This window comes from Muntiacus reevesi, chromosome 15 (assembly GCF_963930625.1).
Source record: "Muntiacus reevesi chromosome 15, mMunRee1.1, whole genome shotgun sequence".
Classification (NCBI taxonomy): Eukaryota; Metazoa; Chordata; class Mammalia; order Artiodactyla; family Cervidae; genus Muntiacus; species Muntiacus reevesi.
This window is the reverse complement of record NC_089263.1, coordinates 18,706,065-18,994,422: the sequence shown is the minus strand read 5'-3', so window position 1 is coordinate 18,994,422 and position 288,358 is coordinate 18,706,065. Positions and strand designations below refer to the sequence as shown.

Genomic DNA, 288,358 nt, shown 5'->3' with positions numbered 1-288,358 from the left:
GAGGGTGAAGTCTTAACCACTGGACCACCAGGGAAGTCCCTGGAATTTTTAAGAGATAGGTACAACTGAAGAGAAGGGCATCTCCAGATTTATTAAACAGAAGAAACTTCCAGGGCATGTGATGGGAACAGCAAAGATCCCACCCAGCAAACAAGCTTCTAGATGGAGGAAGCTAGGGATGGGGTAGGAAGGCAAGACTTAGAGCCTGGCACAGCCCTTGGCTGAACAGTGACTGACCCTGGGGCTGCCCTGGTGGTCCAGTGGTTAAGAATCTGCCCCTGCAATGCAAGGAACATGGGTTCGATCCCTGGTCACGGAACTAAGACCCGGCATGCTACGGAACAAGTAAACCTGCATGCCACAATTGGAGAATCTGTATGCTGCCAAAGAAAGATCCCACATGCTGCAACTAAGACCCAACGCAGCCAAATAAACATTTATTAAAAAAGAAACTCTAGGTTCTAACTTATTAAAAAAAAAAAAAGAAGAATCATTGACCTCATGGAACTCACTAAAACAGAAAAGAAAGTTTCACCCACACCTGCAATACAAGGCACTTACAGCCACCTTCAGTTAATGAAAAAATAAAAATAATCGGGAGTCCCCATTCCTGAGCATTCTGTCCCAAGGGCCCCAGAGCCAGATTGGTGCACAGTACTTGGCTAAGACACACACTTGGAAGCTGTAACAGGAGCATGACCACGATGTGCGGCCCTTTATAATCCTGACGCTTGCCTGTCACCACGCAGGCAGCAAGAAGTAGGTCTGTACTTCTGGTGCTATGTGGCGCTATTCCCCGCTCTGAGCATGGGCTATGCTCTGGGGCTCTGAGTAGATCACTTGCCCTCTCTGGGGATTTTGAAGCTTACCCTAAGAGCCCCTGTGGTATAATCAAATGACAAAAAAATTTTTTTCCTTCCATTTATTCTTTCTTTTACTAAGGTGTATTGGACATACAGCACTGCATATGTTTAAGGTGTTTACATCATTAAATGATGATCGCAATAAGTTCAGTGAAGCTGCATCACCTCATACAAAAACAAAAATTAAGAAATAGGGAAAAAAAGTCTTTTTCTTTGTGATGAGAACTTCTAGGATTTACTCTCTGAACAACTTTCATATATCATGTTGTACACCCCTAGTGCTTTTTAATCTTATGACCTTTGTTTGTACCTTTTGCCCTTCTTCAGTAAATTTCCCCTCCTCCTGCCACCTGCCTCTGGTAAGCACACATCTGATCTCTTTTTCCATGAGTTTGCCCATATGTTCTTGAAGTAAAATTGACCTATAACACTATGTCACTTCCTGTTACATAACCAAGTGATTCAATCTGTCCATATTTTTAAAAAATGATCACCTTAAATATAGTTACGATATATCACCACACGATATATTACAGTCATTCACTACGTTCCCCACATTGTACATGTCACAACAGTGACTCATTTATTTTGCAACTGGAAGTTGGTACTCTTAAATCTCATTTATTTCCTTCTTTCCCCCACCCGCCTCCCTTCTAGCAACCACCTGTTTGTTCTCTTTATCTCTTTCTGTTTTGTTATGTTTCCTCATCTGTTTTGTTTTTTAGATTCCACATATAAGTGAAATCATACAGTGTTTGTTTTTGTCTGACCTATTTCACTTAGCATAGTACCCTCTGGGTCCATTCATGTTGTTGTAAATAGCAAGATTTCATTCTTTACGATGGCTGAGTAAGATTCCACTGTGCATATATACTATATTTTCTTAATCCATTCATCTATTGGTGGGCACTTAGATTGCGTCCATATTTTTGTTGTTTAGTCACTGAGTTGTGTCTGACTCTTATGACCCCATGGACTGTAACCTGCAAGGCTCCTCTGTCCTAGGGATTTTCCCGGCAAGAATACTGGAGTGGGTTGCCATTTTCTTCTCCACGGGATCTTCTTGACCCAGAGATTGAACTCGAGTCTCCTGTGTTCGCAGCTGGATTCCTTACCACTGAGCCAACACGGAAATCCAATCGTAAATAATGCTGCAAGGAACATCGGGGTGCATATATCTTTTCTAATTAGTGTTTTTGTTTTCCTCTGATATATACCCAGAAATGGAAATGCTGGATCATGTGGTAGGAGGTCTATTTATAATTTTTTGAAGAAACTCCAACTGTTTTCCGAAGTGGCTACACCAGTTTACATTCCCACCAACAGCGCACGAGGATCCCCCTTTCTCCACATTCTCACCAACAGTTATTTGTTCTTTTTGATAAGAGCCATTTTGACAGGTGTGAGGTGATGTCTCACTGGGATTCTGATTTGCATATATCTGATGATTAGCAGTGTTGAGCCATCTGCAGTGTTGAGCCATCTTTTCATGTATTTGTTGGCCATCTGCATGTCTTCTTTGGAAAAACATCTATTCAGAACCTCTGTCCATTTTTTTAAAAATTCAAGTTCAAATGACATAGATTTTTAGAGTCATAGGCCTTGAATTTGAGTTTAGATTGTTCCAAGTGACTTTGAGTGAACTACCTACATTTCATAAAAGCTCACTTTTTCTTCTATCAAGTAAGGGAGGGGAGATTACATTACAGACTATGGACGGAAGGAAGTTGGCAAAATTATGTTGGTTAAGAAAATGCTTTGTAATTATAAAATACCGATACACTCAAGATACAGTTCCAAAATGCTTAGAGCTTTTTACAGGAAATCTGCCTTATTACATATTTCAAGGTTAGAAAAATGTAAAGAAACAGCTCGAGGACTTTCGTGGTGGCACAGTGGATAAGAATCTGGCTGCCAATGTAGGGGATACAGGTTCAATCCCTGGTCTGGGAAGATTTCATATGCCGTGCAGCAACTAAACCCGTGCACCACAGCTATTGAAGCCCATGCTCCTAGAGCCTGCACTCTGCAACAAAAGAAGCCACCACAAACAGAAGCCCATGCATGAAAGGGCCAGCACAGTCAAAAATAAATAAATAAAATTGTTTAAAGAAAGAAAGAGCTAGGGAGTTCTCAACACATGAAGAACAGGGGAGTTGGTCCCTAGGCAGTCTTGAGCTTGACTTCGTCAGATCTTTCTACCAAGGACACTGAAAATCTAGAAGAATAAAACTTCAGAGGCTCTGACATGAAAAGGGCAGCTCTCTGGGTTGATATATTTTGGGGTCTTAGCTAAACAGAAACAGAAGGAGGTTCACATCCTCAAAAGTTCCTGTCTCCTCGTCCATCCAACACAAACATCCCACTGTTGTTCTGCACTTTCCTCCCAGTCCATCCATTAAGGAAGTTAGCGTTTTCTGCCTTCTTTAAAGCCTGAAGGCAAGTCTCCAATGTTATTCCTAGTCACCCTGCAGCCTTCCTCCTTCAGTTTTTGTTTAAATTTTGCCTGTTTCAGGCAGGCATTTGATCTGAGTCCATCTCCACCTCCACCCAAGGCAGGGGAGCCTCCCAAGGAGCAGAGACTCAGCCACGAGTTTACAGGGGGTCTTCCTCTGCCGGGCTTTCCCTATGCCTATGTGACGCCCATCATTAGTTTCCTGGAAGGTAAGTTAGATTTCACTGGAAATGGGGGAAATGTTTCTCCATTATTGGGAAAGTGATCCCATTTCCTCCCAATTAATTTACTTGTGTAAGTTGGATGCACCCTCAAGGATAAAGCAGTGGTTTGTAAAAGTAGGGCTTCCTGGGTGGCTCAGACAGTAAAGAATCTGCCTGTAACGCAGGAGACCAGGCTTCTATCCCTGGGTCAGGAAGGTCCTCCTGGAGAATGGACTGACAACCCACTCCAGTATTTTTGTCTGAGAAATCCCATGGATAGAGGAGACTGGTAGGCTACAGTCTGTGGGGTCGCAAAGAGTTGGACACGACTGAGAGACTAACAATTTCACTTTTCACTTTGTAAAAGTAGGGGACAGACACCCCACCCCCACCAGCCAAAGTGTGTCAGTATCACTGGGGGGAGCTATTTGCAAAACTACATCCCACTTCTGACATTCCACTCTGCTCCCCACTTTGTAAAAGTAGGGGACAGACACCCCACCCCCACCAGCCAAAGTGTGTCAGTATCACTGGGGGGAGCTATTTGCAAAACTACATCCCACTTCTGACATTCCACTCTGCTCCCCACAGGTACCAAAGGCATTAGCTTCATTCTAAGCCCTATGGGGACTATGAAAGAAGTACAATACACGGCATCCAGGAAATAATGAGCAAACAATGTAAACCTATATATAATGAAGAATGAAATCCTAAAGTTCCAACTATGAATACTGGAGGAACTCGAAGGAGGAGGTGGACTCAGATGGCTAGAGAACCATCTAGGGAAGGGAGGGAACAGAAAAGAGGGAAAGGAGGGGTGGGTGCAGACCTCAAGCTGGGCTCAGGAGTGGAGCCAAGACCTGAAGATGCTGGACAACCAGGAAATTGGCAGGCAGGGCAGGAGGGGTGAGTCCGGGAGCAGTGGGAGTGGGTCACTGTGGAAGAAGCTTTGGGGCTTTACTTCCAGGGGGAATTCCAGACAACAGCTTGGAAGATGGTGCCCTGGTAGAGCCCAGTGGGCTGGCTCACTGGGGTACAAATGTGCCTTGGTAAACATGAGAAGCCCTTGTTTGGCTGGGTGTAACCCGACCCGTAGGATGTTGGACAAGCATTGTCATTCACCTCGTGAACATTGCCTCAAGTTGCCATGACATCACAGTAGTTTTTGGACAATCTGCTGAAGTATACAGGAGTCTTCAGTTGAGGACCATCCCCTCCAGGCCCTCAGAAACGTCCCATTTCCTACCTTCGTGTTTTGCAGATACTTATTCATGACTAGAAAATCAGTAAGCCTCATTGCCACATAAAAGTGATGATTCATGTCCCTTTGAGCTCTGCTGGGGATTCTGGTCCATGCCTTGCTAATTCAATCCTCAGTGTACAATTCTACACAAGTTTCAATTCAGAGTGTGGAGCACGGGGGTGGGGGAGGGGGCAGCACTCTGTAAATATTTATTAATGAATTGAGCCTGGGGAAAAGGGCTAATGCATCATCACCTTTCTGATCCTTGAGCAGACTTTTTCCATGAGATTATTACATTAGGTTGAGAGATATAGGCCAGTATGAGTAACTTCCATACCACAGGGGCTTCCCTGGTGGCTCGGTGATAAAGGATCTGCCTGCAATGCAGGAGACATGGGTTCCATCCCTGGATGAGGAAGATCCTCTGGAGAAGGGAATGGCAACCTACTCCAGTGTTCTTGCCTGGGAAATCCCATGGACAGAGAAGCCTGGTGGGCTACAGTCCATGGAGTCACAAAGAGTCAGACACAACTTCACTGCTGGGCACACATGCACGCGTGCCATGCTACAGTGGGTCAAGAGAAAAAGCTCAGTGTGACGTGGGCTGTCAGTAGCTTTTGGATATTTGAAAGAACATCTTGAAGTTCAAGCAAATAATTATTCATTTAAGTGAAAGTTTTCCATTTTTTGTCACTCAGACAAGCTAATGTCCAACGCCATGCTTCTCTTTACGTTTCCCCCTGTTTATCTAAAGGTTCAGAGAATTATAAATCTACTTCAGAAACTGCTCATAAATTAGGGAAAAAAGAGAATTCAAAGCAAAACAAACAAACAAACAAACAGGCTGTTTTATGTAGCAGAAGAAAGGAAAGATGCCCAATGAGCAGGTAGGCAGAAAACTACCCATTAATTGTTGGCATTCAGATAAATACTGAAATACTAATAGAAGACTCATGGCTCCTGTTTATTACTCCAAAACACCCAATGCAACAAAACTGTCTACGTCTTCTGCCAACTGACATGAGCTTATTTGAGCTAGAAAATTTTAATCTGAATACAATTAATCCTAAGGTTAACCTCGATTGAGAGGTTAATGGAACTTTAAAAAATAGGGATCTTTTAAAAAAAAAAATTGGGATCTTTTTTTTAGGCTGTTCCCTATGGCATGTGGGATCCTAGTTCTCTGACCAGGGATCGAACCAGTGCCCCCTGCATTAGCAGTGCATGATCTTAACTGCTGGACCACCAGGGAAGTCCCTAAGATCATTTTTAAAATCTAAGAAAAATGGAAAAATCCTTCCTTAACCATCTGTGGCATTCGGAACAGATTTGTGTAAATAGGTCAGAATAAGTCTTGTTACAAAGATTTCGGCTTCATAGAGATGCTCCCCGGAGGTGTGCAGGGGTGGTGGGGTAGTGAGGCTGCTCACAGTAGGGTGACAGGCTTTGGGGGCAGACTGATCTGTCCAGAATCACAATCCTACCACTAACTGGTTGTACAACTTTGGGCAAGTTTCTGAACCTCTTTGCACCTCAGTTTCCTTACCCATTAAAATGGGGATGATAGAGTGTCCTGCTGTTACCATAAAAACATTAGATGCAAACACAATGACTTGGCAATGGTGTGTCCACCAGATGTGGCAAAAGAGGGAATCTTTTTATCCAACTGGACTAGAGGGTCCCAGGGCAGAGCCCAAAGTGTGGGTCTCTTCAAGCCTGATTAGTCCAGGTCCTGAACTTGCCTGTGAGCAATCACCAGCAACCCCAATTTAACCATCTCATGCAGGTGATGAGTAGATCACAGACATTCTACACATTCCTGTATCCATTCCTGACCAGTAGCTTGTCTATCAGCTCCCCCAGAGAATTTATAAAGTTTATGATTCACAGATTAGGGGTCAAAGACCCTCATCCTGAAATCCAGTAAGTGTTCTCTGGCTAATTCTAACTAACAAGTCACTGTCTCTTCAAAAGGAAGGAGCAGAACCAGATGAAAACAAAATTCCTATTTGTGTAGCTCTACAGTTAATCAAATGCTTGTGAGCTAAATATTAATACATTACATTGGTTAATCCTCAAACAAGTCACAAAGTGCACCGCTGTTGGCAGTGGAGACCTATACGGAATTTATTGTTTACAGAGTGCGTCCTCAGACATTACCTCACTTGGTACTTACGACAGTTCTGTGAGTTATTACTAATGCCAGGGAGGAGGAGTCTGAGGCTTGGAGACCCACCCTGGGCCAGGCCTGGGAAGGGCTCTAGGAATACAGAGAAACAAGCCACCTGTCTGTCTTGGAGAGCCTTCACAGAGCTGGCTGGATCCTGATCCCTTTGGCTCCACTGACAGCAGCTCTACATGTCCTCTCCCATTCAAAAAGGGCCTTCTCGAAATCTGCATTCCCCTCCCAGGCTCTGTAGTGGCAAAGTCAAGATTTCTCTCGCAATTTCAGGGTAACATCCAGCTTTCTATGTAGAGGCAATAAATACAGTGATGGGTGACATTAATGACAGACCAAGTGAAAGGGACTAAGTTTTCTAAATTGGGGAAAAAGTATGCTTGACTATCATCTCCTTAGCATTTTCCATCATCTTACTATTTAGAAGGGAACATTTTTCAATATCATTGACAAGAGTGAGCGAGCACTTTATTTACATGATCAGAATAGAAATGGGAATTGCAACCAGGATATTTGGAATCTGAGAAGCCAAAGTCTACAGTCCGGGCCACACAGCAAACTATAGCTGGGAGGTGCTGGAAGCTCAGCAAGGATTCATGGAAATCCACCTCTGGGACAAACAAGGGGCCAACAGTGGGGCAGAGGGTGTCCAGTCCCCAGAGAGGAGCCTGGATGGTAGAGGCCCACCAAAGACAGGGCTCAGTAAATGCTTATTGAAAGACGCTAGAGCAGGGACTCCCCTGAAGATCCAGTGGTTAAGACTCCGAGCTTTGAAGACAGGGGTGAGGGTTTGATCCTTGGATGGGGAACCAAGATCCCACACCCTCTGTGGTGTGGCCAAAAAAAAGACTTCAGGGTAATCACGTCATCCTGGGAATACTGTGCTTTCCTGAATTTTTTGAGAGCAGTAACGCCATAGCTAGATACTGGAGAAAAGTTAACAGGATGCCAAACAATACATGAGGAGATTTGCTAAACGCATCACTCCTCGTTAAGTGAACAAAGCAAGGAACAGACTCAAAGGGTATTTCTAAAGTGTTCAACAAAAACACATGGAAAGGAGCCATGCATGACACAAACATGACTGGAAACCTCTGTCATGAGGTTAGATTCCCAGTGGGGTATTTCAAACTCAGTGGCCAAGTGGCCCCCTTTATGGGAAAAAAAAATAGTCCTGCCTTTTATTCGATTCTTACATTAAATTGCTTTTGTTCTTTTTTAAATGCAGGGACCCAGAAGAAAGGAGCTCTAATTTATTGGACACTGAGTGGCATGGAGGATCTTAGTTCCTTGACCAAGGATGGAACTCGCACCCTCTGTCTTGGGAGCCCAGAGTTTTAATCACTGGACCACCAGGGAAGTCTTTACATTGAATTACTTTTATTCAATTATTATTTCCTATACTATTTCTTAAAATATATACACATAAATATATATATATATTTATATATATATACATAAATATATATATACTTAAAATATATAAACATAAAACCAGACATAAATTTACCTTAGCACTTTTCCAATTATGGAGACTAAAATGAATGTACAAATAAATACAAATAAAATTACCCAAAGAGTATAATTCAGATTGACCACACTTGACTACACCACTTTCCTCTGCTGGAACCCCTGTTTCAGCCTTCATTTGCACACTTGTCTTCACCTGATGCTATCTTTTTTCCATATTAAGTCTATCTCTGTGTTTTTCTCATAGCAGGTTAACCTGGCTCTAACTCATCAGAAATTTACACACAAATGAAGGGCACTGAGTGACCTCCCCAGTGGTCCAGTGGTTGATTTTGGTTGTTTGGTTGTTTAGTTGCTAAGTCATGTCTGACTCTTGTGGCCCCATGGACTGCCAGGCTCCTCTGCCCATGGGATTCTCTAGGCAAGAATACTAGGGTGGGTTGCCATTTCTTTCTCCAGATCCAGTGGTTAAGAGTCCAATTAAGACCTGGTACAGCCAAATAAATAAATAAAAATAGAAATTAAAAAAAAATAATAATAATAAGAGGCACTGAGGCGGCCTGGCTGGACCCTAATATAATATGGCCATCCCAGTGATCCAGGCATACCTTTAAAATATTACCAATTATCATTAACATGAACTCTAAAAGTCTGAGTGTTCTTAATTTAAGGAGAACTCAAAGAAACTCAAGGACATACCCTTGGTCTTGGATTGGGCAATATCTGTGACCCAGAAGGAATGTCGTGGTACTGACTGCTGGAAGAGAGCAGAGGGTGCCATGGGGACTCAGATGAGAAGTCACATTGCATCTCAGAAACAATATGAGCCACCACCCGGCATAGAGCATCAAGAATTTAATACGTGTAAACATACGCTTCAAAAGACTGATGTACAAGCACGTCACATCAAAGGGCCTCATTCCAAGCTGTGGAGGTCCCACCCTGGCTTCCCCCACGCCTCATCCTTAAGAACTACAACATGGCACTTTATTACTGTGGTGTTTTTTTTTTTTTTTTTTTTGGCCACAGCTTGCAGGATCTTAGTTCTCCAACCAGGGACTGAACCCAGGCCCTTGGCAGTGGGAGTGCAGAGCCCTAACCAGTGAACCAGAGAAGACATGTAAGACATGAACGTACCCTGACTCCCATGAGTCAGCTCGCATCACTCTGACGGCACCATCGCATACTGACATTGTGTGGTCTGTATCCCCTAAAAGAAACTGGGCACAAAATGGCACCAAAGGATGCCACAGCTAGGTTAGCTTAAGTGAATGGCCTGGTTTCCCAGCAGAAGAAAAGCTGGCACTGTTTAAGGAAACTGAAAAAGGGGAACCTTCCTTGAATAGAATCCTCTACTTCAGACCTTCTCCAATGCCATGATTCAATTTCCATTAGCAAAACTGTTTCAAAAAATTATTTATGTATTTAAACTGTTGGCTGCACTGGGTCTTTGTTACTTTGTGCAGGCTACTCTTACGGGTGCTTGGGTGTCTCACTGTGGTGGCTTCTCTCACTGTGGCTCATGGGCTTAGCTGCGCCGCAACATCTGGGATCTTCAGGGCCCAGAGATTGAACCCGTGTCCCCTGTACTGGCTTTCCTGGTGACTCAGATGGTAAAGAATCTACCTGCAGTACAGGAGACCCAAGTTCTATCCCTGGGTAGGGAAGATCCCCTGGAAGAGGAAATGGCAACCCACTCCAGTATTCTCGCCGGGAGAATCCCATGGACGGAGGAGCCAGGTGGACTACAGTCCGTGGGGTTGCAAAGAGTCGGACACGACTAAGCAACTAACACACACCCCTGCACTGGCAGGTGGATTCTTATCCACTCGGCCACAGGGAAGCCCTCCACTTTTTCAATCAATCTAAATATGTTCTGTTTAGAAGGCTGCTCTATATTCTGGGAGGTGGACCCTTCCCCATTTTTGGTGTTAAAATGTCTTTTCTTAAATGATGGTAATGATGGAAGAGTACAGAGCTTTTTTATTTCCCTATTTGAAAAACAAAATTTGGCAATCCTGTGTTGGACTTCCTGATTTTTTTTAACTGCTGTCACTGATATGACTAAGTAAACAGTACACAAATACATGCCTAGCGTGACCATGCAGAAATGGGTTGGTTTTTCAAAGCTTCTAACTATTCTACCTCCAGAGGCTGACTGATAACATCACCCCCTCTCATATTACATCACACAGCAGCTATGGCACAACTAATTGATAATATGGACGCCTAGCGAGGAGCAAAGATCAGGACGCAACGATTCTCCATTAGACTGGCTGGCTGACATTATGAAGATTCAAAGCAAGGTCAAGGTCACTCTAAATTAGATGCGGAAGGAAATAAAAACAAGATGAAGATTAAGACACATGGAGAATGGGAAAGACTTCTGAGGAGAGAAAAAAATTATATTCCCAAATATTGCTTGGGAAGGATTCTTCACAGAGGTATAGATGTGAGAGCTGGTTTTTCCTGGGGTGAGAGAAAGGAAGGGGCGGGGCTTAACAAAGCCGACCAAACAGGAAGTTGTGTCAAGAAGGGAGGGTTCCCCTTCTGATGCTTAAGGTGGACACGGAGCCGGGGCTGGGGTGTAAGAAACGCGATTAGACGTGGTAGAGATGCCGAAAGGCGGATCAGGAAGGCCCAGAGCTTTCCCTGGAGACCAGAAAGCACAGCAAGCTTTCCCAGGTGATTCCAGCACATTCTGCGCAGAGGGCAGGCCAAGGGCCTAAGGTCCAACGCTCATTTTTCAGCGTCCCCACTCTCCCTTCATAGGAGAAGCTTCAGGAGAGGCCCTCCCCCTCACCTAGCCTCCTCTAAGGCTCAGAGCTATAGGACATAGAGGAGTAAAATATTTACCCGCAAACATCCACAAAAATGCCTTAGGATATCCATGTGAAGCTGTTGCCTAAATAAGACTGGTTCTTAGCAGCCTTGGAAACAGAATTGAATAGATCACCTTTGTGAAAAAGGATTCTGAAGCTCTTCCCATATTGCAAAGAAACACTAAGTGGAAAAAGGCAGGGTTCCAAATAGCAAGTATCATCTGCTACCATTTGTGTAAAAGGGAAAGATAATCATAATGGATTTGCTAATAGATGTTATAAAATATCTTGGCTGTGCCCGGAACACCTCTGGAGGATGAAAAAATCAGTAACAGTGGTGCCTCTAAAGAATAAAACAAGGTGGCGGCATCAGGGATGGACAGAGATGTAGCTCCTACCTCACTTTTGTGCCTTTCGAATGTTTTCTTTCATCATGTAGATTCGTTACCCACTAAGTTTTTTTTTGCATTAAAAACACTGAAAAATTTAAAATTCTAATAATAATTAAAAAAAAAACAGAATAGTCTTTCTGGAGCAAAACCAAACACCCTTGTTAATCTGGACAGTTGTCTTCCCGGCACACACCAGATGCTCAGTTTGTTGAATTTAATGAATCTCTGCTTAAAAGAAAACAAAAGAAAATCAGAAACCAGGCAAACCCAAGGGTATCAGTTCTAATTCTCTAATAAGCTCTTTACCTGGCTGTTACTTAACTACCGCAAAAGACCAGAAAACAGGTCCTTGGGTCATATGCCCTGCACCCAGTTGGGTCCAGTGTGCCAGCCTCATGGGTAACAATAGGTCTGGTGGCCTGTCCACACCAGCCCTTTTATAAATAGAAAACATATAATCAGAAAACATGAAGCCTTGGAACCAAGACCACAAAAACAAACGTGCAGATAGGAAAATGATCCTGAAGGGAGATGTCAGCACCTACAAGGTATCAGTACAGAAATAGCAGCTTGTGGGTTAAAATACATCAAGCACCATCCAAAAAGGTTAGAACATGCAGAGCTGCTATGAAATCCTCATGCCAGATCACATGAAGACGTGGCCAGAATTCCCTGTGCCCTGTTCCTAGGGACAGTATAGCCCAAGATGATACAGGAAGGCTGAAACACCCCTTGCCCGTCATCTATACTCTTAAACTGGTCAAAAAGTACTCAAAACCCACACTGCAAAAAAAAAAAAAAAAAAAAAATCAGACTGTTGTAAGCAGTAGGTTGTAGCAGAAATTCTGCCACACGAATTCCATTGTATTAGAAGACTCTCTCTCCTAGGACTTTTCAAAGAGCCAGGTTACAGGCAAAGAATAAGATAGACTTCACCACGGTCTTCCCTAGGACTAAAGATATTATTTTGAGGTGTGGACAGGAGCTTGGGACAAGGGTGGTGGGGAACCACTATACTCTCCATGGTCCCTGCCAGAGATTCCCAGGAAAAAAGTGGAAATGGAAGAAGGGAATGGCAACCCTCTCCAGTATTCTTGCCTGGAGAATCCATGGGCAGAGGATACTGGCGGGCTATAGCCCATGGGGTCGCAGAGTTGGATATGACCCAGAAACTCAGACACACACACACACACACACACACACACACACACAAGAAACAACAGCAAATGAGAAGCCCTTTCACTCAGATGTTACGAGAAAAGAAAGCAAGAGAGAAAAGGGCCCATATTCATACACAAAGAAACTACAACAATTATTCTAAGATGGCTGAGGTCTAGAATGTCCTAAGCAAAAGAACACAAACAAAAACCCAAACTCAGAATCAACTGTTAGGAAGGTGCGAATCAATGAACAGTGATCATCTTTGGTTCATTCTAGAAAACATGTAAAAACACAGAAGGGAAAAACCAAAAGTGACCAGATTCCTGCAAGAAATAAAGATGACAGGTTATCTTCTGATGAAAAGGGAACTGGCTGGCAGATTGAGAGTAGATATTTATCAGACCCGTGAAGGTGACAAAGGAAGTGAAGGTGAAAGCAGAAGAGAAAGAAAGGGAATTTCCCCAACTAAAACAAGAGGTAAAGAACCATTCCACTGCACGTGCCATCTGGTTTATTTCAAGCTCAAGAAAAGAACAGGAAAAACGCAGTGAAATTGGTGAAAGAGCTAGATTACCAGCAAGAATCAGTCATACACTTGTGCTTCTGCCAGGGAAGGCAGGCGCTGCTGGTGCTTTCCCTGCTCCCATGACTAAGTAACTTACTTAAATGCATTTGACACATGATCCCTGAACTTCCAAAAAGCACTTAATACAGTGGCTCATGAAATCTTAATCTAAAAATGTTCACCCATTTATAATCACGCTGCATCACACTGACAACTGGGACGAAGGGCCGAGCAGAGGGGAGAGATATTTAGAAGAATGCCGTGGAGACTGATATCATCAGGGACCTTATCACTTTGGGGGGTTTTTCTCCCTATTTTAAAGAGAACGAGATTTGGAGTCTGAAAAAGAGTATAATTACAAGGAGAGGACTAACAGAGACAATGAATTACCTGATTCAATAAAAGACAGAAAAATAAGCAATAAATAAGAAATAAAATGTGATGTGACTTGGAAAACCCCACAGACATCTGTGCTACAATGAAATCTGGAATATGTTTAATGAACTAGGGGAGTGGAGGCAGGGGAAAAAATCAGTTCCTGATAGAAAATACTGGCAGGTAAGTACGAAGAAAATAAAGATTAAAAAGGCAACAGAAGACTATATTTAGCAAATCCATAATGCTTATTGTGTGCCAGGCACTGCTCTAACTGCTTCTGATATCAAAACCTCAAAACAACCTCCAATCTAAGTACCATTATTTTCCTTGTTTCAGAGGTGAACAAGCAGAGGCACGGGCTTCCCTGGTGAATCACCTGCCAATGCAGGGGATGCGGGTTCGATCCCCAGGTTGAGAAAACCTCCTGGAGAAGGAAATGGCAACAATCCACTCCAGCACTCTTGCCTGGAAAATTCCGTGGACAGAGGAGCCTGGCATCCTACGGTTCGTGGGGTCACAAAGAGTCGAGTGAACAACAACAGAGGCACAGAGAGGTTAAGTGACTTGCCCAAGGTGATAGCCAGTAAAAAACAAGGCTAGGGTTCAAATCCAGGCACCCTGGCCTCAAAATCTGTGCCCTTAACATCTCTGCACCCCACCCCTAGAATTTCGACTCAGAAGAGTGAGAAAAGCAGCTAGGAGTGAAATACAAGTCATGCACTTGCTAGACCCAGGGTCAACAGATCAACCTTTAGTCATGGTTCTGTGATGACCAGTCAGTCCACTGACCTCCCCAGGCTTTCATTCCTTCACCTGTGCATTGGAAAGGCTGATTAGATGAGCTCTACCTAAGGTGTCTTCAGCTCTACAATTCCACAAAACCATGCTGACAATCAGCAGTGTACAGACCGGTCTGCTTTCTTATTTTTATTTTTATTTATTTATTTATATTTATTTTTTTGACCGGTCTGCTTTCTGACTGGTTATTCAAAGGTGAATTCACCCTAAAACAGGCAGCACACTTGCTATTAAGGTTCCTTCTTTGTCTCCTGACTTTCAGAAGATTATTATGTCCTCTCCATTCAGGCAAGTGAAAGAGGGTAGTGAAAGGGAGGCTGTATAGTTTCTCTTCTGGACTCTATTTTGTGTGGTTGCAATGAAATGGCCCTCGAAAAGCTCTGGGCCAGATCACATTAACTCTACTAAACCTACAGTCCCTCCCACTCCCAGGCATCTCTCAGGAGTCTGATCTTGGAGCCTGCCTTTGGATCTGGTTACTGGAATGCAGGTGAAACTGACACACTGGAGTTGAAGCAACCAGAGAGGAATTGGGAAGATTAAGAGAGTTCAAAGGAAGGAGTTTCGTGATGTCTAAATAAACCTTATATTCTGGCTATGGTCTGTTCTCTTTGCTAACATCCACTCTTGAGAGTGAGACCACCAGTTCATTTGGAATGAATTCAACACCCTCTTTCAAACTAGTGAGCCCCCAGCAGTATTCTTCTGGAAGTAGGCCTTCAAAGTCAGAGTGCATCTGTGCATGAAGAAGGGCCTTTACAGGTCAGTCACACAGTCCTCTGTTGCGAGTCCTGTCTAAGCATCCCTGGCAGGTGGCTGTCACTTGGCCTCTGCCTGCTCACTTCCAAGGTCGAGATGCGGCTGCCCCGCCTAGCAGGGCCTGTACTGCTGGACAGCTCTCACTGGGGGGAAAGACCACGAAGCGCCTAGAACAGTGCCTGGCAAGGAGCGGAGCTCAGTAAGTGCACCTCCAAGTGGGTCAAAAGCTGCCTCCTTACAACTTGAACCCATCAGTCCTGAGTGTGCCCCTGGAGCCCCAAAACGCAGAGACCCTTCGGATATTCGGGGCTGTAATCAAATTCCTCGGCCCTCTCCTTACAGATGCGGATCCCAGATCTCCATCACCAAGCTTGGCAGACCGCCCTCGCCAGACCCCCCAAGTGCGCACTGATGGACCAATGACCGGTAGGGAGGCCGCAGTCGGGGATGTCCCCAGCCTCGGTATCTGAAGCTGCAAGGGACAAAGGGCTTTCAGAAAGGCGTATCCCACCCTATGTGAACCAGGCTGCCTCCCTCCCCGCCGGCTCCGGGGACCCCCGCAGCGCCAGGTGACAGGCCCCCTGAGGATCCGGGGCTCTCAGGCAGCTGCGCGATGGGCCGAGTCAGGACAAGGGATCTCGAGGCTCAGAGGCTTGACCCGACTGATCGCGGGCTCGATCTCGGCTCAGCGGAGCTCGCTCGGCCGTGGCTTTACCTGTGCTTGGTTGACTACAGCGGCCCAGCTCGCCCCCGGTCGCGCTCCCGCAGCTCCGCGGCTGCCGCCGGCGGTCATGGAAATGCAGCCGGAACCCCTGGCCAGTGCAGCTCCCGCCGCTACCGGCCCCGCCCAAGCAACTGCCGCCACGCCCCTGACGACCGCTTCTGCCACGCCCCTAACCGCGGAAACCCGCCTGTTCATTGGGCAGCCCAGCGGCTGCTCTGCTAGCCCCGTGCTCTCATTGCACTCGGAAGGCAGCCCATTGGTCAACGGACCTGGTCCTCAGAGCGGAGGCGGAGCCCTTAGCGAAGAACTCCAAGACAATTGGTTATTTTTGACGTCGTTAGCCCGTGGGCCAAGGAACTATAGGATAAAGCCAGCGCGGAGGGGGCAGGGAAAAGAGAGGCGGGCTAAAACATGGGTCTTGTTTGATGCTGATGGAGGCGGGGTGCAAACTGGGAAGCAATTGTGACCACAAGCCGGGCGGGGTAGAGTCAAGTGTTGTCTGGGTTTGTGAGGAGGGAGGCACGCAGGTAGTTCAGCTTCTGGATCTGAAGGCTTCAGGCCGACCGATGGACTCACCTACAGTTCAGGACACCAGGGCAAAATTTCGGGTCGTGTCCCACGAGAAAGGAGGCAGGTTGGTGAGTCATCAAGCCGTAAGGGGAGGAAAGGATGAGGAGGCAGCCGTCTCTGGCCTCTTCTAGCTAGGGAGGTGTGATGGGGACATGCGGGGCAGTGTGGATCTCAGTTATTGTCCCACTGTTCTTTCTGTCCTTATGACGACCCTTGCCCAGTTAGAGGCAGCCTGGAAGAATGTGGCCTTTGGAATCCTAACTAGAACTCTGTTGGCATGTACAGGTTACATGGTCTTGAGCAAGTCATTTAACCTTTCTGCTTAGGTCCAGATTTTTTGCTTTGGCAACTGAGATGAACAGTAGCTAATGAGAAGATTTAATAACTCTCCACGCCCCCCACCCCCTGGGCTTTCTTGGTGGCTCAATGGTAAAGAATTTGCCTGCCAACACCGGAGGTGCGGATTCGATCTGTGAGTCAGGAAGATCCCCTGGAGAAGGAAATGGAAACCCACTCCAGTATTCTTGCCTGGGAAATCCATGAACAAAGGAACCTGGAGGACTACTGACCTGGGGTTGTAGAAGATTCTGACTTGAGTTAGTGACTGACTAACTCAAGTAACAACAAAACACTAACAGTGCCTGGCACTAAGCAGGCAGGCATTCAGGCAAGACTAGTTCCCCACTCACTGACACATCCGTCTATGGAATTAGGACCAGTTCTAACATTCTATGAGTCTGAAACTGCTTTTGCATTGGCATGTGCTTTTACCAAGAATAGAACACTTGACTGACTTGAAAGGCAACTGCTCTAGGGCAGACAGGGCCACTCTACCAAAGCACCATAGGGCTGGAAGAAAGAGAGCACAGGATGAGATGGGAATGGTGATTTAGCCAGAGATGGGAAGTGGTATTTGTATCAGTGTTAAATTTTTTCCAACACATTTCAGGATTATGATAAGGAAAAATGGAGCTTCCTTTTTCCTATTCACCCATCCAAGCATACAATGGCTCATGTTTCATCGTTTTGAAGGCTAATCAGCACTGGACCCAAAACCGGTGAATAAAATCTGTCAGGAACTCCTGAAGCCCCTTGCCTATTCTGAAGGTGTGGAAGTCCTAAAATGTGAACAGAAATAAACCTTCAAACCTGAAGTTAGCCCCTTTGAGAGAACTCACTTTTTGAGTTCGAGTTTGCCTTTGAGAGAACTCACACCCATGGAATTCTAGGTTGAAGGAAGAGAAAGAATTCTTCACTGATGCTCTATTTTTCATTCTGTTGTCATGTTACCTAAAAAATTTTTTTAACCTCAACATTTATTTATTCCTCTATATTCTTTTCATTTTGGGAAAGAAAAACTCAAAGGATTATAGTGATGGACTCCCCCCCCCCCCCATAGTTCTGACTCTTTATGTTAATTGTTTGTGCCTCCAGCAAACTAGATGTCCATCAACAGATGAATGGATAAAGAAGCTATGGTACATATTTACAATGGATTATTACTCAGTCATAAAAAGGGGCACATTAGAGTCAGTTCTAATGAAGTGGATGAATCTCACTAGAGGCTATAATAGGCTAGAGTCTATTATACAGAGTGAAGTAAGTCCAAAAGAGAAAAACAAATACTATATATTGACACATATATATGGAATCTAGAAAGATGGTACCGGTGAACTTATTTGCAGGTTAGCAATAGAGATGCAGACATAGAGAACAGAGAACAGACTTGTAGTGGGGAGGAGAGGGCGGGATGAATGGAGAGAGAAGCATGGAAACATATACACTATCATATGTAAAATAGATAGCCAGTGGGAATTTGCTGTATGACACACAGATCAAACCAGTGCTCTGTGACAACCTAGAGGGGTGGGAGGGGGTGGGAGGTGGGAGGGAGGTTCAAGAGGGTGGCTGACCTATATTGATGTATGGCAGAAACCAACACAAAATTGTAAAGCAATTATCCTCCAATTAAAAATAAATTTTTAAAAAATTTGTGCTTGCAGGAAAAGAGCTTTAGATCTGTGGCCAGTGGGATATGTGTGTGTGTTCATGTATATGTGCATATGTGTGTGTGTGCGCATGCACACACTTGAACAAAATGGTTCTGTTCCACAGTTTTCCAGTTGTTGTGTGTTTATTTTTGTGTTTTTTTTTTTGTTGTGTGTTTAATTGTACTTCTTGGTGGCCATACATATGTCTGCACGTGTGCTGGGGGAACAGGTTTGCTCCTGCTGGTGTTTGCTGAAGGAGACTGAGATGTCTCGTTAGGCTCTGAAAGGCATGAAGTGGCTCCCGAGATCCGGAAAGACTTTTCCAGCTTGATTCAGAGCCATAGATAGCAGCTGTTGGGAGTAGATTGCAGATAGACTTATCATTGTGCAAATGGATTTTTCCACACAGGTCAGGAACAAAGCTTCAGCCAAGAGTTCCAGAAAGGGATGTCCATCCAGTTCAGAAATTCTAAAGCATAATTGTGTCACCAAAGCTCCAAGGGAGGTACAGAATGAGCCCAGGCAGCTGTAAACAAGGGAAAGGACATGACAATCTTTTCCTTTGCAGCTCTGGCTGGTTTAAGTAATGATCCATTGCCATTTGCAACACATAGGACTGTTTTCTTATTGGTCTCTCTCTGGTTTCTGTTTCCTCTCCTCAGCTTTGGCTCTTGCCATATTCTGTTAACTCAAATGATTTCCCTCTATAAAGCTTTTCTGTGGAAGGCCATTCAGGGGAAGAGAATGGACTCAGTTTTGCCTTTAAATTTAGTAGCCTGCTGGGATTGAGAATTTGGGATGGCTTGGTTTGAGATAACTATTGGTTAGCACGTGGCTATGAGATGCATTTCTGAAAGCATAAGAGTGCCTTGGTATAAAGGGAATGAGGGAGAGGGTGTGCACCCACTCACATTCCGGAATGACTAAAGCTCCATCACTTTACTGAAGGAGCACTGACTCTAAACTCACCTGGGGTCTCAGCAGGATTTGTAACCAAGTCGCTGAGGTCTTCAGAGAGATATCAGGCAGCAGAGGTCAGAGTAGGTAGTGAGCTCTATTTATTCTCTTATAGCAAAGTCAGTGATTCACTCAATCTGTTGTTTTCATTATCCTGTATCCTTAGTGAATGACTGAGAGCAGTGAGATTTGGCATCTATTCCGCTGGGACTTGAATCCTGGCTCCTCCTCTCCCAGGTTTGTGACTTTGGGCAAGTTCTGTGTGTCCATTTTTTTTCCCGTAAAATTCAGATGATGGTATTTGTGCTTCCTTCATGGGGTGCTGTGAGAAGCAAACAAGGTAATAGATGTAAAGTGCATCTAACAGTGCCTGCCACATACTTAGCTCTTAATAAATGTGTGCCTTATTTATTCATTAGCCCAGAGTCTTAACTACTGGACTGCTAGGGAAGTTCCTGCCATAGTTATTATAGGAACTCACTTAAGAACATTTTTCTAAGTGCTAACTCATTTTTCAAGTTCTGTCCCTCAAAAGCAGTGGTCACAGAATTCAGGATCCATGAAGTGATGGGACCGGATGCCATGATCTTCGTTCAACATTCAGAAAACTAAGATCATGGAATCTGGTCCCATCACTTCATGGCAAATAGATGGGGAAACAGTGAAAACAGTGGCTGACTTTATTTTTATGGGCTCCAAAATCACTGCAGATGGTGACTGCAGCCATGAAATTGAAAGATGCTTACTCCTTGGAAGGAAAGTTATGACCAACCTAGACAACATATTAAAAAGCAAAGACATTACTTTGCCAACAAAGGTCCATCTAGTCAAGGCTATGGTTTTTCTAGTAGTCATGTATGGATGTGAGAGTTGGACTATAAAGAAAGCTGAGTGCCAAAGAATTGATGATTTTGAACTGTGGTGTTGGAGAAGACCCTTGAGAGTCTCTTGGACTGCAAGGAGATCCAACCAGTCCATCCTAAAGGAGATCAGTCCTGGGTGTTCACTGGAAGGACTGATGCTGAAGCTGAAACTCCAATACTTTGGCCACATGATGTGAAGGACTGACTCATTTGAAGAAACCCTGATGCTGGGAAAGATTGAGGGCAGGAGGAGAAGGGGATGACAGAGGATGAGATGGCTGGATGGAATCACCGACTCGATGGACATGAGTTTGAATAAAGTCTGGCAGTTGGTGATGGACAGGGAAGCCTGGCGTGCTGTGGTTCATGGTGTCGCAAAGAGTCGGACACCACTGAGAGACTGAACTGAACTGAACTGAAACTTTATTTTTCTTTTAGTCTTTACTGAACTTGCTACAATATTGCTTCTGTTTTATGTTTGTTGGTTTTTTTGGCCATCAAGCATGTGGGATCCCAGCTCACTGGTCAGGAATTGAACCCACACTCCCTGAGTAGGAAGGTCAAATCTTAGCTACTGGACCACAAGGGAAGTCCCGGATAGACTTTATTTTAAAAAATAGTTTTGGGGACTTCTCTCGTGGTCCAGTGGCTAAGACTCTGAGCTCCCAATGCAGGGGACCCAAGTTCAATCCCTGGTCAGGGAACACGATCTCCCATGCTGCAACTAAGACCTGGTGCAGCCAAATAAATAAAATTTTTAAAAAAATTAAAAGTAGTTTTTGATTCACAGCAAAATTGGACAGAAAGTACAGAAAATTCTCATTTACCCGTATTCCTAACACATGCAGGATTTTTTTTTTTTTTTTTTTTGCTAGTTATATCTACTACCTGCCACATGGTAAGAGAAGTTTTTGCTTCAGACTATCCTTCCCAGAGAAGGTTCAGAGGACTGAGTTAAGGGGGGGTTTCATCTTTCTTTCCATTATGGTTTATCACAGAATATCTTTTTAAAGATTTCTTTATTTACTTATTTTGGCTGTGGTGGGTCTTTGTTGCTGCATGAAGTCTTTCTCTAGTTATGGCAAGCAGGAGCTACTCTTTGTTGTGGTGTGCAGGCTTCTCATTGCAGTGGCTTCTCTTGTTTCAGAGCACAGGCTCTAGGCACACAGGCTTCAGTAGTTGCAGCTCATGGGCTCAGTAGTTGTTGCTCGAGGGCTCTAGCATGCTGGCTCAGTAGTTGTGTTGCATGGGCTTAGCTGCTCTACGGCATATGGGGTCTTCCAAGTCTAGGGATTAAACCAGTGTCCCTTGCATTGCAAGACAGATTCTTAACCACTAGACCTCCAGGAAAGCCCTATCACAGGATATCTAATATAGTTCTCCGTGCTACACAATAAGACCTTATTGTTTATTCATTCTATATATAATAGTTTATATCTGCCAATCCCAAACTCCTAATCCAACCTTTTCCTACCTCCTCCCCCTTAGCAACCACAAGTCTGTTCTCTGAGTCTATGAGTCTGTTTCTGTTTTGTAAATAAGTTCATTTGTGGCATATCTTAGATTCCACATATAAGTGATATGTATCTGTCTTTCTCATTCTGACCTACTTCACTTGGTATGATAATCTCCAGGTCCATTCATGTTGCTGGCATTATTTCATCCTTTTTATGGCTGAGTGATATTCCGTATATATGTGCCACATCTTCTTTATCCATTTATCTGTTGATGGATATTTAGGTTGTGTCCATGTCTTGGCTGTTGTGAACTATGTCTTGGCTATTGGGCTGCTATGAACATAGAGGTGCATCTATCTTTTCAAATTATAGTTTCGTTTGGATATGTGCCCTGGTGACTTAGATGGTAAAGTGTCTGCCTGCAATGCGGGAGACCTGGGTTCAATCCCTGGGTGAGGAAGATCCCTTGGAGAAGGATATGACAACCCACTCCAGTACTCTTGCCTGGAAAATTCCATGGATGGAGAAGCCTGGTAGGCTGCAGTCCATGGAATTGCAAAGAGCTGGACACGACTGAGTGACTTCACTTTCTTTCACTTTGTATATATGCCCAGGAGTGTGATTACCAGATCATTGTTGTTGCTGCTGTTGAGTTGCTAAGTTGTGTCCGACTGTTGTGATCCCAGGCTCCTCTGTAGCCCACCAGGCTCCTCTGTCCATGGGGTTCTCCAGGCAAGAATACTGGAGTGGGTTGCCATTTCCTTCTCAAGGGGATCTTCCTGACCCAGGGATGGAACCTGTGTCTTCTGCATTGCCAGGAGGATTCTTTACTGCTGAGCCACCAGGCAAGCCCTTGCTGGATCATATGGTTGTTCTATCTTTAGTTTTTTGAGGAACTTTGATACTGCTTTCCATAGTGGTTGCACCAGTTTACATCCCCACCATGAGTTGATTTTTGAGACTAGACCTCATCAGCATAATCCTTCTGAGGGAAAGGTGAAAGCTTGTGCCTGCAACCTGAGTGTTCACGAGATTCCCCTCAATGCTGGAGATAGCTCAGGACTCTAAGGACTTTATTGTCACACACGGTGCTGCCTGTGTGTAAAGTCTGGGCAATGTGTTCAGAATGCCCCAGGGCCAGGCCTCCTGGCTAGCTTCTGATTGATAACATAGACGAAGTTTGTTTAGAAAACCTAAGTTCCCACACACAATAGTTCCGTGAGGACAAACTATGGTGAAATTCAACTGTTTAGCCTCTTCTGTAATCAGTAAAGCTTCCTGCTGGTTGGTTGAACAAGAACCCTCTCTGTGATTTGGGCTGCTTCCTTAAACTAACTTGTGAAGTTGTCTACGGTCAAATCACTGGGTGGTTTTATGTCCAGGACAGTCTTGGTTTTATGCCTGCTGCCCCAGTAGAATTTTAACAGTGTTGTTATCCCCCAAATCTTGGCTTTCTCTGTCCACTGAAGCCAAATTAAAAAATTACAGAGACAGAGTTTGGAAGAAAAAGAAAGGTGGCCTTAATTCTCAGCCGTTGAGAGGAGTATGCAGCAGGCTAGGGTCTCAAGAACTGTGCCCCCTGCCCCAGGGGAACCGAGGGACTTTCCATAGTCTGGGTCTCCGGTCTTTAGATAAATGATAAGGCTCAAAGTAATGAAGGTTTTGCTTTTTTTTTTTTTTCTTGCTTTGTTTCAAAACTCCTATCTGGCATCAGGTAGCCCAGTAATTGAGTCTGGCAGTCTAGTGTAGCCTGGTAATTAGGTCTGCTTGTCTCTGGATTTTTGTACTGTGGCTTTCTGGCTAAAATGGAAAAAGATAAAAAACTACAAGAAGTGGTCCCAGGTAAAGGTGAGCACCAGATACAGGATGCAATTAGCACAGAGTTAAAGGATGCGGAATGTAGGTCACGCTAAGTTAGATGCAGGATGTAAATTACAGTGTCAGGTTAGTTTTGAGAAAAGCAAACTTAGTTACAAACCACAGATTAGGAATAGTTAAAGTGAAAACTAGGAATGATCAAACCTGCTCACTGTTCTCTTTATCTTCTTTGTTCTCAGGAAAGGGAAAGAAAGAAACTCATTCCTTTTTCTCCTTTTCACTGCAACCGTGTCCCCTGTTCACTCAAATGGTCTCAGTTTGAATGATAAATAGTGTGGTGACACTTGTACTTACATACGTAGGACCCAGGACTGTAAATGTTTATGTAACACACACACACACACACACACACGCACACACACACAGGTGAAAAACTCTTTCAGCGTTATAATCAGATACATAATCAGAGTGTCAGACAGATGATTGGCTAAAGATGACTTCTTAGTCACTGTGCATTCCTTTTCTTGACGTCCTCCTTAATTACAGTAATAAAAATTGAGTTGTTCATGCTGCTAACTCCAAAGGAGTCAGTAAAACTTGTGCATTAAGTAAGTGCTTTACAAGCCTTTCCTGCATAATTTCATGTTCTTGAGCTATTTTTAAGCTGTTTACATCCTGCCAGAGATCCCTATATTGTTTCACCATATATTGGAGTTAATAAGAGAGCAAATATTTTTACTGAGCGAGACATTTAGTATTACAGAGACAGAACCAGAAAGCCAAGTCCTGTGTAGGGCAAAGGGGAAATACTTGGAGAGCTCACTAAAAAGGACTGAGTAGTTAGTGATAAAGTGTAATCGCTATCATGAGCAATTATTGCACAGAGGGAACACTTGCTTCTGATTTTGATTCTTAGAGATATGAACTGGGGCTTGAAGGTCTATGGGCTGAAGTAGGGGTGAGGGTGACATGGCATTGGGGGAGTGGGGAGGACACGGGGACAGAGGCCTCTTAGTGGAAGAATACAATTTGACCTGTCCAGAGTAGAGTTCAAGTGAAAAATCAATAGGAGAGAAGGTGAAAAGATAGAATGGGTCAGTGACAGAGGCTGGTTACTATTTCATCGAAGTTGATGGCTTCATCTTCTCTGCCTGAGGATTTGTTTATCCTAGTTCAGCGCAAATCACACCCCAGGCATCCTAAACTCCAGGCACCTGCATGTCGCCTGGATCATTTTGACCCTGTGTCTCTGTCTTTTTTAAACTTGTTATTTTGTATCGGTGTATTTCCAGTTAACAATGCTGTAATAGTTTCGGGTGAACAGCTAAGGGACTCAGCCATACATATACATATATCCACTCTCCCCTAAACTCCCCTCCCAGCCAGACTGCCACATAACATTGAGCAGAGCTCCCTGTGCTGAACAGTAGGTCCTTGTTGGTAATCCATTTTAAATATAGCAGTGAGTGCATGTGCATCCCGGGGATCGAACCTAGGCGACCTGCATTGGGAGCATGGCGTCTTAGCCACTGGACCACCAGGGCAGTCCCTGAACATTTTTAGATAAGAAGCTTTTTTTAAAAAAGAAAAAGAAGAAGAAAACTAACATTCAGTGTCCTGGCAAAGAAATTGATTCCCATGGCTTCATATCTTTAAATTTGCATTTCCATTGAGAGAGAGAGAGGAGAGAGGAGGCGCGTGGTCACAGAGGTCAAGGGAGGAGGGAGTGGTCTTGCAGCGCCTACTGCCGTAGTTCCAGCTCTGCCCCTGCTGCTCCACTGGACGGGCTCTGACAAGGTCACCATCACCCCCACTCACTGCCACATCTTGCGGTCAGCTTTCAGACACACTTTCTCAACTTCTTGGTGGCCTGGGACTCTGGTGGTCGGCGCCTCTGCTTTCCCTACATTCCCTGTTAGTGTGTATTGTGGACTCTTCTTCTCATGTCCGACTCTTCAGCCACGGTTCTGTCCTCAGCCTTCTGTTTTTCTCTCCCATATACTCTTTCCAAATGTTTCGTCCTCTCCGAGTAGCTTAAGTGGCTGCCAGGCTGCCTTTCAAAATGCACTCTTAATCAACTGATTCCCTTGTTAAAATAAAACCCAGGAATGTCTTCCATTACCCGAGTGATAACATTCAAACTCTTCCCGGAGGCACAGGAGGTTTTTTCAGCATCTCTTTGCACCTCCACCTCCTAACTGCCTTCCATCCCAAGCCTTTCCTCCTCCCATTCCCCTTCATACCTCCATGTCACCCAGTTACATCATCACTGTATCTGGAATGTGCCATGCTATTTCTTGCTCCCACACCTTTGACCCCAGCTGGAACACCTAACTATACCCTTCTCTACCTGAAAAAACTTACTCATCCTTTGGGACACTGCTTGGAGGTCACTTCATTCATAAAGCCTTCTCTCACCTTCCTGTGGAGTTCATGCATTCATTCAATCATACATTCATTCATTCAAAAAATATTTATGCTCAAGACCCTGAACTAAGTTTGAGTGCTGAGGTCAGGAATCCTCACAGTTCACAATTTATATCATAGTTCTTATCTCATCAATTCTACTGACCTATTTACATTAATAGCTACTCCTATAGTCATACCTTGAGGGCAAGAATGATGACTTATTCATCTTTGAACCCCAATGATAGAAGGCACTAAATATGTTTGTTCAATTGAATTAAAGGAGAATGAGTACTGAGAAAAGGCCTTTGGGGTTGACGATTCAAATGCTTTTGATAATCTTTGGGTGTCTGCATGGCAAAATTTAGGGTCAGGGATGGAGAGAATGAGTTCCATTTCCTCAGGGGTTAAGGAGAACCTAGGAATTTGTCCAGTAGTAGCCATGTACTTAAGAAACACATTCATGAGAAAGTGTAAGAAACAGGATGGAAGCAAGATTGAGTGATGAGGGTGTTCAGAGGACTTTAAAAGACATAGAGAAGGGCCCATGGGAAATAGATCAGGGACTGGTTTCATGGAAAACAATTTTTCCATGGACCGGATGTGGGAGGGATGGTTTCAGGATGATTCAAGCACATCACCTTTATTGTTCATTCTATTATTATTACATCAGCTCCATCTCAGATCACCAAGTATTAGATCCTGGAGGTTGGGGATGCCTGGCTCAAAGCATCTCAGTGACTCTCCACTTGGGCTATACATTAGAATCACCTAAACTGTGACCCCAGGTATTACAGCTTCTCTGATTTCATTTGATCTGGGATAAGACACTGGAGTCTGAATTTATTAAGCTCCTCAAGTGATGCTAATGTATAGTCAGAGTGGAGTACCATGTAAGGAATTCGCTGGAGGTGGTTCACTTGCTGGGATGGAATTCGACTCTGATCAGCCTGATTCCAAAGCCAGAATGCTTTCCCCTAGGGCAGTGATTCTGTGTGAGGCCCCCAAAACTCTTCTAGTAAGTGGGGGCTCTCCTTACCTGTTAACCTACTAAATAAGAAACTCTGAGCATATACAAGGCCCCCAAAGCCTTGCTACTCAAAGCAAAGTTGTGGGCTACACATGCATAGCATCAGCATTTTCTGGGAATGTGTTAGAAATGTGGGACCTCAGGTCCTACCCCAGACCCACTGATGCAGTCTCTGTTTTTGGCATGTTCCCGTCTTTTTTGTATGTGCTCTATTTTTATTTATTTATTTTATTATTTACTTATTTATTTAAAGTTATCTTTGGATCTTCATTGCTGCTCACGGGCTTTCTTTAGTTGCTATGCTCAGGCTTCTCAGTGTGATAGCTTCTCTGGTTGTGGACCTTGGGCTCTCGGGCACGTGGGCTCAGTAGTTATGGCACCTGGGCTTAGTTGCCCCACGGCATTGTGGAGTGTGGAATCTTCCCATATCAGGGATAGGACATCAACCCTGTATCCCCTGCATTGGCAGGCAGAGTCTTAACCACTGAACCACCAAAGAAGCCCCTGTGTGTGCTTTAAAATTTGAGATCAGTAGATCCCAAACCTGGTTGACAATCAGAATTAACTAGGGAGTTTTGTTTCTTTGTTTTTTTAAAGTATAAATTCCCTAGGTATCCCAAGTTTCTAATTCATTAGGTCTGAGGTCATACCTAGCTCCTTTTTTTAAAGCTCCCCATAAGTTTGATGATCAGTTAAGTCTGAGGACCACTCTCCTCTACAGTGCTGCCTCCCTGCAGAAAAGAAAATTTTCTAAGTATATTCCTTGTTCCCAGTTACCTCAGAAGATGTTTTCCTCACAATGAGGTTGCAAGATTTAGCAGATGAAATTATAGAATGCCCAGTTCAACTTGAATTTCAGATAAAGAGTAAATACACTTTTAGTATAAGTGTGTCCCAAATATTTCATGTATTATGTATGTATTAAAATTATTTTCAATAGTAAAAAATTTTAATTTAGTGAATTTACTAGGAAAAAATCTTAATTTAATAAATTTGATCAATTTAAATTCAGTCAAAATTGTTTAGAAATTATTGTTAACCTGAAGTTCAGATTGAATTGGGCATTCTCTATTTTGTTTGGCAACCCTACTCACAACAGTAGCAGAGTTTCAAGAATAAATTTGGCATAACTTTAGGGAGAGGAAAGAGACAGAATCTGCCAGGACATCAACAAGAAGTGGATGAATGAATGACTGGATGTCAGAAACCCAAGATCAGTTATCTCAGTTTGCTTAACCTAAGATATGCCTGAGGCTGCAGTGAGAAACAGCTGTCACAAAGCCACAGCTCACAACCACACAGACTTCTTTCTTGTTCATGTTGCGTGTCCAAAGACATCAGCTGCATCTCCTTTTCATTCTGTGATCAAGTCTCATGGGAACCTTCTCATGAGGATATTTGTAGTTTCACGAGAAAGGAAAAAAAGGAAGTGGTTGGCCAGGTAGTTATTCATAAAGCTACAGTGACCAAATATCCCACTTTGCCCAGGATCGGGGGGTTTCCTGGAACACAGAGCTTCAGTGCCAAAACCAGAATGGTTCTGGGCAAATCAAAATAGTTGCTCACCTTGGTAAAGCTTCTATTTGAAAGTGGCACATTTACTGGTGTTCACATTCCACTGGCCAAAAAAGGTCACACGACCAAGTTTGTCATCAATGGGGTAAACATTTATAAAGCCTCCAGTAGCCAGGGACCCATAGAGGAGGGAATGACTATTCTGAATATGAATACAGTCTACCACAGAAAGCAAGTCGAAAAACCTCAAAACCTCCAGGAGGGCATATGCTCTCTCTAAGAAGAACCTCCAAGATGGCAGAGGCAAGAACTATGAAGGACAATGGCCTGATGAATCCCCTCTTCCCTTGATAGCAGGACTAAGACTTAATCAAGAATCATTCCCTCTACCTAGGGTTCCATGTCAGCCCAGCAGAATTTCAAGATTTCCTTAGACCAGTGACTACCATGTAGCCCATTCTTTCCTTTCTAAATGAAATATTTACTGAGATTGTCCAATCTCTGTTCTTCCTTTGTCCATTGGGTGTATAGAAGGCTGATAACTTGTCTTTTAAGGTCTAGATCTCCTGATCAATTGGAGCTACATCTAGACCTGTTGTATTGGGTTGACCAAAAAGTTCATTTGAGTTTTTATGGGAAAACCTAAATGAACATTTTGGCCAACCACAATAGCAACACTCATGAAATCCTTGACTTAAAGTCTGGTGCCTTATTGAGATGGGAATTTAGGTTGTCACCTGTGAGAGGAATGTTTTGGGTTTTTTTTGCAAAAAAACAGGGAAATAAATATTTGTCACCAAAGGGGAATACTGGGGTAGATTGTATTATTATCCAAAATGTCTGTTGCTCCTCGATGGCTACTCCCTTTGGGGTCTCTATCTATTTGAGGATTGTATGTGCAATCCTGTTGACCTTAGGCTTGGGCACGTGACTTTCTTTGGCCAATAAAATGTGAATAGAACAGCCAGATGTCACTTCTGAGCGAGAGTTTGAAGAGCCTGCTCATGGCCCACCATTTTCTTTCTTCCTTCTGCCACTAGACTAGTGATGTTCCAGGTAGGAACTGCTCTTTTAGCCAGGATACCACAGCAGAGTTGCTGCCAACTCTCAATATATATATAGTATGTTTGTAGTATTAAGTCAATGAGATCTAGGTGATGTTTGTTACCACAGAATAACCAGCCCAATCCTGCCTGATACAAGAGTGAATGAACAAGATTATGTAAGTATCATTCCATTTTTATAAAGCTTGAAAACAGGTAAAACTAAACAGTATAATATTTAGGAATAAACCTGGAGTGGCAAAATTATAAAGAAAACAAGAGCATAATTAACACCAAATTCATGAGAGATGACCTTGGGTTGATGTAAGGAAAATAGACATGATTGGAGAGTTCTAGACTCTTTATATGTTTTATTTACTCTTCTGTGTGTGGATTAGGCAATTTAAACAAAAAGAAAGGAAAAGCATGACAGATTATGTTTTCCAAAGATGGACATGGTAATTCCTGTTTAAATAAATTCTTCTAGAACTCACTTCTCTCCCTGTCTTGAACCCAGGCAACTGTGTGACTGCCTCAGTCAATATAATATGGCAGAGATAGGCAATATAACTTCTTTTATTTATTTATTGCCATACCCTGTGGCATGTGGGATCTTAGTTCCTCAGCCAGGGACGGAACCTGTGCCCCATGCAGTGGAAGCGTGGAGTCCTAATCACTGGACAACCAGGGGAGTCCTGAGGCTCTGTAACTTCTAAGGCTGGATTGTGAAAACAGCACGCACTGTGCTTTGCCTTCTTGGACACTTTCTCTTGCATCACAGCTACAAGCTAGTTTGAGGAAGCCCACACCAGTCCACATGGAGAGACCATGTGTAGGTGTTTGGGCTGACAGCCCAGCTGAGGTTCCAGATAATAGCCAGCATCGAACAACCAGATGTGAGTAAAGATGCCTCTAGATGACCCCAGCCCCCAACCATTGAGACATCCACAGCTTTTGAGTCTTCCCAGGTAAGACCCCAGACATCAGGGAGCATAGATAAGCCACCCCTGTTAGATCCTGTCTCATTTTCTGACACAGAGTTCATAAAACATAATAATGCTTGTTTTGGGGGCATTGAGTTTGTTATGTAACAGCAGATAGCTTAGAACAGTTTAAAAAAAATACACATTTTAAAAACTGTTTCAGTGATCTACTATTTAAAAATCTGTCCATAGGCTCTTTTAAGGGAGTTTGCACATGTTAGTTGGTAGGTGGTCCACAGAATGACCTGGAGGGTTCCTGACAGGAAAGGTCCTGCAAGGGAAGAAGTCTAGGCTCATAGTCTTTGCAAAAGAAATTCTCCCTTATTCCTTGGTAAAGGAAGTAGAAGTTTATTCAGTATTTATGGCAAGAGTTCCACTGAACCCTAGTTCTTTCACTCATTCATTCATTCATCAAACAATTGCTGGTCAGTTCCTAATGGCTCAGTTGGTAAAGAATCTGCCTGCAATGCAGGAGACCTAGGTCCAATCCCTGGGTTGGGAAGGCCCCCTGGAGAAGGGAATGGCAACCCACTCTAGTATTCTTGCCTGGAGAATTCCACGGACAGAGGAGCCTGGCAGACTACTGTCTCTGAGGTCGTAAAGAGTCGGACACAACTGAGCAACTAACACTTCTTAGTCAGCTCCAGGCTGTGAACGTGGAGCTCAGCAAGTCAGGGTCCCTGGTCCGGAAAGGAAGGCCAGGGATCCAGATGCCTGTAGCACTCTTTTTCTTTCTTTTATCCGGTAGGCTTATATTTAGGTTCTAGTTTTTGGGCATGGAGGATACATACTCATAATAAAATTATAGAGAAAAGCATGGGAATGATTAATGTAAAATTCAGGATAGGAGTACCTCTAAGAGGACGAGAGACTGATAAGCCCCCCTGGGCAGGGCCTCCAGGGGGCTTCTAAGGCTTTGATAATGCTCTATTTCTTAAGCACCAAGTGAGTTCATTTTATTAATATCTTTTAAGCTTTATATATATATATGTATATATATATCTCATATCCTCTCATGTGTGATATATTCACCAGTAAAAATGTGTAGAGTGTTCATCACTGAGAGGTTTATGAAGTACATATTTGGAAACAAAATCAAGTGTTTGTTGTCAGCAGTCCAGTTAAATAACATAAAATATCCACTTAATGAAGTATAAACAAGCCATTAAAATAATAATATAATCTTACCTTATTGACATGAAATCATATCCATAATATATTAAATGGGCAAGCTAACTTAGGATTTCCTTGGCAGTCTTGGATAACATTCTGAACTTCAGGGCAGGGGGTATGGGTTTGATCCCTGGTCAGGAAATCAAGATCCCACATGCCGCCCAGAAGCTTAAACTATATATGCCAAGTGTCTACTGACAGATGAATGAATCAACAAGATTTGGTATATAATGGAACATTATTCAACCTTAAAAAGAAGGAAACTCCGACATGCACCATAATAGATAAATCTTGAAGATACTCTGCTCAGTGAAGTAAACCAGTCACAGAAGGACAAATACCGTAAGACTCCATTCTCATGAGATATTTAGAGAAGTCAAATTCACAGACAGAAAGGAGAATGGTGGTTCCAGAGGCTGGGGGTTGGTGGTGGAGGGGATTGGGGAGTTAATGTTTAATGTGTCCAGAATTTTAGTTGGGGAAGATGAAAAAGTTCTAGAGATAAATGGTGGTAATAGTTACACAACAATGTGACTATGCTTAATGCCACAGAACTATATGGTTTAAAATGGCTAAAATGGCAAATTTTATGTTTATTTTATCATGATAAGAAATGGCTATGTATTAATATAAAATACAATAACCTCTGTGTGTGTGTTTGTAAGACAGAGAAAGAGAGGGAAAGAGAGGGAAAATCTATAGGAGAAAATCTGACAGGACTTATATCAATATGTCTGTAATGGTTATCTTTTGGTGTTTAGGTTACAAATTATTTTTATTTTCTTGCTTATACTTCATGCTTTTCTATATACTATAGTTTTTTTTACTCTGAGTAAATTTTGTGTGTGTAGTCAGAACACAATAAACCTGATTTAAAAGAAAGGAATTCCATGTTCTATCAAGAAGTGGCAGTTGTTGCCAAAACAATCTTGAGGAAAAAGGACAAAGCAGAAGGCATAACCCTCCCAGATTTTAGACAATACTACAAAGCTACAGTAATCGAAAGAGCATGGTATTGGCACAAAAACAGATGTATGGACCATTGGAACAGAATAGAGAGCCAAGAAATAAAGAAAATATGGTCAATTAATCATCAATAAAGGAGGCAAGAATATACAATAGAGAAAAGACAATCTCTTCAGCAAGTGGTGTTAGGAAAGTTGGACAGCCACATGTAAACCAATGAATTGAGAACGCATCCTCACACCATGTACAAAGATAAACTCAAAATGGCTTAAAGACTTAAATATAAGACATGACACCATAAAACTCTTAGAGATGAGTATAGGTAAAACATTCTCTGACTTAAATCAGACCAATATTTCTTGAACAGTCTCCCAAGGCAATAGAAATATAAGCAAAAATAGACAAAAGGGACCTAATCAAACTTACAAGCCTTTGGACAGCAAAGGAAACCAAAAATGAAAGAAAAAGAACCTACAGGTTGGGAGAAAATATTTGCAAATGAAGCAAATTTGCATTTGCATCATTTGTGTCATTGCATTTGCATCATTTGCATCATTAAGCTCTTGCAAGAAGAGCTTAATTTTCAAAAATATACAAAGAGCTCACACAACTCAATAACAACAAAAGACCCCCCCCAAACAACCCAACTGAAAAATGGGCAGAATATCTAAATAGAAGTTTCTCCAAAGAAGATATCCAGATGACCAACAGGCACATGAAAAGATGCTCCATATTGCTTTTTACTTTAGAAATGAAAATCAAAACTACAATGAGCTACCACTTCACACCAATCAGAATGGCTATAATTTAAACACTGGAAAGGGTGTGGAGAAATGAGAATCCTCCTACACTGTTGGTGGGAGTGTAAATTGGCACAGCCACTATGGAAAACAGTATAGAGGTTCTTAAAAAAATGAAAATTAGTGTTGTTATATGATCCAGCAATCCACTTCTGGGCATATATCTGGGCAAAACTATAATTCAAAAAGATGATGCATTCTTATGTTCATAGCAGCACTAATCACAATAGCCAAGACGTGGAAAGAACATAAATGTCCGTGGACAGATGAGTGGGTAAAGAAGATGTGGTACAGATATACAGTGGAATACTACCCAGCCATAAAAAGAATGAAATAATGCTGTTCGTAGCACATGGATAGACTGAAAGAAATAAGTCAGAAAGAGAAAGGCAAATACCATATGATATCCCTTATAAGTTCACAAATGAACTTATCTACAAAATAGAAACAGACTCACAGATATAGAGAATAGACTGTGGTTGCCGAGGGGGAGTGGGAGTGGGGGCGGGATGTAGTGGGAGTTTGGAATTAGCAGATACAAGCTAGTATATGTAGGATGGATACACAACAAGGTCCTCCTGTATAGCACAGGGAGCTGTATACGGTATCTTGTGATAAACCATAATGGAAAGGAATATGAAAATGAGTATATATGCATATAACTGAATCACTTTGCTGTATGGCAGAAATTAATACATTGTAAATCAACTAGCTTCAATTCAATAAATTTTTTAAAAGAAGCGGCAGTTGTGATTGATTAAAGAGACGACAGAGTCAAACAAGCAAGATAAAAATATTAAAAGGAAATTATTCTCCTCCAATAAAAGTGACTCATTCAGGCAACAGTAGAAATCAATAAGGTGAGATGAGCCAGCTTTAGATTTCTTCTCTGACATATTCATGCCTATTTCACAATAGAGCATCTGAAACTACGCTAACTCTCTTTGCCAGCTTTAGAAGCACCTCCCTTTATCCATTCCTAAATTTCTTTTCTTTAAGATCAAGTCCTGAACTTCCTCCAGACAAACCCCTAGTGAACATCATCCCCAAGTGACTGACCTTAGTATTTTGGAATGAACAAGAACTCTGGGACCCCAAAACCCCCTTCTTCATCACACACTGTGCTTTTTCTCAGATCTTAGCCTAGCCACAGGCTTCTGGTGGTCTTTCCTTTCAGTCATGGGGTCCAGAGGTTTCTCTCTTTCTGAGAGAGAGGCTGTGTCTTCCAGAATTCATGTCTTAAAAGTGTCCTCAAGGGACTTCCCTGGTGGCTCAGTGGTAAAGGATCCGCCTGCCAATGCAGGAGATATGAGTTCAATCCCTGATCTGGGAAGATTCCATGTGCCACAGAACTACTTAGCCCATGCGCCAAAACTACTGAGCTTGCGCCCTAGAGCCTGCGCTCTGCAACAAGATAAGGCGCCACAATGAGAAGCCCATGCACCACAGCTAGAGAAAGCCCACGCAGCAACTAAGACCCAGAACAACAAATAAATAAAATAAAATTATTTTTTAAAAAGCGCCCTCAAATTTTGGTGCTTTCTGTGAGTCTCAGCCTCCCTAGTTCTGCCTGTTCCAGCTCCTCTTGGCTGGGTCTACTCTTCCTTCACCTCAAGCTCAGTCATGTCCCCCTCACCCCATGTAACTTTGGCCTTAGGACCCAGTGGAGCTTAGAAATTGTCTTGCAGAGACAGCCTTTTCATAAATTAATGGGATGGACAGGCTTCCAGAAAAGCCATTTGACCCTTTGAAAGAAGATTCTGAAAATATTTTGTAGCCTTTGAAACTCTGACTTTACAATTCTACTTCTGAGACTCTATCTTAAGGAAATACTCCAAAATGAAAGGACACAAATTAATGCAGAAATAGGAATCATGTAATTTAAGTCAGCAAAATAGCAGACGCAGCCTAGATGTCTAAGAGCAGAAGATTGATCAAATGAAGCAAATTATAGCCATTGTATATTTGTGGACAGTTATGCAGCCATGAATAAATTTGTGGAGTATCATTAATGCTATGGGGAAAATACTCGATCAAAATGATGTATTTGATATGATTTCAAGTGAAATAAAAAAGTCATAGAACCAAAATAGAAAAGAAATATGCCAAAATATTAATAGTTGGCCTCTGGGTAGTAAGATTCTAGGTACATTTTTTCCCCCTGTTTGTCTTTATACTTAGACTGTTCAAGTGTTCCATGGGAGTACAAGTCACTTTTATAATCTGTAGGAAAAAACTGCAAAAGACTTTCCACACACAGGAGAAGAAATAACTAAATTACGCTTGGACTTGGTGTCCTAGTCTGAATGGCTAGGTTCCCAAGTATTGAGCTGGCCAAAAAGTTTGTTCGGGCTTTTCCGTAACGTCGTATAAAAAATCCAAACTAACTTTTGGGCCAACCCATTATACGAGGGTGGCCTACCGAGAACGTAACTTGGGCTTTGTCTTTCTGCTGATGTCTTGTGAGGGGCTCCTGTTTTTGCTGGGTGGGCACAGATAAGCTGATCTATGTGTGCTCTGCCTGATGGAGATGGAATATGGAGGACAGGGCAGAACACATCCTTTGTTCTGGGGAGCTGGTGTTGGCAGACAGGCCTGGGCTGGTTCTCAGGAACTCAGGGAAGCAGGCACAAGGGTTGCTATTCACGGAGAGGCAGCTGTCTGAGCCCGGGTCCCTCTGTGAATGGGAAAGGCCTGAAAGAACTGGGAATCGGGAGCCAAGGCCCTGGGCGCTTGTGAGGGGCCCCCCAGGCTCGTGGAGGAAGGCGTGTTCCTCCGGCAGCCCAGCTGGCGTGGGCAGGGATGGTGAAGTGAGATTTTCCTGCAGCACCAGTGACTAAGAGGAAGACAGCAGCTCTGCAGCAGGAGACCCAAGCGCCCCATTTCTCAGTGAGACTGGTGGCTGATTCCCTCCTGTGATGGCAGTCTGTCGCCCTACCTGACTTCTGGGGAGTCATCCACTGCCTCCCCACCCCAGTGCCCACTGTCTCTGCACTGGGGTCTGTGACTCTTGTCCATCTTGCATCTCACAGGCTGGCCAATCATACTTCTCAACCCATCACTTCATCAAAGCCAAATTCTTCAACTCTTAGGGTTCAAGGTTTTTTCCCCCAACTCTTTTATAAAAATGTGTTTTCCCCTTTAACTCCATCTTTTTTAAAAAAAAATGTGTCAACTCAGTTATTTTATTTTTTAAAGGTTTTTATTTTATTTGTTGTTTATTTGTCCTTACTGGGTTTAGTTGCAGCACACCTTTAGTTGTAGCTTGCAAACTCTTAGCTGTGGCGGGTGGGATCTAGTTCACTGACCAGGGATCAAACCCGGCTCCAGTGCATTGGGAGTACAGAGTCTTAGCCAGTGGACCACCAGGGAAACCTCCACTTTAATAGCTCTATAAACCATTGCCTGCCCAGCATGGTGACAACAGATCCAAGGTTTCCTCTTCAAGTTGTAAATACGATCATGTGATCAATCTTATGAATTTTTGTTAGATTTGTGGGTCAGGGAATTGGAACAGGAAGTCATCTGGAGACAGGGGTACCTCCAGGGGCAAATAATAGCCAGTTTGGGGGGCAGCAGGTGGTCAGGACTGTGCCAGCTTGCTCTAGCAATAGTACACATTTTGCTGAGGCTGGTGGTGGATGCCCGGTCAGGGTACGGAGCAGAACTCCTCTTTCTGAACGTCCTGGCACATGGGCGTTGCCTGTGCTGGCCTGGAGTCTCAAATGAGATTGCAGAGGTGTGGGCGGTTACGAGGCGAAAGGAGCCCCGCTGAACATGGAAGGGGAGCTTGAGGGAGGTGCTGGAGAGGAGAGAAAATTTCCATTTGGCTTTTCCAGCTTCTTGCCACGTCCCTAGAGCACAGCCACTTGGCGGTTCTCCTAGTGCCTGATCCCTAGTCTTCCTTCATGAATTTTTCATTTCAGGCAAAGAGCCCTTATCTCTCACCAGGGCTGCTATGGGAGCCTGCTTTCCCAGCAGCTGGAGACAGAGCAGATGAAGAATTGCATCAAGGCAGAATTATCTGTCTCTGGAGAGAGGAAGGGCACTTCGTGCTCCTGGAGGGACAGCTCCTATCCCGTATTACTGTAGGTTTCCGTCCTTCACAAGAGAGCTGGGCTACTGTTTTACTGAGATAATATTGAGGGCAGAGAGAAGTCCACCAGGCTCCTCTGTCCATGGGATTTCCCAGGCAAGAACACTGGAGTGGGTTGCTATTTCCTTCTCCAGGGGATCTTTCCAACCCAGGGATCAAACCTCTGTCTCTTGCACTGGCAGGCGGATTCTTTACCACTAGACCACCTGGGAAACCCATGGGTTGAACTGAGTTGCCCCCAAAGATATGTTGAAATCCTAACCCCCAGTACCTCAGACCATGACCTTATTTGGAAATAGAGTTGTTGCAGTTGTAATTAGTTAACATGAGACAGACACATGGGGGGAGAAGGCCATGAGAAGATGGAGTAGAGCCCCGAGTGATACAAGACAAGGATTCCTACAAACCCCCAGAAACCAGGGAAAGACCAGGAAGGATTCTCCTGTACAGGTTTTGGATGGAGTATAGCCCTGCTGATAACCTTGATTTTGGACTTCAAGCCTCTAGAACTGAGACAATACATTTCTATTATTTGAAGCCACCCAGTATGTGGTGCTTTGTTACAGCAGCCCTGGGAAACTGATACACACTCTCAGACTAGACTCTGGGTACCAGACCCCAGACTTCCTGCCCAACGGGCACCAAGACCTCCATTCATCCTCTTGCCAAGGAGGTATATATTAGCACCAATGTGTAATATTAGCGCCTGAAAATGGAAGTGGGAAAGAAAATAGGGAGTTGTACGTATAGGGTCACTGGTGCACAGGGCCTGTGAGCCGAAGGGAACCTAGCTAGACCTGGCAAGCTAGAGTTCTAACACAGTGCCCTCTGAGACAATTTTTCTTTTGTTATTCTTCATCTCTTATGGCTGTCTTGGAAAGTCCCAGTGGATTTCGCAGCTTACAGCATAGCAGGGAGAAATGACAATTGTTGAAGAGGAAGCAGTGCCACCCTGAGGCTAGGGTGGGAACTGCAGTAGGAATCATTCCGTGATCCCAAGGGGACCTGCCTCCTAGCGTCAGGCACCAGATCCGCCCCGCCCTCCCCATTCCACAGCTACAGTTCCTTTAGAGGCTTTATTTTTTATTTTCTTACCAAAAATGTCAGTTTCCTCATGGAAGCTCCCCAGAGAATTCTTAGCTGTTTACTAATGGTGAGAAGTCAGTCCTCCAAGCTCCCAAGGAATGCAGGCCCTAACTCCCCAGGGCCCCTTTGTAGCCCCTGCTTCTCCTCACCCCCAGAAACCCCCACCGCGCCGCCAAGTGCTGGTGTCACTTAGAGGTGAACCCTTGAGTAGCCGAGAAGCGTTATCCTGAGCTCACATGCTTTCCTGTGTGCGTGCTCAGTCGCTCAGTCGTGTCCGACTCTGCAACCGCGTGGACTGGAGCCCGCCAGGCTGCTCTGTCCATGCGATTTCCCAGGCAAGAATACTGGAGTGGGTTGCCATTTTCTCCTCTAGGGGATTTTCCTGACCCAGGGATAGAACCTGTATCTCTGTGTCTCCTGCAATGGTAGGCAAATTCTTTACCACTGAGCCACCAGGAAAGCCCCCATAAGCTTTCAGAAGGAGTTAAATAGATCTTTTCCCCTTTTCACTGAACATTATTTTAAATTGTACCAGTTATAGATTAAACTGGATTGACAGTGTGAAAAAGATAAACGCCTGCTTGCTCTCTCTCCTGGCATTGCCCCCACGTCAACCCTGATGAGTAGAGATTATCATCCTCATTTTATAGACAGGGAACTTGAGGCTCAGGGAGATGAATGACTTGCTCAAGGTCACACAGGAAAAAGGAACATTGCTGGATCTCTCATCTCTTTTCTTTCCTCCATTCGATCTTCTGCAAGCATCTCCAAAGGAATTAAACATTCAAATCCTTGCCACAGTCTCTGCTCTAGGGCATGGTGTTCTTTTTACTGTTACTTCTTAAACTGTTTTCTACTATATTATTCAAGTTGCAAAGTCAATATATATCTATTGTAACTAAATAAATATCTCTACCACCATCTCCTAAGGTGAACAATATTAACAGCTTGGTGAGTTTTTTCCTATTATTTTCCCTAAGGAAATACAAATGCAAATTTGTAAAAATGCAGATAGGAGTTCCCCACTTCCATTTACAACATTTTAATAAAAAGCAAAAAAAACCAAAAACAAAAACAAAAAAACCTTGTACAACTGGCTTAATGTATTTTTCACTTAACAATATACCATGGCCAATTTTTTACAAATAATATTGACCCTTCTTGTTCCTAATAGCAGCCCAAAATTTCATAGTACAAAATATGCCATAAATTATTCAATCACTCCCCTGTTGGTGGACATCCAGGTTGTTTCTTGTGATTTTTGCTATTGTCAATTATCTGGCAATAAATGTCTCTGCAAATGTATTCTTAGAAAACAGTGCTTTACTTTTGTGGGATGTATTCCTAAAAGTAGGAATGTAGGATCAAAGTGTTTGCACATTAAAACTGGGAACAAACTGAATTTCCAACAATAGGAAGTTGATTAGCACACATCCCACATGAGGAAACATTCCTTACAAATAACAGCAAATTGCTATTGGTTTTGAAAAGTGTTTGAAGCTATTTAGAGAAGTCATGCTATGTAGTGTTACCCGATTTTATAAAAATATGTGCATAGAATAAAAGACTTTGAGAAAGAATACTGAAATGTTATCAGTGGTCATTTCTGAGTGGTGGGGTCAGAAGCGACATTTATTTTCTTATCTTGCCTTGTCTATATTTTCTAAAATTTCCCCAAGGAAATGTGTAGTAATGTGTTAGGCACCCTTGGGTTGCAAGGAGGCAGATAAGAGACCAGCTTGGTGTATGACCTGGCAAAGGTGAGGTTATTTTAAAGTTCCACCAGAAAGGTGAGGATGCAGGTGTCTAGGAGGCTGGTAGATTATTCAGGATGGCGGTGGCTCTAGCAGCCCCCTGTGAAAAGTGGGGTGAGCTTCTGCTCAGCCTTCAAGGCCAGTGGAGGTGCTGGCCTTGCTCCAAGGGGTGCCCTCTAGTGCATCTTGGTCCAGGTATCTTGCCTTGGCTTCTGTTTTGCCCTGGAGTCTCAGCCTCTGTTGCTGCTTCCAATGCCTGACTCCATGCTCCTCTCTACTTGAAGGATCTGCTTCTGTTCCTTCCATGGCTTCTCCTTATGGACCTCCTCGTCTCAGTTCCTCTACCACTCGGTGTCCCCCTTCTCTGAGAGTCTTGCACTCTCCATAAACCCTTCAAGAGAGATGATCTGGGACTTCCTTGGTGGACTAGTGGTTAGGACGCTGCCTTCCAATGCAGGAGATGCAGGTTCAATCCCTGGCCCCGGAACTAAGATCTCACGTGCTGTGGGTCAGCTAAGCCCAAGCACCATAACGAGAGACGCATCCGCACGGCAACAAGGACCCAGCACGGGGCTTCCCTGGTGGCTCAGTGGTAAAGAATCCATCTGCCAATGCAGGAGACACAGGTTCAGTCCCTGATCTGGGAAGATCCCACATGCCACGGAACAACTAAGCTTGGGAGCCACAGCTATTGAGCCTGTGCTTGGCAACAAGAGAAGCTGCCGCAATGAGAAGCCTGCGTACCGCAACTGAAGAGTAGCCCCTGCTCCTGGCAACTGGAGAAAAACCTGAGCACAGCAACGAAGACCCAGATAAACAAAAATAAATAAGATCTTTAAAAAAAGACCCAGCACAGCCAAGAAAGAAGAAAAAAAAAAAAAAAAAACTATCTGACTGGGTGGCCAGTATAGGGAGAACCCATTGGGCATAGCTCTAGCACCTGTCCAGGTCAGATTGCACTGGTCAGCCTTTGTCAGAGATCCCTGGCCAGGTCAGCTGTCACAACGGTGGGGGGATTAGGCTGCATGTCACTTTTCTATGACAACTAGAATGGCCGTGTTCATTTTCTAAGGCTGCTGTGTCAAAGTACCACTAATTTAAATAACAGAAAGGTATGGTTTCACAGTTCTGGATGCTGGATCAGTCTGAGATCAAAGTGTCAGCAGGACTGGTTTCCTATGAGGGCTGTGAGGGAGAATCTTGTCCATGCTCACATTTTGGTGGTTTGTTGGCAATCTTTAGAGTTCCTGGGCTTATAGCATCACCATGATCATAGCTTCTAGCTTTACATGGTATTCTCCCTGTGTGTGTCTGTGTCCAAATTCCTCCTTTTCATAACGACACCAGTCATATTGGATTAGGGATTAGGAGGTATTTACATCAAACAGAACTGCCTTAGCCACTGTGAAATTCTAAGACCTACCTGGCCAGCTGGTTTGATACTAATTTAGAATTTACTTCATCTCTATGTCCTGTAAACAGACTGTTCCTTTAATATGTAATCATAAATGTATGTCAGTGGATAGCTCTGTTATTAAATACAATTAAAACTAGCCTGATGGTACAGTGCATGATGGTACAGCCCATTCTGGCCAATGCAAGGGACACAGGTTTCCTCCCAAATCCCAGAAGATTCCACATGCCAGGGAGCAACTAAGCCCATGAGCCACAATGACTGAGCCAGTAAGCTTCAACTTCTGAAGCCTGTGCTCCACAACAGGAGAGGCCACAGCAATGAGAAGCTTGCACACGTCAGTGAGAGTAGCCCCTACACCCTGCAACTAGAGAAAAGCCCAAGCAGCAACGAAGACTGAAGACCCAGTGCAGTCAAAATAAAGAAATGAAAATTAAAATTATAAAAACTAGCCTTATGATTTCTAAGGTTTTTAAAAACTTTTCTTTCTTTTTATTCAATCTTGTCTGCACCAGGTCTTAGTCACAGCATGTGGGATCTAGTTCCCAGATCGGGAATCGAACCCAGGCCCCTGCACTGGAAGCATAGAGTCTCAGCTGCAAGACCACCAGGGAAATCCCACCATTTCTCAGGTTTAATCTCCTCCTAAACCATACCAAACCCCTGACAAAAAAGTCCTTGGCCTATGGCAGGCTCCAGGGCCTCAGAAGGGAGTTAGGCTACAGCACTCCCATCTCTCTGAACACTAAACTAGGGACCAACCCTGAGTAATCTAGTTGAATAACACTGGGTGGGGGGGCGGAATCTGTTTCCATCCTCTGGCCCAGGAACCTAGCCTCCATTTATGGTCTTGTTCCCATGGGAAAATGCATTCCAAATTCCAAACAACTGATCTGCACAGGAACTTTCACTCTGGAGGTTAGGGACTGCCAGAATGTGTTTTCTCATAGCTTAGTTTTCTGGTAGCTTCCCACGAGTCCTGTCCCCCAGCCGCTTCCTCAGCTCCCATCTCCCCTGGACATACTCAGCCCTCATGCGGTACCTCTTCTGTGAAGTCTCAGCCAGTTTCCTCTCTCTCCCTCCCTTGAACCCCAGAACCTTTGGACTTGGGCTGCAGTGCCTCCCTTGCTTTGCCTGGGCTCTAGGGAACTGTGTGCAAGGCTCCTGACCTCTAACAGGATCTTAAGATCCTTGAGGGCAAAATAGTATGTTTCTCATCTTTGTGTCCTTCCGGGATGACTTCTCTGGTGGCTCAGTGGTAAAGAATCCGCCTCCCAGTGCAGGAGATGTGGATTCAATCCTTGGGTCAGGAAGATCCCCTGGAGAAGGAAATGGCAACCCACTCCAATATTCTTGCCTGGGAAACCCCATGGACAAAGGATCCTAGTGGGCTACAGTCCCTGGGGTCACTCAGTGGCTAAACAATAACAACAATCCTTCCAGGAAGAGTGTGAGGGAGACAGCATTCACAAAACAGCTACCATATGCCAGACTCTGAAACAATGCTTCTTGCAGGCTTTCTTTTACTTATTCTGCTGCCCCCAGCCCAAGACTGGACACATTCTAAACACTCAGTGTATAATTCTTAAATGGATTGAATCCCTTTCTATGACAACCTTCCTGCAGGTTTCTTTCCCTGTCTCTTCCCGGCCCCTGGAGCCTGCTGTCCCAAGCTCCCAGACTCATCGGTGTTATTCAAGCTGCCCCTGCCTCCCTCAGGCCTCAGGGAATTGGCCAGGTGACAGGATTGGCTCCGAGGGAACTGTCATCTGGCATCTGAGGGAAAGCCAGCCCCCTCTTGTCCCCACCCCAACCCCCCAGCAGATGGGACCCGCTGAATGTGCTGGCTCCCCTGCTCCAGGGAGAACAGGAACACATTGGCTCCCTGGGACTCATGCCGTGAGAACAGGTGTGCTGAGGAGAAATCTCTGTCTGAAAACCCAGGTGCACACAAGGTTTAACTTTGTTTTTCGTGAATCAAGCACTCTGCTAAACCGCTGCTGCTGTTCAGTGTCTGAGTCGTATCTGACCCCATGGACTGCAGCTCTCCAGGCCTCCCTGTCCTTTACCATCTCCCTGAGTTTGCTGAAACTCACGTCCATTGAGTTGATGATGCCATCCAACCATCTCATCCTCTGTCCCCTTCTCCTCTTGCCTTCAATCTTCCCAAGCATCAGGGTTTTTTCCAATGAGTTGGCTCTTTGCGTCATGTGGCCAAATCTGCTAAACTGCGGGGAGCTTAACTCCAGCTCTTCTTAGAGATGAGTTCCGTGCTCCCCCATCCCACCCCAGGGTTGATTTCAGGCCCCACATCTTAGGCTGTGCTGAACTGGCTCTCACTGGACATATGCCCATGTGGTTACTGCTGAGACGTCCACAACCCTGCCCCCTGGTCTTTCAGATTGCAAATTCCATCTCAGCTAGCCCTCTACCAAGACACACTCTCCAGCCAACCCACCAGGGGTCACATATGAGGTTTCCGGGGTCTGTCAGAGAGTCAGGTCTGGTCTGCGCTGCTCCTAGGACCCCTGACCTCCCCATCCTCCCAGGCCCATCTGCCTTCCTCTTCCTCCCAGACTTATTTTTCTCCTCCAGGAAATCTCCTCCATCTCGGGGCCTTAAATCAGACCCATGAAAACACTCCAGGAAGGGAGTTTGTATTTAGTGGGTGACTTTTGTTTTCTGCTGCAGCCCAGAGATAAGGAGAACACACTCTTTGGAGGAATGGAAAAACTAACAATACAAGGAGGAAGAAAAAATTCCTACATGAATACATCAAAACACTTACCCCAATCTTATTGATTGCCTCTAACCCCAGCTCTGCTGTCGAGAGTGAACATACCTTGATTGAGGGCACCGGGAAGAGCTCGGGCAGGATGGAGTGCCACCTTCAGAGGGAGTCCAAGTCCTACTGCTGTTTGTCCACAGCCGTGCTGCTTGCTTTCCTTGCCACCCTGACGGCACGGAGAAGAACCCAGGGCTTCATCCCAGTGGTCAGCACACTGGGATCAGATTGTGGAAGCCCTGAATAAGAGTGAAGAAATCCTTCAACCTAAGCAAAATAGGAAAGAAGGGATTAATTTCTAGGAGGGGAGTCAGCAGGAAGTCTTTGTGAAGGAGGTGGTGTTCAGTGTGACTTAGATGTGACTGGAAACAGGGAAGACAGGAGTGGCTTGGCTGGGGAGCTGGTGAGGGTGGAGGGAAGGGGACAGTGCATTGCACCTTGCATATTTGCTCCAAAAGCAACAGCTTTTCAATTTTTGAGCTAAAACACTGACCCTTGAAAAGACGTTTGAGGGGGTAGAGTCAGAGCAAAACCACAGGGTTATGGAAAAGGTGTTGGAAATCTTGGGTCGTGTTGCCGAGCAGTTTGAGCAGACCCAAGAGCCAGACCACCAGGACTCCAATCCTGGCTGTGCTACTCACCAGCTACACCTCCTTCAGTAAATTACAACCCCCTCCAGCCCATGGATTCCTCAGCTGCAATGTGTAGGTGATAAAAGTCCTCATCAAGTGGCTGTGCAGATGAACTAGATGTGTAAGAAGTTAATACGTGTGAATTTACCTGTGTATGTATTAATGAATTCATATGGGTAAGAAAGCACTTATACTAATACTCAACATATAGCAATGGCTTGTTAGACACTAGCTGTTCCTGTTTGTAATGATGGAGATGATGAAGATGGCATGATTGTGCTCCCCTACCAACTAAACTCCGAAGGGGATCTTAGGCCTCAATCTCCTTCCAGCCCCACCCTCTCACTGTTAGTCTCCAGCTGAGCCTCTGATTCCAGGTAGGGGAAGACACCTGTGCCTTTTGAGATTCAAGGTTTCTAATTCTGTGACCATCTGACTGCAGTCCCATCTAGGTTTCTCTGCTACTCAAGGGAGGGGCCTGGGAGAGGTGGGCCCGCTGATGGAGAAGAGTGTCCCCCCAGCTCAGCAGAGCAGGTTGAGGGAAGAGTCATTCCCCCAGCTCCACGTCTCGCTTGGTTCAGCTCTCTCCTTAGCATCTCCTAAGACATCTACGTGTAAGCCTTGATAGAGACACAGGCTTACCCAGGCCTTGCAGCCAGTGAGTGGCCGATGTTGAATTCAAACTCAGTCTGTCTGGCTTTTAACCAATGCACTAAAGCCACTGCAAAAATCAAATATCAAAGAAGTTTCTAGGAGTCTTGATGCCTTCAGTGACTCTACGCAGACAAATGCTGATGGGCCAAGATAGAAGGATCACAAGTATGTGTATTAGTCACTCAGTCGTGTCCAACCCTTTGAGACCCCATGGACTGTAGCCCTTCAGGTTCCTCTGGCCATGGGATTTCCCAAACAAGAATACTGGGGTGGGTAGCCATTCCCTTCTCCAGGGGATATTCCTGACCCAGGGATGGAACCTGGGTCTCCTGCTTTGCAGGTGGATTCTTTACCATCTGAGCCAGCAGGGAAGTCCCATCATAAAGTATGTAATAAACAAACTATAAGAAAGCAGAATTTAAGCCAAAATTCAGAAGAAAAGTAATCTTTTCTATTCCCTTGCAAAACACCCCAAAACTTTGTTGGCTTAAAACCACAAAACTCACATTTGCTCAAGATTCTGCAACGTGGGCAGGTGTTGGCAGGGACAGCTTATCTCTGGTCTGCATGCCATGATCTGAGACCACTTGACTGAGGCTGGAGGAGGCTGGATTCACTTGGTTGGAAGTTGATGTTGGCTGTTGGATGGGCCCCAGATGGGGCTGTCAACCCAGGGGACCACCTCTTCATGGCCTCCCCACACAGCTAAGTGGGACTTCCCACAGCATGCCAGCTGGGTTCTGAGTGGGAGAACCTCCAAAAGGACAGGTCAGGTGTTCAGGCACTTTTTCAGCCTCTGCTAGCATCTTTTTGCTAATGCCCCATCAGTCAAAATTTGTTACATGTCCAACCCTGAGTCAGGGTAGGAGGTGCTATGATGGTGGTTTAGTTGTAAGTCGTGTCTGACTCTTTGCGACCCCAGGGACTGTAGCCCACCAGATCATCTGTCCACTGGATTTCCCAGGCAAGAGTACTAGAGTGTGTTGCCATTTCCTTCTCCACAAGATCTTCTTGACCCAGAGACTGAACTTGAGTCTCCTGCATTGGCAGGCAAATTCTTTACCAACTGAGCCACAGGGAAGCTCCAGGGGGTGCTATACACAGGCAAATACTAGAAAGTATGACTTATTGGGAGCCGCCAAAGTGGCAGTCAGCCTCCACCTTTTCTCCCCAAATCTTCCCACTTTGTGCCCGTGACATCTCTTCCAGGCTGAAACGTTGCCCTAGCTGGTAGCCTCTCTCAGCTCAGCCTTTGCTCTCCCCTCATTTAATCACCCATTTTCAGCCAACACACCACTTGCATCATAGCTGCTATTTCCAGACAGCTTCCTTCAGCCCTGCTTTTCCCTCAGGCTACTGCCCTGTCTCCTTCCTTCACTTTCTAAATCCTTCAAAGAGCTGTCAACACCGGAAATAGAAAGGGTCACCTAAAGTCCATTTGTCAAATTTACTGAATCTTTTAATTTGCCCATTTAAAAGAATAATGTCTTTTTTATTTTCAATGACTATACCAATATGCATTTCTTCTGAATGTATAAATATTGGGTTGGCCAAAAAGTTCATTTAGGCTTTTCCATAAGATCTTACAGAAAAATCTGAATGAACTTTTTGGCCAACCCCGATAAATCTGTTCAAAATATACGCTCTGGACTATAAGTTAAAAAAAAGAATATATTCATAAGAAACCTAAACTACTTTGTGACACTTAGCTTTCAACAAAGTGATGTTCCATAAAAAATATTCTTCTTTAAGAAGAGGAAGATGGATTTGGGGAGACAGTCACCAATCTCTGCCACCTTCCTTAATCGTCTGAATTGGCCTTTTCCAGTAACTTCCTCACCAGGCCCTCTGCTCCTTCTCTTCCTAATCACTTCTTCATGCTGCAGCCAGAGGGATCTTTCTAAAATTTAGACCTGAACACCTTACTCTCCCACTTAAAAATCTCTTCACCACATCTCACTGTTCACAGGATAACTCCAAACACTTAGAATAACCGTTTACGGGGACTTCCCTGGTGGTCCAGTGGCTAAGACTCCACACTCCCAATGCAGGGGGCCTGGGTTCAATCCCTGGTCAGGGAACTAGATCCCACATGACACAACTAAAGATCCTGCATGCTACAACAAAGACTGAAGATCCCACGTGCTGCAACTAAGACCCGGCACAGCCAAAAATTAAAAAAAAAAAAAAAGATATACAGGCTCACAGTCACCTACCTTGCTTTCCAACCTCATTCCCTATTATTCTCTCTTCTTTTCCACCAACTCCAGAGTCGGCCTCAGCTTTCTAAGCTCATGGGATGTTCTTTATTTTATTTATTTATTTTTAAAGATTTATTTATTTATGGCTGCGCTGGGCCTTTGTTGCTGTGCAGCCTTTCTCTGGTTGCAGCAAGCAGGGCTCCTCTCTAGGTGTAGTGTGCAGGCCTCTCATTGTGGTGGCTTCTCTTGTTGTGGAGCAGGGGCAGGCAGATTCTTAACTATTGCCCCACCAGGGGAGCCCTCAAGGCATGTTCTCTAGCATTTGCCTTCTGATATTTTGAGCTCACTGCTCCCGTTGTTGGTAATGTCCTTTCCTGCTTGCTTTACTCAGCTCATGCATTTAAGACCCCAGTCAAGCAGCCCTCACTCTGTGAGGTCTGCTCTGAGGCTCATTCCTAGGGAGGATTAATCACTGCTCTTTATACCTTAGCTGCATTTGGTATAAACTTATAGGCGAGAACATTTCAAACCACAGTCTTTTGTGTCTTTGCTGTTACTTTGTAAGCTTAACGGGGCCAAGAATTCTTTCTTTAGAGTCTTGCACACAGTAAGTGTGAAATAAATGCAAAAAAAAAAAAAAGCCAAATAAGACTTGAGAACATTCCCATGGGCACCCATCATGGGGCAGGCATTCACATTTATACTCTCATTTTCTTTTAAAGACTTAAAATTTGTCCCACGATATAGACGTTCAAAATGGACTTGAGGGAAAAATAAAACATTTGTGTATTTGCTTTTATATGCACAAGATACTTTTGGAAATATTCATAATGGAAAAAGATACATGTACCCAAGTGTTTATTGCAACAGTATTTATAATAGCTAGGACAAGGAAGCAACATAGATGACCATTGATAGATGAGTGGATAAAGAAGTTATGGGATATATATACAATAGAATATTACTCAGCCATAAAAGGAATGCATGTGAGTCAGTTCTGGTGAGGTAGATAAACCTAGAGCCTATTATACAGAGTGAAGTAAGTCAGAAAGAGAAAAACAAGTGTTGTATATTAACACATACATATGGAATCCAGAAATGTGGTGCTGATGAGCCTATTTGCAGGGAGCAATGGAGATGCAGACACAGAGAGCCAATTTGTGGACACAGCAGGGGAGGAGAAGGAGGGATGAATTGAAAGAATAACATGGAAACGTATGTAAAATAGACAGCCGGTGGGAATTTGCCGTATGACCCAGCGAGCCCAAACCTGGTGCTCTGTGACAACCTAGATGGGCGGGGTGGGGTTGGAGTTGAGAGAGAGGTTCAAGAGAGAGGGGACATTTGTATACGGAAGGCTGAATCATGGTGATATATGGCAGAAACTAACACAATATTATAAAGCAATTATCCTCCCATTAAAAATAAATAATTTTATCAAAAAAAGCTATCATAGTCTATCAAATCTAAAGTAACATCAGATTCAAGATGCTCCATTGTTTTGTGTACAGGACAGAAATAAAAAAGACTGCTAACTGGAGATGCAAAAGAAACAGCACAGTTAACACCTTATTTGGAAGAAGAACAAAGTTGGAGGACTGACACTACCCAACTTCACGAATTATTGCAAGCTGTAGTAATCAAGACAGTGTGATACAGGTGAAAGAAGAGAAAAATAAATCAGTGGAACAGAACAGAATAGAGAACCCAGAAATGGATTCCCATAAATATAGTCAACTGATCTTTGACAAAAGAACAAGAGCAATACAATAAAGGAAAGATGGCCTTTTCAACAAATGGTTCTGGAACAACTGGACACCACATGAAAAAAAAAAAAAAACAACCAGAAGAATCTGGACACAGATCTTAGATCTTTCACAAAAATTAACTCAAAGTGGATCATAGACCTAAATGCAAAATGCAAGCTTATAAAACTCCTAGAAAATGCCATGGAAGAAAATCTAGATGATCTTGGATATGACAGTGATCTTTCAGATTTAACACCAAAATGACAATTCATGAAAGAAACCATTAAACTTAAAAACTTAAGCTCTGTGAAAAAACTGTTAAGAGGATGAGAAGAGGCACAGACTAGGAGAACATTTTTACAAAAGACGTTTTTGATAAAGGACTGTTATCCACAATATGCAAAGAACTGTTAAATATCAACAATAAGAAAATGAATAAGCTGATATTTAAAATGGGCTAAAGACCTGAAAAGATACTTCCCTAGATAACATATACATATGGCAAATAAGCATACGAAAAGATGCTCCACATTATGTGTCATTGGTGGTGGTTTAGTCACTAAGTCATGTCTGACTCTTGAGACCCCGTGGACCATAGCCCTCCAGGCTCCTCTGTCCATGGAATTTCCCAGGCAAGAATACTGGAGTGGGCCACCATTTCCTTCTCTAATCACATGTCATTAGTGAAATGCAAATTAAACAACAGTGAAAAATCGTTACATGCCTAGGAGAATGGCTGAGTAATAACGTAAATGGGAAAAGAATTTGTAAAAGAATAGATTCATGTATATGTATAACTGAATCACTTTGCCATATACCCTAAACTATTACAACATTGTTAATCAACTATACTCCAATATAAAATAAAAAGTTAAAAAAGAAAAAAGAAAGAAATGAACTATTGAAAGGTTGTCTCTATGAGCCGTGAGTGATATCGGGATTCTTGGCCTCCGGAGGAGAGGAATTCAATCCCGAGCCAGTGACAAGGCTTGATTGTGCAGAGATTTTGTGTGATAAAATTCTATTAAAGTATAAAGGAGATAGAGAAAGCCTCTGACATAGACAACAGAAGGGAGCAGAAAGAGTACCCCCTTGCTAGTTTTCAGCAAGAAATTATATGCCTACTAGCAGGCTGCTAATTAGAGAAAGGAAATGTCTCAAAACTCAGAGAGTGGCACCAGGCCCCTCACCCACAACATGCATTTTGAGATAACATGGGCATAAATGAGTCAGCCCAAGCCATAAAATGATTGACATGAATCTTGAAGAAAGGCAGATTTCCAAGCAAATACATAGTCTCATTAACATAGTTTAAGGGAACATTTCCTTGAGTAAAACATACTGGCTTGTTGAGCCATTATCTCAACAAGCTGAGATAATAACTAAGTTCTGAGTCTTAGGCGGAACCAGCTTAAAGAAAGACAGAGTCTAAGGTAAATACATAGTTCATTACATAGCTTAAGGAAAACATTTTCATAAGAAAAACCACATTAGTTAGCTCAAGGTTTGAGAAAAGTTAAGTTCAGGTGGAACCAGGTGTCGTCATGGCAACACAGAATTTTAAAAGAAACCTCCTTTTAATTTCGTATAGAGAAGGGGAAAAAATCTGATGCTTGTCGTTTGTTTCCTCCTGCCGCTTAAGAGAGAGAGAAAAAAAAAAACTTGCAGCTTATTTCCTCCGTTTGTTTGGGGACCCCTAGCCTTCCTGCCTATTACCCTCTCACTATCAAGTCATGAAAAGACATGGAGGAAGCTTAAATGCATATTACAAACTTAAATGCATATTAAATGCAAGTGAAAGAAGCCAGTTTTAAAGACTACATATTGTGTGGTTCCAACTATATGACACCCTGGAAGTGGCAGTAAATAGATCAGTTGTTTCCAGGGGCTCAAGGGACTAAGCGATAAGTGAAGCACAGAGGGTTTTCAGAAGAGGGAAACTATTGTGTATGATACTCTACTGGTGGGTGTAGGTCACCGCATGTTTGTTAAAACCAATGGGATGTATGACACCAAGAGTGAACCCTAACGTAAACTCTAGACTTGTTGTTCAGTCGCCAAGTCTGAAGTCGCCAAGACTCTTTGTGACCCCATGAACTGTAGCAACACCAGGCTTCCCAGTCTTTCATTATCTCCCTGAGTTTGCGCAAATTCATGTCCATTGAGTCAGTGATATGATTTTGGTTCATTTCCAAGGCAAACCATTCAACATCACAGTAATCCAAGTCTATGCCCCAAGCACTAATGCCAAAGACACTGAAGTTGAATAAGTCTATAAAGACCCATAAAATCTTCTAGAACTCACACCCAAAAAAGATGTTCTTTTCATTATGGGGGACTGGAATGCAAAAGAAACTATAGACCTAGGATAACAATATTGTGTCAGTGTAGGTTCATTGATTGTAACCCATGTAGGACACTGGAATGTTGATAGTGGGAAAGACCTTATTTGTGTGGGGACAAGGGATTCAGGGAAACTCTCTGCACTCTGTCACAATTTTGTTGTGAATCTGAAACTGCTTCAAAAATGATTTATTTAAAAATAGAGTATCAGTGAACTATTTGGCATGATGCCATGGCAACAGTCCTGCATGACACGTGGTTGGTCACATCAGCCCTTCACTGCTTTGAAATTCTTTCTATTTTGCGAGACCTGGCAACTTCCTTTGCCTTGAGTGGTGCCATCTGGCAAGGCTCTCGCATGAGTCTCCATACGTCGCAGCTCTTCGCCTATGTTGGGTATCATCCTTTCTTAGGTCTTCAAAGTGGACCAAGTGTGGACCAGCAGCCTCAACATCACTAGGGGACTTGTTAGAAAGTTTGCATCTTGGACCCATGCCAGGTTTGGTCAATCAAAATCTGCACTTTATCCAGATCCCAGGGTCTTCACGTACCCTTTGCAGCGGGAGAAGCAGTACCACAGAAAAGCGCTCTGGGGCTGCTCTGCAACAATATAGGGACTTGTATCATTTCTCCCACAAAGTGTACATCTGCTTCACTAATAGCAATTTTGCACCTCACCATTGTTTCTATGACTTTCTGCATCCAGAGTGACCTTTCATTTCAATGCCGAATCATACTTTTCTGGTAGATAAGATGGTAAAGAATCTACTTGCAATGAGATATCCAGGTTCAATCCCTGGGTTGGGAAGATCCCCTGGAGAAAGGAATGGCAACCCACTCCAGTATTCTTGCCTGGAGAAGTCCATGGACAGAGGAGCCTGGTGGACTACAGTCCTTGGGGTTGCCAAGAGTTGGACATGAGTGAGCAGCTATAATCCTTCAGAAGACATTTTAAATAGCAATTAAACTCAGCACATGCACACAAATCTGTTGAAGTGGTAATGACACAAAAGCCATAGCTAAGTTTGCACATGTGTCGGCATCCACGTGACGAGAGCCACCTGGCTCACAGTTATTGTAAGATACAGCCTGATTTCAAAGATGTTAAAACGTGGGGGAAATATGTATTTTAAAAGTCAAAGAAATATGATAAAATTGGTTGCTTCTGGTAAAGGAACTGGAAGAATGGAGAATGAATGGGAGGAAGACTGTGCATTGTATACCCATTTGCATCTCTTGAATTTTGAGTCTTGCAAATTTATAACATTTCATATTATATAGATACACATATACAAATATATTTATTTATATTTTCACTGATAAACTTGGCTCCAACCTTTTTTTAATTTTTTTTTTTTTTTTTTTTTTTTAGTTTTTGGCTGTCACATGCAGCATGTGGGATCCTAGTTCCCTGACCAAGGATCAAACCTGTGTCCCCTGCATTGGGAGAAGGGAGTCTTAACCATTGGACCACCAACAAAGTCCCCAGCTCCAACCTTTTTTAAAATTTTATTTATTTTTTTTGGCTGTGCTGGGTCTTCATTGCTACCAACAGGATTTTCTCTAGCTGCGGCAAGTGGGAGCTACTCTCTAGTTGCGATGCGTGGACTTCTCATTATGGTGGCCTCTCTTTTGCAGATCTTGGGCTGTGGGGCGTGGAGGCGTCAGTCACTGCAGCACGTGGCCTCAATAATTGTGGTGCACAGGCTTAGCTGCTCCGCGGCACGTGGAGTCTTCCTGGGTCAGGGGTTGAACCTGTGTCCCCGTCCCTGGCAGGCAGAATTCTTTACCACTGCACCACCAGGGAAGTCCCTAGCCTGTCGTTTTGAATCATGATGCCATTCTTCAGATATTAGCTATCTCTCCCAGCCTGCTTTCTGTATCTTCATCTAAGTCATTGATAAAAGGTTGAACTGGGTGGGACTGTGGTCCTGGCTTTGCAACAAGAAGCTTCAGGATGACGGGGATACACTCATTGGCCCTTGTAGGAGACAATGGATTTCTATCAGTGGGAAAGCCAATGGCCATACTTCCTCAGCCTGTAAGTCTCCATCCTGCCCTGGAAACAGCCCAGGGAACCTTGTGAAAACCTTGTTGAAATCCAGGCAGGGAGAGTGTTCATTCTTGTTCATCCTTTTGAGGGTTGTTGTTATGACCTAACTCAAGGCGGTGTGACCTTAGGCCTTGCCTTCTTCCTCCATCTCATCTGGGTGGGGCAGGCAGGAAACGCTCAGGGGCCCACGTCTGAGTTAGTCATTCTGCCTGCTATCCCTGGTCCCTGGGAGACCCCTCTCCAGGCCAGTGGTCCCAAGTAGGGCCCTTTTATTTTATTTAATGGATTAGTCCCTGTGCTAATCAGACCAAGACTGTGCTGTAGTGACGAACACCTCCAATACCAGACACTTAAAGCAACAAAGGTTTTGTTGTTCAGTCGCTAAGTTGTGTCCAACTCTTTGCCACCCCACGGACTGCAGCACGCCAGGCTTCCCTGTCCTTCACTATCTCCAGGAGTTTGCTCAAACTCATGTCCACTGAGTCAGTGATGCCATCCAACCATCTCATCCTCTGCTGCCCTCTTCTCCTTTTGCCTTCAGTCTTTCCCAGCATCAGGGTCTTTTCCAATCCAGAAAAATATCCACTTCTGCTTCACTGATTACATGAAAGCCTTTGATTGTGTGGATCACAACAACAAAAGTTTATTTCTGGGACTTCCTTGGTGGTCCAGTGGTTAAGAATCTGCCTGCCAATGCAGGGGGACATGGGTTCGATCCCTGGTCCAGGAAGACTCCACATGCCACAGGGCACAACTAAGCCCAACTACCAAGCCTGTGCTCTAGAGCTCGGGAGCCACAACAAGAGAGGCCGCTGCAATGAGAAGCCCACGCACCGGAACTAGAGCGTAGCCCCGGCTCGCCACAAATAGGGAAAGCCCCCACACAGCAAGGAAGACCTAGCACAGCCAAATGATAGGAAAGAAATCGCTTTTTAAAAAGTTCTCACTAAAACTAACTGTCCCATGCAGGTTGGCAGAGAGGGGCGGGGGAGGGAGTCAGGTCCTTATCTCCACTCTGGTGTCCAGGTTGATGGATGTTTCTTCTTAACTTGTGTGTTCCTGAGAATCTGCAGTTGAAAATGGAGTACTGGATGGCCTCCCACCAGAATGAAATGCTCTGCTACAGAATCGGCACATATCACTTCCATTCATAACTCCTGGGACACAACTAATTGCATGATGTTGCCGTGCCAGGAGCCAGCACACGAGGTCCCACCCATGACAAGGTCATGAGGAGAAGACCTGACGGGCAAGGTGGATCAGGTTTTCAGGGATTCCGAAAAGTTGCCCCCAGCGCTCACCTTAAAGATGATATCTGTCTTTCTGATGCTTGCTTCAATAGACTACTCCCTAATTTCTGTGACACAGGCAGAAGGCCTTCCCCAATCTCTTTCCAAATAAGAATCAGTTTAGAACTTTAATCAATAAGTTTCTCAGGTGGTGGTATTTTGTGAGATTATCCAGGGTGAAAGGAGTGTTTTAATTTAAACTCCTTTGCTGGTATTTATTTTGTTTGGCAAATGCGTTTATGCCCTTGGTACTAATATGCATGATTGCTTATAATACCCTAATCATAAAACAGCATAAAGAACCTGATCACATAAAGGCCCTAATAGGCACATGCGGGGAGCCGGCCTGACTGCTCAGGCCCCTTCTCGGCCCTGAGAGAGATCAAAAGGGTCTCTCTCTGTCCCGCCACCCCTGATTTATTAAAGTGCAAATTGGCCTTTCTCACCTCCCTCAAGGAAATTGCTGCAGCCACCATTTGCCCATTCTCCTGACTCTGACAAGATTATCAAGCTCCTGTGAATCTTTAACTGATTGTAAGACGCCAGTGCCATTCTCTGCTAGTCTCAAAGAGTTGAGAATAAAATTCATGAGCTAAAACTAGTGTCTGCAGTTCTGCACGTATGCATGTCTTTGATCTAAAATTTGGTGAGTCCCGTGAGCATATATATGTATGTTACCCCTCAATAAAGTTGTCGGAATCAGTCACGAACTGACTCCGTCACTCTCAACCCCATCTTTCCTAGTCTTTCATTTCTCAGGTGCTCTGGTGATTGCGTCCTCAACCTGTTCCTTAGCTGGCTGGCCCGGCAGGCACAGAGCCCTTCGGGGGTGAGGAAGCCCTATAAGAGAACATAAAAATATTATTCTAAAAGTGGTTATAGTTAAAGATTTAGAAAAATAAGAGTTTAAAATTGTTAATTTTAACCAGGAATGCTAAACAGGGGCTGCCTCACTGGAGCTGCAGAGTCTTTGTGTGGTAGACCTTTTAGATAAATTTAACTGATAACTTCTGCAAAAGGACTGACCTTTGTGTTCATTAAAGAATAGATTATGGAAAAAACTTTGCATTCACCTAGGTCATAAAATGTCAATAGGCCCCAAGGCCAGAAAATAATGTACAAGACCCTCATAAATAAAGAAGTATGCAGAAAACACCCTGGTTTCGTGAAGAACAAGCTGATGTAATGTTAAACTATCTTCCCCTTAGAAATGTACTAATTTAGGGTATAAAAGCCACGGTAAAAAATAAAGCATTGCCAGACTCTGCCAGACCCTGCAAACACCCCCGTCTGGTCATTCTCTCTCTCTCTCTCTCTCCCCCTCGCAGACTTGGCCCCATCAAGGCTGGTCTCACGTGTCTTCTCTCTCTCTCTCTCGCCGACGCCGTTCATCCTGAGGGTACCCCCTGGATCCTGCCGAGGCTGGACCCCGGCATTCCCCAGTTCCGGAGGTGATGGGCAGAGAAGTGCAAACCTCCCATGTGCTTGGGGTAAAGGAGCGCAGGCTATGAGTGAGGTTGAGAGGAATCTATGACATTTGCTTTTATCTTCCCTCTTCACTCCCCCCACCACTTCCCTTTCCTTCCACCCCATTAATAGGATTCTAATGTGTTTGATGTGTATCCTTTTATTTGTGCGTGTTCTTGCAAAACATATCGTGTTGTTTTATGGGCATCTGCTTTTAATTTACATAGATGCTATTGTGCTATAGGTTTTATTCTATTTCTTTTTTTTCCCACTCAACACTGTTTTTAATATGCATCCATATCGTTAAATATGCCTCTAATTCATGACTGCTGATGGATGCTTGTACCACATCTCCCAGAGGTGTGCACCTAGATTGACTTTAGCTCTTTGCTATTATGATGCAAACATGAACAGCTTTGCTCATAGAATAACAAGAGAATTTCCTTGGGAAATTTACCTAGAAGAAGAATTGCTGGTTATGGAGTATATTATTCAACTAAGTGGGCTTCCCAGGTGGCTCAGTGGATAAAGAATCTGCCTGCCAATGTAGGAGACATAAGAGATGTGAGTTTGATCCCTGGGTCAGGAAAATCCTTTAGAGAAGGGAATGGCAACCACTCTCTTGCCTGGAGAATCCCATGGACAGAGGAGCCTGAGGGGCTACAGTCCACGGGGTCGCAAAGAGCTGGACACAACTGAAGCGACTTAGCACACACAGAGATCCTTTTTAGATTTAAAATATCAGGCGTCTTGGAGTCTGGAGTATTCTCCCTAAGTAACCTTTCAGGGAGAACTTTCTCAAAAATGGAAACAAGGTCTGTCTGGCATAACCCTGTCCTCACAAGCCCACACTGGACCTTTGTCCAGTTCATCAGCCTGCAGTACTTAGACTCTGCCTGTTCTTCTTTTGGAAAATTAGAAAATTAGAACGTTTGCCTATTTCCAGTTGGGTGGAGCCTCGCCCATTCTTAAAAATTCCTCAAAGATTACAAACATTGGTGGGGCCTTGGAATATAACCAAAGTAGCCCTTGTTGATGTTAGAGGATTTTCAAAATTTTCTTTTTTTAAAATAAGCCTCACCTCATTCTGTGTCTTATTTTCCCCTGTATTCTTTCCTTATGATATTCTTTCATCGTTTGAAAAGTGTTTGCTTGACTTTAAACTTAATATCAGGTTTTAACTCTTCTTACACATCCCCTGCCCCAACCTACATCAAACTAATATGTAGGGTTAGCCGAAAAGTTCATTGGAGTTTTCCCAGAATATATTACAGAAAAATCCGAACAAACCTTTTGGGCAAACCAATAGAATTCCACCATAGTTGTGTGATCTTGAGCAAACTGTCTATACTTTCCTCACCTCACTATGCCCTTCTACTGGCATATATTCTATCAGGCTTCCCTGGTGGCTCAGATGGTAAAGAATCTCCTGCTATGCAGGAGACCTGGGTTCAATCCCTGGGTCAGGAAGATTCCCCTGGAGAAGGGAATGGCTACCCACTTTAGTAGTGTTGCCTGGAGAATTCCATGGACAGAGGAGTCTGATGGAAGCCAGCACGCCAGGCTTCCCTGTTCTTCACTATCTCCCAGAGTTTGCTCAAACTCATGTCCATTGAGTTGATAATGCCATCCAACCATCCATCCTCTGTCACCTCCTTCTGCTCTTGCCCTCAGTCTTTCCAGCATCAGGGTCTTTTCCAATGGACTAATAATTTTTTTCCTTTTTTTGGCTTGCGTGAGTTTGTATAACTGACACTTCCAGCAGAATGGATCCTAGTTGGTATAGGCACCACCTTACCCTATCTTGTATCATTGGCTCTTACATTTTAGTATCTCCCATTCCTTATCCTTATGGTCCTCACAAAATTCTAGCTAAGCTCTTTCAAGGCACCTTTAAAATGCCTTCTGCAACTCCTTATACAAGTATTCAGCTGGTTTTGATGGAATTAAGCAGAATTTTTAGTTATTTTCTCCTATGGATTAATGTCATCACCTCCCTTTCCCATAGAACTATAGCTTTTGGAGGATGGAGACACTGTTTTCTACTTTTTTCTTCTAAGTTTTTTTTTTTTTTTAATGTGGATAATTTAAAAAATCTTTATTGAAATTTGTTACACTATTGCTTCTGTTTTTTGTTTTGTTTTTTTGGCCCTGAAGCATGTGGGATCTTAGCTCCCCAACCAGGGATGGAGCCCGCACCCTTCGCTTTGGAAGGCAGATTCTTAACCACTGGACCACCAGGGAAGTCCCTGTTTTCTACTTTTTATAAGTTACTGACAGGTGCTCTGCACATAGCCCGTGTGTGCATGCTCAGTTGCTCAGTTGTATCAGACTCTTTGTGACCCCATGGACTGTAGCCCACCAGGCTCCTCTGTCCATGGGATTTTCCAGGCAAGAATACTAGAGTGGATTGCTATTTCCTACTCCAGCGGAATCTTCCTAACCCAGGGATTGAACCCTAGTCTCCCTTGTCTCCTGCATTGGCAGGTGGATTCTTTACCCCTGAGCCGCGTGAGGAGCCCCTGCACACAGTAAGAACTCACAAAACCCTGGGGGTTGTGATGGTGGTAACAACTGCATCAGGAGATGAGCCTGCTAATCTCGTGACATTCTCAAAATCACTGTGCCTGCTAGCACCGCTGACACACAGCGAGTCACACAGATGACAAGGTCCCATGGCAACAGAGACCCTTCTGCCTGAAAGCTGAGAGTCCACGTGACTCCTCCCAGGACCTCCCCCTCCCCAGGGAATTTCAGTCAGCCCTGGCTAAAGAGGAGGCAGCTTCTGGAACAGAGCCCTGGGAAGTGAGAGCCTAAATATGGACAGCAGTGGCTACAGCCACAATCTGTTTTTAACTCAAGGGCCAGAAAGGCCTGGCTTTGATTAGTGGCTCCTATCCTGAGAAGCTCCTGAAATTATAGCAAGGGGGCTGGGTTCATAGACAACACACATGTACACCAGCAAATATGCTGTCAGCAGACAAGTAACATGCTTTATCTACTTATGTAACTGCAACTTCTCAAAAACATTTGAGAAGCACATTTGCTGTCATAAGCATGTGAGGAGGTAGGGGTGGATGTGTGAGCGTGTGATACCATCAGGGAAGTGTTCTGACTTGCAAAAGAGTCCCTGGAATCCAAGAGTCTCCACGGGCATGGTTGAGGGGGGGCAAGAAAGCACTGGACCCAGTTAGCCACTAGAGGGCGCCGAGGAGCAGGACATATCAAATTTGGGCATCAACTTCCCTTCATTGATGCTGAAGCTGAAACTCCAATACATTGGCCACATGATGTGAAGAACTGACCCATTGGAAAAGACCCTGATGCTGGGAAAGATTGAAGGCAGGAGGAGAAGGGGACGACAGAGGATGAGATGGCTGGATGGCATCACTGTCTCAATTGACATGAGTTTGAGCAAACTCCAGGAGATAGTGAAGGACAGGGAAGCCTGGATTGCTGCAGTCTATGGGGTCACAAAGAGTCAGACAAGACTGAGTGACTGAACTGAACTGAACTTCTCTTCATTGCATCCTAAAGACCAGAGGTGGGGACTCTTCAACAGGTAGAGATCAAGGCACGTGGCCAGCGGTGAATGAGTGGGAACAGAACTGCACCAACCAGTACTGTGCTTTGGGCATTTCATGGCTTCTGCTTCCAGGAAAGGCCAGGGAGGTTCCGCCTCTGTGCTTAAGGTCCTGCAGACTTAGGGATGTCTCTCAGCTTCGTTACAATTTTAAATTGGCCGTCTTTGTCCTAGCCAGTTTTTCAGTTCTTGTTGTTGTTCAGTCGCCAAGTTGTTGTCTGACTCTTTGCAACCCCATGGACTGCAGCACACCAGGCTTCCCTGTCCCTTACCGTCTCTCTGAGTTTGCCCAAGTTCATGTCCATTGAGTTGGTGATGCCATCCAGCCACCCAATCTTCTGTCACCCTCTTCTCCTTCTGCCTTCAATCTTTCCCAACATCAGGTTTCTTTTCCAGTGAGTCGCTGTCTGCATTAGGTGCCAAAGTATTGGAGTTTCAGCTTCAGCATCAGTCCTTCCAATGAATATTCAGGGTTGATTTCCTTTAAGATTGACTGGTTTGATTTCCTTGCTGTCTGATGGACTCTCAAGAGTCTTCTCCAGCACCACAGTTCGAAAGCATCAATTCTTTAACCAAATCTGTGTGTGTTCCAGGTCACTAAAGCACTGAAAGTGGGTTCCTTAGGCAGTGAAAAGTGAAAGTGTAAATCACTTAGTCGTGTCCGACTCTTTGTGACCCCGTAGAGTCCATGGAATTCTCCAGGTCAAAATATTGGAGTGGGTAGCCATTCCCTCCTCCAGGGGATCTTCCCAACCCAGGGATTGAACCCATATCTCCCACATTGCAGGTGAATTCTTTACCAGCTGAGCCACTAGGGAAGCCCAAGAATGCTGGAGTGGGTAGCCTATCCCTTCTCCAGTGGATCTTCCTGAGCCAGAAATCAAACTGGGGTCTCCTGCATTGCAGGTGGATTCTTTACCAGTTGAGCTACCAGGGAATCCCTAGGCAGTGAGGGGATGAAGTAAGTGGGGAAGGAGTGAGAAGGCAGCTATTTTTACCCACAATGGCCTTGTTGTCTTGCCTGAAGGCAGCATTAGGAGACTTGCTTCAGGTCAAGAGCAACCTCAGTTTTTCCAGGTGAGTGGGTGTCCAAGAAGTGCCCACAGAGTTGTCTCCAGGAAAATGAGTCATTTATTGGGAAGCTAGCAAAAAAAAGAACTTACTTGCCAAAACTATGGAGACATTTTACCCAGGAACCGGAAGTATGTCTTTTTCTGTTGCTGCCCTGATGTTGTCACTGGCAAGGCAACTCAGCTGCAGAAGCCAAAAATAGGACTCCTGACCCTTCAAAAGCCTTTTGGGCAACAAACTATGGCCCAGAATGGTCAACAGACAAACCAGGATAGTTAACACCCCAAGGGTACTCCTCTGTGCTTTGAAAGGTCAAAGAAAACTTTCTCCCATTTAAAATCCTCAATCCCACACCCCTTCTAAATCAGCAGAACCCATTGCCTACTTCCTGAATGAGCAGCTACAGAGCCTCTGCTGGGTCAAGAAGCATCTGTTAAGTGCTCTGCATATAACAGACAAAGTAATTAAACATACAAGCATTTGCACAGTAAAGGAAATCATAAAGAAAACTAAAAGACAGCCTATGGACTGGGAGAAAATATTGGCAAACACTGTGATCAACAAGGGCTAAACAAACAAACAAACAAACAAACAAGGGCTTAGTTTCCAAACAAACAGTTCATATAGCTCAATATAAAAAAAACTTAAACAACCCAATCAAAAAATGGACAGAGATCGAAATAGACTTTTCTTCAAAGAAGACAGATAGACAGCCATCTGTCTATGCTTAGCATGACTAAGCATAGACAGAGAAAGATGCTTAGCATCACTGCTTATCAGACAAAGGCAACTACAATGAGGTTATCACCTCATACCAGTCAAAAAGTTTCCAAATGAGAATTCCCTGGTGGTCCAGTGATTAGGACCCTGCACTTTCGCTGCCAAGGGCACAGGTTCAATACCTGGTTGGGGAATTAAGATCCCACAAGCCCCATGGAACAATAAAAAAAAAAAAAAAAAATCTCCAAGTAACAAATTCTAGAGAAGGTATGGAGAAAAGGGATGAGAAAGATGCTTAGCATCACTGATTATCAGACAAAGGCAACTACAATGAGGTTATCACCTCATACCAGTCAAAAAGTTTCCAAATGAGAATTCCCTGGTGGTCCAGTGATTAGGACCCTGCACTTTCACTGCCAAGGGCACAGGTTCAATACCTGGTTGGGGAATTAAGATCCCACAAGCCCCATGGAACAATTAAAAAAAAAAAAAATCTCCAAGTAACAAATTCTAGAGAGGGTATGGAGAAAAGGGAAACTTGCTACCCTGCTGGTGGGAATGTGAATTGATGTAGCCACTGTGGAGTTTCCTTAAAAAAAAACAAATCACTAAAAATAGATTTACCATATAACCCAGGCAATCCCACTCCTGGACATTTATCTGGGAAAGAGGAAAACTCTAATTTGAAAAGGTACATGCACACCAATGTTCATAGCAGCACCATTTAAAATAGCCAAGATATGGAATCAACCTAAATGTCCATCCAGAGATGAATGTATAAAGAAGATGTGGTATATACAGTGGAATATTACTCAGCCATAAAAAAGAATGATATATTGGCATTTTCAGCACCATGGATGAACTGAGAGATTATTATACTAAGTGAAACATTTGTCAAAAACATATAAGATGTCACTTACACGTGGAATCTAGAAAAAAGGATACAAATGAACTTATTTACAAAACAGAAATAAATTCAGATACAGAAAACAAGCTTATGGTTACCAAAGGGGAAAATGGGGAGGGAGGAATAAATTAGGAGTTTGGTGTTAACTGACTATTTATAAAATAGATGAACAACAAAGTCCTACTGTGTAGCATAGGAAACTATATTCAGTATCTTGTAATAACTTATAATGGAAAAGAATCTGAAAAAGAATATATATACAATTGAATCACTTAGCTGACCTGAAACTAACACAGTATTGTAAATCAAATGTGAAAGTGTTAGTCGCTCAGTCGTGTCTGACTCTTTGTGACCCCATGAACTGTAGCCCACCAGGCTTCTCTGACCATGGGGTTTCCCAGGCAAGAATACTGGAGTGGGTTGCCATTTCCTCCTCCAGGGTATCTTCCTGATCCAGGAATCTAACCCCAGGTCTCCTGCACTGCAGGCAGATTCTTTACCATCTGAGCCATCAGGGACTCTTCAATTAAATCAAGTATACTTGAATTAAAAAAATAGATAAGGTCCTAAAGGAGATCAGTCCTGGGTGTTTATTGGAAGGACTGATGTTGAAGCTGAAACTCCAATAGTTTGGCCACCTCATGCGAAGAGTTGACTCATTGGAAAAAGACCCTAATGCTGGGAAAGATTGGGGGCAGGACGAGAAGGGGATGACAGAGAATGAGATGGCTGGATGACATCACCGACTCGATGGACATGGGTTTGGGTAGACTCCGGGAGTTGGTGATGGACAGGGAGGCCTGGCATGCTTCGATTTATGGGATCAGAGGCGGACACGACTGAGCGACTGAACTGAACTAACCTGATGGAATGAATGATTGTTTCACTGAGAAAATAAAGGGTCTAGTTAAATCCTGAGCTTCCTTCCCTCTCCCTAAAAGCTTTATATGCTTCCTTCCCTCCCTCCCTTCTTCCTTCCATCCACCCCTTCCCTCCCCTCGCTCCTTCCTCCCTTTCTTCCTAGCTTACTTTCTTTTCTCTCTTTCTCTTCTCCCACATACCAGAAAATTCACCCCTTTAGAATGTACAGTTGAATAGCTTTTAATGTACTCACAGAGTTTTGCAGTAATCACCACTATCTGATTCTGGAATCTTCTCATCATCCCCCAAAGAAACCCTGTAAACATGAGCAATCACTCTTAGCTTCTCTCTATCCTCAGCTCCTGGGAACTGCTAATCTACTTTCTATGTCTATAGATTTATTTTTCTTTTCTCTTTTAAAAACTATTTATTTGGTAACACTGGGTCTTAGTTGCGACATTTGACATCTTTTTTAGTTGTGGCCTGCGGGAAGCATGCAAACTCTTTGTTGAAGCTTGTGGGATCTAGTTCCTTGACCAAGGATTGAACTCAGACCCTCAGCATTGGGACTGTGGAGTCTTAGCCACTGGACCACTGGGGAAGTCCTCACCAATTGGAAGGTCTTAACACCCTTGTCCAAAATCAATTGCCCATAAATATATGGGGTGACATCTAGACTTTCAGTTCTAGTCCCTTGATTTATGTCTATTCTTATTCCAGAACCAAATAAGTCTTAATGAATGTAACTTTGTAGTGAGTTTTGAAATTGGGAGGTGGGTCGTCTAAGTTTGCTTTTTTTTCAAGATTGTTTTAGCTATTCTGGATCTCTTGTATTTCCCTATGAATTTTAAGATCAGCTTGTCAACTTCTGCAAAAAGGCAGCTGGAATTTTGATAGGGATTGATCTGAACCTCTACATTAATTAGGAAGTATTACCACTAAAAAAAAAAGATTTATTTATTTATTTAATTTCTGGCTGGGCTACATCACCAAGTTTCTCTAGTTTCAATGGGTGGAGGCTACTCTTTAGCTGCATTGGGCGGGCTTCTCACTGTGGTGGCATCTCTCACTGCAGAGCATGGGGTCTAGTGTGCAGTATCTGTGATGCACAGGTTTAGTTGCCCCGAGACATGTGAGATCTTCCCCGACCAGAGACTGAACCCATGTTCTCTGAATTGGAAGGCAGATTCTTAACTACTGGACCACAAGGGAAGTCCCTGGAAGTTGGTAACTTTTGACCACCTTCACTCATTTCCCCTACCTCCACCCGCTGGCAACCATGGATCTACTTGCTGAGTTCAGCTTTTTTTAGAGTCCACATAGACGTGAGATCATAGAGAATTTGTCTTTCTCTGTCTGGCTTATTTCACTTACGTTCATGACCTTAAGTTTCCTCCATGTTGCGGCAAATTGCAAGATTTCCTCCTTTTTCATGGCCTAATAATCTTCCACTGTGTATATATAAATCATATTTTTCTTTTTCATTTATCTGTTGATAGACACTTAGGTTGTTTCCATGTCTTGGCTACTGTGAATAGTGCTCCAGTGAACATGGAAGTGCAGATGTCTCTTTGAGATAGTGATTTCATTTCCTTTGGATAAATACCTAGAAGTGGGATTGATGGTTTATAAGGTAGTTTTATTTAAAATTTTTTGAGGAACCTCCATATTATTTTCCATAGTGACTGCACCACTTTATATTCATGACAGTGCCCTGGGATCTCATCCTCTAAGGACACCGATCCTATCAAACTAGGGCCCCACCCTTATGATTTCTTTTAACCTTAATTACTTCCTTAGAAGCCCTGTCTTTAAATACAGCCACACTGAGGGTTAGAGCTTTAACATATGAGTTTGGGAGACGCAAACTTTCAGTCCATAATATAACTCATTTCTTTTTACTTTTTTTTTACATATGACTTTACTTTTTACATATGAGTACTAATGTGCTGTGCTTAGTCACTCAGTCGTGTGACTCTTTGTGACCCCATGGACTGTACCCCACCAGGCTCCTCTGTCCATGGGATTCTCCAGGCAAGAATATTGGAGTGGGTTGCCATGCCCTCCTCCAGGGGATCTTCCCAACCCAGAGATCGAACCCAGTTCTCCTGCATTGCAGGTGGATTCTTTACTATATGAGCCACCAGGGAAGCCCGATATGGCTACTAAAATATGACACATGTTGTTCACATTTATATTTCTAATGGCAGCACTCATCTAGATATTGGCTTTAAAAACTGAAAACCAGTTGTAGTGGGCTAAATAGTGATACCTGAACCTCCCCTCCCCAAATAGGTCCATGTCCAAAATCTGTGAATGTGACATTACCTAGGAATAAAAAGGACTTCACAGAAGCAATTAAGTTAAGGATCTTGAGAGGAGGAGATCATCCTGGAATATCTATTTCCAATGACAGGTGTCCTTAGAAGAGACCCACAGAGGAGAAGACACTGAGGTTCAGGGGAACCAATGTGACCCATGAACACAGAGAATTCAATGATGCGTCTACAAGCCAGGGACATGTGGAGCCACCAGAAGCTGAAAAACACAAGGAAAGATCTCCTCTAGAGCCTTCAGAGGGAGTTCAGACTTGCTGACACCTTGACTTCAGACTTCCAGTTACCAGATATGTGAGAGAACAAATTCTGTTGTTTTCCTAAGCTATTTCCTACTCCAAGGGATCTTCCTAACCCAGGGACCAAACCCGCATCTCCAAACCCACATCTCTTACCTCTCCAGCATTGACAGGCGGGTTCTTTACCACTAGTGCCTCCTGGGAAGCCCTTAAGCCATCAAGATTGTGGTAATTTTTTACTGTAGTGCTAGGAAGTCATGATATCAATAAATATCGATTACAGTATTAGGACAAAAAACTGATTGGATCCATAAAGAAATAAATGTAATTCTTTGTTCTTTGTGCTGCTTGAAGGAGATGTTCCAAGAATCCAGGTCAAATGGGCTTGTGTTTATGCGTGCTCAGTCGCTCAGTCACATCTGATTTTTTGCAACCCTTTGGACTGTAGCCCTGCAGGGCTCCTCTGTTCATGGCATTTCTCTAGCAAGAATACTGGAGTGGGTTGCCTTTTCCTCCTCCAGAGGATATTCCCCACCCAGGGATCAAACCCGATTCTCCTGAATTGACAGGCAGATTCTTTACCACTGAGCCACCTCAGAAGCCCTGCTGGCTCTGTGATAAATAATCAGCCTGCAACACAGGAGAGGCAGGTTCAATCCCTGGGTCCATAGAGTCAAAAGAGTTGGATGCGACTGAGCAGACATGCACACACTTTTCCATATGTATGTTATACCTCAATTTTTTTTCATTTATTTTTATTAGTTGGAGGCTAATTACTTTACAATATTGTAGTGGTTTTTGCCATACATTGACATGAATCAGCCATGGTTTTACCATCCCGATCCCCCCTCCCACCTCCCTCTCTACCCAATCCCTCTGGGTCTTCCCAGTGCACCAGGCCCGAGCACTTGTCTCATGCATCCAACCTGGGCTGGTGATCTGTTTCACCCTAGATAGTATACATGTTTCGATGCTGTTCTCTCGAAACATCCCACCCTCGCCTTCTCCCACAGAGTCCAAAAGTCTGTTCTGTACATCTGTGTCTCTTTTTGTTTTGCATATAGGGTTATCGTTACCATCTTTCTAAATTCCATATATATGTGTTAGTATGCTGTAATGTTCTTTATCTTTCTGGCTTACTTCACTCTGTATAATGGGCTCCAGTTTCATCCATCTCATTAGAACTGATTCAAATGAATTCTTTTTAATGGCTGAGTAATATTCCATGGTGTATATGTACCACAGCTTCCTTATCCATTCGTCTGCTGATGGGCATCTAGGTTGCTTCCATGTCCTGGCTATTATAAACAGTGCTGCGATGAACATTGGGGTGCACGTGTCTCTTTCAGATCTGGTTTCCTCGGTGTATATGCCCAGAAGTAGGATTTCTGGGTCATATGGCAGTTCTAGTTCCAGGTTTTTAAGGAATCTCCACACTGTTCTCCATAGCGGCTGAACTAGTTTGCATTCCCACTAACAGTGTAAGAGGGTTCCCTTTTCTCCACACCCTCTCCAGCATTTATTGCTTGTAGACTTTTGGATAGCAGCCATCCTGACTGGCATGTAATAGTACCTCATTGTGGTTTTGATTTGCATTTCTCTGATAATGAGTGATGTTGAGCATCTTTTCATGTGTTTGTTAGCCATCTGTATGTCTTCTTTGGAGAAATGTCTGTTTAGTTCTTTGGCCCATTTTTTGATTGGGTCATTTATTTTTCTGGAATTGAGCTACAGGAGTTGCTTATATATTTTTGAGATTAATCCTTTGTCTGTTGCTTCATTTGCTATTATTTTCTCCCAATCTGAGGGCTGTCTTTCCACCTTGCTCATAGTTTCCTTTGTTGTGCAAAAGCTTTTAAGTTTCATTAGGTCCCATTTGTTTATTTTTGCTTTTATTTCCAATATTCTGGGAGGTGAGTCATAGAGGATCCTGCTGTGATTTATGTCAGAGAGTATTTTGCCTATGTTCTCCTCTAGGAGTTTTATAGTCTCTGGTCTTACATTTAGATCTTTAATCCATTTTGAGTTTATTTTTGTGTATGGTGTTAGAAAGTGTTCTAGTTTCATTCTTTTACAAGTGGTTGACCAGTTTTCCCAGCACCACTTGTCTTTTTTCCGTTGTATATCCTTGCCTCCTTTGTCGAAGATAAGGTGTCCATAGGTTCGTGAATTTATCTCTGGGCTTTCTATTCTGATCCATTGATCTATATTTCTGTGTTTGTGCCAGTACCATACTGTCTTGATGACTGTGGCTTTGTAGTAGAGTCTGAAGTCAGGCAGGTTGATTCCTCCAGTTCCATTCTTCTTTCTCAAGATTACTTTGACTATTCGAGGTTTTTTGTTTTTCCATACAAATTGTGAAATTATTTGTCCTAGTTCTGTGAAAAATATCGTTGGTAGTTTAATAGGGATTGCATTGGATCTAAAGATTGCTTTGGGTAGTATAGCCATTTTGACAATATTGATTCTTCCAATCCATGAACACAGTTTCTCCATCTGTTTGTGTCCTCTTTGATTACTTTCATCAGTGTTTTATAGTTTTCTATGTATAGGTCTTTTGTTTCTTTAGGTAAATATACTCCTAAGTATTTTATTCTTTTTGTTGCAATGGTGAATGGTATTGTTTCCTTAATTTCCCTCTCTGTTTTCTCATTGTTAGTGTATAGGAATGCAAGGGATTTCTGTGTGCTAATTTTATATCCTTTACTATATTTGTTGATTAGCTCTAGTAATTTTCTGGAAGAGTCTTTAGGGTTTTCTATGTAGAGGATCATGTCATCTGCAAACAGCGAGAGTTTCACTTCTTCTTTTCCTATCTGGATTTCTTTTACTTCTTTTTCTGCTCTGATTGCTGTGGCCAAAACTTCCAAAACTATGTTGAATAGTAGTGGTAACAGTGGGTACCCTTGTCTTGTTCCTGATTTCAGGGGAAATGCTTTCAATTTTTCACCATTGAGGGTGATGCTTGCTGTGGGTTTGTCATATATAGCTTTTATTATGTTGAGGTATGTTCCTTCTATTCCTGCTTTCTGGAGAGTTTTAATCATAAATGGGTGTTGAATTTTGTCAAAGGCTTTCTCTGCATCTATTGAGATAATCATATGGTCTTTATCTTTCAATTTGTTAATGTGGTGTATTACATTGATTGATTTGTGAATATTAAAGAATCCTTGCATTCCTGGAATAAAGCCCACTAGGTCATGGTGTATGATTTTTTTAATATGTTATTGGATTCTGTTTGTTAGAATTTTGTTAAGGATTTTTGCATCTATGTTCATCAGTGATATTGGCCTGTAGTTTTCTTTTTTTGTGGCATCTTTGTCTGGTTTTGGAATTAGGGTGATGGTGGCCTCATAGAATGAGTTTGGAAGTTTACCTTCTTCTGCAATTTTCTGGAAGAGTTTGAGTAAGATAGGTGTTAACTCCTCTCTAAATTTTTGGTAGAATTCAACTGTGAAGCCATCTGGTCTTGGGCTTTTGTTTGCTGGAAGATTTCTGATTACAGTTTTGATTTCCTTGCTTGTGATGGTTCTGTTAAGATCTTCTATTTCTTCCTGGTTCAGTTTTGGAAAGTTATACTTTTCTAAGAATTTGTCCATTTCTTCCAAGTTGTTCATTTTATTGGCATAGAGCTGCTGGTAGTAGTCTCTTATGATCCTTTGGATTTCAGTGTTGTCTGTTGTGATCTCTCCATTTTCATTTCTAATTTTGTTAATTTGGTTCTTATCCCTTTGTTTCTTAATGAATCTTGCTAATGGTTTGTCAATTTTGTTTATTTTTTCAAAAAACCAACTTTTAGCTTTGTTGATTTTTGCTATGGTCTCTTTAGTTTCTTTTGCATTTATTTCTGCCCTAATTTTTAAGATTTCTTTCCTTCTGCTAACACTGGGGTTCTTCATTTCTTCCTTCTCTAGTTGCTTTAGGTGTAGAGTTAGGTTCTTTATTTGACTTTTTTCTTGTTTCTTGAGGTAAGCCTGTAATGCTATGAACCTTCCCCTTAGCACTGCTTTTACAGTGTTCCATAGGTTTTGGGTTGTTGTGTTTTCATTTTCATTCGTTTCTATGCATATTTTGATTTCTTTTTTGATTTCTTCTATGATTTGTTGGTTATTCAGAAGCGTGTTATTTAGCCTCCATATGTTTGAATTTTTAACAATTTTTTTTCCTATAATTGAGATCTAATCTTACTGCACTGTGGTCAGAAAAGATGACTGGAATGATTTCAATTTTTTTGAATTTACCAAGAGTAGATTTATGGCCCAGGATGTGATCTATTCTGGAGAAGGTTCCGTGTGCACTTGAGAAAAAGGTGAAGTTGATTGTTTTGGGGTGAAATGTCCTATAGATTTTAATTAGGTCTAGCAGGTCCATTGTGTCATTTAAAGTTTGTGTTTCCTTGTTAATTTTCTGTTTAGTTGATCTATCCATAGTTGTGAGTGGGGTATTAAAGTCTCCCACTATTATTGTGTTACTATTAATTTCCTCTTTCATACTCGTTAGCGTTTGCCATACATATTGCGGTGCTCCTATGTTGGGTTCATATATATTTATAATAGTTATATCTTCTTCTTGGATGGATCCTTTGATCATTATGTAGTGTCCTTCTTTGTCTCTTTTTACAGCCTTTATTTGAAAGTCTATTTTATCTGATATGAGTATTGCGACTCCTGCTTTCTTTTGTTCTCCGTTTGCGTGAAATATTTTTTTCCAGCCCTTCACTTTTAGTCTGTATGTGTCTCTGGTTTTGAGGTGGGTCTCTTGTAGACAGCATATATAGGGGTCTTGTTTTTGTATCCATTCAACCAGTCTTTGTCTTTTGGTTGGGGCATTCAACCCATTTACATTTAAGGTAATTATTGATAGGTATGGTCCCGTTGCCATTTATTTTGTTGTTTTGGGGTTCATGTTTATACAACCTTTCTGTGTTTCCTGTCTAGAGAAGATCCTTTAGCATTTATTGAAGAGCTGGTTTGGTGGTGCTGAATTCTCTCAGCTTTTGCTTGTCTGTAAAGCTTTTGAATTCTCCTTCATATCTGAATGAGATCCTTGTTGGGTACAGTGATCTAGGTTGTAGGTTATTCTCTTTCATTACTTTCAGTATGTCCTGCCATTCCCTTCTGGCCTGGAGGGCTGCTATTGATAGATCAGCTGTTATCCTTATGGGAATCCCTTTGTGTGTTATTTGTTGTTTCTCCCTTACTACTTTTAATATTTGTTCTTTGTGTTTGATCTTTGTTAATTTGATTAATATGTGTCTTGGGGTGTTTTGCCTTGGGTTTATCCTATTTGGGACTGTCTGGGTTTCTTGGACTTGGGTGGCTATTTCCTTCCCCATTTTAGGTAAGTTCTCAGCTATTATCTCCTCGAGTATTTTCTCATGGCCTTTCTTTTTATCTTCTTCTGGGACTCCTATGATTCGAATGTTGGGGTGTTTCACATTGTCCCAGAGGTCCCTGAGGTTGTCCTCATTTCTTTTGATTCTTTTTTCTTTTTTCCTCTCTGCTTCATTTATTTCCACCATTTTATCTTCTATCTCACTTATCCTATCTTCTGTCTCCATTGTTCTACTCTTGGTTCCCTCCAGAGTGTTTTTAATCTCATTCATTGCATTATTCATTTTTAATTGACTCTTTTTTATTTCTTCTAGGTCTTTATTAAACATTTCTTGCATCTTCTCAATCTTTGTCTCCAGGCTATTTATCTGTAACTCCATTTTGTTTTCAAGATTTTGGATCATTTTTATTATCATTATTCTAAATTCTTTTTCAGGTAGATTCCCTATCTCCTCCTCTTTTGTTTGACTTAGTGGGCATTTTTCATGTTCCTTTACCTGTTGGGTATTTCTCTGCCTTTTCATCTTGTTTAGATTGCTGTGTCTGGAATGGGCTTTCTGTATTCTGGAGGTCTGTGGTTTCTTTTTTTGTGGAGGTTTCAGCCAGTGGGTGGGGTTGGACGATTGGCTTGTCAAGGTTTCCTAGTTAGGGAAGCTTGCGTCGGTGTTCTGGTGCATGGAACTGGATTTCTTCTCTCTGGAGTGCAATGGAGTGCCCAGTAATGAGTTTTGAGCTGAGTCTATGTGTAAGGTGTGACTTTGGGCAGCCTGTATGTTGACGCTCAGGGCTATGTTCCTGTGTTGCTGGAGAATTTGTGTGGTATGACTTGCTCTGAAATTTACTGGCTCTTGGGTGGTGGTTGGTTTCAGTGTAGGTATGGAGGCTTTTGGTTGGTCTCTTATTACTTAACGTTTTGTGTATTCAGGAGTTTTCTGGTGTTCTCAGGTTTTGGGCTTAAGTCTCCTGCCTCTGGATTTCAGTTTTATTCTTCCAGTAGTCTCAAGACTTCTCCAACTATACAGCACTGATAATAAAACTTCTAGGTTAATGGTGAAAAGATTCTCCACCATGAGGGACACCCAAAGAGGTTCACAGAGTTACATGAAAAAGAGGAGAGGGAGGAGGGAGATATAGATGAGCAGGAGGAGAAAAAGGGGGACTCAAGAGGAGAGAGACAGATCTACGCAGTTTTCTGTTCCCAAAGTGTTCTCCGTAGCCCAGACACCCACAAAGATTCACAGAATTGGATTGGGAAGAGAAGGGGAAAGGAGGAAATACAGGTGTTCTGAGGTAGAAAACGGAGAGTCAAAAGTGGGAGAGAGTAATCAACACACTCCTGAATAAAAATGGGAACTGAATATTGGATTCTTAAATGTCCAAAATTTATATCACATACTGAAAAACAAAGATTAAAAATCTAGAGTAGAGGTTAGACTCTTAAAGATACAATATTAAAAACAAAAACACAAAAAATTTTAGAGATATATATGAAGTTCGATTTAAAAATAGGGCTTCTCTCTTTTTTTTTTTGCAAGGTTATAGTGAAATGAAAATGAAAATTAAGGAGAAGTAGAGGAGTAATAGAGGACTTTAAGAGAAAATAAGAGAAAAAGGAAAAAAAAAAAGAAAAGAAAAAAAAACAAGAAAAAAATTTTTTTCCTAATTAAAAAAATCGTAAAGATATATGAAAATGAAAGTTAAGGAGTAGTGGGGGAGTAATAGGGAATTTTAATAGAAAATAAAAGAGAAAAAATAAAAAAGAAAATAAAGGAAAAAAATTTTTTTAATTAACAACAACAACAACAAAAAGGTAAAAATATATCTAGGAATTTCTCTGGAGCTGTTGCGGTCACAACAACAACAAAAAGGTAAAAATATATCTAGGAATTTCTCTGGAGCTGTTGCGGTCAGTGTGGGTTCGGTTCAGTTTCAGATAGCTCCTTGTTCCAGCTTACACTTTTCGGTATCTATAGGCCCCTTCTGGTGTAGTCGGTGTTATCTACAGGGATTTTAATCTGTTGCTCCGGTCCCTTCTGAAGCGTTCCCTTTGTTTATTTGGCTTCTGTTTGCCGGTCTCTTCAGTGCCTAATTTCCGCCCTGACCCAGGGGGGCGGAGGTGGTCTCTAGTTCAGGTTCGCTAGTTCCGTCGCCCTGCGGGGAGGGAGGGAAACTGCTTTCCCGTCCACGCTGCTCAGGCTCCCGGCTGTTCTATATGGAACGGGCCCTGCGTTGCGTGCGGTTCCAGTTTTGGGGTATTCCACAAAAGCCCGGACTCGGTTGTGCCTGCATTTTGTGCCTTCCCTGCCCGAGCAGCTCAGGCAGCCAGGAGCTTGGTGGGCGCACTCTCCCCGGGTGTGGTGCGCCTTCTCCCCTCCGCAGCCCCAGCCTCAGTTCCCGCCTGCGCCGGTTGGGTGCGTGCCCCTTGAGTTTAGCCGCGACCCTCCCAGCAGATGTCGACTATCCAGAATCTCAAGTAGTCTTTGGTTAGAAATTGGAGGCCTGTTTGCGGTGTGGTAGGGGATGCCGTCTCTGGGGCCGAGTTTGCCCCTTTCCCCTCCCCCCTGCCTCCTGCCTCCAGCGGGGCTGGGCGGTCTGCCGCAGGCTAGCTCTTCTCTGGACTTGATCAGACCCTTTGTTCTGCGATCGGCCGGCAGTGTGTTCGGGCCGGTTAATTTTCTCTCGCTCTTTTGCTGACCCACAGTTTAAGTTGGTATCTCACAAAGGCTCCCTCCGATTGTCCTCAGGGCACTCAGGCCCGGTCCTTACCCTAAGCAATGCTGCCCGCTCCTCTCCGTTCCGCCCCCACTTGCTGGTGGCGGATGCGGGCGTCTGGGGTACTTTTCTGCTGGGAGTTGCTTTTAGGCACGTAATCTGTGGGTTTTATTTATTTTTCCCTCCCAGTTAGGTTGCCCTCCAAGATTCGAAAACTTCCCCCAGACCCGCCAGTGTGAGGGTTTCCTGGTGTTTGGAAATTCCTCTATTAAGACTCCCTTCCCTGGACGGGTCTCATCCCTAGCTCTTTTGTCTCTCTTTTTATCTTTTATATTTTGTCCTACCTCCTTTTAAAGACAATGGGCTGCTTTTCTGGGCTCCTGATGTCCTCAGCTAGCGATCAGAAGTTGTTTTGTGAAGATTGCTCTGCGTTCAATTATTCTTTCGATGAATTTGTAGGGGAGAAAGTGGTCTCCCCATCTTATTCCTCTGCCATCTTGGCTCCTCCCCTATACCTCAATCTTATTTTATGTTTTAAGATTTATTTTTAGTGTGGCCTATATTTTACAATATTGTTTCTGTTTTATGTTTTTGGTTTTTGGGCTGTGAGGCATGTGGGATCTTTGCTCCCCAACTAGGGATCAAACCTACATCCCCTACATTGGAAAGTGAAGTCTTAACCACTGGACCACCAGGGAAGCCCCTATCCCTCAATTTTAAATGAAACAAATAGTTTATAATGTTGTTCAGAGCAAGTTGCCCCAATATATGCCACTCTGTCATATTGATTGAATTAAAGTTACTTGAGAAACAGCAGGTGTAAGGACACTCTGAACATCCTCTCTATCCCCCTGAAAGCAGGAAATAAACCTCCTACATGAAAGGTACCCTCCCACACTAGCCATCCTTATTGCCAGAGATAAAGAATTTGGAGCCCAGAGGGGCTGTGTAAACAAACTCCACTTAGTTTCTTCACTAATTAGTACCTAAGCCTGTTTCTTTGTCTTGTTGGCTCTTCACAAATTTATAGTTTCTTCATCTAAAAGACTTAAAAACTGCTATGAACTCCCATACACACAAGATCAAACTTTTATTTTCTCCTGTTGATCTATCTCATGTCAGTTTAGTTATTAAACCAGTCAAAAGGATCTAGAAAGGTATCGGGAAATGTCTTCCTCCCCAGCATTTTATACATAAACCCTGACTTTCTTATACCATTTTTTTTTTTTTTTGCTTTCCCTAGAGCTTTTAAAAATTGCTTCCCCCCCTTTTTAAATCGAAATTGCTTCCCCTATTTTTTTTAATTGATGGAGAGCAAAGATTATGCCCTTTCATAAATGCCCTCTGTTGGTTGGAATCTACTTTCTCCTTGAAAGCATTCTTCATGTAACTCTTTGACTTCTTACTCTGAGCCACTAATTCACAGATCTGTGGACAACTATCATACTGGGATTTTTTTTTCCCGTTCCATTGTTCATTTCTTTTTCCTGAATTCATTTTGCTAGAGTTTGTCCTTGAATTCCGCCCCCCCTCCCCGCCCTGCGCCACCCCCGCCGCCCTGTAAAAGGCACATGGGAAGTCAATGTTCTTTTTTTTTTTTAGCTCCAGGACAAATGAGGTCTTAGTTCCATGAACAGGGATTGAACCTGCCCCCCCCTGCATTGAAAGCTCAGAGTCCTAACCACGGACAGACAGGGAAGTCCCGAAAATCAATGTTTTAAGTCCCATATCTGAAGAAAATGGTTATTTTATCTTTTGTCTGGGCATACAACTACAGAAACAAAACCACATTCCCTGAAGATTTGGAAGGCATTGTTTCAATCTTCTAGAATCCAATATTGCTGAGGTGTTTGAGGCTAGTTGGATATTTATTCTGTTTCAGGTGACCTGTTTTTCCCTATTAGATTTTTTTTTTTTTTCATTATCTTTAGAGTGCTCCAATATCATCTAGGAGTTTTATTGGGGTTTTGTGTTGTTCCTTTGTTCATCTGGCTTCACACATTAGTCTTTTCAATCTGAAAGATTCATGACTTTCTTCAATTTGTGAATATATTTTTCTATTATTTCCATCCTGTTTGTTCATCTTGCTTGACACATGAGTCTTTTCAATCTGAAAGATTCATGACTTTCTTCAATTTGTGGATATATTTTTCTATTATTTCTGTCCTCTTTCTTTCCTTTCTTTCTCCTGTTTCTCTAGAACTTTCAGATGGTTGGCTCTCCTGTCCCTTATTATTTTTTTTCTCTTTTTAAAAATTTCTTTATCTGCTAGTCCTTCAAGTGCTGCTAGTCCTTCAAGTCTCTGTCACTCACCTCTTCCTCTCTGAGTGCTCATACCTACTCCCACAACCTAACCTCTCTCCTATATTTTGAGACCTGTCCAAACCATAATGCGTTTATCCACAAGTCTCAGGTGTTTAGACCCAAATTTCCTTCTACCTGCTTAGCCCACACAGTATTTCACAGATAACTTAAAATCTTAATGAAAATAACTTTCTTCCTGCCTGGAAAGAAAAACACACACTCCTATTGTTTCCTCTATACTCAGTTCTCCACTCCTGATGCTTGTGGTCACCATATGTGTGTTAATGTATTGGGAGAGGTTCCTACATGAAACAATTCTGTGACCCAGCCAGATGTCCCACAGTTAACTCAATTCTGACACTGTCTACCTGAAGATAATATCAGATCCACAACTTAAGCTCTCCCTCCCCCTTTTCAGACACAGTTCACTTCAGTTCAGTTGTTCAGTCGTGTCTAACTATTTGTGATCCCATGTACTGCAGCACGCCAGGCTTCCCTGTCCATCACCAACTCCTGGAGCTTACTCAAACTCATGTCCATTGAGTTGGTGATGCCATCCAACCATCTCATCCTTGTCATCCCCCTCTCCTCCTGCCTTCAATCTTTCCCAGCATCAGGGTCTTTTTCAATGAGTCAGTTCTTCATATCAGGTGGTCAGAATATTGGAGCTGCAGCTGCAGCCTCAGTCCTTTCCATGAATATTCAGGACTGATTTCCTTTAGGATGGACTGGTTGGATCTCCTTGCAGTCCAAAGGACTCTCAAGAGTCTTCTCCAACACCACAGTTCAAAAGCATCAATTCTTCAATGCTCAGCTTTTTTTATGGTCCAACTCTCACACCCATACATGACTACTGGAAAAACCATAGCTTTGACTACACAGACCTTTCTTGGCAAGGTAATTCTCTGCTTTTTAATATGCTGTCTAGGTTGGTCATAGCTTTTCTTGCAAGGAGCAAGCATCTTTTAATTTCAAGGCTGCAGTCACCATCTGCAGTGATTTTGGAGCCCCCCAAAAATAAAGTCTCTCACTCTTTCCATTGTTTCCCCATTTATTTGCCATGAAGTGATGGGACCGCTTGCCGTGATCTTAGTTTTCTGAATGTTGAGTTTTAAGCCAACTTTTTCACTTTCCTCTTTCACTTCCATCAAGAGGCTCTTTAATTCTTCTTCACTTTCTGCCATAAAGGTGGTATCATCTGCGTATCTGAGGTTATTGATATTTCTCCCAGCAATCTTGATTCCAGCTTATGCTTCATTCAGCCTGGCATTTTGCATGATGTACTCTGCATATAAGTTAAACAAGCAGAGTGACAGTATACAGCTTTGACGTACTCCTTTACCGATTTGGAACCAGTCTGTTGTTCCATGTCTGGTTCTAACTGTTGCTTCTTGACCTGCATACAGATTTCTCAGGAGGCAGGTAAGGTGGTCTGGTATTCCCAGCTCTTAAAGAATTTTCAGATATACCCATTGCCAATCACAAGTTCAGGTTGTCACCTGTGCCTCTGACCCACCAGCTATAAATCAGACGGTTCTCACCACCCCATCCATGAGTTTGATTCATTTGCTAGACCAGCTCATAGAAGTCAGGAAAACAGATTCCTTACTAGTTATTGGTTTATCACAAAGGATGAAGGAACAGCCAGTCTTCCCTGGTGGCGCAGTGGTAAAGAATCTGTCTGCCAGTGCAGGAGATGCAAGAGATGTGGGTTCTACCTCTGGGTTGGGAAGATCCCCTGGAGGAGGAAATGATAACCCACGCCAGTATTCTTGCCTGGGAAATTTCATGAACTTGGGGAGCTGGTGGGCTACATTCCATGGGGTCACCAAAGTGTTAGACACGACTGAGCGACTGAACAAGAACACAAAGGAGCAGTCAGATGTAGAGACACACAAGGCGAGGTGCAGGAGGGCCCTGAACGGAGGAGTTTCTGATCCTGTGGAGTCCGGAATGTGCCACCATCCTGGCATGTGGATGCACTCTTGTTCATCAGTCCATCCTTCTGGGATTTTCCTTCTGAGTTCTTTGGGAAGCTTTATTACATAGACACCAACTGCTTATATCACTAGCTATGGGTTGAACACATTCTGTAGCCCCTCCCCCCTGCCAAGGTGGGGGTGGGGCTGAAAGTTCCAACCCCTCTCTCTGATCACAAGGTTGGTTCCCTGCCAACCAGCCCATCCTGGGGGCTTTCCGAAAGTCTCCTTGTTAACATGAACTCTGATGTGATTGAAAGGGGCTTGTTATGAATAGCAAAATACATCTTTACAGCTCTTACTACTTAGGAAATCCTAGGAGTTTTAGGAGCCTTGTGCCAGAAAAAGGGGAAGACCAAATACATATTCTTATCATAAATCACAACATTGTACTGTCCTTTGCCAACTCTCTCTATGTCCTCTGTCCACTGTCCACGCATATACCTGCCTTTCCATGCCTTGGGGTCTGGCTCGGTTTCTGCCCGTTCTTTACAATCACCTCTGTCAGAGCTCCCCTTCTCCATCCCACTGTTTCCACTGTCCTCGCTTCTGTGGAAATGAGAGGAAAGATGGGGAGGAAGGAGTGAGGAAGAGCAGGAAGTAGGAGGGAAAGAAAGATTAGAGACTGGAGGCTGGGTCACTCCTGAAGGTGGAAGGCTACTGATGTGCCTTTGATCCATACACTTGTTTTTTAAATTTTATTTGTTTATTTTTGGCTGTGCTGGGTCTGCATTGCTGTATGGGCTTTCCTCTAGTTGTGGCAAGCAGGGCAACTCTCTAATTGCAGTGCACCAGCTTCTCACTGCGGTGGCTTCTCTTGTTGCAGATGAGCATGGGCTCTCAGGTATGTGGGCTTCAGTATTTGCGGCACTCGAGCTTAGTAGTTGCGGTTCCCCAGCTCTGGAGCACAGGTTCAATAGTTGTGGTGCACAGGCTTAGCTGTTCCATGGCATGTGGGATCTTCCCAGGTCAGGGATCAAAGCACTTTTGTCTCCTGCATTGGCAGGTGAATTCTTTACCGCTGATCCACCAGGTAAGCGCCAATACACTTGTCTTTATACTGCTGGAATTAGGATAAAATCATGCCTACGGATAGCCTTAACTGTGTAGAGAAGTCAGCAAAGGGTGACAGATGTGCTGAGGGGCGAATGTGGAAAGGGGACAGAGAGAGGTATGGGAGAGGAGGTTCTGGAAAAGGGGAGAGAGTTCCCCAGTTTACCACCTGCTGGGCTTTTTACAATAAGGAAGGTTAAGGAGGGGGAGCCTCTCCTTCTCAGTCCTCCCCCAACCCTGCCCCCACCACATCCCACATCCCTTGTGTGAAGGGGATTGGCTGAGACCAGGGGCCTCCCTCTCAGCCTTTCAGCAGCCCTGAGGGTAGTGAGGATGCTCAGACCTGGGAATACAGGAAAATCTGGACTGGCTCTGGTTAGAGAGAAATGGGATGGGGAGACAGAGATTTCTTCTAATGAAAGGGCTGATAAGTCTGAAATTTCTAAGGCAGGCTGGAAACTTGTGCTGCAGAACTTTTTCTTCCCCAGGAAACCTCAGAATTTGCTCTTATAAGCAAAATTGAACTGATTGAATGGGGCTGATGAACATTATGAAGGATCATCTTCTTTACTAAAAGTCAACTGATTATAATTAATCCTATCTGTCAATATGGGGTTGGCCGAAAAGTTTGTTTTGGTTTTTCCATAAGATATTATGGAAATAAACTTTCTGGCCAACTCATAGGTTCACAGCAACTCCTAGATTCATGTTTGATTAGATATCAGACACTATACCCCATAGTTGGCTTAAAACTTAACATTCAGAAAACTAAGATCATGGCATGCGGTCCCATCACTTCATGGCAAATAGATGGGGAAACAATGGAAAGAGTGAGAGACTTTATTTTGGGGGGCTCCAAAATCACTGCAGATGGTGACTGCAGCCTTGAAATTAAAAGACGCTTGCTCCTTGCAAGAAAAGCTATGACCAACCTAGACAGCATATTAAAAAGCAGAGAATTACCTTGCCAAGAAAGGTCTGTGTAGTCAAAGCTATGGTTTTTCCAATAATCATGTATGGATGTGAGAGTTGAACCATAAAGAAAGCTGAGCATTGAAGAATTGATGCTTTTGAACTGTGGTGTTGGAGAAGACTCTTGAGAGTCCTTTGGACTGCAAGGAGATCCAACCAGTCCATCCTAAAGGAAATCAGTACTGAATATTCATTGGAAGGACTGAGGCTGAAGCTGAAGCTCCAATACTTTGACCACCTGATACTCATTGGAAAATACCCTGATGTTGGGAAATATTGAAGGCAGGAGAAGGGGATGACAAGGATGAGATGGTTGGATGGCATCACCAACTCAATGGACATGAGTTTGAGTAAGCTCCAGGAGTTAGTGGTGGACAGGGAAGCCTGGTATGCTGCAGTACATGGGATCACAAAGAGTCAGACAGGACTGAGTGACTGAACTGAACTGATACTCTATATTGGATTCCATACAATACTTTCAAACTGTAGTGCTGGAGAAGACTCTTTCGAGTTCAATGGATAGTGAGAAGATCAAAACAGTCAATGCTAAAGGAAATCAACTCTGAATATTCATTGGAAGGACAGATGCTGAAACTAAAGCCCCAATACTTTGACCACCTGATGTGAAGGACTGACTCATTGGGAGAGACCCTGATGCTGGGAAAAATTGACGGCAGGAGGAAAAGGGGATGACAGACGATGAGATGGTTGATTGGGATCATTGACTCAATGGACACGAGTTTGAGCAACCTCCTATAGAAAGTGAAGGGCAGGGAAGCCTAGAATGCTGCAATCCATGGAATCACAAAGAGTCAGACACAACTTAGTGACTCAACAACAACAACAGCATCTATACCCTAGCCGAGTAGACACATAAAATTAGCCATCATAGTAGATAAAGTGAGGAATAGAATAAGCAGATTTTGTGCTTCTAATGCAAGGCAGCAGAGATTCATGTGGAGTGGAAAACAGCAGTGTTTTCACATGACTCACCATTTTGAATGAAAGTCAAGTGGTTTCCTAAGGTTTAGCTCCTGTTGATCTGAATGCCGTTTAGTTGGTTTTGCAGAAGTCCCGGTGCTTTCCGAGGACTAGTACTCTCCAACTGGGCGTTGGATGATGATGGAAAGAAGACTCAGATTATTTCCAGTGTTTGGATTTTGGCTCTAAATTAGGAAAGGAGTATGTCAAGGCTGGATATTGTTACCCTGTTTGTTTAACTTATATGCAGAGTACATCATGCAAAATGCCAGACTGGATGAAGCACAAGCTGGAATCAAGATTGTTGGGAGAAATATCAATAACCTCAGATACACAGATGACACCACCCTCATGGCAGAAAGTGAAGAAGAATTAAAGAGCCTCTTGATGGAAGTGAAAGAGGAGAGTGAAAAAGCTGGTTTAAAACTCAACATTCAGAAAACTAAGATCATGGCATGCGGTCCCATCACTTCATGGCAAATAGATTGGGAAACAATGGAAAGAGTGAGAGACTTTATTTTTTGGGGGTTCCAAAATCACTGCAGATGGTGACTGCAGCCTTAAAATTAAAAGACGCTTGCTCCTTGGAAGAAAAGGAGCAACCTATGACCTATGACCAAACTATGACCAACCTAGACAGCATATTAAAAAGCAGAGAATTACTTTGCCAAGAAAGGTCTGTGTAGTCAAAGCTATGGTTTTTCCAGTAGTCATGTATGGATGTGAGAGTTGGACCATAAAGAAAGCTGAGCATTGAAGAATTGATGCTTTTGAACTGTGGTGTTGGAGAAGACTCTTAAGAGTCCCTTGGACTGCAAGGAGATCCAACCAGTCCATCCTAAAGGAAAACAGCCTTGAGTAGGCCTGAGGCTGAAGGTGAAGCTCTAATACTTTGGCCACCTGATGTGAAGAACTGACTCACTGGAAAATACCCTGATGTTGGGAAATATTGAAGGCAGGAGAAGGGGATGACGAAGATGAGATGGTTGGATGGCATCACCGACTCAATGGACATGAGTTTGAGTAAGCTCCAGGAGTTGGTGGTGGACAGGGAAGCCTGGTGTGCTGCAGTCCATGGGGTTGCAAAGAATTGAACAGGACTGAGCAACTGAACTGAACTGAGGCGGGAAAGGCCAGTAGGCAAGCCATGACACTGGGGTAACACTACTGGGTTAGTTGGCTTCCACCAGGTCATGATGCAGTAACATACTGCCCCCACATCTTGGCGGCTTAGAACAGCCACAGCATGTTTCTCCCTCATGTTATATATTCATGGCTACAGTTCTGTCCATCTGACTGTTTATTCCAGGACACATGCTGAAGGAGAATCTCCTATCTGGAATCTGGTATTCCCACGGCAAAAAGAAAGTGAGAGTGTTGCAGGAAACACTTCAGGCTTCTACTTGGAGATGGTATGTCATTCATACTCCTGTCTCACGTTGTTGTTGTTGCTCAGTCTTGTCTGACTCTTTTCAACCCCACGGATGCAGCACGCCAGGCTTCCTTGTCCTTCACTTTCTACAGGAGTTTGCTCAAACTTGTGTCCATTGAGTCAATGATGCCAATCAACCATCTCATCCTCTGTTGCCCGCTTCTCCTGCCCTCAGTCTTTCCCAGCATCAGAGTCTTTTCCCCTGAGTTGGCTCTTTGCATCAGTTGGCCAAAGTTGGCTTCAGGTTTAGCATCAGTCTTTCCAATGAATATTCAGAGTTGATTGACTAAAGGAAATGATCTCCTTGATCTCCTTGCAGTCCAAGGGACTCTCAAGAGTCTTCTCCAGCACCACAATTCAAAAGCATCAATTCTTCAGTGTTTAGCCTTCTTTATGGTCCAACCCTCACATCCACCCATGGACTACTGGAAAAACCAGAGCTTTGACTATGTGAACTTTTGTCAGCAAAGTGACGTCTCTGCCTTTTAATACACTGTCTAGGTTTGTCATAGCTTTTCTTTCAAGGAGCAAGCATCCTATCTCACAGGTGGTGTTAAATCACAGGGCCCGGGACTTCCCTGGTGGTCCAGTGGTTAAGGCTCCAGGCTCCCGATGCAGGATGCTTGGGTTTGATCCCTGATCAGGGAATGAGATCCCAAATGCTGCAACTAAGACCCAGCGCAGTCAAATAAATGCATATTAAAAAAATATATTTTAGGAAGTTCTGACCTGTAATTATAACAACTTTAAAATTTAAATAAAAAATTTTCCAGAAAAAAAAATCACAGGGCTAGGTCTGTCAACAGGGTGGGGACCACAGATCTTACGGTGAGCATAAACAATCCTTTCACAGGAAGGGAGGGCAGTGGATAATGGAAACCACAGCACAGTGTATCTAGCCCCCATCTACCTGATTCTTAGAATTCCAGCTGGCCTCTTTAACAGCATTATTTAACTAACATTACTGACAGAGAAGAAAGTCATTTTACACCGAGTTCATGGGAGGGAGCAAAGTAATAAAACCAGGTCTTACCTACCCAGGTTCTTGGACTGTTTAATCAATAGAAATTGATAAGAAGCCTGGTGATAAATTCAAGCAAGGCTTTGTTGGGACTTGGGCTGCAGCACGAGGGGCTGAAAAGAGGCAACATGTGCCCTTGCTTGCTCCCTGGGGGAATAGGGGCGAGCTGGTTCCTCAAGTGGGGTGAGGATAGGGGCGGGTAGATGGGTCTGGCTGGAGGGGTAGCTTAGGTGGTCTTCCCACCCCCAGAGTGGTACTGTGTGCAGGGGTCATGCACAGTGCCCTGGTATCCTGCTTTTGCTACCAGCACGTCACAAAATGGAAATTAGGTTTTGGCATCTTTGTATCTGGGTTTCCCTGGTGGCTTAGCAGTAGAGAATCTGCCTACAATGCAGGAGACGTGGGTTTGATCTCTAGGTTGGGAAGATCCCCTGGAGAAGGGTATGGCAACTCACTCCAGCATTCTTGCCCAGAGAATCCCATGTACAGAGGAGTCTGGTGGGCTACAGTCCAGGGGTTGTAAAGAGTCGGACACGCCTGAAGGGACTGAGCAGGCACACATTTTTGTATTTTGTTTTTCATAACTGCCCTGACTTCGTGTAGTTATTTTTAGCCTTTTATAGTTCCTTTGTGTCTGTGCTTGAGGAAATGTTTGTTGAGGCACAAGCCCTGCAGTCAAGGGTCTCAGGTCCCAGGTCCCAGCCTACCTCACAGGCGCTGGGTGACAAGGTCAGGACTTGGGCAGAGGACTCTTTCCAGTTCCTGACATCCTGGCCAGGGCGCCAGAAGGACGTCCAGCCCTCCTGTGGCCTCTGGGATTTCCCTCTGACACCCAGGGCTCAGGACACTGCCCCCTCCAGGGTTATGGGGTCAGCCTGTCTGGGACCTTGGTGGTAGGAATTTTTTGGGTGTTTTTTCCTAATAAACAAAGCAAGGGGTCAGATGGGATGAGCTGGCCTTACTGTTTGAAACCTCCGGAAGTGCTGTGGTTTGGGCTGCCATAAACATCTGGATGCAGGAAGCGGTGTGGGCAGACACAGACCCAGAGGAAAGCCACGCTCTCTGGAAGCCACCGGCCCCAATTTCTCTATTTATTGTCCCCTCCCCGCACCTCACCCCTTGTTTTGGTAAAAGAGTCAAATTGTTAGAATAGTAGAATTTCAGATCAAAAGTTGAATTATATAATCATGAAAGGCAAGGTTGGAAGGGATGCTGGATATCATTTGGGTGCAGCCTATTGAAAAAAAGACTTCCCTGGTGGTCCAGTGGTTAAGAAACTGCCTTCCAATACAGGAACCCCCACACCCCATTGGGTACTGGGTCTGCGTTTGCTCAGTGAGAGAAGAACAACAGGGTAGACTCATCCATGGATCCCAGGACAGGATTTCCAGGTGCCCACTGAAGGGCCAGGCAGCAGGGCAGAGGTCTTCAAGTTCTGAGATTCTTTTCGTTTATCTAGTGGTGGGGAAAGGCACCTTCTGATTTGTGACACCAGCTTTTCAAGACTGTGTCAGTTCAGTGGAAAAGCATTTTGGGATGTCCTGCAAATAATCTATGACCCACACACCAAGCAAACAAATCAGTTGCATGTAACTCTTGGGTCTGCAGGTCTGGGGTTCCTGGCAAAGAAATAGGAGATATGTCAATGGAGTGGTATGACTGGGGGAAGTGAGACTCTGAGACTTGACTTGTATTTCCTTTGTCCAGTCTTTTTCTTTGGAAAAGTCTGGTGAGCTTCCACTTTAGTGGTGAATGCTTATGGGTGGGAATGGAATGTAGGAAGTGCCAAATTAAATAAAATTTAACAAGTTGTGTTAATAGTAACAAAGCTCTTACTATTAATATATACCAAACAGTATTCTATGCTCTATGTGTACTTACCTAACAAAACACCCCTAAGGTAGTAGATACTGCTATGAAAACTCTGGGGGCACAGAGTCAGGAACTTATCCCAGGTCACATAGCTAGAAGGCAGTGAGAGCTGGGATTTGAACCTTGGCAGTGGGGCTCCAGAACCCACACTCAGCCTATATCACATTGCCTTTAGCAATGATTATCACTATTGAAAGAGCACTTACCTTGACGGGGGGGTGGGGGGGTGGGCTAGGGGCGGGGGGTGGATTGGGCTGGCATTCAGCTAGTGCCTTAGAGTTGCCTTATTTCATTTACTCCAAAACAACTGCTTCAGGTATTAGGTAATATTTCTACCTATAGCATGAAGAAACAGGCTCCGAGAGACTGAACACCTTGCCCAGGATCCCAACACTAATTGGTAGTCCCAGCACTAATTCCAACATCGGCTTGTTTCCCAAATCCCTTCTCCCTCACGTTCTTCACTTTTTTTTTTTGCCACACCATGGGCCATGTGGGATCTTAGTTCCCCAACACCCCTTGCCCTCTGTGTTGGAAGCACAGAGTCTTAACCACTGGACTGCCAGGAAAGTCCCCCAAACTCCAACAGTTTCTTAAATATTGATAATTGTTGAAAGTGGATAATATATCCAAAGAGTTTGATTTTACTATTCACTTCACTTGTGTGTATTTGAAAATTTCCTTAAGAACCCCCCTCCAAAAAAACCAAAACAAAACAAAACTATGAACTTAGCCACTGTGTTGTCCCAATTCCACTGGTTCCTGTGTGTTTCCTTGATGGTACAGGAAGAGGAAGAGATGAAGTTTAGATATGGGTTGGTAGAATTTCGTTCCCAACGATGTGCGTGTATTAGTCTGACTCTCTGTGACCCCATGGACTGTAGCCCACCAGATTCCTCTGTCCATGGAATCCTCTAGGCAAAAATACTGGAGCGGCTTGCCATTTCCTTCTCCAGGGGAATCTTCTTGACACAGGGATAGAAGCTGTATCTCCTGCTTGGCAGGTGGACTGTTTACCACTGGGCCAGCAGGAAAGCCCAGGGACTATCATCTAAGGTTAGCTTTGATTTTGTTTGCTAAGTGGTGGGAGCTGCAGTCCAGCGTGTACTGGGCCACAGAGCCCTTTGGGCCTTATGTTGAGACTAGGGAAGGCTCTGCAGCTTTTGGAACGATGTGGTGGCTCAGGCTTCTATCCCCAGAGGATACCCCTTCCCAGGGAGTCAGGCCTTGACCTAGAACTTCCATTGACCAGAGGACTCGGGACAAGTACCTCAAGATCACAGAACATCTGGCCATAGAGAGGTTGTCCAAGGAACTATTCTAGCATGGACTGGGGCCGGTCTGCTCCTCTGAGGGCCTTGTGGGACAGTACGGAGCCTCAGCCCACACTGCCCGGGGACAGAGGACAAATTCTGACAGTACCCGCCTGAGGCCATCTGACTCAGGGCCTCCACTCTTGCCCAGAGCTGGCTCATCTCCTTAGCAGGCCGGGAGGGCCAGGCAGGAAATATTGCCTCCAGCTGTGTTCAGTTGTATGTGACTTTGTTCTTGGGGGAGGATGCGGCTGAAATTCAGGGAATTTCCAAAAGGACAGGCTAGGTCCGAAGGAGGCTGGTATTAAAGGATTGTGAGAGGCTCGGGCTTGAGCTGGAGACAGGATGAGGTCCTCCACTCTCCAGTCAACTGGGAGCCTCTTGTGGCTTCCTGTGTGCTGCTGCCAGAGTTCCATTTATCCCTCTTTTCTCCCAGGATTTCGCAGTGCTTAGCAGTATCTCAATAATTCTGCTTGCTCGGTGGATGGATTGATGCTTTTCAGACATCAGCTGAAAACATCAAGTTCCTGACACTGGTCAATGAGTCAGAACTAGAATGATCATCCTCTCATGGATCCTCTTTCCCCAAACTTATGTTTTGTACATTAGATTTCCTGAAGTGGTTATGTTACTGAGAGGTGTACGGTCCGGCCACTTGCTGCTCAAAAGCCAATAAACAGGCCAGGTTGGTGGAAAGAAAAGTTTGCTTTATTTTAGATGCTGGCAACTGGTGGGGGGAGTGTGGATATCTATCCGAAGGCTAACTTTCCTCTCTGCCAAGCAGGAGGTGAGAGCTTTTATAGGCTGAGGGAGGGGACTACATGTAGAAACAACAGTCAGCTCTGACAGTCATCTTCAGATAGGTTATCGGTGGACTGACCAGCGTCATCTTGATTGTTTTAGGTACAGTTAATCTTCAGTTCCAAGGTCGGTTTGCATCCATTTCTTTGAGGCCGTTTCTTGGAACTGTGGCAGCCTATGTCACAGCTGCAGTCTGGTTATCATGTAGTTAACTTCTTCCACCCGGTGGGGGTTTCAGTATCTATAAGACAGCTCACAGGACATGGCTCAGAATATTATCTATAGTCCTTGAGGAGAAACTAAAGGTCCTTGACTATGCTTAGTGAGTACCTTATTATTATTTGGTCTCCTTTGTTTTCCTTCGTTTCTGCATGTTCTCATTTCTCTGATTAAACTGATTCTTCAAATTTTTCCACAGACAAAGGCAGGCAGAGAACATGGGGGAAGGACCGTAGAGTCCTGCTGTGTTTCAGTTACTTGTAAAAAGAAAAAAGGAAGAAGCAGCTGCAACATATAGTCAGGGCTTTCTCTGGTCAGCCTTGATTTTTTTTTTAATCTTTTTTTTCAATTGGCTGCACTATGTGGCATGTGGGATCTTAGTTGCCTGACCAGGAATCGAACCTGTGTCCCCTGCATTGACATGTGGCATCTTAACCATGAGGGAAGTCTCATCAGACTTGATTTGAAGTCACTAAATACATTGCCTCCTCAATCTTTACAATCACCCTGTGTGGTAATTGCTATTCCTTTATCATCTTTCCATGTTTGTGAGGCCCTGAAGCTTATACAATTGGTGGGCCCTCTTTTAAAACAAATTAGATTCCAATTATGTAAATATAAGTACAAAATTAGGTTCAGGGCCTTGACAAGTGGCATATGACAAGTGGCAGAAACCAACAAAATATTGTAAAACAATTATCCTCCAATTAAAAATAAATATATATTTTTTAATTACTGAAAAAATTTAAACATTAATTTACTATTTTTTGACTGTGGTGCATCTTCACTGCGGTGTGCAGGTTTCTCTAGATGTGGTGGGCCGGCTTGGTTCCCCTGAGGCACGTGGGCTGTTAATTCTTGAACCGTGTCTACTGCTTGGAAAGGTAGATTCTTAACTGCTGGGCAACCAGGGAAGTCCTCAAGGTATTGTTTCTTTCCTTTTTGAAAGGCTTCCATATTTTCTGCAGTTCTAATAAGGAGCATGTAATTCCTATGAAAAGAAATTTTGTTCTATTGACTGCCCAAGCAGGAAAGAGTCTGACGAGTGTGTAGACATGCCCCTGTGTGGGTTAGAGTCAAAGTGAGGGCAGTGGGCATGGGATCAGGACACCTGTACCCACTGCCTTGGTCTTGCCCAGGACTGGGAATGGAGCATCCCGACTCTAGCATTTGAGCATCTGGACCCAGAGGGAAGAGGTAAACTGACACCAGTGAGCTGCGAGCAAGTACTCTGGGTGACCTCTGGCCGTTGCTGGGTGTTGCCCAGGGAGGACTACTTTAGACCCGGTACTCTCACATGGGGAGCTTCCCTGGTGGCTCAGACGGTAAAGAATCTGCCTACAATGCAGAAGACCCAGGTTTGATCCCTGGGTTGGGGAGATCCCCTGGAGAAGGGAATGGCTACCCACTCCAGTATTCTTGCCTAGAGAATTCCACGGACAGGAGAGCCTGGTGGGCTACAGCCCATGGGGTTGCAAACAGTCGGACATGAATGAGCAACCAACACTTTCACTTTCACTTTGGGCTTCGCTGGTGGCTCAGATGGTAAAGAATCTGCCTGGAAAGGAGGAGACCTGGGTTTGATGCCTGGGTTGGGAAGATCCCCTGGAGAAGGGAACAGCTACCCACTCCAGGATTCTTGCCTGGAGAATTCCAAGGACAGAGGAGCCTGGGGTCATAAAGAGTTGGACACGACTGAGTGAACACCTTCACTTTTTTCACTCTCATCTGGAGGATGAGGGGCCAATTTCCCAAAGACAGAACTGCTGGCTTCGACTCCACAGCTGAATATGCAGGATTCATTCTCAATTCATATCTTTGCCATCACTGATCCTCCTTCTTGGAAGGCCCTCTCCTTTTTTACTTTGCTTCAAGGCTTAATTCATGATCCACTTGATCATAGGACTCTGCAGTATAGACTTGCACCACTCACCCAACCTTTGGTTCTTTCTGTCTTAAAATGCCTCTTTTCCCTTTCTCTCTTGTAAAACAACAGTAGCTGATAGAGCTATGGATCAGGCACTTCCTATGAGCAGTTTTCATGCATTTTGGGGACTAGCTCATCAACATGTACATACGCGCTCTGCTCACTTGTGTCCGACTCTTTGCCCCTCATGGACTGTAGCCCGCCAGGCTCTTCTGTCCTGGATTCTCCAGGCAAGAATACTCGGAGTGGGTTGCCAGTTCCTCCTCCGGGAGATCTTCCGGACCCAGGCATTGAACCAGAGTCTCTTGTGTCTCCTGCATTAGCAAGCAGATTCTTTACTACTGTGCCACCTGAGGAGCTACCTCATTTAATCTTCTAAACAAGCTAATCAGTGACTTTTATCAAATCCATATTTCCAGACAAGGAAGCAGAGGCTGAAAGTCACACAGTATCTGACTTGAGGTCACATAACTGGGAAGGGGCAGAGCCAGAACTCCAAGAAAAGACACAGGTCTGTGTTAAATTTCTTGCCTGACCTATCTTCTGATTAAGCTAGAAGCTCTAAGAGATGCCTGAGGGGACTTCCCTGGTGGTATGGAAGTTAAGACTTCATTGCCCGGGGCGTGGGTTCAATCCCTGGTTGGGGAACTAAGATCCCACATGCTGCACAGCATGGCTAAAGAATAAAAAATTAAAAAGAGAAAAATAATGTTAAAAAAAGAGGTGCCTTGGACCTCTTGATGTCCTCATGGCATGACTGAGTGGCTAGTACAGAATGGGCATGCAGTGTCAGTAGAGAAGTGTGGGAGGAACTGGGGACATTTTGAAAAGATTCTTCAGCTGATGCTGAGCTCCGGATTGGGAGGAGAAATCACAGATAGAAGCATTGCAAATGAGCCTCTGAGCTGGACCTGGTCTGGCAAGAGGCTAGATTCTGAATCCAGTCTCTCTGCCATTAGGCCCCAGCCCAAAGTCCTGCCTTGATCAGCTAAGGACTGAGCGTCCTGTCTTCTGAAGGCTGAACTTGAAAGCCACATCATGGAAGGGTCTGATTTTCATTTGGTTCTGGTGTCTCCAAAGATCTTAATAGTTTCCCTAGTTTCTGCAAAGGTTCCAAGGCTGTCTGGGATTCCAGTCCAAGATACACCATCCATCACTTTGAGCTTCGATCACTTTGAGCCTTGAGACCTTGGCAGGTCCCTTCTGGACCACATGGTCCCACCTGTGACTGCCTGCACCCTTCCTTGTTCAGTGGTGAGAGCCAGTGCACCTGCAAATGTGTGTGTGCGTGTGCGTGTGCGAGTGTGTGCTTTGTAACCCGCAGGGCTCTCACTCACATCCTGCTGGCATTTCATTTGCTTTAACTCACTCTGTCCTTGAGGCAATCCAGGGAGGTACTCACTGCTACCCTTGGGTTTTGTTTATCTAATGCAACTTTTGTTTTTTAATATATAGTCATTGAAATAATTCAGAACTTTAAAGCTCCAAAACATATACTTCTAAAAAGTCTCCCTCCCTCCCCTGGTCCTCAACCACCCAATTTCCTTTCCTGGCAGCAACCCAAACAGCCCATTTTTTTGTTTATCCTTCCAGACATACTTCTTGCACACACAAGGAGATGTGTATAAATATTATGTCCTCCTCCTCTGCCTTCTCCAATGGTGGCCCACTATCCATCCAGTTTGTACCTCACCTACTTTACTTAGCAATACACTCTCCCCAATATTAATACTTTTTAGTACCTCACCTACTTTACTTAGCAATACACCCTTCCCAATATTAATACTTTTTAAAAGTTTTTTTTTTATGTGCATCATTTTTAAAGTCTTTATTGAATTTGTTACAATATTGTTTCTGTTTTATGTTTTGGTTTTTTTGGCCAGGAGACATGTGGGATCTTAGTTCCCCAACCAGGGATGGAACCTGTAACCCTAGCATTACAAGATTACAAGGGGAAATATTAATCACTGGACCACCAGGGAAGTCCCTCTCCACATTATTTTTACACCCTTGAGGTTCCTGGGGTTATGGAGGCTGGATGGCAAATCAGGTCTTTCAGGATGCAAAGCCTGTAAGGCGCTGACTCTGGGAGGGCACATCCGAAAGCCCTGTTCCTATTCAGGACTTTCCCTCAATGGGCCCAGGCAGCTCTGATCGACATACCTCCGGGTGCCAAGAAAGCTGGGAAAAAACCAGCCAATGGCTTGGCCTGGCAGAAGGTTCCAGGACCTGGAGGAAAAAAGGGTTTTGTTCTCCACCCTCTGAAGACTGGCAGGAGTTGGCCTGTCTGGGGGCCATGCTGTCTTTCTCTCTGCTGTCTATAAGAGCAGAAAAAAAAAAAAAGTTTTCTCTTCCTGCCAAGACCCGATGGCACTTCGGCGGGTCTTGTGCTGGTCCCTCCAAGGGCCCGGCTCCCACGCCTCACCTCCTTTAGATGGCCGTGCTGGCGGTGGGCATCCTTGGGGGTCCCTGCCAAGGCCGGGGGGCCTGGCCTCCCTGGGAATGTACATCTTCTCCACGTCTGGACCTAATTGCTGTGCTGGGAAGGAGCTCTCCATGTCCGTGTCCAGACAGCCGGCCTTCTGGGATTGGTGTGGGGTAGGAGGCCAGGGAGAGCCGGCCAGCCCGGGCTGATGAGGAAATGTCATTGAGAGTTAAGTGTGTTTTTCTGCTTTTCCCTACAAAGAGCCCTGTTTGTGGCCTCTCTGTCACCCGCTGTCCCCCAACACCAACCCCCCAGGCTCTCTGCTCCTCCACAACGCTGGGTCTTGAAGGTCCCTGGGAGGCTGCCGGAGGCTTCCTTCCGGTGCACTTGATTCCCAGGGAGCCTGCCCCCAACTTCCAAGCTCACTGGAGGAGGGAGGGAGGGAGGCCGGATGGGAGCCTGGAAGCTGCCCACGGGGGATGGCTTTGATGAAGTTTCTTTCTGGGAGCACCAGGTCCCAAGCCAGGATCTACTCTCTCTGTCCTCAGAAGCTGGGCTTACAGACAAAGTGCCCAACAGCTGTGTCCCTGAGCAGGCCAGCAGGCGGAGGTTTCTCTGAGCTTCATCCTTCCAACTGTGAAATGGATGCAATAGCAAGATCTGAAGCCAGTGGCGAGAGGGCCCAGATGAAGCCAGGTGGGGGTAGGCTACAGCCCGAGTCTCTATGGGCGAAGTTTGGCTGGAAGAGCACAAACAGAGGGACCTGCTGGGGCAGGCAGGGAGGGGAGAGGGCTTTGGTTTGGCTGGGGTCCATGCTCGCCCCCGGGGGAAGTGGGCCCCTAGACTAGCATTAGGGAGGTGTACCTCCGGGCATCTTCAGCAGTGAACCTGTCTTTTGAAGGATGGCAAAGAGGGCCATCCAGTGTTCAGAGTGCAGAGCCTGCCCCCTGAGAACTGAGCAGCAAGATGTGGTCTGAGCCCCCACTCAAAAGGGCTGCTGGTGGCAGCTCAGGGAGGTAATGCAGGCTGGAGGTTTCAGTAGCAGCAGTGTGGACAATGGGCAAGAAAGAGCCTATTGATGGCTTTTTCCTGGTGGTCCAGTAGGTTAAGACTCCAAGCTTCCACTGCAGGGGCTGCCGGTTCCATCCCTGGTCAGGGAACTAAGATCCCTTATGCCAAGTGGTGTGGCCAAAAATAATAATACTAAAAAGAAAGAAAGAAAAGAGCCTAGGAGGGGATGGCAGGACAATGGGTGTGCACCAGTTCTTTGGGAAGTGCTCGGGAAGCCATTTGGGAACTGCCACTCTTAAGACACAGGAGCCAGGTGCCAGTGATAACTCTGAAGGGGGAGGGCCTTGGGAGACCCCTCCTTCCACATTCATCAGGGAGGTTTGGTAACTCATGGGCAGGCATGCTAAGTCGCTCAGTCACGTCCAGGTCTTTGTGATCCACTGGACTGTAACCCTCCAGGCTCCACTGTCCATGGGATTCTCTAGGTGAGAATACTGGAGCGGGTTGCCATGCCCTCCTCCAGCGGATCTTCCTGACCTCGGGATCGAACCCATGTCTCCTATGTCTCCTGCATTGACAGGCAGATTCTTTACCATTAACACCACCTGGGGAAGCCCAACTCAAGGGCATCCACTTGCTAGTTCAAGGAAGAAATGGGTCTCAGAGCTCCACCAAGATCTCTGGCATTGAAAAGGTTTAAAGTTGCCGCAAGAAGGCCGTATGGAGAGAGACATGGAGAGTGCGGTGTGCAATTCCAGTTTGTCTAGGCTCTGAGAGCCATGGTGGTTTACATTAGAATGTGTCAGGGGGCCCCTATCACGGTTTGCCTCATTAGGTTTGGATGAGCTTGTGTCCCTGCTGGGCTTCAAGCCCCTTTTGGTCATCTTTATGCCCCTTTGGCATTCACACCAGGTCTGGCAGATGCTAAATACTCATGGTGAAGATGGAGAATTCAGTGAATCATCTGTAATTTTCCAGGGCCACTTTGCAAGGCTGGATAAGTAATCTGGATTAACTGTGGCTGGTAATGTGAGGTCCAACTACTTTTCTGTATCCCTCCCTACTTTACTTCCTTCCCCTCCCATCCCAGTAGAAAAGAGTTCTTTTAGTATTATAATGTAGCAAAGTCAAGTTTCCAGGCAATGAGAAAAGTCTGCTTGAGCAGCTGATTCTCATCTTGATGCATCTTATGAGAGCTCTAAGGACTACTGGGCCCTGGCACATTACGTAGTGGGTGCCAGTTGAGTGCATGCATTCTCAGTTGCTCAGTTATGTCTGACTCTTTGCAACCCCACAGACTGTAGCCCACCAGGCTCCTCTGTCCATGGGATTCTCCAGGCAAGAATACTGTAGTGGGTTGCCATTTCCTCCTCCAGGGGATCTTCCTGACCCAGGGATTGAACTCACTTCGCCTGTAGCTCCTGCATTGGCACGTGTACTCTTGACCTCTGCGCCACTTGGGAATAATCTGGGTCTCAGGTACCCCACCATAAAAAATGGCAGAGCCAAGCTTCCATTTGTTGACTTAAAAGATGCAGGAGAGTTGCAAGTTTAAGTTTTATTTGGGCCAAATGAGGCCTGCAGCCCGGAAGACAGCACCTCAGATAGTTCTGAGAGACTGCTCCAAAGGGGCAGTGGGAGAAGGTCATTATATAAGATTTCAGTGAATGGGGAGTTCAATGCAATCAAGCACTTACTTTACAAAAGGTTTTCTACTAGTCATGAGGAGCTGAGGTCACCATGAAGGGATTTAGTGCTTTTCCAGATATGAGGAGATGCAAGGATTGGGATCATGAAGTCAGTTCCTGAAAATATCTATCTAAAGACCTGTTCCACCAGTTTCCCTGGAGAACAGAATGCCTCATTCTCCAACCGGAATTCCTTCAGGGAGTGTCAAAGGTCAGCAGCTGCAGCAGCCCAGGATTCAACCCCCCCAGAGGCAGATGGCAAGGCCCTTGTGTTGTTCAGTTCAGTTGTGTCCAACTCTTTGTGACCCCATGGGCTACAGCATGCCAGGCTTCCCTGTCCTTCACTATTTCCTGGAGTTTGCTTGAATTCATGTCCATTGAGTTGGTGATGCTATCTAACCATCTCATCCGATGTTGCCCTCTTCTGCTTTTGCCTTCAATCTTCCCCAGCATCAGGGTCTTTTCCAATGAGTCGGTTCTCCACATCGAGTGGCCAAAGTACTGGAGCTTCAGCTTCAGCATCAGTCCTTCCAATGAATATTCAGGGTTGATTTCAGGATTGACTGGTGGCAAGTGCCAGTTTGTAGTTGACACATTCCAGTTTGGAGGATTCAGAAGTCCATGGGCCTCTCATGTCTTAGGGCCTTAGGGCCTGCCTTAGGGCCAGCAGGCACTCAAAACCTTTTCATTCCGCTGCCCCTTCTTCTTCTTCAAGCATCCAGGGAATCTGGGCTTGTTGTAGAGAAGAACCAGTTCTGACTCTATGTTAGAACTGTTTCTTTGACTTGCTTTCATTGCTGTTGTTGTTGTTGTTGTTGTTGTTCAGCCCCTAAGTCACGTCCAACTCTTTGGGACCCTGTGGACTGCAGCACACCATGCTTCCCTGTTCTTCACTATCTCCCGGAGTTTGCTCAAACTCAGTCTGTTGAGTTGGTGATGCTATCTAACCATCTCATCCTCTGCCACCCTCTTCTCCTGGGTGAAGAGGAGAATCTTGCCCAGCCTCAGGGTCTTTTCCAATGAGTGGGCTCTTCATATTAGATGGCTAAAATATTGGGTTCTTTTCATTGCTGTTATTATAATCATTCATAATGGCCTTCCTCAAAGGACCCAGTCCCTCTGCCTGACTGTTAAAGTGCCTTTGTTCAGCTCAGAGAGAGATAATCTGACCCTGCCCACTTGTAATGGCCACAAAGGAGAGATTAACTCACCCCTTCCAGAGTCTGGCCCTTCCTGGAGATGTTTTGCAAGACTGAGGGCCCTTTTTACTTTACTTCCTCACTGCCCCTCCCTCTCTATTCTGCCTTTTGAGTTTAGTTCCTCATCACTTCTGTCTCTGGTTCTATAAAAGAACATGGCATCCAGACCCTTAGTCTGGCATCTTCTCGGTCAGCTGGCTTTCTGCCTCTACACCTCATCTCGGATCCATCAGCCTGGCCTGCGGCAAGCAGAGTGAGCTCAGACTGAGGTGAGGGAGTGCGTTTGCAGAGCCCTACAGGTGAATGCACACAGGTTTGGCTTTCTTCCTGCGTCTGCATTTTCACGCCTTGGGTTGCCACCTTAGAGCTGGTGATTTTCACATCTATCTGTATGGATCAACTAGCTCCCAGGGACTTTATTGCCAACTTCCCCAATGCCTCAGGACATCCCAGCTTTGTATTCTCAAACACAAAGATCACTGGAAGAACAACCTCCCCCCACCACACCAGATAGCAGAGTGAAGGAGGAGGAGGGCCACCCTCCGCTAAGAATGCAATTGCCCTTTTACAAGTTCCATTTCAAAGCCCCAGCCAGGTCTTTGTGAGTGTAGCTGAGAATGGCCCTTTAAGGAGACCGTTCTTGCTGGGACCCTTTCTCACTCCTGGCAGCCCAAGGGGCTGGGGGCGGGGTGGTGTGAAGTGCTCACTCCGTATCTGAGGGCCATTAGGAACTCTGCTCTGTCCTCCTTAAGGGTTGTGCTGCTACATACTCCGCTCAGTCGATCGGTCACGCCCGACTCTTTGCGACCCCACCAGGTTCCTCTGTCCATGGAATTTTCCAGGCAAGAATACTGGAGTGGATTGCCATTTCCTCTAGGGTCTTCCCAACGCAGGGATCTGACCTGTGTCTCTTGGCTCTCCTCCATTGGCAGGTGGATTCTTTACCACCTGGGAAGGTATTTCTGAGAATGAGTGTTTGCCCTTGGGAAGCCTGGGGGCATCTGATTCAGCAGTGATGGGCTGGATTAGTGGGAAAATGAAGAGGCTTTTCTGCAAGTTACCTTGCTGGTGAGACCTTGAGGCAGTATGGACTTGGTAGGCCAAAGCTTTCCCAGCCAAAGGTCATCACACAAGCTGTCTAGTCCCCAGGGCGTTAATCAAGGTTCTAGATTCTAAAAAGACAAATAGACTCTAGAATCTAAATTCTAGAAAGACAAATAGCTTAGACCTGTGGATATGCTGGGAAAGGAGTGGATTCTGGCTCCAGGCAGGAGTCTCAGCGAGCTCATCAACTGAGGTTAGCAGACACTTGGAAAGTGGGGATGGGAAGTGTGCAAGGCTAGGAATTGGCATACACCCTAAATGTCCTGTGAGGAGGATTTAATGCCTTAGGATCAAGAGGTTGGCAGTGCTAGGTAAGGGCTTTAGGGGCTCCAGGTCTTGTTGAGAACTGCTGGGTAAAATAGGATTCATTACAAACCATTTCTGAGAAGGAAAAAACTTCCTCTACACTCTTATGTTCTGTTACGAGGGCCTGTGAATTAAACTGACAAAAGACAGTTTAACAAGAATTTACTTACACACAGGTGATCAATGATGAGCAACCCAAAAGGGGAGTTAGAATTAGGGGTCTGAGTATCTAACTTAGTAGGTGAAAGGGAAGAGGAAGAAAAGGATCTTATGGAAGGAATAGGTTTCTCTAGGAGAACTAAGGGGACATAAGAATATTGGCAAACATGTTTCTTTAGAAAGGTATGAGTGGTCTTTCTGTCACCTACAGGACCCTAAAACTCCTATAGAGAGGGGTTTACTGTAGTTTACTCCTGGTCTCTTCATGGGAGCAGAGCCACCCCAAAGAGGGCATTTATAACAAGTCTCAAGTCTCAAGGTTTTCTGCTTTTAGTCATATAGGGAAGCTCTGAGAAGGCTTCTTTCCACATCAACTGAGTTCCAGATGTCTTCAGCTTAAAATAATCCTTGTTCCAACCCTGAGGTTCTGAATGGGCCCTCATGCCACATAGCTTGGCAATTGCTCAGTAAATGTTTTTCAGTGAATGAACACAGTAGCGACTAGGTAGGGGAGGATGTTGATTTATGGCTACACATTTCACACCGAGGATTGGGGCAGGAGATGTGGTCCAATTCCTCTCTGGAGACAAGTTTGCCCCACAGCCAAGCTGAGCTCCCTCTGCACTCAGTGGCATTTTTGGAATATGGCAAAGACTGGGTAGACCAACTTGTTCACCTGGCAGTTTTACAAAAGTGCATGTGACCTCTGCTAGGACTTGGGAGTTGAGTTCAAAGGGGCACTGGGGCCAGAGCTGCAGCGTAGTGGGTTTGGAGCAAGCAATCAGAAATTTTAAGTCTGCTGCTCAGTTCAGTGAGAGTTAAATAACACAACCAGGTAAATCTTAAAGATCTCATTGGCTTTATTAAACAATTCGTGAATTGGGCAGCATTTCATTTAGCAAGTATAGAAAGGAGCTCCACCATGCTGGAAAAAATGAAAGATTTCTAAAGACAGAGAGGGGGCAGAAAAAGGAAATTATGAGCAAAAAGATCCATTGTTTCAGGCAGGGTCACCTTCCTGAGGGGAACAGAAGGGACCTACGAGGCAGAATATCTCATTAGTGCTGATTAGGTAATTTCAAGTTGGTTAAAGATTACATTCCTGGGGGAGGCTGTAATTGCAGTTGGGTTAGGTATTAAGTCTTGGTTTGCTAAGGAGGGGTTTTAACATAAGCAATTCCATTTTGAAACTTTTATTTTTATTGTTGTTGTCTCTTTTTTCTTTTTGACAAGAGGGTTGACTAATTCTTGGGAGAAATGGCAAAATGAGTGTCTGACAAGTTCTCCTGGGGCTGCTGGCTTGAAAAGGAGGCAGTAGTAAGAGAAAGAAGACAGGGCCGAGATCTCTGCATAGACAAGGCCCCCGTATCCTCAAAGGGAGACCCTTCCAGCTGGAGGATGAGAGATTGTTGGGTGGGCGAGTGGGGGGCTGGGGGTTAGTCTGTGACAAACCCTCCTGGCCTGTGGTTTACTAACCACCCTTCAACCCTGCCCAACCTGGGGCTATGGCTTCATTCCTCCCTGGGTTCAATTTCTAAGAAAGGACTTGATGTTCTTCCCGGAAATGGCCTTGCTCTGGACTCAGGCAGTAGATGGCTTATCCAGATGTCCAGCTGGCCCCATTAAAAAGGCTTTGAACAGAGCCCTACAAAAATAGATCTTTCTAAGGCATTTCTTCCGTGTCCCCTTTCTGCTCTGCAGATCAAATCCCCAACCCAGGTGTGGTGGTATTTCTTTTCCGCACCAGATGCTGACTCTGAGGACTGCTCTGGGCCAGCGAGGCAACCTCCCTGCATGCCACTAACCTCCCGGGGAGAAAAGGAAGCAGACTTTGAATGAAGAAGATTAATGTTCCTGGTTAGCAGCTTTGGTCGAGGTACCAGGCAGGTAAGATGGGAAGCTGGGGCTCAAATCCAGGTCTCGGGTCTAAATCTCTCTGTGCAACACCCAACTGTCTCCCAGAGGAGCAGACAAACTAGGTGGGGAGGCATCTCAGGGTGCCAGGAACTGTGAATAGGAGACCATTGGCTGTTCTGAGCATCAGGGCTTCAGGAGTTCAGAGAAGGAGAAATTAGTGAGGGTGGAGGGAGTTGCCAGGGAAATTAGTGAGGATAGTGTTCAGAGGTGAGGAAAATCATATAAAGGAACCTCAGAATTTGGCCCACCTTTTGGTTTCAGCGAGAAAACACTTTTACATTTTTAAACTGAAAGCATGTTTATTCCCCAGTGCCGGCCCTTGGCCTTTGGCTGAAAAACAAAAGGAGGTTGTTCAGTCCCTGGACTGGGATGTTTGCTCACAGATCATGATGTGTGCTTGGAGCATCTGGTCTGGGAAAGGGGGTGTGCATCTAAGGAGCATGAGCTTGGGACTGCCGTGCTGTTCTGCTCCAGCCCCACCTGCTTTCACAGATGCTGGAGGGCAGAAGAGGAATGGCTGGACTAGACAAACGCTTCCTTCCTCTCCACATCAATGGAGTTGGGCAGTGTTGACAAATACATAATCATAAACCAGCATCTTAGAGATAGTGACTGTGCCTCTCATATACCCTCCTCCTGACTCATGCTTTTTGCTTGAATCCCTCCAGCCACAGGGACCCACCCCTGCAACAACATCAATCTGTTTCCCAATGCAAACATAGCAGGTATCATTGGAGAGCACTGTTTTCTTTTTGAGCATTTTCTGGATGCTCCAGGCTCTTCTTATATCCTCCCTGCCCTCAGTTCAGTTCAGTCGCTCAGTCGTGTCCAACTTTTTGCGACCCCATGAACCGCAGCATGCCAGGCCTCCCTGTCCATCACCAACACCCGGAGTTTACTCAGACTCATGTCCATCGAGTCGGTGATGCCATCCAGACATCTCATCCTCTGTCGTCCCTTTCTCCTCCTGCCCCCAATCCCTCCCAGCATCAGGGTCTTTTCCAATGAGTCAGCTCTTCGCATGAGGTGGCCAAAGTACTGGAGTTTCAGCTTCAGCATCAGTCCTTGCAATGAACACCCAGGACTGATCTTTAGGATGGACTGGTTGGATCTCCTTGCAGTCCAAGGGACTCTCAAGAGTCTTCTCCAACACTATAGTTCAAAAGCATCAATTCTTCGGTGCTCAGCTTTCTTCACAGTCCACCTCTCACATCCATACACGACCACTGGAAAAACCATAACCTTGACTAGACGGGCCTTTGTTGGTAAAGTAATGTCTCTGCTTTTTAATATGCTATTAAAAAGGTTGGTCATAACTTTCCTTCCAAGGAGCAAGTGTCTTTTAATTTCATGGCTGCAATCACCATCTGTAGTGATTTTGGAGCCCCAAAAAATAAAGTTTGACACTATTTCCACTGTTTCCCCATCTATTTCCCATGAAATGATGGGACCAGATACCATGATCTTAGTTTTCTGAATGTTGAGCTTTAAGCCAATTTTTTCACTCTCCTCTTTCACTTTCATCAAGAGGCTTTTTAGTTCCTCTTCACTTTCTGCCATAAGGGTGGTGTCATCTGCATATCTGAGGTTATTGATATTTCTCCCGGCAATCTTGATTCCAGCTTGTGCTTCTTCCAGCCCAGCGCTTCTCATGATGTACTCTGCATGTAAGTTAAACAAGCAGGGTGACAATATACAGCCTTGACGTACTCCTTTTCCTATTTGGAACCAGTCTGTTGTTCCACATCCAGTTCAAACTGTTGCTTCCTGACGTGCAAAGAGGTTTCTCAAGAGGCAGGTCAGGTGTTCTGGTATTCCCATCTCTTGAAGCATTTTCCACAGTTTATTGTGATCCACATAAAGGCTTTGGCATAATCAATAAAGGAGAAGTAGATGTTTTTCTGGAACTCTCTTGCTTTTTTGATGATCCAGTGGATGTTGGCAATTTTATCTCTGATTCTTCTGCCTTTTCTAAAACCAGCTTGAACATCTGGAAGTTCACGGTTCACGTATTGCTGAAGGCTGGCTTGGAGAATTTTGAGCATTACTTTACTAGCGTGTGAGATGAGTGCAATTGTGTGGCAGTTTGAACATTCTTTGGCATTGCCTTTCTTTGGGATTGGAATGAAAACGGACCTTTTCCAGTCCTGCGGCCACTGCTGAGTTTTCCAAATTTGCTGGCATATTGAGTGCAGCACTTTCACAGCATCATCTTTCAGGATTTGAAATAGCTCAACTGGAATTCCACCACCTCCACTAGCTTTGTTCGTAGTGATGCTTTCTAAGGCCCACTTGACTTCGCATTCCAGGGTGTCTGGCTCTAGGTAAGTGATCACATCATTGTGATTATCTGGGTCATGTACATCTTTTTTGTACAGTCCTTCTGTGTATTCTTGCCACCTCTTCTTAATATCTTCTGCTTCTGTTAGGTCCATACCATTTCTGTCCTTTATTGAGCCCATCTTTGCATGAAATGTTCCCTTGGTATCTCTAATTTTCTTGAAGAGATCTCTAGTCTTTCCCATTCTGTAGTTTTCCTCTATTTCTTTGCATTGATCGCTGAGGAAGGCTTTCTTATCTCTCCTGGCTATTCTTTGGAACGCTGCATTCAAATGGGAATATCTTTCCTTTTCTCCTCTGCTTTTCGCTTCTCTTCTTTTCACAGTTATTTGTAAGGCCTCCTCAGACAACCATTTTGCCTTTCTTTTCTATGGAGATGGTCTTGATCCCTGTCTCCTGCACAATGTCATAAACCTCCGACCATAGTTCATCAGGCACTCTTGTCTATCAGATCTAGTCCCTTAAATCTATTTCTCACTTCCACTGTAAAATCATAAGGGATTTGATTTAGGTCATACCTGAATGGTCTAGTGGTTTCCCCTATTCAATTTAAGTCTGAATTTGGCAATAAGGAGTTCATGATCTGAGCCACAGTCAGCTCCCAGTCTTGTTTTTGCTGACTATATAGAGCTTCTCCATCTTTGGCTGCAAAGAATATAATCAATCTAATTTCGGTGTTGATCATCTGGTGATGTCCATGTGTAGAGTCTTCTCTTGTGTTGTTGGAAGAGGGTGTTTGCTATGACCAGTGCGTTCTCTTGGCAAAACTCTATTAGCCTTTGCCCTGCTTCATTCCATACTCCAAGGCCAAATTTGCCTGTTACTCCAGGTATTTCTTGACTTCCTACTTTTTCATTCCGGTCCCCTATCATGAAAAGGATGTCTTTTTGGGTGTTAGTTCTAAAAGGTCTTGTAGGTCTTCATAGAACCGTTCAACTTCAGCTTCTTCACCATTACTGGTTGGAGTAAAGGCTTGGATTACCGTGATATTGAATTTCTCCAAAGCACTCTCATCCCTTTTGTTGGAGAATGGTATTAGAGACAAAGGTCTGAGCACTAAGGTGTTCATTGCTACTGGGGTGTCACTGCTTCTAGGCCTTCTCAGCAGACAGAGCTAGGAGATAAACATAACTCTTTGGAGAAGGAAATGACAACCCACTCTAGTATTCTTGCCTGGAAAATTCCATGGACAGAAGAGCCTGGTAGGCTACAGTTGATGGGGTCACGAAACAGTCGGACATGAGTTAGCAACTGAACTACAACAACATTATGACTCTTATATACACACGTATCTATAATTATTTCTGTACCCATTCATCTGTATCTAGGTTAAGTTGAATTTGAAGTCATACTAGTATCTCTGATTAATCTAGTACTATGTGGATTATTCCAACCTCCTTCCTTGCTTATCTACAACTTCTTTCTCCAACAATGAGAAATCTGAGTCCTATCATCAACCATCCATTTACTCACTTATTTAAGCCCCAGTATACATGCATACAGGAGGCTTCCCAGGTGACTTAGTGGTAAAGAATCTGCCTGCCAATGCAGAAGATGCATGTTTGATCCCTGGGTCTGGAGGATCCCCTGGAGGAGGAAATGGCAACCCACTCCAGTATTCTTGCCTGGGAAATCCCATGAACAGAGGAGCCTGACAGGCCACAGTTCTTGGGTTGCTAAAAGTTGGACATGACTGAACAACTGAGCACATATATGCACATGTTAACCTGAAACTCCATGAAAAACAACTTTACTGCCTTTACTGACTAGCTTTTGGGGATTATGCGGAATTCTGTTTGTCCTCAGCCTTAGAGTTTCCAGTCAAAACACTGTTTTCCTAAGCTGCTTATGTCAGTTCCTCTCCACTCCCCTTCCCGCCTCCCCACCAACTGCTTGCACTGAGGTTTGTCATACATTTGCAATCAAGTTAGACTCTTCTGTCACAGTCTGGGGTTCCCCAGCCATCCTGGCTGATTTTTAAGTATTTGTCTATGTTAATAAAGTTTACTTTTTGTGTTGTGAAGTCTGTGGATTTGGCTAAATTGGGTAGCATCACGTATCTAGCACTCCAGTGTTATACAGAATATTCCATCACCCAAAAATTCCCCCAAGCTTGCCCTTTGCGGTTAACCACTCCTGCTTCCCCAAATCCCTGGCAACCACTCATCCATTTTTCATCCCTATAGTTTTACTTTTCCCAGAATGTTATGTGAATGAAATCATAAAACATGTAGCTTTTTAGGTCTGTTTTCTCTATTTAGCAAAATGGATTTAAGATTCATCCATGTTGCCATATGAATCACTATCTCAGTAATTTTTTCACAGATAAGTATGCCATCAAATGGTTACACTACGATTTGCCAATTCATTGATTAAAAGACATCTTTGTTGCTTCCAGTTTTTAAAAAATATTTATTTATTTTGTCTGTGTTGGGTCTTCATTGCTGTGCCTGGGCTTTCTCTAGTTGCGGCAAGCGAGGGCTACTCTTCTTTGTGGTGCATGAGCTTCTTATTGAGATGGTTTCTCCAGTTGCAGAGCACAGGATCTAGGGGATGTGGGCTTCAGAAGTTGTGGTTAGTTGCACTGGGGCATGTGGAATCTTCCTGGACCAGGGATCGAACCCATGTCCCCTGCATTAACTGGTGGATTTTTAACCTCTGGACCACCAGGGAAGTCCTCCAGTTTTTAATGACTATGAATGAAGCTGCTGTAAACATTTGTGTATAGGTTTCCATGTTAACATATTTTTAATTCACTTGGATACACATCTCGAGTATAACTGCCTGTGTATCATAAGTCTATGTTAAATTTTATAAGAAACCACCAAATTGTCTTCCAAAATGACTGCACCATCTTCCATCCTCATGGGCAGTGAATGAGGGTTCCTATTGCTCTGCCTTGCTGTCAATAAGTATTTGTGGTGATCAAGTTTGTTTTTTATTTTTTTGGATTTTGGCCATTCTATAGATCTGCAGCAATATTAAATAGTTGCTTGCATTTTTATTTTCTTAGTGAAAAATCACTTTGAGCATCTCTTCCTATGCTTATTTGCCATCCACTTATCTTCTTTGTTGGGCTTCCCTGATAGCTCAGTTGGTAAAGAATCTGCCTGCAATGCAGGAAACCCTGGTTCGATTCCTGGGTCAGGAAGATCCACTGGAGAAGGAATAGGCTACTCACTCCAGTATTCTTGGGCTTCCCTTGTGGCTCAGATTTGGGTAAAGAATCTGCCTCAAGCCTGGGTTTGATCCCTGGGTTGGGAAGATCCCCTGGAGAAGGGAAAGGCTACCCATTCCAGTATTTTGGCCTAGAGAATTCCATGGACTGTACAGGCCATGGGGTCACAAAGAGCTGGACATGACTGAGAGGCTTTCACTATCTTCTTTGTCAGTTTAGGTTTTTTGCCTATTTAACAAACTGGATTGTATATTTTCTTATTTTTGAGCTTTAAGAGTTCTTTATTCTGGATACATGTTCTTTATAAGATATGTGATTTGCAGACGTTTTCTTAGTGTGTGGTTTGTCTTTATTTCTCTTAACAATGTTATTGCAGAGCAAAAAGTTTTCTTTCATGAAGTCCAGTTTGTCCATTTTTCTTTCATGAACCCTGCTTTTAGTACAGTATTTCAAGCTCATCACCCAAAGAGAAGTTACGCAGACTTTCTTCTAGAAGTTCTATAGTTTTCTGGTATAGAGTTATTTCTATGATCCTTTTTGAGTTAAGTTTTATATAAGATTACAGTTTAATTTTGTTTTTATTTTCTTTTTGGCATGCAGTCATCTGATTCTTCCAGCACCCTTAGTTGAAAAACCTATCCTTTGCCAGGTATTGCCCTGGCACCTTCAAAATTCAGTTGATCAAATTGGTGTATATACTGGGGTTAATTTCTGAGCTCTCTGCTCTGCTCCTTTCTCAGAGCTTTTGCTTCTTCAGATCCTTGTAAGGCTGTCTTCTTATTCAGGATCAGTGTGAAAGTCACCTTTTTAAAGAGGTCTTTCCGGGTCACCCGAGTTAAACTTGTCCTCCTTTATTTGAAACATGTCATATTGCTGTGCTGTCTTTATAGCACTAAGACCTGAAATCATCTAATACTGGGTAAGAAAGTGTTCAGGCCAAGGAGATACCATCCCACTGAAGTCCAAAAGGGGCAGATCATAAAAGAAAAGCCCCTTCCTCTCTGGCCCTGTCTCACTTGTTAAGCCCTCTGTCAGCTCCAGATCCCAAGCCCAGGTCTTCTGTCTCTGTCCTCAGTGAGTGGATCCAGTGGTTTCCATTCTCACTGTGCATGAGCTTTAACTGGGGGAGCTTTAAGAACACTGATTCCCAGGCTCCACCCCAGGGACTCTAATGTAATTATGTGGAAATGTGACTTGGTCATCTGTATGTTTTAAAAGCTTCCCAGTTGATGGCAGTGTGCAGCCATCATTTCCAGCTTGAATGCTGCCCACAGTTGGTACTCAATAAATGGTTGTTGAATGACTCGATGACGACATGTAACTTAAGTTGGTAGCTCTGCATTTGTACCAGGTGGGTGGCAGAAAGTCAGTGAGGGTGATCAGGAACTTTGGTTCTGCTGGGGTTTGTGGCATTAACCAGCAAGGATGATGTACTCACAGCCCTCTCGATCTGCTATCTGAGGTGGGATTTCATTTTTCTTCTCTTTTCTGGCTGTGCCGTACAGCTTGTGGGATTTTAGTTCCCTGACCAGGAATCGAACTCAGGCCCTCACAGTGAAAGCACTGAGTCCTAACCACTGGACCACTAGGGGATTCCCTTAGGTGGGATTTCTGAAGAGCTGTATTTCCTTTTTATTGAGATATATTTCACAGAACATAAAATTCACCCTTTAAAAATGTACAGTGGTTTTAGTATACTCTCAAAGTACAACCATCACTGCTAATTTCAGAACATCTTCATCACCCCTAAAAGAAGCCTTGTACCCATGAACTGTCTTTCAGTTAGCATAATGTTTTCAAGTTTCATCCATGTTGCAGCAGTGATCAGTACTTCATTCATTTTAATGGCTGAGTAATGGTTCATTGAGTGGATATACCAGTCGGTTTATATATTCATCAGTTGATAGACATTTGAATTGTTTTCAATTGTGGGCTGTTGATAATGAGTCAGGAACATTCATGTGTAAGTTTTTGTATGAACTTGTCTTCAGTTCTTTTGGGTATGTACTTAGGAGTAGAATTGCTGGGTCCTATGGTAACTCTATGTTAAACTTTTTGGGAAACTGCCAAACTGTTTTCCCCAGTGGCTGTACCATCTTACAAGTCCATCAGTAATGTGTGAGGGTTCCAATTTCCCTATATCCTCACTAGCATTTATTATCATCTGACTTTTTGATTATAGCCCTCGTTATGGGTATGTGAAGTGGTATCTCATGTGTGTTTTTTTTTTTTTTTTTTTTCAATTATTATTTACTTATTTAGCTGCACTGGGTCTTAGTTGCAGTACATGGGATCTTTGAAGCAGCAGGTGGGATCTAGTTTCCTGACCAGGGATCGACCCCAGGCCCCCTGCATTGACAGTGAGGAGTCTTAGCCACTGGACCACCAGGGAAGTCCCTCACGTGATTTTGATTTTGATTTCCGTTTTTCTGATGACTTAAAGCATCTTTTCATGTATATCTTCCATTTGTTTATCTTCTTTGGAGAAATACCCATTCAAATTCTTTTCCCATTTAAAAAATGATTTGTCCTTCTGTTGAATTCTGAATTATTTATATATTCCTGATATTAGATCCTTACAAATGATTTGCGTTTATTTCTTCTGATTCCATGTGTTGAGAAGACCTGTTTGAAAGTGCCTTTTGGAGTATAAAAGTTTTAAATGTTGATGCAGTCCAGTGGATTTATTTTTTCCTTTAGTTGCTTATGTTTTAGGTGCCATGTCTAAAAATCCACTACCTGATCCAAGATCATAAAGATTTATGCCTGTTTCGTTTTACAAGTTTTATAGTTTTAACTCTTACAGTTAGTTCTTTGATCTCTTTCGCATTAGTCTTTTGTATAATGTATATGGGAGTCCAACTTTATTCTTTTGTGTCTATCCAGTTGTTCCAGCATGATTTGGTGAAAAGACTACGCTTTTTTGGGCTGTACCACATGTCTTGTGGGATTCCAATCTCCTGACCAAGGATCAAACCCAGACCCATGGTAGTGAAAATGCTGAGTCCTAGCCACGGGACCACCAGGGATAATCCCAGACTATTCTTTTCCTACTGAATTATCTTGGCACTTGTTGAAAATCAATTGACCATAGATGTATGACTTTATTTCTGGACTCTCAGTTCTATTCCATCGATCTATGTATCTTTCCTTATGCCAGTACCACATGGTGTTTTTTTTAATTAAAAAAAAATATATTTGGCAGTTCCAGATATTAGTTGAGGCATGTGGGCTCTTAGTTGAAGCTTTTGGGATCCAGTTCCCTGACAAGCCCCCACCTCCCCTCCCCTGTAGGGGGAGTCTTAGCCACCAGAGTTCCCACACAGTCTTGATTACAGTTGTGTTGGAGCAGGTTTTAAAATTGTGAAGTATAAGTCTTACAACTTTGTTCTTCCCCTACTAAGATTGTTTTGATCATTCTAGGTCCCTTCTGTTTCTACCTGAATTCTAGGATCAGCTTGTCAATTTCTGCAAACAAAAAGACGGTTGGAATTTTTATAGAAGTTATGTTCAACTTGTCAATCCGTTTGGAGAATACTGCCATCTTAACAAATCTTAACAATATGTTATCCAATTCATGAACAAAAATGTTTACATTTATTTAGGTCTTCTTTAATTTCTTTCAATGTTTGTTAGTATTCAGTATACAAGTCTTCTATTTCTTCTGTTAAATTTATTTGTAAGTATTTTATTCTTTTTTGATGCTACTGTGAATGAAATTGTTTTCTTAATTATTAATCCATTTTGGTATTGTTCATTTCCGGGCTTCCCTAGTGGCTCAGAGGTAAAGAATCCCCCTGCCAATGCAGGAGATTTGATCCCTGATCAGGTTTGATCCGAGTCAGGAGGACCCCCTGGAGATGGAAACAACAGCCCACTCCAGGGACAGAGAAGCCTGGAGGGCCATACTCCATACCTTGCAAAAGAGCCCAACACAACTTGGTGACTAAGCAACAACAAAATCATGAAGGGTACTGGATTTTTACCAAATGCTTTTTCTGTGGCTACCGAGTTGATCATGTAAGTGTAGTGTTTTTCCTTCTGAGTGGTTTTAAGAAGGGTCTCCTGCCAGTAGGTAAGTCTGACTAGTCTGAACCTAGGTATCAACATAGCTGGTAGGGGAGATATCTGGCTGCTCTTTTTTTTTTTTTTGTGGCTGGTCGGATGAGAACACTATTATTAAAATATTTTTACCCCCGAAAATAGGCAATACCTGCATATGATAAAAAACTAATTATTTAGGAAAAATTCAACCATGACAAGCAAGTCTGTTTTGACCCTGACACTCTAGTTTCTGCCCTCTTAAACAACCACCGCGTTAATTTCATTTCCTGGAACACTGAGATGTTTTCCTGCTACAAGGAAGGGCAGAGGTGAACAGTTGCCTCAGAGACTTTATAGCGTGAAAATCCTGAAGTATTTTCTACCTGGCCCTTTACAGAAAAATATGCTGATTCTTCTTCTTCTTCTTTTTTCTTTTAAAGTCTCTTACCATTTCAAAGGATGATGCTATGATATGCTATGCTATCTTTGTGTACATGTCATTTTATGCGCGAGAGGTTCGGCAGAATGAATTCCTTTACGGCGAATTGCTAGGTCTTCCGGTCTCAGCCTTTGTCATGTTGATAGATATTACCGCACAGCTCTCTGGGGAAGTTGAACCAATTTACATTCTCTCCAGCAATGCATGCTTGAGCCTGTTCCCGGGAGCCTCGCACTCACAGTGCGCTACTAATTTGATGCTTGCTAATCTGATAAATGAAAATGGTACCCGTCTTTGTAATCTGGGTTTTTCTTACAATGAATAAGGTTTAGCATCTTTTCTTAAGCCTAAAAAGTTAAAGCAAAACCAAAAACCAAAGCAAAACCAAAAAGCAAAGAATAGACAACTCCTGAGCCCTTTACTTCTCAGACGACTCGGAGCTCCAGGCCTGGTCACTCGCACCCGGCGGGATGCAGGGCGCGGCTCGGACTGAAGTGGGCGGCCGCGGACCCCCGGCTCCTCCCAGCCCCTCCCCAGTCCGCGGAGCCCCGCCCCGAGCCGGCCTCTGGCGGGCCTGGGCGGAGCACGTGGCCCGGTGGGCGGTGCTGCGCTGCATGATTTATTCCCGTCCAGGAGCAGGAGTGCGAGCCCCTGGGTCTGAACCGCCGAGCGCCGGGTCCCGCGCCCTCGCCCCCACACCATGCCGAGTCCCCGTCTGCTGGCCGCGCTCTGCGGCGCGCTCTTCTGCGCCTCCGGACTCTTCGCCTTCTCCGGTGAGTCGATCGCACCGCCCTCTCGCCCTCGCCCCTCCTCTCCGCGCCGCTCGGAAGTTCGCCGCCGCGCCCTCCCTCTGCCTCCGCTGTTTACAAACTTGGTCCAAGAGCCGGAGCTGAGCCGAGGGGCGACCTCTTCGGTTGCGCTCGGGCGGGCGGCGGGGATGCTCCCGGCCTCTCCTGCTCGGGGTGGGGGTTTGGCCGGTGCTCGAGGCTTGAGCGTTGGGCGGGGGCTCGGGACACTGGGTGACAGCCCAGCCTCCCCCAGGGAAGTGGCTTACACAGAACAAAGGAATCCGCTCTGTGGGGCCTCTCTTTTCCCATCTGTAAAATGAGGCCACATCCCTCGTAGCCCAGACGGTAAAGAAATCTGTCCGCAATGCGGGAGACCCGGGTTCAATCTCTGGGTAGGGAAGATCCCCTGGAAGAAGAAAGGGCAACCCAGTCCAGTACTCTTGCCCGGAGAATGCCATGGCCAGAGGCTCCTGGCGGGTTACAGCCCATGGGGTCGCAAAGAGTCGGACACGACTGAGCGACTAACAGTGCTTCTGCGCTCCTTCCACCAGGAAGTTTCTAGGACTCTTGTACTGATAAATCTTTTCCAGGCAACTTTACCTGGAAACTCCTTCCCAGGCCATGCCGGCGGCTGGTCTGTTCATTGGGATTATATCCTCCGTTTAAAAATAGGTATTTGGTCAGATAAGCGAGGGGCTGGCTAGGGAGCCAGAGGACTGGATAGGCTTGGCTGGGTGGGGGTTGGGAGGAACTCAGGAGGGGCCGAGGAGCCTAGAGAGGGATTCGGAAAAGGGCTCCGACCGGAGATGGCGGCTCCTGACTCCCCTCTCTCCGTATGGCCTTGGCCTGCCGCTTTATCTTGCTTGGCCCTCCTCCCCTGCCTAGGACGCATCCTGCTGAGAGCTGGGCCTCCAGCAGGCTGGTGATGGGGATGGGCGATGCCCCACACCGCGGGCTGAGGAAAGGGTGCCCATGGGGTGAGCGGGATATGGCAAAGACTCTTCAGGCACCGCTTGCATCCTTTCTTCCTAGGAATAAGATTGATGAAATACGTTGGGGTGGGAGGGTCATGGCTGAGCCCCGGCTCTGTCATCCGGAGCCAGTCTGCCCCCGCCCCCCCACAAGGAGTGGAAGCCTTAAAGCCACGTGAAGTCTCTTGGAGACACAGAGAGATGGCTGGGTCTTAAAAGTCCCTTGCCTCGCCTCCCCTGGCCCCACAGCCTGAGCCCTGGCAAAATGTCCCTGGGGAGATCTCCCAGAGAAGGCAGGACCCTGAAATCCCAAAGGTGAATTTGGAGACCCAGCTTAAGCGGGAAGGGGGAAGCTCCACAGCTGCGGCGCGCCGTGAGTGGGTCAGGCGCCTGGCAGGTAGGGAACACCTTTCTCTTCCTCTTTCCCCCTCCTCTGCTTTGCCCTGGAGCTTTGCAGGGAGAGCGCCCTTTGTGAGGGGGACAGAGGGGAGTCAAATTTTGCCTGCAGGAGCCCAAGGCTCTGGCCATTCTCAAGCCTCTGCTGAGGCAGTGCCTGCCGCCTGTCAGGTCAGGGAGGGGATTAACCTGCTATTTAAAGCCAATGACTAATGGCTCATTGGGAGCCGCCTTAAGCTCCTGAGGCCCCCACCGCTCATTAACGGTGTTCAAGCCCCCGCCCAGCTCTCCAGGGCCTTGGGATTTCTGGGGGGCCCTCCAGCCTGGGATGGTGTGACTCTGCAGGGAGGAAAAAAGGTTTCTCATGTCTCACCCCAAGTGATGCGTAGGGTTGTGGGGTCTGGGGCAGCCCTTCTGGGATGCAAAGATCAAGTAGAAGATGCTCTGAAGGTCTGGCTGACCTAATGGGCTGAAGTCCACCCAAGTCAAAGCACTGGGGACAGACTAACATTTGTCACCTAGGCCCCCAGATAGAATCTGTGAAGTCCTCTTCAGCCCTCTTCCCACCTCTTGTTGTTGCCCAGTGTTTCTCAAATCCACCTTCTTCCTTACCTCTCAGCCTGACTTCATCTTTTACCAGGAGGCCTGTGGCAGCATCCTTGATGCTTTCCTGGTCTCCTTTCTCACCTGCTCAGTCACATTTCCATGCAGAGCCGGAGGGATCTTTGTATACTTCTGAGCCACTTCTCCACCCCACCAGCCCATCCACATCTCAGCACAAGGGCTTTTCTTGACATTCTCCCTCACCATCTAGGAAATGGCTTCCCCAATCCCACCTCATGCTTGTGAACCTCTGACTTTTTCCGGTGGCCAGTGGTGGGGATGCTAAAGGAGGGTTAAGAGCCCTAGTTCTGCAGGATGAAGAGTCTCCACTTGTCATTCGTAAGGTCCCCCCACCCCCAACCTCCCTTTTCGGCTATGTCTTTATTCTTGTTCTGCAGCATACCATGTGCTCTGGGCTTCTGCTTCTTTTTGGAAAGTTCTTTCCTCATTCCCCAGCCAGGCACCATCCCACTGTGACTTTTAGCCAGCCCAAATGTCCTTACCTCTGAACCTGCCAGCTTTCTGGCAGAAATCATCCTCCCTTGGCCGCTCACGCAGCAAAGCTTATGGTGCCTCCTCATTACCTGGTGACTTGTAGGTCACCACCACTTTCCTCTGACTTTTTATTTTTTTTAAAAAATAGGTATTTGCTTAGTTGGCTGTATCTGGTCTTAGTTGTGGCATGCAGGATCTTCAGTCTTAATTGCAGCATGCAAACTCTTAGTTGAGGCATGTGGGATCTAGTTGCCTGACCAGGGATCGAACCCAGGCCCCCTGCATTGGGAGTGTGGAGTCCCAGCCACTGGACCACCAGGGATGTCCCTCTTTTGGCTTCTTGAGAGCCAGACTGCATCTGTCTTAGGGGCCCAGAATGTATACCTGGTAGTTGCCCAACCCCCCCCCCCCAATATTTACTCAATGCATGACTGTTCCTAACCCAGAACTGGCATTGCAGGTGACTCCTGTGACTCCAGCCAGTGCCTGAATGGTGGGACCTGCTTGTTGAACGAGGACAGAACCCCCCCCTTCTACTGCCTCTGCCCCAAAGGCTTCACGGGCCTCCTGTGCAACGAGACGGAGCTCGGTACCTATCCTCGGCCGTGCCTGCTGCTCCCCGCCAGCTCCCAGCTGCAGCCCAGGCTGCTGGCCTAGCTTGTCCCGCTGTGGGCAGTGGTCCCCAGCACCCCTCCCGTTGTTTGCCGCCCTTTTCCTGGAAGCTCCCAGGTCACTTGGAAAGCTGGGTGCTTCCTTCACTTGGGCTGACTCACCTCCACGTGACCCTTCTTGGCTCCAGGCTGGCCCAGACCCCATCGGGCAGATTGAGGGGGGTGAGGGAGGAGCTGGGGGGCTCTGGCAGGCAGTGGGCCGAATTTGGGTGGAGGGTCCTTTGGGGCTTGGCCTGTCTGTCGTTGCCTGTCTCCAGCTCCTTCTTGACCACCTGCCCGTCTTACCTGCTTCCTCCCCAGATGCCTGTTTCCCAAACCCCTGCCACAATGATGGTGAGTGCCAGGTAACTGACCACGGCCTCCGAGGGGATGTCTTCACCGAGTACATCTGCAAGTGCCCTGTTGGATTCAGGGGCACCCACTGTGAGAGCAGTGAGTATCCAGGGGTGCCTGCTCCGAGGGGCACACCCTGTACCACAGGCCTGGTGGCTCAGGCCACATGCTGGCCTTCCTTCTGCGTCAGGGTCTCCTCTGGGTGGATTTGGAGCAGGGCAGAGCTCAGTTACTTTGGACTGGGGAGGCAGGGAGGGACTCTGTCCCTCCCCAGGCTTCTTCCTGCCTGGTTCTCTCTCCTGGGACTGCTGGCCAGGCCTGATGTCCCTGCAGGGGAGTGAGGGGTGGGGGTGACCCCAGAGGTCGTGGGAGTGTTATTTTCTGTCACCACAAACAAGACATACAGCCTTAGAGTTAAGTCCTGGGATTTTTCTACCAAGAAGGGAAAACCAACACATTCTTAATCTTTTGGGGCCCAGGGAGTCGGTTAATAAGGTTTGATCCTTAGGGTCTGACAGTGCTGGCCCAAGTGTGACCTCTGGCCTCCTCGCGGAGCTCAGAGAGGAGGGAGAGGCCTGGGCAGCCTGGGCTGTCCGCTCACAGCCAGGCGGTCAGAGGCCCGGCGTGTGCAGAGGGGCTGACCAGCCTGGCTCGCTTGGTTATCCACCCAGCCACAGCTCGGCCCTGGCGGGTGCCCAGCAGACCTTGCCAGTGGCGTCTGTCCATGCCGTCCTCGCTCCTGGCCTAGCTGAGCTTCCTCCCACAAGCCGGGACTCTTCCTCACCTGCCATGGGGTGGGCGAATCTAGGCCCGGGGCTGGATGGGGTGAGGGAGGCGGTGCCCGATATCTGCAGCCCGGGGGGTCTATCCCTGAGCGGGTGAGCTCTGGGCAGATACGGGGGCGGTCTCCAGGGGAAGGAGAAAGGGCTGGGCCAGCCGGGTGGGAGCCAGCTCCCGGGGGAGACCAGGTAAGTGCCTGCTCACCCTTCACCTCAGAGGAGGGCTGGGACCAACGTGTCTGAGACGCTGGGTAGAGGAATGTGGGGGGTGGCGGGCGTTCGTCAAGGCCGCTGGGAGCCCTGGCTGGAGCCGGGTGGGCCCACTAATTACTGTGCCAGAGCCCAGGTAACCCTGGGTGTGCCTGAGTGTGAATTACTCATCTCGCCTGCTTCTGCTTCTCGGCTTGGGGTCTGTCCCAGGCTGGAAGTGGCAACGACCACAAACGGCGAGGAACCGCCCCCCCCCCGCCATAGGGCCCTCTGTTGCCCCCCCTACTTGTTACCTGGTGTGTGTCTTTGGAGCCCATAAGGACCCCGCAGGCATGTTTGGGGCCCGCTGGCTGTGGACGCTGGGTGTGGACGTGAGGGCTGAGAACAGAACAGATGTGAGTTCGGATCTCCGTTCAGCCAGCGGCCGGCTCTGATCTCGGCCACATGGCCTCGCTTGTGCCTCTGTCTCCCTCTGAAAGGGTCATACACCGAGCTTGGTTGGAAGACAAGTGGGTCCCTCCTCGGTTCTCTGCTTGGGACCCGAGGTCCAGGCTTGCAGGCTTGGCCCCCGAAAACCACATTGCTGGTGAAGGCGATGGGCCTAGGCCAGGGGGGTCGTCCCGATGGCCGGTCAGGACCAGTAGTTAGAAGGCCCAAAGGGTAGAGTAAACAATGGCACTCACACTCCATTCAGAAAACTCCTGCCAGTGAGAGTCTAGAAAACTCCAGGCACATGTGCCCAGTGCTTTATGTGCAGTGTAAGGACTGTTCGCTGCTGTCTGAGGGGCCCTTCTTACAAAGTCATCCTCCGGGGGCTGGGCTGGATGTGGCGGGACATGGAGGAAGACAGGAGGTCATACTGCTATCTGCTCACCAGCCCACCCCCTGTGTTAGAGTAATTGCTGCTTGATGTCCTGTGAAAAAGAGACCACCTCCTGCAGCCTGGTGGGGGACTCCAGCTGCCAGTCGTGACATGTGGGCCTCGCCTGGAACCTTCTAGCAGCCCAGTGTCCCAAACCCCTTCACGACTCTGCCCGGCCCCTCTGTTCCTCACTGTGTGCTTTGTTTCCGCACCTCCTCCTTGGCCCTCGTTGTCCCTTCATGGTATCTGCTCTGGGTCCTCTGGGTCCTCAGCACAGGCCACAACTGTCTTGTTCTTGTGTCTTCTGGGCCCCGCCTGCGTGGGTGGCCCTCTGACTGCCCTTCTCCCCCTCAGGTTGCACCTCGCCGCTGGGCATGCAGACGGGCGCCATTGCCGACTCCCAGATCTCTGCCTCATCCATGCACTTGGGCTTCATGGGTTTGCAGCGCTGGGCCCCAGAGCTGGCCCGCCTGCACCACACGGGCATCGTCAACGCGTGGACGTCCAGCAACTACGACAGAAACCCTTGGATCCAGGTATGGAAGGGGTGGCCCAGGCATGGGTGATATGTTAGGAGTGAAGGTGGTGTGATGGGAGATTGTGGGTGCCTACGTTGGGGGGGACACCATGGGAGGGTTCAGAACTGGGGTCCAGGTAACAGGGTAGCCGGTTCCCACAGGTGAAGTATGTTTAAGTGGAGGGCTGCTCTGGGGGCCTGGAGTGGGTGGGCGGGATGAAGGGAGTGAATACTAGGCTGTTAGAGAGACTGTTTGCAATGTTTGCAGGCTCTGGAAGCTTGTCTTTTTTTTTTTTTTTTAAGCCTTTATTGAATTTGTTACAATATTGCTTTTGTTTTATGTCTTGGTTTTTTTGGCCACAAGCCATGTAGAATCTAGTTCTCCAACCAGAGCGGGGATGGAGCCCATGCCTCCTGCACTGGAAGGCAGATTCTTAACCCCTGGACCACCAGGGAAGTCCCTGGAATCTTGTCCCTGTGTCCTGAGCACTGAGTCCAGAGCCTGGAGAGGGCCAGATGAGAAAGCCCCTATTCTTTGTCCTGACTGGGGGAGTGACGAGGGTAGGAAGAACCCGGGAGATAGGGTTCTGTCCTGCCTGCCCTGGTCCAGGTGAACCTGATGCGGAAGATGCGGGTGACGGGCGTGGTGACCCAGGGGGCCAGCCGCGCAGGGAGTGCTGAGTACCTGAAGACTTTTAAAGTGGCCTACAGCACCGATGGGCACCGATTCAAGTTCATCCAGGTTGCAGGGTCGTCAGGAGAAGGGCGTTCAGGAGATAAGGTGAGGTTTGTTGGGAACCCTGAAGAAGGGCTGTGGTCAGCAACCCCTAGGGCTCAGTGCTGTTTGAGGGCTCCCAAGAAGGCGAGGGTACCCAGGATGATGAACCATAAGGTGGGCTTTCAGGTGTATCTTGGCTCACAGAAATTGGGAAGCCCAGATTGTGTCTGTGCTCTGTGATTTACAAGTAATAGGCCCATATTACAGATATAAGAATTGTTTTTAGTTGCTCAGTCGTGTCTGACTCTTGTGGCCCCACGGACTGTAGCCTGCTGGGCTCCTCTGTCTATGGGATTTCCCAGGTAAGAATACTGGAGTGGTAGCCATTTCCTTCTCCAAGGGATCTTCCCAACTCAGGGACCGAACCCACGTCTCCTGCATTGCCAGGTGGATTCTTTACCACTGAGCCACCAGGGAAGCCCATAGATAAGAATAGTGAGACTCAAGAAGTTTCAGTGACTTGAGGGTGGCTGTAGTGGTGGAGATGGGATGCGTTTATAGCCTTCAGGGATACCATGTACAGTTGTATGCGTTGTGCACTGCTCAAGGGCTACTACTTAGCATCATTCACAATGTAGACCTCATGTGTACTTCTGTCTGTGGGAAAATTGTTGTTATAAAGTCTTTTGAGAGAGGAGTACCTTTTCCTAATTTGCGTAGAGGCACCCTGTAGATCATAGGTGGTCCTGGGTGAAAGATGAGGATTTACACCTACGCCCCATGGTGACCAAAGAAGGTATGAAAAAGGGAATCTGTTGAGGGCTGTGGACTGTCTGGAGGAACGGGGAACTCCTGCCAGCTCTGCTATGCACACCTCTGTCTCCTGGCCCGAAGTGGAAGTGGGGGAGAGACCACCCCAGGAAGTGGGACTGCCCGCACTGACCCACTCCTCCAATCTGCCTCTTCCCTCCTAGATATTTATAGGTAATGTGAACAACAGTGGCCTGAAGATCAACATGTTTGATACCCCCTTGGAGGTGCAGTATGTGAGACTGGTGCCCATCATCTGCCACCGGGGCTGCACCCTCCGCTTTGAGCTCCTTGGCTGTGAGTGGAATGGTGAGTGCCAGTGGCTCTGCCATCCTCAGAGATGGCTGTCCCTGTCCCCTCCTTTCTCAGCCACGGTGAGGAGTTGGGTAGGCAGGCAGCAAGGCCCAGGAACCTGAGCTCACACAGAAGGATCACCAGGCCTTAAGGAGTCCTGCCCAGGTGCTTACTCTTTGCTGGTTGTTAAAAGGAAAAAAGGACTTCTGCGGCTCAGTGATAAAGAATCCGCCTGCAATGTAGGAGAGCCGGGTTCAACCCCTGGGTCGGGAAGATCCCCTGCAGGAGGAAATAGCAACCTGCTCCAGTATTCTTGCCTGGGAAATCCTGTGGATAGAGAAGTCTGAGGGGCTACAGTCCATGGGGTTGCAAAGAGTCAGAGATGACTTAGCAACTAAATAGCAAATGACAACAAAGAGGAAAAAAAAGATACCACTTCAGTTTTCAAAATATTTTCACGTACTCTGATAGGTACCTCGAGCTTCTAGAACATTTAGCGTTGGTTCTGTTTTGCAGATGTCAGTTCTACCAGGGCAGGGAGTTTGTTTTGTTCTCGGCTGCATTCCCAGTGCATAGAATAGAGCCTTGATCATAGGCGCTCAATAAATACTGATTAATGAGTGAATGAATGAAGGAGGAAAGTGAGGCCCAGATAAATTGTTTATCGAGGGCACACAGCTGGTAGGCATTAAAACTTGGTCTGGATTCCTGGGCTTTGACACCCACTCATCCACGGTTTCTCCCTCCCAAACCTATAATCTGCATTCAGGAGAAACATTTCGGGACTTGGAGGGTCATAGGGCTGGAGATGGTGCTTCTTGTCTCTGTTTCCGGAGAGATCAGGGTACAGGGGTTGGGCTGAGGGCATTGTCTGCCCAGCTCAGTTCAGCCTTTCTTTCTCCCTGAGGTCTGGATATTTTTCTCTTTTCAGCGACAGTGCCACCTGCTGGCTGCCGTCAGAACTGCAGGGCTCTCTAGGCAGAGCTTGCAGAGCAGAGATGGCTCTCTGCCTTTCTTGTCTTAACCCAGGACCTGCCCTTTGTGCCTCCTTCCCCACTGTGGATCCTCTTTCTGTTATTGCATTTCAGTTACCACCCCAAACCACTCAGAGCTGAGTTCAGTGCCTGTCTGGGGTTATTCTTTTTTTAAAGCATGAAGTAAACTCAGTTTATTTTTGCTCCCAGGGTCACTGCCTTTTGAACCTAATTGTTTTGGGGAGTTAAAGACTCTGCCTTTTGCTGAAAGAAAATTTAAGCAATTGGTAAAGGACAGAGCAGGTCTGGGGACTCAAACCATGGGCTCGTCTCCCTGGTGTCCCTCACTACTTGCTGTCATAGTCCGAAGCCCTTGCCTGTTTAAAGTTGCTGACCTCAGCCTCTCATGTCACAACTGGCTCCTTCTAAGGCCAAGAGAGGGTGTGTTTGGCAAGGGGAGGAGGTGAAGCTGGCTTGTTTATTTTCCTTAAGGATTGGACCAATCTCCTTTCCCTTGTAGGGATTTGGGTTGGCTGGAGAGAGTATTGGTGTGTGCGTGTGTGTGTATACATGTGTGCACGTCCATGAGACTGAGGTCTGGGCATTTCTGGGCATGCCCTGCACTAGATTCCTCTTTACCAGCAGACACAGTCTCCTTGGTGAATTGATTAGTTAACTCAGTAGATATTTATTAAGGTATTTGTTAAGCTCCTTCTGAGTGTCTGGCTCTAGGGAGTAAGGCTGTTGGGTTCTAATGAGAGAGTCTAATGTGAGATAAGAAGCAAATATAAAACAAAGGTCAGATAGCAGTAAGAATGATAAAGGAAAAATTAGCAGGAGATGTGACGATGGTGACTTGGGGTGAAGAGAGGGAAGGGCATGGGGACTGCCCTGTTGGGATGGCCTTTGAGTGGAAGGTTGAATAATGCAGATCAGGCCATGTGAAGAACTTGGAAAGGGCATCCCAGGTGAGGAATTGGTGAGTGCAAAGCCCTTGGGACACGTTGAAGGGTAGAAGGGAGGCCAGTGGGGCTTGAGCCTAGAAAATGAAGGATGACTTGGTGGGCGATGGGCAGAGATGGACCAGGCAGGGACCGTGTGGACCATTTTAAGGATTCAGGCCTTTGTCCTCAGAACAACAGGCAGCCATTGTTGCGGTGGTGCTGATAGGCTGTGGTTAGAGTTGGGTCCAGAAGGGACCCCTCAGGCTGTATAGGGAGAATGGAGGCAGGGGGCATTGTGAGCGAGGGGGAGACCTGTGGAGATAAGGCGGCTTGGGTCAGGGTGGCGCAGCCAGTGGACTGGGTGGATGAGTGTCTTCTACTCCAAGTGAGCTCCATGGCCTGGCAGAATGAGCATCACTTGGAAGCTTGTAAACTTCCAGCCCCACCCTAGACCTTCTGAGACAGAATCCCTGTATTAGCAGGGTCCCTCAGTGATCTAAGGGCTTCCCAGGTGGCGCTAGTGGTAAAGAACCCACCTGTCAATGCAGGAGACATGAGACAAGGATTTGATCCCTGGGTTGGGAAGATCCCCTGGAGGAGGGCATGGCAACCCACTCCAGTATTCTTGCCTGGAGAATCCCATGGATAGAGGATCCTGGAGGGACTATAGTCCATGGGATTACACAGAGTCAGACATGACTGAAGTGACTTAGCTCGCACGTATGCACCAGTGATCTGAAAACCATCAGTATTCTGGTTCAGATGGTGAAGAATCTGCCTGCAATGCAAGACACCTGGGTTCGATCCCTGGATTGGGAAGATCCCCGAAGAAGGGAATGCATCTCACTCCAATATTCTTGCCTGGAGAATCTCATGGAAAGAGGAGATTGGTGGTCTATAGTCCATGGGGTCGCAAAGAGTCAGACATGACTGAGTGGGCTAACACTTCATTTCACGTCTGCTGATCTAAGAGAAACACTACTGTGGTACCTAGATGGGGAGTCTGAGGACCAGAGTGGGGAGGAGGCTTCCCCAGGCTCACACAGGGTGTGGTGGAGCTGAGCTCTTCGTGGTGCCCTGCCAGTTCTCTTTTATCTGGAAGGCTGTCTGACTTCTGGGGAGGGGGCCCGTAATGATGGGGAAATGTCGTGCTGGAAGCAGATGGGGTGTAGAAGGGTGCACCATGATCAAATGATGCCTTGGCTCCTCTCCAGAGTGCTCCAGGTTTATGCCAGCCCCTTGGCCTTCCAGGTCTGGAGCTTTGGGATGAGCCAGCTCCCAGCCCATCAGCCTATCTTTATGGGAGAGGCTGAAGGTTACCTGATGCATCACCGTCACAGAGATGGTGTGATTGATCAGCATCGGCACCGTCTGAAGGCAAATGTCTTTACTGGCAAGGTCGCCAGCATCTGGGGAGATGTAAAGCACCATATACTATAGTCTGCTCCCAGATGGCACCGTGGATTTGCAAGTCTTACCCCAGATTCTGCAAAGGGACAGACAGTCAGTTGTGCAGTGAAGATTCTGACGTGTGTGAGACATACCTGTTATTCTCTTGGGAGTTTTTTTTTTAAAGATATTTATTTATTTGGCTACACCAGGTCTCAGTTGCACAATGTGAACTCTTAGTTTCGGCATTATGGGGTCTAGTTCCCTGGCCAAGGATCGAACCTGGGCCTCCTGACACTGGGAGTGTGGAGTCTTAGCCACTGGACCACCAGGGAAGTCCCCTCGTGGGAGTTTGTCTCCTGCCCATCCCCAGCCGTTCTGGTCTCCTGCAGGTGCAGATGAGAGGACAAAACAGCCTGGCACATTCCTGAATGTTTGGAGCAGGCCTGAGTGAACCCAAGGCCAGCTTCTCAGGCAACCCTCTCAGGCACGTCAGACAGCAGCAGAGTAGTGAATGTGTAAACCCTTTGGGAGGGGCTGTGGGGCAGGGAGACATGGTCGTTCCTGAGCCTCAGGAGTTCTGACTTGTTAGCTTCCACCTGCTGGAGAGCAGGAATGCTGTGCTATTCATCACTGGGTCATCACCAGGCAGGCCTTCCCAGCTCTGAGGGTGCAGGAGTGGTGGAGACAGTGTCACGTGTGGCATGGTGACTCGCTCTGTGTGTGTGTGTGGTGTGTGTCAGAGAGACCTGGGGACAGTGCTTCATGGCTCTTAGCCTCAGTTTTCTCATCTGTGGAATGGGGTTGCTAATATCCTGTTGATTCCGGTTTTTGTATGGTGGATTAAGTGACTGAAGTCAGCACTGAGTCAGTGAGATGGTTATTATTAGTTACTCCAGGACTTGGTGGTATGAATCGCAGCCGTACTGTAGGAACGACAGGAAGTGCTGTGAGTCCAGAGGAGAGAGGAGTCCTACCTGAGTGAGGTGGTCAGGGCAGGCTTCTTGGAGGAGGGGTCTGAGTCAGGCTTTGAAGGAGGGTGAGAGGTGGTGGATCAGGGCCCTGCCCTGGTGCAGAGGGAGAAGAGTAGTGGGTGATCTGTACAGAGCATCTGAGGGGCGTGGGCGGGAACTGAGCTGAGGTGTGGGTTGGGCTGTCAGCAAGAAATTATTTAGACCAGTTAGTTGGCTCTAAAAGGTGGAAGGAGATTGTTCTTTTGTTTTTTAATGGTTTTTAAGTGTAATTTTATTCTTTTGACTGTTCTGGGTCTTCATTGCTGTGTGGGCTTTTCTCTAGTTGCTGCAGCCGAGGGCTACTCTCTAACTGTGGCGCACGGGCTTCTCACTGCAGTGGCTTCTCGTTGTGGAGCACAGGTGTGCATGGGCTTCAGTAGTTGCGGCTCCAGAGCTCAATAGTCGTGGTGCACGGGCTTAGTTGCTCCATGGCATGTGGGATCTTCCTGGACCAGGGATCAAACCTTTGTCTCCTGCATTGCCAGGCAGATTCTTTACCACTGAGCCACCAGGAAAGCCTGAAGGAGCTTCTATGTGTTGTCCAAGAGGATGCCAGAGGCTTGTCAGAAGCCAGAGTTCTTTTCCCTTCACTGCTTCACTCTCACACCTACCGGGGGAGGCTTTGGATCCCAGATCTGGGTGACAGCCCCCCATCCCCCACCTTGTTGGCAGGATGCTCTGAACCCCTGGGCCTGAAGGATAATACCATCCCCAACAAGCAGATCACAGCCTCCAGCTACTACAAAACCTGGGGCCTGAGTGCCTTTAGCTGGTTTCCCTATTACGCACGACTGGATAATCAGGGCAAGTTCAACGCCTGGACCGCCCAGACCAACAGTGCCTCTGAGTGGCTGCAGGTGGGTCAGGGTCCTCCGGGGACGCAGGGCTGGGGTTGGGTAGGGCTGTGGGATCTATGACCCTGGACCAACCCTGGCTTCTGCTTGCCAAGAGGGAGTTTCTTTGAGACTTGTTTGTGTTCGACTTTGCTCTTTTCTTCCTCTTGTGTTCCCACCTTTCTGCTGATTCTGTAACTTGAGTGGGGGGATGGTGGAGGAGCTCAGAGTTGCTTCTGTCAAGGCTCTCAGCCCCGGGTGATGAGTGTGTGTGTGTAGAGGTGGGGCCACTTCCAGTGGCTGCCACAGGGTGATAAGGCTGAGCCCAGGGCCAGCAGGGCAGGATGGAGGAGGGACATGTCAGGCTTCCTGTGCCTGCTCTCAGAGGATGCTCTCTCACTGTCTGAGATCACACCGTGTGTTGGCTCTTGGACTTCACTGCAGCTGGGAAGCTCAGGAGAGTCATGGAGAACCAGAGCATCCTCTCTTATCTCTGAGGAACCCGGCTCCTGGCAGAGCGAGGACTTACCTGGGGCTCCCCTTCTGGTTGGCAGTGAGATGGCTTTGTAGTCTGGATCTTACTGAGCACCATCTGCCTCTGGTCAGCTGACAGGCTCCCCAGGTTGGACTGGGGGGCAGGAGGGTGGTGGTGTCTATAGGCCCCAAGGAGCACATTAGCCTGGGAGACTGGGTTCCATGAGAAGCTGCCTGTCTTTGGAACCCCCCAGGACCAATATCAGGCTCTGGACAGCCTGCAGGGCCTCATGAGCAGTTCATGTCCCTATAGACTATGGCCTCTCTGCCCGTTTCCATAGTACAAGGGTTGCTTGGGGCCAGGCTCTGAAATCTGACCTTTGTTGCAGTGAAGTGCTTGACAAAGTTGCTGGGATTATTTATGCCCATTTGATTGATGGGGAAACTGAGGCTCTGCCAAATGAAGTAATTTCCCCAAAACTAGAATGTATGCCCCAGCATGTATGTATGCTTTTCCCCACCTTACTGGAGATGGTGCAAGCAAAGAAGACGGAATTGATTTTTTTTTTCCCCCTTGTAGATTGACCTGGGCTCCCAGAAGCAAGTGACTGGCATCATCACCCAGGGTGCCCGAGACTTTGGCCACATTCAGTATGTGGCTGCCTACAAGGTGGCCTATGGTGATGATGGTGTGACCTGGACTGAGTACAAGGACCCGGGGGCCAGGGAAAGCAAGGTGAGTGTGTGTCCAGCTGTCCTGCCTTCCCCACTCCAGGGGTGCCCTGCGAGTCAGATCTTGGGGTCTGAGGGGGAGGAGGGCTGACTCTGGGGGCCTCCTGACACCTCCTCTGCCTCCAGATTTTCCCTGGTAACATGGACAATAATTCCCACAAGAAGAACATGATTGAGATGCCGTTCCAGGCTCGCTTCGTGCGCATCCATCCCGTGGCCTGGCACAACCGTATCACCCTGCGTGTGGAGCTGCTGGGCTGTTAGTGGTAGGCCCAGCTGCAGTGACTGGAAGGGCCCTGGGGCGGCTGCTTCTTTCCGTGGACCTGCTGCCTCCTCTGCCCGCCCTCCTGATTGTAGCTGACCGGGGGGCAGGCAGTGTCTCCCTCCCAGTCACCTCTCCCTCCCTCCTCCTCCCTCGCCCCCTCCCAGGGGTCTCTGGCACCCAGTCCTCAAGGCATCCCGTTTTCTTAGGCACGGTGGGAGCTGAGTAGGTCTGGGATGGACAGGGAAGGGCAAAGTACGGAGCGCGGGTGACCTGTGCCTCTCCAGGTCCCTTTGTCCAGCCCCCGTGTCCTTCCTGCGCTGCTCCCACACCCCACACCCCCAGGGCCCTGGAGGAATAAACAGGTCCTGAGGCCTCAGACTGGAGAGAACAGCCCGAGGCATGATGCTGCACTCCTGACCCCCAAGACTTCCCCCTCATCCCCACCCACTCCCCACAGACCCCTCTTGACTCTCATCTGGGAAGCCTAGAAAGAGGTAGAAGGTGGGGTGGGGTGGGTCTGTGGAGTGATGGGGGAGGAGGCAGGTGAGCGCAGGGAAGGCGGGGAGTCCCCTGTGCTGGTTCTTTACCCCCAGAGTACACAGGCAGCTTCCAAAATATATTTATATCACCCCCTGAATGCTCACTGTGGTTCATCATTGCTCCGTCGAAATGGGCTTCTGCCTGCAATGCAGGAGACCCTCGTTCGATTTCTGGGTTGGGAAGATCCTCTGGAGAAGGGATAGGCTACCCACTCCAGTATTCTTGGGCTTCCCTGTGGCTCAGCTGGTAAAGAATCTGCCCGCAATGCGGGAGACCTGGGTTTGATCCCTGGGTTGGGAAGATCCCCTGGAGAAAGGAAAGGCTACCCACTGCAGTATTCTGGCCTGGAGAATTCCTTGGACTGTATAGTCCATAAGGTCGCAAAGAGGCAGACACCACTGAGTGACTTTCACTCACTCAATGGGCTTAGACTTGGGCTGGTTGCTGCTGCCACCTTCAGCCCTCGCAGAACCCCAGCATTCTGTGTCACCTGTCCTGGCTGCAGAGAGGGAGGAGGCTGCTGGGGGGCTTGGGCTGGAGTCACACTGGAGGGGTCAGGACTGTTCCCCATAGTTCTCCTGCTTCAGAGCCTTGCAGCCCGGGGCCTTAGTTGCTGCCAGGTGAGGGGCCCCTGGGAGCCTGCGCTGTAGCTTCCTTCACGCCTGCCTTTGCTCCTTTCCAGCTCCAGGAAAACAGGCGGAGGAGGCTGGTTTTCCCCTTCGGCAGTTTCCATTTTCTTTGCCACTGGAATGGTGGGCTGGAGGAGCTGTTAGAAACTTGGTGAACCTAGGCAGCTTTCAGAGCTGTGGGAGGCCCCAGGGTGGGGTGCAGTGTGGGATGGGGGGGCGATGGCAGGGCTTTGCCAAAGGGGCTCGGCGCTGCTGGCCAAGCACACTGGATCCTGGGAAGCCACTGACAATTTTACTCCAGGGCTGGGAGGAAACTTCTGGGGTACCCCCTTCCCACTCCCTACCCTTAGCGGGGAGCCATCAGGAAGTGGCTCATGTGTAGGGGGGAACACTGCAAGCCGGTGATCTGGAAGGGGTGCTGGCAGATAAAGGAGGGACTGACTGCCCGGGAGAGGGGCACATGAAACCACCCGTTAGTCTTGGGACACAAGATGGATTTTCCTGAACAGACTTTGGGAGTGTGCCTTGACACATATATAGGCAGCGTCTGGGCTACAGATCTGGCCATGTGGCTGCCAAAGGGAGGGTGTGGTTTTGTTGGAACTTCATCAGGGAAATTAGTCTGGAAGTGGCTCCTCCCCTAAAGCTTCTTGGCTGGGCTTCTTGGCTGGTCAGGGATAGAATAAAAGGCACAGACTGTGGTCTCTGATTGAACTGGGAGGGTGGGGTTCCCCATCCCTGGGGTCTGGGGTTCTTTCTGATTTCAGAGCTCTCCTCTGTGGAGCTGCATGGTCTGGGTCTGGAGTTGGTCTTTCTGGGTGGTTACTGACTTTAGGACTCCCTCCTAGGAGTGTATCCTACAACCAGACTTGTTCAGGCCTCTCCTGGGGACTGAGCATCTTTTCCCCCCTGCATCTCTGCTCTGGGATGGTGCCGCCCCCACTAAGTCCCACTTGCAGTAAGTCCCAGGAGTCCCACTTGCAGAAGGGGAAACTGAGCTTCTCTTCAGTCTGTCAACTAGTCCCTCTGTGGGATTGGATATTTCCTGCTGGCCAGTTTCACTGACTGGTTGGCCAGGTGGACTGGTGGGCAGTAGTTATGAACCCTCCACCTGGCCCAGGAGACCCCAGGTGACTCTGGAATTGCCTAAGCCACCTCTCAGTCCCTTCTTCCACTCATCTTTGCACGCTTGGATGTGTTGGCTCATAGCCTTCTGAAAGTCCCCCTCCTGGGACCCTAGATGAGGGTCCCTTCCCTCCTGACCCCTTCTGTCCTTGACTCCTCTCCCTGGGCAGCCCCCTCCACTTCCAAAGCTTTCACTACCATCTTCACCAAGTGGTCACTGTAGTTTTTTATTCCTGACCACAGTTCTGAGAGCCACCTCTTGAGATTTTACCTGCTGGCCAGCCCTGCCATTGGCCAGGATGTTAAACTTGCTTTGCTGTAACAAAACTGATCTTCCCTGCTGTCCATCTATCCCTCTCCCTAACATGTGTGGCAGTCAGCACTGGGACCTGTTGACCTGCCTCTCCCAGGAGTCCAGATACCTTTTCATTCCTGGTTTAAATATAGTGGAGTGATTAGAAGCGTGATTAGAAGCACAAGGCCTCAAGTTGGAGAAAAGTGAAAGTGTTAATCGCTCAGTCGTGTCTGATTCTTTGTGACCCCATGGACTTTAGCCTGCCAGGCTCCTCTGTCTGTGGAATTCTACAGGCAAAAATACTGGAGCAGGTTGCCATTTCCTCCTCCAGGGGATCTTCCAGACACGGAGCTCGAACCTGGGTCACCTGCATTGCAGGTGGATTCTTTACCATCTGAGCTACCAGGGAAGGCTCCAAGTTGGAGAATCTGGGTTCAGATCCTGACTCTGAGTGATCTTGGGCAATTTACTTAAATCCCTCTGAGTCTCATTCCCCACCTGTAAAGCAGAAATAAGAGGACCAACTCCATGGCCTTGGGTTGGATGGAGAAAATGGACATAAGCACTGATGAAAAGCCTGGCTCATCAGGGGCCTCAGAAACTTGGATCATTGTCAGCAAAGCTTGCAAGGGTTTCCTAATTGGAACTGGCATCCTACTCATTTCCCCATCCTATCCATCCTGCACCCAGTTTTCTGACAGCTCTCTCTTGGGGAGGAAACTGCACTGGTTCCCTTTTGCCCATCAGGCTGGCATTCACTTTGGGTGCAATTTAGTCCACCACGGAGAAGGGAATGGCTACCCACTCCAGTATTCTTGCCTGGAGAATCCCATGGACAGAGGAGCCTGGCGGACTACAGTCCACGGGGTCACAGGAGTCGGACACGACTGAGCACACACACTACTACTGCAGCTCTTTGTGGTCTGAGATGCTCCTGGCAAATCACACACACATACATACGGTCAAGGTGTATTAGGAAGAGGTTCTGGGTTCAGTGACCACTTGGCCAAGGCGGAAAGACCTCCTTATGCTTGGCTGCTGAGGAACCAATGGGGCTTTCAGGCCAGGCCTCCCGTTGGCATGGAGGGAAAATTAAACACCCAGTTTAAATAAACAGGCATCCGGGGAGCTGGCTGCCTGATAGCTATGCTGACAGGTCAGGATTCTAAAGCCGAGTCACCCCTGTTGGAGGACAAGGCAGAAGCCTGACCGCCCCTGCAGGCTGCTGGGAGCACCATCTGCCCACCCTGTGTTCCCCCTTCCCGCCCCCAGGACTACTCACTCAAGGCCCACCTACTAGGGGCAGCCTCCCTGTGCCTGATGCTGAGTTAGCCGACCCGCAGTAGGTTTCCTGACGGTCAAACTCTAGGGCAGGAGGGCTGTCAGCGCCCCTTTGCCTTCTCTGGGCGAAAGGCAGGTGAGAACGGTCACCCCTCCCTCACCTGAAGGTGGGAGTCGGCCGTAGCCCACCCGCAGTGTGGAGGTGGGGTCTCCCTCCTGCTTTTGGTAAACCGGGACGTTCTAATGAGACCCTCTCTCTACGAACGCTCGTCTTCCACGCCCCTAAATATGACAGCCTCAACTCCTGGGCACTCCCTTCACCGCGCGGCCTGCCAGATGCTCCGCAGGCTGGGGTGGTCTCCAGCCGGTTTGGGGTGGTCTCCAGGCAAGTCTGGAGGCCGCCCAAATCTGTCGCACCTCCTCCGTTTGGGGCCAGCCCAAGGGAGGGAAAGGGGCGTGTGTTCCTTTAAGGGGCTGGCCCGGCGGGAGCGCGGGGGTTCGTCCGCAGCCGCTTCCCTTCGGATCATTCAAGATCCCCGAGTCCGCCTGCTTCCTCCGACCGGATCAGCCCCGCAGCCCGGAGCGCTCGAGCCGTCGAGGGACGGTACGTAGCTTAGGGGTGGCCGGGCTCCTGGGGCGCCCTATGGACCAATTCCTCTCTTCCCGCTTCCTCAGCCTCACGCTTCCTGGGGAGGGTTGGGGAAGTGGGCAGGAGTGAGCCGGGCCCCGTGGGGCCGGGGCCGAGTTGGGTTGTGATCGCCGCCGCCGGTCGGGGGCGCCCCGGGCGCCCGCGGGTTCAGAGCAGCGCGTGGCGTGGGCTGGCTTGCGTGGGACCCTTGTGCATAGACCCTGGTCGGCGAGGAGGCCAATTCTGAGGGAAACCAGTGGCCTCCGAGACCACCTCCCGGGTCTCCTCTCTCCCACCGGGTGTCTTCACATCTTATCCCGCAGCCTCCAGCACAGCGCCCCAGGCGCCGGGCTCTGCCTCGGGGCATCTTTTGGGTGCTCATCTGTTCGGGGCGGGAGCGGGGTCGGGGGTCGGGAACACTGCGAGGGGCTGGGGACACCTCCTGAGGCAGCGGGCGGGTGGTCTTCTGCTGGCCTGCTCTGGCCCTCAAAGGGCAAACACAATGGATGCTCGTGGGTTTCAGGCCTGGGTTCAGTGGGGTTTCTAACTTAGGGAACACCCGGAGCGCGCGGAGAGTAAAGTCCTGGGTGGGAGATGGGATCCTTTAGGGAGGAATTTAGAGCTCCTGAGCAGCCAGGGGGAAAAAAAAACGACAGCGCCGGACACTTGGACCCAGCTCTGTCACCAACTCGCTGGGTGGCCTTCAGCAGTCTGTGACCCGGTCTGGACCTTGACTCCCAGCGCTGACCTCTGGAGGGCCTTTTGCCTTCTGCCGCAGGAGGAGGTGGCCGAGAGGCGCCCTGGCCCCTCTCCCACAGCCCTGCACGGGCCAGCGGGCTGGGAATGCTGGTAGGAAACACCTCCGGACTTCTACTTTCCGGGAACTGCAGGTTTCAAAGGGCTTGGGGCACCGAAGTTAAATTCCTCTCCGGGAGCGGAATGATGGAGACCTGGAGGGCAAGGCTACCCTCTGCTGGTGGCAGGGAGACGTGTTCTGCCCGGTGGTGCAGACGGGGTAGCTCGTCTTCCTACCAAGTCAAGGTTCAGCTTATTCTGATGTGTGGAGGGGTCCTAAGGCACGTGGTGGCTGGGAAAAGCAAAGAATGGGTCGTCAGGAATCAGGAAATCCACACATCTTGTTTTGGTCACTCCAATACTTTAGTGAGCAGGGGAAAAAAATAATCACCCCCAGACCGGAAACTAAGAGCTATTTTGGCTCACGGCTTAGTTTCTGAACCGTGAATTACCTCGTGCACGGCTGATAAGAACCCTGGGGGAGCAACGTCAGTATGACATGGAATGGCTTTGGTCTGGTGGTGATTCCCCCCCCCCCCCGCCCCCAGCTCACTAATGTATTAAAGTGACCAAAACAAGATTTCTTCACTATTAAAGAGCAAACCTGAGCAGTGTGTGAATTCCTTAAGATAAATGCTGTCAGTCCTGCAGAAAGTGCCTTTCTTACTGATGTCCCTCACTATTCGAATGCTTGCTACTCACTGTCCAGCACTAAAGAAACGAATAGACAGCATCCTTCCCTGTCCAGATTCCCCAAACTCTTAGTATCCAAACTCTTGCCATCCCATCTGAAGGATGCGAGAGATGTGGTGAGGCAGGAGCGCTGTACTGCTGGTTTAGCCGCTGAACAGAACTTAGCATAAAGTTTTCTGATAAAAGTAGAAACCAGGGACTTCCCCGGTGATACAGTGGTTAGGAATCCACCTTCCAATGCAGAGGATGCAGGTTCGATCCCTCCTTGGGGAATTACATCCCACATACCTCAGGGCCGTGAAATTCTCCTGGCCAAAATACTGCTCAGATGGTAAAGAATCCGCCTGCAATGCAGGTGACCCCGGTTGACCCTTGGGTCCAGAAGATCCCCTGGAGAAGGAAATGTCAACCCACTTTAGTATTCTTGCCTGGGGAATCCCATGGACAGAGGAACCTGCAGTCCATGGGGTCACAAAGAGCCGGACATGACTGATCGACTAGCACTACTTCAGGGCAACTAAGCCTGCAAGCAGCCACTAGAGAAGCCCACAACTAGAGAAGCCTGTTCATCACAACTAGTAAGCCCACCCACTGCAACTAGAGAAGCTTCTGTGTGCCACAGCTAGAAAAAAGCCTGCCCAATGGAAAGAGACCCAGCACAGCCAAAAAAAAGTGGGCAACAACAGCTGAAGAAGTTGCAAAGACATTTCCTCTGTGTTAAAAAACAAAACAAAACATTTAAGAAGATGACTTTACCCTGGGTCAGACTTTTAATTTTGGTAAACCTAGTATCTTTTGGAATCCAGTGCCCCTAAGAACCACATTCTGAAGGAAGAAGTGTTTGCCCCAGTGGTGGGCGAAAGCTGCAAATGCAGATTGACATGCTGTTTTTTGTTTTTTTTTTTCTTTTTTCTTTTTTCTGGATTGCTCTTGTTTCTGTTAGTGCTTTGGTTACAAAGTTGCATTGTAGTGCTCTGGTTACAAAGTTGCATGTGTTTTGAGCTGTTGAGTTGTTCAGTCCTGTCTGACTCTTTTGCGACCCTATGGACTGTAGCCCACCAGGCTCCTCTGTCCACGGGGATTTCCCAGGCAAGAATACTGGAGTGGGTTGCCATGCCCTCCTCTGGGTGATTTTCTAGACCCTCTAGACCCAGGGATCGCACCTGTGTCTCTGGCATCTCCTGCATTGGCAGGTGAATTCTTTACCACTGAGCCACCTGGGAAACTCCTGTTTGTGCTTAGGCTGCTTAGATCCAAGTCACCAAGAGGCTTTGTGGATGTCACCTGGGGATTCCTCTTGGATAAGAAGCGAGGCTCACAGTGTCCTCCTGTCATGCACAGCACACAGGGCAAGTCTGGGCCTTGGGCTCCCTGCAAAGAGGTCTAAGGGCACAGTGGATTCTACCCTTCAACTTCCTTCACAGCATTGCTTCTTCTCCAGTAAGAGCTCCTAACTGTTCTGAAAACAAGAATGTTTCCTCCACAATTCCACCACCCTTACAGGCCAAAGCTTTTCTTTCTTCCCCTCGCTTGCTCTCCCTTTCTCTGGTTTTGCTGTATTCCTCCCCTTCTGGTTCCTGTACACAGGCATTCTTAGGGTCACATTACAATCACAGCGGAGTGGCAAGTCTGTGTTCTGCTTTGTCTGCCCTAAATTATACCTTGTGCACTTTCCACGTTGCTGCCTGATGATCGTACTCATACTTCCAAATGCCTGCTGTCAACTCCGGTCTTGCTGCCCCAGAGTCTGCTTTCCACTCAGCCACTGGAGGGATGTTTTTAACATGTAGGTCTGATCCTGTGGCTCCTCTGCCTAAAGCCACTACTAGCACCCCAGGGCCTTGGGGACAAAGGACAGGCTGCTGAGTGTGACACCCAAGGGCATCTAGACACTGGTCCTTCTGTCTTCCTCTCCCATGTTTCAGCCAGAGCCTTGGAAGGAAGCAGAATTCATCCTGGATGTTTCCAATAAAGACTCTCTAATGAAGGCTCAGTGGTAAAGAAACTACCTGCCATTGCAGGAGCCACGGGAGATGGTGGGTTTGATCCCTGGGTCGGGAAGATCCCTTGGAGAAGGAAATGGCAGCCCACTCCAATATTCTTGTCTGGAGAATCCCAAGGATAGAGGAACCTGACAGACGACAGTCCATGGGGTTGCAAAGATTTGGACCCAATTGAAGTAACTGAGTAAACACATGGCACTTTCAGTAAATGGACAAGCAGGGCAGGAATAAGGGGGAGGTGTGTGGGGCACTAGGCTCCTGTGCAAATTTTTTTTTTCAATGTGGACCATTTTTAAAGTCTCTACTGAACTTGTTACAACATTACTTCTATTTTATGTCTTGGTTTTCTTGACTACCAGACATGTGGGATCCCAGCTTCCCGAACAGGGGTCAAACCTATATCCCCAACATTGGAAGGTAAAGTCTTAACCACTGGACCACCAGGGAAGTCCCCTCATGTGAAAATTTAAGGGAGGGGAGTGTGCATACCAAAAATCTCAATAATCAAGACATAATATTTTGATGCAATACAAAAAAATTGAATCAATAATCTGTAGCCCTTGGGCCAGCTGCCTATTTTATTTGAGTGTCCACTTAAACTGTAAGAGCCCCCAGAAGTATTCTAGCATAGCATAAAAAAAAAATTTTTTTTTTAACCTCTATCTCCATAGTCGTTTCTGGACTGAAACAAAAGCTTTGCAGTGCAGGACTCATCCTCACTGACCATGAATGCCCCTGATATTTTCTACTAGTCTGGTTTCTTCAATGTCATTTTAAAATGCTGCTCAAAACTTTTCCAGTTCAACCTTGCAGTTTGAAAAATGGTGATACTGTCATATGGTCCTGCTTAATTTTTTCCGCAGTCTTTTCACTGCCTCCTAATTCCTGTTGGGCTTCCCTGGTGGCTCAGTGGTAAAGAATCTGCCTGCCAATGCAGAAGACACGGGTTTGATCCCTGATACAGGAAGATCCCCTGGAGGAGGGCATGGCAATCAACTCCAGTATTCTTGCCTGGAGAATCCCATGGAGAAAGGAGCCTGCAGTACATGGGGCCACAAAAGAGTCTGACATGACTTAGGAACTAAAAAACGACAACAGTAAATTCCTGCTTAGGATTTGTTGGCTTTCCTGTTGCCCATCTGGCCTGCAGGGTGCAGTCCTCTGAGGGCAGGGACCTCATCTTGCTCATCACCGCTGTTGTCCAGCTGCGAGAACGGTGCCTGGCGTGCCAAAGCTGCTCTATCACAGGGGTCCCCAGCCTCCAGGATCTAATGCCTGGTCATCTGAGATGGAGCTGATGTAATAATAATATAAATAAAGTGCACAATAAACATAATGTGCTTGAATCATTCTGAAACCGTCACCACCCCTACATTCACCCTGTCCCAGTCCGTGGAAAAATTGTCTTCCTTGAAACAGGTCCCTGGTGCCAAAAAGGTTGTAAAGTGACATTCAGTCATGACCAACTCTGCAACCCCATGGACTGCAGCCTGCCAGGCTCCTCTGTCCATGGAGTTCTCCAGGCAAGAATACTGGAGTGGGTAGCCATTCCCTTCTCCAAGGGATCTTCCCAACCCAGGGACTGAACCCTGGTCTCCTGCATTGCAAGCAGATTCTTTAGCATCTGAGCCACACACACACATACATACACACAGTGCAGGGGATCTTCTTGACCCAGGGACTGAACCCTGGTCTCCTGCATTGCAGGCAGATTCTTTAGCACCTGAGCCACACACACACACACACATACACACACTGCAGGGGATCTTCTTGACCCAGGGACTGAACCCTGGTCTCCTGCATTGCAGGCAGATTCTTTAGCACCTGAGCCACACACACACACATACACACACTGCAGGGGATCTTCTTGACCCAGGGACTGAACCCTGGTCTCCTGCATTGCAGGCAGATTCTTTAGCACCTGAGCCACACACACACACATATACATACTCCAGGGAATCTTCCCAACCCAGGGATCGAACCCTCGCCTCCTGCTTGGGAGGCAGATTCTTTACCACTGAACCACAAGGGAAGCTGTTAAATTCCTGTTGATTGAACGAATGAGTAAGTGGGTCCCTGGGCCCCGCTGCAGACTTCTGTAACTGGCTTGTTTTTCTCCTCCTCCCAGTTTGCCCCGGGCCCCAGCCTTGCCTGGACACCCTGGCGCTGCCTGGTGCGTGACGCCATGGGCCTGCGGCTCCCGATCCTGCTGCTCCTGCTGTGCTGTGTCTCCGGCCTGCCTTTCTACAACGGCTTCTACTACTCCAACCGTCCCAACGGCCGGAACCTGGGCAATGGCTACAGCGAAGGTGGGTGGCCTCTTGGCTCTGCTGTTAGCTCGGCTCTCGGTTTGGCTAGGTGACAAAGGCCTCTCCTGGCCCCTGCAAGTTCCGAGTTGGGTGGGGGCTCAGGGCGTGAAGCCAGCAGCCCTGCTCCCATCTGGTCCCGTGCAGTGGTCCAGCCTTGTCGCTAAGATGAGCAGAAGGGTGAGAAGGTTACTCCATGTCTACTGGCCCCTCAGATATGGAGGGCTTCCCTGGTGGCTCAATAAGTAAAGAATCCGTCCGCAATGCAGGAGACCCAGGTTTGATCATCCCCTGGAGGAGGAAATGGCAACCCACTCCAGCATTCTTGCCTTTAGAATTCCATGGAAAGAGGAACCTGGTAGGCTACAGCCCATGGGGTTGCAAGAGTCAGACATGACGGGAGCAACTAAACCAACAACAACCCATGGGTGTGGAGCTGAATGCACTGTAGCATGGTCAATTTTGCTTTTTATACTTTCCCCAAAGTCCTGCCAATTTTTCAAAATTCCGCTTAAACGTGACTTCCCCAGGTCTTCCCAGTGGAAAAGGGGTTTGGAGTTAGGGAGATAGGTTTGACTCTCCATTTTGCCACTTACTACCTATGTGGCTTTGGGCAGGTGACTTTTTTTTTTAACTTTTATTTGCATTTATTTTTTTGCGGCATTTCTTCCCCAGGCAGTACGTTTCTTTTTTTAATATTTATTTATTTATTTGGCTGTGCTGGGTCTTAGTTGTGACACTTTGGGATCTTTAGTTAAGGCATGTGGGATCTAGTTCCCTGACCAGGGATCGAACCCAGGCCCCCTGCATTGGGAGTGTGAAGTCTTAGCCATGAACCACCAGGGAAGTCCCAGGGCCATAAATTATTGTTTTTTTTGGTTTCTTTTGGGATATCTTTTTCTTCTGTGCAGCCTTCTCTCCTGGTTTAGGAATAATCTGACCCTTTTCAATAAGGATCATCTATGTGACAGGGGAGCTTAGGTATGGGTTGATCCAACCCTGAGCTCTGTAAGTCCTGTCCCGTATCTTTAGGGGCTTTTTCACCTGGACGTGCTCCATGACCAGAGAATCTACATCTAAGCTCTGAAGTCTGGAATTACTCTCTGCATTTCTGAGCATGTGCAATAAAAATTCAGCACCCTTGTTGGGCCACCAACCCTGCATCCAGCCCCACTGGTTGGCCTGGGAACACCTATCAACACCATTGTAATGACAGAATGGCACACAATATCTTTAAAGTGACATCCTTCAGATACTTGGTGGCTTTCCGGATATGCATACCCTTCATGGCCTGGGTGGTTTCATCAGTGTTCTTAAAAGAAAGTGAAAGTTGCGTCTGACCAACTTTTGCGACCCCATGGACTATATATATATACAGTCCAGGAATTCTCCAGGCCAGAATACTGCAGTGGGTAGCCTTTTCCTTTTCCAGGGGATCTTCTCAACCCAAGGATCGAACCCAGGTCTCCCGCATTGCAGGCAGATTCTTTACCAGCTGAGCCACAAGGGAAGCCCAAGAATACTGGATAGGTAGCCTATCCCTTCTCCAGGGGATCTTCCTGACCCAAGAATCTTCTTTACCAGCTGAGCCACCAGGGAAGCAGTGTTCTTAAAGTGAACATGAAAATTTGAACCTCTTGATTTTGTGCAGTTTTCTGGGCCAAGTGAATAGCAAACTATTTTTAGAGGTTACTTCAGGCCAGTTACTGGAAAAGGAAGATGACTTTTTATCAGCAGCTTTACGCACCTACTATGCATCATTTGTTAGGTTACATGAGCCTCATAGAAACTCGGACACAGGCAAGGAGTCATTAGGTATGGTTGTTTTTTAGCATGAGATTCTCTACAGGGAGCCTCCCTGTCTATCCCTTGTTTACTCCTGAGGTTACCCCCTGCCCTCAGCCTGTGTACCTCTAAGGTCTGAAGTCCAGACCTAAGGCCGTGAGACCACGAGACCCCGATAGGAAGACTCCAGTGAGAGATGGGCCAGCCTTAGCCATAAATCTGGTTCTTGTGGCTCATGTTAGGCCCGGTGTTTATTTGTCCCCCTGAGCCTGACTGCAGTCTCCTCTGTGAGTCCTGGCCTGGTCTCACCTGTGTCTCTAGGTGTTTGGGAAGAGTCGTGGTGGACAGCTGGCCAGAGTGAAGGGCAGGCTGTGCTCTCCTGGGACCAGTGTGTTAGAGAAGGAGACCCAGATGATCTGAGTCCCCCCACCCTCCCTGCTGAGGTGCTCTTGCTGCCAGCTACACCAATTTGCCTTTTGCTTTTCTTTCTTTTTTTCTTTTAGTTGAACCACGTGGCATCTTAGTTCCCCGACCAGGGATCAAACCCTCCTCCCCCTACTGCCACCGCATTGAAAGTGTGGATTCTTTCCCCCCTCCATTTAAAAAATTTAAAGATATTTAAAAAGTGAAGGGCAGAGAAGTCTGGTGTGCTGCTGTTCATGGGGTCATGAAGAGTTGGACATGACTGAGTGACTCAATAACAACAAAACATTTTTACAGTGTCGTATTGGTTTCTGCTATACAATGCAAATGAGCCATCATTATACACACATCCCCTCTGTCTCTAGCCTCCCTCCCCTCTCCGCATCCCATCCCTCCAGGTCCTCACAGAGCACCAGAGGTAGCCTCCCTGTGCTACACAAGCAACTTTTATCTGCCATCCATGGACCATCAGGGAAGTCTACCAGCTCGCGTCTTCTGCCTAACAAACCTAGTGGTTTAAGACAACAGCCATGTACTTTGCTCATGGTTTCATGGGCCAGCGTTTTGGGCTGGACTCCGCCTTTCCTTTCTTGGCTGTGCTCACTTAATTGATTGTGCCTGCGGTGGGCGGGCAGGTCAGCTGGGGGCTGGTGGGTCTAGGATGGCCTCAGCTGGGAGGGCTTGTCTCTGCTCTCTGCGTGTTCTCACCCTACAGGGGAGCCCAGGCCTTGTTCCGATGGTGGTTGGCAAGATTCCAAGAGAAAGAGAGGCCTCAGCAGGGCCTCCTGGAGCCTCAGCTCCGAACAAGCACCTCAGAACACTCACTTCCCCGGTGTTCATTTGGTCAAAGCAAGTGGCAGGGCCAGCAAGGATTTCAGGGACTGGGGGTGGTTCATAGAGTCACCTCCTGAAGGAAGGAGTTGTGAAGTCACATTGCAGAGTGTGTGGGTACAGGGGTGGTGCAATCTAGAACTCCTGAGCCTGGCAGGAGCTGGGGGTGAGGGTGAGGGAGGGGGTGGCCCCTGCAGGACTACTGGTGTGCTGCCGGAGGTCCCCATCTGCACCCCACCTCTCCCCTCAGGCATCTTCAATGGAGTGAAGCTGGTGGTAGAGACGCCGGAGGAGACCCTGTTCTCCCACCGAGGTGCCAACGTGACCCTGCCCTGCCGCTACCACTACGAGCCGGCCCTGGCCTCTCCGCGGCCCGTGCGCATCAAATGGTGGAAGCTGTCGGAGAATGGGGTCCCGGAGCAGGACGTGCTGGTGGCCATTGGGCTGAGACAGCGCACCTTTGGGGATTACCGAGGCCGGGTGCACCTGCGGCAGGACAGAGCACGGGAAGTGTCGCTGGAGATCCGGGACCTGCGGCTGGAGGACTATGGGCGCTACCGCTGTGAGGTCATCGATGGGCTGGAGGATGAGAGCGGCCTGGTAGAGCTGGAGCTTCGGGGTGAGACCCTGACCATGGCTGGGTCCTGGGGGCTCTGGGGAGAAGGCCTGAGAAAGCATCTAGACCTCTGTGCTTCTGGCAGATAATCCTCAGAACAACCCCATGAGGAAGCTCCTGTTATTCTCACCCACAACTTATGGATGAGAAAACTGAGGCACAGAGAGGTCAAGTCACTTACCTAAGGTCACACAGCTCATACATGGCCGAGTAGGGGTTTGACCCCAGGCAGTCAGACTCCAGAATCCTCTGCTCTCTACTCCCTCTTGCTCATGTCCTATTCAGAGAGAGGGAGACAGGAGCTGGTGACACAGCTCATTGAGTCAGAGCTGAGATTCACACAGGGTTGGCAGGAGACACAAATGAGGCAGCCCAGGGTGGGTGATCAAGAGTGGTGGGGACGGGGGTCACTCCTGAGCCCTCCTACTCAGGCCCAGCTGATGATGCTACACCGGAAGCAAGCCCAGTGCAGCCCAGTTTTCTTTCTTTCTTTCAAATATTTACTTATTTGACTGAGTTGGGTCTTAGTTGCAATGCAAGGGGTCTTTGTCATGGTGCACAGGTTCTAGAGCAGTTGGGCTTAGTTGCACCAAGTAATGTGGGATCTTAGTTCCCCAACCAGGGATCGAACCCACGTTTCCTGCATAGAAAGGCAGATTCTTTACCACTGGACCACCAGGAAAGTCCCTGCAGCCAGATTTTCTGATTTGATAAGCTTTATTCATGTGTGAAACCTCTGGATTTTTATGTAGAAATCACCTAACTAAAAAAAAACCAAAAAACAAAACAACCAGTGCTGTCCAAAGCTGCCAGCTGTGGTCTCCACATGACTTCTGCCTTCTCTGAGCCTAGGCTGGGGCTGTGTGTCCTCAGACCTCTCCTGCCTGTTAGGGAGGCTGCCAGGAGGGTATAGAGGGAAGGCTGATCTGACTCCATGTCTGCCCCGTCCTAGCTGTGGCACTCCAGATCAGTGCCTTCCCCCAGAGCTCCAGTCCTGTCACGTGTTAAATGAAGAATAAGGGTAGTTCCTCCTTCACCTCCTTCGAGGAGATGAGGATAGAATGTGGCTCAAGGGCTTGTCAATCAGAGGTGGGCCTTGCCACCAGCAGCCACCTGCCCAGTCCACGGGGCTTAGATGGTGGCCCAGAGGGGCCATGTTCCTTGTCCCTGATGTTGGGGATGGTGTGGGATGTGTGCAAGCCGGTCAGAGCCAGTTGTCTGGGGACCACGGGGGCAGCCTAGAGAAGCAGGGAGTCCTCACTTTTTTGGGGGTACACTTTTATTTCCTTTTTATTAATTTTTATTGGAGTATAGTGTCTTTACAATGCTGTGCTGTATTTTTTGCTGCACAGAAGAGGGAATCAGCCGTACGTATTCATGTGTCCTCTCTGTTTTAGATGTGCTTCCCCTTTAGGTCACCGCAGAGCCCTGAGTCGAGTTCCCCATGCTGCACGGCAGGGTCTCATTAGTGTTCTGTTTTATACGTAGTAGTGTGTGTATCACACAATGCGTTTGTGTCAGTCCCAATCCAGGGAACCCTCACTCCAGGCCCTGCCTTTGAACAGCGCCAGCCCCAGGCCCTAGGCACACCCCTTCTCCTTAAGGTTTCATCTGACTTGGTAGAGACTGAGTCCGGGGCAGTTAACATTTTTTATTACAGTCAAGTTTCAAACATGGAATTTTGAGGGAGCCTGTGGCACCTCCCAGACCGTGGCACCAGAAAGGGAAGCCACCTGCTCAGGACCTCCCTGACCTCGAGTTTCCTTTAGTAAGACCTTTTTCCATCCCTCCTCTTCCCCTGGGGCTTCCCTGGTGGCTCAGATGGTGAAGAATTTGCCTGCAGTGTGGGAGACCCCGGTTTGATTCCTGGGTGGGGAAGATCCCCTGGAGAAGGAAATGGCAACCCCGATCCTGTATTCTTGCCTGGAGAATCCCATGGACAGAGGACCCTGGCAGGCTACCGTCCACAGGGTCACAGTCAGACATGACTGAGTCACTAACACTTTCACTGTCTTCTTTCCTTGTCCCGTGAAAGTCGTCTGTCACATGGGGGACGTTTCTTGCATCCTCCTCTGAAGCTTCCATATTAATGTTAACATAGACGATGAGGTCTCAGCTGCTGAGTCAGAGCCCAACAATGCCTGTCTCCTGTAGGTGGCAGCACCTCCTCACTGGTGTCTTACTTCAGTCTGCAGTAACCAACAGTCTTGGGGACCTCTGAACAACAGCTATTCATTTCACATAGTTCTAGAGGCTGGAAGTCCCAGACCAGGGTGCCAGGACTTCTGTGTTCTCACAACGGTGGAAGGGGCTTGGGGGGAACTCTCTGGGGTGTCTTTTTTAAGGGTACTAAAACTAAGACTCCACTTTCATGACCTAATCACCTCCCAAAGGCGCCATCTCCTAATACCATCATATTGGGCATTAGGATTTATTTATTTAGCTGCGCTGTGAGACTTGTAGCATCTTAGTCCCCTGACCAGGGATCGATCCTGAGCCCTGGCAGTGAAAGAACCATTTCCTAACCACTGGACCACCAGGGGGAATTCCTGGGCATTAGGATTTAAACATCTGAATTGAGACCGTGGGCTTCCTCAGTGGCTCAGTGGTAAAGAATCCTCCTGCAATGTAGGAGACGTAGGGGATGAAGGTTCAATCCCTGGGTTGGGAAGATCCCCTAGAGATGGAAATGGCAGCTCCCCCCAGGATTCTTGCCTGGAAGAATAGGCAGGAGTTCAGCGGGCTCCAGTCCGTGGGGTCACAGTCAACTGAGTGACTCGGCAGGCATAGCACTGGGGTTCTTGGAACAGCCCTGTGGATTAGGTATTAATCCTGTTCTGTAATTGGGGATATTATTTGACTGACTCATTCATTCCTTTAACAAGTTAGTAGATTTCTGAGAGCTGCTGTGTGCCTGTCTAGCTCTGGGAGGGAGATGTAAAGCAGATATTGGTTCTGCGTTGGACTTGGACAGTGGACAGGAGATGACAGGTTTGTAGAGCTTTCCTGAGAGACTGTGTGTGTGTGTTGAGGGAAGCCTCTGTCTCAGTGGAGGTGGGTCTCCCATCGCCGGGCCCTGCCCACACATTCAAGCCCCCTTTTCCACCCTCCCCAGGTGTGGTCTTTCCTTACCAGCACCCCCAAGGGCGCTACAAGTTCAACTTCCACGAAGCCCAGCAGGCCTGCGAGGAGCAGGACGCCGTGGTGGCCTCCTTCGAGCAGCTGTTCCGGGCCTGGGAGGAGGGCCTGGACTGGTGCAACGCAGGCTGGCTGCAGGACGCCTCGGTGCAGTACCCCATCACGCAGGCCCGGCACCCCTGTGGAGGCCCGGGCCTGGCCCCCGGTGTGCGCAGCTACGGCCAGCGCCACCACCGCCTGCACCGCTACGACGTCTTCTGCTTCGCTGTTGCCCTCAGGGGTGAGTCGACTGGCCACGCATGGGCCTGTGGGTGGGAGGGCAGCATCTGGGGGGGCCTTCAGTCCTCTCGGCCCACCCTGCTGGTGCTTCCAGCTGCAGCCCTGTCCAACTTGTGCCTTGATGCTGCTGCTTCACACCGATCATCAGTTTAGTCATTCACCCAAAATTCCCTGAGTGCCTACTAGGTGCTGGGTCATCATGGACACAGAAAACACAGTCTGCCCTCACAAAGGAGCTCATTTCATGGGAAGATACATGAATAAAAACAAATTGGTTCAGTGCCATATCCCAGCTTGGGACATAGTAGGTGCTCAGTAAATGGCTGAGCAGATGAGAGACTCTTGATTGGTCCAGCAGAGGTGGGGCACCCTCCTAGAGTAAAATTAGGAAAGGCTGGGGCAGAGTACAGATCTGACTGTGGGGAACCCAGCCCCATGGCATGTGGGATGATGCTTTTGGAGAGGGGCTGAGATTTGGGAAGGTGCCCCTGACAGTCTCCACTGCAGATGCTCCATAGCGTGGCAGCTCCCTAAGCGCAGAGAGTTAACAGGTCTTTGGGGACTGGGTGGTGGGGTCTGCATGGGCTGGCCTTGCCCCAGGACCTCTCTGGCTGCACCCTCCGCTTCTCCATCCTCACTCCCCACATCCCACAGGACAGGTGTACTACCTGGAGCACCCTGAGAAGCTGACACTGACAGAGGCAAGGGAGGCCTGCCGGGAAGACGGCGCTCAGATCGCGAAGGTGGGCCAGCTCTTTGCTGCCTGGAAGTTCCGTGGCCTGGACCGCTGCGATGCTGGCTGGCTGGCAGATGGCAGTGCCCGCTACCCTGTGGCTCACCCACGTTCCAACTGTGGGACCCTGGAGCCTGGGGTCCGAAGCTTTGGCTTCCCAGACCCACACAGCCGCAAATATGGTGTCTATTGCTACCGGCCGCGCTAGCGTCGGGGTCTCAGCTCTGTTTCTGCCCCTGCCCCCTCCCCTTGCGGGCTGTATTTATTGAGTAGTTCATTTTCCCTTACAGGCTGGGGCAATTTTCATCTTGTTTTTATGCTTTCCAACTTAAAATTTTTTTTTTAATATTATTTTTTGGGTAAATCCCACAGATCCCAAATCATCCCTTTACTCAGGTGGACACCCAAAGGCTCTCACCCTCCCTGAATCCTCCTGCCTGGCTCCTCAGGGACGTTTGAGGTCCTTGGGCTCATGAGAGCTCTCTGCCATCGCTGAGTCCGTCCCCTCTCCTGGCCCTGGGGAGGCTGCTCTCAGAGCCGGCAGTGGCAGTGGCTCCCAGAGGAGCCAGGGCTGCGACCTGTCCTCTGCCTCTGCCTGGGGATGAGAGGGCAGCCAGGTGACTCTGGAGCTGGGGTTCGGACCTGGTGGTCTCCTGCCCCTCGTACGTCTTTGGGAAGCAGCTGGCCCACGTCAGCATGGCAGAGGAGCCTGGGCGGGAAGCGGGTCCCTGGGCTTCCATGTGACGTCCCAGGGAAGGAAGAGAGTTCCCTCCCCATATTTTCCTTCTCTCTTGCTCCCAAGAGTCCATGTTTTATTCTCATTTTTCCCTGTTTGGCGAGTGGCCCTCGGGTCTGTGTACTATTTTGGACAATAAATGGTGCTGTGACCCCTCCCTCCATCCTGAGCCTTCCTCTGTGTCTCGCTCTTTTTTTTTTTTTTTTTTTTTAAATATTTGCTTCTTTACTTATTTGGCTGTACCAGGTCTTAGTTGTGACATGCGGGATTTTCGATCTGCATTGCAGCAGGCAAACCTTTAGTTGCAGCATGTGGGATCTAGTTCCCTGACCAGGGATCGAACCCTGACTCCCTGCATTGGGAGTGCAGAGTCTTAGCCACTGAACCACCAGGGAAGTCCGTGTGTCTCATCTTTATCTCATTCAGTCTTAGGGTCCAGCTCCCTGCACGGGGGACGGTTCTGTCCTAGACGTGAGGTCGCCTGGGTCTGTCCACTGGGGTGGGCAGGGAACGCCATGGGCTGCACCTTCAGCCTGCCTTGGTCTGGCCTGGCCTGCCCTGGGTGTACCCTGCCTCGGGGACTGACCTAGCAGCTGGAGGCCCCAGCATGTTCTCCCACCGTCCCACTCCGGGCTGCGTGTCTGTGAGGACCCAGCGTAAGAGTGGGAGGCCGGAGGACGCTGTGCCCTGCAGAGATACTGGGGACCAGCCCTCTGTGTTCCTCACTCTGCTCCCCACCCCCATGTCAGCCTTAAGAAACCAGCTCTCTTGCCTCTGCACAGGCACACCTCTGCCACCCACAGTCGATCCTTTACGTAGCAAGGTGCTTCTCCAAGTGTGGCCGGCACCACCAGCTTCACCTGGGAATGTGTTTGAGATGCACCTTTCTGCACCTGACCCCAGACCCACTGAGTCGAAAATTCTGGAGTGGGGTCTCTCACAAGCCCTCTTGATGCAGACTCAATGTTGAAAACCAGTGACATAGGTGTGTTCCCAATGAATCAGTTACTTAATCAATAAATGGCATAATTTTTGAGTTCCTACTCTGTGAACATTGCTGCATCTTCTACTTTTGTCCACGGATCCTTTCCAGAGCTGTAGGTAACCTGGGCACATAAAAATACTCACCAGCAAACACTCAGCCACACAAGTACACACCTGAAGAGACATCAGCAGACTCACACTGGCACATGCTAACCAACACCAGTGTTAGTCCCTCAGTTGTGTCTGACCCTTTGTGACCCCATGGACCGTAGCCCACCAGGCTCCTCTGTCCATGGAATTCTCTAGGCAAGAATACTGGGGTGGAAAAAAAAAATAAAAAGAATACTGGGGTGGGTTGCCATTCCCTTCTCCAGGGGATCTTCCCAACCCAGGTATCGAACCTGGACCTCCTGCATTGCAGGGCGACTCTACCGTCTACAACCAACATCAGACACTTTCACACACAATCAGTGCCCATTAAGCAAGTGTGATGAGGGAGTGGCACTAACCTGACCTTCCAGGGAGGAGGCTGGCAGATGGTAACTGTCTGGCACACACACCCCAGCTCCACTCAAGGTCTGTTGGAGGAAATCCATAAACAATTGAAAGCATTTTCATTGATAACCTACAGCCTACTTAAGGGCAGGATGCCCAGACCTTTGTGCTAGTGGCTAGCTAACCCATTTGACCCCAAAAATGTATAAACAAGCTTCACCATTCCCAGACTGTCTGCAGTTTTTTTCTTCCCTCTTATAAATTTTGATTTTGCCTCTGTTCTTGGACTCACTCTATAAATCGACTCTTCTTGTGTGAGCAAACAGTGTAAATCAAAGGACCAAACTATGGAAAGTGGCCAGAAGTCTGACTTGAGTTACTCTCTGACAGCGTGCCAACTCACAGATCCATATACAGCACCTCTTGGCTGACACACACACACACACACACACACACACATACACACACGTGCACACACGTGTAGACACAAACATGCACACACACATACACAGAGAGGAACTCATGTAAGAATAGAACACCACAGGTGTGACTGTCCCAGGCCTCTGATCAAACAGGATTCGCACAAATTTAGAGTCATTTGATCAAAATGTGTCCCTACAGCCCCCATTCCTAAGAAACTTCTCAGTAGACCCTGGACCATGATTGCCTTCTCTTTAAATTAAGAAAAAAGAAGGGAAAAGAAAAGAAATAGATCTCTTCCAATGTCTTTATTATTATAATTATCATAATCTTTACTTTTCAAAAACATAAATAGGTGCACGGAACCCTGGTGCCTGCACGGTCCCGGGGGTGGGGGAAGGTGGGGGGAGGGGTGGGTGACACTCCCACCAGGAAGGAGGTGCCCCCCGACCCAGCCCTGCCGAGATGGACACCTGCTCGGGTGGCAGACCCAGGTGAGAGGACTCTGGAGGAGGGACCCTTGGAGGGAACCTGACCCCCATGCTTCGAAGATCCCTTGATGGCTCGCTCTCTCAGTGGGCTGGAAGCCGCCCCCTCTCCCCTGGGCTTCTCCCCGACACAGATGAACTCCATCTTATCCAATACATTCAGCTGCGGTTCCAGAGTTCTTCAGCCCTCGGGTCTCTCCGCCCCTCCTCCCTCCTCCCTAGCTCTCCCTGGAGGTGAAAGAACCAACGATTGCACTGCTCTTGGATAAAGTCAGGAAACAAAAAATAATCTTCTTTATTTAACTTAACCCCTTCCCTTCTCCCCCTGTCCTGTGCTGGCCCCTGGAAAGGCACAGCGGGAGATGGAAGGTACGTCTCTAAACTCCAGTCCACGGGTTACCATATGTTTGCTTTGCTTTGGCATTTGGGGGGAAAATTAGATGCAGATTTGGCGATTTGGGGGGGGGTGGGCGGGTGCATACACAATGTGGGGTTTATTTTTTTTCCTTCTTTAATGGAATTCCTTATATGACAGAAAGCGACAAGGAGAGGACACCATCCGGATGGGGTGTCAGCCTGGCCAGGCTTCTGGGCTCAGCATCCTGGCACGTCCTTCACGTCCGGGAAGCTCCTCTCAGTGGGCCGTGCTGGGGCGGCTCCTCCTCAGGGGCCGTGAGCTCCGCTTCTGTAGTCTGCGCTTGTAGGTGGCGGCTGGGGTGCAAGGGAAATGGAAAAATCTGGGTGAACCCTGGGAAGAAAGCAGGCCAGCCCAGCCTCCCCCAGTCCTTCTCCGCCGATCCCCTCCCGTAGAAACCATGGGCTCATGAAGGCAGCCTGAGGTTTTAGCTGCTTCTTGGTTTTGATTTTTCTTGAAACCACCTTGGGCTAAAGGGCCTCAGGCTAGAATACTGGAGTAAGAAATGGCAACCCACTTCAGTATTCTTGCCTAGAAAATCCTATGGACAGAGGAGCCTTGTGGGCTATAGTCCATGGGGTCGCAAAGAGTCGGATACGACTGATCGACTGATAACAGGGGGCTTTGGGCGGGTGTTGAAAAGGCCAGGAGGGCACTCGCCTTCACCTTCCCCCTCTCAGTGAAAGTGAACCTCCCGGGGGGCAGGGGACACCTGTGACAGAGCCCTCAATGGTGTTGGCAGTGGGGGATAGGGAGGAGGATGCGTTGGCCGGATCTAACGCTGTGCGGGGTGATGCTCACGGTCCGTGCAGGTGATCCGAGGCTCCTCCCAGTGCCCGCTGGGCTGGCACCGGATGGTGGGCACGTGGCGCTGGATGAAGCCCTCGGTGCACTGGTACCGCACCAGGGCATTGATCTCGTACCGGTCCTTCTTCTGTCCGAAGATCCTGGCGTGCTCCACCACGGGGGGCTCTCCGCAGGCCACTGAGGGGCAAACGTCCTTCAGAAAGGGCTCTCAGAGGGTCTCCCCTGATGCCCTGTGATGAGCTGGTGTGGTCCCCTTGGCTGTGGGGAGCCAGCTCAGAGTCCAAGGAAGGGGCGGGGAGCCTTGACACCCAGCCATGAGCCCTGCCTGTGGGGTGGGGGGGCACTTTCACTCTGCACTGGAAATCTGGAAGCCACTGGTTCTGACATCTGGGTTCCTCAATGATTTAGAGCATCAGGAAGGGAATAAAAGGATGAAGGGTTGGGAAAGAGGGTGAGGGCCAGGCAGACTGGCTGTGACTTCGCTGTGATAACGGGCTATGAAAATGGCGGTGCAGATGGACATCTAGGTTGCTTCCATGTCCTGGCTATTATAAACAGTGCTGCGATGAACATTGGGGTGCATGTGTCTCTTTCAGATCTGGTTTCCTCAGTGTGTATGCCCAGAAGTGGGATTGCTGGGTCATATGGCAGTTCTATTTCCAGTTTTTTAAGAAATCTCCACACTGTTCTCCATAGCGGCTGTACTAGTTTGCATTCCCACCAACAGTGTAAGAGGGTTCCCTTTTCTCCACACCCTCTCCAGCATTTATTGCTTGTAGACTTTTGGATAGCAGCCATCCTGACTGGCGTGTGATGGTACCTCATTGTGGTTTTGATTTGCATTTCTCTGATAAAGAGTGATGTTGAGCATCTTTTCATGTGTCTGTTAGCCATCTGTATGTCTTCTTTGGAGAAATGTCTGTTTAGATCTTAGGCTCATTTTTTGATTGGGTCATTTATTTTTCTGGAATTGAACTGCAGGAGTTACTTGTATATTTTTGAGATTAATCCTTTGTCTGTTGCTTCATTTGCTATTATTTTCTCCCAATCTGAGGGCTGTCTTTTCACCTTGCTTATAGTTTCCTTTGTTGTGCAAAAGCTTTTAAGTTTCACTAGGTCCCATTTGTTTATTTTTGCTTTTATTTCCAATATTCTGGGAGGTGGGTCATAGAGGATCCTGCTGTGATTTATGTCAGAGAGTGTTTTGCCTATGTTCTCCTCTGGGAGTTTTATAGTTTCTGGTCTTACATTTAGATCTTTAATCCATTTTGAGTTTATTTTTGTGTATGGTGTTAGAAAGTGTTCTAGTTTCATTCTTTTATAAGTGGTTGACCAGTTTTCCCAGCACCACTTGTTAAAGAGGTTGTCTTTTTTACCATTGTATATTCATCAGCAGATGAATGGATAAGGAAACAGTGGTACATATACACCATGGAATATTACTCAGCCATTAAAAAGAATTCATTTGAATCAGCTATAATGAGATGGATGAAACTAGAGCCCATTATACAGAATGAAGTAAGCCAGAAAGATAAAGACCAATACAGTATACTAACGCAAATATATGGAATTTAGAAAGATGGTAACGATAACCCTATATGCAAAACAGAAAAAGAGACACAGATGTACAGAACAGACTTTTGGACTCTGTGGGAGAAGGTGAGGGTGGGATGTTTAAAAAGAACAGCATCGAAATATGTATATTATCAAGGATGAAACAGATCACCAGCCCAGGTTGGATGGGTGAGACAAGTGCTCAGGGCTGGTGCACTGGGAAGACCCAGAGGGATCGGGCGGAGAGGGAGGTGGGAGAGGGGATCGGAATGGGGAACACATGTAAATCCATGGCTGATTCATGTCAATGTATGGCAAAAACCACTACAATATTTTAAAGTAATTAGCCTCCAACCAATAAAAATAAATGGAAAAAAAAAAAAAAGATAGCACCTAAAAAAAAAAAAAGAAAACGGCGGTGCAGGGGAAGGAGAAACCATAGGAGGCTGGGGGGCGGGGGAGGGGCACGAGGCCAGGAGCAGGAACAGCTGGTGAGCGTCCTAGCCACACCTCCAAGTCTGCAGACTCAAAGCCAAGGATCAAGGCCTGACAATTCCAACTCGTGTGACTGATGGACTTGGGATCCTAGAGAGAGAGGCTGCCAACTCATGTGCAACTGTGGGTGACTTTCTGTGCTGATACCCAGGGTACTGTGTGTGCAGGGGGCTCTGTCCTCTAGCCTGTGACCGTCACCCTCTCCCTGTCCCTACTAGGCTGAGCCTTCCCCTTGGTTCTGGAATGCTGGCATGGGGCAAGGCCCCTGCCCCCCAGGTCAGCTCCAATCTGCCAGTTGGGCAGGTGAGTGATGCCAGCAGCCAGTTGGGCAGGTGAGTGATGCCAGCAGCCAGAAGTCCAGGTGACATGGCCCAGGTCACACTGCAGGAACCTGGGGTCTTGAGTCTGTCCTCGTGGGACCCCTCCCATGCTGCCACTTACCTGTGCCCTTTTTACAGGTGAAGGGCAGCTGGTAATTGCATGGGACATCGTTCCACTCGCCCTTCTCATGCCAGATCATCACCACGCAGTCCTCCCCAGTGGCAAAGAAGTTGTCAGGCTGGTTGGGGCGCCAGTTCTCAAATTGCTGTGGGTGGGATTGGGGAAGGGGTGAGCAGAGGGCAGGAGTGGGACAGCCTGCCTAACCCCTGCTTTCACTCCCTGTCCAGCCCCTTCCTGGCCATGGTGCAAAGACTGCCGGGAGTCTGGTGGTGCCATGGGACTCACGGGCCCTCCAAAGAACTTGATCACACTGCCAGGCTATGGTCATTGTCAGGAACTCAGAAGACCCCGGGTTCACAGTCCCTGTTAATGAGTTGATGCCAATCTCCTCTTCCATATGGGCCAGCGGGGATGGTCACCAGGCTGCCAGGCTTGGGCAGGGCTGGGTGGTAGAGCTACTGTTCCCATGTTCAGACTCTGCCTTTCCAGGCTTCTCCCTCTACCCTGACTGTAGACAAACGAGGCCCCTTTCCTCTGATGTAGCTGCTCCTCTTCCCCATGACCATAACAGAGCCATGACCCTGTTCACATTTGCCTCTTCTAGGAAGTCTTCCCTGAGGTCTTTTGCTGATCTTCATTATTTACTATGTATACTATTCAACTGGCATCTATGTTGCTTTCTATTTGTCTGTCTACCTCCTCGTGTGGATTCTAGTGCTCTGTGGGCAAGAAACCTCTCTAAACCTTCCTCTTGGGGGCCTCAGGTGGCTCAGTGGGTAAAGAATCTGCCTGCTAATGCAGGAGACATGGGTTTGATTCCTGGGTTGGGAAGACTTCCTGGAGGAGGGTATAGCAATCCATTCCAGCATTCTTGCCTAGAGAATCCCATGGACAGAGGAGTCTGGCAGGCTACAGTCCATAGGGCCACAAGGAGTCAGAGACAATTGAAGCGACTGAGCATGTATGCATGCATGCATACATACCCTCTTGGTGATTTGCCCTCATTCATTCATTGCCTTCCTCATCCCCACCCTTCCCTTCATGTTATTACACAGGTGTCCAGCCTTGGGCTAGTCTCTAAAGGTGAGACGAACAAGACACAATCCCAACTTCAGGGCTCCTGGTCTAGCACCTGCTCAGTGAATGTTTGCATGTGATTTGAACGTGTCTGTCTCTGGGGTTCTTCCTTCATCCTCTCTGGGCCACCAACTATCCTGGGTGCCCCCAGCAGAACTCACCAAGGAGTGTCCATCTGACCAGCGGAAGTCCCCTTCGATGGTCTTGTCATTCAGGCCGATCCACTGGTAGTCCTGGGCATTGTCTGGAGAAAGGACATGGGTATTGGGCACCTGAAGGTATCTGGGAGAAACTTGAGTTCATCGAGACAGAGGGGACGCAGGGGTGGCAGGAGCTGGGTGGGTGCTTAGGAGCATGCCACCTGCCTCCGGGGTCCTGACAAGGGTCTTGATACGTGCATGTTTGTGTTGCACTTGGGCCCACCTCCCTGAGCTGATGTAGACTGACGACAGGGTTAGTCTGAGGCTGACTCTGACAGACTGTGGGCTGTCCTGGGTACAGTCAGAGTCGCTGGCCCCTAAGCCTGTGGAAATGCCCCCTTTCCCTCCCTCCCAAGTCCACTGACTGCCGGCCAGGGAGGCCCTTGGCTTGCATGGCCATTCCCCTCTCAGGCCCCTAAGGCCCCACCGCACTCACTGTTGACAAACTCCTGCTCCTCGGGGGTGACGATGCTGCTGAGGTGTGACTGCTGCTTCCGGCACTGGCTCTCAGCGTCCACCCAGGTTGCCCGGTCAGGGAAGTGGCGGTAACAGTGGCCCTGGAACTTGGTCCAGCCTTCCTCGCACAGCTTCTGGTCTGCAATACAGGGCAGGGGCTTGAGGAGAGGGCCAGGGGCCGACTAGGGGTGGTGGATTCCTGTGTTCACCCTGCCTTCTGTGTCACACCCCGAAAGGCAGGGAGAGGCCCCACTGGATGGAGGCTCAAGTGGGAAGCCAGGAGGCCTGGTCCCGCCCCTCATCCCCCAGAGGCCTCTGGGAAATGCCAGGGACCCTCTCTTTTTCTGATATCGCCTCCCATCCCCAAAGCTTTTCTCCTGTTGATGCCTGCTTGGCAGGACTGGCAGAATTCAGCAGGCCAGGTAAAAAGAGGTGGGAATGTAGGAGGCTTTGAGGCTTAAGGACAACTTAAGGAGACTCTGAGGGGCTTCAGGGAGAGAGGGGGCGGCAGGGGAGTGTGTGCAGGTGGCAGGAGCAGGCAGTGCTTGGGGCATGGAATGGAAGCTTGGGTGGGGACAGAGGAGGAGAACCAAGTCCGCTTTGGTCCAAAGAAGACAGGGACCTCTCAGTCTTTTGATCAGAGTTGGCTCTAGCAGAGCACACAATACTGGCTTGGGGTCCATGACCCAGAGACCCTGGTTTTTCATGTTATTTCTTGGTGGCGGATGAGAAGAGGGACTTTTCTCCCCCTAAATCTATATTGATAACAGGTTCTGAGTTTAGGAGAAAGCACTGAGGTGGAGCTCTTGGAACCATCTAGAAGGACAGACAGAGGCAGGGGTGTGCTAGAGCTCACTGGCGTGTGTCTTGCCAACCTGGCCTTTATTTTTATTTGTTTAGTTATTGCCGCTCCATGAGGCATGTGGGATCTTAGTTCCCTGACCAGGGATTGAACCATGTCCCCTGCAGTAGAAGCAGGGAGTCTTAACCACTGGACCATTACGGAAGCCCCCCAACTTGGCCTTTAGTGGTATGACATTGGTAGCTGCCCTGGCCCTCGTGGGAGTGTTGAATCTCAGAAACTGGCAGGTGCTACACATCATCTTTGAGAGTCAGTTGTTCTACCAGCACAGCACTGGACAGAAGGAATTCCAAGACCCTCTCTTCTTTCTTCCCCTGGTGTCTCACAGGTGAAGGACTGTCCCTAGGGCCCTGGAGCTGAGTGTGGGGCCATGAACCCCTCAGGCTGTGTGGCAGCCTTCTGGTCGGGCAGTTCTAGGAAGAAAGGATCACTACTGCTTGGCAGGGTTGGAAGACAGACACAGAGAGAAGAGTTCGTGGCCAGCGGTCTTTGAAGAGGGAGGCAGAGCAGCAGGAAGCACTTAGGAGGAGGTTGCTGGTGCCCCTGCCGCCAACACCTTCCCCCAAAGGGTTTGGAAAGAAAGGCAGAGAGGCTTCAGAGATAACTGAGCACCTGAGGAAGCCACAGACATCATCCCAGGGCTGACTTGTGGGGTCAGTTGGGGCTTGAGGGCTGAGCTGGGCTGGCAAAGCTGGAGGGAATAGCTGAGCCAGGAGGAGCCAGCGTCCTGCAAAATGGAGGCTCTCAGGAAATAAGCAACAGACTACAGGAGGCAATAGGAAATAAGCAACAAGAAGGCTACAAGAAGGCTCAGGGCTCCAGGAAGGTTGGAAGCATCTGCTGGGGGTGGTGAGTGCTCAGGACTGGATGGGAGAAGACAGGCAGCCCTAATCAGCTAGGTGCCCAGGCCTAGGGCCCAGTTCTGGGGCTCTGGCAGCACCCTCTCTTTGCTGCATCGGAAGGCAGAGCCCTGTGCAGGCACCTCCTTGCCAGGCCTGGCACCCAAGAGCTGTGGTCCGCGTGGACATTCCAGACTCTTCTTCCTGTGGCAAATACTCTGGCATTACGGGGAGAAAATCCTTGTAACTCTCCACTCCCACCCCAGGAAAGACCGATTGCACCAACTTCTTGGAGCCTTGGGGTGAAGGTGGAGGATGGGAAGCTGCAGAGAAGGAGGGTCCAGGCCAAGGCTTTTTGTCCAGAATTTCCTCCACCAGCCTGAAACCTTCCAAAACTATCTTCACACACTGATTAGGAGTTTCAGCTGCTGTCTGAAAGCTTCTGGGATGTACAACTTGAGGGTTCATTGTAAATGGCTTTGGCCCCTAAATATTTCCAGTTCTGCATGGATCATTGCTACTAGCAACAGCAAGCTTTTCTGAGATGGGGTGGCCCTGAGACCCAGGAGGATGAGGAAACTAGGAAACACCAAAGGCGAAAGAGCTTCAGGCACAGTCTGGCCTCAGGAAGTTCCTGGCCGACAGCTCCCCTTGGCAGGTCCTGGCCCAGATGCAGAAGCAGAGGGGTTGGCAAGAGGAAGCTCATCCAGTGAAGGGGGCACAGGTTTGATCCCTGGTCGGGAACTAAGATTCCACATGCCGCGTGGTGTTGCCCAAAAAAACCACGAAAATTGTTTAAGAAGGAACAGGAAGCTCAGCTCCTGTCTCACGCAACGAGGCTCTGTTCTCCCTGGCCAGCCTTTTGCCTTGCACAAGGAAGCGAGAAAGGAAGTGCAGACCGGAGTGGCATTGACAAGGCAGCTGTCATGGTGGCAATGATGACAAGGTGACACAGAGCAGTCCCTGTGCATGCGTGACCTGAGCATGCTGGTGACACGGGAGTTCTCAGATAGACCGACCATAGCTCTTGCCAGAGAAGAGGTCAGCTTGGCCAGTGTGGTGTGGTGGCTCCCCGGGCCATGGAGTGGCCACTAAGGTCCCGTGGGCAATAAGGCAGGCAGACACAAGTCCATGGGCATGTTGGGAGGATCCATGGCCATCACCCAGAGCAAGGACCAATGACTCCCACCCATAGCTTCCTTCAAGACAAATGCATGGAATTGGCTCTGTCTTCTTAGTCTGATGCAGGTACCAACTTTGCTGGTGGCATCTGGCATCTGGAGAAGGTTAGTATTTGAAAGTTTCCCCCAGAGCCCCACCTTCCAAAACATAGATTGGCCCGGCTTGCCTGGCTCTTCTGCGGTCAGGTCAGCCAGGGAACCAGAGGAGGGTTTCTGTGGGGAACAGCAAGAGAAGGAGTGAGAGTGAGGGAGGCTGACTTCTCAGTTGTGACCCCAGAAGTGGCTGCCTGGATGGATCTTGGGTGGGGGGTCCAGCCAGGGCCTAGAACCTGTGGTTAGCAGGGAAGGGTGAGGAAGGAAGAGTGGGTGCAGCAGTTAGTAACATTAGCTGAAGCCGAGACGGCCGTACCAATCTCACACATGTCCCCTTGGTAGCTGGGAAGGCATAAGCATGTGAAAGAGTCGATGGCGTCCACGCAGGTGGCTCCATTCAGACAAGGGCTTGAGAGGCACTCGTCAATGTCTGCAAGAAACCAAGGGCCACCATTAGGACTCCTGCCCGCAACTCCAGCTTCTCAATTGCATTGCAGCTTCTTTATGGGTGGCCAGCCCTGCGGTTCTCCACAGCCCTGGATTTCCTAAGAACTGTTGCTGCTGCTGCTGCTGCCACCATCTTGGAGCACTGAGCCAAAGATCCAACAAGGGTTTTCTCGCATGTGCGTGATTCTTGACTGGCAAGCTTGGGGCACTGGAGCCAGGTTTCCCAGCAGGTGAAGAGATCTGGGGCTTCTGAAGGCAAAGGCCTATTGTGAGAGTGAGCTTGGAGTTCCCCCAGGTGTCTTCTCTTGTGAATATTTCAAGCGGCCTTGGGGTCTGAATTGGCTCTCAACATGGCAGTGAGTAAGGACGCTGGAATTCAAATACTGGAAGCTTAGTAAGAGCTCTTTCTTTTCCTAACTTCTTCTGTCATTTTGAACCAAGGAAAGAGGACAAGGCCATGCAGTACTAGAACAAACAAGCTAGAAGTGGTTTGCAGAGCACAGGTTCATGAGAAAATGGCAGCATGGAATATTCACACGAGATTTTTTTTTTGGTTGCAGAACCTTCTTTGTCTTCAGTAAATAAAAGTCTAGAACGTCTTATAAAGATGAAGGCAACTTTGTTATCTTGGGGGGGTGGAACAGAAATTCAGTCTAATATCTCCTCATGTAATCTTCTCTTTCAGCCAAAGGCCTCAGAAAAGGGACATCTCCAGTGAATCACGATTTCTAAGAGGGTTGCATCCTGGCTAGTGGGAGGCCAGTGTTGGTAGCTGGCGAGGCACTTAGTAAGTGGCCACCCACCAGCACCAGCCTGGGATACTGGCAGGTCTCCATCAGCCTCGTTCCCCAGAAGACTCTTCTCTCCTTCTGTTCTTCTGGTCCAAGATGTACTTTGTGATCCATCTTTGTGGGACTTACACTGATAAGTCATTGGCCTTTGCCTCAAATTTTCATCCATTAGCTAAGATGAGAACTGAAACTCCTAATATAGTCTTACTGTATCTTTCAGAGAAGCCAGAGACCTAGAAGATCCTTCTACTCTTTTCGTATTCGTTCTTCAAAGGCACCTGCTGGGTTCCTTCCTCTGAGAACATGACAAAAGGTATTGGAATCTCCTCTTCCCAGGGGATTCATACAATTCTGGAATGAATAGATTCCACTGTCTTATAAGTCAGCATGATGTGTACAGCTATATTCATACAAACTTTAGGACCTGATGTGTCGATGGGTAGTCTCCACACAGACACCTTCCTAAATACGTTCCAGGACTTAGTTCTTACTTCTTAAGAACAGACTAGACCGTTAAAGTCAATCCTCTGAGAAGATAAAAGCACTTTCTTCTGGATCCTCTTCATTAGCGTGACACTGATGTTATCCAGACCTTAGCTGGTTTTGTGCCATGAGAGGCCCTGAGAATCTCAAGTCCTCAGAGAGGTCTCTCTTCCCACGAAGTTCTTGACTTCATTTCAGGGAGTTGTACACCATGGGCTAGAAACCAACGGTTCCAAGTCTGAAACTGTTCCAAGCAAAACCAAAATGCATGGAGGAACAGGCTGAAATCCCAGCATGCACTTGGATTCCCAGCATGCACCAGGATTCTCAGCAGCAGCAGTAGCAGCAATAGGTCAGGCCAGTGGGCTGGGCAGAAGCTGGGGGAGGCTCTTTTGCTTCTGCTGTTGTCTTTTGGTCCATTAGCATCATTATGGGAGACGGGAAGCACTGGGCAAGGGGGTATTAAGCAAATGTAGGCGCTAAAGCAGTTGTACAGAGCAGGGGAGGGAGTGGCCCTTGGGAAGAAGAGCTAGACATCAACCCTGGGGCCTCTGGCCAACCCACGGGGGAGAGGGTGGGAGGGCAGAGGCCTAAGGGAGGTCAGGCCCGGTGGTCTCCAGTGGTCCCAGAGGCTTATTTTACACCACTTGCCCCCCTCAGGTGGCCTGAGCCCCGGGACAGTGCGTTTTCCTTTGTTATGTTTGGCCAGGGCACAGAATCCGAGAAGGCTGCAGGGACTGAAACTCAAGGAACTAGTTTCCTGGGCTCAGAAGCTGTTTCATATAGCACCCAAGATTCACAGATAAGGAGGGAAGGCAGGGCCATAATTCTGAAGACCTGAGAGCCTGTGAGCGGCACTGGAGCAACTTAGGCTGTCAGCAGGATGGAGAGGGTGGGACATCCTGGGTGGGGCCTTCTCTTTAGTCACTCAGGCCTGTGGTGCCTCCTCTCCTCTTCCTCTGATTAGAAGAGCCATTCTGGCCCTGATTCGCCCCACCTCTTTCAGTGAAGGCAGTTAGAGCACTGCTTGTCTTCTGGAACCATGAGAACAGTTGGGCTGGACCCTGCTGTACTTTGGGGACACCAGACAAGGTGACAGCAGATGGAGAATGGGAAGGGCTTTGGGCAGACTATGTGAAGGAAGAGAGGAAAGAGAGGGAGCCATTATCTCCCAAGAATCTTCTCTGAACCAGACACCATATCTCACAACCTCTTATCCTCCAAGTGTTCCTCTAGCATGGATGTCATTGTGTCATATTATAGATAAGAAAACAAATGAAGTGACCTGCCCATGCTGGTAAGAAGGGGAAACAGATTGGAGGAGATGGAGGAGAGAATTAGACCATGAGGATGAAAGTCAGGCCTCTGTTATACGTGGAGGGAGAGAGACACTGGATCTCAGCATCTCATTACCATTTGTGCCTCCCCAGTCAAGGGCTCACAGGACTCTGAGTCCGCTTTCCACTACTCTAACCAAAAGGGATATTTTGTTCCTGAACAAGGTTTTCTAGTGATGTCACTAGCTAAGAACCCCTGGTAAAGGTGACAGGAATAAAGATACTTGCAAATAATCACCTTGGCCTCTGAATTGGAGAACTCACGCCTCTACCCTGAGTAGATCTTGTCCAGCTGTTGCCTGGGTCAGAACTCAAGACATCCAACTTAGCATTTATTTTGTTTACAGAAAAAGTTGAGTGAAGTGACAGCGGGTGCTTTTACTCAAGTGATATCCAACCAAAGGGGTTGCCACTCATAAACACCATGGTATGAGTGCTACCCCTCAAGTTGTTCACTGCACAACCTGTGTGGCTGTATGTGATGACCCTGGACATGACTCTACTGAACAAGGATGGTGGGGGGGAAAACCCCTCAAGAAGCACAGAGGCAATTTCTTAGCTCAACAGATGTTCCACACCCTGCATGTTCCACACCCTGCAAAGACCTAGGATCAATCAGGATGAACAGAATTGAACATATATACTTGCTTTCTGGTATATCACAATGGATAGTAGGACTATGTGTGTGTGCTCAGTTGTGTCTGACTCTTTGCCACCCCATGGATTGTAGCCTGCTAGGCTCCTCTGTCCAGAGAATGCTCCAGGAAAGAATACTGGAGCAGGTTGCCATTTCCTACTCCAGGAGAAGGACTATAACAGCATATTTATCAGTTCCCATTAGCTATAAAAACAAACATGATTAAAGTTATAGTTATTTATACTGTCAAGTCTTTTACATTTTAAAGGTTGATCTTGGATGCAACTTTAGTATCCTTCTTAAATTCAATTAGTTGCCTGTTAAAATCTGCTTGTGGACTTCTTGGTTATGTCAAGTCAAGATGTAATTTATACTTTCACTTGTAACCCTGTATTTTCACTTGCTTTGAAAGCATTTCCCCCAACCCCCAGGGATAACATTTCACTGGAATTCAAACATCACCCCACTGGGGGAAGAGACAGTGTCAGATCGTAGACCGGAATCTCAAATCCACAAAGTGAAAAATGTCAATAAAACAGAAAAGAGTCTGATTAAAATTTAAGTTCATGCCCTTCTAACCATGGAGTTTAGAGAAATCCAGGCAATGCCAGTGGTTGCTGAGAAACTGAATGTGAGATCTGCTTTCTTAAACTTGGCTGTTCATTAGAATCATTGTGATAATGAATTTTTAGATTAAAAAAAATTACCAACACCACCAGAGTCCCTCTCTAGACCAAGTGAATCAGAATGGCTCAGGGTGGGGCCCAGGTATGGCACTTTTAAAAAGCATTCCAGCATTTCCCTGGTGGTACAGTAGATAAGAATCCATCTGCCAGTACAGGGGATGTGGATTCGATCCCTGGTCTAGGAAGATCCCACATGCCACAGGGCAACTAAGCTGGTGTGCCACAACTACTAAACCCACGTACTGTAACTGCTGAGACCTGTGCGCCTAAAGCCCATGCTCTACAACAAGAGAAGCCAGTGCAACGAGAAGCCCAAGCACTCGAGAGTAGCCCCAACTTGCCACAACTTAAGAAAGTCCACGCACAGCAACAAAGACCCAGGGTAACCAAAAATAAATAAATACATAAAAATAATAAAGTATCCCAGGTGATTCTAAGGAGCTGCCAGGATTGAAACCTCAGGATCAGAAATCTAATTCCTACAGGAAAAACTGTGTTAACAGTGGAAGTGAGGAGAGTGCTTCTGCTTTTTAAGTTGATAGGAACAGGATAGTCTTGCTTTTTTTTTGGCCACATCTCGTGGCCTGTGGGACCTTAGTTCCCCCACCAAGGATCAAACCTGTCCTCCTGCAGTGGAAGCGAAGAGTCTTATCCACTGGGCTGCCAGGGAACTCTCCAGTTCAGCGCTTAACTGCCAAAGAAACTGTAGCAGTAGAAGTGCTCACTGCTAGTCTTGTCTGACGCTTCATGATCTCATGGACTGTAGCCTTCCCAGCTTCTCTGTCCATGGGATTTACCAGATAAGAATACTGGAGCAGGTGCCATCTCCAGTATGGCAATACTGGTTGCCATCTCCTACTCCAGGGGATATTCCCAATCCAAGGACTGAACCTTCATCTCTTGCGTTTCCTGTATTAGCAGGCAGATTTTTTTTTTTTTACCACTGTGCCACCTGGGAAGCCTTGCTAAAGAATCTGAGTATTCATTAAACATTTATTTTGCTGTAAAGAGTACAGAGTAATAGTTTATCAAGAACTTGTTTACAGAACGCTGACTAAACAAGATGACACAGATCTATAAGGCCTTTGAACAACCTGTGGTTCCCAGTTCTAGAGCCACATGACAGGTGGGTGATCTATGGATGCTGGACACCATCTGCAGTCCTTTTGGAAGCACCAAGTCTTGAGTTAAATTGAACAGGAGTGACTTGGGACCCCAGGGGTATCGTGGTGGGCATATGAGATGCCAGATTTTGCATGTGGATGACTCACTACTCACTCTTTAGAGATGACAAAGCTTTTCATAATCAGTGGCATGAGAGACAGAAAAGGGAACCTGTAAGATGTACATGGATGATCTTAATCCTCACAGCAGTGTTTCCCAGCTCTGCCTGCACACTGGAGTCACCTGGGAGATTAAAAAACCCAAGTGCCAAGGCCACAGGGGTGGGACCGAGGCACCAGGTCTTAAAGCAGAGAACCACCATCTCTGACACTGTTTACAAATGAGGTAGCAAGGGCTCCTCTGTGTCTAGTTGAACCACTGCGATACTACAGCCACTCTTCATTCTGGTTCCCCTGAAATTTAGCTTCTAGCTCTTTTAGACCAACAACTGGTTGCTATGTTCAAGAGGTTTCTTATTCAGCTGGATGTATTAAGCAGTGAAGACCTCAATTCTTTTTTTTTTAATCACAAATTCATTTCTTGGATATTAGCACACAAATGTTTTCGATACAAAAAGTGTTAGAAATTGTTAGTCGTTCAGTCGTGTCCAACTCTTTGTGACCCTATGGACTCTAGCCCGCCAGGCTCCTCTGCCCAAAATATTCTCCAAGCAAGAATACTGGAGTAGGTAGTCATTTTCTTCTCTAGGGGATCTTCTTGACCCAGGGGTTGAACCTGGGTCTTCTGCATTGCAGGCATATTCTGTACCATCTTTGCCACCAGGAAATTATATCCTGGAAAAAGAACTAGTAATGTGCTATTAAAATAATGCCTATCAATATAACTCAAATTAAATGGCCAATTGATTAGGTAATTATTGAATAGATCTAACTCAATTGTTAATTGAAATAATAAAAGTGTTTCCTGAACTGGTCATTGTAATCATCTTTTAACCCAGTTGGTTAGTTAAGTCGCTCAGTCTGTCTGACTCTTTTGAGACCCCATGGACTGTATGTAGCCGCCAGGTTCCTCAGTCCATGGAACTTTCCAGGCACGGATACTGGAGTGGGTTGCCATTTCCTTCTCCAGGGGATCTTCCTGACCCAGGGATCGAATCCAGGTCTCCCGCACTGCAGGCAGATCCTTTACCGTCTGAGACAATTGGTTGGGATATGCATTAATTACAGAGTGTTTTGTACTCTTATCCACTACCTTCAACACATGCACATAACAGAGTTGTTTTGAAGACCTCAGTTCTTGATTGGACTCACTCAGTGGAGTTAGGCAAATTGCTTAACCTCTATGGGCTGCACTTTCAAATGGACATGATTACCAGGCTCTCAGAGCTGCCTAGGAAGAAACTGCGGGAAGGAATGCCCATTGGAAATATACATGATTAAAGAAAAGCTGTCTTTAGAGCAGATTAGCTGAGGTCCATTGTCACCTACTTCTAATTTCAGAGGTGCCAGGACGCGAGCCTTGCCGCGTGACTTCTGATACCAGTGTTCCATTTTTGTTTCAAGTAGCAGGTTGGAGAAGGAGTCGCTAAGAATGGAGAGAGGTGTCAGAAGATACTAAAAGAGGGCAAGGGGGCTCTGATCCTGGTGGCTGCCCCCATCCCAGAAGCCCTACTGGGCCCTGAGTCTGTTCCTCGCTGACCCAGGCTGAGCTGGCTGACAGAGCTGAGCTCCATAGCACTTCACCAAGATGGGCGCCCTGCTGCTCTCCACCTGCACACCCAGACCCGGGAGTGGGGAACGTGTCTGCACACCTGTCTACCAGGCAGAGTCACTTCTATTGCCGACTGAGGGCTCTGTGCTGCAAAGCGCACCAGGTCTCCCCAGGTTGTCATCAGCGGTGGGCTCTCCCAGGACAGAGGCAGTGCTCTGCCTTCCCCGTGGGGGTGGAAGACAGGGGTGTGTCTGCAGCCTCTGGGGTCATGATGGCTCAGTGAAGCACTGTCCCCTTGGTAGAAAGGCCAGGACCTTCCTAGGAGAACCAACCTTCTTTGGCCACAGAGCCCTGTAGTGTTCTCAGTCACGGCCCCCACATGTGGGCAGAGGCTGATCCCAAAGGTGAAGAGAGTGAATAGTATACACTCTAGAGCCTGTTTATACACACACATTTCCTGTGTAAGTGCCAAGTATATAGCAGGTTTATATTAAGAGTGTATATATATTAAGAGTATATAACTCATTCACAGTAATTTCCCTACATGTGAGCCTTCAAGTTGCAAACTTTCAAAGAAGCGAACGTGCATGTGGTTTCAGCAAGGAACCGGAGCCCATGCCATCGGCATCAGGCATGAGTGACATGGCAGCTTGCCCTTCATCTCCTGTTGCTGACGACCCTTCATCACTACCATCTCCCACCTCCTCTCCCTCCTCCAGTCTAACTCTTCTAGCCTGTTCACTCGATGTCAGTGCCTGTATGCCAGTGTTAAACTTCTCAAGGTACTGTCCTCCTATACTTCTCAAGGTACTGTCCTCCTATACTTCTCAAGGTACTGTCCTGTATGATTAAAAATGTTTTCTTTGTTTTTGTGTTTGTTTTGGATGTATTACTTGTGTGAAAAGTATTATAAACCTATTACAGTATAGTACTCTATAGCCAATTGTATTAGTCGGGTACCTAGGCTAATTTTGTTGGACTTAGAACAAACTGGACATACAAATGTGGTCTCTGTACAGAACTCATTTACATGGAGGGGACTTGCTGTATTATTTTGAATATATATTGATATCTATATTAATGGACCTTCATGTATGATGTAAAGGTATTTTGCACGCGTCTTAGGAATGAAGCCTAATGGAAGGCCTTGGGTCTCGGATTTCTGACTCCAGACATAAGCAGGGGTAAGGACGTGGAGGGAATGCAGAGAGCTAAACCAAGAATCTGAGCTTGGAGGGAACTGGGCATTTCTTCCCTCAAGGGAGGTGATGTTGATGAGTTGAAATGTCCTCACGGCCACAGGCCTCCAGGTGCTCAGGGAGCAACACATAGATTCAATCATCTCATTTTGGGAACCACCCCCAATCAGAGGATCCCCCAGGCTCCTCACTTATCTCACAAGCTGCTTGGACAGACAGAGGCCCCAGCATGGTGGGTGCTCAAGGGTGGGGCTCTGCTGGGTCATAGATGACCTGCAGCCATAAATCCTGGAGCTGGGAGTGATGAGTTCTATCTGTGTCATCTCATTTAAGGCAAGAAAGGTACTCAAACCCCACCCAGGCCTAAGCATAGAGGGGACCATAAGGGCTTTCCCAGAGTGGTCTACTCTGCATGATGCAAGACAGCCTACCCTCGAATTTTCCCTCCCAGGGCCTTTGGGGCATGACTGGCTCTCTTCAATACACTCTCTAGCTCAAAATTTCTTTGAAGTCTCCAGCTTTATCTTCAAAATTCAAGCACCCTTTGGATTTTGCTCATAAAACAATCATTGGCTTGACAAAAAAAAAAAAAAGAACTACTTCTCAGTTTAATGACTTTTTTCTCTTAAACCATCACGCAGAACAGACCCTCTAGAAAGACATGCCAAGCTTACCCTGTGGCTGCTACCCCAACACATCACTATGTACTCTCCTACGCCAGTGTGACAAGAAGCCTGCACCTCAGGTGACCTCGGACGCCTTCTCCTGACCCTTCTGTCTGCACCCCCACGGCGGCCGAGGGTCTTACCTACGTCACAGTGCCTGCCAGTGTGGCCAGGGGGCACAGACATATAACGTGTCCCTCCATCTCCTGGCAGGTCCCAGCACCACAGGGCTTCTCTCACAGGAACTGGCAGAGGCTGCAACCCCCAGGGAGAGGCTGGGCATCAAAAACATAGCTGCCCGGGGTACAGTGCAGCCTCCAAGACCTCCAGAGTGGGGCCCCAGGCCACAGAAACCCACAAAGCTGGTTTTGGGTCAACATGATTTCTGGGGACTCTCTCCCTCCTGAACCCCTGCTTCTGGCAGGGCTGAATTCTCTGATTGGACTCTCAGTACACAGGGGGATGCAAGGGGTCCCAGAAAATAAAGGAAAATCAGCAGCTGCTGGGTTTGTGTCAAGGCGAGACCATCACTACAGTACAGAGGAGGGTTCACTTGCACAGGGTCGGGGTGAGGACCCAGGGTCCAAAGGCACGACACAGCTGAAGTGATACATCATAGTTTCTTAAACTGTGCAGGTTTTAACCCTGCACAAAGTAAATAATGGCACATAAATATCATCAGCAGATTCATTCTCTCCTTTCACACTCATTCCATGGGCCAGGGACAGGAGAAGAATTTCCAGCACTATCTAAACAGTACTTCTTGTGCCAAGTACAGATAGTTGAGTTCACATATAAATGTTTGTGTTATGTAACTCTACTGTGACTGTAACAATTGTGAACCTACAAGTGTGTACTGTGTGCAAAGATATAGCCTCATTCTTGACATATTTATATCTCATTTACTCTCTCCTGGTACTATTGCTGTTTTACAGATGAGGCTCAGAGAGGTTAAGAAACTTGCTTAAGCCTGCACAGCTCAGAACCTTGAGTCGACACTGCTTCCTACCATGCTACAGTCTGAATCACTCTGACCCACTTAAAGGAAAATAATCCCAACTGTACCTGTTGTGGTTGCCTCTGAATCATCTGTCCCTGCTGCAGAGGTTGGGATAGAAGCATCAGTTGGGGAGGTGGCTGTGTCAGCTATTTGGCTCTCTTCTCCTGAGTGCACGGGGCTTGAAGATTCGATTTCTAGACGCGCCTCTGCAGGGCGCTGGGTCTGCTGAGTCCACTCGGATTCTGGGATGGTGGTGCTGATGACAATACCCAGCCCTGAGGTGTGGCCAGACAGGTCTCCACTGGTGTCAATCTTGTCTCCAGAAGCCAGGGGAGTGGCGGAAGGTGAGCCTGATGGCTCTACGCTCACGTCAAAGGTGGTGGTTGACTCTCCACTCACTTCCGGGGTAGCCAAGCCCTCCGTGGGGCCTTGCAGAAAGGCTGAGGGGCTGCCACTTGCTCCCAGGCCTGAGGTTCCCTCCAGATCAGCTTCATGGAAGGTGGAGGTGGTTTCACTCAGGTCAGGGGACCCGAAAGCTCCTCCGCTTGCCTCGGGGGCAGCAGACGCTCCCACCTCAGCCTCGGGATAGGCCGACATCTCACCGCTGGATTCTGGGACTGATGACGTTTCTATCCCAGATCCAGGGAATCTTGGCACATCCCCAGATGCAGAGGCTTCACCACTGGATTCAAAAAGCTGGGGGCTGTATGTTACGGGGGGTCTCTGGCCCAGTTCCTGGGAAACGGTTGGTTCAGTAACACCCTCCACCAACTCAGATGTGATTAACGTAACTTCTGGAAGTCCGGAGGCCTCCCCACTGGTGCTCATGGCTGCAGAGGATTCCCCACTTACATCAGTGGTGCCAGAAAAGTCCCCACTAAAATATGGAGTACTTGCAGGCTCCCCACTGGGCTCCACTAGCCCAGACTGAAGCCCACTTTGGTCCAAAGATCCCAAATGATCTCCAGACATGTCTGGTGCTCCAGAAGGGGCACCACTAAGTTCCAGAATGCCTGAAGGCCCTTCTCCTGCTTCTTGGGCAGTTGTAGCCTGGGTTACAGATTCCACCAAAGTCCTGTCTACAAAAGAGACAGTGGGGAAACCAGATGGAAGTCCACTGCTATCATATGCTCCGGAGGGCAGGCTGCTCCCACTCTCAGCTCTGTAGGCTTCTCCACTGACCTCAGTTACTCCGCTTGGCAGGCCACTGAATTCTGGAGGCTGGGACGTAAACCCACTGGAGTCAGTTGCTCCAGAAGACAGTCCACTGACATCCACTAGCCCAGATGTGCCTGAGAGATCTGCCTCTCCTGAAGGGAGGCCACTGAGTTCCACAGATCCTAAGCCTTCTTCTTCTTTAAATGTCATGGGGGTCACTTCAACCAAACTGGTGTCCACGAACGTAATGCCAGAAGATTCACCACTGCCACTCATGGCACTGGAAACCAGGTCAGGGATCCCAGATGTTGTCCCACTGAACTCTGGCAAACCCGATGGTTGCCCACTGAGATCAGGGATCCCAGGTGCTTCTCCACTCAGGTCAGTTATGCCGAATGGTGGACCAAGGCCAGAAAGAATTCCAGAAGCTTCTCCACTGATTTCTGGTTGTCCAGAGGGCAGTCCACTAAGCTCAGTCACGCCAGATATTTCTCCAGAAAACCCTGATGGCTGCCCACTGACCTCAAGAAGCCTGGAAGTTTCCCCACTAATGTCAGGAAACCCTGAGGGCTGTCCACTGACACCAAAGAGTCCAGAGGTTTCCCCACTGATGTCAGGTGACCCGGATGCTTGGCCACTGAGTTCAGCTCCTGAAGAGAGTCCACTTGCTCCTCCACTAATGTCCAACTCACTGAAGGGCAGCCTAGATGTTTCTCCAGCACCGCTGATGTCAATGGTTCCCCTTCCTTCTAGTTCACCTGCTGTGGTGGCTGTGACGACTTCCACCAATGTAGTATCCACTAGGGAGACAGTTGGAAACCCAGATGGAAGTCCACTGAAGTCAGGAAGGCCAGATGATGGGCCACTTCCAAGGTCCACCCCAGAATACTCACCACTAAATCCAGAAGGAAGACCACTTGCTTCTGGACCTTGCCCACTTCCTAGAGTTACAGAAGGTATTCTGCCAAGGTCCAAGGCTCCAGAAGCTGACTCAGTCAAGTCTTCTTTTCCAGAAATCAACCCACTAAGATCCCCAGCTCCAGAAGCAGAGATCTCCAGACCTTCCCTTCCAGAAGGAAGTCCACTAAGGTCCCCTACTCCAGAAGCAGAAGTCTCTAGATGATCCTCTCCTCCAGAAGGAAGTCTACTGAGGTCCTCTACACCAGAGGCAGAGATCTCTAGATGACCTTCTCCAGAAGGAAGAACACCAAGGTCCTCTACTCCAGAGGCAGAGACTTCTGGACCTTCTCCAGAAGGAAGTCTACTGAGGTCCTCTACTCCAGAGGTAGAGGTCTCTAGATGACCTTCTCCAGAAGGAAGTCTACTGAGGTCCTCTACTCCAGAGGTAGAGGTCTCTAGATGACCTTCTCCAGAAGGAAGTCTACTGAGGTCCTCTACTCCAGAGGTAGAGGTCTCTAGATGACTTTCTCCAGAAGGAAGTCTACTGAAGTCCTCTACTCCAGAGGTAGAGGTCTCTAGATGACCTTCTCCAGAAGGAAGTCTACTGAAGTCCTCTACTCCAGAGGTAGAGGTCTCTAGATGACCTTCTCCAGAAGGAAGAACACCGAGGTCCTCTACTCCAGAAGCAGAGACTTCTGGACCTTCTCCAGAAGGAAGTCTACTGAGGTCCTCTTCTCCAGAGGCAGAGATCTCTAGATGACCTTCTCCAGAAGGAAGTCTACTGAGGTCCTCTACTCCAGAGGTAGAGGTCTCTAGATGACCTTCTCCAGAAGGAAGAACACCGAGGTCCTCTACTCCAGAGGCAGAGACTTCTGGACCTTCTCCAGAAGGGAGTCTACTGAGGTCCTCTACTCCAGAGGCTGAGATCTCTAGATGACCTTCTCCAGAAGGAAGAACACTGAGGTCCTCTACTCCAGAGGCAGAGACTTCTGGACCTTCTCCAGAAGGAAGTCTGCTGATGTCCTCTACTCCAGAGGCAGAGACTTCTGGACCTTCTCCAGAAGGAAGTCTGCTGAGATCCTCTACTCCAGAAACAGAGACTTCTGGACCTTCTCCAGAAGGAAGTCTGCTGAGATCCTCTACTCCAGAAACAGAGACTTCTGGACCTTCTCCAGAAGGAAGTCTGCTGAGGTCCTCTACTCCAGAGGCAGAGACTTCTGGACCTTCTCCAGAAGGAAGTCTGCTGATGTCCTCTACTCCAGAGGCAGAGACTTCTGGACCTTCTCCAGAAGGAAGTCTACTGATGTCCTCTACTCCAGAAACAGAGACTTCTGGACCTTCTCCAGAAGGAAGTCCGCTGAGGTCCTCTACTCCAGAAACAGAGACTTCTGGACCTTCTCCAGAAGGAAGTCTACTAAGGTCCTCTACTCCAGAAGCAGAGACTTCTGGACCTTCTCCAGAAGGAATTACACTGAGGTCTTCTACTCCAGAGGCAGAGATCTCTAGATGACCTTCTTCTCCAGAAGGAAGTCCACTGAGGTCCTCTACTCCAGAGGCAGAGATTTCTGGACCTTCTCCAGAAGGAAGTCTACTTAGGTCCTCTACTCCAGAGGCAGAGATCTCTAAATGAACCTCTCCCCCAGAAGGAAGTCCACTGATGTCCTCTACTCCAGATGCAGAGATCTCCAGATGACCCTCTCCTCCAGAAGGAAGTCCACTGATGTCCTCTACTCCAGAAGCAGAAACTTCTGGGCCCTCACCCCCAGAGGGCAACCTGTCAACTTTAGGAGCACTGGTCCATGTAATTCTCTCTTCTTCCCCTGAAGGCAGTCCACTTTCCACAGGCAGGCCTGAGCCCACTGTAGAGGTGAGCCCACTGGAGTCAAGGTCTTCAGAGGGCAGTCCACTTGCACTTTCCCCTGAGGGCTGCCCACTGACGTCTAGGTGTCCTGAAATTTCTCCACTGCCTGTGAAGTCACCACTGACTTCGGGCACCCCAGATGCCTCCCCAGAGCTTGGCAGCTCAGTCCTGCTGGGCACTGGGGCTGAAAGTGTGGATGGTTCCTCTGAGGGGAATGGCTCCTCTGAGGGGAATGGCTTCTCTGAGGGGAAAGGCTCCTCTGAGGGGATTGGTTTCTCTGAGGGGAATGGTTCCTCTGGGCGAAATGGCTTCTCTGAGGGGAATGGCTCCTCTGAGGGGAACGGCTTCTCTGAGGGGAACAGTTCCTCTGGGGGGAATGGTTTTTCTGAGGGGAACGGTTCCTCTGAGGGGAACGGCTTCTCTGAGGGGAATGGCTTCTCTGAGGGGAACGGCTTCTCTGAAGGGAACAGTTCCTCTGGGGGGAATGGTTTCTCTGAGGGGAATGGTTCCTCTGGGGGGAATGGTTCCTCTGAGGGGAACGGCTTCTCTGAGGCTGAGGGCACTTCCGTTGCAGAAGGGCCTTCTGTGTGCTCCTCTGTTGCTGCGCCAGTGGGAGGCCATGTAGGAGGGATCCCTGGAGGAAAGGAAGAAGAAAGACAAGGTGTGAATTTAGTAACTCTGCCCATTTTAAGCTCATGCAGAGAAGCTGAACTCCATTCCTTCCACAGTAAGACTTTTTCCTCAAGAGTTCAGAGATGTGTCTAGACATTTTCTAATGGACCCTTGCACAGACACTTGGGAGAATAGGGACCAGAAAGCTCCCCACCACCCTCAGGCTCTGCTTTGTGAGACTCTAGGGGGCGCCACCCACACACGTCACAGTATGTGAGAGCTTGGCTGCCGTTGAAGGCAATCAAGGTCACCTTCTTTCAAGTGCTTCTACATTATCACCTCATTTATCTAGAACTATGATTTTTTTTTATTTTTTTTTTTTAGAACTATGATTTTTAAAGTGTGGTTTTTGGACCATCAGCACTGCATCAGCTGGGAGATGGACAGAAAAGGAGATTCTCGGGTCCCTCCCCAGCTCCACTGAATTAGGAATTCTGGGGCAGGACATGTCACAATGATTTTAATGACCATGTTGATAATCCTTGTAAGTGAGAATTGTGCACCAGAACTCATCCCTCTGAGGCCAAGAGGGATGTTTTCAAAAATACATCAACTTTTTCCATTCTGAGAGCTCTAATAGGGCTAACAGAGAGGATTTGGAAGAGAGAGAGAGAGAGAAAAGAAAGAAACCCCATAACTCTAAATAACTATGGTTACATTATTTCCTTCTGTCCTGTTTCCTTTGGCATTGAAAAATAACTAGCTGGGATTGTACCTTGCATATATTTTTGGGCTAATTTCCCAGGCAGAGAACCTGAGCACAGAGGGTGCTGGGTTCCAGTGGTCAGGCTCACAGCCTACCTTCACTTAAAGGAGAATCCTGGATAAGGGTAGGGAGCTCAGGAGCAGTGGTGGTATGCATGCAAGAGGATTTTAGATGGATATTTATCTATCTATTTAAACACACATATACATGTGTGCGTGCATGTTCTGTCACTTCAGTAGTGTCTGACTCTTTACAAGCCCATAGACTATAGCCCGCCAGACTCCCCTGTCCATGGGATTCTCCAGGCATGAATACTGGAGTGGGTTGCCATACCCTCCTCCAGGGGGATCTTCCCTATCCAGGACTCAAACCCAGGTCTCCTGCATTGCAGGCAGTTTCTTTACCACTGAGCCACTGGGGAAGTCCCCCACATGCATACATATACACATAAATATATACATACACCACAAATCAGAAAATAGCCACTTACACACATTACATTTTTGGTTTCTTGTCAAAAGCAAGTCAATTTAAAGAAAAAGGTCCAGAGTTAACAGTAGCAGAGATGGTTCCCCATAGGGCTCAAATCAGTGAAGTGGTAGGGAACTGACGAAATATTGGGAAATATTTCTGTGGGGCCACTGGAGTCCCCTCCCATGAATAACTTCTGTTACTGGCTTCCCAAGTTCTGTGCCAAGCCACACACTCATGCCTAAGAGGACTCAGTTCTTCCTGTCCTGGTGAAGGGCGAGAAAAGGGCCTGGAGCAGGTGTGACTGCTGGGTGAGGTCTCTGAGTGAAAATTCTACTTTCTCCACTGATGCAACTTTACCTTCTGGGTTTGCATTTCCAGCACCCAGAGGAGCACTTGGTGTGGCCAGATTGCTTGGGAACTGTGCACTGACTGAGTGACTAGATGAATTAGTGGGAAGCTTTGATATATTCCTGTCTTCAAATGCACGTGACCCTGGGCAAACTGACTCTGCTAGGTACACACAGGTTACTGTGCATCACTATAAATCAGTCTTACCCAAAGTGGGCCATGTTAAAAATGTTCCATGAAAAAACAAAAAAGACCCTGTGGTCAGATTCATTTGGGACCTATTGAATACATTGCCCTCTCTGCTTTACAGAGCATATTAGCACATCCAAGGCTCTGAGAAAGTCTGCAATGGTGGGGGTTGTGGGGTGGGTGCTATTAATGTTTCTGTAAGCCAGGAGTTCCTAAACCTGATGCCTACTAAATGCTTTTTCTAATAGGGTTTGAAGTCTGTGGATTTCATCTCAGCAAGTCCCATGTGATTTAATCATGACAGCAGTTGCTCAGGAAGTTCTGACTGGGGACACCTGGCCCAAAAAAGGACCCAAAAGGAGAAACAAGAGAAGAAGACAGGTCACAGTGGGACTGCCAACAGCCACCCCCTCCCAGGTCCTTTCTCCTCTGTTGGAGTTCCTCCCACAAGAGTTTTAAGAGTTTAGAGAGTAGAGATCTGAATGCAGGAGCACAGAGTGAGTGAGAGTCCTCCAGTTGATACAGTGCTGGGCATTTGGGGCGTGTAGCTGGAAGATAACTGAGTGCAGAGTGAGAGAGAGAGAGAGAGAAGAGGTGTGTTTTATGAACAAAGCCGCCCTTTTTCTCCCTTAGGAATTGGTCCTTGATGCCTGCTGAGATGGCTGAAGTTGCCCATGGCAGCACACTTAGATAATGTCAGGGTTGGGGGTCAGGGCTGGGGAAATAGAGCACAGGTCCCAGGGAGAGAACATCCTCTCCTCCCCCCATCCAGGCCACACCCTAGCCCAGGGAGGCAGCAGGACTTGCAGGAGAGCCCGGACGGACCTGGTAGTGGGAAGGTGCCCGCTGGGGTGTAGGTAAGTTCCCATTCTGTCTTGTTTTCTGGCTCAACGGTGAAGCCTGGGGTTGCAGTCGTCTCCTCCCCGATGGGGACAGCAGCCACGCCAGGCCCCACTTGGGTCACGATCCAATCCTCCACGTCAGGGCCTGCTGTGGGTGTGCTACCCTCCTCTTCTCCTGGAGAGGGCGCCACTGAAACACCTAAAGGGGATATGGGCGGTGAGGGCTGGCGGCTCCTTCTTACCAGTGACCCACCTCAGGCTGGCCCTTCTTCAAGGGACGCAGGGGACCATGAGGTGGGCCAAGCCTGTGCACAAATCTTGCTGATCCTTGGCCTTCCAATCCCCACCCAGTCCAGTGAGATGACGTTTGTCCTTAATTAATAAGAGCCGTTTGCTTCAACTATATCAATATGCACACACCATCAGCACTTTATTTCAGGGTGGTCTGGGGCACCTCTTTTGCAGAATCTATTATACATGCCAGGCATTGTTTAAAGGTGTGATGCATCGATGCATAAAATCATCTTAGAGGACTTCCCTGGTAATCCAGTGACTGAGACTCAGTGCTCCCAATGCTGGAGCCTGGGTTTAATTCCAGGTCAGGAAACCAGATCCCATACACTGCAACTAAGAGTTCACGTGGAGCAACTAAAGATCCCTCCTGTCAGAACTAAAGATCCTGCATGCCGTAACTAAGACCCAGCACAGCCAAATAAATAAGCAAATATTTAAAAATAAGATAAAATAATTTTATCCCACAAGAGCCACGTGAGAGAGATACATTATCTCACAAAAAGGGAAACTAAGGTTAAGTGACTTTTCCAGTGTCAGTAGCTTCTAAGTGACAGATCTAGTCTATGGGCCCAAGTATCTGGTGCCGGGGGCTTCCCAGGTGGTGTAGTAGTAAAGAATCCACCTGCTAATGCAGGCAATGCCAGAGATGTGGGCTTGATCCCTGGGTCAGGAAGATCCCCTGGAGGAGAAAATGGCAATCTGCTCCAGTATTCTTGCCTGCAGAATTCCATAGACAGAGGAGCCTGACAGGCTACAGTCCATGGGGTCGCAAAAGAGTTGGACACGACTGAGCAACTATGCACACAGCACAATCTGATGTCAGACTCTCCGCTCTTAAGTACTGCAATGATGCTGCCTTTCTTGGACAGAAATTATGTTCCAAGTATGTCTGGATCAAAATCAGGAGAGTGCTATTTAACATGCATGAAGCCATCCTGGCACTGGCTAGTGAAGGCAGGATTCATTGACTGGGAGTAACTGTTCTGGTTTAGTGGGCTTGTAGGGAAGGAAGCCAGGTTTCTCAGCAGACGTATAAAAGGCTAAGTCTACAGAGGGTTGGGGATGGATGGTAGAAATGCTTGGCTGAGAATGTACTAGGGGGCTAATTGGCTTGCTTCTGATGTCCAGAGCAAGGAGAGGGGTGCTGGGGCAAGGGCCTCATCAAATCCTCTGGGAAGGGATTGGCTTTCTTGACTGGCAGAGCGAGACTGAACTTTCTTTGAATTAGGTTTTAAAAAATGATCCTGGGGCTTCCCAGGTGGGGCTAATGGTAAAGAACCCGGTCTGTTAGTGCAAGAGACATAAGAGACATGGGTTCGATTCATGGGTCAGGAAGATCCCCTGGTGGAGGGCACGGCAACCCACTCCAGTATTCTTGCTTGAAGAATTCCATAGACAGGATCTTGGTGGGCTATGGTCCATAGCGTCGCAGAGTCAGACACGGCTGAAGCAACTTAGCACTGAAAATCTTGGAAACTTTGGGTCATTCAAGGTTTTTCTTTTTTAAAGATCCCCCCCGTTTTTTAATGTAGACCATTTTTAAAGTCTCTATTGAATTTGTTACAATATTGTTTCTGTTCTATGTTTTGGTTTTTTGGCCACAAGGCATGTGGGATCCTAGCTCCCTGACCAGGGATTGAACCCACACTCCCTGCATTAGGAGGCTAAGTCTTATCTACTGGACTGCCAGGGAAGTCTCTTGGGGAGTTTTTTTAAAAAATTAACTTTATTTTGAAATAATTACATATTCACAGGAAGTTATAAATATACTGAGTTTTGATGTATAATATGTAAAATATGGCACAAGCCAGTACTACAATCTACATTCTGGACAGTGCATCTGGACCCATGGTCCCTGTAAGAACTCATCCAATTAGAGCCCAGCCAGGCCTTGGCCATGGCCTGGCCATGCCCACTGAGTCGATGACATCCCTCTCAGAACTCTGGTAACATGGCATAGAGTCCTCAGCACAGGTCAGTTAGAAATGTGAATTTTTGGTGCTTAGTGAAGAATAATTTGACTAAACTCATCACAGAAATATTTAGAAGCAAATGAAAGTTTGACCAGGCTGTACAAATCAAAACTGTATGCATACTTAAATACACACAACATATATGTGTGTTATTTATTTGCAGAGCTAACATTTATTGAGCATTTAGTATTTCCCAGGTACTATGCTAAGTGTTCTGTATGCATTACCCCAGTTAATCCTTCCAGCAACAATTCAAGGTAGGAAATATTATATCATTATTTTATAGAGAAAGCAGAGAAACAGAGAGACTAAGTGACTTGCCTAAGGTCACACAGCTACAAAGCAGCAGAGTCATAACTAAAATTCAGATTTGCCCGATTTTAGAGCCCAAGTTCTTACTTGTTTCTCTTTATGTGTTTCTGGGGGCACATTAGAAGGGTGTACTTGCCATGGAGTCAAAGCCTAAGGTCACCCCATTCAGATGGACTGACTTCATCCTCTTTGCTGTGATGGATGGGCAGAGATCAGGAGGGATGAGTCCGGGGGAGTCACCCCCAAGACAGAGGGGGCCCGGAGGGGAGATGAGGACACAAACCTCGGAAGCAGAAGGCGTGGTGCCGGGACAGCGGATCCAGGAGGCCTGTCTGGTTGGGGTAGAGGTAGACGGTTCTCACGCCTGGTTTGTCGCCGCCACAGGCGGGCCTTGGGGTGACAATGGGGTAGCGGAGGCTGCCGTCGGACAGCCAGCCGGCGTAGCACTTGTCCAGACCACGGCTCCAGGCAGCGTAGAGCTGGCCCGTGGTGGCCAGCGTGGCGTTTTGGGATTCACAGAACTCCTGGGCTTCCCGGAAGGTGAACTGCTCCAGGCGTGTGGCAAAGAACACCTCCCCTGGGGGTAGAGGCAGGCGGCAGGTGTGAGCCTTTGTGCCCATGGCCAGAGCAGCCGCTGCTCACCCCGGGGGTAGGCCAGCTGCACTAAGACGAGTTAGTCATGCTCCATCTGAACAACCTCCCCTCCTTCTCTCTGGATTCTCCAGTCACACTTAGGCACCCCCTCTTCTATCTAAAAGAGGCACTCCTGGGCACCCTGTGCTCCCCTGAATCTCAGCACTTAATCATGGAGCACTGAATACTGTGGACCTGTGGCCCCACCCGCATCCTGTGAACTCAGGGAGCAGGGCCTGTGGCCACTCTTACGGGTCGGAGTCCCAACACCTAGAACAATATTGGGGTCTGTTTCTGATCTGGGGGAAGGAAGTTCACATTTACTGAACACCTGCTTATACCAGGCACTTTTTATGCACATCTCATTTAATACTCAGTGAAGTCTCTGATATAAGCATAAATCAGCTCCATTTTATAGATGAGGAAACTGAGGCCTAGAGAGGTTAAGTAACTTGCCCAGGTCCCCAAACAAGTGAGTGGCAGTGTTAAAATCTCTCCAAAATACCAGCATTTCCAAGACTGGGTTCAGTGGGACAGTGATTTGGTGATTTTAATTGAAATGTCAAGAAATAAGACCAAACAAGGGTCTGTGTTTCTTTAAGCTTGGGTGATGCTTGGTTAAGCAGAGTTGAAGAGGTGTTTTTTTTTTTTTTTTTTTAAATGCAGGACTTCTCAGAGTCTTTGATTTGTTCATGGCATTGAGATGCTCAATGAGGCAGAAGGTACATATAACATTTTAATTCATTTATCTATAGAACTTATTGCTTTTTCAAGAAACCAGTGCTTCCCTGCAATGCTGGGGAATCCACATGAACCATCTGGGAGGCAGATAAGGGGCCTGGCCTGAGAAGGGGACTGGGAAGGCCTTCTTTCTTAAGTAGGATCCTTTCCTGGCTGCCTGCCCAGGTGAGAACGGGACTAGGTGGATGGTGACTCCCCCGCCGCTGTATCTCCCCATCAGCCCCCTCACCCATCCACAGCCCGAAATGTGAGAACAGGGCCTGTACCCTCGAGTCTGTCCACGTAGCAGTAGACATCGTAGGTTTCTGATGGTGGCCGCACGCCGTAGGTCCTGACCCCTGGACTGCTGTCCTTGTCACCCACACAGGGGGTCCGCGGGCTCACAATGGGGTATCTGCAGGGAAGGGTGGGGGGGGCAGATGAGAGTTAGTTTGTTCTAGAAAACTGGGGATGCAGGGCCCCAGGGTGAGGCGGCAGGTCTCCTGGAGGAGTCAAACCAGGAAGGAGGACTTCCCTGGTGCGCCAGTGGTTAAGAATCTGCCTGCTAGTGCAGGGGACACAGGTTCAATCCCTGGTCTGGGAAGATCCCACATGCTGTGGGGCAACTAAGCCCATGTGCCACAATTACTGAGCCCGTGCACCCTAGAGCCCATGCTACGCAACGAGAGAAGCCACCACAATGAGAAGACCGCACACAGGAACTAGAGAGTAGCCCCCACTTGCCACAACCAGAGAAAGTCCACAAGCAGCAGCGAAGACCCAGTGCAGCCAAAACAATAAAAATAAAACAGGAAGGAATCTCTCATGCAACATGCTCCCTGTGCTGGGGGTAGGGCCGCCTGGGGGCCATCGAGGGATTCCTGGCTTCAGAAGACAGCCCACGGCATGGAAGGGTCAGGCTGGGGAGGACTGGGGGGCTTGACAGGGAGCTCTCAATATGTTTTTTGAGGAGAAATGACCAAGGAGCTAATGTCTCCTGGGACCCATTCCCACCCTCTCAGAATACGTCTTGGTTCTGGGGGAGAAATTAAGGGGTCAGCCAGGAGCCACTAATTAACGGAGCACACAGTGTGGTGGGTGCCCGCTCGGTGGTGGCTGCCGCGGGCTCAGGCTCCCCAGGCCTGACCTCGCATGGCTGGGTTTGGACGGGGAGGGGAGCCCAGCTCGTCTCACCTGACTGTCTGGTCCTGCAGCCAACCGGCGTCACACTGCTCGTAGCCTGCTTCATAGGCGGCCTGGAGCTGCTCGGGCGAGGCGATGACGGCCCCGGTGCGCAGGCAGGCCTGCTTGGCCTCCTCAAAGGTCAGTGAATAGCGGGAGGAGCCCGGGCGGTAGTGGAACACGACTCCTGGGTGGGGAGGAGAGGGAGAGAAGGTGAGGCAGGTCAGGATCAGGGCATGGGCCAAGGGCCACAATGCCAGTGTCTGTGGTACCTGGTTCTCAAGGCTTTGCAGGTGTGGAAGGAGCCCTGGCTCCTTGAGGAATGACCTCCTTTCACCCCTCCTTCCTTTCCTACTCCCCATCTGATTCCTTGTCAAGCTGGTAATCTCTGCTTGTTCAAACTGCTCCTGAAATTCCTGAGAAAGCCTTCTAGGACCTTTCTGCCATGGGTGTCCCCAATCCTTCATTCTGGCTTCCTCATTCCGAGGCTGCTCATTTGTCCCCAGACTCTTTAAAATAAAGGCACTTGTTCTTAGTATAAAAAGAATAAGTGATCACTGCAGAGCATTCAGAAAATACAGAGAAGGACAAAGAAGAAATCAAACAAATCAAATCAAACTATTTCCTTTCTTCCACTTGGCCCAAAGTCCCGGGTTCAGGGGGCAGGTGGTCCTCCTGAAAACGGCTGCAAGAGTTTCTGCGGGTGCACTGGGTGTATGTCTGGGGACGGGCATGGGACACAGCCTGTCCATGAACCCCCACTCACTCTGTCTCCCCCGTTGCATTTAACTGGACACACATTGGATTTTGACACTTCCCTGGGTGACTGGCCAGTTCGTGTCCAGTTGCGGACGGATCCCCAGTCTGAGTCTCCCTCACGTTCTTGTCCTTTCCTGTGTTAGATGCCCACCTATCCATTGGCACCTTTATGGGTCGTGGCCATGTGGAGGGAGTGAGGGTCTCTCCAGCCCTGAGCCAACCCTGGGACACAGCTACTGTTGGTCTTACCCCACAACTTCTAAGCAATTCTTCCTTCTCAATATACTGTATTTATCTGGGCGATTCAGGCTGACATCTCACTTTGTGTCATCATGGGAGTGAAGGTGGATGGCAGCGTCCATCTGACCTGCCCCCAGGTGGAGATACTACCAAGGTCCTCATGGAGGCCACCGCAGTATATCTTTCCTATTCATGGACTTGAGTTTTGGAACCAGCCAAGTTCTATGTGACATGACATCCCAATTATCCAAATATTTATTTAGTTTTTGGTCGCCTGGCATGTGGGATCTTAGTTCCCTGACCAGGGACTGAACCCACGCCCCACGCATTGGAAGTGCAGGGTCTTAACCACTGGGCTACCAGGGAAGTCCCCATCCAGACATTTATTAAGCACCTGAAACACCACCATCCCAGAACCAAGGTGGCAAACGTTTTCTGGAAAAAGCCTTGACAGAACACATTTCAGACTTTGTGGGCTAAATGGGGTTTGTACATCTACCTGATCCTGTCCTGATAGCCCTAAACGGCTCTAAATGGCCACAGACAATATGTTACCAAATGGGTGTGACTTTGTTCCCGTCAAACTTTTTTGTGGACATTAAAATTTGAATTTTATATAATTTTCACAATATGTCACAAAATGTTATTCTTCTTTGGACTTTGCCCCTCAACTACTTAAAAAGCTTCTTAATTCTTAGTTCATGGGCCACAGAAAAACGGAACATGGGCTAGGGCTAGGTTTGGTCCATGGACCACAGTTTGCAGACCCCTGTTCTGGAGGGCCAGTGCCGTGAGAAGCCCTGAGGGTACCCAGTGCAGCTGAGCTCAGCGGCTCTGTTCTGTGGAAGTGCCTGTTGGGGCGAGGAGGGCCGTGGGCAGAAGGGCCCTGGTTTTCCTTTGCCCTTCACCTCTACCTGTCGATACATTCACTGGTTTTTACCTCTGACTTCATTTGAAGGAAATGCTTTGGGACAGAGAGCTGCACACACATAAAAGAGCGTGAGAACCACTGGTGTGGCCCATCCCCTTTGTTCCTTGTTTCACAAGTGAGGAGAGCTGAGTCTGAGAGGAGGGATGCTTGTCTCACATCCCAGGTGAAGCTGAGAGTACAGAAGAACCTCCACCCAGGTGGCTCAGTGGTAAAGAATCTGCCTGCCAGCACAGGAGACACAGGTTCGATTCCCTGGGCCGGGAAGGTCCCCCGGAGAAGGGAAATGGCAACCCACTCCAGCATCCTTGCCTGGAGAATTCCACGGACAGAGGAGCCTGGCAGGCACAGTCTGTAGGGTCGCAAAGAGTGGGAATGACTGAGTGACTGACCGCTTCCTGCACTGCACATAAAAGACCCCAGACCAAGCCCTTCCTCCAGCCCTGGATGCAGCCCCTGAGGGGCGGACACTTACCCCCTGGCAGTCGTGGCTGCCCAGGGACCTCGGCTGCACCTGGAGCTAAGGTCACCTGCACGACGAGGTCCTCGCTGGTGAAGGCCGTGGGGGCTTCCAGGCCGGGCGTGGACTCTCCGGGAAAGGCCCAGGGCCGGGTGGCCTCTCCAGTCCTGTTCTCCACTGCGGGGAATGCAGTGGCCCTTACTTCAGGGACAAACGTGAAAGGCTCTTCGGGTTCCGGGGCGGTGGGAGAGACTTCAAAGTCGGGCTTCGCCGTGAGGATCACGTTGCCTCGGGCTTCACCCTCAGTGATGTTTCGGGGCAGGGGCAGCTCCACGTCAGGCCAGGTCACCGTCTGGATGGTGATGTCCTCCTCGCCGCCCACCCCGAAAAAGTTTTCTGGGATGTCTACAAAGTCTTCACCTGGGGCAGGAGGCAGAGACAGGCATTAGTGCCTGGCCTGGGGCTGGCTTGATGGAGATGAATATCAGATGCCCCCTTCCTCTGCTAAGAAAAGAAAGCACCTACTGTGTGCCAGGAACCTGGCCGGGCCCATTGCTGGAGACCTCAATAGCTTGAGTATTTATTATAGGGGTGCCCTAGATTGCAAAAATATGCAGTCACCATAGCACAAAACCCTGACCAATCAGCTCACTGTTTATTAAAACCATCTTGTTCCAACATCCCTTCCTGGGTAATGCCAGCCAGTTGCTTCCTTACCTATCTTGTGAGCACCTGCTGACCCTCTGATGTTAGAACTAGCCAATGGGACAATGTAAATCAATCAGAAAAAGAAATGAAAAAATCTTCCCAAAGATGCAGGAGCTCATGAAATTGATGAAAGTGCCATGAGAGAACTGCCTGCCTCAGTCATGAACAAACGAGCCACTTAGTAATTAATAAAGAGAGCATCCATGAGGATGCTACAACTGCAAACAGGGTGGTGGGAATATTGAAAAGTGAAGAGAAGCTTTTGGGGGTAATTTTAATTATTTTTGCACAAATAACCCTAGACAGTGTAAAATACAGGATAAAAACATTTTAAAAAGTTTTAGTCTAAATGTTCACAATAAAGTCGTTGTCAAAAACTTTTTCCCACTCTTAAGTAACACTATGGCCCTCATTTTGAAGTGAATTCAATTAAAAGGGCAACTGTGGAGAGGAAGGTGGGAGGGAGGCTCAAGAGGGAGGGGACATATGTATACCTATGGCTGAATGTTTGACAGAAAGCAACTCAATTCTGTAGAGCAATTATCCTTCAATTAAAAAATAAATACTTTTAAAATTTAAAAAAGGGCAAATCACGGCACCCTCTTGTGGTGCATGGTCTCAAGTCAGGCCCCACATCTTCCCATTAGACAGATGAGAAAAGTGAGGCTCAGGGCCTTGACTTTGTCACAGCTGCCCAGGAGTGCGTGGCATAAACGTTTCAAACTTGAGAAAACAGTCTCTGAATCTCATGTTTTCTCCCAATTCTGGGCTGATGAGATAGGACAGGGTATTGCAGGTTGCAGTGATTCTAGCTCCCCAAGGAAACCATGAAAATAGGGGGTGCTGAGACATGGGGTTCAGGTACCCAGTGGACACTTGAAGGAGGTAAAACCCAACTCCCCATTCTAAGATCTCATCCTCTGGGTCCCCATTTTGGTGGCAACTCCCCCTCTGAAATGCCTCTAGGCCATTCCTACCTGTGTAGCAGATGGCGTCGTAGCGGGATGAAGGGTCAGGGTAGCCCGTCTGGTTGGCGTGCAGGTAGACAGTCCTCACTCCCAGGAGGTTGCCCCCGCAGTTCGGCCGGGCCTTGGAGATGGGGTATCGCACGCTGCGGTCAGCCAGCCAGCCGGCACTGCACATGTCCATGCCGCTTTGCCAGGCCAGGTAGAGTTGGCCCGTGGTGGCCAGCCGGGCGCCCAGCCGCCGGCACTCGTTGGCTGCCTCCTGAAAGGTGAACTTCTCCGGGGATGTTGCATAGAAGACCTCGCCTGCAAAAGACAGCCGGCAGGGTAAGGAGCTCCTTCCCACGTCTGCCCTGAGTCCCCAGGGAGATCCCCAGGTTCCTCTGGGTTTGGTCTTTAACTGGGCAAAGCCCTGGTCCCACATGTCTGTATTTCAGGGGAAGAATGGGAGGGCTTCGAGGTAGGGTATGGTATCCCGGATTAGCGCCCTGCCCAGGAAGAGGCCCGCATGACTCCGAGAGTCAGCAGGAAGAAGGGGATGGGCGGCAGGAAGAAGCGGATGGGCAGCAGGAAGAAGGGGAAGAGCCTCCCAAGGGGCTCTTGGGAGGGTAGGGGGTGGCCTCACCCTCCATCTCCTCCGCGAAGCAGTACACATCATAGGTTTCATTGGTGTCACGGATGCCATAGGTTCTCACACCAGGAAACTCATCCTTGTCTCCATAGCAACCTTCCCTTGGAGTGTGGATGGGGTACCTGCCGGGAACCCAAAGTAGGGATGTGACACGCGGGGAACAGAGGGGGCCGGTGACCTTGTACCCTACTCCCTTGTGGGAGGAAGCAGTGACTTACTGGTGTGTTTGTTGGGATCTGCTGAGATCTGTGGGCTACTTGTTTCTACAGTTTTTGCCCAGCTTTATTGAGATAGATGTTTTCATCACTATTGGTGACAGAAGGCAGCCCCTTTGACTGAAAATTTATTGTACCAAACATATTCTATCAGGGGCTTGCAAACCTTTTCTGTAAAAGGATGGATAGTAAATATTTCAGGTCTTGAAGACCAGAGGGTCTCCACTGTGACCAATCACTCAACCTTGCCATCCTAGTGCAAACGAAGCAACTACAGACAAAAGAACAAGTGTGGCTATGTTCCCATAAAGCTTTGTTTACAGAAACAAGGAGTGGGTTGGACTTGACCCATGAGCCATAGTTTGCTGAACCCTGCTCTGTATCATTGGAGTCTCATATCAACCTAAGGAGAAAGGTGCTACAACCACTCTGAACCAAAGAAAGTGGGGCCCAGAGATGTTAAACAATTTGTTCAAAGCCACACAGCCTCTGAGAATCAGAACTGGAGTTTGAGGTATATAGATACCTCCTGTATCTGAGGTGTGGTCTCTTGCACTATGCTAGGCTGTTGAATCATCTTGTCTTTTTTTTTTTAATGGTTAATGGCTTTTTTTATCCTGAGATCTTTTGCCTATCCCAGTATTACAGAGCTATTTCCCTTTGTTTTCTTCTTGTGGCTTTGTGGTTCTGGCTTTTGCATTTGGAGCTTTGATCCACCTCGAAAGAATTGTCTCATCTTGCTTTTATAGTCTTGCTTACATGATTGCCCTCCCTTGAAGGTAAGGCTCTGTCTGTCTTGCTGGGCAACCCACCCCTTAGCAGCTGTGCTCAGGCGAAAATGAGCCAAAAAGCTTATTTTACATGTGTCTTGCCCTATTAAAAACAGAATAGAAAGAGGTTCACAAAAATATATAAATACCAAAATTTAAAAAAGATGTAAAGGGAAAAATGAGTAGGAAGAATAATGATGTAAAATTTGCATGGAGAAAATGCTCATGTAGAGCTATGCTGCTAGTGATCACTCATCTACCACAGGACAGAGGACCAAGGATTTGGGACCTGACCTCGAACTGGCCAAGGCATCTGTCTAGCCCCAGCCCAGGTTGGCCTTGGTGTCAGGCTGGCACCAGCTCAGTGCTGGTCAGCGTTCCAGTCCCTCTCTCACTCCACCACGATGGTGGCCCCGGGGCTCACCTGACAGTCTGATCGGCCAGCCAGCCGGCGTCACACTGGTGGAAGCCGTCCTCATAGGCGGCCTGCAGCTGCTCGGGCGTGGCGATGATGGCGCTGTTCTGCAAGCAGGCCCGCTGCGCCCTGTCAAAGTCCAGGGTGTAGCGCGTGGAGATGGCTCTGTAATGGAACACGATGCCTGCAAGACACAGGAGAGCGAGAGGGCAGGTCAGCACAGCCTCTCCTCATCCAGGCCCTCATAGAATCAGGGAGAGCCAAGGGGGGATACAGACATCTGGGCTGGGCCTCCAGCTGATGGGTGGATTCTAGCTCCCTATCTGCATGGGGTCCTTCTGCCTTTGCTAGAATATTTCTATTAACAGGGAGCTCATTACCTTACAAGGCATCTTTTTGGAAACCTGTGATAATTCTGGTAATCAGGTTATTTGACTTGGATCAAAATCTGCCTTCCTCATAATTTTTCATATCATTCCAGGACCCCATATTTGCTTTGCAGAAAGAAGCTCCCTCAGCCCAGAGCCATCCCAGTGAGAGTCTTGTTTCAGGCACAGGTAGGAGCAGACTGCCTTTTGGAGAGTGCTGAGCACCAAAGAATTGATGCTTTCGAATTGTGGTGCTGGAGAAGACTCTTGAGAATCCCTTGGACAGAAAGGAGATTAAACCAGTCAATCCTAAAGGAAATCAACCCTGAATATTTACTGGAAGGACTGATGCTGGAGCTGAAGCTCCAACACTCTGGCCACCTGATGTGAAATGTCACCTCACTGGAAAACACACTGATGCTGGGAAAGAGTGAAGACAGGAGGAGAAGGGGGAAACAGAGGATGAGATGGCTGGATGGCATCATCAACTCAATGGACATGAATTTGAGAAAACTCCAGGAGATAGTGAAGGACAGGGAAGTCTGGCATGCTGCAGAACTGAGCAAATGAACAACCACCACCTAACAGGAAAAACTTGGTGCTGACTGAAGTCCTGAAGCCTACCAAGAACACACCCATATTCCTTAGTCCATCGAGGGCAGGGGACCAGAAAGTCCTCATCCCTTTCTTTGGCTTCTGGAACTGGAAGTGGGGGAGGGACACCTGGGTGGAGAGTCAGGAGATGCTCAGGCTCCCTTGCTGGGAAACTTCAGGCAAGTCACTTAACCTCAGTTTGCTTGTCTGTAAAATGGGGATGATCACAAAGCAATCAAATCACAGGACTGTTGGGAAGCACAGATTGTCATTCATTATGACATTATGGCCATACTGTGGCCACGGAGTATTTAATTCACTCAAAGTCCAGTGAGAGTGATGTTACTAGCTTCGTGTTACAGAGGAAGCAACTGAAGTTAAGTAACTCAACCGAGGTGCAAACTGGCAGAAGGAGGAACTGGGGTTTGCAAGCCAGCCAGCCTGGGTGCCCATCAGTGAGGATGGCATTCTGGTTTTTTCTGTAGGTGAAGTAGGGCTCCCCCCGGGCAGGCTCTCACCTTTCACCACGACCTCCAGGGTGGCCTGGCTGTCCTCGATGCCATGCATCACCTCGCAGCGATAGATCCCGGAGTCATTGGAGCGCAGGTTCTGGATTTCCAGGGTGGCGTCGCTGGGGATGGCGGGGTAGTTGGGCAGCGTGACCTTGTCTTGGTAGGCGCTGTTGACCCGCACCCGCCCTTCAGTGGCCACCAGCAGCACCACCTCCTTCTCCTTGGAAATGCGGCTCCACTTGATTCTCGGGGCGAGTGGGGCGGTGGAGGGGGCGGTGGTCACGGGGTGCATGGGGTCGATGAAGTAGCAGGGGATGGTGAGGGAGCTCCCCAGGAGGACCCGCAGCGGGGATGGTTCGGGGATGCTGACACTCAGTGAGTTGTCAGGTTCTGTGCAGGGAGACACGGGGGCGGGAGACAGACCCGTTAGTGTCCAGAGAGGACCACCCAGCCTCTCTGTTGGTCCTTCTGGAAATGACAGTGTCCGTGCTGGTGCTGGGGAAGCCTCCTGTGTCATACAGAATTCCCTTTCCAGAACAGCTTCCTCAAGAGCCCCTGGTCTCTCTGTCTCAAGACAGGAACTATGGAGCCAGAAAGGGTTGCAGAGGGGGCCATCAGGAAGTTCAGAGGCGTACCTCTTTGTTTGTCAAACTGGGGTACCCTAGGTGATGCCAAGCCATGGGATAAACAGAACCCATCTTTCTGGAGTGACAGCTTGACTCAAATATTGGTAAAAAGTTACTTTGGGGGGAGAAGCTCAAGTACTTTGGCCACCTGATGTGAAGAGCTGACTCATTGGAAAAGACCCTGAGCTGGGAAAGACTGAAGGCAGGAGGAGAAGGGGATGATAGAGGATGAGATGGTTGGATGGCATCACCGACTCAATGGACATGAGTCTGAGTGAGCTCCAGGAGATGGTGAAGAACAGAGAAGCCTGGCATGCTGCAGTCCATGGGGTTGCAAAGAGTTGGACATGACTTAGTGACTGAACTACATCAAGAGAAAATTACTATGGGGAAGAAAAAATTTATACAGCTTGTAAAGCTAACATATAAAAATATCAAACATTTAAGGAGGTTTGCTTTGGGCTTCATCCTGACCTTGCAGAAGGACTAGTCATTCTCTTCTGTTGTTGGGGGATCAGGGGCCTAGTTGGAGAGGCATCAGAGAAAATCAGACATTTAAGTCTGCAAAGAGTCAGCCTGGGGTGGGGTTGGGATATGATTAGACTCCATAAAAAGAAAGAAAAAAAAAAGACAACAAACCTAGATAGTATTGATAGGGAAGATGCAGAGAGTTGCAGATTCTCTTAGAAGTCAAAAATCTTCCTGGTATTGGAAAGAAAGAGCCTTTGAAAAAACAGCACTTTCATGCACAGTCATATACTTACCAAATTTTTTTTCCAGGAGAGCCTGCAGGTTGACCATAATAATGTTTCAGATATTTGTGGGTGGCAGATACATAGCAAGGCAGGAAAGAGGGAGCCAGGAATGTTTGGGGTCCAGCCCTAACCTTTTGATATCCTGGGGGATCACTAGCAGGCCCTTCACGGAAATATCCCTCTGAGGCTCCGCCCTAGCACAGCACATAGTGTGGTTTTAGTGGTGGTAGCTCTCCAAGGCAGGTTCTTCCCAGGTAGCACTAGTGGTAAAGAACCCACCTGCCGATGCAGGAGACATAAGAGACTCAGGTTCAACCCCTGGGTCAGGAAGATCCTCTGAAGGCGGGTGTGGCAATCCACTCCAGTATTCTTGCCTAGAGAATCCTATGGACAGAGGAACCTGGTGGGCTATAGTCCATGGGGTCACAAAGAGTCAGACATGACTACAGTGACTGATTACGCACGCACGGTTCTCCAGGGACAACTGGAAGTGACAGCAGCACCCAGCTCTGCAGTTTTTAAAGCTCTCAACCAACCCTCAAGAGATGGTTGGCCTGTGTGGGCAAATCACCCCAGGGTATAGCCAGCTGGGTACTCACAGGTCTCAGGGCAAGAGCACAAGTGGAGACTCAGGGATCATATGTCTAAATGTTTAAAAGCTACAAATCAAGCCAACAGATTGTTTAAAAAAATGTTCTATCTTCTTTTTTGACAATGATACCTTTCAAAATTAAAAACCAGATTCAAATTTAGAATTCTTGGATCCCTAGAGTTCTGCATTGGGATGTGGTGGCCACGCTGGAGAGAGGGAATCAGGACCCCTTTTCTTCCCTCCACGGCTCTGCGCTGTGAAGCGTCTGTATTTATCCAGGCCCTCACAACCCAGCTCTGTCTGAACAGCCGCCCCTTCACCGCTCCCTCTGGCCTTCTGGTGGCTCAGACTGGTGGTGGTGGGTGGTCCTTTCATGGAAGGATGGACCCAGAGGAGCAAACCATGCAGCCCTGAAAATGACTTGGGTCCAGCTGGACAGGGAATTCTGGGCATCCTGGGTACCCAGAAGGAGCATAGAGTGGAGTGGACACATATCACTCGTCCTACAATTCCTCATTTTTAGGGAATGTTGGGGCTGTAGGAGAGTCAGAGAGGAGGGCCTCTAAACTGATGGCCCAGATCAAGCACCAGGACTATCAGTGCCAGGCTTGGTCTCCATCTCCCGAGTTCAGGCCTCAGTGCCTGCTGGGTAAATGAGACACGCGTGGGGATGTCCTCACCTGAAACTTCTACTGAGATGGCTGCTGCGATGACCCTCAGAGTCACAAACACCAAGAGTAAAGTGGTCATAGTTCACCTGGAAGAGAGGGGAACAGAGATGTTATTGGGAGGTTCAGATACAGTGAGGTTGAGGGTCATGTGTCACGTGACAAGTGTGATAAACTCCTCATCCATGGATCTGAAATAACATCAAATAGGGAGGCTAATTTTAAAAAAGTGATAATGATTATACTTGAACAATGGCTTCATGGATAATTTTATTTTGCACTTTGGATTTTTTTCTTGATTTATAAAAGTGTCTATGATAAGCATGTATAGCTTTTGTGATTAAATAAAACAACAGATATTTATCTAAAGAGCTATAAAGAGTCAGACACGAATGAGTGACTTAGTGTGTACACACATACACACACATTAAGGATTATAAAATATCCTCAACTGATTTACTGTTTATCTCACCTATGTGACTGCAAAGAAAAATAAAGAGATTTTATTGGGAAAAAAAACCAATAAGGAGGCTGCATTGTGATCTGAGAGATATCTTCTCCAAGAATCCTGTCCTCACAAAACCTTCATGGATTCCTTAGTTTAATTACTGGTGTGAGGCTGTAATTAAATTTATCTCCTCCTGTTTTTTCTAGGGGACCTCTCATCTTCTAACCAGTAAAGTTTCATAAAGGATCCCTGGGATGGTTGATTTTATGTGTTAAATTGACTGGTCCACGAGGTGCTCAAATATTTGGTCAAATGTTATTCTGGGTGTGTCTGTGAGGGTGTCTTGGGAGGAGATGAACATTTAAATCGGCAGACTGCGTAAGTAGAGCAGATGCCCTGCCATTGTGGGTGGGCTTCACCTAATCAGCTCAAGGCCTGCATTGCCCCCAATGGCTGAACCTCCACTAAATAAGAGATAATGTCTCTTGCCTGATGTTCACCAAACTGCCTTCAGACTTAAACTGAAACATTGCTTCTTCTTGGTTTCAAGGTTTCACACCCTGGCTCTCTAGCTTGCCAAGTGAAAGTGTTAGTCACTGAGGTGTGTCCAACTCTTTGCAACCTTATGCTCTGTGGCCCACCAGGCTCCTCTCTCATGGAATTCTCCAGGTGAGGATACTGAAATGGGTTGCCATTTCCTCCTCCAGGGGAATCTTCCTGACCCAGGGATTGAACCTGGGTTTCCTACATTGCAGGCAGATTCTTTACCATTTGAGCCAATTTGTTAGCTTGCCAAAAACCTTCATAATCATCTGAGCCAATTCCTTAGAATAAACCTCTTTCTATATGTATATGCACAACCAAATAGTTCTGTTTCTCTGAGAACCCTGACTAACACAGTTCCCCAGGCCCAGAAAAGTGACACGAGTTATCCTATCTCCTTGATGAAGTCTGAACCTGCCATCAACCGCAAATTCAGGAATTTGTGGGTTTTAGGACAGAGAATGTACCAAGATTTGGGGCACAATTCAGGGGTCTCATTCAAGTCAGGGGAAGGATGCTCACCCAGATTGCTCTGTGGGATATGTGCTAAGTCGATTTAGTCATGTCTGACTCTGTGACCCTATGGACTGTAGCCAGCCTCCTCTGTCCATGGGATTCTCCAGGCAAGAATACTGTGCGTTGCCATTCTCTCCCCAAGGGGGTCTTCTTAACCAGGTCTTGAACCTGCCTCTCTTACATCTCCTGCATTAGCAGGCGAGTTCTTTATCACTAGCACCATGAGAGAGATGACAGCCCAGGACCCCTGAAGCAACCCCTGTTGGCCCAAACAATGACTTCATATGAATTAGAGAAACAAACTTTCCTTACTGTCTTCTGTTGGAAAACTGTCCCACAAAGTATACTAATCTGTGATGACAAAATGTAAAGGGAGCCCCCTGCGTAACTGGAACCCTGACTGAGTGGGCCAGAGTACTCAGACCTCAAGAAGACCCATCTGAACTTACAAGAGATCAACCAGAGGGATGGTTCTCAACTTGGGCTGCACACTGAAATCACCTGGGCTTCAGCCTGGTCCTCAGACATTTTAAAAGCTCCCTAGGTGGTTCTAAAATGTGGCCAGGGCACCGCTGGCCAGAGTATGCAGTCACACTGCGGACACTTGTGACTTGCACCCCATGACACGTGCCCTAAAGACAGGAAGGGAGCTTTCACAGGCTGAGTGCAATGCCCAACTGAGGCTGCAGCCAGTGGCCCTGACCTGGACTCTGTCAGTGTCTGATGACCCAGTAGGAGCCTCTACTGACTCAGTTACCATCAGCTGTGGCTGGACGGATTTGAGGATGAGGGGCTCTGAGGTTCTCACCCTTAGACTGTGGGGAAGGGAGTGGGTAGGGCCAGGACTCTGGGGACCCTCCTGGGTGATCCCAGTCTGTCATTCTTTAAAAAAATTTTTTTTTCTTTTTAGATTTTTTTTTTTTTGGCTGTGCTGGGTCTCAGTTGCAGGATCTTTATTTGCGGCATGTGGTATCTAGTTCCCTGACCAGCGATTGAACCCAGGTTCCCTGCAATGGGAGTGCAGAGTCTTAGCTGCTGGACCACCAGGGAAGTCCCTTAGTTTGTTGCTTGAGTGATCTTTCCACAGCTATCCATCATTCATTCCACATACAGTGGGCACCTGAGGAATGAAAGGGTGGTCTGTGTGGGTGCTGCTGGGGGCTCAGAGATGAAGGTGTGAGGCACAGGATGAGTAAGAAGTCTGGAAAATTCCGAAGGCTTAAGAAGCAGCTCCTAGCTTCTCCTGAGGGATTTTTCTCCTTAGAAGCTGCCTCAAAAAAAAAAAAAAAAAAAAAAATCTCTGGGACTCCAGATTCTGGCTCGTGAGGTGCCTTTTCCTCAGGCCTAGTGTGATCTCTCACTGCCAAGAACTATTCCTCTGGAGGCTAAAAGGGTCAGGTGTCTCCTCCTCTGTGAGGAGGGGCTAGCTAGACGTGCAGGGCCCTCTCTTCCTAGAGCCTCAGGGAAACCATGTGCAGACACAAGGCCGCCTGTTCTTCTTCCCTCAGAACACCCTTCACTGGGAAGTCCTCTGTATGTTTTCGGAGTTGTGTTTCTTCCCTCACTCTCTGAACAAGCCTGACGTTGTCCGGGAAGCAGCGGTTCTCTGTGGGGCTTGAGTCTGCTCTGTGTTTCTCCCTGGCTTCGGCCGGGAATGAAAAGGGCAGGGGGTGGGCATTGGTGGTGGTGGTGGGTAGGGGGGATGGGTTGTGGGCAGAGAAATTAATTTTACTTCGTCTTCTTTTTTTTTCAAGACAAACTTTGGGATAGAAATATCGTAATAAATATGCTCTTGTGTTTGTGTGTGTTTTCTCAGCTGTAAAGAAAATAGGGAGAAATTCCATTCTGTCTGGATTCCAGTGTGTCCGGGCCTCACTGAGCCTTTATGTGAGGAGATGGACTCTGCCAGTCCCCACAACAGGGCGGCCTTTCTGCAGGGGAAGCGGAGCTGGGTGGTGGCGATGGGATTGAGAGGCTGGGGCTGAGGACAGGGGAAGGGGCTGTTTAAAATGGAGAGAAAGAGGGGCTTGAGGAGCGAGTGAAAGTTGGAGGGTCTGTGCAGAGCTTCTGTGGGATCCATGTGAGTGAGGTTGGGCTCATTACCAAGGAACTGGCTTTTTCAGGACAGAATTATTAGAAAGTTTGCTGGGGGAAAGAAAGTGTGCTAGTGCTTTGAACCTGAGCTCAGGCCATGTGTGTGTATGTGTGAGAGACAGACAGACACACACACACGCACAGACCCATAGTTGAACGTATGGAAACCCTCCACCACCTGAGCGGTTAGACCCTATCCCATGGCTGCCAACCCAGTCAGGGCTTTGACCTTTCTTCCATCAGATTATGGGGTGGAATGGGAGGGGCTCGCCTGCTTGCCCTGAATTCTTATTCTGGCAACATGTAGTGGAGACCCCTAGACCTGGGTCCCAGTCCTGCTCGGCACCTCCTGCTTTAATAACCCAAGATCCCACTCCATGGCTATTTCAGAGACTGAGAGAGAGAATGTGCCAGGCAGACCCGGCTTCTGGAGGGCGGGGCTGTGTCTCTGGCTCGGCGGCCAGCCCAGGCTCTGGCACTCAGCAGGCATCCGTCAGCACCACTCTCCTCCCTCCTCCCTAGTGTCAGGCCTGGGTGAGCCTCTCAGAATGTGGGGACTGGAAGAGAGTCTAGCGGTTACAGGGAGGCTTCTTGCCCTGGGATGAGGGTTGGATGAGATGACTTTCCATAAAGGATAAAATTGCCTTTGCCAACATCACCACCCTACCACACATTTGGAAAATAAGGAACTAGAGAAAATAAATCACCATCATCCTCCATCCTAATCCAACCATTGTTCGTGTTTTGATAGTTTTCCTTCTGGTTTTTTTCCTTAGGCATCCACTCGTGTTTCGTGGAGTTGTAATCTTTTTGCATCCTGTTAGCTTTTTCCACATAGCATGGTGGATCAAATGACTTGGTTTTTGTTCCTTCAGAACTGATGGATGGCTTTGGGGCTGTACAATCACGACCTCGCTGCTGGGAATCCTGTCTACATGGCCGAGGCAGGTGGTCTTCAGTCTCTAATTGAACAGGAAGTGCTCATTCATTCTCTATGGGGTGATCCACCCCATGGTTAGTGTGTTAGTTGTGTTAGTCACACAGTTGTTTCTGACTCTTTGCAACCCCGTGGACTGTAGCCTCCCAGGCTCCTCTGTCCATGGAATTCTCCAAGCAAGAATACCAGAAAGAGAGATTTTAAACCCAGAATAGGGAAAGTGGCAGGGATCCCACATCAAGGACACATCTGGCCAGACTGACTCCAACTGCAGCTGCTAATTTCCCACATATTCTAAATAGACATGGTGGGAAGGTGTGGAAAGGGGGAGTCAGGAAACTGACTCCAGGTGAACTCACACAAGCCCTCAGTTTTCTCATCTGCACACTGGAACCAGAATGCAAGCTCCACCCCAGGGACATGGTGAAGATAATTTTCATGGATGCTAATGCTCATTTTATATTTTCTCCTCTTTCTCTTTTGCTTATTCTCTCTCCATCTGTGTCTTTAAAAAAAAAAAATAGAGTTGATTTCCTTATTCCTATTGTACTACTTGGGCTTCCCTGGTGGCTCAAATGGTAAAGAATCTGCCTGCAATGCAGGAGACCTGGGTTTGATCCCTGGATTGGGAAGATCCCCTGGAGGAGGGTATGGTAACCCACTCCAATATTCTTGCCTGGAAAATCCCCATGGACAGAGAAGTCTGGTGGGTACAGTCCATGGGGTCACAAAGAGTTGGACATGACTGAGTGACTAAGCACAGAGCATTGTATTACTTGCTTGGTTATCACTGCAAATTGAATTCTGCAAATGTTTTCCTGCTTTCTGGGCAATTAAGTGGATCCATTGGAAAAAGCTGTGGCAGCGGGTTGGGGGTGCTGCAGATTGACCTTTCAAACCTATAGTTTTGTCTAGGATTGGCCTCAAGCAGCCCTGTGCTGAGACAGAGGGCAGAGTGTGGTGGGGAGGGAGGGTTTTCCTCTGAGTTTCTCATGTTCTTGTAGATGGAGACATATCTGAACCTAGAAAATAGCAGGCATGTGAATGGTGCCAGGTACTTGATGCTGTCTAGAATGACTGTATGACCCCAAGTGTAGTTTTTGCATCTTTCACACAGGGCAGAGTGGGAGAATTGGCCCTGGAGTTCTCTGAGATCTAAATGTCAGCTCCACACAGTGCAGAAAAGAGACATTTGATACAGGGTCAGAGTTGGTTCCATCTCACCTGTCACAGCCTCCCTCCCGGGTTAGAAATGAGCTCATCTTTTGTTCTGATCCTGCACCCAGATCAGCATTCCCTGGGAAGGTTTTAACCCACTTGGAAAGATGCCCCCCCTGTGCCCTCCACATGCTAGGGAAGAAGTGGGGGGCAGCAGAGGGATTCCAAGAGGGGAGCTGTGAGGTTATGAGTATCTTGCCTAAGTTTCAGAGGAATTAGGCTTTCAGGGGAGTCTCAGGCTCTCAAAGGAGGAGCAAGGTTCAAGTGGAGGAATTAGGAAAAAAAAAAAAAGGAAAGAAATCAAGAAATGACACAGGTCCAGGAACTTCCCTGGTGGTCCAGGGGCTAAGACTCCACATTTCCAAAGCAGGGGGCCCGGTTCAATCCCTGGTCAGGGGACTAGATCCCACATGTTGCAATGAAGATTAAAGATTCCATGTGTTACAACTAAGAGCCAGAGAAGCCAAATAAATAAATAAATAAAACAATCAATTAGTTAATAAAAAAATAAAAAAACAAAGACATGTGTCCAGAAGGTGTCACATCTGGTGCATGAGTGTGTGTGCTTTCAGCTGTGTTCAACTCCCTGTGATCCCATGGACTGTAGCCCACCAGGTACTCTCTACTAATGTGGGCTTGCCTTCCAGTCGTGCCTTTGGTTTGGGTCTGGCCCTCCTCTTTCTCTTCCTTCCTTTTGCTCACACAGTTTGTTCCTTCCAGAAGACTTTACATCTGTAGAACAGCTCTACATCTGACCTAATCATAGCCTTTTCTGAATCCAGGGTAAATACTACCTCCTGGGAACTTCCAGATACCTTGGCCTGAAACTGTCTCCTTTCTGCCCATGTTCTTTGTCATTCCTTGTGGTTACCACCAACTAATTAACAAACACATGCCAGCTTGTCATTTCTTTCCCATTGTTGTTTTAAACTACCAGGCTAAGCACTTATGGTGTGTGTATGGGTGGGGAGTGGGGCCTGTGTAGTGAGAAGATGGTTTTGGAGTCACATGCATGTGCATGTGTGTGCTGAGTCATGTCTGACTCTTTGTGACCCCGTGAACTATAGTCCAACAGGCTCCTCTGTCCATGGGATTCTCCAGGCAAGAAATACTGGAGTGGATTGCCATTTCCTCCTCCAGGGGATCTTCCTGATCTAGGGATCGAACCCATGTCTTCTGTGTCTCCTGCGTTGGCAGGTGGATTCTTTTACCACTGAGCCACCTGGGAAGCCCTGGAGTCACATAGATTTTGTTGAATTGCAGCTGTGATACTTACATGTGAACGTAAAACCTTGGCCCAACTATATAACCTCTTGAAGTATCGATTTCCTTACTTCTAAAGTGCTGATCAAGTAGAATCTATCATATAGGATTTTTGCAATTCCCTGAAGAAGGGCATGACAACCCACTCCAATATTCTTGCCTGGACAGAGGAGCCTGGGGGCTACAGTTCACAGGGTCACAAAAGAGTTGGACATGACTGAAGTGACTTAGCATGCATGCACTGTGTGGCTTTCAGTAAATTCTGTCTCTTTCCTAAATCATCCAACCGGATCCTCCCCGACTGAGGAGGGAGAACAGCTGCACTGTGTATACACATCACGGTCTTCAATCCATTGGATGTGCTGAGCACCGACTGTGGGCACCACGCATTGGGCTCTGCACGTCGTAGCCCCTCAACCAACATGCATTGACTTGATAGAAGTTATACCCAGTACAGTTCATGCCTAGATCTAATTGAAATGATGTCCCATGTGTAGATGGTCATTTGATTTGCAATAACAGCAAACAGTGGGATCCCCCACAACTTGGTTAACTCCTAAGTTAACCAACTCCTCATGGCTATATTCACCCCAAGCCTGGGTGTAGGATGAGAGTTCAAATAAAAGTCTGGATTCTTTAAGTGAGATCCTGACGCTGCTGGTGTCCTCTCCAGTGACCCAAGACTTGTCATTCTCAGAGCTGCCCCGTGTTCGCTGAATGAGGGTAGCCATCCCTGCCCCACCCTTAGGCAACAGTGAGCACCTTACAGCCAAAATCAGCTTGTACAGTGTTTTCACGGACAATCTAAAGACTGCCTTTATTGGACTTCCTTGGTGGCACAGTGGATGGGAATCCTTCTGCCAAGGCAGGGGACATGGGTCCGATCCCCGGTCAGGGAAGATCCCACATGCTGAGGCGCAACTAAGCCTGTGCACCACAACTCCTGAGCCTGTGCTCTGGAGCCCGGGAGCTGCAACTCCTGAAGCTCCCATGCTATAGAGCCCGTGCTCCACAACAAGAGACGCTACCGCAGTGAGAAGCCTGTGCACTGCAACAAAGAGTAGCTTTCACTTGCTGCCAGCACAGTCAAAATAGATAAATAACAGCACTGACTTTGGTTGGCTGGAGGTGTAAGGGTTTGCAGGTAAAGGCCCTCCCCGTGGAGGTGGGTGATAGGCACAGTGGGAACCTGAAAGGAGCAGATTCTGGTTCAGGGCACAGCGAAAGTGTTAGTTGCTCAGTCGTGTCTGACTCTGTGATCCTATGGACTGTAGCCCACCAGGCTCTTCTGTCCATGGGATTTTCCAGGTAAGAATACGGGAGTGGGTTGCCATTTCCTTCTCAGGGGATCTTCCCGACTCAGGGATTGAACCTGGGTCACCTGCATTGCAAGCAGATTCTTTACCGTCTGAGCCACCAGGGAAGCCCACAGATATTTTTTAAAAAACATCAATTTCTGCTCTCTCTGGCCTTTCTGTCTTGATTTTCTTCACTCACTGAAAAGGGTCCTTGCTAGTAATAATTGGTTGACCTGGATCTACTGTGATAAGAGATATGCTGTTCTTCTTCTCTCTGGGGTCCACTTTGAACCCAGGAACCATGCAATTTCCTGAAATAGCCTAGTCTCAGTTTCCTAGGAGACCATATGGTATGGGAGAAGGTGGTTATGTTAAAACTACAACCTGAATTCATACCTTTGACTCATCATTTGCTATATTTTAGATGAGCTTGAGAAAGTTTCTTGACAACTCTGGCCAGAATATCCATGAATGAGGGTTCTGGAAATTGCTAATTTCCAGTTAGGAGGAGAACAGGGAGTGATGACTCCCATGACAAATTGCTCTAAACGTCTTATTTCCTCTAAATCATCAAACAGAAGTCCTTTTATTCCCTGAGCAGTCTGATCCTGTTGGGTGGGGTGGTAAAAGGCTTTGGGAGGAAGGAAGCTTATATCACATTGGAATCTTGAGTGAACCAGGGACGTAGAACTCAGATCAGAAAGGACCGTTAAAACAAAATGAATCTTGGCCTATATTTCATGGCAGAACAGGACGAACACTCTTGGAGTAAAGTCCAGCCCCTTCTCGTGTTCTGTTAGTCCCTACATTCTATGCCCTCACTCCTGCTCACACCACATCATACCTCTATTCCCAGCTACATTCTAGCTATTTCTTGAACATAAAAATGTGTTTCCTCTTAATGGCTTTAGTTCCTTCTCTTCCTTCTTCCTGGTAAACATTTCTGGATCTTTCCCTCATTAGCCTCTTTCATCATTCTAGCCTCAGTTCAAATGTCCCTTCCCTGACCACCCTGTTCCCTCACCCCTACCCAGTATCTCCCTATCACGTCACCCTATTATTGTTTGTTTATAGCATTATCATTACTAGAACTTACTGCCCTTCTCCATTTGCTTGTTTATTGTTTGTTTTCTCTACTAGAATATACACTCCATGAGGGCAGGAACTTTTGTCTGTTTTGTTCACTACTATCCTTGGTGGCTCAGATGGTAAAGAATCTGCCCGCAATGGGGGAGACCCGGGTTCGATCCCTGGGTTGGGAAGATCCCCTGGAGAAGGGACTGGCTACCCACTCCAATATTCTGGCCTGGAGGATTCTATGGACAGAGGAGCCTGGCAGGCTACATACAGTACATGGCTTTGCAAAGAGTTGGACACAACTGAGTGACTAACACTATACCTACTTAGGCTTCCTAGGTGGTGCAGTGGTAAAGAATTCACCTGCCAAGAAAGGAGACAGAGGAGATATGGGTTCTATCCCTGAGTCAGAAAGATCCCCTGGGGTAGGAAATGGTAACCCACTTCAGTATTCTTACCTGGAATATTCCATGGACAGAGGAGCCTGGCAGGCCACAGTCCATGGGGTCACAAAAAGTCAGACACAACTGAGCACCCACAAACACATACATACTTCAGGTGTCTGCAACAGTGCCTGGTACATAGCAGGTGTTCAACACATATTTGTTGAATGAATGAATGAATGGTGCTTCATGAATGGGCAATGTCCCTTCTGGATTGTTTGGGAATGGAAGGAGCACTAAGCTTAAGATTGATAATAACTGTTACAAATCATTTCAAAACATCTTGCTTCCTCAACCCTAAAACACATTAGAAGCCCTAGGAGGAAGTGTTAACTCTGAATGTGGGTTAGGGGTAGCCTGGAGCATACCATGGTCCCTGGAAACATCCATTCACCCTCCTCTCCTGCTAGGAGAGGACCAAGACTGGTCAGCATGGATCTGGGGACCACCAAGAAGGGAGTGGTGGGTGACCCAGGAGATAGCACCCAGGGACAGAACAGAACTCAGAGTCACCTAGCAGCCTGATGAAGGCTGTGTATTTAAGGGGCTGGGAGTGAGCCAAGTCCAGAGCTGGGAAGGAAGGTCAGCCATGATGGTGCTTCTTAGGATGGGAGGCTGCACCCAAACCTGGCCCCAAAACATAAGACCAGACCAGGGTGGGCACCAGAGGGAAGAATTCAGCTCAACATCACCAGCCTTTCCCCATTACTCCCACCTCTCCTTACCCTCGACTGCAAATTCCCAGTAAAACCAGTTTAAAATGGAGAGTGGTACATGGCACAGTTTAAAATGGAGAGTGACACATTAATGGCTCCTGATTCACTCACCCAGAGACACTGAGCTTTGTCCTGTTTTCTGTGTGGAAAAAAACCTGGTACTTGGGACCTGCCCCTTCCTGTTCTCAGCCTTCCATTCCAACCCAGGCTCTTGGAGGTTTTCTCTGCATTAATTTCAGACGTTGTGTAAATATCAGACCTGGGAGTTTGGAAAAGAGTAAGTATCCTTCAGCCCAAACTTTCCATCAGGCACAAGAACCTTTCCTGGGGCAGGAATCTGGGGCCAAGAACTGAGTTCCCTCCAGTTGGCGCTGACCACCAACCTGGCAGGACAGAGTGCTCCTTCCTGTAGGAGTTTGGGAAGGGGCTAGGGGACCCAGCAGGACTCCTCAGGGGCCTCTCTTGGTGGGAGCTGAGCCCAGGTTCCCAAAACGATCTTCGGTAAAGGTTTCTGGCAGCTGAAGGTCCTGGCCAGCAACGACACAGGCGTTTGGGGTTACAGATAAATTCCTGAGCAAAGCAGAGGGCCAAGTGCCCAGGATGCAGCTGAAAGGAAACAAGGGGCAACTAGCCCAATCCCTTAAACTCTGGGGGCAGATGCCCAGGTTCTTGGAGTTTAGTCTAGATTTGGGGTCTAGTCAAGAGTAAGAAAGAGGATGGGCCACTGGAATCAAGCCTCATTCTCTTGACTGTAGTTTGCATGCCCTAATTCTAGGACTGGGAAGACGTCATAGAGAATATTCACTTAGCTCCTTTTGGGTCAGGCTTCTCTTTGAGAGCCACTGGGATTTGTGGACCTGGCTCCCAGAAGGTAGTCTCTATGTCTTCATTTACCTGGGGGCCTTGGGCCAAGCTGGATTGTCTGTACTAACAGTGTGATTTATGGTGGGGGTCTTGGGTCATGTGATATCAACCTGACCTCTGGAAGGGCTGGAAACTAAGGTCAGCCATGTGGGTGGTCAGCCATGTCTACAGGACCAACCCACAGTGAAAATCCTGGACAGCCAGGCTCAGGTGAGCTTCCCGGGTTGGTAACACTCTGTACACATTGCAACCCATTGATGCTAGGGAAGTAAAGGTTGTCCACACAACTCCCTGGGACAATGCAACTGGACGCTCACGCCTGGTCTCTCTGGGACCCCATCCTGTGCGGCTCTTCCCTGTGCTGATTTTGGTCTGTATCCATCTGCTGTGATAACCAGTAACTGTGAGTGTAACAGCTCACAGTTTTGTAACAGCTCGGCTTTGCTGAGCTCTGAGTCCTTCTAGTAATCGACTGGACCACAGCGAGGTCTTGGAGACCTCCTACAATGGAAACTTTCTGCTCCACCAGGTTAGGTCGCCCTTCCCAGGGGGGTTCAGTGTAGTCCGAGTAGACAGCAGACAAGCCCGCTTCTTCCCATGGCCATCCCTCGGTGACACTGCTTTCTCTTCTTGGCGCGTGTGCTCTGAAGAGCTAAGCATTCTTTTTTTGGCCCTCATGTGGACGGAATCATTGCCTTTCATCTGGAAAAGTTCCAAGGACTTCCTGGCTCTCCTCCCTTCCTCTTTTCCTCTGTCAAACACCCATCATGTGGAAAACTGCAGCAGGTGTTGAGGAAGGATCAGACTGAATCCATTGCCGGGGCTCACTGTGTGAGATGGGAGATGAGATGTGTGAGTAAATCCTACAGTACACAGGAGAACCTCTCTCAGTGAGACTGCTCCACAAGCTAAGATACAGAAATCACTCCTGTTTTGGGAAGACCTAGGAGAACTGTGAAGAAGAGATGGCTTTTGAACTGAGCCTTGAAAGATGTGACGAAGGGGACGTCAGAGGAAGAGATGGTTGGATGGCATCACCAACTCAATGGACATGAGTTTGAGTAAACTCTGGGAGATGGTGAAGGACAGGGAAGGCTGGCCTGCTGCAGTTCATGGGGTCGAAAACAGTCGGACATGACTGAGCGACTGAACGATAACAATGGGCCTGTGGAGGTAGGGGAAGGGCATTCTAGGAGGGTCACATGAATAAAGGTACGGTGAAAGGAGTAGACCCAACTGGTGTGGATCACATAAAGTTAGAAACAAAGCGGGGCCAGATTCTGAAGAGACCTCATGATTGGGCTGATGAGATTGGCTTTATTTTGTAGGTGATGGTGGGGGGGTGTCTCAGGGTTTTGGGGAATGACCTGATCTCAGGTGTGTATCAGGAGGAAACCATGGTCCCCAGTATCTCTGTTGGCTTATCTCTGCTCTGTGAAGTTCCCATTGCCATCAAGTGCACCCCACTCCCTCACAGCAGGAGTGCATGCTGCCTATAGCATTTGTCTGTTTCTGCGGGGAGACTGCACCCACTGGGGTAGGCACTGGGCTTGTCCATCCTTGGGTTTCCCTTGTCCATGAGCACCTACCCTTCCTCTAAAAATGGCTATGGATTGAAGGATGAGCCCAAGCTAGGCATGGTACCCAGCAGCAGTGTGAACAAACAAATCATGTCCTTCATGGTTCACAATCGTCCTGGGAGGGGCTCCATTACTGGTCCTGTTTTTAGAAAGGAGGATACAGAGGCTCAGAGAGGTTAAATGACTTACCATAAACCCTGTAGCCAGGGAATGCCAGACCCAGAATTCAAACCCAGATCAAAGTCAGATCGGTCTGACTCCAAAACCAGTGCTCCTAACTAGATCCCTGCTTCCCACGTCCATGCTAGGGATGGGGGCAGGTGCTGAGAATGGAACCTGTCATGGGTTTGTTCTTGTCACCCAAAGAACTTTGACAATCTGGGGTCTCAGCTTTAAAGCATGATTCAATGAAGGGACATTCGTGGTGTGCCTCCTACATGGGGGACTTCACATCTTGACTCAAAGCACCAAGGCACCTTGGGGCTGTAGAATGAGTTCAACACCCAGAGACAGGCCGAGAACTTACTCACTGCACCCCTCACAGACCTTCCTGACTCTTGATTTGTTTCAGAACAGTTGGAGAAGAGCTGCAAACATTGACATGAGAAGATGTTGCACCCCTTTCCGGCTTCCTCCCTTTCCAGCTGTCCCCGGCGTGTCCCCAGTTCACTGGCAGCTGCTCCTGGTGGTGTGACTCTGCCTTGCAAGGCTTTCAGGACTATGGTGCCTATTAGCCTCCTGATGGGATGCCAGAGCAGAGACCTTCATGAAAAGGCCTTCTAGGGATTCATGCTGTCTGCTGCCTCCTAGCTCCTCCTAGTCAGGGTTTCTTCCTCACAAGAAAGCCAACTTTCCTTTTTCAAAAAATTGATTCTTTTTTTTTTAAGCTGTGGTAAAATATAAATAGGGCTTCCCATGTGGCACTAGTGGTAAAGAACCCAGCTGCCAGTGCAGGAGACAGAAGAGACGCAAGTTTGATTCCTGGGTCAGGAGGAGCCCCTGGTGGAAGGCATGGCAACCCACTCCACATGGCAACCCACTTCAGTATTCTTGCCTGGAGAATCCCCTGGACAGAGGAGCCCAGCAGGGCACGAAGAGTCGGACATGACTGAAGCGACTTAGCACGCACACAAAATACAAATAACATAAAATTTGACATCTTAACTATTTTCAAGTTCAGATATTTTATCATGAAGTGGCATTATGTGCATTCATATTGTTCCACAACCATTCATTCACATTGTTCCACCATCCATCTTCAGAATTCATCTTGCAAAATGAAACTCTGTACCCATTCAACAAGAACTTCCATTTCTGCTCCCCCCAGCCCCTAGAAACCACCAGGCTACTTTCTGTTTCTATGAACTGAACTTGGACTACTATCTCTCCTTCTGAGGAGGCAAATCTATACACCTGTCTGGCACAATCTTTAGAGATCTTTGTGCACTATTCCAATTGGAATTTTTCCCATCCAATTTTTTTCTGGAATCTTTTGTATACCCAGGGAGGCCTTCATGTACTCAGGACTCTCTGGGGCACCACACTGCCTCCAGCATCCTGGGATGCTTTCACATACCCCAGCAATGATCTGCATCTTCAGGGGGTTGGGCTCTAAGGCTGCACACAAGCTGGAACCCAAGTAGGATCAAAACTCCCCTTGAAAATCTCTTAAGAAAGGTGTCCTGGTGAAGTCCCCCCACCAACATTCTCTCTCAATGCGTTGAATGCAATAATCTTTCTTCCATTACTGGGTGGGACTGTTGTTTCTTTATCTGAGAAGAAGATAAATTTGTTGGCTTTTTAGAAGGGCCAGGATGTATAAGAAATACATATCATTAAACACTAGATACACGTGTGATACCTCAAGATCCTCATGCTCTGAGAGGAACAAGGGGACAGAGGCCAACCCTGGGGACAGCAAATTTGAGCCCCTTGTCACTGCCTCACTGGGGACCCAGAGCCATTAGCGGTGTGGCTGCAGAGTTTCTCACTAAAGCGTGCTCTCTCCCAATGACTGTCACTGCACTGTGGCTGCTTCAAACTCAGGAGAGCTTGATGCCAATTTCCCTTGATGGAAAAATTCACTCGCAGCTGCACAACCAATAGAAGTATGAGGACAAGGAACCAGGGCTCTCTGCATCATGTGATGAGCAGACAGCACTCTCTCCCATCTAAGCTGTGGGCTCTCCTGAAGGTCAAGGAAAAATTTTCTTGTTTTGTATTCCCTACCGTGTCCAATAGAGAACCTGGCATGTAGAAGATTCCAGTTATGGAAAAACTGTTTACTGACTTAGAAACACATTCACCTTATATGACAGAGCACACACACATAAAAAACAAGTTGCAAAATAATATGTAGAATGAGACTCCATTTCATTTTTATGTAAATCTATTCATGGAAAAAAGACCACAAAGATATACAGAAATATAACTCTGGTTATCTTCTGGTGGAGAGTTTGCAGTCAATTTTAACTTTTTTCATTTCGAGAGTTTTTATTTCCTAAACTTTCTATGCTGTTCACTATTTTTTTAAAGGAAAAATGTTTCTAAAAAGAAAAGGAAATTTTATGTCCTTAAAAAAACTTCGTCCAAGACAATCACAGAAGAGAAGAAACTCTGCTCCTGGAGGCCGTTAGGAGAACTGGAGTCTGTGGGTCAAAGCCAACAGACTCCCCAGTGACCAACGTGACAGCCAACTGGGGTTGGGGCGGGTGGAGAGGAGTGTCCCAGTGGAGAAAGGCGGAGGGAGAAAGTTCTCTCCGTGTTAAAATTCTTGGAAATCTGCCGGGAAATAGAATTTTCTTCTGTCCCAGTGTTCATAGACTCTGGACCCATGGTCTTTCTAGTTCATGGCTCCCTCTCCTGGAGGTGGCCCTGAATCTGCCAAAGAATCCCCATGAATCAAGGACATGGTGTGCAGGAATAAACAGGCTTTACACATACACCCTGAAGGATGAGCCCCAGACAGAGGGACAAGCTCTGCGGCTTCTCTTTCTTATGCTCGATGTCAGGGCCGGGTCTGAGAAATTCATCTTCTCTCTGGGCAGAGTGCAGGAAACCATGAACTTTATAATCAGATAGTCATGAGTTCAAGTTCTGGAGTTCAAGTTCTGGCCCTACCACTTAACACTGTCCTGTTTCACTATTTGCTATCCATGGGATTCTCCAGGCAAGAATACTGCAGTGGGTTGCCACGACCTCTTCCAGGGGATCTTCCCTACCCAGGGATTTAACCAGCATCTCTTACATCTCCTGCATTAGTGGGCAGATTCTTTACCACTAGCGCCACCTGGAAAGCCCCTGTATAAAACAGAAATAATCAAACCTACTTCATAGAGTTTCTGCTGACTCAGCATGAAGGGTGTGTGTGTGTGTGTGTGTGTGTGTGTGTGTGTGTGTGTGTGTGTGTGTGTGTGTGTGTGTGTGTGTGTGTGTGTGTGTGTGTGTGTGTGTGTGTGTGTGTGTGGCTTGATTCAGGTCATGAGAGGGCATTTATACCCTATGGACTCCACTTGACCAGCCTCTGGTTAGCATACAAGCACTGATCTATTGGAGTGCTATCACTTATTTAATCTGCGCTTCCTGACAGAACTTCCTTTACATCTTACAAATGCAAAAAGTGAAAGTGTTAGTCACTCAGTCGTGTCTGACTCTTTGCAACCCCAGGGACTGTAGCCTGCTAGGCTCCTCTGTCCATGGGATTCTCCAGGCAAGAATACTGGAGTGGGTAACCTTTCCCTTCTCCAGGGGATTGTCCGGAGCCAGGGATTGAACCCAGGTCTCCTGCATTGCAGGTGGATATTTTACCGTCTGAGCCACCAGGAAAGACCTACAAATGAAGCATAGATCTAAAATATAACAAGAGTCAATAAAGAATGCTATGGGCTGAATTTTGTCTCCCCGCTTGCCCCAAAAGGTATGCTGAAGCTCTAACCCCCAGTACCTGTGAATGTGAGCTTATCTGGAAATAGAAGCTTTGCAAATGTAATTTAGTTAAGATGAGGTCATTACAATGGTTCAATAGGGCTTGCTGCAGTTTCCAGGTATGTCAGGAGGCCTGTGCTAGCTTCAGGGTGGCTGGAAACATAAGGTAATTGCTGCATCTCTCTGGTCCCTTCCTGCTCTGAGCTTGTATGACTACTTAAGAGCTTAAGTGGGCAGGAAAGCAGCTGATCAACTACATCGTGGGCAAGAAGAGGCAGTCACATGATCATCCAACCCACTGACTCAAAATTCAGGTTCTGAGACACCAGGAATGGGCCCTGGGAACATTCACAATGAACAGCAATTACTGCTTGAGTGCACTTGCTCTGTGCCACACACCTTGGTTTAGCTGTGTTATCTTGCTTTATCCTTCCAACAACCTTATGGAGAGTCAATGTACCCAATTTACAGAAAAGGAAACTGAGGCACACAAGACTAGTCAACCCTAGCAAAGTGACACCTCTGGTTGAACAGGCCAAACTGGGCCCGGAGCCCTTCAACCTGATTCCACCCCTGGAAAACAGTGGTCTGATGGATTCCTCGGTGAGTCCAGGTATTAGATGTCATTAGGAAGGAAGCTGGAAATAAAATGTAAGTGACAATGCACTGGACCCTCCATCACAAAAGAGAGACAAGATGGACTTGAAGTTCAAGGAAGGCCCACAGTGGGTGGGGCCTGAGAGCAGAGTTGGAGGGGAATACTTTTAAGTGTGGATGGTGAAGGCTGAGAAGAGCTGCCCACTGAGGTCTTCAGAATCATGAAGACGCTGAGCTGTAATGCCAGGGGAAGCCTTGTCTTGTCCTCCATTCTCTCCCCTGGTGCCTGGCTGGCCGCCTAACAGGTCATGGGGAGTGCTGGGACCCTGCAGTTTGAAAGAGGTACCGGAAATGCAATAAAAGAGCCCATGACCCATGCTGGGTGGCCATGATAGAACCTGAGACTCCGAAGGTGGCAGGACCTAAAACTGAACGTTTATTTCTAAAAGTAGCTGCTCCTCATGATGTTTGAGTCAGCATGAATCATTAAGGAAAGTTTGAAAAGAGAGCAGCCATTCATCTCCTCAGCTGGGCCCCTCAGATGGCAGAACATCAGCTCGTTGGGGTGACTATGCAGAGTCCCTGGGTCCTGGCCGGGGTGGGTGGGGCCGCTGAAGGGGGCAGGGCAGGTGGGAACTGTCCCTAGACAGCTGCCATGTTCAGCAGACAGAGCACTGGGAGCAGGGAAATTGGGCCCTCGTTCTAGCATTGACAGTCACACCTCCTGGCAGGACATATATTTTTCTAGGTTCCGGCTTTCACATCCACAACACGAGAAAGATGCACCATACAATGACTTTCAGAAGACATAAAATCAGAGTTGTTCTCATAGAATCTGATGCTGACTCCCATAATCATTGCCCCTCTCAACTCTCTTCTGTGACCCCTATGGGGTGTCAGAGACACGCAACTCCTATGCCGACCCCCTGGAGGGTAGTTTGAAAAGCACTGGATAGAAGTCACTCGGCAGATTTTTAATTAATTTTTTTGGCCATGCCTTGTGGCATGCGGAATCTTAGTTCCCTGACCATGAATGGAACCTGGGCCCACGGCAGTAAAAGTGCAGAGTCCTAACCACTGGATTACCAGGGAGGTCCCACACACCTACTGTGTGGCAAGCGTTTTCCATGTGTTGGAGACAGAAGACAATCAAGATAGACAGGGCTTTTGGTCTTGGAGGGGCTGGGAAGGGGGCAGACAACCATCGAGGAAAACAACCAAGAAGAAAATTTCAGACAGTGATAAGCTGCAAGGAAAATATGACAAAGGACTGCTGGAGTGTGGGGTCGAGGGTGTTCATGTTAACTGGGTGGCCAAGAAGGCTTCATTGAGGAGGTGACATTTGGACCTGAATGACCAGAAGCAGCCAGCCACGCAAAGCCCTGTGGGAAGGGCATCCAGGCAGAGGAGCCCATGAGGGCAAAGGCCCTGAGGTGGGAATAAAGTGGGAGGACAGTGGCTGAAGGGGCCAGTGGGAGGCCAGTGGTGGGTGAGGGGAGAGTGTATCATGGAGACCAGCTCTTGAGGGCCCTGGAACAAGAAAGGGGACTGGGCTTTATTCTAAGTGTGAAAGGACCACATCACTAAGGTCTCCTAAGAGACTTGGCAATCCCCAGAGGGCAGAGGAGGGCCTGACTGCCTGGGGCCTGCATCTAAGGGTAGGTTCCTACACTGACGCGGGGTTCCTACGGTGACTAAGGAGCAGTCTAGACTAGGGACCAGTGTCCAGCCACAGCAGTTGCCCGAGCCTCACCTGGTGTTTATCAGAGTCTTGCTGACCCCTGTGGGTGAGGCCCGGGGCGTGAGCCCCTGAGGCACCGAGACAGCCCAGGGAGCTCCTGAGAGGAATGGAGGGTGAGGAGCCTCCTTGACCAACAAAGTCACTCCAGTCCCCCGACCGGGTGACACAGCAGCCCTCTCCCTGTGGAACGGGCAGGAGGACTCAGGTTCTCTCACACCACCGGGACCTTCTCTCTTAAAATGTCAACAAGCTATAGCAGAAGCCACGGCAGGTGGGGCTCAGGAAGCAGCTGAAATCCAGAATGAGGCTGCGCCAGGGGAGTTAAAGGCTGCGGTAAAGAGGTGAAGAAGCCCCCTGACGGGTCTGTGTGGACCTGGGGGTGGGGTGACACCCACAGATGGAGTCGTGAGGAAGGGGGACAGAGACAGGCAGGGAGACAGGGCAGCTCTCTGCTAAGGACTGGGGCTGCCATTCCCCGCCGGGGGCGGGGGCGTGCTACTCACAGAGACAGGAGACTGGCGCCCCCTGGAGTCAGACCATGGGTAGAGCACACTGGGTCAGGCCTGCAGCCCAAGGGGAGGGGACAGGGTGTGGGGGTGTGTGTGTTGGAGGGAGACCAGCCTGGTCTGGAGACAGAACCCTGCTCAGAGGAAGAAGCCAGAGGAGGAGCCACGGCCCCACCCTCCAGTAAACCACACTGAATGCTCTACCTCTCTCTCTCCTTTTTTTTTTTTTTTTAATCTAGGGGAAAAAAGAACTAAAACGAACTCCCAGCAAGACCAGTGTTTAAACGGAAGGTGGCAGGTAGGAGGTGGAAAAGGAGAGGTTGGGTTCAACTTGGCTCAGGTGGTAATGAATCCACCTGCCATGCAGGAGACTTGGGTTCGATCCCTGGGTCAGGAAGATTACCTGGAGCGGGGCATGGCAACCTACTCCAGTGTTCTTGCCTGGAGAATTCCCATGGACAGAGGAGCCTGGCGGGCTACACTCCATGGGGTCATAAAGAGCTGGACACGATGGCAGGACTAAGCACAGCACTGTGTTTGAGGTTTAGGGCTTTAGGCTCTCCTTGGTGGGGTCCCCCTTGTCCTGGGTTGGCCCCTGGGGCCCTGGTGCTGCAGCCTCGTTCCTGCTGCAGCATCAGAACTGGCTGACTGCCTAGATCAGCATCTCCAGACGGAGAACCTCACTCTGCTCTAGGGAAGAAGAGTGCTCTGGTCATATTCAATGTGAGGAACTTGATGGTGATTTCCAATGCTCAGCACACTGAGAAGTCCTACAAGAAAGGGGCACTTTTTATTCTGTTTAACCCTTGGGGATGAGGTTTTTTTTTTTTTTTTTTTTTTAACATGCAATACCTATTGACATCTCGGGAAGGAATGTTGCACTTTGGAGAACCCTGTGCTAGCTTCTTTTGCCTCTAGAGCAGAATGTACCTTTACATTCAAGTACATTAAATGTATTTTAATCCTGGGTCAAGGACAACTGTATGATGAAAGAATGGTCCCTGTCTCAGGTAGGAGAGGGGATATGTGAAAGTTGCTCACTTGTATCTGACTCTTTGTGACCCCATGGACTATACAGTCCATGGAATTCTCCAGGCCAGAATACTGGAGTGGGTAGCCTCTCCCACAGGAGAGGGGAGGCAGGCCTCTACTTTCTCACTCCTCTAAAGAATAAAGGTAGGGGCAGGGGCTGTAGTTCTGTCTGCAAAGAAGGGGAGGGTAAGTCATATCAAAAGGCAGGGCTAGAGGGAGGGGCTGGGCTCAGAATCAAATGCAACAAGAGGAACAGTTTTGGATTTTAAACGAGGGGTTCAGAAATGGGGCCGCATTAGAATCATCTGGGGAGATTTTGAAAAATACAGATGCCTAACTTGCCTCCCCACAACAATCTCTGGGGGTACATATGGCTCAGGAATCCCTGTTTCTCAAAAACCCCTCCAATGTTTCTGATTCTAGGGATAGAGCCTCTAGGCCCCCTTTCCAGTGTCTTGTAAAATGGACAAACATCTGCTGCATCCCTGAGTCATCTTAGAATCCAAGTGTTCCCCTGAGCCATTTGGATAAGCAGGTCAAAAAGAGGGGTTTGGGGAGGAAGGGAGCACCCTTGACAGGGGAGGGAAGTAGTGGTGGGAAGGTCAGGCCAAGACCCAGAGTTTGTTGGGGAAAATGTGGCTTCCACTCCCCCTGGCTTTGGACTTTTCTCTTCTAATAGGTTTTCTTCCTCAAAACAACCCTGACACCAGCAAGGACCCTGGAGGGACAGAGCCAGAAGGTGGCCCAATGGTGGGTGATGGGTGGTCCCAGGACACAGTGTGTCCACAGGTAGATGCGATGACCCAGGGTTTCTATGTCCTAGCACCTCCTGTTACTGGTTTGAATGTGACATGTGACATGGAGGGAGGAGCTTCAGCAGCCTAGTTAAAACCATGACTTTGCCAAGAGCAGCCTGCACCCCCTCCAAGTCCAGTGCCCTCCCCTCTTTGGGACTCAGTCTCCTCCCCTGTATGATGAAGGAGGCAGGGGATTATTTTTTGCAGCTCCTGAACCCATGTCCTCTGCTTTGAGAGTGCAGAGTCTTAACCACTGGACCACCAGGGAAGTGTCCCAGGGAGGTGATTTAAATTCTCCCTAAGTCCCCCTGTGCTCTGAGGCTTCATGATTATGAGAAGGCTCAGAGAAGTTTGTTCCTGCTCAGTCCCTCAATCAACACCATGGACTGTAGCCCGTCAGGTTCCTCTGTCCATGGAATTTTCCAGGCAAGAGTACTGGAATGGGTTGCCATTTCCATCTCCAGGGGATCTTCCCAAACCAGGGATAGAACCCGCGTCTCCTGCATTGGAAGGCAGATTCTTTACCAGTGAGTCACTTGGATTTCTCAAATCCACCCATTTGGATAGTGGCTTTCAGTTAGGTCTTACTTTATTTCAACTCCATATGAGTGACAAATGGTCCCATTTTAAAGAAAGGATTCAATGACATGCCTGCACTGAGATAAGTCTCTGGGTGCCTGATCCTGATTTGGTCCTCTTTTCAGTTCTAAGGTCCCATTTCTACCTCCCTCTATCCATGGGGATCCAGCTCTTGGGGCTGTCCCAGCTCAATGGTTGTATCTGCAGTTCCCTCTAGAGGGAGCTGTTGCCTGGTGCAGTAACCTGACCCTAGCAGGCAGTGGGAACCATAGGTCCTGGTTTCTGGCCTTCTTGGGATAGATCAGCAAAGTGGAGGATGCCCAGCTGGGTATTGTTGGCACTTTCCTCGTCAAGAATTGAAAGGAGTTTATAGAGCAACAGTCCACTGGTTTGTTCATTCATTTATTCATTCAGCCTGTCTGTGTGTGCCCAGTACTGGCTTAGGTACAATGTACACCAGATACAAAACCAGCTTGGGCTTCACAGGTACCCCCTCCAGGCAGCTTCCTGGACAGTAACTTCTCACTAATCTGGACCTGTGAGGACACGACTTAGTATCTCTATTTTACAGAAAAGGAAACTGAGGCCCAGAGAGGTGAAGCAATTTCCTCACATTACACAACTCAGTTCATGTGACTCCAAGTCCAGGGTGTCTCACAGTGGCGAATGCACACACTGGGCTTCTCATTGAAGCAAAGCCTTACCCATCTTCTCACCCCTTGCTGAGAGCTATATGTATGAGGAGGAGGAGCTAACCCCCCACCCCTACAAGCAGAAGGCATTACTATGGCAACTGTGCTCTAAACAGCAAACTTCTTGGACCTTATAATCACATGTCTACACCAGCTGATGCGGTAACTTTCCAGAGTGGGACCTTTAAAAATCTCAGATAATAATAACAGCTGCTATTTTATTGTATTGTGTGTCAGGTCCTTTATTTGCTTTATCTTGAATTCTCTCAAGCTATCTCACAAGCCACATTTCATAGGCGCAGAAACTGAGGCTCAGAGCTGATGACTTGCCCAAGTGCTTGTAGCTAGGATTTCAACTTGGATCTGGGCCACCAAAGTCCAAGTTATCTCTACTTTACCTCTGTGGCCCTGGCTCTTTTTTTCATTTGTTGTCTTACTCTTACTCACCTGCCACACTCTCTCTTCTTGCCCTCTATCCCCCAGCTTACTTTCCTGCTGTTAGACACAGTCGGGCATGGCCTGACCCAACAACTAAATGAAGGTCTGGAGCAGGGTTTCTTAATCTTGGCACTATTGACACTTGGGGCTGGGTAATTCTCTCTTGTTGAGGTGAAGCACTGTTCTGTGCATCAGACATATTCAGCAGCATCCTTGGTCTCTACCCACTAAAGATCAACAGACAGTATCACTCCTCTCTACAGTGACAACACTAAGTATCTACAGACATGACCAAATATTCCCTGGGGTGCACAACAGCTCTCCAGTTTAGAACCACTGTCTTAAAGAAATGAGGAGTCAGGGTCAAGTTGATTATAACCTGCCTTCCCCATTAGACCATGGGCAGCTGGAGGGCAGGAAGAGCAAATTGTTTGACGTACTGCTGTGTTATCCACACCTACTGCAGTGCCTGGCATGTGGCAAGTGCTGCTGAAAGAGTTAATGAATGAATGAATGAATGAATGAGGTTTCCATGAACATGGTATGTTTCAGGATGAGGGCCTGAAGGGCGATGTTCCCATCCAGATCCTCATCGACCTGCATGGCCTGGTGCACAATACCTTTTCCTTTTTAGGCCTCAGTCCCCCTTTGCCATCTCTTAAATGAGGGTCCTCCCTGGCCCTGAAGCCCTGGACATCAGTGGTCTGCGAACTGCCATGTTTCATTTCTGAGGCCCAGAGTCCAGGGGCTGAGAAGAGTGTCAGCCCTAGACAGAAGAGAGGCTGTCTCCCCACAAGCTGGACACTGAGATCTGCCCAGTCTTGAGTTTATCCTTCTTTATCCACGCTCCTCAAGTCAAATCAATTACAGAGACACAGGCAAGTGCTCCCCCCTCGCCGCCTCCCCCCAAGACCCTATGCAGTAGAGGTGGCTCCTTTTCAGAGTGTGTGTCTTAAAAGGAAAAACATGCAACCTCAAAGGTAACCAAATATCCCAATCGTGGTGCCCAGCACCACACACCCCAAATCCACCTATTCATGAGTTTAACAAAAAGCTTCTTTAGGGTACACTGTAAGGCCATTGAGAGGGAGAAAAGTCGCCTCTTACACACCCAGGCCAGCCCGCAGGGCCGCCCTCCCAGCACACACATACACACACTCATACACACACACACTCAGGCCGCTTACAAGAAGCCTCTGAGTTTTTAAAAGTAAACCCTACCGTTTCCGCTCTTGCCCTGGATTCAACTTTTGAAAAAAGGAACCGTTTTACCGCTTTCCCTACAAATTCCCCCTTTCTCTGGCCTCCCTTTGCCTCAATCCCGCGCCCTCCCCCGAACCCTACTTTTGCTCCACCCCCAGCAGCTGATCCTTTGCAGTCCCCACCCCAGCACCCCAGGGCAGATGCCACACAGACAACCCTGGCCTTTGCCCCCTGGAACAGGGCTTTCTTAAGCGTGGCAGTAAAGCTCCCATCAAATATGATGGGAGCATGGCCAAGAGGTGGCCTGGTGACAGCAGTAGAGGACAGCTCCTGTTTCAAGATGTGTTCCCATCCATAGACCCCGCTTCCCTTTCCAAGGGCAGCCAGTTAGCCCTGTCCCCTCGCCTGCTCTACTTCTAAGCAGGCCTGTCCTCTTCCTTGAACTTGCCCTTCACTCCCACCTCCAGCTTCCGTCTTCCAAGATACTTAAGGGTCTTGTTCCTACAAGGGCAGCAAGGATGCCCCAGTGCCTGCCAGCTGGGACCATGAGGCAGGAGTTTCTCAGAGACGAAAACATCATCGGGACCAGTGGCTTTCCAGTTCTTTTGATTGCAACCCCCAGTGAGAAATACATTACACAAATACCAAATTTGTGTACATTAATGCATATACATGTAGATTGTCAACACAAATATGCTTCTGTAGAACTGCAAAGTTCTACCAGAAAGCGAAGTTTCTAGAAGCAATACTTACCTTTGCAGCATGGGAGACACTATTCCTATTTCATTAAACTGCCACTAAATTGGTTTCAAAACTGGCAGTTGGACAACTCCTGTGCTAGATGTTCTTGTGGGAACAGGCTAAAAATGACACTTCTAACTGGGGCCCATGGGCTTCCCTTGGCTCAGCTGAGGTCTTCCTAGCATCTAACAAGGGGGGCCTTGAGAGGGACCAGGTTCTAGAAGGGATCGTTAAAAAAAAATCCACATCAAAATTTGAACACATGGTCTTTCACTGAGACAGAATTGGGACCCTGGGGTGAAGGGGGTGGCTAGAAACCACTAGAGGAGAGGAATTCAGGTTTGTGGTGCCTGCTGAGAGCTGAACAAGGCATTATATTATATCTTTTAATCCTCATAAAAATCCCCAATTGGAGATTTTCCTCCCCTTTTTAGAGAAAAGGAAACTGAGTCTCAGGGAGGCTAAGTAAGATAAAGTCATGTGGCCAGAAGTTAGTTGAGCTGGGATTCGAACCCGTGTCTGCCTTGGCTGGCAGGCTTCTCAGCCACATGGCTCTTCTCTACCAGCTCATTAGGTGAGTTCTCTCTTGGATTCCAACTCTGACTGGGGACTCTGACAGGCCATTCTGGGTCTGTGAGGATGGAGAAACGCCCCATCTCAGCAGGTGGGGGTGCAGGCTGCCTGGGATGGGACTGTGCATGTGAGAAGGTGACATGGGCAAAATGTGTGCATAGGTGTGAGGAAGAGCTCAGACAGCACAGGTTCTCACTCCTCAAACACACAGACTCCCCACCCCAAAGAAGTAATAATATATGTTTTCCCTTTCTGAATTCTTTGCTGTTGAACAGAGGGCTCTCAGATAATAAAGGGAGAATCCCAATTTAAGTATGAAATTCACTGAAAATTTCTAGTGAAAGAAAACCTTCTACTTAATATTAAAATCAGTAATAATAATAATATCAAACAGCTTTGAGTACTTGTCTGGTGGCAGGCACTGTGCTAAGAGCTTTGTTTGGGCCACGTCAAACCTTCCGTTTACAGAGGACCTGCTCTGGGCCAGCACTGAGCACAGAGCTGGTACCTATGTGGCGCTTGCAGATATCAGAGAATGAATGAATGTGCCTGGTGTTGAGCTAGAAACTGCGCAGAAGTACAACTGATTTAAACACAACTCTATGTCACCTGAGGAATTCCAGCATGTCTCTGAGAGATATTTTCTTCCTTTTGAATATCCTTCATCCAAAACTTTTTAAACTGGAGAGATCTTTTGTTCTGTACTTTTATCTTCCAGGTTAAAATCATCATTTCCCCCCACCCCACGTTCTCACCTCTAACAAGCCTTTGACTATTCTCCCCTATTGCCTTTCCATCCTGGGTAGTCTCTTCCTGGCCCAGTGATTGACAGGTCAACACCCTTACATCAAACTTCACTGAGCCTTGTAAGCCCCTTTGCCCAGGAGGCCAGGCAACCTGACTGTCCTGTCTCCTTGGCAACCCAGAAGGCAAGGAAGAAAGAGAAGGATTTGATCCTAGACGTCTGGACCCTTCAGTCAGGACTAGTGATCGACTGTGGCCTCAGAAAACCTACATTCTAGTCCTACCCATCCCCTTTAGACATTTCTGGAATCACTTTCCCCAGAGATGAGAGTGTTTCCAAGGCTCAGGGTTCCCCCAGACTGTCACACACCCACCCACTGCAGCATCCAAGACCTGAAACGTCACACTAACCCAATTTAGCTTTGCATTTTCCTCTCTTCCCTCCTGGCAGCCAGCCACTCCCATAGTATTTACACATCGATCAAAATGCACAACCCTGGCTTCCTTAGTGGTGAAACCCTCGAAGAACCCCATCAGAACCCTGCTTATGACTGCAAGGAGGAGAATGAAGAAAAAGTTTGGGTTGGATCCTGTCCCCTTATAAGAGATGACTCCCACTCCTACAGTCTGCTCTAGCCTAGGACATGGGTTCCACTGACATTGACAACTGCCTACCCAACCCCAGGGGTAACCGGGGTTATCCCATCCTGCTCCACCATCACTGGCTTCTCCTGTAGGGGAACCTAGAGATGGAAAGGATACCTGTGGCCATGGGGCCTCATCTCTCCTCCTCTTCCTTGAGGAATGCTCCTCCTGGGTGGCATGTTCAGAGCACTGCTCTTGGCTCTCTTGTGGGCAGCTCAGGCGCCCTGTCCCAGGTTCTGCCAATTCCTCCCGGCTTTTTCCCCACCTCCAGGTGCCCAGTGACCAAGAAAGTGGGACCAAATGGGGGAGTTCTCTCAGCCTCTGCTTAGGCACCTGCTGGGTACCTGACACCCTGCCTTGTCATTTCATTTAGTGTCCAACCACTCTGCTGTCAGGAAGCCTCCTCTTTCCCCTCAGACAGAGGACAGGCGAAGGCTCCAGAAGATGAAGCATCTCCCCAACCCCCTCAACTCAAAAGTAGCCCAGCGGGATTGGGACCCACAGTTCTCTGACTCTGAAGCAGCTACTCTGTCCACTATAGCTCCTCCCAGACCCCGAGACTTGAAAACAGACGGGAGTTTGGAGCGAAGGCTCCTTTGCTCTCTCTTCCTTCATTCTGCGGACCGGGAGACAGGAGCCCCTCATCACGTGTTCCCTCGCCCCATCCACGCTGAGTCTGCAACAGCCAGAAAGTTTGCCCAAGTCCATTACGGGTGCAGCGGGTGGATGTCGGGGGTCCGCAGCACACGCCTCCCGGGAGAGGGGGAGACCGAGGCAGAGCAGCCTCCGGCACAGAGGGGGAGCCACAGCATCTCCCCCGGCTCGCCAGGCGCGCTGAGAGAGCCTCCCTCTGGAGGGCAGGAGACGGTTACCTTCAAGAGTTGGGCTTCCTTCTCCAAGAACTTCAGTCCCATACACTTGGCGAGACAGCGGGGGCACCTGGGGCCGGGAGGCCCGGGTCTGGCCACGCCGCGGGGGAGACGCTCTGGGCAGGCGCTGCGCACCCCTCCTCCTGCCGGCGTCCTGTCCGCAGGTCCCCTCGGGCGGTGGCCGCAGCGGCGGCGTCTGGGTAGCGGAGTCCCGGCCGGCCTGGGGAAGGGATGCTGAAAGGCGCCCGGAGCCCCCTGGCACCCGTGTCAGATGCCGGCCGGCGAGGGTGCTGAGAGAGAGACCTTGAGCAGCGCCGCGCGCGTCCTCAGCTCTGCGAGCCCCCTCTGGAGCGGCGGAAAGGTAGGTGGGCGGGCGGGCGAGCGGGCGGGCACGGCGCGCGGTGACACATACATAGGGGCGGGCGGGGGAGGGGAGGGCCCGGGAGGGGGCGGGGGGGTCGAGCGCGAAGGGAAACCCCACCCCCGGGGACCCGAGGGGCGGCCGACAGGGGGAGGGGAAGGCAGAGACTGCTGAAGCTCTCAGGACCCCGGCTCCGGTCCGGCGCGCAGCTGGGGAAGCCGCCCGGCGCGCAGGGCGCGAGAGGAGCGCTCCCCACGGTGGCGCGGCCCCGGCAGCTCCGAGGCCGGCGGGAGGACGGCGGCGCGGGAAGGGCTGGAGGGCCCCGCGTCTGCAATGCGGTCGGGCCGCTCCGCAGTCGGAGGGGGCCCCGGAGAGCCGCACCGGCGCTGGTAGCCCCCGGCGGGCCGGGCTCCGCGGCCGCCACGGCCGGACCGGGCTCCCCCGCGCGCGCGCCGGGTCTGCGGCTGATGCTCCGCTAGATGCGATAGCGAGGGGCGCGGCCCCCTGCTCCCGGGCGGCGTTCCGGAAGGACCCTCCTGGGGAACTGGCTGAAAGTTTTTGGGGAAGGGGTGCGCCGAGAGGGCAGGGGAGTACGGAGGGGGCAAAGGAGGTTCGGGGACTGCGGGAAGGCGTGCTGGGGGCTGGAAGCCTCAGCTCCAAAGGCTGAGGGTCTTCACAATCCAGGAGAGACAGACAAGGATATTTCAAACGGAGCAGGAATTCTCCAGTAGCTGCAGACAACACCCTCCTTAATTTTGATTCCAGGCAAAAGAATAAAAGAACTAACAGCATTTGAAGACTTTCTGTGAGCTGGTTGCTTAATACACGTTAATATCTCATTTAATTTTCCCAAAGAGCCCAAGGAGCTACATATTACAACTCTTCACCACCCGCAAAAAAAAAAAAAAAAAAAAAAAAAAAAAGTGAAAACTGAGGCTCAGAGGGTGATGGGATTACCTCTCAAGGCAGGTCTGAATTCATACCCAAAGTTACACTCTCTTTGCTGCTATGCGAGCTGGTTCAGCCTCAGCACTTTTGGGGGACGCAGGCTGGCTGGCGGCCTTCAGCATCCTTAGGGAGGAAGATGCTGGTGGCTGACACTAGGATTTAGCGGCTTTGGTCAGTGTGGTGGAAGCCTCTACACCCATCACTGGGTAGGGACTGAATGAAGAAGCACAGGGGGTGGGATCTTTGTGGGCTGCCCATTAGGGAGATAATAGACCCAGTTTTTCCTCCATTAAAGGGGGCCAGACTGCCTCAGTTTCCCCAGTGTGACTACTCTAGAATTGTGTGGGTATTCCCCCTGTTGGAGGGGCAGGACTGGCTCTGGCCCAGCACATTCTCTGGAGCTGCCACCACCCCCATCCCCTTCTCTGTCCTGGGCCTGAGGAGCGTGTGGCGCCCAATCCACCCGCTGGTCCTGGGAGCTGGGCTATAGGTGTTCCCGTGGTTGCCGACTCTGACTTCACCCCTTTTCTACCCGAGTCTATTGGTTTTTCTGAGTCAGGTATCTAAGTTGCAGAACACTTTGGGCACTGCTGACAAGATGGTGCTCAGAACCCCTCGCAGGAAAACAGTGTCTTTGGGACGAAATCTTACTAGTTACTGACCTCAGTGTCCAGACCAGAGGAAATGACCCTTCTAGAAAAAAGACAATCCTTAAAATTCAAACAGGAAAGTCATGGATTCCCCTGTCAGTATTCATTCAGCTAATGCTGTCTGATGAGAACAAACCATACCCTTATTTGTGAAATGGGTCCTGTCTGACATATGTCTCAGGACAGGTGGGGTTAGTGAAGGATAATTCATATTCAAGAACAAATACTAATTAGGTAGTTAATCTTTGTAATGAAGGGAATGAATGTTTATTGATCCTCTAGTTTGTATTGAGGCTAGAAAGCATATAATAGACACCTATTGCGTGCCAGACACTGCTTGATACAGCCTGGTAGGTGGCTCTTATTCCCATTTTACACACCAAGATACTGAGAGGTAGTGAATGAGTGTGGGTTGGCATGACTGCACACTGCCTGCCTTTACAGGCTACAGAAAACCCAGCATGATGGGAAAGCATTTGAACACTTTAAAGACTGTGTTCAGCAAATCAAAGGACTAGAGTGTCTGAAAGCCCTTGGTGGCATATGGATATTCCCCTATTCCATGCAGGTGTCTACACAAGAGAAGTCTTGTGTAGTATTTCTGATCCTGGTTTTCCCTCCTCTGCTGAACACTTTGTAGTTTGCCCCCTTCCTTTTCCAGGTCCTGGACTGGTCTGCTGTCATTGGGAAGTCCTAACCTCTTGCTGCTCAGACTTGTTGATGTGCTAGCAGGGTCAGCTGGAGCTTTTTGGAAATGCAGACCCTCAGGCCCACCCCAGATTCAGGATCTGCATTTTAATAAGGTCCCCCAGGTGTCTTCTGTATCTGCTTATGTTTGAGAAGCATCTTCCAGCAGGTTTACTCATTCAGTCACAGAATTACAGAACAAGAGAATCTCTGAGCTAGGAAGGGCTCTTAGAGAATGTTGAGGACAACTTTTTCTGGGTCTTCACTCGGGCTGGGGCTAAGTTCCAGGACAGGGCACTTGAGACAGCCCTTCTAGGATACCATGGCTCCATATCCCAGTTTTTATGGCAGTGTGTCACTTGACCCCAAGATTTGGTGGCTTAAGTCACTGTCTCTCATGGTTTCTATGGATGAGGAATTTGGGAGAAGCTAGCCCAGACAGTTCTGGCTTGGGCCATCTCATAGGGTTGTGGTCCAGACGTTAGCTGCAGCTCCATCATCAGAAGACTTGGCTGAGGCTGGAGGATCCAGGTCTCAGGTGGCTCACTCACATGGATTGGCTCTTGGTCAGTGGCTTCAGGTCACCTCTGAATGGGCCCTGTCAGCCCCTCATGGCATGACACCTGGCTTCCATGACAGTGAGTAATGCCAGAGCCTAAGGGGAAGCCACAATGCTTTTATGCCCTAGCTTTGGAAGTCACAGATGGTCATGTTCACTGTAGAGTGTTGGTCACATAGGGCCAGCCTTGAACTAGTGTGAGAAGGGACACACAAAGGTGTGAATATGGGTCTGCGGATGGCTGAGAGGCATCTTGGAAGCTGGTTTCCACTCTCCATTAAATTGACTCTTAGAGAATGGCCAGTCTCCTGGTCCGTGTAACTGTATTACCATGGAGTGCTTGTTATTGACCCTGTCATGGTGATGCCATATAAATGCCTCACCAGTTCAAGTATAAGATGTTTGCAGAATTCCTCTGAAGCATCTTTCCAATACCCTTGTATGAGTGAGTGTTCTAGCTTGCCCTCCACAACAACAGATTTGTCCCACTCTGCAGGACAGGCTTCACTTAGCCCAAGAGGAGTTTCTATGTCTTTTCTCATAGTGGAATGCCCACAGGTCTTTCAACTATTTCCTATGTGTAATGCCCAAGATCAGCTGTGGACTGACCAGGGCAGAGCCAAAACAACCTTTCCCTCTCACCATTTGGGTGCTTTGCACCTACCGATGCCACCAGAGATTGTTGAATCTCCCATTCAAATACTAACCAGGCCCAACTCTGCTTGGGATGGTCGTAGACAAGTTTGTTGAGTCTTAGCACTACGTCATGCTTTTAGTTGATACTGAAACTTGTGGACAGTTGAAACCATCAGACTGTTCTCAGGCTGGCCACCACAAAAAGGCTTATCTCAAGCAACAAAACGGGGTTGAGGAGGGGAAGGGTCCCTGTGTGTTCAAGAGCTATCGGACATGAATCGTAGTTCTGGCACAGACATCTAGAGCAAGTTGTGTAATCTCACTGGGTCTTGATGTTCTCATCTGTAAAATGGAGCAAACTTATGGAATTGTTATGAGAATTAGAATAGGAGCTGGGATGGCAGCACTGAATGAATGATCTAGCTCAAGGCGAAAGGTGGTTCGTTTTCTTCTCTGGTCCCCTTCACTGCAGTTTGATGTCCTTGAATAAGTGCATTCTCTTCTGTCTGCTGGTCTCTGGATTTGTAAAAGAAGTTAAAAAGACTCACCTCCTAGAGCATGGCAATGATTAATACTACATGTAATGTGTGTAGAAAACATTGTGATCCTTTCTGGAAGCAAAGGACCATAGAAATATGGTATAGAAGTAGCTTTCTTATAGCAGAACTGTGAACCAGGAAGCCAAGTCTTCTGAGAACTAGTGGAACATTTGAAAAATGCTGTTTTATTTCTTCAACAATGTGTGAGTGATGAACTCAGAGGGAAAGGTTCTAATAATAAAGAGCATGGGGTACGTTAATGAAACATTTACAGTTTTACGCAGGACTGTGTGGAACAATGATGTACAGTAACAGGAAAGTGCTGTGTCACTTAAGACATAGAAGTTGAAGGGCGTGTTTGAGGAAACTCTGTTGAAGATTCAGTTTGATTTTTTTTTTCCCCCTGAATTCATCGCAGATTCTATTTTCAATAAACCCTGCCATTTATAAAAGAGGAAGTCGTGGCAAACGTTTCACTCGTGACTCACTTGTGCTTTATTATTGAGGATACGCAGGGAGTGATGCTGATTGAGGTGTTCATGTGTTGGTTTCTGCCATCATAGTCATCATCATAGCATCATCATCATCACCAGTTATGACAGGTCTGGGGTAAGAAGAGAGATAGAAGGATGCTTCTCTAGGTAACTCCAGACCCCATAGCTCCCGGAGCCTCCCCATCTTATCTCTTCATCACCCTGAATCCTAGGGCAGCTCCCACACCTGGACCTGAGCTGGCTCTTCTTTGTTTTTCCATTTATTCCAGCCATCAGAGTCTTTGGAACTGACTGCCCAGCTCTTGTCACATTGGGCTCGATCTTTTTATTTCCTTTCACTGATAAATATTGTGTCATTCTGGAGAAATTTTCCTAGATTTTTACACCTTTTAGTAGAGAAACAGAATTGGTATTATATGAACAAATACAGTACCCCATAAACAAATGTTTGCTAGAAATGAAACAAAAGAGGGACAGACAGCAACTCCATAGTTTGAAAATGACCTGCTAAGACACAGGCATGGCTTTTCCCCACAAAATCTGGCACTCATTTGGTATACAGTGCTGGGGGATAGTCCTTTTGACATTTTAGTTACTGCTCTTCATCTATTCGACTTCTTTTTTTTTTTTTTTTTCATTTGACTTCTTACCGTGTATTCCTTCAAGAGGAGAAAACCCAGAATACATAAGGGGACAAAGCTGTATTTCAGTAGACTATTTTTTATTCTTAGGACTTTTACTTGTTAGCATTTTGATCTTGAAAGAATCATAAAAATAGGCATAAAAGTAGGCATTATTAAAATGCTGGAGGGCTGTCTGACTAGTCTCAAAATTCCAAGTTTAAAAAAAATGGGATTTCAGTTTCTTCATGGGTTAGCACAGCGTCATCATCATAGTAATATTTATTGGTGTGTTTATTTATTTGTCATTTATTTATTATTATAAAGCACACATAAAATGTATCATTTTAACAATTTAAAATATACAGTTCCACAGTATTAAGTAAACACATACTGTTGTACAACCATCCCCGCCATCCATTTCCTGAACTATTTTGCCTTCACAAATTGAAACTCTATCCATTAAACAGTAAACTCCCCATGCCCTCTCTCCTCCCAGTGCCCGGCAACCACCAGTCTACTTCATGTCTGTGTGAGTCCAACTACTCTAGGTAGCTCGTATGGCTGGAATTACACAGTGTTAGTCCTTTATTGACGGCTTGTTCACTTAGCATAATGTCTTTAAAGTTCATCCATGTTGTAACCGGTGTCAGAACTTTCTGTTTTTCACAGTAATATTTACTGGGTGCTTACTATGTGCCAGGACCTGTGCTAAATGCTTCGTTAAACCTCACAGTGACTCAATGAGGTCTTGTTGGCTTTATTTCACTGATGAAGCAATTGAGGACAGGGAAGCTGCTCAGGTTCATGTTGTTGCTAAATGATAGAACCAGGCATCTAACCCAGGCCTCCTGGCTTCAGAACCTAAAATGTTAATATCAGTCATTTATTGAGCACCTACTATGTGTCTGGTCCTAGGCATTATACCATTTTCCCTCTCCCTTCCTTTTGGTGTATCATTTACATAGAATGAAGTGCATCTTCAGTATACAATCAGTGAACTTTTTCACATCTACAAACACCGTTGTAACCACAACCAAATCAGGGTGTAGAGCATTCCCTTGTTCATCTTCTAGTCAATAGCTGCCCCCTCCCCGCTCCCCCACCCCCACCGGAGATGACTGTTCTGACCTTACTGATGGACCAATTTTGTCTATTTTTTAATTGATAGAAATGTCATCTTCCAATGAGTATTCCTTTTTGTTTGGCTTCTTTTACTCAAACCAGAGGCAAACTGGAGAGAGTGTGGCCTGTCCAAAGGGATAGCCACAAGCCACTAGCCAGCTTCACCTGAATGTTGCCATTTAGGAGTTCAGGCTCCATGTTGCTAGTCATGTACTAGCAGTGGTAATAGTAGCCGTAGTTGTTGTTTTCCTTGAGAAACCAAATATCTAGATCTTTGTGGGATATCAATGGTGATTAACTTAAAAATTTAAAATATTGCATGTGTCAAAACACTGAAGGATCAGCAAAATTCATCTATGGGTGGTTGGATAAATACTATGATGGTGAGAATGGACAGGAAAGAACATTCAAAAGGGAAAATCAAGGATACTGGATCTTGAGGGAGAGAGAGAGAAGCAGGAATCAAGAATCATCTCAACCTTCTGAAGTTGAATGACTGGAAATGGGGAGTCCCATCAGGAAATGGCCAGTGAGGAAGGGCAGCTGGCTTGGGGAGACAAGACAGCAAGTCCCATTGTAGACAAGCTTGGTTTTCCGAGGTGGAGAGACGCCCAGGGGGAGGCGGCCAGACGGCAGAGAGAAATTTGGTACTGGGGCTCAGGGAAATGCTGGGTCTGCAATTCCACACGTCTGCATTTAACATAAGAACTGCTGCTGCTAAGTCATGTCTGACTATTTACAATCCCATGGACTGTAGCCTGCCAGGACTCTTCTGTCCAGGGGCTGTCCCAGGTAAAACTACTCAAAGGGGTTGCCATTTCCTCCTTCAGGGGGTCTCCCTGACCCAGGGATCGACCCCACATCTTCTGCATTGGCAGGTGGATTCTTTACCGCTGAGCCACCACAGAAGCCCCCAATATAAGAACAGGGAACATTAAATTGTTGTTGACAAATGTTAAAATATACTTTAATTTCGTACTGTAGCTAATGAAGGGAGAAAGTAGAAGGGCAGAAAACAGGGAGGTTAAGAGGCTTTGGAGAGAAATGCAAGGATATGCTGGAGACCCTGACACCCAAAGAAAAGTGATGCAGGTAATGGGGTTTTAGAGAAAAAGAAATGTGGACAAGTGTCAAGTAATGAATTTCAATCAGCCATAGATACAATTGGGGTTTGATTGCTTGACAGTTGCATCTTGTGGCTATTAGGACTTTGTGGTTAATGAACTTTTAAATTCTGTTTGTCACCACAGTGTTCAGTAACATAATTAACGATTTTTTGAGGGGCGGTGCGCCACAAGGCATGTGTAACCTTCCCTGATCAGGGATAGAACTTGTGCCCCCTGCATTGGGAGCAGAGTCTTAACTACTGGACCACTAGGGAAGTCTTTAAATTCCTTTTTTGAACTACTGTTGCATTTTTGCAGCTTATAGACAAGATATGAGTCTGGCGCTTCATGACATTTACCTGTAAGCCCAAATGAATGAGATCAACAGCTATGATCTTTTTATAAACACTGGCCAGATCTCACCACGGAATCATGGCATAAGTCCTTCTTAGGTCCCGGATCAAGTCAGATATCCAGCCCCACAAAAGCCATGCCAGCCTTCCTGAGGATCCTTGGTTTCATAAGGGCATGTATAGTTCAGGCTAGAAGTTCTCCACAGAGATGTTTCGGAGCCACTTTAACCGTTGAAGGATGAAGAAAAGGGACATGGTAAAATTCATTCAACTTAGGGGTGGTGTCATTTAATTGCTCTTTCTTGCTTCCCGTTTTCCACAATTGAAGGAATAGGACCATCAAGTCCCGCTGTTATGCCTACAGAGTAAAATGGTAGACTAGGTCCTAAGCTGTGTGTGTGTGTGTGTGTGTGTGTGTGTGTGTGCGCACCATACAGCTACCAAGGGAACACTTACGATTTAATTCAAAAACAGAAAATTGACAAATGAGAGTGTTTAAAGCCATAAGAAGCAAATATGAATATATGAGAAAATTTGTGTGTGCATGCTTAGTCATTCAGTCATCTCTGACCCTTTGTGATCTGATGGACTGGAGCCCACCAGGCTTCTCTGTCCATGGGATTCTCCAAGCAAGAATACTGAAGTGAGTTGCCATTTCCTCCTCCGGGGATCTTCTCAACCCAGGGATTGAACACTGGTCTCCTGCATTACAGGCAGATTCTTTACTGTCTGAGCCACCAGGAAAGCCCATGAGAAATTTAATACTTGATAAAGTTAATACTCAATAAAACTCCCCAATAGAGAGGAGAAAGATGACAGACACAGAGGAGAGAATGGCTACCAGTGAGTGGGGGTGTATTGGGGAGTGTAAGAGGACAAGGCGGTCTATGAATTATCTGGTGAAGAAATAAATAGAAATTACATTGGAGCATCAAAGGGGATCCTCCCCCAGTACCCCCAGTCTGAAAATCAGCTGTTGCCTGTGCCCAGGTGAGCTGGGTCCCACTACCTGTCCAAATCTCACACCCATGCGTTTTTTTCCCCGTCTCTGGCCCCTCTGTATGCCTTGGTTGGAAACGTGGCTTTTCCAGAGTCAAAAGCCAGAGGACAAGGCACCTATTCACCCTGCTGGGTTTGAAATTCTCCTTCAAAATTCCTTTAACTGCAAACGCCTTCTCCCAAGTACACTGTGCATCTTTTCAAATTTCAGACATAAACAGCAGCGTAGCCCCGCCTGGCAACCCCCTCTCACCCTCCTGATAAAAATAGAAAGTGCCAAGGTGGGGAAAGTCATGGACACAGTGGGGTTTTGTGGACCAGCTGTTTGCACGAGTCTTCCTGACCCCTCTGCCTATTTTGAGGAGGGGTGTCTCTTGAGGGGAGGGAGCTTTGAGCTGGGTTCTTGGGAGATTTGTCATCCCTGGCATCTTGGTCCCTTCCATTCTGGGCCCAAGACGCATCTCTGTGGTTGTGTGTTTAACTCTGTGTCCCAGGGAGAGACACGTTTACCTGTGGTTGTTGGCTTGAGTGTCAACTCTGGTGACTGCGGGGGATGGAAACAGTGGTGGGAAGAAGTGCGGGGAAGCAGTTCATTTGCAGAAACCACTGATGTGAAACCTTTCACTGGACAGCCAATTGCACATGGCAGAGTCCTGGGTGTGGTATGAGTTTAAATCAAGGCAGGCGCCATGACCCCACGAGCAGGTGAAGGGCATTTGAAGGTAATGAGCACTTACCCTGTGCACTTGATTCCCACTGTATGGGGCATGGGTGGGTGAGCAGTGTGTGGTGAATTGGCAGGTTCATTGAGCTGGGGCTTGCGAGACCTGTTCTACTTCCAGCTGCACCATTTATTAGAAGCGTGACCTTGGGCCTCAGTTTCCTTTTTAGTAAAAGAGGAATTGGAGGGATTTCCCTCCTGGTCCCGTGGCTAAGACTCTGCACTCCCAATGCAGGGGGCCCAGGTTCCATCCCTTGTCTGGGAACTACATCCCACACTCCCCAACTAAAGATCCTGCATGCTGCAATGAAGATTGAAGATCTCGCATGTGGCAACTAGGACATGACACAGCCAAATAAATAAATATAAATGAATGAAAGAAGAATGACAATGTCCCCACACAAAGATGCAGGTGAGTTCCTGTTGCTTCTCTGCTTACAGCCATCCAGTGGCTTTTGGTTGCATTCAGGACACAGCGGCCAACAGAGCTTGAATGACCTGGCCCTGCCTCTCTCACCTCATGTCCCCTCCAGCTGCCTTGCTCTTCCCCTCTGTGTTTTGGCTCCATTTCATCTTCATATTGTACTTTAAATATCAGAGAGGCCTTCCCTGACCATCCAACTTCTTTGCTGCCCCCAGTTTCTATTACGGCGTCTCATTCCTTCCTTTCCTGGCCTAGCCCACGCCTTGCTGGTGTGTATTTTGAGCTGTTTACGTGTAGTGTCCCCCGCCCTCTCTTACCAGACTCTGAGCTTCATGAGGGTAGGAACACATATCACCAGCTCCCAGCTCAGTGAGGGTCAGTCGCAGGCTCTCAATCGATATTTGTTGAATGAATGAATGAATAGGTCTTTTTTCTTCTTTGTTTCTCCTGTGTCTGACACGTTTAGAGACTCCAGAGATAAATCATAATAACTCACATCCATTGAGCACTCTGTATTAGGCATTGTTCTAAGCATTTGACATCCAGTGACTCATTTAGTAACCGTAGTAATCTTATAATTTGTTAATGGCCATCATAACTTATTCCTGTTTTCCAAAAAAAAGAAACTGAGGTCCGGAGAGGTCAAGTGCTTTGCCTAAATCATAGCTAGTGAATGGCAGAGCAGAGGTTCAGTCCCAGATAATTAGGTACCAGAATCTGTATCTTTAACCTCTCACCATCCTGCTTGAATGAAGAGAGGAGTGAAGGAAAGAAGCTAGTTCATTGCAGAGGCTCATAAACATTCATATATTCTTTCCCTCTGCCTGCATGCTTGATTGAAATGGTCGAGTTAGAGCTTTATATGACAGTAAAGATGTGTAAAGTGTATAGTGATGAATGGGAATGGATGGATGGGGAGCTCTAAGGGTGGGTAGGGTGAGGCCTCAGTACCAATCAGTTAGGCTCTATCACCCAAGAGAACTTCCTGGGGATGGCAGGGTTAGGAAATGTTTAAATAACAGGAAGAGGGGGTGGGGGGTGATGGCAGGCCAAGACCATGGCCTGAGGCTAGAGCTGACAAGGGTGGGCAGCAAAGAAAGACTAGAAGCTACAAATCCCATGGATAGCAAGTTAGAAAATTAATAGAACAGAAGTACCACTAGGATGCATCAGGACGTGAAGCTTAAGATGGTGATCCATCAAGTCAGGACCCACAGGTGGGAGTTCTTCTTGTCTAAGATGAAACCTCGGAAGAGGTGAAGTTGGTTTGTCTTTAGTCAAATCTGGCAAGAAGTGTTTGAGCTCCAGAGTCTGATGTCGGTTCACATGTTACAGTTCAACTTCTGGTATTTGGTTGGCAGCCCAAGCCTTGCCACCTATAGCTGACTAATCCTGACCTTAACATGCAACTAGGATCTACCAGATCCTGAAAAGCTGGCATCTTTGACTTAGAGAAGATAATAAATTTGGAGTCTTTAAGCTGGGTAGGAGGATTCTGTGGCATTCTGACACTTTCATTGTGTTAGGACTGAGGTGTTGACATGGACTCAAAATTAAAAGTGGATGATTGGGAAACAAGGCAGTGTGGGTCACTGGGAATAGTGATATTGACCTTGTGTTGTGCTAGTTAACCTTTGGCCCATGCGTCAGTTGGGCTTCCCAGGTGGCTCAATGGTAAAGAGTCGCCTGCTAATGCAAAAGAAACAAGAGGCTCGGGTTTGATCCTTGGGTCAGGAAGATCCCCTGGAGGAGGGCACAGCAACCCACTCACTCCTGTATTGTTGCCTGGAGAATCCCATGGACAGAGGAGCCTGGCGAGCTACAGTCCATAGGGTCACCAAGAGTTGGACATGACTGAAGTGACTTAGCACACATTAAGCACTCAGTCAGGATAGGCTGGGTTATGCTGCAATAACAACAGCCCCCAAATCTTAGTGACTTGAAATAATAAAGATTTGGTTCTTGCCCACATCCATAATATGGATGGTTGGGAACTTTGCACCATGTCATTATCCTCCAGGTCAGGCTGATGGAGCAGCTACCATCTGGGACATTCCCCTCTGGTTCCATGGCAGAGGGGAAAAAAGTGTCCTGTTGTGTATCAGCAATTAAATGCTCCAGCCCAGAATAGGCACATGCCATTTGTGGTTCCAAAATCGCTGTGGACAGTGACAGCAGCCACGAAATTAAAAAATGCTTGCTTCTTATAAGAAAGGCTATGACAAACCTAGACAGCATATTACAAAGCAGAGACATCACTTTGCTGACAAAGGTCTGTATAGTCAAAGCTATGGTTTTTCCAGTAGTCATGTATGGATTTGAGAGCTGGACCATAAAGATGACTGAAGAATTGATTCTTTCAAAATGTGGTGCTGGAGAAGACTCTTGAGAGTCCCTTGGACAGCAAGGAGATCAAACCAGTCAATCCTAAATTAAATCAACCCTGAGTATCATTGGAAGGACTGATCCTGAAGCTGAAGCTCCAGTACTTTGGTCACCTGATGGGAAGAGCTGACTCATTGGAAATGGTCTTGATGCTGGGAAAGACTGAGGGAAGGAGGAGAAGGGCGCAAGAGAGAATAAGATGGTTAGATAGTGTCACTGACTCAATAGACATGAGTTTGAGCAAACTCTGGGAGATAGTGGAGGACAGAGAAGCCTGGCATGCTATAGTCCATGGGGTTGCAAAGAGCCTTACACAACTTAGCGACTGAACAGAAATTTCTGGTTACAACTTATTGGTTAGAATTAGTCATGTGACCCCTATCCAGCAAACATGGGAGGGGAAGTGTAATGCTAAGTGCCAGGTGGATGAAAAGCTGGAAAACTGTGAAAGGCATCATTACTGTCTCTAGTCAGTCCTCTCAGTGATGGAGTAAGGTTTGCATTCCACCTGGCTATTTTAGTCACTGGGATCCTTTCTTTAGGGGTCAGAATGTCTCCCAGACACTGGGGACTCAGAGTAGGTGAGGGTGATATGGTGCACTGGGGGGTCCTGGGTGGCCCCAATTATTGCCAGAACAGCCTTCACCTTCCAACAAGGGTCTTGGACATTTGATGGAACCCCATTTAGTACCCATGTGCCCATGCTCTTTCCTCCACTCTTCTGGAAAGAGAGGAGGGCTACCTCCTCCTTGCATTCCTTTCCTGGGCTTTCAGAACCTGGAAGCCCCACTTAGGACATGTTCAGTCTTTGACACAAAGTGGTGGGTTCAGGGTGCTTGCCAGGGTGAGATCTCCTCTTTGCTATAGAACTGTTAGCTCCTCAGAAGAACCCCTTCCTTTCCCATGGCTTTATTTCTTGTCTTCTGGAACCAGATCTTGGAGGCCACTGGACACTCCAGAAGGTGGAGCCGTCACTGGAGTTGGTTGTGGTCTTTCAGGCTATGGACTTCCCATCTGGGGACCTCTTGCAGGTCTTCCTGCTCAGCTGGTCAGTGTGGAGCTCTGATGACCCCTAAAAATGATACAAACAAGGAATGATCATAAGAAAATGAAGGAGCATTTTGTATGGTGAGAGCAAGAATGCAGGGAGGCCTACTCGGAGCCATAGGGCTCAGCTTTCCTAGTTGTGGCTTGGCCCAGTCTCTGGGAAGCCTGCCTTTTCTCACTCAGCAAAGGAGGAGAAGCTTCCTGGCTTATGGAGACAAGGGGAGGATATAGGCTAAGAGATTCCAAGCTGTCTGCTTAGGCAAAGCACACAGAATGAAATCCAGGGGATTGTGCTGAAATGAGAGCCTGAGAAGTTTCAAATTGCTTCATTTTTGTTCCAAGGAAGCCCTGGGGCCATGGCATGGGTCCAGCCCTGAGAGCCTAGGAATTGAAGTATTGTGGCCTAGGGATGGGGACTGAGGTAGGGCTCAGGAACAAGGTCATAGGAGAAGGTCTAACCATCCATGGCACCCCTGCACTAGGTAGGGCAGAGCTCACCTGGGTAAAGTCTTCATGAGAAGCCAGAGCTAGTACAGATGCAGGAAGGGGCCAATAATTCAAGTCAAAGAAGAAGAGCCCTGGGAACATGAAGGCCTGTCTGGAGCTGTGGGTTGGAACCTGGGGTGGAGTAGTCATGGAAAGAGACAGTCAGACTGATTTTCTAAAACAGGGGCCTCCCCAGCATGCCTTATTGAAGATCATGTTCTGTTGTTGAGGCTTCATTGTTGAAGAATAGAGAAGGGATTGGCATGACTGACACATGGCCCAACATGAGCAAAAGAAAGGAGACAGAACAGAATGCCTAGAGAGGCCACCCTGGGTAGGCTTGAGTCAGATGGGGAGAGGGCCAAGAGGACCCAGGGCATACGAAAAGTTTATGAGCAGGAAGAAACTGGCATTGGTATTTCTGCATGTAAAAACCCAGCCCTGGGCTTCCCTGGTGGTCTAGGGGTTAAGAATAAGCCTGCCAGTGCAGGAGACATGGGTTTGATCCCTGGTCCAGGAAGATCTCACATGCTGAGGAGCAACTAAACCCAAGTGCCACAGCTACTTGAAGTCTGAGTGACTAGTGCCCGTGCTCTGCAACAAGAGAAACCACTGAAATGAGAAGTCCGGGCACTGCAACGAAGAGTCGTCCTCGCTTGCTACAGCTAGAGAACACACACACACAGCAATGAAGACCCAGTGCAGGCAAAAATAAATAAATAAATAAATAAAATAAAAGATTAAAGAAAAATCCTGGCCCCATTTTCAGGGCCCACACTCAAATGCTACCCCATCTAGAGAGTTCTATCATAATCCAGGGTGAGAATACATCCCCAAATACATTCCTCTGTGATTCTGTATGTGTCACTTGTTGTCACAGGTGCCTTGTCCTGGAATTAGTTTTGAGTGTCTCTCCCAACAGCCTGATCTCTCTGTGGACCTCACCCCACAGCAGGGCACCCCCAGGTTAGCACCTGGCTCTCAGGTAAATGAGGAGCTGAAGGGAGGCAGCGGGATGTGGGAAGTCCTTCCAGAATCCTGCTTCTCCAGGGAGGTTCCAGGACCACCTACCTCCCAGATACCTGGGCCATTTGTTTAGAATTCACCCCCTGACTTGCCAAATCTGACTTTACAAGGTGAACCCCCTAAATCTTCACTCGTTTGCTTTCTTTTACAATTAACGTTAATGGAGCTTCTCTGGTGTCTCAGCATTGAAGAATCCACCTGCCAATGCAGGAGACATGGGTTTGATCCCTAATCTGGGAAGATCCCACATGCCACAGAGCAATGAAGCCCATGCACCACAACTACTGAGTCTGTGCCCTAGAGCCTGGGAGCCACAGCTACTGAAGTCTGTGCACCCTAGAGCCTGTGCTCCACAACGAGAGACACCACTGCAGTGAGAAGCCTGCACACCACAACTAGAGAAAAGCCCAGGCAGCAACAAAGACCCAGCACAGTCAAAACTAAATAAGTAAAGTTACTGAAGCATAATTATGTGTAATAAAATGTACCCATTGTAAGGGTAAAGTTTGATGAGTTTTGGTAATTTTACAGTCATGTAATCATCATCTCAATCATGATATGGAGTATTTACTTCACACCAGAAAGTTCTCTCATGTTCCTTTGTAGTTAATCAACTACCTTCCTTGGCTCCAGATGACCACTTCTTTTTGTTTCTAGAGATTAGTTCCAGGACTTCATATAAATGGAAACATGTGATGTGGTAAGTTGAATGGTAGTTCCAAAGATGTGTCCTAATTGCTGGAACCTGTAAATGTTACCTTATTTGGAAAAACTGCCCCTGCAGTTGGGGCTTTCTGGATGGCTCAGCAGTAAAGAATCCGCCTGCAATGCAGGAGACTCAGGAGATGTGGGTTTGATGGGTCTGGAAGATTCCCTGGAGGAGGAAATGGCAACCCACTCCAGTGTTCTTGCCTAAGAAATCCCATGGACAGAGGAATCTGGTGGGCTACGGTTCATAGCGTGACAAAGAGCCAGACACACTGAAGTGACTGATGCCATCTCTGCAGATGGGATTAAGTTAATGATTTTGGGATGAGGAAATAATTCTGGATTATCTGGGTGGGTCCTGAATGCCATTGAACATGTTTTTATAAGAGAGAAGTAGAGGGAGATTCAACACTACACATACACAGGGAGATGTCAATGTGAAGACGGTGGCAAAAATTGGAGTGATGTGGCCGTAAGCCAAGGAATGCTGGTAGCCACCAGAGTCTGGAAGAGACAAGGAACGGATTCTCTCCCAGTGCCTCTGAAGGGAGGGCTGCTATACTGGGACGTGGATTTTAGTCTCCTGGTATCCAGAACTCTGAGAGAATAAATTTCTGTTGTTTTAAGCCTAGGATGTTTTAAACAACCTAAAGTTGTTTTAAGGTTGTGGTAATTTTTCAGAGCAGCTCAAGGAAACTAATGCACATGGAATATAACTTTCTGTGTCTAATTTCTTTTGCTTGGATTGATTTTAATATTCCTCCATGATATTTGTATTCACAGTTCATTTTCCTTATTACTGCAGTCATATTTCACTGTATGGATATACCATGATTTGTTTATTCATTTTACCTATTGATGAATATTTGAATTGTTTCCAGATTCAGAGGACTGTGACTAGAGCTGTTATGAACAAGTTCCTGTGTGTGTGTATACATGTATCCTATTTCTCTTGGGTAACAATCAGGGGTGAAATTGTTGGATTATGCTATAAGTGTATGTTTAAATTAATATGAAGCTATCAAATACTTTCCCAAAGTGGTTATACCAGTTTGAATCCCCATGAACAGTGTATGAAAGTTCTATTACTTTGGTTCCCACTAACACATGATTTTGTCAGTCTTTCATATATTATATATGTATATTATATATAATAAATAAAAATATGTAATTCAACTTTAATTGAAATTATAATCTATAGAATCTATAATAAATGCACATATTTATGTTAGAGTTATAGGTTATATTTAATAAATTTATATGTACTATATATATAATAAATATACTAAATATATATAGGACATACATATATTCAACTTTATTTGAAAAACACTTACTTGTTTAAAAAAATGTTTCTTTTTTTAAAAAAAAAATAAGGACTTCCCTGGTGGTCCAATGGTTAGGAATCCATCTGCTAATGCAGGGGACACAGGTTCGATCCCTGATCTGGGAAGATACCACGTGCCTTGGAGCAACTAAGCCCATGTGCCACAACTACTGAGCCTGTGTGCCCTAGGGCCCATGCTCTGCAACAGGGGAAGTCATGGCAATGAGAAGTCCCTGCACCACAATTAGAGAAAGTCCTCTTGCAGCAACAAAGACCCAGTGCAGCCAAAATAATTTAAAAAGCTTGTGATAAGTGATGTACATAGGTGATACTTTACTAGTACTGGAAGATCAGAAAGTACTGGAAGATCAGAAAATCTGTAGTAGTTTTATCTATAGAAATAGCTAAACATGAACCAAAATGATATTTAGTGTAAAGTGTAGATATTAAGTGTAAAGTTGTAGATTTACTGAAGTCTTTCATTTTTATTTTCTAATTTTGTATTGAAAATTAACATGATTCTTCAAATGTTGTGTCACAATTTTTACCAACCTAAGTCTTGTCAAAAAATATGGAATGCTTCATGATTTTGCATGTCATCCTTGCACAGGGGCCGTCCTTATCTCTGTATTCTAATTTTTGAATGTGTAGAGGTACTCCCCTGTGGTTTCAATTTGCATTTTCCTAATTGAGCACTTTTGGGTGTGCTTATTGGTCATTTGTATATCTTTCTCAGACAGCTGTGCAAACTTTTGCCCATTGTGTATGTAGGAAATGTTGTTTAATTTCTTACTGAACTTTAAGAGTTCCTTGTTTATTCTGGATATAAGTCCTTTGTTAAATATAAATACTACAAATCTTTTCCCCCAGTCTGTGGCTTTCCTTTTCATTTCCTTGACAGCGAATTTCAAAGAGTGGAAGTCTTTTGATACAGTTCAGATTTCCAACTTTCCCCTATATAGTTAGTGTTTTTTGTTCACTACCTAAGAAATCTTTGCCTACCAAGGTCACAAAGATTTTCTCCTGTTTTCTTCTAGAAGTTTGCTAGTTTTAACTTTTATGTTTAGGTCTGTGTTACATCTTGAGTTATTTTGTGTGTGTGATGTAAGAGCTGAGATTAACTTTTATTCTTACAGGTATTCAGGTTTTTTCAGTGCCATTTATTGAAAAGACCGGTTTCTCCCATTGAATTACCTTGGTTCCTTTGTTGAAAATCAGCGTGTAGGTTGTTTATCCACTCATCCATGGATGGATCATGTGTTTTTTTAAAATTTATTTTAAAATTATTTATTTATTTATGGCTATGCTGGGCCTTCATTGCTTTTGCACAGGCTTTCTCTAGTTGTGGCAAGCAGGGGTTACTCCTCATTGTGGTGTGAGGGCTTCTCATTGCAGTGGCTTCTCCTTTTGCAAAGCACAGGCTCTAGGCACTCGGGCTTTAGTAGTTGTAGCACACAGGCTCAGTAGTTGTGGCTTGTGGGCTTAGTTGCTCCACAGCATGTGGAATCTTCCTGGACCAGGGATTGAACCCATGTCCCCTGTATTGGTAGGCAGATTCTTATCCACTGCGCCACCACTGAAGTCTGGATCATGTGTTTTTGAGGCTACCGGAAGATATTACTTTTTAGATTTCTTTTCCCTAATGGTTTGTGGCTCAACTCTGCATTATTAATGAGCACCTCTGGTGATTCTTGTATGACTAATATATGAGACCACTGGCTTGTAGGGCAGTGGTTCCTAGTCAGGAATGTGGATGATAATTACCCAATGCCAGGGCCCTACCTCCAAAGGGCCTGATTTAGCAGATCTGGAGGAAGCTTCCAGAAGAAAACTTTCCTAAGAGCTAATGATACTTTACTTAAGAACAATGGGTACACTCTCTCCGTTGCATGCAAATGTTCCTTAGACAAATGATGCCTGGCTTTTCTGCTGGGCTCTGAGGTGCTTCAGTGAACAAGGTTTGGTAGAGGCATCAATAAGCAAAGAGGTCAGTGCAACCCCATGAATGGGGTGTAGATGAAGCAAACAGAACCTTGTGGGAAGAGTGGGTGAGTCTGGTGGACCTGGGTGCCACTGTGAATGCTGCAGCTGGAGATTCAGGGTGCCTCTGTTTGTCTTGCAAAGATCCCCATGGGGCCTGGCTGCACCCTCGTGCTGGTTAGACCCTGAGCATGAATTCCTTCTTGTGGTGAAGACTAAACGTCACATTCCCTCCACTCGTGGACTTTCTGGCTTTGTCTTGAGACGGCTGCGTCATGCTGTCTCCAGGTGCCCTGTCCCTAGTGGAAAATTTTGGTCTCTGGAGGTGTGGAGAGAAGGCAGCTCTGTTGGTTCTGGTGGATTCTGTGACCGCTGAGCCATCCACATAACTTGGTCTTGGTCCATGTTGCCCTGTTTGTTTGCTGTCTGGGTCGCTTCTCCTAGTAGGGTGAACTGTCCCCCTTGCCTAATTTCACACCAGACCTGAAGCCTCTTGGCCTTTCTTCCTGCCCGCCTCCTTCTGATCAGTGTTTCTGGGAGCGTTATCCAGCCTGATGGCTCAAAATGTATAAACCCATTTCAATACACAGGGCACCCAGGTGCCAGAGGCATTAACCAAGCTCAGCTTTACGTGGTTTTCTTTCTGGTCTGGGCTAGAGCCCTGCAGTTGTGTAAGAAGTGGGGAGCTTGTTTGCTGTTCCATAGAATGGTCCAGAAACTCCTGCAACTGGTGGTTGCCCTGGAAGTGAAGGTAGCCTGGGTCCTCTAGCTCTGAAATTGGTTAGAAACAGTGGTTATCAAAGTGGGCTTCCCAGGTGGCTCAGTGGTGAAGAACCCACATGCCAATGCAGGAGACACAAGAGACGTGGGTTCAATCCCTGGGTCAAGAAGATCCCTTGGAGGAGGAAATGTTAACATGCTCCACAATTCTGTGGACAGAGGAGCCTGGCAGGCTACAGTCCATGGGCTCGCAAAGAGATGCTTTAATTTTCGTATAGCCGATTGTGTTAGTTGGGTACCTAGGCTGACTTTGTTGGCCATACAAACAAATTGGACTTACAAACGTGCTCTCAGAACAGAACTCACTCATACACAGGGGACTTAGTTATAGACATTCTTCAAGATGGGCCCTACATGCCATTATCTTTCTGTTCAAAGCCAGTTATAACTGTTCAAACTTCATTCTTTTATATGTGGATGTCCAGTCTTCCTACCACTATTTGTTGAAGAGAGTATCCATTCTCTGTTGAATGGCCTCCACTGAATGGCACCCTTGTTGAAAGTTATTTGACCATATATATTCAAGGGCTTATTTCTGGGATCACTAGTTTATTCCATTAGTCTATATGTCTATCTTTATGACAGTGCTACACTGTTTTGCTTATTATAGCTTTGTCATAAATTCCTCTATGTCACTTTAAAAATATTTAGTTTTTGTGTTTTCACAGATGTGTGTGTGTGTATACCTGTGTGTGAATACAGCTTAAAGTGTCTATTATACTTTAAGGTTTATTACCCTGCCTCTCAAATCAAGCCCTTCTTTGTTTTTTGCTCCCTAGAGGCAACCACTTCAATTCTTTTATCTTTTTCATTTGGAATTCATCTCAATACACTTAAGCGATGTTAACATAGTGATACTTCTTTGTTTTTTAGGTTCTAGGCATGATCTATTGATTTCTCATTGTGTTGGAAATGAAGATTTAGCTCTCAATAAGTGCATACTTTCTATCCCATTCATCCTCCCAGAAGAGTTAAATCATAACTTTGGACAAGTCAGTATATAGCACTACTCTGATGATGGAAGGGCTTCCCTGGTGGCTCAGTGGTAAAGAATCCACCTGCCAGCGCAGAAGATACAGGTTCAATCCCTGGATTGGGAAGATTCCCTGGGGAAGAAAATGGCAACCCACTCCATTGCCAATGGCAACCCACTCCATTGCCTGGGAAATCCTATGGACAGAGGAGCCTGGTGGGCTGTGGTCCATGAGGTTACAAAAGAGTCGGACACGCCTTAGAGACTAAACAACAACAACGTGACAGTGAAATGTGCTTTATAGCTGGGCCATGTAGAACCCTGTTGTTTAGTTTCTTTTCTTACAGAACTTTTTGTTTGCAATTGACATCAGAATACTATTATTTGTTTGTCATATTTTCTATGTATGTATCGTTAATTCAACCCCAGAGGATGCCTGGGAGCTCCCTTGGCACAACTCTGCTGAACATGAGGAAGCCTGTAGCTCGGGGGGGGGGGTCATGTATCTCAGAAGAGGGCACCTGCCCTTGTCAGGAAGAGGCTTGTGCAACAGGCAACTGAAAGTATTTATCCGTGTCGGAGTGTGCTCAGTCCCTCAGCTGTGTTCGACTCTTTTGTGACCCCATGGACTATAGCCTGCGAGGCTTCTCTGTCCATGGGATTTCCCAGGCAAGGATACTGGTATGGGTTGCCATTTCCTTCTCCAGGGGATCTTCCCAACCCAGGGATTGAATCCACATCTCCTGCATCTCCTGCCTTAGAAGGTGGATTTGTTGGAATTCCTTCTGTATATAAGGTGCTGGGCTAAGGTGACAAGGATGGATGTGATAGTATTTTGCACCAGGTACTTACACTTGAGTAGGAAGGATGGTATTGAGACAATCTTTCCGATTTGAAGCAAACTTTGATGAGAGAAGAAGAGCAACTGCAAATTTGAGAAAGGAAAGATTAGAAGCAGTTATTTCTAAGTAGAATATTCAGAGAAGGCTTTAGCGGGGAGGAGATATTTAAACTGAATTAAGTGTTCAATGGGAAGAGTTGCTGGTGCAGAGAGAATGGCATTTAGGTGCAGGGAGAAAGGGCAGGAAAGGTACAGAAATTGGGAAGTATACTGTGGGTTCAGGGAAAGACCAGTGTGGCCACGGTGTGGGCTATGTGGGGATGCACCAGACAAGGCAGATCTGATTCTGTGCTTGAGCATCTCTGTGCTGGGACTGGGTTCAGTCTGTTATAGGCACCAAACTAGTGGTTCTCAAAATGGTATCCTTGGACTTCCCTGGTGGTCCAAGGTTGAGACTCTGGGCTCCCAAATGCAGGGGGCATGAGTTTGATCCCTGGTCAAAGAACTAAGGTCCTGTATGCTGCATAGTGCAGCCAAAAAAAATGTTATAACCTGGGAACTTGCTGTTTGTTTATCTTTGACTGGGTTGGGTCTTCATTGCTGCGTGTGGACTCTCTCCAGTTGTGACAAGTGGGTTTCTCATTCCTGTGGCTTCTCTCATTGCAGAGCATGGACTCTAGGGCACACTGCCTTCAGTGGTAGCAGCACAAATGCTCAGCAGCCCTGTGCTTGTGGGATCTTCCCAGGCCAGGAATCGAAACTCATGTGCTCTGCATTGGCAGGTGGATTCTCAACTACTGGACTATCAAGGAAACCCTGGGAACTTGTTAGAAATGAAAGCTTTTGGGCTTCCCAGGTGGTGCTAGTGGTAAAGAACCTGCCTGCTGATGCAGGAGAAATGAAAACTCTTAAGCCCCACTCAGATTCATGGAATCAAACACTCTAGGAGTAGGGCCTAGCAAGCCCTAGATGGTTCTGAAGCATGCTAATGATTGTACCATACAATTTGATGCTTACAACAGTGCCATGGCTGGGTGCTCACTGTCCATGCTGTGCAGATGGGAAAGTTGTCTCAGAGTGAGTAGGTAACTTACCAAGGTCCAGAGGGATGCTGAAGCCGGCTTGCATCCGGCTCTTGAGAGCAAATTATAAGCATCACTTCCCAGCTCTAAATTTAGTGATGTCATACTGGTAGCTTGAAACTGGCCATAATTGAAGTATTAATACCATGGAAATTGGCAAGTGCTGCGAATCAGGACATCAAGCCCACCTTGAGAGCCAGTTGTTAAACATTCACCGGCATAGCTCTCTCAGGGCACTCGGTCAGTAAGTGGTTGGTAGGCTTGGGTCTTGAACCCTGACAGCCTGGCTCCCAAGTGCATGCTCTTAAACCACTAGGTTAAACTTATTCTGAAAGTCTGGAAAGGTGGTCCGGGGCCCACAACGTGGAATCTTTAAGTGCATGTTGAAAATCTGGGCTTTATTCCATACACACTGGATTTTTCAGAATTCCGAATGGGTAAGTGATATGATGGTATGTTTAGGCAGGAGAGTGAAATTGTTGGCTGTGGCTTCTCCCTTTGCAAATATGCTGAAAAGATGGGATGAGAGGGTGTTGTAAGGCAAGTCAAAATACATAGTTGCACTTCATGGCGAAGGGCCTCAGCAGCCAAAGGTTGCCCATTCGCAGAAGAGGTCGTGAAGCCCTGCGGAGCAGAGGCCTCTTGCCTCACAAAGCCTCCTTGTTCTCCAGGAGAAAGGTCTCCTGTCTCTTACTCCAAACATCTGCCACAACGCATACTGGGCTTGACGCAGCCCTGCTGGCCAGACGTGTCCCAGGAGTCCCCGGTCCAGGGTGAGCGTTCACTCTGCAGCCACTGTAGCGGACCACGTGGTCACTTACCAACACTCACTCCCGCTTCCTCACAGAACCTCGAGGGTTTCAAGGCCCCCCTCAAGTCAAGGAGCCGCATGCCTCCTGGGAGGCTGGACAGCCCTCGGATCCTAGAGGGTGAATCCTGATTCTGCTTAAGCCAGTAGTTCTCAAATCATTTGGTCTCAAGACTGTTAAAAATTGGGCTTCCCATGTGGTATGGTGGTAAAGAATCTGCCTGCAATGCAGGAGACTGTCCGAAATGCAGGAGATTGGGGTTTGATCCCTGGGTCAGGAAGATCCTCTGGAGAAGGAAATGGCAACCCACTCCAGTATTCTTGCCTGGGAAATCTCATGGACAGAGGAGCCTGGTGGGCTACAGTCCATGGGGTCGCAGAGTCAGACATGACTGAGCAACTAAACAACAAGTTTTTGTTTATGTGTTGTATCAATTGATATTACCATATTAGAAATTAAAACAGAATTTTTAATATTTATGTGTTTGGTTGCATTGGGTCTTAGTTGAGGCACCTGAGATCTTGGTTGCATCATGCGGGATCTTTTCTTGCTGTGTATGGACTCTTTAGCTGTGGCCTGGGGGCTTAGAAGTTGCGGCACTTGGGCTTTGTTTCTTCTGGGCATGTGGGATCTTAGTTCCCCAACCAGAGATTGAACCCGCCTCCCCTGAATTGCAAGGTGGATGGATTACCAAACACTGGACCATCAGGGAAGTCCCCTGAAGCTGAGAATTTAAAATTTATTAATTCATTTACAAACAACTCATTTCATGTTAACATATGTTTATGATAGAAATATTAATAACCTCAGATATGCAGATGACATCATCCTTATGGTAGAAAGTGAAGAAGAACTAAAGAGCTTCTTGATGAAAGTGAAAGAGGAGAGTGAAAAAGTTGGCTTGAAGTTCAGCATTCAGAAAATAAAGATCATGGCATCTGGTCCCATCACTTCATGGGAAATAGATGGAGAAACAGTGAAAACAGTGGCTGACTTTATTTTTTTGGGCTTCAAAATCACTGCAGATTGTGACTGCAGTCATGAAATTAAGAGGCACTTACTCCTTGGAAGAAAAGTTATGACTAACCCAGACAGCATATTAAAAAGCAGAGACATTACTTTGCCAACAAAGGTCTGTCTAGTTAAGGCTATGGTTTTTCCAGTAGTCATGTATGGATGTAAGAGTTGGACTATAAAGAAAGCTGAGTGCCAAAGTGCTTTTGAACTGTGGTGTTGAAGATTCTTGAGAGTCCCTTGGACTGCAAGGAGATCCAACTAGTCCATCCTAAAGGAAATCAGTCCTGAATGTTCATTGGAAGGACTGATGCTAAAGCTGAAACTCCAATATTTTGGCCACCTGATGTGAAGAACTGACTCATTGGAAAAGACCCTAATGCTGGGAAAGATTGAGGGCAGGAGGAGAAGGGGATGACAGAGGATGAGATGGTTAGATGGCATCACCGACTCAATGGTGATGATTCATTTACTCAATGAATTTGAGTAAACTGCGGGAGTTGGTGATGGACAGGGAAGCCTGGCGTGCTGCAGTCCCTGGGGTCGCAAAGAGTCGGACATGACTGAGTGACTGAACTGAACCGATGACAAATTAGCATATTTCCTAACACAAAAATATTTAATGGGACTGTCTAGGTGTAAAATAGAGAGGTATTCATGTACTGTACAACTGAAATTTGCTGAGGAAGTAAATCTCACCCCACACGAGAGATTGCTGGGTGGGTTGATGAATGTGCTAATTAGCTTGGTTGGGGTAATCATTTCATAATGTAACATCTGTATCAAAACATCATGCTGTATAACCTAAATATATACAACTTTTATTTGCCAGTCATACCTCAATAAAGCAGGGGGAGAAGAGAAAGAAGGAAAAAAGGAGTACTTGAATAGCTTTTTCATATGATTGGATATTTTTCTCTGATACTGCACCAAAACTCAACAAGAAGTAGTTTTGAAAAAGTTTGCTGTAATTTGATACCTGAAATGAGGTCAATGAACTTTTCATACCTTCTTGTGAGAAAATCTATTGGTGTACCTTTTACTTTGGGTGGATCGTCTACCCATCTGTGATCATTTGGAAAATACTGGTATGCACATATTCCAAATGTTGACACATTTTGTTATACAGTGTAAAAAACCAAAATCGTATTTGTTAATATCACCACCAAGAAAGTTTTTATTGGAAAACTGCCAAAGTCATGGCGTCAACGCAAGTTTTACAAAATTTGAATTTTTGTTTGAAAGCTTGAATGTCATCATTGGCTGCAAACACTGTCAGTTGTTTTTCTTGAAATGACAGGCTCACTTTGTTCATCTTCAAGAAAATGTCTGTCAAATACACAAGTTTGAATAACTATAGTTTGGCAGTTGTTGTTCCACATAAAAATTATGTTCTCTGCAAAAAGTGGCTAGTTTAGTTTACAACTCAGTTGTAAACTTTTTTTGTAAATGCTTTTTCTCTAGATAAGCATTTTCGTACATGAGTTATGCTTTTTATGCTTTATGCATAATTTTCATTTCATCATATAGGATATTAAACTATCATATTAAAAAAAAGTCATGCTTAGGTGTTGAGAGTTAATAAAATTAATAGTTCTCACTGCTTCATCAAGGACATCCTAGAGTGAAACTGGCTTTTTTTTAAATTGGGAGAGCATGATACCAAAGTGTACAATGATAGTATAGTTTGCCACTGCCTGGGTGCTATGACCTCAGCAGTTTAACGTGCCTTGCTTTTGCTTCACCAGTGCAAATGTCAACATGGTTGATAACCCTTAAGATAATCCATAAGATTCAAAAAAGTTCTTCAACGCTGAATATTTCAGCACCACTGGTGTCTGTTGCCAAGCATCCACATAAAAGAAGATCTTCTTTGATGATTAGTTGGTGTTGATCCTGAACAAATACAAATGAAGCAGCTGATCTAGCCACCCCTGTGTATTCATCCATTTATAAGATAGACATACATCTCTTCCGATAAGAGATCAATTCAGTCTTCATGTTGACAACTAAACTGTTCATTTGACAAACTGCTATATCACCTGGAAGTGGAGTACTGTGATTTTTTTTTTTTTAACTGAGTTCTCATTCAACAGACATCAGCAGTGTCCACTGGATAAGACTTTCTTAGTCTTTCCATTGATGCAGTTTGATGACTTACTCTGTCAGATGCTGCTGTGGCTTTTTCACTTCTAGTTTGAAAAGCTGTATGAAAGCATTTTTGGCTTTTTGAGAGTTCATAATGTCTACATTTAAAGTATTTAGTTGGGGACTTCCCTGGTCATCTAGCAGTGAAGAATCAGCCTGCCAATAGGTTTGATTCCTGACCACGGAAGATTCCACATGCCACAGGGCAACTAAGCCCATGCACCACAACTGAGCCCACATGCCTAAAAGCATTAGTCGCTCAATTGTGTCAGTCTCTTTGTGACCCCATGGGCTATAGCCCTACAAGTTCCTCTGTCCATGGGATTCTCCAGGCAAGAATACTGGAGTGGGTGACCATTCCCTTCTCCAGGGGATCTTCCCGACCCAAGGATCAAACCCAGGTCTCCTGCACTGAAGGCAGATTCTTTGCTGTCTGAGCCACCAGGAAATTCAACAAGAGAAGCCACTGCAATGAGAAACCTGTGCACCACAACTAGAGTGTAGCCTTCGCTTGCTGCAACTAGAGAAAGCCCAAAGGCAGCAACAAAGACCCGGTACAGCCGAAAATAAAAAAATTTCAAAAATTAAATTAAAAAATTAAATATTTAATTCCTTTTTCTTTAAACTCTGATTTTAAAATGATGCCATAATTCAAATGGCCCCATCGGGGCTGGAACAGGGGTGAGGCAAGTGAGTGCCGAGGACACAGGATTTAAAGGGGTGTCCATTCTGCCTCCCTGCACTTGCAGGAGTCTGACAGCAAGGGCCTCCTGATATTCTGCACCTGGGCACCTCACTAGCTTCTCCCTAGAACTGGCCCTGGGCACCGTAACACTATTCAGAAATGTTCTGTTGCATAAGACACAATGAAGTAAATAATTTCTCTAAAGCAGAGGGAGAGAATGCTTTCATCCTATACTTTCATTCTTACTCACAATATCTCCCATTCCAGGTGGCACTAGTGGTAAAGAACCCACCTGCCAAGGCAGGAGACATAAGAAATGAGGGTTTGATCCCTGGGTTAGGAAGATCCCCTGGAGGAGGGCATGGCAACCCACTCCAGTATTCTTGCTCGGAGAATCCCATGAACAGAGGAGCCAGTCCATGGGGTCACAAAGAGTTGGACATGACTACAGACTGGTTCCAAATAGAAAAAGGAGTACGTCAAGGCTGTATATTGTCACTCTGCTTATTTAACTTATATGCAGAGTACATCATGAGAAACGCTGGGCTGGAAGAAGCACAAGCTGGAATTAAGATTGCTGGGAGAAATATCAATAACCTCAGATATGCAGATGACACCATCCTTATGGCAGAGAGAGAAGATGAACTAAAAAACCTCTTGATGAAAGTGAAAGAGGAGAGTGAAAAAGTTGGCTTAAAGCTTAACACTCAGAAAACTAAGATCATGGCATCTGGTCCCATCACCTCATGGGAAATAGGTGGGGAGACAGTGGAAACAGTGTCAGACTTCATTTTTTTGGGCCCCAAAATCACTGAGGATGGTGACTGCAGCCATTAAATTAAAAGACGCTTACTCCTTAGAAGGAAAGTTATGACCAACTTAGATAGCATATTAAAAAGCAGAGACATTACTTTGCCAACAAAGGTCCGTCTGGTCAAGGCTATGGTTTTTCCAGTGGTCATGTATGGATGTGAGAGTTGGACTGTGAAGAAAGCTGAGCTCCGAAAAATTGATGCTTTTGAACTGTGGTTTTGGAGAAGACTCTTGAGAGTCCCTTGGACTGCAAGGAGATCCAACCAGTCCATCCTAAAGGAGATCAGTCCTGGGTGTTCATTGGAAGGACTGAAGCTGAAGCTGAAACTCCAATACTTTGGCTACCTCATGTGAAGAGTTGACTCATTGGAAAAGACCCTGATGCTGGGAGGGATTGGGGGCAGGAGGAGAAGGGGACGACAGAGGATGAGATGGTTGGATGGCATCACCGACTCGATGGGCATGAGTTTGAGTAAGCTCCGGGAGTTGGTGATGGACAGGGAGGCCTGGCATGCTGCAGTTCATGGGGTGGCAAAGAGTCAGACATGACTGAGCAACTGAACTGAACTGAACTGAAAGCGACTTAGCACATGCACAGCACACCAGTTGTCAGCAAACTCTTTGACATACTACTTTCATCTTCTTCGGGATGTTTAGATTTAGTGATGGGCTGAGAAAGGGAGTCTTCTAAGCATGTCTTTTAAAGCTACTGATCAATGTAGAAAATGTAAATATAAATAAAATTTTAAATTCAGAATAAAATATTGTTAAATTCGAAAGTAAGAGTTAGAGATCCAATTTAAAAATTAAGAAAAGTTTTTGAACATTTAGTGAAAAGTATTTCAAAATGGAGATTCCCTGATGGCTCAGACAGTAAAAAATCTGCCTGCATTGCAGTCGATCCCTGACTTGGGAAGATCCTCTGGTGAAGGGATTCACTCCACTCCAGTATTCTTGCCTGGAGAATTAGAAAACAACAAATTGAACTTCTTATGCTTCTGTGTAGGTGCAAAAGAAACTTTGGGATTTTGAAATAATGATTTTTTGGATGATAATGAGGTTACAGGTTATAACAAGCATAACTAAAGATAGCCAATAAAAGCACATAAATACTGAGAACAAACTGAGTTAATCTCTGAAAATGCATGTATTTATGCCCTAAACTTACTTTTCTTAGAAAATTCTAGAAAACACAGGAATACACAAGTATATATTTCATGAATTATTTGAGCAATGACATTATATGTCACTATATATCATGTAGCCTCTGGAAAACTCTACTATATACTTGGGAGAGAATTAACATGAACAAGACATATGAAGTCATATATTATTAGGAAAACAGTTTTCACCTTACAGACCCACTTAAAGGGGTCCCTGGATCACATTTGAAGAACCTCTGGCCTAGTAGCTCAGCTGGTAAAGAATCTACTTGCTTTATTTATTTTTTTCCATAGCATTTCCATGGTTTGCAATGTAGGAGACTGGGATTTGATCCCTGAGTCAGGAAGATCCCCTGCAGAAGGAAATGGCAACCCACTCTAGTATTCTTGCCTGGGAAACCCCATGGACAGAAGAGCCTGGTGGGCTACAATCTAGGGGATTACAAAGAGTCAGACACGACTGAGTGACTAAACCATCACCAACTGGTCTAAGGTAGTATTAATCTTCTTGCCAGTGATTAGTTTAGGCATAGTTGTGTGACACAAGTGAAACATGAAGAGAATTCTGCTGCGTGGTTTCTGGGAAGGTTTCCTAGTCCTTAAGAGAGAAATGCAAGAGATAATCTCTTCTTCCACTGGTCATTGTTGGGATTGAATGTAATGTCTGAAACTATTGCAGACATTTCATGCCTTTGAATTTTGCTGATTCATGTCTATCTTTCATACTCCACATCTAATATGTCAGAAAATACTGTTAGCTCTACTGGTAAAATACATCCAGCATCTGACCTTCTTCTACCATCTCCACACTCCCCACTCAAGTCCAAGCCATCATCATTTCTCACTCGAATTATTATAACAGTTTCCTACTTTTCCTGTTCCTTTTGTTCCCCAGGGCAACCAGCGTAAGTCTTTTTTATTTTTCCTTCAGGGTAAATCTTTTAAAAAGAAATCCAGGTCATGTCACTCCTCCGTTCAAATCTTTTTGGTAGTTGTCCTTATCTTAGCATAAAAGCCCAGTCCTTACTATGACCATAGGATGTACCTGATCTGGCTCCCAGAAACATCCCCTAATACTTGTCCCTTCTTTACTCATTCCATCTTCCTTACTTGCCTTCTGCCCAACAAACAAGCCAAGCATGCTCTTCTCTTAAAGCCTTTGCCTAATGCTCTTCTAGATATCTGCATGGCTTTGTTCTAACTATTTCTCCCTTGATTATTCTAGGCATTTGCTCATAGATGCCTTCCAATTACCCTCAGTCCCACCTGGGACCTCCTACCCCTTTATTCCTGCTTTATTTATTTTTTTCCATAGCATTTTCATCTTTGACATATTACATTGGAGCTTGTTTGTTGCCTATTTTTCCTACCATGATGCAAGTTCCATGAGGGCTTTGCTTTGTTCAGCACTGTAACCTCATCACCTAGAAAAGGGCTTGGTATTTAGTAGAGATCATTAAATGAGATTTCCAGAAAGATAGAAAAAAAAAAAAAGCGTATGGAAAAGAGGAAACAGTGACTAAGAATTTCGTAGAATTGAAAGGAAGAACTTGGATCTTAAAAGTTTACAGAGTACTAAATGGGGGTAGATTGATTCAAGACAAACAAATAGTCAAATTAGGGGCATCACAGAGAAGTCTTAGAACACCGAACACAGGAGAAAATTTTGAGTTTACTTTCAGAAAAAACAAAAGAAAGAACAGATCATGTACAAATATAAGAATTATATTGACATTAGATTTCTCATGAGGAAGGAATGAGGCATGGGAAATGAGGACTTATAAATAACTTACTAAGATTTGTCATTCTCTAAAAATAAAATTTTAAGTAGAAATAGGAAAATTGTCTATAATGATGAAGAACCAATTCTGGGTGATACCAGCGTGACGGGGTGGGGATGATGCTGAGGAGATGTAGAGACTGGAAAGAGGTGAGTGAGGGCCAAGGGAAAAGAAATTGGTAATGAAAAATAAACAGAAGTATCATATTTAAATAGGGGAAACAACTAGAAGAATGAAAATAGAATATACAACTTTCAATCTAGCATAAGAAAATCTGATTCCTGCAGTGGAAAATAGGAGAGAGAAAACAGAATAAATACAAAATAAGATGGTAAATACAGTAAACACAAAGTGAAATGGCTGAAATAAGTCCTAATATACCAACAATTAAAATAAATGGAAATGAATTAAACTCAGTGATCTGATTGGATAACAAGATGTAAACAAAACATGACTAAGCAATATATTGTCTTCCAGAGACTGTGGCAGATAAAGTATTATACCCCTTTTCCTTATTGCTTTTCTCTGTTTAGAGGTTTAAACATTAAGCTGTTACTCTTTTAGTCTCCATTCCAAGTGAAGTGACCTTGGGACCTAGTTCTATCCCTTGAGACATAAGTGGAAGTCAGCAGGACCAAACTGTCACAGGAAACAATAGAAAACTTGCACAGACCAATAAACATTAAAAAAAATTGGAATAGTAACCAAAGACTTTCCTATATCAAAAAGCCCTAGGACTAGATAATTATATGGACCTTTTAAGGGACAATAATCTCCATCTGTACAAGTTTTCCAGAAAACAGGAATGACATTAATAAAATGATTTTCTGAGGTTAGCATAACCTTGATTTCAAAACTGATAAAAGACATCATAAGAAAAGAAAATGACAAGTGTGTTTAATTTATACACAAAACTATGAAAATCCTAAGTAAGATATCAGCTGAACTAATCTAAATGTGTATTATTTGGAAAAAAAAAATAAGGCATTACAATCAAGTAGAGTTTATCTCAGGAAAGCAAGAATGGCTCAGCATCAGGAAAAAAAGTCAATGCAATTCACCGTATTAATGAGTAAAGGAATAAAAACCATGCCAATGACAAAGAGATGGTCTGTTCTGTTCCATCGATATAAAATGCACATCTATTTAAGACTCTTAAAATTCTTAGAAAATTAAGGATAGACAGAAACTCTATTGATAAGGGTCATATACCCAAAATATCATATTTAAAGAGAAATTTTAGAGGCATTCCTTTTAATATTAAGAATTAGACAAGGATGCTTGCTGTTTGACATAGAAATTGAAGTGCTCTGAGTAATAAGACAAGAAAATAAAATAATAGGCAGAACAATTAGGAGGGAAGAATTAAAACAGTCATTATTTATAGATAAGATGATCAATTACATAAAAATCCATTAAAATCAACAAACCTCTGGCACTACTAAGACAGTTGAACAGATTTATCAGATTCAAGATCAACTTGAAAAAAAATCAGCAACATTTCCATACTCCAGGAAAAACTAGCCAGAAAATAAGGTAACATTTACAATGGTAACAAAAATTTTAATGAAAAAATGCTTGAGATACTTATAAATGAAATTTTAAAAGGAAAATTAAGGTCTTAAATGAATACATGAATAAATGAAGAGAGAGATGTATGTTGTCCAATCCATAGCCCTTAGCCACATGTGAGCACTTAAAATGTGGCCAGTTCAAATTGAAATGTGACATTAAGTGTAAACACTGGTTTTCAAAGAATTAGTATAACAAAATGATGTAAAGAATTTCATTAGTTGTTAGTTTAGTCACTAAATTGCATCCAACTCTTTGCGATCCCATGGACTGCAGCATGCCAGACTTTCCTACCCTCTCTCTTTCGAAGTTTGCTCAAGTTCATGTCCATTGAGTCAGGGATGCTATCTAATCATCTTATCCTCTGTTGCCCTCTTCTCCTTTTGCCTTCAATCTTTCCCAGCATCAGGATCTTTTCCAACGAGTCAGCTCTTCCCATCAGGTGGCCAAAGTATTGGAGGTTCAGCATTCAGTCCTTCCAGTGAATATTCAGGGTTGATTTCCTTTAGGGTTGACTGGTTTGATCTTGCCATCCAAGGGACTGTCAAGAGTCTTCTCCAGCAACACAATTTGAAAGCATCAATTCACATGTGGAAATTTTATATATATCAGCTTAAACTAATCTCATTTTTCTTTTTACTTCTTAAAAAATTTTGCTACTAAATTGTTAAAATTACATATGTGGCTTACATTTCTGTTACACTGTGGTGGATCATGATCCTGGATGGTATAACTTAACATAGTAATTATATAAATTGTCTTTTAGTTAATGTCTATCCAATGCAATTCCAATCACAATTCCAGCAGAGATCTGTGTGTATGTAACTTAGAAAAATGCTTAAGAAAAGATAGTAAGTGAAAATTTATAGAAGGTGAAACCAGAACTTTTTGAAAAGATACCTTACCTCAGTAGCCATGAGAAAAATAATTTTTAAAAGCAATATTTTAAACTCAAATATTGGCCATCAGTAGAAAATTGAGTAATATCAAGTGCTGGTAAGTAAGACGATGAGGAAATGGGAACTCCGTTGCCCTGTTGGTGAAAGTGTAAACTGATTACAGGCATTCAGGAAGCCTGTACTTAGTGTACAGTACTTAGTGAAACCAGCAGTACTTAGTGAAACCAAGGGAGTGTGCAACTTGCAAGTCAGCAATCCAAATCCTGGACATGTAGGTCCCAGAATTTCTGGCAAAAGATCGATAAGGGGACACATATATGGCTTGGGCTTCCCAGGTGGTGCTAGTGGTAAAGAACCCACCTGCCAATACGGGAGACAAAAGAGACGTGCTTCGATCCCTGGGTTGTGAAGATCCCCTAGAGGAGTGCATGGCAACCCACTCCAGTATTCTTGCCTAGAGAATCCTGTGGATGCGGGAAGCTGGTGGGCTACAGTCCATAAGGTTGCAAAGAACTGAACATGACTGAATTGGCCTAGCATACATGCACACACATGGCTGTTCACCTTTATGTTATTTGTGGTGGCTAGGAACTAGAAACAACCCAGGTATCCATCAACAGGCAAATGGACTGATGTAGTCGGGGCGTGTGCTAGGCTTTAATGTGGTGGTCCCATACAGCAGGGCTAAATAGCAACACAATACATCTTCCAAATATAGGACCATAACGAAAAAGTTAGAGTGAATTTATAACAGTACCACTTACGAAATTAAACTCACAATACTATCTTTTCAAAGGCACATACATGTGAAAAAAGTGCATTAAACCAATTTGAATGCAGTTGTCAATGGAGAAGGATTGGAAGTGAGGATGTGGGGAGAAGAGGAAGAAACAGAAGCTAGGGAAAGTGATTATGTATGGACAAGGCTGCCCTATGACCTTCTTTTGGCTACCTGACACCCTGAAATAAAATAGTAAAATATGATATAAAATAAAATGATAAAAATTTCACCAAGGGGCAAACTGATTTGACTGGATCAGGAGAACAGTTCCTTGTCTTCTGGGGCAAAGCTCTCTGCCCCGCATTCTCTCCTGAGAACCCACTTTTTTTTTCAAAGAGGCCTTTCCTGTGGCCTCACAATACAGCAGGCCTGTGTGAGGCTCCTGGAAACCTGTGTGGAGAGCGCAGAACAAACTGAAACCCACTCTTTCCCCTGAGTGGGGGGTGGACCGCTTCCCTGGTCAGGCCTGGGAGGCACCTTGGCCAGGCGGGCAGCTTTGCGAAACACAGCGGGGTCTCTGTGCAGGCCTGAGGTAACCCAACAGGAGCGAGACCGCTCCTCCTGGGCCGCAGAGAATGGGCTTCTCTGTGTGCGCTTGTTTGCTTTGGTTTCGAGCTAAAAAAAAAAGAAAAAAAATGATTTCACACATAATTAGGGCTGTGGCAGCGAGATTGTGTTCGAGGTGCTTTTACTGGAAATATCAAGAGGAGGGACAAGGCAGGACTGTGTTCCTCTTCCAGCCGGGGCTAGGAGCGGGAGGAGGAGCCCCGGGCTGCGTGGATGGGACAACAGGCAGTGTTCACGGCAGACAAGCAGCTTTCAGGGAGGCAGGCCCAGCTGCGAGGGGCTGAGGTTGACCGTGGAGGTGGCGGTGTGTGGGGTGTGTGGGGTGTGTGGTGCGTGCCTGTGGTGTGTTGGGGTGGGGAGTGGCGCACTCCCCACCCCTGCCTCTCTTTCCCCTTCCCCTTCCTCATCTCCCAGCTGCCCGTGGAGGAGACAGGCGCCCTCAGAGGAAGGGGGGGGGGCGGAGCTGGGAAGGAGGTGAGAAGGAGGCCGGGGCAAAGGGGCCGGCCCCAGGAGAGACTGAAGGGGTGAGGAAAGAGATGCCCCCGCACACTTCCACTCGGGTCTGCACAGCCCATGTGCCCAACACCGAGCTGGCCCGGTGGCAGCTGCCTGGCACCGGGAAGCCAGCCCTAAGCCAGGCATCGGGTGACCTGGCTTGTGGTCCTGCCTCTGCCTAGGACTGGACAGATCTCTGGAGCCTTCTGGGCCTCTAACGGCTTCTCCATGCCATTAGGGCTGGACTGTCAGCCTTTTGCAGAATGACAGCTCATTAAAAAAACCAAAAAACCTTTCGGGGGCTGGTGGCTCACTGGGGAGCAGTCCGCCTGCCGATGCAGGAGACATGGGTTAGATCCCCGGTCTGGGGAGATCCCACATGCTGCGGAGCAACTGAGCCCCTCCACCACAACTAGCGAGCCTGTGCTCTGGAGCCTGGGAGCTGCAACGGCTGAGCCCACACGATGCCCCCGCACCCAGAGCCCGTGCTTCACGGCTAGAGAAGCCACCGAAAGAGAAGCAGTGCACTGCACCGAAGAGTAGCCCCCACTCGCTGCAACTAGAGAAAAGCCTGCGCAGCAACGAAGACCCAGGGTAGCCAATAAATAAATTAAAAAAAAAAAAACCTTTTGGGAACACCAAATACCATATCTCCCTCTTAGAGATTCACAGTACACCTTATGAATTAAAAGCTGTGAGGGAGGAGGCCTGCAGAAAAATAAAAGCCTGTTTCACTTGGAATTTGTGTAACAGAGCACTTTCCAAAACATTTAATTATAAGGATCCCTCCCCCTATTTTGCATAATGTCTATTAACATCATGTGTATTCAGTTACTATTGATGTATAATAAACCGTGTCAAAACTTAGTGGCCTGAAACAACCATTTTATTATGCTCCCAGATTCTGTGAGTCAGAAACTCGAACAGGACACAGCAAGGATGGCATGTTTCTACATCATGCTGTTTGGGGCCTTGTCTGAAACGCCTTGATGACTGGAGGCGACTCTGGGTGGAGGCTGTCTTCACTTGTGCGCCTGGCAGTTGATGCTGGCTGTGGCTGGGACCTCAGCCAGGGCTGGGAGCTAGAACACCTCTGGTGTCTTGTCCTTGTGCCTCGGGCTTAGCAGCCTCTGGGGAGTCAGATTTCTTACCTGGTGGCTCAGGGCTCCAAGGCGAGTGTTCCAAAGACCCAGGCAGCAGCTCTAGATCTTTTATGATTTAGCCTTGGATGTCAAGGTCACATTAGTGATAGTTTGGTTGGGAAGCTTTGGGAAGGACAGGATTGACCAAGCCCTTTTGCCATGGGGAGATCATTTCTCCATAACCAACTCATAGTCTTCGTCATGTTTCCCCCACTTGTAAATCCACATCCTTTACCACAAAATTCTTTTCCTGAACCAGTCAACCCAGACACAGGTATAATGACCAGCGTACTTTATGTCAGTTAATTAGTGCAGGGAACACTGAATACACAAGAGGAGAAGGCAGCTTGGAGTTGAAGGATGAATGGACGTTAGCTCGATCGGGATGGGGACAGAGAGAGGAAGGAGGAGAACCTTCCAGATGCAGGGAATGGCCCCTGGGAAGGTGCTGGGAAACAAGGAGTGTAGCAGGCATTTGGACACGGTCTGTGGGTGGGTATGCAGAACTGCCATGGAAGAATGTGAGGTGAAGCTCTTAGAATCAACCTTTCAAGGATTTGTAGATCTTGTTGAAGCTTTTGGATTTTATTCCAAGAGTAACCGGGACGGGGCGGGGGTTGGAGACGGAGGGGACTTGATGATTTTCATTTTAAAAAGCCCCCTCTGGTTGTTGCTGGAGGATGGACGTGAGGGTGAATGTGGACAGCTGGGGGTTATTGCCGTGCTGATGTGGAGGTGGAGAGAAGTGGATGACTTGGGCAGATGTTTTGGAGGCAGGGCATGGCTTTGGCACCTGTGTGGTGCTTTTTCTGTTGGAAGGAACCCTGGAGAAGGATGAATTTAGGATGACAAAATGAAGAGTTTGTATCTGGGAATGGTGACATTGGCCTACCTCTGAGACACCATTGTTAAGGAAGGGTAGTTGGATATGAGGGTCTGAAGTTCAGAGAAGAGGCTGGGGGCAGATACACAAACCTGGGAATCAGCTCCCTGTAAATGGAGCTGTGGAGCAGATGGCCTTGCCTGGGAAAGGGTATAGAATGAGGAGGCAAGGAGCCAGTGATGCAGAGGTGATGTGTAAGAATTCTAGGTTAAGAACCTTACCAAAATCCTGAGTATCTCCAGCGTATCAAAATCTGGATGGAGTCAGCTGAGCCTCTGTCTTTCTGCTGGTGCTTGAGATGGCCCACTCTCCCCAAGGAGTCTCTGCCCCTCCTTTCTATGGAAACATAGGATGTGGCATCCGGTGAGAGCTTCTTGGAATTAAAAGATTGAGAGAGATCTGGGCCCATTCTGTGTTTTTGGAGACTTCTGTTATATTAAAAATAAATAAATTCCAGGTCTTCCCTGGTGGACCAGTGGTTAAGAATCTGCCCGCCCATGCAGGACACAGGGGTTTGATCCCTGGTCTGGGAAGATTCTACATGCCATGGGGTAACTAAGCCTGTGTGCCACTACTGCTGAGCTCTAGAGCCTGCACATGGCATCTACTGAAGCCCACGCGCCTAGAGCCCGTGCTCTGCAACAAGAGAAGCCACCGCAATGAGAAGCCTGCGCACCATAGCTAGAGGGTAGCCCCCACTCGCCACAACTAGAGAAAGCCCATGCAGTAATAAAGACCCAGTGCAGCCAAAAAATAATGAATGAATAAATAAACCCCAAAATATAGAAACTGACAAATTTTAAAAGCTTTTTATTTGGAAATAATTCCAAACTTGCAGATAGTACACAAAAATAAAACCTGTACAAACATACCTATAACCCTTTACCCAGATTCACCTCCTGTTACCATCTTACTCATTTGCTTTATCATTTGCTTCCCCTCCTTCTCTCTCATTATCATCTCTCTCTATCTGTCCACCCCCCCTCCCCAGCCATCCATCTATCTATCCATCTATCACCTATCTATTTTCTTTTCTAAACCATTTGAGGGTAAGTTATATACATTATGACCCTTTACCCCTACATATTTCAGGGTTTATTTCCAAAGAATAGGGATATTCTTGTGCATAACCATAGTACAGTAATAAATGTGATTAATTTAATATTGATGTGCTCTGCTTGCGCTTAGTAGCTCAGTCATGTCTGACTCTTTGCAACCCCATGGACTGCAGCTCGCCAGGCTCCTCTGTCAAGGGGATTCTCCAGGCAAGAATACTGGAGTGGGTAGCCTATTCCTTCTTCAGGGGAACTTCCTGACCCAGGGATCGAATTGGGATCTCCTGCATTACAGGCGGATTCTTTACCAGCTGAGCTACCAGGGAAGCCCTTAATATTGATACAATACTTTAAATTGTGGTGTACTTAAAATATTGACATAAATTGATGTTTTATAGAAATACAATATAGTAGGATTGTACTATTCACAAGAGAATAATAGGATTTAAAACCACATTATTTCACAGTGCTTGGTGGTTCTGTCCTGGGACCTTGAAGCCAAGTGATGATCATTCTCTTGTGTCCATCCTGGCAGCTGATATGTGTGACTGTACCAAAAAATTTTAAAATTCTGAGTTTGAAGCACTTCGTGCAATTTGAAATTCAAGTCAATCAACCCTTCTCTGCCACACCCTGGGTCCCCTATTCCATCCACATCCTAGTTACAGCATTAGCATTTGAATAGCTTTGGTTAGAGAAGTACCCCTTAAGCTGCAAATGCCTGGTATTGTTTACCTGAAGAACAAGTTCCTCTCTGTGACCTTACTGTCCTGGCCTAGAGCTGACCAGAGATGCTAACCTCCCCCATCTGGTCTCCCAACAGTAGGCCTTTCTTTGGTTCCTCAGAGCTTCCCTTTTCTCCCCCTGTAAACAGTTGTAAAACATTCTGTCCCTCCTGAACTGAGCCCAATCAACACCAGAGAAAAGCTCAGATCGGCTCTGATGCCAAAGATGGGCAAAGTCTTGTGTTTTGAGAAAAAACATTGATGTTTAATCTTTTTATTATTATAGCATATTCTGTGTTTAAAGCTGTGACCTCACCTTCTGACCCATAGTACCCTGGATTTCTGGGCAGCTAATCTTCTGGAGGTTTCCCAAGGAGACTGGGGACACTGTACCCCAGATATTACCCCACCAGGGAAAGGTTGGATGTTGGGTCTTGAGGAAGGGAGCCTTGGAGCTCAGGAAGAAGGTGTTTAAGCAGCCTGTTACAAGTCAACCCAAGAAACCTTTATTGAATTAGAACTCCCTGCAAGGGCCTTATTGATGCAAAGAGCTGACTCATTGGTAAAGACCCTGATGCTGGGAAAGACTGAAGGCAATAGGAGAAGAGGGCAGCAGAGGATGAGATGGTTGGATGGCATCACTGACTCAATGGACATGAGTTTGAGCAAACTCCTGGAGATAGTGAAGGACAGGGAAGCCTGGCGTGCTGCAGTCCATGGGGTGGCAGAGTCAGACATAACTTAGTGACTGAACAACAGTAGGACAAGGAGCCTGCCTCAAGGAGCCTCAAGTCCAATTCCTGCCTCAAGGAGCCTCAGTTTAGTGGGGAAACCTGTTCAACCAACTGGAATATAGTAGGCTGTGGCTTCTGCTCAGGAGAGAGAGCAATTACTGTGTGAATCCAAGGAAGAGAGAAGTTCCTTCAGCCAGGAGGAGGCTTTCAGGAAGGGGTGGTGTGCCAGCAGGACACTGAAGGATGAAGAAGAGGATGAGATGAGAGGGAGGGAGAAAGGGGAGGTAAGGTTGAAGGCAAGCCTGGGGACTCAAGATCCGCCTCCATAGACCTGGCTTCTCCCCAGAGTCTCTCTTGCTGGCTTCTGCTGAGCCTGCGAGGCCTGGTATTAAACGGAAAGCATGTGGGATAGAGTGGCTTTATGACTGTGGGAACCGAAATCCTCCTGCTGTGGGTACTTGCTGGCACCCGGGACAGGACCTATGCTTTGGGAGTGTCCACTGCCCAACACAGTGACCTCGGGGTGAATTCAAAGTCGAGAGTCCCAGGACAGCAGTTGCCACCACTCACCTCTGTGAGCATGGATAGTAGGAGAGGAGTCTGCACACACAGGGGATTGAGGTGGGAGCAGGCCAGACTCATTGCTCCCCGGGATATGTACCCAGCCAATTCAAGAATAATTGATCCGTCCTCAGAGGAGAGTTAGCACACACGCATGCATGTACAGAGAAGAGGTGCTTTAATTTAAAAGCAACTTCTCGGGCTCCCCTCATGGTCCAGTGGTAAGGAATCCACCTGCCAATGCAGGATACACGGGTTTGATCCCAGATCTGGGAAGACCCCACATACTGCGGGGCAACTAAGCCCATGTGTCACAGCTACTCAGCCTGTGCTCTGAAACCTGGGAACCACAACTACTGAAGCCTGCTGGCCCTGCAGCCTGTGCTCCACAACAAGAGAAGCTACCACAATGAGAAGCCCTCACTCTGCAGCTAGAGTAGCCCCCTACTCACCATAAGTAGAGAAAAGCCTGCGAATCAGTGAAGACTCAACACAGCCAAAAATGAATTAAAAAAAAAACAACAAAAAACCCAACTTCCTCTCTTCAGTCTTGTTTAAGAGCAGGCCTGTCTGGGTCCAGGCTCTGAGAACATGAGTTTGTTTCTTTTTAGCCTTGCTTCCACCTCAGGGCTTTTGCACTTCCTGGTTCTTCATCTTGAATTACCCTTTCACCACATACACACAGCCTCCCTTCTTCATCCTCTCGAGTCCTTGCTTATCTGGTCCCTTTTCAATAAGATGTCCCTGACTTCCCTGAATAAAGATGCAGCACATTAACAGTGAAACATCAGTAATTTCCAGGGGTCAGTGGTGAGACACTAGACACTAGACAGCATATTAAAAAGCAGAGACATTACTTTGCCAGCAAAGGTCTGTCTAGTCAAGGCTATGGTTTTTCCATTAGTCTTGGATGTGAGAGTTGGACTATAAAGAAACCTGAGTGCCGAAGAATTGATGCTTTTGAACTGTGGTGTTGAAGACTCTTGAGAGTCCTTTGGACTGCAAGGAGATCCAACCAGTCCATCCTAAAGGAGATCAGTCCTGAGTGTTCATTGGAAGGACTGATGCTGAAGCTGAAGCTCCAATACTTTGGCCACCTCGTGTGAAGAGCTGACTCATTGGAAAAGACCTTGATGCTGGGAAGGATTGAAGGCAGGAGGAGAAGGGGACAACAGAGGATGAGATGGTTGGATGGTATCACTGACTCAATGGACATGAGTTTGAGTAAACTCCGGGAGTTGGTGATGGACAGGGAGGCCTGTGTGCTGTGGTCCATGGGGTCATGAAGAGTCGGACATAGCTGAGTGACTGAACTGAACTGAACTGAGTGGTGAGAAAAAGGATGAGGAGCAGAGCACAGAAAGTTTTTTAGAGTTGTGATACTACATTGCATGATACTATAATGGTGGATATCTGTCATCAGAAGATTTTCCACGGCACATACATCAAAGAGTGAGTGTGTTAATCACTCAGTTGTGTCTGACTCTTTGCGACTCCATGGACTGTAGCCCATCAGGCTCCTCTGTCCATGGAATTCTCCAGGCAAGAATACTGGAGTGGGTTGCCATTCCTCATCCAAGGGATCTTCCCAGCTGAGGGACTGAACCCAGGTCTCTCGTACTATAGGCAGATTCTTTACCACCTGAGCCACCAATGTAGGTTCAGTTGCAACAAATGTACAACCTTCCTGGGGAATGTTGATGTGGAAGAGGCTATGCTTGTGTGGGGGCAGGAGGCGTATAGGGGAAATCTGAGTACCTTCTGCTCTATGTTGCTGCGACCTAAAATTGCCTTTTTTCTTAAGTGTATTTTTAAAAAGGCATCCCTGGACTTCTGTTTCTCTGAAATCTCTGTTCTTAGTTTCATGTGTGTCTTTTTTTATTTTATTTTATTTTATTATTATTATTTTTTATTAGTTGGAGGCTAATTACTTCACAACATTTCAGTGGGTTTTGTCATACATTGATATGAATCAGCCATAGAGTTATATGTGTCTTTTTAATTGTTCTTCATTGCACCTGCACACCAGTAAACTTTTGTATCCCCTCAAAAAGTGCAGCACATTTTCACACTGTATTTCCTCTTCCTTCTGCTATTTTCTCCTTTGCACTTTTTGACACTCAACATGCCACATATTTCATTTACTTATTTTGTTAACTGTCTATCTCTTCTTCTTCCCCTGCCACACACAATAGAATGTAAGCTCCATGAGGGCAAGGATACTTGTCTGTTTGGTCCATTGCTTTATGCCTTGTGCCTAGATCAGTATTTGGCTCAACTACATCCCCAATAAATATTTGTTGATAGATAGAGAACCCTTCTGAGCAAAAACACCAGGCTGGCCTGTCTGAGTCCTGCATTCAGCAGTAGCATCTGGGTGACAATATGATCCCGGGAGTGTGGGTGGCCTCAGCAACCTTGGCACAAGGCCTCAGGAGAAAACACAGTAGAAAGTCTCTTTCCCGGTGGTTGATGCTTAGCACTCAGTAAATTTCCATCTTGGCCACTTGTGAGAGCTGTTTGCAAATAAAGCTGTGTTGTGAGGCATCTCCCATCCTCTCTGGCTGATGCTGGGTGGTGGGGAGCTTTGGCTAGACTAGTGCTTCTTGTCAAAGCCCAACTCTCCAGTGGTGGGGGGGTGTTTGCTAAGAGAGCTCTTTATTTATTTTCCCTTGAATTTTTAAAAAACTTTTTATTCTGTATTGGAGTATAGCCGGTTAACAATGTGGTGACAGTTTCAGGTGGACAGCAAATGACTCAGCCATACCTATACATGATTTATTCTCTCAGGGGTGGGGTGAGTTCTGTCTCCTGCAGAATGGATGCTTTGCATCCTCAAATGTGGGCACAGATTTTACAGGTAAGCCACAGCTCTGCAGTTGATTATTATTCTAGATTGTTGAGTCCATGTGTGAAGTATACATTTCCAAGTAGTGATTTATGGGGCTGGTAAGAAACTCACCTTCAAAAGTCCATCACCTTACCCTATATGCGAGACACTAAAAGAGAAACAGATATAAAGAACAGACTTTTGGGCTCTGTGGGAGAAGGCGAGGGTGGGATGATTTGAGAGAATAGCATTGAAACATGTATATTACCATATGTGAAATAGATCACCAGTCCAGGTTTGATACAAGAAACAGGGCACTCAAAGCCGGTGCACTGGGACAACCCAGAGGGATGGAATGGGGAGGGAGCTGGGAGGGGGGTTCAGAATGGGGGACACACGTACACTCATGGCTGACTCACGTCAATGTATAGTAAAAATCACTACAATATCGCAATTAGCCTCCAATTAAAAAAAAGTCCATCACCTATACCGGTGGTCTTGGGTGAAGTAGGGCTTCCAAAGAAGCAAAGACAGACTCTGTAGACCATTTTAAGCATAGCATGCTTCATTTCTGTTCTGATACCACTATTTTCTTTCCTTGAAATAGGATAAAATATCTCAGAAGGGGAGAGAGAGACAGGAAATCTTTTTGACGTTGTTTTCAAAATGTATGCAGAATCCAACCACTTCTCACCACTCCCATTGTTATCACCATTGTTATCTTCTCTCCTTTGAATTGTCTCCTAACAGGTCCCTCTTCCTCTATTTTGTCCCGCTTTGGTCTTCACATGGAAGCCAGTATTAAAACCCACATCAGATCATGACACTTCTCTACTCAAAACCATTTTTCATCTCCCCGCTTCACTGGCTGTTCTCTCCTCTGTCCTCATCTCCATTACTCTCTTCCTCACTCCATTCCTCCATATGTTCCTGGGACATTCTAGGCACACACTTGCCACAGGGCCTTTGCATATGTCGTTGCTCAGAGCTCTGTCTCCTTGGCTCACTCTTTTTTGAGATTTGCATTCAAACACCACTTACTCAGGGTTTTCCCAGGTGGTCTAGTGGCTGAGACTCTACACTCTCAATGCAAGGGGCCTGAGTTTGATCCTTGGTCAGGGAACTAGATCCCACATGCCATAACTAAGAGTTCACATGCTTCAACAAAGATCAAAGGTCCCATGTGCTGCAACCAAGACCCAGTACAGCCAAATACTTAAATAAATGTTAAAAAAAAAAAAACCCAAATACTGCCTACTCAGATCATGCTATCAAAAGTTCAGTTTTCCTCTAAACACCACATGCTCCCTTTCCTTCTTCATTTTCTCCTTTGTATTTATCACAAACATCCTACCCATTTTTTTTGCATTTTTCTCTTGCTTATTGTCTGTCTCCATTACTAGGATAAAAACTCTCTAGTGTCTTAGTCTGTTTGGGCTGCTATGACAAAATACCCTAGGTTGGGTGCCTTAAACAGCAGGGGTTTATTTCTCACAGTCCTGGAGGCTGCCAAGATTAAAGCATTGGAAGATTCTGTGTCTGGTGAGGACCTGCTTCCTGGTTCATAGATAGCTATCTTTTTGTAGTGTCTTCACATGACAGAAGGGGCAAGGGTACTCTCTGGAGTCCCATTATAAGGGCACTAAACCCATTCATGAGGGTTCCACCCTCGTGACCTAAGTACCTCCCAAGGGCCCTGCCTCCTAAAACCATCCCCTTAGGGGTTATAATTTCAACATATAAATCCTATATGTTGGGGGACAAAAGCATTCAGTCTATAGCAGTGGTCCCTAACCTTTTTGACACGAGGGCCCCGTCTCATGGAAGAATTTTTCCATCGATAGGGGACAGGATGGTTTGGGGATGATTCAAGTGTATTATATTTATTATGCACTTTATTCCTATTTTGTGATACTCTCAGGATATTCCATCTTGATTTTAGGGTTAGGGTTCATGCTTCCATGAGAATCTAATGCTGCTGCTGACCTGAAGGGAGGTGATGCTCAGGTGGTAATGAGAGTGATTGGGAGTGGCTGTAAATACAGATGAAGCTTCACTCAGTTGCCCGCGGCTTACCTCCTGCTACGCAGACCAGTTCCCAATGGGCCAAGGACCAGAACCGGTCTGTGGCCCAAGAGCTGGGGACCTCTGGTTTATATCAGTGAATATTTTAGTATGGTTTCCCAGAGGCAGACCCTGAGGTGAGGGTCTGTGGGCAAGTGATTTATTAAAAAAATTCTCCTTGGAGAAACAAGTGGGGGAGATAGGAGGGATGGAAGAAGAGGGAAGAAATCAAGCAAGGATGAGATTTGATATGAGATTCCAACCTTAGTCTGATTACCAGCGGAACTCTAGAGTGTGCATTACATCTCAGAGTTTTCCTCCTACACAAGTTAGTCACTAGCTGCTGGCTACATGGGTGTGCATATGAGTGTGTGTGTGTGTGTGTGTGTGTGTGTGTGTGTGTGGTAGGGTTAGGGGGTGGACATTACCTCCTGGGAACTTCCTGCTTTGCAGCAGTGAGTGTTGGAGAGGAAATGGCTCCAAAAGTCCAGAGCAGCCCTCTGAAGATCACAGATGCAAGCCTTCAAAAGCAAAGCACACAGAACCTGAAGAGAACTCACAGGACCAGTGAAGGGGATCTGAGCTACAGCATTTATTGCAGTGGTCCAGGTGGCGCTAGTGGTGAAGAACCCACTTGCCCACGCAGGAGTTACAGGAGACGTGGTTTCAATCCCTGGGTCAGGAAGATCCCCTATAGAAGGAAATGGCAACCATTCCAGTATTCTTGCCTGGAGAATTCCATGGACAGAGAAGCCTGGTGGGCTATGGTCCATAGGGTTGCAAAGAGTCAGACATAACTAAAGTGACTTAGGACACAGGAGGACCAACTTTTTTGGCATCAGGGACCTGTTTCATGGAAGACAATTTTTCCATGGATGGATATGGTGGTGGGGGGGATTGGTTTCTGGATGATTCAAGTGCATTATATTTATAGTGCACTTTATTTCTATTATTTTCACATCAGTTCCACCTCAGATCATCAGGCATAGATCCCAAAGGTTGGAGACCCCTGATTTATAGTGTCAGCTATAATAGGCAAAGGTTCCATTCAGATCCCTGGCCTGCACTCCTCCTCCGCCTGTGTTAATTTGTCTTCATTCATTGGGTACCAGGGGCTTACACAAAAAAACAAGATCTTTTCTGGAAGAAAATGACAGGGACCACCTCTTGGGCCTGAGAGAGAAGAGTCAGGGGAATTTTGCTTTCTACCTCTATCTCCTTTGTCACTGTTGGAATATTTGCTATGAACACATCCTTAATATATGGCTTAAAAATACACATGTGAGGGTCTTCCCTGGAGATCAAGTGGGTAAGGCTCCACGTTCCCAGTGCAGGGGTCCCTGGTTCAATCTCTTGTTGGAGAACTAAGATCCCACAAGCGTGCTGCAACTAAGAACCAGTGCAGCCTAAATAAATAAATAAAATATTTTAAAAAGACATGTGTGTTTTACACTCACCTCTTCAATGTTTCTTTCTGAGTCACCTCCTAAATGGTAGGGTCTATGCCATGCCGTGTGAGGTAAGGGTGGTCCCAAGAAGGCTGCCTGGTTAGGGAGGTGATAGAAGCTCCGGTGACAAGAGTTCAAATAAAGTCACAAATGAGTCAACAAATCCCCCCAGTGGAAGGCAAATCAGAGAATTGGGAACCGTCTCAGGGAGGAAATGGAGCTGGGAGTGAGTCTTGAAGCAAGAGCTCCATTTAGTGCAAGATAAGGGTGGACTTTAATTTTTTAAAAAATGTTTATTTTATTTATTTATTCATCCATTTATTTGACTGAGCCTGGTCCCAGTTGTGGCCTGTGGGATCCTTGATCTTCATTGTGGATTTTCTGTTGGAGCATGTGGGATCTAGTTCACCGATCAGAGATCAAATCCAGGCTCCCTGCATTGGAAGCGTGGAGTCTTAGCCACTGGACCACCAGGGGAATCTCAAGGGTTGAGATTTATATATCCTCTCTGTTTGGCACTGGGCTGGGTCTGGGGGTCTGGGCACCTGGACCTAGATGAACTTGGGAAATGTGTGGTTGCTGAGGGAACTCAACCCAAGGTCAGGTCTACAGGCAGAAAGGAGGTGGTTTGTGACGATAGGTGGGAACAAGGGTGCTGAGCAGGATAAATGATTGTGACTTCAACAGTGTGTGGTAACCTTTTCTACACAGCGAGACTATAGTGCAGTCACAATAATTTGGAAGGGGTGAAGAGGGCATTTTAAATTCTCACTTCATGTCTGATGACATATTCTAGTCTTCCTTGGACTCATTGTACACTCTCTGTGCACCTACTTGATCCCCTCCTTTGCGTTCCCTGTGTACCACGAAATGATATCCCAACTTGAGTTCTCTAATTGTTTCATGTGTCTTTGTAATAATAGTAATTATAATGATCACAATTCCCTCACATGCCTTTTATTAATATACCCAATACCTAGCGAGTTAGTGTCATGTGCCAAATCTATAGATGAAGGACCTGGAGCTTAGATTCTTTTGGAAAGTGGGGGAACTAGTCTTGAAATCAGGCCTTATGTATGACCTTGCACACCCTACACCCTGGGTTCTGACTGTTACAGCACAGTTGTCTCCTTCCTGGGTTGGTAGTAACTTGGAAACAAGATCCATATTTCGTGATTAAAAAAAAAATGTTGTATAAAATTTGGACTTCCCTGGTGGTCCAGTGGTTAAGAATCAGCCTGCCAATGCAGGGGATATGAGTTTGAACCCTGGTCTGGGAAGATTCCACATGTTGCGAGCAATTGAGCCCACGCACCACAGCTACTGAGCTTGCACTCTAGAGTCTGGGAGCTGCAACTACTGAAGTCTTGAGTGTCCCAGAGCCCATGCTCCACAGCAAAAGAAGCCACCACAGTGAGGCCCGCATATTGCAACTAGAGAAAGCCTGGGTGTAGCAATGAAGACCCAGAGCAACCCGAAATAAATAGATTAAAAAAAATCCTAATGTACAAAATAATGTGCATATTTCAATCCACAAACTACAGTGTGCAAAAAGAGTAACTTTATCTTTTTGAGACTGATCTCTGCTCTGACTCCTGATTACCTTTCATGGTGGAGATATTCTCAGTTAGCCTGTGATTCCTGTCACCTCCCCCTTGAGTTGTGGTGCCAGGGGGCTGGGCTTGGGGCAGTGAGCCACTCCTGTGTCATTCCTGTCTCTGTATGTGACATCCTTCAGGTTGAATAACTGTCCTGGTCCTTCAGGGCCACCTTTGTGTACAGAGATGCTTGCCTGCTCTGCTGGGCCATGGGGACTTGGTGATGTCACTGAGTCCTGCCTGCCTGCACAACCCATTTGGACATGTCTGCTTTGGGTTGTTGACACCCCTCCACTGCTCTCAGATTTTCTGAACTGGCTCTGTCATTTCCATATGGCTCTGTCATCCCTGCTTGACCAGGTTCTTGTTGTTGTTCAGTCACTAAGTCATGTCCAACTCTTTGCAACCCCATGGACTACAGCACATCAGGCTTCCCTGTCCTTCACTCTCTCCTGCAGTTTGCTCAAACTCATGTCCGTTGAATCGGTGATGCCATCTAACATCTCATTTTCTGTTGTCCCCTTTTCCTCCTGCCCTCAATCTTTCCCAGCATCAAGACTTTTTGCAATGTGCTGACTCTCTGCATCAGATGGCCAAAATATTGGAGCTTCAGCTTCAGCATTCGTCCTCCCAATGAATATTCAGGACTGATTTCCTTTAGGATTGACTGGTTTGATCTCCTTGCTGTCCAAGGGACTCACAAGAGTCTTCTCCAACACCACAGTTCAAAAGCATTAGTTCTTCAGCCCTCAGCCTTCTTTATAGTCTAACTTCCACATTGGTACATGACTACTAGGAAAACCATAGTTTTCACTATACAGACCTTTGCCAGCAAAGTGATGTCTCTGCTTTTTAGTACTCTGTCTGGGTTTGTCATGGCCTTCCTTTCATGGAGCAAGCGTCTTTTAATTTCCTGGCTGCAGTCACTGTCCACAGTGATTTTTGAGCCCAGGAAAATAAAATCTGTCACTGCTTCTACTTTTCCTCCTCCTATTTGCTGGGTGAAGGGAATGGACAAAATAGGTTCCACCTCCCGTGGACACATCTGTGTTTCAATGCTCTTTGCTTCCCATCAATTCTCTTATGCTACTCTTACATGGGCCTCATCTAGTCCTGGGCTCCAAGCCTCGCTCTGACACTGAACATTCTCCCAGACTTATGGTCTCTGCTAAAATCCTTCATGTTAGCTCTAGGTCCTCAACTCAGAAGCCAGGAAAAAAGATTCATTTTCTTATTTCCTCTATCATTCTGCCTCATTATCCCTTCTCTGAGGCAAAAGATCCCACATGCTATGTCTGCTGGAACTGAGAAAGGGCCACAGGGTTCATAGCAATGTAAGAATCAAAGAAAAAAAAAACCCACAGTTGATATTTCAAAATATTATCAAAGAACAGTGGCAATATGCTCATCCCATAGTAAAACGTCCTAATTGTATGGATTACAAATTGTGCCAACATGTGTTGTGATAAAGCAACCTGAAAGCAGAGTGCTTGGGTTTGAATCCCAGCTTTACCACTTACTTGCTCTGTGACCTGGTACAAGTTACCTACCATATCTGTGTCTCATTTTCTTCATATTTGAAATGGGAACAATAACTTTACAGAGTTGTCATGAGGATTAAATAAGCAAATGTATGGAAAGCACAAAGAGTGGCACCTGGCACAAAATGAATCCTTAATAAGCATTATTATTCTGGGGTGTTGAGTCCTTGGGTTCATGGAGCGCCCTGGAAACCTACTTGGAAGATGATTCAAAACCTGGTTGAGGTTTGGGATGATGTCCTGATACAGTCTGGCTCAGTGCTTCCTCCAGCCTCTGCATTTATCTCTAATAGCTGTCATCAGGAGAGTAAAGCTGCCACTTTTTTGGGTCATGGAACAGGCTCTGTGGTTTGGCATGGAAAATAAAATCCCCCTGGGGACATATAACTTCATATTCACCAGCATTTATATTGAGGAAGATCAAGTATTTATAATAAGAAATCAAATTGATTTGCTTTCCAAAAGCATAAACCATAGAGATCCAAATACAATGAAGATGAACAGAAAAATCCATATCCTGGCGCCAGCCTGGACCTTAGCAATTATCCACTTGGTTTTCAAGGATTAATGAATAGGAGGTCTTGGATGGGAGAAGCGGGAGGGATTTTCCCAGAATTACGTTGGCCAGTAACTGAGCTGGATCTAGAACCGGGTAGATGATCTGCTTTTTATTTATGGCACTGACTTTATCCAGTCACTGCAGTTATCCAGAATGCTCCAGCAAAGGCATACATCTTGGGCAGGCTTTTCCCCCATATCCCTTTGTGTTGATGCTTTCTTCCTCCAGGAAACTGAATGTGAAGAAACTCTGAGATCCATTTACCTCCCAGCCTCAAGGTTTAGGGCCAATCTTAGCATAACTTCCAGACCTTGGGCCCTGGGGCAATTCATTTTTTTACTCTAAGCATTAAATGATTTTTCTTTTGAAAATACACAATGCAGCGTGCCCTACTGACTTTGAAGTATAGTGAGTATCAGGGTGTGATAATGTAGGTTAAAGGGCTTAGCATTTAAATGGACATAAATAAGAAGCAGGCATGGTTGACCTCATTTCAAGCTAGGACAACTTAAGAAACAAAATGTTGAATTATGTGGTCAACTCAGTCTTCCTTTTCCTGTTTGTTCAAAGATGAAAAGAGAAAGGTTGGGATGCATTTTTCTACCTTACCTATTCTTAGTCAATTTATCATTTTGGAATTGATTAGAGCAAAGAGAAAATACTACTTAAAAAATTTATACATGATGTTCCTACTCTAAAAAGACTTTGAAGACTGCTTGCTATTAGAATTCCATGAATGTAGGTTGGAGTCACACACTCAAATGTGCACAGAGACTGTGCAAGAAAACCGTGTAATCTTTTTTTTTCTTTTATATATATATATATATATATATATATATTTCCATTTATTTTTATTAGTTGGAGGCTAATTACTTTACAATATTGTAGTGGTTTTTGCCATACATTGACATGAATCAGCCATGGATTTACATGTGTTCCCCATCCCGATCCCCCTCCCCCCTCCCTCCCCATCCCATCCCTCTGGGTCTTCCCAGTGCACCAGCCCTGAGCACTTGTCTCATGCATCCAACCTGGGCTGGTGATCTGTTTCACCCTTGATAGTCTACTTGTTTCAATGCTGTTCTCTCTGAACATCCCACCCTCGCCTTCTCCCACAGAGTCTGAAAGTCTGTTCTGTATATCTGTGTCTCTTTTTCTGTTTTGCATATAGGGTTATCATTATCATCTTTTAAAATTCCATATATATGCGTTAGTATACTGTATTGGTCTTTATCTTTCTGACTTACTTCACTCTGTATAATGGGTTCCAGTTTCATCCATCTCATTAGAACTGATTCAAATGCATTCTTTTTAATGGCTGAGTAATATTCCATTGTGTATATGTACCACAGCTTCCTTATCCATTCGTCTGCTGATGGGCATCTAGGTTGCTTCCATGTCCTGGCTATTATAAACAGTGCTGCGATGAACATTGGGGTGCACGTGTCTCTTTCAGATCTGGTTTCCTCGGTGTGTATGCCCAGAAGTGGGATTGCTGGGTCATATGGCAGTTCTATTTCCAGGTTTTTAAGGAATCTCCACATTGTTCTCCATAGTGGCTGTATTAGTCTGCATTCCCTCGAACAGTGTAAGAGGGTTCCCTTTTCTCCACACCCTCTCTAGCATTTTTTGCTTGTAGACTTTTGGATAGCAGCCATTCTGACTGGAGTGTAATGGTACCTCACTGTGGTTTTGATTTGCATTTCTCTGATAATGAGTGATGTTGAGCATCTTTTCATGTGCTTGTTAGCCATCTGTATGTCTTCTTTGGAGAAATGTCCATGTAATCTTGATATTAAATAATCCCTGGAATTTAGTGTTAGAGCTTTAGTAGGGAGTGCTGGAGACTGTGGAAAACTGGAAAGGATCGTCTGTGTCTAAAGGGGAAGGCAGTTTTCAGCATCAGTATAGCTTTTTTTTTTTTTTTTAATGAGAAGCCAGAAATCTGTATTTATGTTTCTCAAATCTTAAATGTTGATGTATAATCCAGTAGTATGTGGGTCAAGCAAAACTGATTTGTGGGCAAGTTTTGGTTCTCAGGTTGACAACCTGAGACATCTTATCAGACAGGAAAAACCAAAGTGGAGTGTTGGCAGAAGGGGCTGAGTGCACACTGTGTTCTAGAGGAAGATTGGGGGTAGACTGGGTGCAAGGAGAAGAACAGCTTGAAGACCTGGGAGAACTCCGCATTGTGAACTGAAGGAGAGCTTGCTTTGGTGTAAGGAGTGTGTGTGTGCGTGTGTGTGTGTGCGTGTGTGTGTGTGTGTGTGTGTGTGTGTGTGTGGTGGGTTGGGGTAGGAAGATGAGTTCAGATGGGAAACCAGAGGGAAAATGAGTTCTGTTTTAACAAGTTGCATTTGAGTTCATAGCTGGGCATATCCAAGAGGCAAGGACAAGGAAGATGTAATTAACCTTGAATTCAATACGCAGTTACAGCAATAGGCAGCTGCAGTGTTATATGACTAGAGTTAGTGTCCGGCATCATCAAGGAGGCATTTATCTGTAGTGTCTTGCTCTCTGAACTCATCAGAAGATTATGCTCTGTTCCGGATACTATTTAAAAATATATTATTTTTCTCTTAAATTACAAAAGTAATATATTTTCAAAACAGAAAAGTAGGAAAAATGTTGAAATTGAGAAAAGGAAAATTGCCTATAATCCTACCATCTATAATAATTAATGGCTTCATAGATATCCTTCTTGTCTATTATTTCTATACATATATCTTAAATAGTTTACAGAATTGGAGCTATATGGTAAATACTACATTGTACAGTAAGTCCCCCACATACAAACCTTCAAGTTGTGAAAAGAGGTAAATGTGTTTTCTATCAGTGTCAGGCGTGAGTGAAATTGCAGCTTGCCCTCCATCTCCTGTTGCTGATGATCTTTCAGCCCTACCATCTCCCACCACCAGCTTCTCCAGTCAGTAACTCTTTTACTCTTCTTGCCTGATCACTTGATTCCAGTCCCTGTATGCCAGTGGTTGTACTGTGCTACTGTATTTTTCAAGGTACTGTACTGTAAGATTAAAAATGTTTTCTTTTTTTGTGTGTTTATTTTTTATGTATTATTTGTGTGAAAAGTAACATAAAACTATTATAATACTATACAGCCAATTGTGTTAGTTGGGTACCTAGGCTAACTTTGTTGGACTTAGGAACACATTGGACTTAGGAGCATGCTGTTGGAATGGAACTCTTTTGTATATAGGGGACTTACTGTAATATGTTTTCCCCCCAAACATATCTTAAACATATCAATAAAATGTCAATACCATATCAATTAAATAATCTGCTACAATATGATTTTTAATGACTATTTAGTATTTATTCCAGTTGATGAAGGAATCAAAATTTAGAGCTAAAAATGCTTTTGCATACATGCTGCGTCTTCAAATTAAACAATGTCGTCTTTAGTGCTAAATCTTTGCACACATTCCAGGCTATTTCCTTAGGATAAACTCCCAGAAAATGGAATTATTACGTATGCCAAGTCACAAAAGCATTATTGAAAACTTGAAACAGATCTATTTTCTATGAAGCAAAGGAAAACTGCCTTGAGACACTCTTCCTAAACAAAGCAAAGGAATTCAAGGATTAGCTGGAATTTCAGAAGCGAGGATGTTAAGGATTGGTTGACCTTTAGCTGTGGAGGTGAGGTTTGCTGAAGTGCAACTGATTGGCTGACAGAATCATAGGACTGTTTCTGATTGGCTGGCTATCACAAGTGTGGGTCATTCATTGATTGGCTGACACTCAGAAGCTTGGATTCTGATTTGAAACCTGTGAATGGAACAGGTCTCATGGCACTCATTTCTTACTATGGCTGAGCAACAATTAGTCATGACCTACAAGAGAAGAGGAACTTTTCATTCTCAAGTCAAAAGGCCAAATTGCTGAATATATATATGTACACACACACACATACCATGAGATCAATCCTCTTCACAAAATTTCAAGTGTACAATGCAGTATTGTTAACTATAAGCACAGTATTGTTCAGCAAATTTCTAGGGCTTTTTAAAAAAAAAAAACTTAGATGACTGAAACTTTATACCCATTGAACAGCAACTTCCCATTTCCCTCCCCCCTCAGACCCTGGCGGCAACCCTTTTACTTTGTGTTTCTATGAGTTTGATTACTTTAGATAACTCATATAAGTGGAATCATGCAGTATCTGTCCTTCAGGGACTGACATTTCAATTAGCATAATTAGCATAATGTCCACAATCTTCATCCATGTGGTAGCATATGACAGAAGGTTTTTTTTGGTTGTTTGCTTTTCATCTTACAGCTGAATAATATTCTATTGTATGCATATACCACATTTTCTTTATTCATTCCTTTATCCATTCATCTCTTGATGGACGTTTAGGTTGCTTTTGTCTCTTGGATATTGTGATTCATCCTGTATTGAGCATGGGAGTAAAAATATCTTTATGGAATCCTGATTTCAAGTTTTTTTGATAAATATCTAGGAATGGGACTTCCTACTGTTTTCCATAGATGCTGTACCACTTGACATTCCTAACAGCAGTGCACAGGAGTTCCAATTTCTCTATAACCTTACCAGCACATGTTATTCTGTTTTTTTCTTTCAATAATAGCCATCATTACAGGTGTGAAGTGATATTTGATTTTCATTTCCCTGATGATCTGCGATGTTGAACATTTTTCATATCAGTGTTGGCCATTTATATGTCTTTTTTGGAGACATATGTATTTAAGTCCTTTGCCCAGTTTTTAATTGGGTTATTTGGTTTTTGTTATTCAGTTTTGAGTTCTCTATATATTCTGGATGTTAATCCCTTACAAGATATATGGTTTGCATAATTCATTTTGAGTTGATCTTTAGGTCATGTAAGATAAGGATAAAATTTCATTATTTTACATGCAGATATTCATTTTTTGTAACATCACTTGTTGAAGAGATTATATTTTTCCCCATTGGATATTCTAGGCCTCTTTGCTGAGAATCCGTTCACAGTATATGCATGGGTTTTTTCTGGGCTCTCTGTTCTGCTTCATTAGTGTGTATGTTTGTCCTTATGTCAGTACCATACTGTTTGATTACAGTAGCTTTGTAATATGTTTTGAAATCAGGATGTGTGACACCTTCAGCTTTTTTCTTCTTTTTCAAGATTGTTTTGGCTATTCAGGTTCCTTTGTGGTTCCATGTGAATTTTAGGATTGGTTTTTCTATTTTTGTAAAATATACCATTGGGATTTTGATAGGGGTTGCATTGAATCTGTGGTCTGCTTTGGATAGTATGGACATTTTAACAATGTTAAGTCTTCTTAATGTATGATTAAGTTATGATCTATCATCTTTGATCATGTTATGTCTTTCCATTTATTTGTGTCTTCTTTATTTCAGTGATGTTTTGTAGTTTTCAATGTACAAGTCTTTTGATTCTTTAGTTAAATTTTAATTAAATTTAACTAAAATTTAAATTTAACTAAATTTCCAAATATTTTTTTTGATGCTATTGTAAATGAGACCATTTTCTTATTTCTTTGGGATTGTTATTTGTTTTTTGGCACCTATTTGAAGCAATATATACATATACTAAAATATCAAGTATGATATATCATACTATTTCATGCTATCCTTGTGAAAAACATAGGGGTAACTAGCCTTGAATAGAGAAGACCAGGGTGGATGTAACTAGTTTGGTAGTCAAAGTGAGTGGCTATCAAAATGCATGGTTCACTTTTCTCTAATGATGGAAGTCCTCCAACTTTGTAATAGAAGCATCATTAAAGTAAGAAACTTCTATATTCGCTGGACAATCATAATACAAACTGTTCAGGAGTTTGGGGTTGAGACACTTAATACTTGTGAGTGAGTCCTAGCTGGGCCATTTGTCAGGACACTGTGTGACCTGGGGCAGGTTATTTAAGCTCTCTGAATCTGAGCTTTTTTCACTTATCAAGTGAGAAAAATAACAGTATCTTCCACATAATAATGCTATGTCATAATTCTGAAGACTTGGAGTGCTCTTTGGTGATTTCAGTGAATATTATTAAGAATTTTAGTGAACATTATTGAGAGCACATGGCAATGTCCGGGTGATGTGCCCTCAAAAGGATTCAGTTCAGTTCAGTTCAGTTCAGTCACTTAGTCGTGTCTGACTCTCTGTGACCCTATTGACTGCAGCATGCCAGGCTTCCCTGTCCATCACCAGCTCCTGGAGCTTGCCTAAATTCATGTCCACCGAGTCGGTGATGCCATCCAACCATCTCATCCTCTGTCATCTCCTTCTCCTGCCTTCAATCTTTCCCAGCATCAGGGTCTTTTCCAATGAGTCAGTTCTTCACATCAGGTGGCCAAAGTATGGGAGTTTCAGCTTCAACATCAGTCCTTCCAATGAATATTCAGGACTTATTTCCTTTAGGATTGACTGGTTGGATCTCCTTGCAATCCAAGGGACTCTCAAGAGTCTTCTCCAATACCGCAGTTCAAAAGCATCTCTTCTTCGGCACTCAGCTTTCTTTATAGTCCAACTCTCACATCCACATATGACTACTGGAAAAACCATAGCTTTGACTAGATGAACCTTTGTTGGCAAAGTAACGTCCCTGCTTTTTAATATGCTATCTAGGTTGGTCATAGCTTTTTTTTTTCCAAGGAGCAAGTATCTTTTAATTTCATGGCTGCAGTCACCATCTGCAGTGATTTTGGAGCTGAAGAAAATAAAGTCTGTCACTGTTTCCGTAGTTTCCCCATCTCTTTGCCATGAAGTGATGGGATCGGATGCCATGATCTTAGTTTTCTGAATGTTGAGTTTTAAGCCAACTTTTTCACTCTCCTCTTTTATTTTCATCAAGAGGCTCTTTAGTTCTTCTTTACTTTCTGCCATAAGGGTGGTGTCATCTGTGTATCTGAGGTTGTTGATATTTATTGATATCAAAAGGATTATAGAGAGACAAAGATATGATCCCTGTCCTTGAAGAGATTTCATAGAGACAAGATGGAAGGAAGTAGACTGGACACCATGAACTGGGGATGGGACATTTTCCAGAAAACAAAGAATGAGGCAAAAAATGTATGTATCATGTATATACAAACCATGTAACAAACATACAAATATATTTGCAAACTAACAACAGTAACCAAAAAAACAAAAAAAGAAGGTAAGAAAACCGCAAAAATGCTTACATATTAGATAATTTCTCTTATTTTCCAAATTCTGTGCAATATTAGTGTAACCGAAGTAAGAAATTGTATTTACATTTACTGCTGAAGAGTTCATAGAAAACAAGAGGAAAGAATGAGAGGGACTGGGGACCGTTGACATTTGGGTTACGTTACATTTAAAAATAGCTCTTATTTTTCAGTACTATAGAGAAACCCATATTTGGTGACGAGTAGATTTTAAGGATAAATTTAGCATGCTACCATCTGCAAATAACTTTTAATCCGTTAGTTGCATCAGTATTTTTGTAGCCAATAAAGTCATGCTGATTTATGCCTGCTTTTAAAGAAACCATTTAGAAAAATGTTGTTTCCACTCATTGAAACAACAAGCTTGAGAATTTTTAGATTCACAAAAAGCTATTTTTCTGTGGGTGGTTAGATTTCTAAATGTAACCCTTGTGTAAATATATAGAAATATCATTCCAAGTCACAAAATAAAGCTAATAGGTCAAAGACCACATTCAAATGAAGCTTTTAATAAATAGTTCAGTACATTTAAAAAAATCACATATTTGCTCAGCAGATATTGATTGAGTCCAGTGGCTGACCATGTCTCCTGCTCTATGCTGTAGATACCCAGGCTTGGTGTTGTCAGACTTTACCTCTGTCTCCATGGAGACATTAAGCAGAGGTCACTGACCCCAGGTCAGGAGTCGTAGAGAGCATTACTGCCATGGGTGACAGCCTCAACTGGACCACTGCCAAGCTTCTGTGTTCCTGAAACATGGCAGCTGACCCTTGCCAGTTCCATGACATGGCTTCACTTACAGCCAGATAAGAAAGAAGCATGTATTTCTTGAATGATTTCATTCTTATTCCTGAATTTCTTAATAGAGGCATAGTGCTGGTGTGGCAGGTATGCTCAGTTATACCCAGGATGAAGTAAAGGTCTGTTGGCAGGAGGGCATGCTTGAGATGTTATCAAAGCTTGGTTATTCCAAAGATTTTTGCTTTTACATTCTACCTGGATGTAAAATTAGCAATTTTAAACCTAGAGCCTATTATCCAGAGTGAAAAAAGTCAGAGTGAAACAAATACCATATATTAACACATATATGTGGAATCTAGAAAGATGGGTACTGATGACCCTATTTGTAGGGCAGGGATAGAGACATGGAGAACAGACTTATGGACTGTTCCCCTCTCCTTGTGGGGGAAGTAGAGGGTGGGGTGAACTGAGAAAATAGCATTGAAATACATATACCACCATGTGTAAAACAGATAGCTAATGGGAAGTTGCTGGATAACACAGGGAACCCAGCTCCGTGCTCTGTGACAACCTAGAGGGATGGGGTGGGGTGGGAGGTGAGAGGAAGGTTTAAGAGGGAAGGAGCATGTGTATATCTATGGCTGATTCATGTTGATATATGGTAGAAACCAATGCAATATTTTAAAGCAATTATCCTTAAAGTAAAAATAAATAAAAATTTTAAAAATTAGCAATTTTTACCTATCTCAGAAAAAATATTACTATGAAATACATTTCACATTCATTGATATTGATGGGGACTCGGTAGACTTCTGGGAGTGATCCCAGATTGTGTCCACATGTGGGGGTTCAGACACACAGGAATGAAGTGTAGAGGCCAACAGACATTTAATTGCAAGGGGGATGAATATTTGAGGACCTGGAAGAGAAAGGACACCACAGGGAAAGGAGGACAAGCCATGGTGAGGCTGACTCAGCAAAGGGGTTGAGGATTGAAGGGGACCAGCATTTCATTAGTCACAGTATTTTGCTGTGTCTTGAACCTGCCCAAGCCCAGTCTCCCTGGAATTGTATATGTGGACTGAGAAGAAGGGACTGTGCGTGTCTAACCTCTGGGGACCTGAGGATCTGAGTAGCTCTAAGGGAGTGGGCCACCGGGCAGGACACAGGTGAGCTCTGGCACCTAGGAAGGCAGTTGAGAGCATCAAGGTATAGTCAGTACTGAAGGTGAGTGGTTACAGGAGCAAGATGGTGAGCATGGTGTTGATCCCAATGGGGTGGGATCTGAGGTGTAAGGTTAGAATTTTAATTTGCATCCCCCCATCTCCAGAGCAATAGAGCATCTTACATCAAGTATGTTAGTCACTCATTCTACTTTCCTTTTCTTTAAACTGGATCTCCATACCCTTTGCTCATTTTTACTATTGAGCTTGACTTTTGGTGATATTTAAGAAGTCTTTTATAAATTGTGGGACCAATCCATGTCAACTAAATCTGCTAAAAAAGTCTCCCGGCCTGTCACTTGCCTCTCTCTCTCTCTTTTTCCTTCCCTTGTCATGCATGAAGCTTTAATTTTATCATTTTTATCACATTATGGTTTTTTCATATATTTTATGTCTTATTTGGTACATTCTTCCCAGCTCCAAACATAGGATAAATATGTTATTCTATGTTTTCTTGAAATATTTTCAGAAATATGAATTCTTCTATTACTGGCAATTGTTGCCCAATGCTATGGTTTTGAAATTCATCTATGGTCATGAATGTAGCTGTGGTTCATACATTTACTGATCCACAGTATTTCATTTTATGAATAGATTATGATTCGTTTATGCATTCTATCAAGGGCCATTTCATTTGTTTTCCTTCTTTTACTATCATAAATAGAACTGCAATAGCATTCTTGTACTGGCTCTTGGGGCATATGGAAAAGTTTCTGAGAGTGGAATTTTTGGGTCATAGGTTATGCCCATCTCTTTTCCGCCACATTTTAAACTTTACTAGATGAGGAAAATTATTTTTAAATTGATTGTATCCAGTTACATTCTCTCCATAGATGTAGAGGCGTTGACATGACCTTATGATGTTGCCAACACGTATCTTTATTATTCCCTTCCTTCTGGTTTCTTCAGGTTTACTCTGGTTTTTCTTTCTCAAATGTCGCAGGTACTTTGCTGATTAATTTTTAGTCTGCTTTTCTTATTTGAGCCTTTAAGGCTACAAAATCTCCCTCTATGGCTTTAGCTGCATCCTGTAAGGTTTTTTAAATGATTTTAAAAACATAATCAACTTATAGAAAAGTTTCAAGCACAGTATAAAAAAATCTGTCATGGGACGTCAGAGACCAGCCAGGGTAAGAAGGATGTCTGTCTGCTTAGCGGAGAAGCGGCAGCAGTAGTGGGGGGTTGGTTTCAAGGGGAATGGATCAAAGGTGTCATTATATTAAGGTATTAAGAATAATGGGAGCCATTATTAGCTTTCTTGCTATTGGAGAAAGGAGTTACATCAATAGAGACAGAGATAGCTAGAACGAACCCTTGATGTTGGATTGGAACTGGAGGCATAGTGTGAGGTCTGTGGGTACCCTTCATTACCCAGCTTGGGCTCTGACACCTGGCACTAGTCTGCGTTCTGTGTGGTTGCCCTCCTCACCCTACTGGGACTCTGGCACCTCCCATCAGGCACCCCCCTAGCCTAGTGGATGCCGTGCTTACCGGCTTTGGGCTTCAACATCCCACACCAGGCTTCCTCCTTGCACAGCGCCCTCCTCTCCTGGCTCAGGCTCTGACTCCCCACGCCACGCGACACCCCCTGCATGGACGTGCTCCTCATTCTACTTGGGCTGCGACGTGGGTTCCAGGTCACCCCTCTCAGTGGACACCTATCTTGCTTTGTCCACCTAACAGCTTAAAACTGAATGGGTCAGGAAGGGAAGTGCAGGAGAAAGGCATCTCATGTTTTGATACATAAGGCTTTCAGTGTCGTTCAGTGTTAGACAATTTCTAATTTCCCATTTTGATTTTTCTGTAATCCATGTGTTGTTTAAAAGTTTGTTTTGAATTTTACAAAAACTGTACAGTCATTGTTTTGATTCTTGATTTCTATCTTAATTGCATTGTGTTCAGGGCATATGGTTTATATGCAACTGATTCTGGGTTTTATTACGATTTGCCTCGTGCCTAGCAAATAATTAGTTTTTGCAAATGGGGTAATATTTCTAGGTGTTGGATACATGGTTCTATACATGTTCATAGATTAAACTTAATTTTATTGTTTAAATTCATTGTCCTTACTAAATTTTTGTCTGTTTGATCTATCAGTTACTGAAAGAAGCATAATAAATCTGCCATTATTATTGAGGATTTATAAACTTCTCCTTGTAATTCTATCACATTGGTTTACAAATTTGGATCTTAAACTTATGTTATTACAATTGTCATAGGTTCTTGGTGAATTGCACCTTTTACAATTATGTAGTTGCTGATATTCTTAAAAATGCTTTTTCTCCTTAAAATTTAATATAGCCATAGCAGCTGGGTTTTTTTTGGGGGGGAGGACTGGGATTAGCATTTTTTGGTATATCTTTTTCAGTCTTATTTTCAACCTTTCTATTTCATATTTTGACTGTTTCTCTTATAAATCTTACACATATAGTTGTGAATTTATAAATTTCTATCACTTTTTGATTTGTGCACATATTTTTAAAACCAAATTTGGCAAACTTTTAAGTGCTGATTTTAGACTTCTGCCATTTGTTATAATTCCTAATATAGTTCTTATTTTCACCATCTTACTGTATGTTTTAGATTCATCTTGCCTTTCCTATGCTTCTTTTTAAATCCTCTCTTCTGCTTTTCTGTCTTTTTCATCTTGTTTTTAAAAATTTCCCTCTGTGTCATAAGCATTTGGTGAATGCTGACTAGGGTGATTTGATTTGCTGGTCAAGAAAACCCTGTGCTTTATGTTATTTGGCATGGATATATACTTGGAAATCATGGATTCTCTTTATCTTTTAGCTCTGAATATTCAGAACACTGGCTTCCTCTGGGCCTATCAGAGCTCTTAAACTGAAAGCATTCAGTTTTGTATCTTACATTTTCTCCACTTAATGATATGGTGACAATTTTTCTCCTTTATATGCCATGTGATGTCTATATAAGTCTATTGTTGTCCACGAATTTGTTTCCAATTGCTTTGTTATTATAAGTAACTATGCATTGAACATCTTTGTGCCGGCATCAAGCTCCTCCCTTAGGAAAAATTCCTTGAAATTGCTGCTCAGAAGGAAAGAACCATTTTAAAGGCCTTGCCTCCTGAAATATCACACTCTTTTGTTGCGGACACTTTCCAGCAGAGTATAAGAATGCTCAGAGAACATTCCAACAACTGGGTTCCCAAGGTCACGCTGACCCCTGGAAGGGGAGTAGGGACGGTCAGGCTTCAGGCAGAGCCCCAGTCAGTTGCAAGACAGAGGTAGGGGTGTGGTAGGCTGCTGCCCGGGTCCTGGGATCACTGGGTGGGTGTGACTTGGGACTGGGATCTTGGGATGAGCCCCTTCTCCCTCCCACCTGTTGTCCGTGTTTTGGACTCTGCACTCAGACGCTGCATCAAGTCCAGACAACGGATCAGAGAGGGCAAGACACTCCCGCCGCCGTCACCCCCCTCCCCACCCCTGCTCCAGAAGGTCTTGGGGAAGCAGGCCCTGGGATAGGAGGGAGGAGCCCTTGGACACCGCCTCCCACCCTCTCCGCCGCCCTGGATGCACTTTTCGCTCTTTCAGCGGGTAGGCAGCCGAGTGCGCCGGCGCTGTTCGGTGAAAAGTCAGCTTGTGCTGCGATCACCGCCATCCGTCGACTCCGTGGCGGATTTGCGTCCCCCGGAGGTCTAGGGGGAAGCTTCTCTCTGCTCTGGACTTCCCCCCCGCGAGTGGGAGGGGAGGGCGAGGGGGCCGAGGCTGAGGTCTCCGCCGGCCCGCCCGCCGCCGCCGCCGCCGCGGAGCTGCCAAGATGCCGCGGCCGCAGGAATCCGCCGGGGAGCGGCGAGGAGACCTGGGCCGGGAGGGGCGCGGGGACTCGCCGTCCTGCCGCCGGCCCGCGGCACAAAGCCCGCCCTTGTTCGGCTGCCTCGGATGCGTGCCCTGGGCCCAGACCTCCCGGGGTCCCTCTCGGTCCGGACCGCGCCGGGAAGGGGACGTGCCGCCTGCCGCAGACTCCTGCTGGGGACGGGGCGGGGGTGAGGGGGTGGGGCGTGGGGGTGTGGACAGCTCTGCCCGGGAGCCTGGGGCCCAGCCTCGGGCTCTGTTCTGCCAAGGAAGGACAGGCCCAGACCCTGGTTGCTTGGCCCCCCGCCGGTGGGTTGCTCCAGCTGTGAGTCATGGACGTTCGCCACCTACTGAGGCAGCAAAGGTGCCCTTGTCACGGTCACCATTGCAGTGGGCAGGATGGGGTGCTGGGTGGGAGTGGACTGAGGTGGACGCAGGCGCCAGGCGCCTTCTCCTGTGCTGTTTTGACAGAGCATCACTCTGGGCAAGCCTTGGCCAGACTCATCCTCAGAGGTGGATCTGCCTCCCCTCCCAGCCCCCTATACAGCCTTATCACTCACTGCCCACCATCCCCCAGAGGGAGTGGCCCGTTTTTCCAAAACCTGGCAGATGGCAATGAGGTGTTCTCCAGCTGGAGTCCCCTGACCCTGCCTGGCATTCCTTACACATGCATCTCTCATGATGGGCAGCCATCCCTCCATTCACTTCTCTACTTAGCATCCACTTATTGAGCGCCTGCTGTGTGCTAGGCACTGTTCCAGTGATGCAGGGAATACATCAGAGAAGAGGGCAGACCTAGTCTCAACGCACAGGGGTGCTGTGGCCTGACTCCAAAACCTGTTCCTTCACAGTTATTACGTTGACTTTGGCAGATCACTCCCGCTGGCCTTAGCTTTCCCTAGCTACAGATTCAACATAACGGGTCCACAGGACAGACCCGCCAGTCCTGGGCAGCTTTTTTGCTAAGGATTCTCTAAAGGGTGACTAGCAAAGAGCACGGTGCAGAGTTAAGGGGAAAAAAAAGACATTCCAGGAAAGTGAGAAGAAACATGTGTGAAAAATAGACACCGCACTAGATCAGCGTTCAATCAAACCAGGGCCTGCTGAGAAACAAGTGCCGACCTGCTATGTCTCGCTGAGTCCTGTTATTTTTACTCAGCAAATTCAAGCAAGATTTCATGGTTGCATCCAGAGGGCTGGAAAGAAGAAAGCTATGATCCTCAATGGCAAAGCTGATCCCTTTGCTGTGTAGGCTGGGGGTAAGACTGGGAGTTTGGGGGGAATGGGGTAGGCCTGATCTGAACACACAGGCACTGGTGACAGCACAGGCTGATTTTAAACTCTCCATTTCCACTTCCTTCAGTGGCTCCCATGACCACTAAATTGAGTATAAAATTCCCAAAGGCCACAACTGTAACGTGAACTCCAGTCTGTTTTTCTTCAGCCCCATCTCATGTGATTTTTCTCACTTGTCCCCATCTCCATCAAACAGGACAACAAGTTGCTGCCTCTGTGCCCCGCTGCTTTGGCACTTGATAACCATGGTAACGGACACTCACTCAGCACTCACTACATGCTAGGTCCTGAGCTTCCCTTATCTCAATCCTACAAGATAGGAAGTGTTATTACCTTGACAGATGAGAAAACTGACACCCAGAATAGTTCCTGACTCACCCAAGATCACCCTGTAAATGGAAATTTGAACACAGTCCCCAGAACCAAGGGCTTCCCAGGTGGTGCTAGTGGTAGAGAACCCTCCTAATAATACAGGAGATGTAAGAGACTTGGATTTGATTCTTGGTTCGGGAAGATCCCCTGGAGGAGGGCATGGCAACTCACTCCAGTATTCTTGCCTGGAGAATCCCATGGACAGAAGAGCCTGGTGGGCTACAGTCCATGGGGTTGCAAAGAGTTGAACATGACTGACGCGACTTAGCACACACGTACGCGTGCATGCCCCAGAACCTAGACACTTGACAATTATCGAAATCTTTGGAATCACAGTGCTGTGTCCTGTGTGATCTCTAGTAAATTGATGCTATGAACATGCTGGAAGTTTGGGGTGAAGATACCAAAAGCAAGAGATGAGACCAGTTGACCTGGATCTCTTGGGAGCCCCCAGATGGTCTCCTGTTTTAGATCGTTCTCTCTTTCCCCAACTCACGTTCATGAAGTACCGCACCTTCTCCTCTAGCTGCCCTCCACCCCGCCGGCTGACTTGATGGAGCACAAGTTCCTGGGCAGTGACCAGCAGCATCTTCCCTTCCCCACCATGTCAGTCTGCGGAGATGGAGCCACTGTCCTGGGGAACGGTGTGTTGTGATTGTCCAATCTCTCTGAAATCCTCACCCTGGCCTGTCAGGGCTTTTGTTATATGTAAGATAACTGATTGTCATGACTCCCTGCCATGCAGGAGGGAGATGGTGAAAGGGAGAGGGTGGTGGGTCAGGTGACGTGCTATGGCCATAGAAAGGGACCTCTAAACTTCTGACAGAGTGTGTGTGTGTGCTCAGTTGCCGAGTCATGTCTGACTCTTTGAGACCCTTTGGGTTGTAGCCCGCCAGTCTCCTCTGTCCATGAGATTGTCCCGGTGAGAATACTCGAGTGGGTTGCCATTTCCTCCTCCCGGGGATCTTCCCAACCCAGAGATCTAACCTAAGTCTGTGTGTCTCCTGTATTGCAGGCAGATTCTTTTCCACTGAGCCACCGGGAAGCCCAGCTTCTAATGGAGAGCAGCACCCAAACCAGAGGAAAGGATAGAAATGTTGCAGTCTTCTGTGCTCTTCCAAGTTTCCGGGAAGTCCCCCGAAGTGCCAAATTGGGAGTCCAAGAGAGCAGAGTAGGTCGTGGGCTGGTGGAAGGAAAGTCTTTTGTTATAGGACTCCCTAGGCTTTGCCCACTGCCCATTAGGCCCAAAGGTCAAGTGAGGCAGTTGAGAAAAAAAAAAAATTCCTCACTGTGAAGTGTCTGAGGCCCTTTTGAGATGAGAGAATGGCCCCCTTTCAGCAGCCCTGCTTGGAGCCAGGACAGTATTCCCAGAGGGAGCAGACTGCTGAATGATCATCTGTCTGCCCAGATGGACCAAGGCCTGACCTGCCAGGGAGGAGACTCTTGATTCTGGTTTCTGTTTTCGAATTCAGAGACTCTGGAGTACTTCAATAAATAAACACCTATTTATTGAGCTCCTACTGTGTGCGAAGCTTGGTGAAGGACACAAAGAAGCACTGATTTGAAAAACCACAGATCAGAATTTATTCATGCAAATGAGCTTGCTCCCTGGTACTCACATATCCAGGGAGGCCACCACTGTTTGAGGAACTACTCCCAGCCCCTTCTCCCAGTGATCTTGAATTTTCTCAGGGAAGATGGTGGATGTTTTAAAATTAAAAATAGCTAATGGTCATTTGGCACTCATTCACCCATTGCTTACTATGAGCCAGTCATTGTTCTTATCGCTTGGGGATGAGAAGGTCCTGAAAGTGTTCATGGCTTGCTAGGGGCCATCAGCAGATTGGCTAGCCTGGTGACCAACTGGTCATCCTTCCAAGAGACCCCTTGACCCACATGGTCTGGAAATGGTGCCAGCCCTCAAGGAGCACAGCTCAGGCCTGGTGTATGATAGCAGGAAATGACAATGCCCAGGGGTTAAGCATAAGGATAGCAGCTTGGGGATGCTGAGGGAACAGAGAGGAGGGAGCCTTAACCACACACAGGAGGGATGGAGCATCAACCAGGGCTTTCCTGGAAAGGACAGCAATCGCCAGTGTTTACTGAACACTTTTTATGTACTAGGCATGAGGGTAAGTACTTTACATGGGTTAATTATCTTGCTTTATCATCACTGCCCTTCCGGAGAGATACAATGGGACTTCCTGAGGAGGAACCCTTCTAATCTTGGAGGAGCATGGCTTTGGGAGGCAGACAGACTTGGGGGGGCATCCCAGATCTCTCTCTTCTTGCTGAGGGACCAACCTTTAGGCACTAACCTCTGGGCACTGGTTTCCTTATCTGTAAAATGGAGCCATTGAGATCAATTTGGCAGTGCTATTATGAATACTTGAAAAAGGATAATTTATGTAAAGCATTTAGCAGAGTATCCACTCAATGACTATCAGTCCTCTTTTCTCTTCTTAAAGAGATTATTCAGAAGGGCAACACTTACACTGATAGACTTGGGAGACTAAAGTTGTCATGATCCTAGCCGTCATATGCATATATGTGTTTTTAGTTGCTCATTTGTGTCCGACTCTTCGTGACCCCATGGACTGTAGCCCACCAGGCTTCTCTGTCCATGGGATTTCTCAGGCAAGAATGCTGGAGTGGGTTGCCATTTGCTTCTCCAGGGGATCTTCCCAACCCAGGGATCGTGGAGTCTCCTTTGTCTTCTGCATTGCAGGCAGATTCTTTACCTGCTGAACCAATGGAGGTGGGCCTAATTAAAAATGGAAAAACAACTGGCTAGATCAGAAGTTGGCACAAGAACCCAAGGAACTGACTTTCAGTCTTGGAGAAAGGACTGGAAGGGAGGGGAAAATAGCCATTATTTTAATTTTTGCTGATGTACCTGAGTATGTTTATTCCCTGGCTCCCATAGAAGCACTTTGCTGTCTCTCTGGCAATATTAATAGTGATACTACACATCAGTTGGGCTACCCAGGTGACACAGTGGTAGAAAATCTGTCTGCTGATGTAGGAGATATAAGAGACATGGGTTTGATCCCTTGGTCAAGAAGATCCCCTGAAATAGGAAGTGGAAACCCACTCTGGTACTCTTGCCTGGGAAATCCCATGGTCAGAGAAGCCTAGTGGGCTACCGTCCGTCCATGGGGTGGCAAGAGAGTCAGACACAATTTAGCAACTAAAACAACACCATCAGTTATAGTATTAGTTTTCATATTTTGGGAGCACAAAGGGAGGCAGCTGAGAATACTAAATTCCCCCAAGTCCTAGAAGTGGAATCGCGGGATTTTTTTCTCTTCTTCCAGGTGTGGGAAGGCCTCACAGCCTGGGTGAGTCAACAGGGTCAGACTCAGAAGGATTGACTCAGGGTCCTGCCCCTCCCCTCTCATGACTGGCCTCCCTCATGCCTCATTCTGGGTGGGGTCTGGAACGCTCTGCTCACCCAGAGTCCAAATGCCACGTCCTGCCGAGCTCAGGAGGAATTTCACAGCCTCTGTACAAACCCAGCCTGGCAGAACCTGACCCCTGGCCTCTTCTTTAGGCTGTTTAACCTTCAACTGATGGCTCCCCAAACTCTTGAGGGGTGGAAGGGTGGAGCCATCCCCACACTCGCGCTGATCTCCGTGGCTCCCTGTCTCACATGCTCCTGGGCATTTATACACCTGGTTCGGGTTGTTTTTTGCCCTAGGATGGAAGTTATTGTTGTGAAGTCACTAAGTCGTGTCTGACTCTTTTCGACTCTATGGACTACAGCATGCCAGGCTCTTTTGTCCATGTGATTCTCCAGGCAAGAGTACTGGAGTGAGTTGCCATTTCCTTCTCCAGGGCATCTTCCTGATCCAGAGATTGAACCTGTGTCTCCTGCATTAGCAGGTGGCGTCTTCACCACTGAACCACCAGGGAAGCCCTTGGGAAGGGAGAGAAGTGGTCTAAAATCCTGAGGACAGTTGGGGAAGCACCGCTGGCTTTTTCCTCTTGCCCTCTTCCTTCCCCAAAGAACAAACACCATTAGGACACTGCGTAAAGTCAGATGACAAATGCCCTAGGGAGCAGTATTTACAGTCTCTATCACAAGTAAAGTGATGCATATTAAAACTTAATTGAACTACCGTTTCTCACTTATGAAATTAGCAATTCAGTCTGAGGCCTGGCTGGCTGGTGCGCCCCTGTGAGAGTGCAAAACAGAGGGGAAGTTGGCAGGCTAACCAAGTGGCATAGGTATTGGATTGGTCAAAAAGTTCATTTGAGTTTTTTGTACCATCTTACGGAAAAACCCAAACGAACTTTTTGGTCAATCCAATAGTTATCCTTTATCAATAGGTATCCAATGACCCGACACTGTCATTCCAGGAATCTACCCTGCAGACAGAACAAAACAAATAAGTACATGGTTATTCACTGTGGCGTTATTTGTCAAAGCAAAAGATAGGAAGAACCCGAACACCCATCAAAAGGGGGCTGGTTGAATAAACTCTGGTATGTGCAGGTAGTGAATACCAGGCAGGTCTGAAAAAGAACAAGGAAAAATCCCTATGAATACATGTATATTGATTTCTAGGATATATTGTTAAGTGGTGACAGCAGGAGGCTGAACAGAATATATAATATTACCTTCTGTATAAGAAAGAAATGAAAATAATAATTGGATATTGTTTGCAAAACAGAAACTAGAGAAAATAATTACATATTCAGTGGGGATGGGCTGCTAATGAACAGGGTAGAAAAGATAAGGATGATAGCAAGACTTTTTCTGAGTATGTCATCTCATATAGTTTTAACTTTGAATATATTTGGCTGCTCCAGGTCTTAGTTGTGGCACACGGGCTCTTCAGGCTTTTTTGCAGCATGGAGGATCTTTAGCTGTGGGGTGAGAACTATTAGTGGCATCTAGTTCTCTGACCAGGGATTGAGTCTGGGCCCCCTGCATAGATAGCAACTGAAAGTTAAAACATTCAGTTTTAACTTTTTGAGTATTTTATGTATTTGAAAGCAAAATTACTAGTAAATAAAAGGAAAAACTACCCTCTAAAGCTGAACAGAAACAGATGAAACTAACTCCATGTTAAATTTATAATATTACTTCATGGAGAAAGTAATTATTTCAAATAACTTTTAAACAAAATATTCTGACTAGAGTAGAATATATTTTATGGAGTAAAACAACTGGAAAAAATTCAAATTTTCACTTAGTAGGTTTATTGTTGGAAGTAATAGTAGCATTGTAATTTTGAAACTTTTATTTTTATGAAATAAAGCAAAAAAATAAAATATACTAATTTTATTAGGAACCAAGATTTTTAACATAAGAGAAAAAAGATACAAATATAAAAATAAAAGAAATTAGAAAAAATTTGCACTACTAAATTTGCTTTAAAAATTATAATATAGATGAATATTTTTTAACAATTTATTTTCAACCTCTGTCCTTAAAGCACTTAAAACAGTGACACCCCAGTGTCGATGAGCATTCCTAGTGCCCAGATCTTGGTTCCTAAACATTATGGTGCCTTGGAGGTCAGCTGAGGCCAGCTCTGGAGCAGGAAAAGTATGAAATGGGTCTGGAATATCGTCTGTGTCATAAAGCAAGGTGGCACTCAAAGATGAATGGAAATTATGCCAAAAGAACATAGGAGCCAACTGAAGGGCCTTCTCCTAAACAAATGCGGCCCAATTTGAGCCAAATCACAAACATAATGATGGCCATTAATTGTAACACTAAGAATTAAAAAGAGTTCTGAGCTTCCCTGGTGGTCTAGTGGAAGTTCAGGGAACTAAGATCCCCACGGCACATGGCCAAAAACCCAAAACACTACCAATGTGATGTCACTGAACTCCAAGTTGAGAAGACCTTCTCATAAACAGGTCTCACAGGCCCATGCGAGCCGGCTGCAGCACACCACTGCCGTCCAGCCAGACAAAGGGTTGGAGCAGACAGGACGCATCCTGATTTCTCAGGAGTTAAGGTAGGGCTGGTGGTTGGAACCTTTTGTTTTTGTTGTTCAGTAGCTCAATCGTGTCCAGCTCTTTGTGTCCCCATGAACTGCAGCACAACAGGCTTCCCAGTCCTTCACTGTTTCCCAAAGTTTGCTCAAAATCATGTCCCTTGAGTCAATGATGCTATCCAACCATCTCATCCTCTGTCTCCCCGTTCTCTTCCTGCCCTCCCATCTTTCCCCGCATGATAGTATTTTCCAGTTAGTTGTCTCTTTGAGTTAGGTGGCCAAAGTGTTCGAGCTTCAGCTTCAACATCAGTCCTTCCAATAAATATTCAGAGTTGGAACCTGGACCTCAGGAAAGAAGGCATGTATCAGCTAAGATGTAGGATAAAATGAGCCTCCCAGCTGGAGCTAGGCCCCTCCACTGCTGGAAACTAGCACTCTCCACTATGCTCCCCGTGGGTTCCACTGTCTCCAAGCTGGATGCCCCTACCTCCAGATGGCTGCTCACCATCCCCAGACTGTCCATAGCACACCTTCTTTCCCAATAGTCCATCTTTGCTCGAGGCTCCTGGGCTCTCCACTTTACTACCCAGAGTCTCAACTCCTCTGCCTTGGCATTCTCTCCTTGCTCCACTTCATTTCTCACACCTTGTTCATCCTCCCCTCACTGCCACACAAATACAACCTATATATTCTACTCCTGCAAATTCTCACTAACATTTTCCTGGCTTGGAATGTCCTACTCTATCCTGTCTAAATTCTGCAAGTCTGTAAATTCTGGTTTATCCTCCAGTGTTCATCCTCCCCTCACTGCTGCACAAATACAACCTATATATTCTACTCCTGCAAATTCTCACTAACATTTTCCTGGCTTGGAATGTCCTACTCTATCCTGTCTAAATTCTGCAAGTCTGTAAATTCTGGTTCCAGACTCACACATTCCAGGAATCCCTCCCTGACTGCTCCAGCTCACAATTGACTTCTTTCTGCTTTATTCTCACCTTCACTGCAGTGATTGCTTCCATTAATTGTCACCTCCACCACCACCTCCAGTGCCTTCATCACTTCCACCATCCTAGTTCCTTACGTTCACTAGCACCCCTATTCATCACTACCACCATCACCATCACCTCTACCTTTATCTTCATCTCCTACATCACCTATACC

The 288,358-nt window shown here is 46.5% G+C and overlaps 4 protein-coding genes and 1 pseudogene across 5 annotated transcripts in view; 2 read left to right on the top strand and 3 right to left on the bottom strand.

Moving 5' to 3' along the window:
* ABHD2 (abhydrolase domain containing 2, acylglycerol lipase) overlaps window positions 1-16,136 on the bottom strand; it is a 102,751-nt gene extending 86,615 nt beyond the window's left edge. The window contains exon 1 of the mRNA XM_065905940.1: window positions 16,004-16,136. The gene's annotated coding sequence lies outside the window, so the exon portion shown is untranslated. The remainder of the gene's footprint in view (window positions 1-16,003) is intronic.
* A 95,029-nt stretch (window positions 16,137-111,165) lies between these two features.
* On the top strand, window positions 111,166-126,260 carry MFGE8 (milk fat globule EGF and factor V/VIII domain containing). Its single transcript, XM_065905925.1, has 9 exons — window positions 111,166-111,325; window positions 114,266-114,394; window positions 114,777-114,908; window positions 117,015-117,196; window positions 117,788-117,958; window positions 118,870-119,014; window positions 123,992-124,176; window positions 125,207-125,362; window positions 125,485-126,260. Exons 1-9 carry the CDS (start codon window positions 111,253-111,255, stop codon window positions 125,620-125,622), a joined length of 1,311 nt encoding a protein of 436 aa, XP_065761997.1. The 5' UTR covers window positions 111,166-111,252; the 3' UTR covers window positions 125,623-126,260.
* Window positions 126,261-129,863: 3,603 nt separating this feature from the next.
* On the top strand, window positions 129,864-144,622 carry HAPLN3 (hyaluronan and proteoglycan link protein 3). Its single transcript, XM_065905926.1, has 5 exons — window positions 129,864-130,097; window positions 135,741-135,921; window positions 139,208-139,576; window positions 142,689-142,991; window positions 143,645-144,622. Exons 2-5 carry the CDS (start codon window positions 135,798-135,800, stop codon window positions 143,929-143,931), a joined length of 1,083 nt encoding a protein of 360 aa, XP_065761998.1. The 5' UTR covers window positions 129,864-130,097; window positions 135,741-135,797; the 3' UTR covers window positions 143,932-144,622.
* A 2,698-nt stretch (window positions 144,623-147,320) lies between these two features.
* On the bottom strand, window positions 147,321-216,223 carry ACAN (aggrecan). 2 transcript variants are annotated; one of them, XM_065906760.1, is made up of 18 exons: window positions 215,898-216,223; window positions 187,829-187,905; window positions 185,182-185,565; window positions 183,711-183,885; window positions 182,296-182,423; window positions 181,683-181,976; window positions 180,013-180,417; window positions 177,623-177,797; window positions 176,716-176,843; window positions 175,359-175,652; window positions 172,480-172,695; window positions 165,412-169,899; window positions 155,583-155,696; window positions 152,272-152,430; window positions 151,797-151,879; window positions 150,559-150,703; window positions 148,063-148,245; window positions 147,321-147,557 (listed from the first exon to the last, which is right to left on the bottom strand). In XM_065906760.1, the coding sequence occupies exons 2-18, from the start codon at window positions 187,896-187,898 to the stop codon at window positions 147,481-147,483; spliced, it is 7,518 nt and encodes a 2,505-aa protein (XP_065762832.1). In that variant the 5' UTR covers window positions 187,899-187,905; window positions 215,898-216,223; the 3' UTR covers window positions 147,321-147,480. The 2 variants fall into 2 exon arrangements, with proteins under 2 accessions (XP_065762832.1, XP_065762833.1); XM_065906761.1 differs by lacking the exon at window positions 155,583-155,696.
* A 17,437-nt stretch (window positions 216,224-233,660) lies between these two features.
* LOC136147557 (U6 spliceosomal RNA) lies at window positions 233,661-233,757 on the bottom strand (annotated as a pseudogene).
* Between the last annotated feature and the right edge of the window lie 54,601 nt (window positions 233,758-288,358).

Coding starts and splice junctions, on each gene's coding strand:
- MFGE8 (XM_065905925.1), top strand. CDS start 111,253: ATGCCGAGTCCCCGTCTGCTGGCCGCGCTCTGCGGCGCGCTCTTCTGC. Junction 111,326..114,265: donor CGGACTCTTCGCCTTCTCCG/GTGAGTCGATCG, acceptor CTGGCATTGCAG/GTGACTCCTGTGACTCCAGC. Junction 125,363..125,484: donor CGGGGGCCAGGGAAAGCAAG/GTGAGTGTGTGT, acceptor CTCTGCCTCCAG/ATTTTCCCTGGTAACATGGA.
- HAPLN3 (XM_065905926.1), top strand. CDS start 135,798: ATGGGCCTGCGGCTCCCGATCCTGCTGCTCCTGCTGTGCTGTGTCTCC. Junction 139,577..142,688: donor GGTAGAGCTGGAGCTTCGGG/GTGAGACCCTGA, acceptor CACCCTCCCCAG/GTGTGGTCTTTCCTTACCAG. Junction 142,992..143,644: donor CTTCGCTGTTGCCCTCAGGG/GTGAGTCGACTG, acceptor CACATCCCACAG/GACAGGTGTACTACCTGGAG.
- ACAN (XM_065906760.1), bottom strand. CDS start 187,898: ATGACCACTTTACTCTTGGTGTTTGTGACTCTGAGGGTCATCGCAGCA. Junction 181,977..182,295: donor CTTCGCGGAGGAGATGGAGG/GTGAGGCCACCC, acceptor TGTCTTTTGCAG/GCGAGGTCTTCTATGCAACA. Junction 180,418..181,682: donor CGACGCCATCTGCTACACAG/GTAGGAATGGCC, acceptor CTCCTGCCCCAG/GTGAAGACTTTGTAGACATC.